Source organism: Diadema setosum, chromosome 10 (assembly GCF_964275005.1).
Source record: "Diadema setosum chromosome 10, eeDiaSeto1, whole genome shotgun sequence".
In the NCBI taxonomy this organism is placed as follows: Eukaryota; Metazoa; Echinodermata; class Echinoidea; order Diadematoida; family Diadematidae; genus Diadema; species Diadema setosum.
Genome location: NC_092694.1, coordinates 15,083,674 through 15,345,447, shown reverse-complemented (window position 1 = coordinate 15,345,447; position 261,774 = coordinate 15,083,674). Strand labels below are relative to the sequence as shown.

The 261,774-nt window shown below is 40.1% G+C and overlaps 4 protein-coding genes across 4 annotated transcripts in view; 2 read left to right on the top strand and 2 right to left on the bottom strand.

The window, feature by feature from the left end:
- LOC140233789 (mycocerosic acid synthase-like polyketide synthase) overlaps positions 1-26,591 on the bottom strand; it is a 62,612-nt gene extending 36,021 nt beyond the window's left edge. The window contains exons 1-2 of the mRNA XM_072313882.1: positions 26,039-26,591; positions 19,363-19,576 (exon numbers count right to left, since the gene is read on the bottom strand). Of these exons, the coding sequence (XP_072169983.1) occupies positions 19,363-19,576; positions 26,039-26,591 (767 nt within the window). The remainder of the gene's footprint in view (positions 1-19,362; positions 19,577-26,038) is intronic.
- A 24,576-nt stretch (positions 26,592-51,167) lies between these two features.
- Positions 51,168-57,705, top strand: LOC140234044 (patched domain-containing protein 3-like). The gene is made up of 3 exons (XM_072314125.1): positions 51,168-52,275; positions 52,913-54,565; positions 55,272-57,705. Exons 1-3 carry the CDS (start codon positions 51,282-51,284, stop codon positions 55,334-55,336), a joined length of 2,712 nt encoding a protein of 903 aa, XP_072170226.1. The 5' UTR covers positions 51,168-51,281; the 3' UTR covers positions 55,337-57,705.
- Positions 57,706-63,362: 5,657 nt separating this feature from the next.
- On the bottom strand, positions 63,363-189,468 carry LOC140234306 (uncharacterized). The gene is made up of 7 exons (XM_072314369.1): positions 189,116-189,468; positions 68,554-68,700; positions 67,337-67,620; positions 66,512-66,596; positions 65,679-65,888; positions 65,045-65,138; positions 63,363-64,507 (listed from the first exon to the last, which is right to left on the bottom strand). The coding sequence occupies exons 1-7, from the start codon at positions 189,237-189,239 to the stop codon at positions 63,364-63,366; spliced, it is 2,088 nt and encodes a 695-aa protein (XP_072170470.1). The 5' UTR covers positions 189,240-189,468; the 3' UTR covers position 63,363.
- Positions 189,469-206,855: 17,387 nt separating this feature from the next.
- LOC140233788 (neurotrypsin-like) lies at positions 206,856-238,227 on the top strand. The gene is made up of 4 exons (XM_072313881.1): positions 206,856-206,919; positions 209,906-210,233; positions 229,534-229,539; positions 237,879-238,227. Exons 1-4 carry the CDS (start codon positions 206,856-206,858, stop codon positions 238,225-238,227), a joined length of 747 nt encoding a protein of 248 aa, XP_072169982.1.
- Positions 238,228-261,774: the final 23,547 nt, after the last annotated feature.

The window sequence follows — 261,774 nt, the reverse complement described above, 5'->3', positions numbered from 1 at the left end:
TGTGTGTGTACACACACGAGAATATCATAGCAACTGGTGCACATTATGTTTCATGATAGATGCTATTATATAGTCACACAGGCTGAGAGAAAACAAACAACCCATACAACACAAACAATGGCGTTACCACGGCAACGTTTCAAACCACGTAATTGATGCCGTGTTTGAATAGTCGGGGGTTTCCCGTGATAATGCCCGCCTGAGCACCGTCCATATATATCTTTTTTTAAATTCATCTCTTCTGAACTGTAAAGATAAAGAGACAGACGAGAGACCCATTTGGTGGCCTACACACGCGCGATTTGGCAAACAGAAGTCTTGATTTTATAGCGAGAATAGATGTTATTCCTTTCTGCTCCCATCATCGGCTAGTTAAAAGAAAAAAAAAAAAAATATCTCGTAGCGTCGCTTTGCGTCGTGTCATCTGTAATCTCAACAAAGAGCCGCCAAGCAATCAAGCAAACCTAACACAGACTTATAGAAACAGATGAGACAGAAATTTAAACTGAAAATGTGCATGCAATCTGAATACTACTTCCCTTAAAAGCAGGTGTCTTGTCATGATATATTTTACTTCAGTCATCTCTTTTTTTTTCTTTTCAAAATAAATGGTGTGCATTTCCTCGTGCTCGCGATTGAACGTTATCACGGCTATGTCAACTTTTGTTTTACATTTTAATGTCACAGGGTGTTGCTTAAAGAAGAAATTTATTGGAAATAATATCATATAAATTGACTGTTTTTCATCATTTAATGTTACTTTGATTAATTTCTGACATAAATCATACGGAAAAAACAAAGTTTTAAAAGCACAAAACCTATCGTCAGCTCAAGATTCACGATTGCGTGATCAGCTGTTCCTTCGTACAGCCACAATTTGCTGTTATTATTGACACAACAAGTCGATCATTGTGGGGGAATTGCGTATAGCTGAGGTAATCTTACATACTCATGAAGGATGATAACTAAGTCAAAGAGCTGTTATTGATTGGAAATCATTTTTACACCCATAAATTTACGGAAATACGACGTTTGAAAAGCACAAAACCTACCGTAATCAGCTCAAGATTCGCGATTGCCGTGATCAGGTGTACGCACAACAGTACCAGCAGAATCGGCAGCGAAGAGGTATTCCTTGATGCCGTGATTTCAGCTTGATTCTTCTTCGAAATGGCATGATGAAGGTTTGTCAGATACATGTGACCTTCTTTTTCTCTTGTGTGTTGGTTCAAATTCTAATTTCGACCTCAACTTGCTAAAAAACAGTCTAACAAAGCAGGAAACTGCAACATTTCCGTGCTGAGCAGTAGTCACGATACACGTGTTGCATGCAAGCATCCACCGCTGCTGCAGCGATCCCCATAGTATAACATGAAGGTTGCTTGTAAACAAGGGGGTCCTCGGCGCAGTTGATCAGTCGTGAACACGTATTTCGATCACCACGAAAGACTGCTTTAACTCTTTTTTAAACTCAAATATTTAGTTTCATGCCTTGATCACTATGCTACACAGTTCAAATGAAGCGTTTCATATTTTCATTTCATGACTACGGCAATGTCGATAGATCCGTTTTGCTGTGTGAATGTAACTCATGTTGACACTTTGGAAACATCGGTGAAATAATCTCTGCAAAAAGGTTGATACGTTTTTAAATATCAAGTGCGTTTTACAGCTTGAATTATTAAGAAAAACCCACAATCTATTAAAAAGTGTACAGAGACAGATAACTGAAAAAAACCGATTTTATACTTAATGAATAAAGTCATGATAACCTTGTTGCACCAACGTGGTTTACGTCTTCTTTAGTAAATCATTAGGAGACGTGATTATTGAAAAGAACGTTAATAATACCTAGTCTAGTTGGATCGTCGCAAACTTGTAGCCAGTGAATCCCCAAATAAGGTAGACAAAGTAGGCACAATACATTCTTCAGTATCTCACCATTGCAGGACATTTACTTATTTACTTAATGCCAATACTTTGGTAAATTGTCCATAAATGCATAATTAGCCCCCCCCCCCCCCCCAAAAAAAAAAAAAAAAAAAAAAAAACGTGTTTGCCACTTCTTCTTTCGTTTTTGTTTTTTGTTTTTTGTTGTTTTTTTTTTGGGGGGGGGGGATAGGCACATCATGTAAGATCGCATGGTAGGGAGCTCATCAACTTGTAACTTCTTATTGGTTTCTTCAAAGAAGACACCCTCAAGTTAGCATATTTTTGGTTGATAGATTGTGCGAGCACAACATACATTACTTTCAAATTACTTTATAGACTCTTCTATTTTAAAGGGATGGTACAGTATTGGTGGAGATGAGAATTGGGCTTTTAACTTTTTGCGAGATACCAAGAAAACACTTATGAAATAGTACAGAGCATACCATTTTAAGAGGAATTCAAAGTTTATTTGATGAAAATCGGCTTTGGAACGACTGAAACATCCAAAAACAAAGTAAAAACAAAACGATCGTAATAAAAGGTGGGTCCCACACTTTATAAGAATCGCTCTGTTTTGGATATCTCAGACATTTCAAAACCAATATGTTCATCAAATAAATGTTGAATCCTCATGGAATTACATGCTCTTTCATATTTCATAAGAGGTTTCTACACATCTCACCAAAAAAACGTTAGAAACCTGAAATTAGGTCTCAACCAAAACTATACATGTCAATCCCTTTAGGTCCGTCTCTCATAGAACCATTACCATATAGAAAGTTTTATTTAAGTCTTCGGTTGTTACAAGTTTTCATACTCACGCATGATTATACTCGAAGAATAATATTTTATAATCATGTTGGGGGTTTTCCTCTTTGTTGTGCAATTTGTCACGTTACACAATGCAATCGATATAAAGTTTGACACACAAGTACATTAATGACAAATGATTTCATTTTACTGCTTACATTATATTCAGTTTATCACTTTGCAATCACCCATGATAAGATATCTTTACAAAACATTGCTTTTAACTCAAACACTAAGCATGTTTTATAGTCGCGAGTCACCAATAAAACAGTCATGAAGTGTAATAAAGATAAACTTTCAAAGGGAAAAGAAAAGATGTATTCTTTCATAAAGGCTATAATAATGAAAAATTCCGATAAGCTGCATCGTCAGTATGAAAACATATTAAAAAAAAAAGATATTGCTGATAGAAAAAAAAAAGAAAATCTTCCTTGCATTATGCCCCAGGTACAGTATGTTAGTTTTATTGTCTACCCCTCCAATTGCGGACCAGGAGTCTCTCTTTGATAGGTAGAGGTATATATTTTGTAAAGTGGATCTTGAGACTATAGAAATACCAATTAAGCTACGGATGAGATGGCATACGTGTTCTGTATTATGTTCACTCTGTATTCATATATCATAATCATAAAATGACCGGGACCGGGCTTTTAAAACAATTTTTTACAAGAAGCTGAATAATGCATTATTTTGCTACTCCCTCCGCCTCATTATCTTTCCTGTCATTTCTTTGTTTTCTTTTCTTATTTCGTTCTGATATGTCTTATGCAATCTTTAATGAAATGTGACCTTTTTGTTATTGTATGCACTGTGTAATGAATGCCAATCTTAGTATGCTTGTGATGCCGTCTTGTGGGTCTAGGGCAATTACCCCCTGGGCAATTACCCCTTCCCCTTCCCCTTCCCCTGGCCCTAATCTTAATCGTAATCCTGAACCTAATCCTAACCCTCACCCAACCTCCTAACCCTAAACCTAATCCTAACCCTAATCTTTACTCTAATCTATAACCACTAACCAATATTTAGCTGGGGGGTAATTGCCCTCTGGGGGTAATTGCCCGGATACGCGTCATGTATATTGAATTAGACTGTGCTGTTTGTATCGCTTGGCTATACACTCTGCACTTGTTAAATGTGTGGTAAAAATACGTTCATTTTCACATGAAAATAAATTGTTTTGAATCTTGATCCTTGAATCTTGAAAGCTGTTATCATGTGGGTGCTATAAGTAGAGAGCAAAAAGCTATATCAAGTTTTTACCGTTTAACCAGACTGAGCGAACTGTCTATTTTATGTCTGTACTTTGCCACATCTTGTGGACAAAACTCATGAAGCAAATTTGGGTAAGGTAGTCACAAAGAGGGGATATCTCACTGAACGGAAAATGTTTGCGAAATAGCGAATGAAGGGTTCGTAAACAGTTGCAATCGTGAGAAATCCAGTAGCGACAAGAAAAACTATTTGCGACAATAAAAAAAGAAATTACCGAATTAGATGCAGCCGTTTACAAACCCTCACATAACCTTAAAATCCCGTCAATTCGCTACTTTCGCAAACATTCGCCGCTCACTGAGATTTACCCTCTCAAATGTGACTTAACTGTTTAAGCAGCCGATCTGTCAGAAAGAATGGCCAAAACTTCAGTAGAGGTCTTCTAAAAGCTGATGATTTTAAAGCTACCGCTCGAGACTACTAGCAGTAAAGGACGATAGAGGCAGTGACATACTTTTTTTTTTATTATTATTATTGTTAGTACATATGCCTGGCAGGTCTGGAGTTACATTTGATAAAAATCTGTGATATTTACAATGAACAGAGATATAACTCCTCTGTCCCCGTGAAAATGTAAACTGAAATAACTGTTTTTATCCAAACTATATAATATACATACACACAATTCTGCCCCCCCCCCCCCCCAAGGAAAAACGCAGTATCTAACATTTTTGGCGATTTTCACTTTTTTGCATAAATATAGTCAGTGGGCAATCCTTCTTCATATGACATATTCAGATTTTTGAAAAAAATGTTTAGAAAGCCACTTTTCCGTAACTGCCAAACGCAGTTAACTGGGTGAAAACGTTGAACGATGTACAATTGGGCAAATCAGGGGTCAAAATTAAAAAACGTCACTCACTGATATAAATATATCTCAGTCAAATGTCATTGATATCAGCTGTCTTGGAAACCCGATTATACTGGGATATCTCCAAGGGTGTTGTTTTTATTCAAGATTAGATAGAACTGTGACATATTGGCGAACGTCTCTTCATATGACATATTCAGATTTTTGAAAAAAATGTTTAGAAAGCCACTTTTCCGTAACTGCCAAACGCAGTTAACTGGGTGAAAACGTTGAACGATGTACAATTGGGCAAATCAGGGGTCAAAATTAAAAAACGTCACTCACTGATATAAATATATCTCAGTCAAATGTCATTGATATCAGCTGTCTTGGAAACCCGATTATACTGGGATATCTCCAAGGGTGTTGTTTTTATTCAAGATTAGATAGAACTGTGACATATTGGCGAACGTCTCTGACTAAAATAAACATTGTTTTAGTGAAAATTCAAATGAAGGTAGAAAAACATTCAAATGAATATATTTTCATCTTGTTCATGCTTTTGAAGACTGTGTTAATTTGTTCCTAAAATATTGTTTACTTCCTGTGAAGTTTACAAAAGCTAATACACACGGAAGTTAAAGTAAAAGTGGAGTTTTTGTCATTTAAGCAGAGATTTTTATATTCTTATCTTCACTTTCATCTCATTTGAACAAAACATATAGCAGGGGTCTCATTTGTTTAAATGTTAATGTTCACGAGATACTAATAATGAATTTAGTGCATTTCGTTTGGTCAAATCCCCATAAAAGCCCTTTACAGATGCTGAAAGTAAGCCATGTTTTGATCAGAGACGTTCAGGTTTCACTCATAGACGTTCCTCAGACATAGACAATAAAAACGATGTCCTTTGATCCATAATTACGAGGTTTGTGAATAAACAACATTATTCTTTTATTAAACACATGTTTATCTTTTGTGAACAATTCAGAATGGTAATTTCAACTTGAATTATTTTTCATGATAACCGATTGTAACTACAAACCTCCAAATTGTAAGAGGAATTTCGATTTCTACACCAAAAATCAACAACAAACCTGTCCTCGTTATATTATTCATATCTTACAACACTTTTGAATGACAGACAAATAGAAATTACATGAAATACTTGCAATTTTGACTACCTTACCTAAATCATTTGTTTATATCAGAGACATTTGCTTTTCCATCAGGGACGTTTCGGCTGTAAGTTATCACTAGAATTAAACACCAAACTCCCTATTTTAAAAGATGCTCGTAACTCAACATTCCACATTCATTGAGAAATCATTTACCGAGGCATATGTCAAGAATTGTTTTTGTTTATGATGACCACTACTTTGTATTTCACCTTCCGGTGTATTCGAAGGTGTGCCCACATGCTATCAATATTGTATATGTTTTCTTTCAAATGTAGTCCAAATCTATAACAAAGGTAAACACGAATTTACTAATACTATTTCAATTTGACTACTATACCTCAAATATGATTGTATGTGTATGTCAGGCCAGTTCGGACTTTTATTAGGGACCGTACCTGGGCCACTGTTATGATGTCGTCTCAAAAAGCTGTAATTAACCTATACTCATCCTAGAAGCATCAAATTCCGCTGTGCTTTTTTTTTTGTATACTATGGCAGATATAAATTGTAAACGCCAAACTCAAAAGAATATCAACGGTGTGGTACAGCAAACGTTTGACCAAAAATGAACTGAAAAACTCTTTCAAGAGGTTGACAATGATAACATTACAATATCACATTTTACCTGTCACATCGGTAGGGGATTATCAATCCTTCTTTCTACTCGAAGGCGATACATAAGTATAGTGTTGTAGAGGAAACTAAGTAAAGGGACATTCTTAATAGACATTTTCTTGTTTCATCATAGATGTTAGTATTTTTCCTTTTCTCATGTATTTGGCTTACAAACCTCAAAAATAATACCACTAGAACATCTCACCTTACTTCTAAGAGAAAAGGAGTCATTACAGGGGAAATTCAGCCCAAATATGAGCTAGCCGCTGATAAGAAAGAATAAAATCTTACGGGCTCAAGAAAAAAATAATGAAGTTATGACGTTTTAAGTTTCGCTAATTTTTCAGGAAACAGTTTTTGAACGGTCATTATGAATATGCTAATGGCAAATTGAGCTTGTCATTCCCTCACAACTTGCCATAATGTTTGCACGTAAACTTTTGAAATTTTAAGTTTTTCATTCAAACATAATCATGCCCGAGGCTTTAATCCGGGTATATCTAACTGATTACTATTCTGAAGGTAATCAACCAGGAATAGCATCATGTTTCAGATTTCAAAGACAGAAAAATTGAATGTTCGTTATTTTTTTGTACACGATCAATGGAAAATTGTGAGGTTATGACATGGTTAGCTCACTCACTTGCATATTCTTATCAACTGTACGAGAACTTGTTTGCAGAAATTAGCAAAACTTCAAAAAGGCAGTTAATTAAGGGTGCAATTAAGCACAATTAAGGGTGCAAGTATGCACCGCAGGTGTGCTGCTATTGTTACAAATTAGGTGCAAATTTGAACATTTATTTCTTAGCGTGTAAGCCTCAGATTTTACAGCCTCAAATGCAAACGTAGTGATGTGCATTAAAAACAGAGTCCGCATTATAACATTGAATTGTATTTCCCCTCCACTTGGTATTCCATGTCCTCAATCAGTGCATGGTACCGACTCCGTCGTTTGCTACCTGAAACAGGGGTTGGGATAGTCATTATTTTGTAAACAGATGGCACCTCCAAAATGTCCGTCCGGTCTTGCCAGTACCACGGCCGTTGTCTGGAACTTGTAGGCTCCATGAACATGACTGAGCCTAAAGATTCTGAGCAGGACGAAATTTTAATATTCGGAGCATTTAAAATTCATCCGGTCTTCCCATCTTGCTGTAAGAAAAAAAGATAGAGTTGAAATGATATTAAAATTAATTTATCATGCACTGGAAGAACAATGTACGCACAAATGAACGTCTCTGATCAAAATTATAAAATCCACATTGTTTTTAGATTGCGTAAATTACCTAGAACGATGTATGTATACGAGGGCCATATACTGTGGAATAATGAAAGATCTACTCCTTATTGTAGTAGTTGAAAATGTGTAAAACGTTCAATGTCACGTCTCTGACGTAAACATCTTTGCTTATCAGTACTTAATGGGTTTGATTTTTATAAGATATTGGCATTATATTTGGATTGGGGAACCAATGTGCTACAAACATAGGCACCAATTCGCCATGGTGGGTCATTGATATTGGTTTGAGAGCAGATCCTATTTGTTTAGAGAACGTCTCTGACCTAAACCTGTTTTTCTTACATTTCTGCCTCTCTCACAAAAAAAAAAAAAATACGTAATTTAAAGTGACTACTACATAATGATTATAGACTATTGACCTATTACTAGTCATAAAACATATTTTCTGTCCTGGCAATGTGTTTACACTTGCTCAATCAACAGAAAATCTTAAATTTGAAACTCTTTTACATATTTTCAACATCTTTCAGGAAGCTTCATTTTTCTTAATATTACAACACGCCCGTGTTAACTTGGTTCTACTTGTTCCTATTATACTAACTGAGCCCATCCAGACATAAATTTACTTTAATGTTCTCATAATTTGTATAGTGGATGTCTTTATTTCATGAAACAGTAATTTTCAGAGACGTTTTTCATTTTGCTCAGAGACGTGCGGTCTTTGATTTTCGTGCAGATTCTTACATATTTACGGTCTATCCTTTTTTAATTTACCTCTAATCCAAAGATTACAATACATTATTTCACAAATGATACTGATTGGCAAATCTACGGAATATTATTCTAATAAATCGGCACAAACACCAGGAAAGTTTTTGTTATTACTCACATTTTCAAGATTTGTGGGCATATCTGTCGTTGAACTGTGCTGACTCGATTCCAGGATGGCTCGTCAGTGCGTAAAATAAGCACGCAAATAAAGTATCATGCGGTGCGAAAGTGTCAGATGAGGGAATATCCCTTCAGAGACTTTCAATCAGGGACATTCGTTTTGATCAGAGACATTCACCAATTCGGTTTTTCAACCAGAACTCACTTTTGTGGACAGTATGCTACTAAAGTTGCCAATCATCATAGTCGCCTGGCTCACACTGACATACTGATAACCACTTTTTATCTCAAGCATAATCCACTTTCATTAATGACACCATTAAACAACTGAACATCTCTGATGGTTATTCAGTATAATTTTCTTTAATGAGCCCCCACACGATTATTTCACACAGCTCACTCACAAATTTTGATGGAATGGTAGTATGGATAAGACGCTAAATAAATATGGCCTTACATGTTTTTATAGTCATCCTGAATTTTGGCGTCAAGGAAAAGATAATTCATTTAGAGACGTTCTTTTTCAGACATAAGTGAATTCAACGTTTCCTGATAAGATGAATAATACACACGTTCATGGCAGAAGTACTTGATTGAATAGTTGAAGTGTGTGGGCTTACTCACAAGGAAAAAACAAAGCCGTAGAATTGCATTAGAACAAAAATTAAGACGTGTGATTCTGGGATTTTTTCCCAAAATATGCATTTTTGTCAATTTTTTCAGCTTCAAGGCATTATTTTTTAAAGAAAATGCAGTAAGAACACTACAAAGTATATATTTTCTGAAAGGTACAACCCTCCCCTACCAAATGATACCTAAAACCATGAAAAACACCCCCAGGTGACAATTTTACAAGGGTTTGAATATCGAAAAGCCCGAAAATGGCCAATTGTACATCGTTCAACGTTTTCACCCATCTACACTTAACTTGCACTTTCCCCAAGGAAAAACGCAGTATCTACATGATGAATATTTCCCCAAGGAAAAACGCAGTATCTACAAAGCTAGTCTTAATTACCAGACACTGTTATTTATATATGTGAATACTTTGCCGGTTGTTCTGTAATTTGAACGTAAATTGCTTTCTTTAGATATACTTGCTCAATAATAAGACACAATGTTCAAAATATCTAACCGAAACAATACTGATTAGTAAATATTTTGATGAGATCGTGATCCTAATATAAAACACAGTGTGTGATTAAGACTAACTGAGTGCACATTAAACAATATTATAAAATGGGTTCAAGAATGTAGCCAATAGGAAGCGCTGAAATGAGACACACCTCCTTCCTTTACTTCAGTACAACTGCACTGCCTGTAATCCTATGGTAGATTGCCGATCGTCTGTGCGCGCGGCGGCTCCTTTGATGAATTGCATGCATACGCGTACGCGCTGTCAATCCTGTAAACAACTTCTAGTTCGGGCTGCCGGCCGGCCGGCCTGTCTTCCCTTGTGCATAACATATGTGGCGTACGTACGTATACTGTACTATACGTACACTTTGTACAGTACAGTAGACCAAGCGTTATGGGACCGGACGCGTACATGGAGTCACTTTGAAGAGCAAATCCAACGATTTAGCAGGTTAGTTCTCACGCCGTTTTCAGAGTATGTTGTCTAGTAGGCCTATATGAGGAGTCCATATCAAGTCTTTAAGGTAAAGGGTGCATATTCTATGTAAAATAAGTAAGTTTTCGTGCGGGTGTCCGGAAACCCAACCCCCCCATTATTATACTGTATGTGCGGGACTTCCGTGAGTGCGACGTGCGTAAAAGTTTGGGACGAACATCTTCGGACGTCTTGACCCACAAAGGTACGTGAAAAACGCTGAAAAATGATGTTAGTTTTCGAATTTTCGACCCATTTTATAAAACAAATGATGCACAGGATTATTTCGTGGCGTTAGTGTAGGCGTAGCTCACTCTCGGATATTTACAATGTAGTGCAACATGCACTCGGCTTCGCCTCGTGCATGTTTCACAATTGTAAATACCCTCGAGTGCACTACGCCTACACTAACGCACTCTATCCTGTGCATCATTAGTATACAACACAACACTGACAGCTTGCAGCTAGCTGCACTGATGCTGTGCAGCAGTCAGCACAGGGCCCGGCTAGTCAGCATACACAGTGGGAGTGTGTACTTGGAATAAAACAAAATGTTGTCGTGGGGAAAATTACTCGTGAGCCTAGCCCTCAAGAAAAATTTATCTGCAGATAATGAGTAAGTTATTCAAAACTATTTCAATATTGAAAGAATAAAGCTGATTGTTTGTCACACGAAGCGAAGTAAACACAAATGCATGTTTGTCACACGAAGCGAGGTAAACACAAATGCATACATTTGTGTTTACTTCGCTTCGTGTGATAAACGATCAACTTTATTCTTTCATATTCTACCTCAATGATTAACATTATCCGTACTATTTCAATATTAACTTGTTGTGAAGTAACTTTGTTATGCCTAGCAGGGTGTCTGGAGCGTTTTTCTAACTTTTTAAATTTTGCAAAAAGGCGGTAACGACCTACACCATCTGAAAGAGAATTGTCTAATTAAGAAAAGTGTTAAATTTCATAACGATTTGATGTTTCTAACTCGAGATATTGACCTTTGAAATCACGATCATATTACCCCACTTTTCAGCGAAGACGGGCGAAAATGTGTCCAAATCCAGGTTCGCAAAACAGCGCTGATAGCCCCTCGAGCGTGAGGACACCCCGTGAGCAGTTAATGAGCGTCGCGCGTACAGATACTTTGCGTAACTGGCACCCGTTTAGCGCAGAAGCCACACCTCCATTGTGACGTCAAAAATGCGTGCTGTGTGTGCGTGCGTGCGTGCTCGCTCTCGCTCGACAGAACTGCTAACCTTTGACACGTATCATGATGTCATTCTTTCTCTCTGTTTACAAATCTCACGCGCATATTGATTCGCTGGAACGAATTTTCGCCGCATCGCATACATGGCATACAACACCGTGTTTCACACATTCGAGCATGTATAGTCAGCGCGCCTCGTGGAGCTATTTTTCGCGGGGTGAATATTGTTAGTACACACAACCACCTAGAGAGCGCAGAGCGAGCGCGGCGGCGGATACTCTGTGGTGAATTATGATTAATCGTGTAATCTAGGCACGGCTATGAGAGGTTCGAGGAATTTAGTTACGATTTCGCTATAATCAGTAAATGATGTAAATGTGGAATAGCGGGAAGTGTGTTCTGTAGAAGGTCCGTATCAGATGTGATGTGATGTGATGTGATGTTTAAGATAAAAGTAGAAAGCTTGCCTTGCTGTGCTTGACGTGTGTGCGACGACGCTATCCACCCAAGCAACCACACCGTGTATCCTGAGCATACCGAGTTTGTAAAAGTCTACAAATTGTATATTATTGATTATGAGGTGTGAGGATCGATGAGGAGACGGACGGAAGTAAAAAAAAAAAAAAAAAAAAAAAAAATGTAAGGGGCATCTGATAATATACAGGGTGATTGATATCGACCCCAGAATTACATGAAATGATCTTTTTTACATTTTACATTTCCGTCTCATCGATCCTGACACCTCGTAATCAATATACAATTTTGTGCACTGTCTGTTCATAATATTCCCCGTACAACTCATCACGATCACAAGTAGACACCACGTACGCCACACCGTGTTAAATCATCGATAGACGATTTGTCAGATCTCACATGTACGAGAATATTCGTTTTGAACCTGTGGTTAATGAAATTGTAATTCTGTGCACATATTGTTTGATGAGTGTATTGATGAAACAGATGTCTGTATAACACTTGTAGGTTTTTTATTCTTTTTGCCCTTACAATAACTGATACTTGACAGACAATGTTTGTGAAGAAACCCTATTGGCAGCATTAAAGTCATTGAATAGAAATCTACTTTATATAATGGCAGATCGAGTGTGTGACTCGACCAGTTGAAAATGTTGCTGGCGCCAGTCCACCTTGAACGAAAAGGCTCATGGTTTTTGGCATTTTCATTTCCATTACTTCACCCGCCTCTCAAAACATTCCAACTCTCTATAGCTCTCTCCAGTGGCGGATCGGGGGGGGGGGGGGGGGGGAGGGGATGAGGGGGCACTTTTTTATATTTTTTTTTGTTGAAGTAAAAATTTAAAAGAAAAAAAAAGTTAAAGGAGACGTGTGCGCCCCTTCTTCATTTTGTGCCCCTCCCCTTTCCGTAATTCCTAGATCTGCCGCTGCTCTCTCTCCCTCTAATTTCTCTCTGACTCTTCCCACTTGATGAGAAATCATCCACTCTAAGCACGGTATCTACTCTGAGTAAAAACATGGCACTCTAGTTCATGACCAATACCTAAGATATAAAAAGAGCAACTTTTGTAAAAAGAAAAAAAAATACAATAGGGTCGATATCGCTAATTATGGATACTTTTGAACGCAAAGTGTATGGACGTCACGCATGCAGTGAAGGACTCTCTTAGACTTGCTTTTGTACATTTACATATTTTACATTTGTTTTTATTTCTGTTCAGTAAGTCTGATCAAGGTATTTTCTTTTCAAAATGACTGCATGATCCATAGACTTAAAAGATATGGCATATTTGATTCAACAACTGCACGAGGTAGGAATCGTTAAATGAATTTGGTCGATATTACTGTGACACCTTTCTGACTTCCAAATCTGATACTGTTCAAAGAACATCCTCCAATACACACACATAAATAAACAAATTTGCCACTCATTTTTCCTTTTTGTTGTATGTGCATGGGATAATACCAATATAAACTAAACTACCTCTGTATCTCCAAAGATGCTTTTTTTTTTTGCAAATTTCATTATGTAAAACTGGAGGAAAAAAGAATACCTTCGGTAACTGTACTTAGCATTTGCATGTTCTGCATCGAAGTATTGGAATAATGAGCAACAAAATAACGGAAATCAACATCTCTGGAACATTTCCAAATCTACATTACAAGTACATTATTTCTAAATTGTTCAAGCACGCCACAAGTTCGTGCACAGCAGTAGAATACATTTGAATACTTTTGTTTTCATTGTTTGAAAATCATCTGGCATACAATTATAATTACGGGTATAGCAAGAGGGCACAATCGTTAGGATCGACCACGGTTTGATTCCCGTATGCCACTGAGCAATGATGCCTGTACTACTAATCATAACGTCCCCTCTACCAAGAGGCATATACATAACGCTGGTCTCTCGGATAAGACATAAAATCGAGGTCCTTCGAGAGAGAGGGTCACAATCTATGCACATAAAAGATCCCACTTCATTCAATCATAGTAAAGACAAGGGGCACCGAATTCAATGAACGAATCGGTCCCGGCTTACATGACCCCCATGGAAAACCAGGGCCCTGTTGCATAAAACCCTTACCGCTGGACTTACCGCTCCTTTCTAGCGGTAAGTCTTCAAATTAGCGGTAAATTTTATAATCCTTGATGCTGATTGGCTGTGACGCCTAATTTTGACGGTAGTTACCATTGAAATTCAACGGTAAGTTTTACGTAACGGGCCCCAGATTGCAGCTGATTATGAGCTATCCGGCCATCTTCTTAGATATAATTGAAACAAACAAACAGTATGATATATATATATATATATATATATATATATATATATATTTAAAAAAGAACAAAAAGAAAAAGAGGCTCTGTTGGGGGAAGGGAAAGCAATGGGACGGAAAATAGAATATCATACCCTGTCACCGAGATTTCCAAATTAGGCTAATCAAATGGATCGTGTCTGCAGGGCTAACAATGAAAGAGAAAACATGGAAAAAAAAAGACTTAAAACATCATGAATCTGAGGAAGCATACGTGGCTGAAAACCCATGTGAAAATCTAGTACAGCAAGACAGTGGGAAAAATAGAGGAAAAACAGAACTTACTGCACTGTTCTCTGGCAGTTTAAGGATCAAATCCAGCCAGCTCATAAATCACAAGTGCTCTAGTAAGTCTGGTGACTGCTTATCCTGTCTGACTGCAAGGCAAGAATCAAGGAGGTGAAGAAGGTAATCAAGCTTAGACGGTGTACTCAATTTGGTTATGAAATCTATCAAATGAACGGGATAACGAAATGCGAGTCCAGACCTTCGGAATTCGGTTCAACGTACGTGTAAAAATAACATGTATTTTGTATTACGAGTAGATAAATAAGGCACTAAATCCGAACGAAAATCACAATGACAGTGCATGTTTCTCCACAAGAGCATGCATCAGAGTATAGTATAATGCACCGTATGAGGCTTATCAAAGGATCTGTTAAATGGGAGAAAACGAATACATGTATACGGAAAATATTTCTAATGCAATTAATGTGTCATAAATGAACTATCTTCTCTCTGTCTCCTAGTACATGTAGATAAACATTATACACTGTAAAAGACATTTGACCACTCATTCTACCTAATAGATGTAGAAACAGAATAAAAAGGATCATGTTTCGTTACAACGTATACTGAAGTAGTTGGACCACTTTCTCTCTCTCCACAACTCAGACCCACTTGACACGCAGTATACTTAAGGGATGGCATAGTTTTGGGTGAGATGAGGATTCAGACTTCAACTTTTTGCGAGATAATTAGAAATCACAACATTATTAAAGAGCTCGAAAGCGAGAATTACGAAACAAAATGAAAGTCTAGTTGCTGAAAATTAGTCTTAAAATGACTGAGATATCCGAAAGCAAAGAGATCATGAGAGGTGGGTCCACTTTTCGTTGGAAGCACTTTGTCACTTTGCCATTTCAAAATAGTTTTCCATTATAGTTACTTTTCATTCCTCAAAATATTGTATGCTCCATAGTATTTTATAATATTATGCGTGGTGTCCAATTACCTTGCCCGAAAAAAAAAAGGAGAAAGAAGTTAGCGTATGAATCCGCATCTCAACTAAAACTACACCATCCCTTCAATGTACTATACCTTCCAAATGGTCTGAACAGAGAAAAAGAAAAGTGAAAAAAAGTGTAACTATGCTAAAACGTAAGATGTGTATTCTATCTTATCCTGTTTCTACAGCGGGAAAAAAGTTAAAACGTGAATCCCAATCCCAACGAAAACTATATCATCCATTTTAGAATGCAGTTCAGCAATCACAAAGATTAAATTCGTTTGCAGATGCTAAAAAGTCATGTTATGCATACACTGTATTAATGTACAGTTATGACAGTTCTATAACTGCATTGACACAAACTGACAATTCCGTTTACTATATTGTTTATGTATCTCTCATTGACCACCATTGTAGAGTGAGACTGCAGGATCAAAACATTGACTTTGTGTGTCCGTCCATCCGTCGTCAACCGATATGTTATATACTGTATGTTCAAAAATTGCTATGTTGATCGGAAATGTCGTTCAGCACATGTGTCGGCCATTCGATATGGGGATTCACAGTTCCACTTTACACATTGGTAGAAAATGTCACTTTGTGGAGAAGATACTTGCGCATAGTGGATACGAAAATTCCCGACTCCCAGTCGGAAGACCAGAGTTCGATTCCATTCCAATACATACGTCCGTGGACAAGATACTTTTGCCAACCAATGTCCGTCTCGTCCCAGGTGTGTAATGGGTACCTTGTAACGCTAGGATATAATCTAATGACAGTCTCATCTAATAGAGTAGTGGCAACACTGAAGAGGCTATACCCTTAATAAAAAAGAAAAGGTGTATTGATATTACCATATCATTTCTATTATAATCAAGGGCGCCGGAAGCGGGGGGGGGGGGGGGGGCAGGGGGGGGGGGGGCACTTGCCCCCCCAAACAAAATGTTGGGGGGGGGGGGGGCAAAACGAGTTTTTGTCCCCCCCCCCCCCAAGTGCCCCCTGTAACAAATAATTGATCACTGATTTAAAGACCAAAATGAACAATAAAGGCATATTTCTCGTCTAAATGTTGCAATTTCATAACTGAAAATGCAAAAATTTTCGCCCCTAACGGGGCGAAAATTATAATACACTAACAACATACATTATTGTATCTATACACTAATAGTACCTTATGAGTAAATTTAGTGTATAGATGGTAGCCTCGTGTCCTCGAGTGTGCCCGCTGAAACATACCTATAGAAAACCTTACATTTTTCATTTTCTTCTTTGCTTTCTAGCAGTATAAGAATATTTTTTATTGTTCGAACGATGCGATCACGTTTAAGCTTTTAATGAGTACATTTCAGATAAATTGCAAAGTGAAAGTGGCTCGCTCGTTCTGCCCGTACTTATAGTAAAATGAAAAGTTTTCATAAGTTATTATCATAGTCCTTCGCAGTGATTTCTTTTACTATGTTTAATTCCTCAGAAAATTAATTTAAAATGCTCTATAAAATCCCCCTCTCACACCCTCCCTCGACGAGGATCTCGCACCATCACATAATATACCGCCGTATGTAATAATCATAGCCCTTCGCACTGATTATTTTCACTATGTTTAATTCCTTAGAAATTTGCTTTTAAATGGTCTATAAACGCGACTTTTGTACCCTGTTTTACAAAAGCTCCCGGGGGGGGGGGTATCCCCCTCCCCCCCCCCCCCGCTCGCTTCGCTCCCGCGACGAGGATCTCACATCGTCACATTAATGTGCCCCCGTTGAGATTTTGCCCCCCAAAAACCAAAAGTGTTCCGGCGCGCTTGATTATAATCATTATCAAACTCTACTGTCGAGCTTGCAATTTGAAAATGCATTTAGGTAAGCATCCTTGATGTTATAATTTGTCGTGAAATGCCGATAAAGCTTGCTAAATACTTACACATCCACCTACCAGTGTAATAATGCATGTATTTTTGGTATTGATACAGAGGAGGTTGTTACAGTGTACTCCATTTAAATACGAAACGATGGCATGGATGTCTGCCAAAAAGTGAGGTGACTTAGTGAAATTATCGTTACACAACGGATAAAAACACAAAATTTGGATGAGATTAACCCACAGTACCTGCACATTGATATTAGAGGAGAAGCCTTCTCTCTCTTTTAAAATGTCTGTGGTAAAGATATTGAACTTCATTTTTCAGGTATTTTTGCATGCATGAAACTTTCGGAAATATCGCGAGGGGGTTAGTACATGCCGAGGCATGGGCGCGATTCCATTCAATGCATTGGATGGCGATTTGCGGAAGTTTCATGCCGCGAAAAAAAAAAAAAAAAAGTAACACGTCGGCTTCCATTCTTAAAAGCTTCATGTTGCGAAATAAAACCACTGTCAGGACTCTATATAGCGTCAGAAAAAAAAAAGGTTCAGATTTATGGTGTGAGTTTCTTCAATTTGTCTTCTTCTTCAAATGAAATTTGTCAGATCGTAACTGCTGATCTATAATTTCAATGAACATGTCAGCAGATGACACGTTTGAGTCCCATGGTTGTTTCCACCACCACCCCCTACGTGTTTGTTAAAATTATAGAGCAGCAATTTGAAGAAAACGCACACTTTATAATATATAACCTTCACCCTGCTGTCATTAAGGTTCAGATTTGTTTTTATTTTTTTTTTTCGTTCACTTTACAAGGAACTTGAAAACACAAGGCTCTTGAATTCTATGATCAATAAAAGCGTTTGAAACATGGAGGAAGTTGAATTTATCACCAATTTATATTTAAGTTAAAAACGTAGTTTAGGTGTCATATACAGTGTGACATGCTGATCCCAGTTACGTTATAAAAAGGGCATTGGATATGTTGTCTTAATGTATGTGTGTGGGTGGGGGCGGGGGGGGGGGGGAGGGGGTCACTGACCCCTGAATCCCCCATCCCCCGTCGATGACTCGCAGTTCCCAAGCCCACCCCCCCCCCCCATCACCACTACAAAAGAAACACTCTGCAGTCCAATGCGTAGTGTAACAGTAGGCTTATCTCGTCGTTACACTTTAACAGTTATTGTATTATCAACCAGTAATTAATTCAATAATCTTCATGTTTCAAATGCTCTCTTGATTTTTTGTGAGTTTATTATTTCATTTTCACGACAAACGGGACAATTTACAAGAAACCTGGACCTCTTTTCTGTTTTATGCTTCCTCAGATAAACAAATACATCGATACTGTCGAGGCATTGAGTTTTCGCGAATTGGAAGCAACGGCAGTTTTCGCGACATGAAATTTCCGTGAATTACCACCGGCATTCAATGCACTGTTTAGAATCGCGGGCATTTTGCTTTCGAATACTCCTATAGAGGTAATCTGAGAATTAAACGTCAAGCGACCTGACTACTAGTGTCAATTGATGGCCAATTCTAGTCAGCTGATTTAAACGCATCAAGCTCATTATTCATTAAAGCAAAACATATAATATATCGAGTGGCTTTGAAATCGAATGAAATGCCTAACAGAAAAAAAAGAACATTCATATAACTTATATACCAATGATGTCATGACCTCAGTGGACGATGAATGACGAGCTCAGTTCAGCATGTGGCTATAAGGTGAGATAACAAGGCTTGTCATTCCGAAGTTTCATTAATTTGGAAATGTAATAAGGTTTCTAAATTACAAAATTAAAAGAAGATGTGAACGAACGAGCCTTCGATATGATCAACGTTCGGAATAACAAATTGAAGCAGATTACAATTACCAAAAATTTTTGTCAAAAAACTTTATAATCATCCTGATCGTTCGACCGTACGCAACCAGCCCCTCTGGGGTCAGATGGACTCCATCTTTGATATACCGTGGGTGGTTTAACCCCCGGTGCTCCCAAAACCACCAGTTATCCCGGATAAATGTTTCGGCCTGAAGTAACCCATTGAGGAATTCAACTCTGGAGTTGAATTCCTCAAGGGTTACATCGGATCCGGGATACACTGATGTTCGTGGGAGAACCGGGAGTATGACCACAGCTGCGGGAGGACAGAGAGAAGATAGTTTCTCGAGAAATGACACATATTCATGGAACACAAATTTCGAATCTCTCAAACACAAGTCGTTAGTGGCCATGTCCACAATAATGATTGAAGGTTCTTTTGACATGAACGAAGATAACTTAAACACATAATGCGAATTCCGTCCAATCCTTTTGAAAGAAAGACCCCCTTCTCCCCAACAGAGCAAATTAACACACTTGTTTTTCAACTGAATTGTTTTAATTTTTTCGTGACAATAACGGCGAACAAAAGAATGGCCAAATAATAGGAACTGTACCATTGTTACGGGATTAAGAGAGGATGTGAGAGAGCGAGAGAGGGAGGGAGAGGGAGAGAGAGAGAAGGAGAGGGAGACACAAATGGAAAGAGTACGGCTTGAATCTGTTTCTTGAGTCTTGAAACCTAATATGAATGTAAACATAAAGAACAGAGGACACATGTAAATTTCAAATAATAAGTAAACTAGATTCGCTTTTCGCGTAACTATTCACCAGTTTGTTTGTTGGCTTGTTTTTGTGTGTGATTTTTTTTTTAACTCGACGAAACTGCGAAACACTTTACTTTGACAGAAGCATATCATCTTTATGCTCATTTTTACTCAAAAACAAAACAAAATAGATTCCCGAAAGTAAGACAATTTCATTGAAGGTGACTCTTTATGATGAAATAACAGTTGTTCATAACACCCCCAAAATACCAACAAACTATTGAAAGACCGATAGTGATTTATGACGATACAGTGCACTCCCGTTATGACGAACAGGGTTATAACGAAATTTAAGTTACAACGAAATAAAAATCCAGGTCGCAAAATTATCAGCTCTTTATCGTTTTATAATGTCTATTTGTTCGGTTATAAAGAAGTTTCGATATATAGGTATAACGAATAAAAAATGCCGGTCCCGACGACTTCGTTATAACGGAATTTACTGGACAGGCAAACCCCCTCCCACCCACCCCACCCCGGACTCAGGCAGTCAGCAGATTTCTGGAGACACCCCTACCCCTTAAAGGATGGAATTGTGCCGTAATTTTGACCCTTTATCTCGGGCTCTTGGAAGGGAAGACAGCAACTTACCCCCGTAAAACAAAACCCCTTGAAATACAAATGTAATCCCTTTCCGGAGACATCGGGAATGCGCATGCAGTACAGATGACCACGGGGGAGCGGGGGTTATGAACACGCGTAATTCGGTGACACATGGCCTAAATAAAGAACTCCTACGTACTACATTTCTCTTTCCTGCTTGAGGACAGATATGAAATATTGACAGAGACATCTAGAAAAAGGCTAACAGCGGAAGATATATTGTGTTCCAGTGCATGGATACAGAAACTGAATGCCCCAATACTTTCCGTATACAGCAACTGGCTCCCACTATACCGAACACCGATGACTATCTCTTCCGAGTCTTAGCATTGGGAAACAAACACATTTTAAGATTACAAACACGGAACTATCAGAAAAAAAAAAATCATCGTTGTTGTGTTTTCTTTTCCTATTTTTTTGCGTTTTTTTTTAATAGTTGCACCTCCCCACCCTCGTTACAAGCACTAACTTTGTGCCTTGTCTAATACTCCAACAAAATGACTAATGGGATCAGATTTTTTTTTTTCGTATAAGTTTGGTTTCTTTGTTCTTGTTTTTTTTTTTTTTTTTTTGGGGGGGGGGGAGGGGCTTTTTTGAGTTTTACATCATGTGAATACCTAACTCAAGTTGATATAATTCTGTGCTTTGAGAAACAAGGAAATTTGATGAAGGCACGGACGGAACTTTCTTAAGATCATATGGCTTATGATTTTTTTTTCTTTCTTTTTTTTTTTTTTTTTTTTTTGAACGAACAAAATAATGAGGGGTCGGTTGTGACTCCCCTTACAAGCACCAAGTTTGATGCAGCGTCTAACACACTAACAGAATATGTGGTAAGTTTGTTTTAACCACACTTGTAATTCGCAAACAGATTCGTTTGCATGGCAGAATAAGTGTAATTCCAATTCTGATTTGAATGTGTTTCGTTACAAGCCAGATAAGGAGATCACGAGTGCACGGCATATTGTGTTCCAGTGCATGTATACAGAAACTGGATGCCCCAAGTCTTTCCATATACGGCAACTGGCCCCCACAACATACCGAACACCGATGATTCCTTTTCAGCTGTGAGAAACAAGGAAATTTGAAGAAAACACGGACGGATCTTTTGGAAGATCACTGGTGTTATGTTTTTTTATTTTTTATTTTTTTTTGAACGACCAAAATAATGAGGGGACGGGTGTGACTCCCCTTACAAGCACCAAGTTTGGTACAGCGTCTAACACACGAACAGAATAATATATGTGGTAAGTTTGTTTTAACCACACTTGTAATTCGCAAACAGATTCGTTTTCATGGACGCATGGAAGAATAAGTATAGTGCTAATTTTGATTTTAATGTGTTTCGTTACAAGCCAGATGAGACCACGGGTGCAAGGCATATTATGTTCCAGTGCTTGTATAATAGGCCTACAAAATCTGGGTGCCCCAAGTCTTTCCGTATATATAATATGCGGCAAACTGGCCCCCACAACATACTGAACACAAATGCTTCCTTTCCAGTTGTGAGAAACAAGGGAATTTGAAGAAAACACCGACGGAATTTTTGGAAGAGCATTGGTGTTATGGTATTTTTTTTATTTATTTATTTTTTTTTTTGGAACGAACAAAATAATGAGGGAACGAATGTGACTCCCCTTACAAGCACCAAGTTTGGTGCAGCGTCTAACACACTAACAGAATAATATATGTGGTAAATTTGTTTTAACCACACTTGTGATTCGCAAACATAGATTCCGTGTGCATGCTAGAATAAGAACAATTCCAATTTTGATTTGAATGTGTTTCGTTCCAAGCCAGATGAAGAGATCACGAGTGCACGGCATATTGTGTTCCAGTGCATATATACAGAAACTGGATGCCCCAAGTCTTTCCATATAATACGGCAACTGGCCCCCACAACATACCGAACACCAATGATTCCTTTCTAGCCCTGGAGAACAATGAAACACGCGGAGATCCATTTTAATCTCCATTTCTTTGTGATCAAAAGATGATTGATATCGTGAACTCGCTCAAAGAGCTCGTGTCGATTATGGAATGTGGCGAAATGCATGCACACAGAATCATGTGCCTGGTGGACCGATTTTGACAAAACTGCTGGCATGGAATGACAAATTTTGGGACATCAACTTTGAATTCTTAAACGAGTTTTGAATATTGATTGCTACAAAAGAGAAAGAACCATGACAACATTAAGAATCACAAATGCTGCTTTATGTAATTATAACATATGACAACAAACTAATTTGCAGTGCATTTTGTAGCGACTCCTTACATTTTTTCAATTAACTTAACATCTCCATGCCAATAGTCTTCCAGAAGCGGCCCCTCCCAGGTTTCTAACTCATCATCATCATCACCTTCCCCTTCTAAATACTCGTACTCTACTTTACATGGTTTTGTTATCCCCTCCCCTTCTTCTGCTTCAATAACATACCCTGAAAACCAGACATTCTTTCCATCTACGTCGAATTTGTGCCTTATTTTGAAACCTTTCAAATCACTAGCAGTAATTTCTTTGACGTACAGGTCACCCTTCTCCATGTCTGTTGTGATTTCTTCTTTGGAGAAGAAATACACATTTTCCAAATCATCTAGATAAACAACATTCATCCCTGAATTTGATTTTGACTTGACAAATGCAGTATACCAATTTTCGTTTTCACCTTCTTGAATCAGGTGTCTGATCACTTTACCAACAAGATCAGTGTAAGGAACTTGTCTGCCTATTTTTGCGCGCTTTCTAGCCCTATCTGTATCTGCCTCTCTTTTCCGCTTCATTTTGTTTTTGTACTCCTCCACTTTTTCATCGGGCGCACACATTGCTTCCAAAATTTCTCTATCCTCGTTTTCTACTAATCTAGCTCGCTCCCTGCTTCTTTTAATTAACGACAACAATTGTTCTCGGAGTTCTTCCCAGGTTTTCACCCTCCCTTTCTCAGAGAAGTTGAGAATTCCGTTTTCGTTTTTTTCGCCAAAAACAAACTTCCGCGCTTTCAGCTGAACTTTCAACTTGTCTAGTTTGGATTTATCACTGCATTTGTCTAGCCCTTTTGTTACATCGTTTTCAGTCATCCAGATACCCCCACATGACACCCTAGCCTCGTCGTAAACATGCTCTCTGCGAACATTTTCCCTCTCAGTTTTTTCAATTTTGTTTTGTTTTCTCTGACGGATTGCTTCCTCCCTTCTTTCCCAAATTTGTTTTGCTCGCATTGCATACTTTTGTTTTTGTACTTGCTTTTGTTTACGAGCTGCTTCCATGAATTTAGCCTTTTTTTCTTCACTGAGGGAAGAGAGCCATTGACCCGTTTTGTTTTTTGTGTACATTATCACGCTCTCTAGACACGGGGTTTTTGCCGAAGGCTTGCACTTCATGGTGCGATCTAGCATGCCAAAGTTTCGCTCCACAGAAACATTTGTTTTGGGCACACTTTTAACTTCGTTTTCCCTACCTTTATGTCTCCCTTCTAAGTGATCGTGAACTAGCCTACCTGTAACAGTCACAAAACCACTGAAGATCAGTTCCAAAATTTGTTTCGACAGCTCTGTGTCTTTTTCGTGCTCTATGAGCTTGTCCAGAATGGCGTCGTTCGTGACGTCGACATCATCGAAAATCCTATAATTACCTTTCACAAACTCAGTACAATCATTGGCAAGCTCCTGAAATTTGTCGAACAACGTTTTGTACCTGTCATCCATTTCATTTATGTTTTCTTGTCTTTCCAGTACATTCCACAATGGCTTTGTGACAAATTTGTCAATCAATCCAAGAGCTCGACATGCCGCCAGATACTGTGGAACCTTGAGATCTGCATTCACCGCTTTCATTAGCAGATTGTCGTCTTTGAAATCATCGAAAAATTCTTGCAGATCTTGGGCCAAATAGAATACCCCACCCCCATTGTGAAACAGGATATTGAACCTGTTGCCCTTGAACGGTGCCAAGGGAACAAAATTACGTCCCTTCTCCCTTAGGAAAGCCCGGAAGTAAACCGGTTTCCCTGATTTTTCGCAACCCCTGTCCTGAATAGCCTTACAAACGGTCCTAATAAGTCTCTCAGTCCCTCCCTCGTTGCCCTTTGATGTCACCCCAACCTTTTTTGCCCCCACGCAGGCATCACCGAAAATCATTTTTTCCCATGCACTAATTGTTTGAGCTGCTTGGTCAGCTAGTCCAACCAGATAGTGTAACCCGCAGAAAAAATTATTCATGCCTGCGATTTTCTCTTTCTGGATGTCGCTGAGATCTTCCCACCCTCTTTCAATCTTTGGCAGTAGTTCCCTTCGATATTGCTGTAAAATCTCATTAAACTTTTTCTGGCCGACATGCCGATCACTGATTGTGTTTTTGATTTTGTGTATGATTTTGTTTACGTGTTCGGACCCATCGCCCAAAACACTACTCATATCGTCAAGTACGTCTTTCATGAGGTCAAGGCTCTCTTCCGCGGTCCCGCCTACACTTTCCCTCACCCCCATTACGTAACACTCACCATCTTCGGTGTGTATATCAAATGAGCCGAAATGGTGACCCCCCTTCGTTGTACCGTCGCCCCCAATAGTAAGATTTGCCTGAGAGTCATTTAGAAGGGCGTCCAAAACTTGAATTTGGCTTAAAACCCTGCCTTCTACAAACATATCTGCCGCGAAATCCTTTTTCGGCAGTTTACCAGGGTCTGCCTTCGTAAGGCCTCCGACCACAGCCCTAACAACCCCCTCACAATTTCTAATACTAACACCATACCTGCACACTAATTCCTGATAAACACCCCTTACCTCGTCGTTGTATTTACCTTTGTCGAGCACATTTAAGACAGGTGCTGTGACCGTTTCCCTTTGCTTGATCTTACGCGTCAATTTTGCAATTTTGTTTTTTAGTGATTTGTTTTCAAGCACTGTCTTACTTAATGCAATGCTGCGCTTTCGTAGATAAGACAATCGGTTAAATCTTCGTCTCAATTTTCTCTTTAATTTCCGCACTCGTTGTTTGTGGAAATTTTCACTTTCCTTCAGCTGTGTTAACTTGCACTCACGTCTTGCGATTTTTCTCTTTTGTGCGAGCAACTTTTTTTGCATGTTTTTCAGAGTTTTTTTGCTGTTGCAAAGTGCTTGATTTTGTCTTTCGTCTTTTCGCTTTAGATTCTGATTTTGCACTATGGCCTCGGCCAGTTTTAGGGTGAACTCATTCATCTTTTTTTCGGTGTTTGAAAGCTTTGTTTTTACTTTTTTCAAATGGAGGTTGAATTGTTTAGCAGATTTTGCGATCCTCCTTGTTTTTCGATTTTGAACCCTAAACCTACATCTACATCTAGATTTGGTCGAACTGTTGCTCACTCTCTCACCAATCGGCTGAAGACAGCCAGGAAAATACGCGCTCTCCCTCTTCCTTTCACTCATCCTCTCAACCGATTGCGTCTCACGATGAACTCGCATCTTCTCTCTTTCGTCTTTCTCACTTCTGTTTTTCATTTCAACATTCTTTCGCACGTCAGTGTTATTAGATACTCTCTCAGGTTCTTTTTCACTTTTTGCCAAATCATCATGACCGTCAGCATTCTCTCGCTCGCCACCATCAGACACGCTCTCAACCTCCCTGATATCACGATCTTTTTCTCTTTTCTCGTGACCATCGTGGCCGCCATCATTCTCCCGTACGTTACCATCCGCAGACACCCCCTCCTCGCGTTCACTTCCAAGCACTCGTACTCGCATTTTTTGCTCACCACCGTAGCCAGGCACCACCGCAAACACATCCCGCAACCATCTTTCTCTCTCTTCAGTCAACTTACAATCAACCATCCTCTTCTTCTCTGCTCTTACCCTCATGATCTTATTGTAGAGCCTCTTGTCGCTCACACCATGCAAGTCAACAGCGAACAACCCACTCAGCAACATTTTCACGTGCTTTGACGAGAGGCTACGCTTTCTTCCCCATGCATACAATTCAAGCACCACGCCATTCGTCATATCCTCCCATCCCATTCTCTCACGGTCAAATTCACCACACAGCACAGCCTGCACATCACCCTCCAATATTCCTAACTTAGAACAATTTGGCCCCACCTCGGATACCTTCAAAATTGCATTTACATGCTCATCCCCCTTGCCCCGTTTGAGCATGTCTGCAGTTTGTCTTCTGAGTTTAAAGACATTAATGTCATCAGTGACAGGCCTGGTACAAATTGATTTTGTGTATGCCAAAAGACAGTCCCTTTCACTAACTTCAGACAGAGAACAGCCATCGTAAAGACGGAAAAAATCCGACAAATCATTGAAAGTCACACGCCCCTTTTTGTCAATTTCTGAGGTGGAGCCAAAACAGAAAGCAATGAAATCCTCCACAGATTCCATTGTAAGTGACAAACCCGTTGAAAATCTAAACTCGTAGTCGTAATACTCACACATACAAGCCACCAGACTTCAGACACCCATATAATACACGCGAATGAGACTGACATGACGCGTGTGATTACAACCTATTAATACGACCTGTACAATACATGTTGCTGTGTGTGTATAGTATGTGTGTAGTACAGTTGTAAATGAGATTCATTCATAGGAGATTTATGAATGAAAAGTACACACGTACGCGCAGCGCAGGGAAGGCCAGGGGCACACGCGATCAAAATTCGCGCCGCGAAAGTCACGTGACGAAATGCGCGTAAATGCACATGCATGACGCCCCTTATGCGCGTCGTTACCATGGACTCTTGCATACGAAGCCCCTCCTGAAAAGTTCGCTGCATCAAAAAAGTAATGGTAAGGGGTGTCTTCAAGGCTTTATCCACAGTCGAAGACGTGGAGCTAGCGAAAAACCAGCAGCACCACTGGATTCAGCATACACGAAACTATATACATGCCTCACGCTGGTGTACGTACTGCAGCAGACGCTGAATTATGGACTTAAGTGTGATTCTAACGATTTTTACATCAACTTATCGTCGGAGTCATGTACCAGCGTGCTAATAAGGTATGGAGACAAACTTCTTCTTTCATTTGATACCAAATTTGTATGGATTCGATATCGGCATCGACTGTGGAAAATGCGATAAAGGCAAAATCCGGCTCAAAATCGCATGCCAAAATCGGCGCACCGCGCATTTTGCACGGCGTTCTATGGGAGTTGCGTGTTGTGAGATAGGGCGCGCGATGGTCCGAAGGTAGGAAGGGCACGATCCGACACCCTACTACTAGACCCTTGTCAAAATTCCTCAGGCTCCGAATCCGAAAGTTTCGTCGAAAGGCAATAGATCTAGGCCTAGACTATTTGTGTTGTATCGGATAAACGTCAGGTTATGTAACATGTTACACCCTCCCTTAGATCTCAGTCTAGATTGTTGTAGACTTGTCTAGACAGTAACGTTTTAGTCTTGCGTCTCTTTTCTAATGTTAGACTTAACGTTAATCAGAACTTTCAGGGTCCGTATTCCGAAAGTCTAAAGAAAGATCTAGTGTCGGACTTGAATGGGCCTAGGCCTCCTCTAGGGCAGGCCTGTAGTAAGAAGTCTAACCAGTAAAACTTAACCACTTTTTAGAATCCTAAGTCTAGTGAAGTGTCAATGTTCAATTATCTACTCCATACCATACTGTCTTAAAATTACATAGTTGACAATAGATTAGGGTCCATGTGAAAAATAGGTACCCACGGTAAATGGACAAAATAGAGACAGTTAAGAATAAGTTGTATTTTAATTCTTATCGGATCTAGACAGTGTCTAGACCCTAGTGAGACTGGGTTGCGTAAAATGTATGCATGATCCCATGCTGCATGCTACATAACTTACAACTTATACAAGTGAAAAAAGTTAGGCCTAGGCCTACATTACAAATTTACATGACGTTAAACTTAGGTTCAATCCAGAAGGAATAGGCCTAGAGAGCGGATGTCACTTCATTCTAGACCGGTTCTAGATGTATTTTTTTTCTAATCAAAGAGTCCTGGCTCGTGTAGGGCTTAAACCTTCTGCAGTTCTAACGTTAGGCTATTTTTGTTTTTCCTGTGAGCATCGTGCATGTATAGCCTGAGGCGGTAGACTCGTGTAGCCTGCTACGTAGCCAGCCTAGAATAAACGATATAAAAACTAGACCTAGTCTAGATCGATCTAGGTCCAGACATCCGATTTAGATTTATTTTGGTCTAGACAGACTGTAACCTAGACTGTACAGATCTAGATCTAGTATTCTAGATGCTAGTTAGCGGCTAGGCCATGTAGCATCACATTACAGCCCTGGCAAGCTTCATATTAAACACGTATCGACGTAACGTTAAGCCTACAGCAAGATCGGTCTGGGATACACTTTTAGCAAAACGTTCCAAGAACGATCTGTTATTTAACAATCTTATGAAGCCTGCTCTGTAATCAGGGCATAAATTGGGGGGGGGGGGGTGGAGGATGCATCCCCCAGGGCCAGAGAATACTTGAACAATGATGTAGAACTACATGCATACATAATTATGGCAGAAGATTAATCCTAGACATTCCGCCGTAGATACTGCGTTTTTCCTTGGGGAAATTCGTTCCATTGTAGATACTGCGTTTTTCCTTGGGGAAATCAGTCAATTGCGTGGGGTTTCCCCAAAGTATCTACATTTTCATCAGTAACTGAAAAACAAAACAAAAACACAAAATGATATTTTCCAGGAAAATTGGTAGCTAGATAGACTAAAATTCCACAGTGAAGGAATTTTTCAAAAGATTATATTTTCCAGGGGCTTTGGCAAAAATATAAAATGGTGAATATCTCGGTTGTTTAGAAATGGAGCTGGATGTAGATACTGCGTTTTTCCTTGGGGGGGGGGGGGGGGGCAGAATTATATAAAACCCTCTAATGAATTATATGAAAATCATATGGCCCACCGCATGATAACTGGTGACCATGGCCATCTTCCTGTCCCGACCCCTCTCTGTTTCGTCCCTGAGGCATTTCGAAGCCGACATTAATCAAAGCTGGTAGTAGTATTCCTTATGAGCATATACAAAGTGTTCCTGATAGTTAATGAATCCTAACACGACGGTTAGCTTGGAGGTGATGATGATACTTATCATTTCTGTAAAAGGTCACTTTTTTAATTTGCAGCTGAACACAAGTTGGCTGACCATGAATGAATACGGTAATTCCTCTATCGAAAAATTCTCAAAGCTCAAAATCGACACCATTGCACGAGTTTTCAGACTGACAAGGAACTAGATGAACATAAAAGTCTTGCATTTCTTTCGTCTATTCTTTCCCTTTATAGGCTTATGCTTAGTTCGATAAAGATTATGTTCCAGGAAAATCAATCGATGCACAATAGAAACAGCACGAAGTCTCATATATACAATGAAGAGGAGTTCCTAGCGTACAAACGATATTTATTCATATTGTCTGTTTTTTGTTTTGTTTTTTTTTTTTTTTTTTTGCGTCAACGGCGTAGGGCCTTTTACTTTACGCGTTTTCTTCTTTTTTTTTCGGGGGGGGGGGATGAATCACCCAATGCCTCTGGAAAACTGGGCGCAAAGTCAACATTAGATATAATGGAATAAAAGATGTTTTATGACTCAGTCAGTGACGGATTGTTGAAGTCAAAGTCACCTTCATACATGTCACTTTTTTTTTCAATTCACATCCTATTGTCAATACAAACCAACAAAGAACTAGCTGACAATGATGAACTATTAAAGACAAGCATGCATTGGTAGGCAATAGTTTTACTTAAGTCTTTATTTATTGCATTGCAGCTTCGAGACAGCCTTTCACCGAATCACCATTTTATGGTGTGTGTGTGTGTGTGTGTGTGTGTGTGTGTGTGAGTGTGTGTGTGTTTGTGTTTTTCTTTCAGCTGCCCTTGATGATAAAAACCTCGGGCCGACCAAATAAGTTCCAATTCTAATGCAATTCTACAAACTTTTTTCTTAAAGACCTCCCTTTCAGTTTCGATGTAGAAGACAATCACCCGCCCATGCACGTCATTTCATTCATTGTAGCTGTCCTTGTTCGATATGAGAAAGAGTAGCGATAATAAAAGGGAGGGGGAATTTGGAGCTTTATTTGCAAAGATTCTAGGTACAGAGAAACCAGGACATAGAGAAAATACAAAAATTTGGGGCCTCCCCTTCCTATTTTGTTTTTGAAACAGAACCAACAATTTTTGTCACACCCACACACACACACGCACAAAAAAAAAGTGATAGCTGTGAATCTTAATGCTTCAGTACTACAATATACATGGGGAATTTTGTGCCTTTGATGCCAATGTAAAAAAAAAAAAAGTGCATTGACATGATAATATAGGTTTTCCCGGCCAATTTCGCACTTTTTTCAGTCCAATTCCTAATTTGTGCATTCAATTTAGCACAATTTAGCCAGATGGCATGTTCGGTATTTCAATTTTATAACCTTTTCATTCAAATTCATTTTGGAGCATTCAAATTACCTTTAACATCATTCGAATCAGCACTTTTTCAGTTCAAATTCGTAAGACAAGCACCATTTCGCAAATCGATCATTCAATTTAGCATGATATAGTCACGTGATCACGTATACGCTGCGCTCGTTCATTCGAATTCATTCTTGGGCATCCAATTTCGCATTTACTGCAGTCAATTTAGCAAACACGTTAATGCGTTTGTTCCTTTTTTCCATTTCCATCATCATAGGTATTGTTTGCAAGCATCTTAACATTTCATATTTCGTATTCATTCTTTATCCTGATATCACCTTTGCAACAGTACTTTCAAAATATGTGTATGTGTTTATAATGTTCGATAGCATTATTTCATTCGTTTGTTTTGACATTATTGGGAGAAGGGGGTTTCAATTTACATCGTGATTATTTATTTCATTTGCATGTTTCATTACTTTCATTTGGTGGGTGCTATATTGCGTTAATCATAATTGAGAATAAAGTTCTTGGATCAGCTCTAGCCATCAATTTGTCAAGGTTATTACCCTCAAATGCTACTATGATTCTTTCCCTGTGTCCTTCAGAGATACGCCTGTATTTAACTCGTACTGCCATGACTGGACATACAAAGTGAAGTGAATCTATGGTACTGGTGCATGTATAGTTCTGATGACATGTATAAAAGAAGAGGGGCGTTACAGAACAACAAACTTGAATTATTTAGGGTCAAAGATACATTTGCTACATACTTAACAGTGTGTGGATGAAGCAAAAATTCACATTTAAATGCGTATTTTAAATCAGGGTTCTCACCTTTTCAAAATAGAAATAACATTACGCCAATTTGAATGAACGTGTTTGGAATTTGACTGCCCATACGCGAAATTGAATGACTGAAATACCATTTTCCGCCAGTGCTGGCGAATTTGAATGACTGAAGAGCACGTGCCAATTTGAATGCCCGTTTTACGAATTCGAAAGGCACATGTGCGAATTTCATTGATCGAAATGCTAAATTGAATGAACAAGTTGTAATTTTGAATGACAGAATGTGCAGTGACGAGGATTTTCGCTAAATTGAATGAACCTTTTATCAAATGGACTGACAAAAGTGCGAAATTGGCCGGGAAAACCTATATATATTTCCCTTTTGTGTATATATTGGTCTGGGTATGTGTGTGTGTGTGTGTGTGTGTGCGTCCGTGTGTATGTGTGCGTGGCGTATGTGTGCGTGTGTGTGTGTGTGTGTGAGTGATTATCAAGTACTATCAAGTAACTAGCTTCTATGAATAAATTGACAATTTTGTTTGAAATATTTTTGAACTTTTCTAAAGTAATTTTCAATTTTACAAAGAGAAGAATGTCCTACCATGTCCTGTCATGCCTTTCAATAACTTAACTCTGTATTTTCATAATAAAGCCACCCGGTATCCATCGCTCCTAAGCTAAGATTCCTCGCAAAACACACAAATACACACATACAGATGCCTACATCATTCCTGCAAGTCCAGTCACAGCGCACGATGCAAAAGTCATATTTGCTCGAAAAACAGAGGAATATGGAAGAATCCTGCAGTAGGCAGGTATTTATCACTGCAAGGCCGGTCAAATGACATGTGTATCTCTTTATTTCATCCTCTTCTCTAGTTTTATAGCCCTGATGTAGCTCTACTTATATTTGAAGAGTTTGTTCGCAAAAACCGATAAGTCCATTTTTGAAGATTTTGAAGTACGGTCTCTGTCATAAAGTACAAAATAATACCTTTTAAATGATATATTGGTCACTACATTTAGAGGTAATTTTTTGAAGTTATGGTCAAAAGAAGCAATTTTTTTTTGATTATTCTCTTTATTTTTCCTGACCTTTAATCGTAAATATATCCATTTGGCAAATATGGACTTATCGGTTTTTGCAAACAAACTCTTCATTTGCTGCTGTAATATATTTGATTTGCTTTAAAGAAATATAATAACAAATGTCCACTCTTGAACACTGAAGTTTCGATTTCCTGTATTGGGCAGGTCACAGATATCAAAATCAACCCCATCCTACAAAAAAAAAAAGGGGGGGGATCTTGGTATGATGCAGGGCAACTATCAGTCACGTGTTGCAGTTATTCCCCATTTTAATCTTTCTAATAAAAAATGTACCTATTCCTAGAAACAACGAACAAACAATGAAGCATACAAAGGCACGAGTCAACACCCGATTTGGGAGGTAGAATAAAGGACGAGAATTCCCTTGCGGACTTCCTTTTCTGATTAAAAGTTTCTTTGTTTTTTTTTTTTTGCGGGGGAGGGAATAAAGCAATCGTGAAAGCAAATAAAATCACACTTCAAAGGGTGCTACCTTATTCTCTTAACACGTTTTTGGTAGAGTTACGATGGATAAAGAAATTAATGAATCTAACCAACTACTAGGAAATATCCCGTCTCTGCACGTTGTATTGTTGCTATGTTTATTCATTTTTATTCATATTTATTCTTAACACCCACCTTATTGTTCTTTCATATTAACTCTTTATGTACCACGTTCGCACGTCCGGCTCAGTCGACGGCGTGCAAACTTCGCATATTCTGCTCAACAAACAAAGCCGACAAAACCGATCGATAAATCGCTAATCCCGCGGTACAATCAAAGCGTTTCTCGCGTTTTTGTTCCTTTCACATACGGCTTGCCTTCTATTTGGTAATATGACTATCAAGTGGTGTTCCCAACTAGATTTGCGTGTACATTCGAAGTTTCTGTCACTATTTTATGTGCAAAAGTCATGCCTTTACAGTAATGTAGCAACTGGTAATGCAAAAGAAATATTGAAAATAGAATTGTTGTACATTGTATATGGAAGCAAAGTTTGGCATTCCTCTTTAACTTTGCTCACTATAATGTCCAGCATAATATAAATTTGTAGAAGTTACTCAAATTGGAAAAACGGATTTCTTTCTCAAAGCATGACTATACTTTCGTGTCTCAGAATAACGTGGCACACAGGGGGTTTTCACCATGGCACATAAAGAGTTAAAGGAGGAATATTTTCATAATATGTTGTCGTTTCACTGTGGACGTAATGATTCTTATCAATGAATATTCGTTGCATGTACATTTCACTGGCAGGTAATTACAGCTTGCATATCGCTGTTGATTTCTTACAAAATAGACAGACAGGTCACATATATACTTCTAGTATGGGAATATACATTTGTAAATGGTTGACGAATCAATGCACATTCCATGATATCAGCAATGGAAAATGATAGGTTGTTGTGTTTGTTTGTTTTTCTGCCTTTAATTCAATTTCAAGTTAAACGGAGAGCATTTCCTTTTTTTTTTTTTTTTTGTCCCGAAGCTTCTCGAAACGGGATAGCAACATACCGCCAGCGATTGGCAAGGTATGCGCTGGGATAATGACCATGGACGGAATTTTGGTCCATGTTGGATAGATGCCGGTACTGATGTAGAATGAACGTTTCATATAGAAAAGTAGCATGCTACAAAACATTTAATAGCCTTCTCTCTCCATAAATGGCAATGGCAAGCAGCACTCTCCTTTTCCACGTTATGTCGACCTGTATAATAAGACTAAACATAGCCTTTTGTCAAGGCCCTCTCGCAGTAACGGGCGAGCGCCAACCCCACTCAGCTTGGCTCTCTTCACCATATAGCGAGAGGGTCTTGACAAAAGGCTAGACTGAACATGACTCACGCGTAGCTCATTAAATAACGTTCTCGTGGGTGAATATCGTGGTTGTTATGAATGCCTTATTTGCTTAATTCTCTCGGGCTTGGCCTCCCCCTTTCCCACTGTGTCTCTAAAGATAAGCCATACAAATATCATAAATTATGGAACAAAATATTTTTCTTCATTCCCAAGCAACAAGCACGTCTTAATTTGGCTCCCTTTTTCACTTCCTGTCTCATTGTCTTTTCCTGTGCGCAAACACCATGGAACATAGAATGGCAAATATCATGTAAAACAAAGTATAGAATGCAAATATCCAAAATCAAACATAACTTTATCACTTGATACGCGCCGGAACAACACAAAGTGGGTACAATTTTCTGCCAGATGGGTACACGCATTAGCCTTTGTAATAGCATCATTCGCCGCTAGGAATTAGGCAAGCTCCTGCGAGATGGTGTTTCGACACCGAATTACTAAATTTCGATACAGCGTTGTCGACAGAAACCATAACTAATCGGTATAATTCTGCTAAAAAAAAAAAAAAAAAAAAAAAAAAAATATATATATATATATATATATATATATATGCATTTCACATGACAACCGAAAGGTAAATCTAGCAACAAGAACAATAACAACAACAAAAATGGCTGACAGCGTCGCTTTGCATCGTTTCAACTGTAATTTCAACATTTACCCAAAGCCGCCAAGCAATCAAGCAAACCAAACAGACATTATGGAAACAAAATGAAGAAAAAATCAACAGAAAATTTGCATGCAATCTGGATATTACTTTACTTTAAAAGCATTTTGTTCCTTACTCATCTGTGTCTTGTCGTGATACATTCTACTTCAGTTCATTTTTTTTTTCCTTTTCGAAATAAATGGTGCGCATTTCGTCGTGCGCGCAATTGAACGTTATCACGATCATGTAAAACTTTTGTTTTGAATGTCACAAGGTCTTGCTTAATGGTTACGAGATCGGGAGTAATTGTTCGTCCATTGGCAGGCACGCTGTCTGGAAACAACTTGTTAATGAATAAACCTACCTACGCCCTTTACCATCCCTATTATCACCACGGCCTTCCAGGTACACTAAAGCACTTTAAATGGAGTCGCTAACTTTACAGCTCATAAAGTCAAGTTTGGATGGATTACTGAATTCCGATAAAAAAAAGCTATTAAGCTACGTGTCTGTGCGCACGCCGCATAATGATGCCAAGTTCAACATTTAATCTGCAGCAATAACAGATAGAGATATCCATAATAGACAGGGCAGAGCCAGGCAAAAACTGTCTTTTTTCCAGTCAAGGTTTTCTCACTTGATTCTGGTACTTTAGACCATACTTAACAAAATAAACTCCTGCGCCATCTTGAAATCTGTCCCGAATCCAAGATGGCCGCCAAAAATCCAAAATGGCCGATTTTTCGATTTTTCTGATAAAAATACGTTCGTACGCTTTTTTGTAGTTTGTCCCGATTTGTTAAATTTCTGATCAAGGCTGACCATACCCACTCATTTAGTGTACACTTGGCAGAGATACATTGCGCAGGCAAAGGCTACTGCATATGAATAATGTGTACGTGCATGTACTGAAAATGCAGTGCTGTGTTAACTAATGGACTTGAGTAAAACAACCATTTTTCACCTGACAGGCTGCCTAATTTGTGAATTAATTTGTGACTTTGCGTAGATGTTGTGAGTATAAAAATACTTATTTGGGCATGATCATCATGTCTGTCATTAATATTTACCTCTGAAAATGAACATTATATATTTTTAATGTATTTTATTCAATTTTCTCCCGATAATCTTAATTCCCATGGCCAGTCCCATATGAGTAAATTTCTGTTATGTCTAGTGGTTTAATCACAAAAACTTAGAGGCCGACTTCAGAGTTTAAGGCAGCAATAATAGCCATATATTTATGAGAGAAATGAATGTAATATATGTCTTGTGTTCCATGAAATGCCAGATTTGTTTTTAATAATTGATATTTTGATTAAATAAATGAGAAATAACAGATTTTTTTTTTTTTTTTTTTTTTGCTTTTCCCCAGGCCGTTCCTTCAAATATTTTACAAGCGATATACTGGTGTAAAATATATACTATTTAAGCCTGAATTTTCTTCTGACTGCTGTATTGCCACTTTTGCGAGATTTTCCCGAAAATACTTTTTTTTTTTTTTGGTCCCAAAATACTTTTTTGGGGGGGCTTCTAGGAATACTTTTTTTTTTTAGACGCCGAAGGTTGGCATCCCTGGTCCCAGGTCTTTTGGATACCTCAAATAGCGAGTTTCAGTGGGGTGTTAGAGAGAGCTGTCATTGTTAGTTTCAGTACAACATTTTTAATTGGGAGGATACCATGGACATGGGATATAACCCGAGACACAAAAAGTCCCTTTTGGTGATGAGAATTAATCAAAATGTCCTACAGATTCTGAGATGCTGTGACTCACCAGAGAATGCTAACAGTGCAAGCAATTCAGTTTTAGAGACTATTAAAGCAATGGCTGCGAGACCTTTCTTGAGCAAGGGGGCCTCTGAGGGCGAAAAACTGTGCCTTCTTTGCAACAGTTACATTAAGGCAGATGAGAACATTTGTAGGGTGCCGGTGGCAGAAAATGGACTACAACGGTATAAGGATTTAGTGGTCAAGGATAGACAGCAGTTTGCCAGCATGCTCGAAGAATCCCTATGCTGAGTTTCTTTTGGCGGCACAACGGCTATCCGCAGTTAACTCTGACATTACCATTCATAATAGCTGCCGTATCAATTTTCAAACGAGACTGAAGCGTTTTGAAGACCAGTCCACCAAACTGCAGAAATCTAGTCACACCAAACACAGCCCCTGAAAGTTGTATTTTTTCTACTTTTTCTCGTAGCTGTAGGTGAAATTATCGTAACATAACTTGTGATAGTACACGTCCTGAGCAAAAATATCGTAGGAAGTTCCTCCGAAAATGACCTTCAGTCTGTTTGCTCCTGTAAGATGTTTGTGTCCTTCATCATTCATTGCTGTTTCCATCGCGCCTTTCAGTTTAGCATCAGCATTGTCCTCAGAACATCTACCGATGCCACCGTTATTGTAAGCTTTCTCATCATTTGCAGTTGAGGTATTGCAAATAAAGCAGACTTTACCCCGTGGCAATGATCCTCTGCGAACTCTGTACGGTCTGGTTTCAGTTGCCAAATCACAACTTTCAGGGTCTGTGTTTGGTGTGACTGTGAATTTCTGCAGTTTGGTGGACTGGTCTTCATCATTCATTGCTGTTTCCATCGCGCCTTTCAGTTTAGCATCAGCATTGTCCTCAGAACATCTACCGATGCCACCTTTATTGTAAGCTTTCTCATCATTTGCAGTTGAGGTATTGCAAATAAAGCAGACTTTACTCCGTGGCAATGATCCTCTGCGAACTCTATACGGTCTGGTTTCAGTTGCCGAATCACAACTTTCAGGGTCTGTGTTTGGTGTGACTGTGAATTTCTGCAGTTTGGTGGACTGGTCTTCAAAACGCTTCAGTCTTGTTTGAAAATTGATACGGCAGCTATTATGAATGGTGATGTCAGAGTTAACTGAGAAATTCAGCATAGGGATTCTTCGAGCATGCTTGCAAACTGCTGTCTATCCTTGACCACTTGTCTGCTAAATCCTTATACCGTTGCAGTCCATTTTCTGCCACCGGCACCCTACAAAAGTTCTCATCTGCCTTAATGTAACTGTTGCAAAGAAGGCACAGTTTATCGCCCTCAGAGGCTCCCTTGCTCAAGAAAGTTGTCGCAGCCATTGCTTTAATAGTCTCTAAAACTGCATTGCTTGCACTGTTAGCATTCTCTGATGGGTCACAGCATCACAGAATCTGTAAGACATTTTGATTAATTCTCATCACCAAAAGGGACTTTTTGTGTCCTGGGTTATATCCCAGGTCCATGGTATCCTCCCAATTAAAAATGTTGTACTGAAACTAACAATGACAGCTCTCTCTAAAACCCCACTGAAACTAGCTATCTTAGGGATCCAAAAGACCTGGGACCAGGGATGCCAACCTTTGGCGACTAAAAGAAGTATTCCTAGAAGCAAAAAAAAAAAAAAAAAAACATTTTGGGACAAAAAAAAAAAGTATTTTCGGGAAAATCTCGCAAAAGTGACAATATAGCAGTAAGAAGAAAATTCAGGCTTAAATGGTATATATTTTAAATCAGTATATCGCTTGTAAAATATTTGAAGGAATGGCCGGGGGAAAAGCACCAAAAAAAAAAAAAAAAATCTGTTATTTCTCATTTATTTAATCAAAATATCAATTATAAAAAAAAAAAAAAATCTGGCATTTTATGGAACACAAGACATATATTACATTCATTTATGTCATAAATATATGGCTATTATTGCAGCCTGAAAGTCTGAAGTTGGCCTCTAAGTTTTTGTGATTAAACCACTAGACATAACAGAAAATTACTCATATGGGACTGGCCATGGGAATTAAGATTATCGGGAGAAAATTGAATAAAATGCATTAAAGATATATAATTTTCATTTTCAGAGGTAAATATTAATGACAGACATGATCATCATGCCCAAATAAGTATTTTTATACTCACAACATCTACGTAAAGTCACAAATTAATTCACAAATTAGGCAGCCTGTCAGGTGAAAAATGGTTGTTTTACTCAAGTCCATTAGTTAACACAGCACTGCATTTTCAGTACATGCACGTACACATTATTCATATGCAGTAGCCTTTGCCTGCGCAATGTATCTCTGCCAAGTGTGCATTGAATGAGTGGGTATGGTCAGCCTTGATCAGAAATTTAACAAATCGGGACAAACCACAAAAAAAGCGTACTAGCGTATTTTTATCAGAAAAATCGGAAAAATACGGCTAAATTGGAACAGTTGGCATCCCTGTGGGACACTTAGAAGAACCCTGGACAACAACAAGCCAGAAAATACAATAGGCCTACGGCTAGTACAGCTGGACAAGAGCTGATCCATCCTTGATCTGAATTTCCAAACTTCATGGGGATTTCCATTTGAAATCTGAAATAGTGTTTCACCTGGGTTTTTCTCGGTAATCCATGCATCTGGATGGGGCAGAACCTTTGAGTTAGCATTACAGTCTCTTTAGTTCACAAAACCATACCCTGAAAAAAAGTTTCAGAGAATGTCATAGTCCAATTCAGGTTAACAAGGGCCCAGTAGTTGTAGTAGCCATATTGAATTTTCTTAAAGCTCAAACGCTCAAATTGACAAAATACATGCAGAAATAGATTCCTCACCCCTAAAAACCTAGGGGTAGACACCAAAATCATGGTCATAAACCTTTCAGAACAGAAGTTATGACATTTATTAATTTCGGGAACCGCGTCTGGCGGCCATCTTGAATTTTCGCAATAAAAACAACTTATTTGAATTTTAATCCACTGAATCTTATTTCTCTTACCATTTATCATCAAATACAGTAAAAAAAAAAAAAAAACACACACACACACACAAAAAAGACAAATCTTAACCACAGAAGGCACTTTGTATAGGTCCTCTGGCGGCCATTTTGGATTTTTGGCGGCCATCTTGGATTCGGGACAGATTTCAAGATGGCGCAGAAGCTTATTTTGTTAAGGATGGTCTAAAGTACCAGAATCAAGTGAGAAAACCTTGACTGGAAAAAAAGGCAGTTTTTGCCTGGCTCTGCCCTGTCTATAAAGTGGTGTTGATGAAATATCAAATATATTTCATAAGTATACCTGAAGGTTGCTGAGCGAAAAGATAAAGTGTAAACACAATATTGAAGAAATATGCTTTTCTGCTTCATCGGTAATACAATATTTCCACGAAAGACTTCTTTAACTATTTTTAAAATCAAATATTTGCCTTGATATGATTCTCCTTTCCTTTTTTTTTTTTTCTTTTTGGATAGCCTTGACACACAATATGCGCGTTTCACTACGCAACACAGTTCAAATGAAGCGTTTCATGTTTTCATTTCATGACTACGGCAATGTCCAGAGATCTCGTTATGCTGTCCAAATGTAACTCATTTTGGCACTTTTGAAACATCGGTGAAATGATATCTGCACGAAGGTTGATATGTGTTTAAATATCAAGTGCGTTATATAGCTTTAATTCTTAAGAAAAACCCACAGTCTATACAAAAAAAAAAAAGAGTACAGAGACAGATCACTGGAGAGGCCGATTCCATTCTTAATGGATAAGATCATGATAATAATGGTTGCACTAACGGATTCTACGTTCTTCTTTGTACATCACGTTGTCTACCCCTGCAATTGTGGACCAGGAGCTTGTCTCTCTTTGATAGGTAGGATTATATATTTTGTAAAGTGGATTTTGAGAGTGGAAATACCAATTATGCTGCAGATGAGATGGCATAATTCGTGTTTTGTATCATGTTCACTCTGTATTCAATATAATTATGATATACCGGCCATCCCTCATATGCCCAAGATGTTGGTCAAATGATGCTGATCACCTGTGGCTCGTCCTACCACAGACCTACTGGTCCTATGGTGACACGATAGGGTAGTCAGGAAACTGTGTCAACCATACCCTTTATGATACAAGAATAAATGAAAGAAATTGTAACTAGTACTACTTGCAAGTATGTCCTCCAAGAAACACAAACAGAAAAAAAAAAAAATCTTCCTTTTTGCACTGTGATCATTAATGTGCAGCAGACCAGTATCAATGCAGATTGCTTCGTGTTGATATTTTATGGCAACAAAGCTCTTGTATATAATGAACACATCAAAGGCATATAGACCCGGTTATTTAGTCGAATACCATGTTTAGGCCCTGTCACACCTTTCCGGGCTTGTTTCGTGTAGGGATTTTCCAGCATACCGGACAATTTCTGAGGGCGGACAAGGATTTGGGCGAGTCAGTGCATGTGTCTTACTTGCTGGACGCGTTCTACTTAATTTCTACTTGCGAGTATACTGTGTGACCTGTGTACAAGTCGCGTGGGGGCTGACAACTCAGTGAAGGATTTCAAGGAATGGCAAAAGTCTCACGGAATGTCATTAACTTTGCTGCATACGGGGACTGCGAAGTACCTGCGTGGGAGTTGCCTGCGAAGTGCTGCCGCTAAGGACCTCCTACTGGCGTTCTGCGTGGACCCCGGCGATTCACTCGGAAAAATTTTTGGTCATGCTCAAAACTTGGCTGCCGTTGAATCGGACTTGCGTGCGCACCTCCGGGCAACTACAGGCGAAATACGCGCTAGGTACTGTCAGGTGTCGACCAACTGCGAAGAGCTCCGGGTAGCAAATTTGTTTCTCCGATGTATGGAACTGGTTAAATTAATTACCATTTCACAAACCAAAGAAAAGTACAAAGAGAATTTCAGGTGTGAGGTAGTGACATTGAATCTTACCTGTAAATAAATTGTGTTTGCCAGTGGGCTCAGATTTCTGTTAGCACTATCTTTACTGTAGATTGTTTTAGTCTCTCAATGGAAGTAAGGAGTTAATACTACCAATTTATGATAGAGATTATGTAATTAAGTAACACCACCAACCAACATTACTTTATAATTCTGTGCCATAATGCTAAAAATGTTGAAGGTTGTGAGAAAGTTGAGTGACTGAGAATTTCTACCATCTGTGATGTTTAAGCCATTTCGTTTTGCTGGAGTTTATCCAGTGGAGTTATATTTCATTAGAAATGGCCCAATGGAGGATTGTTAACCTGCAGGCTTTAGCTTGGTCCATTATGCACCATATATTTCTAGGTTATTCGCAAAAAGTTTATCAAAGCCGTGGCCCAGGTACTGCGGATGGGAAGACGTTCAAACATTTTGTTCTCCTTACTGAAGTAGTACACACAAATAGATGAACTAGGGAATATATTTTGGTCAGTATGTGCTTCTTAAATATATACAGATATGCATATCTGAAGTGTAATGCATTGAAATTTGACTAGTAAAAAGAAGAAACAAAATCTGTCAAACTTAATATTAAACCTTCAAGTTCCTGTCTAATGCTCGGCACGGATTCAAGGTAAACTATTTGGCATGTTTTCGGACCTCCGACTGATTTCATCTCTGTTTGTCAGTCATCTACATTGGCCATTTCCCGCGTTTAGGTTATCATTTCGTGTTTTGTTTTCTTCTAATCTGTGATTAATTTCTCCCTTGCGTTTTTACCTGCAACTCTTTTACTTCCCGTGTTTAAGTTATCATTTCGAATTTTGTTTTCTTTCAATGTGTGATGATTTTGTCCTTTGCATTTGGCCACTTATACCCGTGGCATCTTTTATCCCTTTCGATTACCCCCAATGTCTTTTGTTTAGTTTTTATGTTTTTTTTTTTCACTCCTGGTTCCTCATCTGAAAGATTTTCCCGTGACGTTTTCATTGCTTTAGTGTATTTTTTAATGTGCCGAACAATGGCGGATTTCTTTCTTTATTCACTTTGCTTTTTGTGAGTGTAGGTACACAGGAAGGGAAGTAGTGTGATCACGTGGTGGTGGAAGATCAAACAAAGGAGTTTTGATAATAATAATAATAATAGTTGTTATTATTATTATTATCATTATTATTATTATTATTATTATTATTATTAGAATTATTATTATTATTATTATTATTATTATTATTATTGAACAGGCTTCTCGGAAAAATTATTGAGTCCTTTAATTTATAATCAAGCATAATGTATTTTTAGTTCATTGATTGGTCAAGAGCACTGAGAGTGATAAAACATAATTCCATTTTGAAAATCAGTTTCTGACTAATTTCCCTAGGATAATAGCACAAAATTATAATATACATATATACAATATATATATATACATATATATTCATATATGTATATATATACATATATATATATATATATATATATATATATATATATGCCATGATTATATTTGCTAACCGCACGCGCAACAATTATGTCACAAGCGCGTATTTTAGTTGACACTTGAAAGATGAAAGTTTATTGACTCAATCACCCCACTTGGGGTATGGGAGTTCAAAATCAATTTACAAATTATGAAAACATAGTCATACACAAAAAAAAAAATGCAGACGGGCTACACGCACCGCCTGCTAGCACTAAAAGATGAACTCATAAATACAATATTCCTGAATCATCAATTTAATGGTCATATTAACAAAAAAATCATTAGTCATTAGACTGTATTTATGATACTGTCTTTTTTTTTTTCATAACTAATCGTTTGTTATCAAAATGATGTACACTTTCTTTCCAAAATTCATCCATCTTTACTTATGTCTGCTCAGTAGTATCATTAAAATGAATCCGATTCAAGTCTAGGTGTTTCCAGAAATATTTCTTAAGCACTTGTTTACAAGAATTATGAGAAAGCGGATATTGAAACAAGTTTGTATATGTAATTCTTCACCAATCTAAACGAAAGAGCAATTTTCAAAAAATCTTTGACTTCTGTCACCGCCTGACGTTACAGTACGGCTTTCAACCAAACGCACGGCGTCTGCGTCTTTCGAGAAGACAGGCTAAGGGACTAGTTATCACGTACATTATGACAAGGTATCGCGCAGTAGATGCAAACTCTTTTAAATTTGTGTGTGAAAAAAAAAATGTTGGGGATAAGTAAACCAAGAACTTTTCTATTACTCTCAAAATTCATACTGAGGGATATGGAAAAAAATATACCAGGCCATTTTACGAGGCACCAGTTTAATTACCTGCCTTCCGTGACTTCAATAGCACTACTGAAGTCAACCCTTTCACAATAGGTTTAGCCAGAATCTCTGAGGCCTGGCTTATTTGTTTGATATTTTGCTTTGCTATAATATGTATTCTAAGTGAGAGAGAACGAGGAAGAGAGCGATGCGGAACAAACGCTGGAAATATCCAAAACGAAAGATATAAGGAGCACATTATCAAAATTTGACGTTGTACAATCTGTGGAATGGGTTAGAAGTGCACAGATTTAATTGTTGTTTGAGGGAAGGGGGAACAGATTATTACGTGCAAATAGGCAGTGACTTGGTAGTTCATCATTCTGCATGGGGCACCCCAGGGGGCCCCCACGCATTCTATCGAGAAAAAAAAATACTGAAATAAATGAAAGAACATAAATCATACAATGCGGTTAACGGACAAAGAAGTAAACTGCGCAGTGTTTCTTTGAGGTGTTACATTGGATAGGTATGAACTTGCTCCTTGTATCACTGCTATTGTACACCTTGTTATTTTGTTCTGGTCCAAATCAGTTAACGACAGGTTGCGATCAGCTAAATTCTGAGAAAAAAGTACAACTAAAAATACCCTCCCCCAGAAAATGATACGGAGTCTGGTTACCAGTCAAAGGAGTATAACAAGGAGTCAAAATAGCGCAGATTTATGTTTCATTTTCGATGGAAAATCCCATATTTTGTTTGTTTGTTTTTATTCATCTTTTTTTTTCTGCTTCATTGTTCATCAATTCTTATACGACAGCTTTAGTATGCGTTTTTGTTCAGTTTCGAGAATCTTGGACAATGTTGGTAAATTCTTATTCTTTTTGAAAGAATCTTGGGCAATGTTGGGAAATTCTTTTTCTTTTGAAAGGATCAGGAAGTAAATACCAGTATGGATACGTGACGATAATGATGACGTTATCTACTAGACATCATGTATATATTGGGGAAAAAAAACACCAAAAAATCCCACTCCATCTCCCAAAAGTGCAACTGAATAAAGTAGTAGACGGATAAGAAAATACAATGTGAATAGTGTCTTTATGCAAGGCTCGTTCTTTTGTGCTCAGGTAAGGTGTTTGTTTGTGTGTGTGACTTTTATGTACCCTGGTTTCATTTTTAATGATACCAATGAATTGAATAAAACAGTGTTAACGAAGAGGTCTATGGTCTATTTGGTATTGTAAAAATATGACTCTATTTTCCATTTTCCCCTAACCCTGCTCTCTTCTGGGCCATCCTGGCATTTGTATTGCCTGAATGAACGATCAAAAGTTGATCAAAACATCCGAATTCGTTTGATATTTTAAATGTCTTTTTTGGGTGGTTCAAAATTATGTCTACAAAGTAAGAGTAATTTGATAGATGGATTCCACGTTATGCACGGAGAGTTTTGTGTAATAAACGAAGAATATCTTCCGACTACAACAAAGGAGCTAAGATTTAGCGAAACACAAATCAGATTGAAGAATTAAATGTGATCAATATGTTTATGGTGAACCTATATTTAAAGTTCCTCTCACTTTCTTCTCTCTCTCTCTTTCTCTCTGTCCTTCTCTCTCTCTCACACTCTCTGCTCACTCTATCTATCTATCTCTATAATGAATGTCGTATTGCAGTATTAGCATTCGTGTCGGTCTGACATTATCAATATGCTTGTGGAAAACAGCATGAAATGAAAAACAATTTGAAAGCGGTTTTTTTTTTTTTTTAAAGCAAGACTAGTTATGGTTTCCAAAGATTAAACATTCTTTTATCTGTGGATCGTGAATCTACACACTGACTTGCAAATTAACTCAAAACATATTCCATTATCTTATGGTGCCCATATTTGTTTACGTTTTTGTTTTGTTTTTTAATCGAATTACGCAAAGTCAACGGACCATTATCTCACAGGAACAATTGTTTAACAGTCGTAAACCTGAAGGCGTATATTTTAACAATTTTCAGGCAAGAACATCCCTTTGAAAAACTCAATCGACTATAAAGAAGAAGGAAGAGAGAGCGAGAAAAGATAGGAGGTAGAGGGGAGAAGTATAAGACTACAAGAAAGAAAGAAAATTATGTAACGAAGTTTATATGTAAAAGAAGAAGATGGTAGGACTAGTGATGTTCTTGTTTGCTTATTACAAATTAGCTTGACTAATAGGCTTGGTTTATCGTTCGCATTTTTGATTTTGTTTTTTGTGTTTGTTTCGCGCTGGTCCATTTTCAGATTCCTGCACTAAGTTCTGCAAGACGCAGTGAGTCAGCGGCTGACTAACAGAATGATTCAAATTACGTATTCGGAACATACGACTTTATATCAAACACTACACCAACAACAGACAGAAAGTTTGTCTTATATACACCCTATAAAATTCAGCAGATACATTACTATACCATTTACAAAATGTGGTATCAGACGAATATGTCTGAACAAGATATACCAAGAGAGGGAATCTATATTTACACTAGGAAAACAAAAATCAGTGGCATACACAGCACAGACCGATCCTTTTTTAGTGTTTAGGATATGAAATGACGATCCGAAACGTTGCTGGGGAACTGCATTGAGGCGAAAAGAAACACTAAAAACAAACAAGGCCCAGACCTCCTACAGAACTATGAACAACAACATCGATGACAAGGCATCGATCTTCCATGCGGCCATTATAACTTTTGTTGTATCGTTTGTTATTTGTGTCTGTGTGTATGTGCGTGTGTGTGTGAGGGTGCGTGTGTGTTTGTGTGTATGTAAGGTGTATATGTGCATGTACCTTTGGGAATGTGTGTCCTTGTCTGTGCTTTTGTCCGTTTTTGTTTGTTTTTTTGTCTCACACATACAAAATTATGGATTCTCACAAAAATGTTAACAACGATTTTAAATGAGCGTTGGTTAGGTATCTTTCGGTATTCTGTTTGTTTGGCTTTTATTGATTTTTTTTTTTTTAAAGCCTGAACATCAATTTAAACAATCGGCAATGAAGTATGTATATGTGTGTTATCACGAACGGGAGTAATAGTTCATATGAGGATTGATATTTGATGTTGTTATTGCGTTGTTTTTGCCTTTTTTTCTTTTTCTTTTTTTTTTTTGTCATGTTAGATGACAGAAATGTTAAAAGTAACAGTAACGATGTTTGCTGTCATGCATATAGCATTTTAAATGATTTTATTTTCACTTAAAACAACCACGAATTCACAATGAGACTAACACACCGATTGTGCCTATGAAGTAGGATTAGCCAATCTTCATCAAATCACGCTTTTGCACGGGAATGAATCTGTGAAGAGACAGGATCAATTCATGTGGAAAATCTGCAGTACATTGTTATAGAATTAAAGGCATTCAAAACGATATTACTCTGACAAGTTCAGTTTCATCTCCTGCTTACTTTCGAACTAAATACTGAATATTAAATCGAAGGTTGTTTTTGTAACTTAGTATGACTTTTGCAAAACATTGGATCATCTAAGAGCAACTTTCATCAAATCTGATTTGACGTCGGCGCAATGCGCACTGCTGTACATGCCTATAAAACGCGGAAGGGTCAGAGGTCGGAGGCGCAGGATTCTGATTGGCTGACTGAACAATGACGATCTAGTCACGAGGTGGTGTGAGTCTCGTCTCGTCGGTGTTGACGCACGTTAATGGAAGGGAAAATAAAGCAGTGGGTTCCGTATCAACGAGAATGATGGAGCTTTTTGTGATGGCGGATGTAAAGCAAACGTGCATTGCTAGCCTGAGCTGACGAAGTAACCACAGCTTGTCGCTCGCAGATTTGCTATGTACACCTACTAAAAAGGTAAGACTGCTTTCTGTTCATATTATTTTCCGATGTTCTCTATTCTACTGCCAGCCTGAGGCGATTTTACCAGCATGTTGCATTTCCATTTGTAATAATCCTACAGCATGTTCTGAAATGAGTAATCATTGGTAATTGTAAGAAGAGAGTTATTAAATGTAACCAGTTATCATGCTAACTGGATTAAAAATATCAATCAATAATTCTCAATGCGCATTTTGTTATGATTATAACATCACAGTGATAGCTCTCTACTTGTTTGTCAAATTGGATAACTGTATACTACATCATCGCACTTTATTTCAGAATGAACCTTATCCCACTATGTTCAGCGTCTGGAATGAATGTATGCTTTTGATATACACATAAAATGTATATCTATATATATATATATATATATATATATATATATATATATATATATACATACATATATAATTGAATTGAGTGTGTGTTTGGGTGTGTAGTTGTATAATGCACGAATAAGGTACTGGTTTATGAATTAGTTCTGGTGTAAGAATTAAGATGATTGTCACTGACGTGACCTGCATGATACGGCACGCTGCTATACAGCAGCGTCTGTGGCCATGGCGTTGTATTGCTCTTGGCGGGCACGCAGTTGTGCGAATAGGCATCGCACCCCTTCTGATGCATTTCAATTGGAAACCTGTTAAAGCCACAACGTTTGAATAGCTCGTCTCTTTCTAAATACTCTATGGTGTATGAAATGCCATTTGATGGCTTCAATGGCGATATCACACTATTTTGAGCGAGAAGAAGATGCGCTCAAGCGTTTAGTGTGAGCAAATACGTATGCCCTATCACCAGACACCCCACATCATTAATAGGCCCTATTTCAAAGCATTATTCTCCTTCCAAGTGTGAGCAAGATGTTAGTATAACGAGGCATTTTTTTTTTACTGAATTGTATGACACGTCCTATTTTATTTATTTCTTTTAAGCCAAATCCCCTTATTTCCCAGATCTCATTGCCTAACTCTCTGATAAAAATCTTGGGGCAACGTTATGTTTAATTATGAAACCGCTGCTTTGGGATTTAACAGGAACAGTAATACATGTATGTTCAGACTTCAAGATCCACACATACACACGCACACTCAATACCGTTCAGTTTATGATCTTGAATAACACTAGAAATAAAGACTGCTTGATATTCTTAACCGCTACATTTTTTTAAAGGGATCGTACAGTTTTGGTTGAGACCTAATTTCAAGTTTCTAACATTTTTGGTGAGATAATGAGAAACCTCTTATGAAATATGAAAGAGCATGTAATTCTTTGAGGAATTCAACGTTAATTTGATGAAAATTGGTTTTGAAATGGCTGAAATGTCCAAAAAGGAGCAATTCTAATCAAGTGTGGGACCCACACTTTATCAGGATCGCTTTGTTTTACTTTGTTTTTGGATGTTTCAGTCATTCCAAACCCGATTTTCATCAAATAAACTTTGAATTCCTCTTAAAATGGTACGCTCTGAACTATATCAAAAGTGTTTTCTTGGTATCTCACAAAAAATAAAAAACCCTATTCTCATCTCCACCAATCCTGTACTATCCCTTTAAGAAAGCATACATATTTAGGTATGTTTTGTTGTTGTTGTTGTTGTTTATTGGCAGCTCATGGGCTTTTTTCCTGTAGAACCCGTCAATGCCCGTGGAATGATTTCTCTAATTTGATATTAAAGTTATCAATTAGTATATTGGGATCAGACGTAGAGAGGCACACATTCTTATCGCCGACAGATAACAAACATGAAAGAATACTTGATGAATGCTGCGTGTACATTGATACAGAGGACAAAGAAAAGTCCAAGCAAGCTTAGGCCTATCTCTAAGATAATTCACATTTATTGGCATCTTGCAAAATAAATGTATGGTCATTATTACAAATAACTAATCAGTAAAGTTATTCCTGAGTCACTCCAAGGCCGTCCCTCTAATGCCATAGTGGGAGAGTTTAGGAAGATGTAGGTTGTATTCAATGGTGTCAAATATCTTGGAGAAGTCGATTATATTAGGACACTATATTCCTTGTTATACTTTGACGAAGAATGTAGAGTCAACTTAAGTGTCCTCACATTTGCCCATTTTCAGAGAGTTATGAAACATAAGATATCCACGTTTTCCCCTAGAGAGCCGGGAAATCGCTCTCACCTACTTTAATTTCAAAAAAGCCTGGACACCATAAGCCCACTGCTGTTTGCTTGAATCCGTGAAGAACACATATATTATGATCATTCGAGATGTAATGTTTTCAATTGCGAATAATACATCTGGTTGAATACTATGCCATTTTAGGTATTAGCAACAACAGCATTTTTTTTTTTTTTTGTAATAGAAGAAAGCATAAATGGAAAGAAAAGGAAACAATATAATATGAGAACTATCAACAAGAAAACTACATGCAGTGTTATGCAAGTATGAATGAACGTATAGATTTATTTAGAATGACAAGCCTTTGATTATTTGAAAAGGCATCTAGGTATAATAATGCCCATTGTTTTTGTTTTGCTTCTTTTGTTTGTCAAGTACTTTTGAGTTGCAGTATTTTTAGGGAATAAAATATGTCTATACAACAGTGAATGTACATATCTTTGTATATTTATCTATCAAAGAATATATGTATATATATATATATATATATATATGTAAGTGCTGTTTGTATGTGGTGTGTGCGTGCTAATTAGTGTGTACAGTTGCTCATAAACTTTGTTTCAAAACTTTTTTTTTAAACTATCTATCAAAGAATATATATATATATATATATATATAGGTATAACTGAAATATGTAAGTGCTGTTGGTATGTGGTGTGTGCGTGCTAATTAGTGTGTACAGTTGCTCATAAACTTTGTTTAAAAATTTTTTGTGCAGATCTCCGGTTCAGCTTGAAACAGGAAAATGACAAGGAGAAAATTCGTCTTAAAACAAAAAATTCATCGCATGGAAAACTGATCTGACAAAAGAAAACTCATTTGACAGAAATTAGAAGCTTAGATACACCATACAGATCAAGGGCGGTTCTAACAATGGTGCAGTGTGACTGTATCGATCGGGGCTTGTCTTCGCTGTTCGAAAGATACGGAAAGTTTGTCTCTCGATGGCCTTACGCAATTATCCTCATCTCCCTCATCGTTGCCGCAGCCTTGTCCGTCGGCATCATATTCCTGAAGGTCGATGCCGATGTCATCTTCCTCTTCACACCAGATAGCAGCAAAGCCCATGACGACTCCGAAGTCATATACGATGACTTTCCCACCGACTACGATGAGTACACGGCGTCGCGGGGAAACGGCACGGAGGATCTTGCGGCAAACATCATCATAGCGCCAAGAGCAGGAGACGATGTATTGGTGGAGGACGTGTTTTCCGAGATATTACGCTTCGACCGTGAATTGCGGACAGTGTCAGTTTCCAGCAACAATGGTATACCGCTCACGTACGAGTCCCTCTGCGCCATGAGTCGGGGTGTCTGCCTGGATAACCCAGTCCTAGAGATCCTCGACCGCAACGCGAGTTACTTGAAGCACGTGAACTTGACCTACCCATTCTTCGAAACGTCGAACGGCGAGAGTTACTTCCTTGGAACTACCTTCGGAGATGTAGAGTTGGGAGACAACGCGACAATCTTGAGAGCCGGACTTTTCGCCTTAAATTACATTCTTCAGACCACACCTCTTTTCGAAGAGGAGGGTATGGAGTGGGAGACTGAATTCGAGAGCTTTGTAGACAGCTTTGAGTCAGACGCAATATCTGTCTCATTCATCCATTCCCACACCCTGGACAGTGAAGTGAGCCATTCTTCAAGGTCTGTCATTCCTCTCTTCTCCATCTCATACACGCTACTCTTCACTTTCGCCATCACGTCCTGTGTGATGTTTGACTGGGTGTTCAGCAAACCCTTTCTTGGCTTCATGGGAACAATCTCCGCGTCTCTTGCCGTGGCGTCCTCTCTGGGACTACTTTCCTACGCTGGGGTCAACTTCAATATAGTGACGTCCTCCATGCCATTTCTCATCCTCGGTAAGTGTAGAAGTATGCAGTGACCGATGAGCCCATGGTATTTTCCACATCAAGATGTTTTCTCTCTTCTTAATTATATATTGGAAGATTATATCCGAATTATACAAGATGAAGTAATCTTAGATATGTGTATTACTTCAAGACAGATCTCTACGAACTAATTTAATAGATCAATGAGTGTTTATGTTTCATGTTCAGAGTTATTTTCGCCGACTATACCTCAGACGCCTTAGGGCTGGGTTCATGCTATCAGCTTTGAGATGTTCCTTAAAATGCTGCAACAGTTATTTCGTTGTCAGAATGCTTTTTTTTCAAATACGCCAGCATCTTGTCCAGTACTTCCCCATGCACATTAGTAGCACCTACATTTAACCATTGTCTTAGTCAAAGGGTAAGAGAAATAAACATACACCGAAGAAACCTTGCCACCAATATGAAGACAGTCAGAGTCATGTGGTCGGAAAAAAAAGGAGAAAAGCTACCTTGTGTTAAAGTCATTCTGCATGCACGCGATGATAGACAAAATTCATAAGTATCATTGATCACAATCATCTTGCAATACCAATAACATGGGATAGTAAGGAGCAAGATTGATTGAACACAATTACGAGGTGATGCATTTATTTTATTTATCTAGGAATTGGGATTGATGACATGTTCATCATGATTGCTGCTTGGCGGAAGACCAATCCATGTAAGAGTGTTGAGGAGCGAATGGGGATTGCCTTCTCCGAGGCGGCAGTCTCCATCACCATCACCAGCATCACCGACGCTCTCGCCTTCGGTATAGGATCGATCAACCCTCTACCAGCCGTCCGCGTCTTCTGTCTCTATACCGGCGTCGCCGTCATCTTCGACTACATCTTCCAGATCACTTTCTTCGGAGCCTGGATGGCCGTCACCGGTCGCAGAGAGGCGGCGAATCGTCACGTTTGGACTTTGATGAAAGTTAAACCGCGCGATGAAGCGTCCTCAACGGCATACAAGCTCTTCTGCGCAAGCGGACTGTCGGAGGAAGACCGCAGTACAAACAAGATGACAACTTGTGAAACCGGTCTCATGACCTTCTTCAAAGAATACTACGGACCATTCCTGATGAAACCCGGAGTAAAGTTCATCACCTTGCTTGCTTTCTGCGCCTATCTGGGCGGCGCAATCTATGGATGCTTTAACGTCTCCGAGGGTCTAGAGTTGAAGCTACTGGCCCGTTCCGGGTCACCAGCTTACGATTTCTTCGAGCGTCAGTCGGATGATTTTTCGACGTATGGGCCCTTTGTTTCTGTTGTCATTCAAGAAAGCCTCAATTACAGTGACGTCACAGTTCAAGATGATTTAGAAACTCTCGTCAAAGATTTCGAAAACAGCGAATACATTCATTCAGCTAAGTTCACAGAATTTTGGCTTCGGGACTTCCTGAAATTCCTTGATGCAGCAAATGTTCCGACAAGTGTAAGATCAGACCCAGATGAGTTCTCTCGCCTACTTGTTAACCAATTCCTCGTCATCTCCTCTTTCTCGAGATACTCGCAAGACATCATTTTCGAGGAAGGTTCCAACGACACTGTGATAGAGTCATCCCGATTCATACTCACGGGAGATAGCTTGGTCACCACAAACCAGCAAGTGCAGATGATGAGTGAAGTTCGAGACAAGGCGAGTGAAGCCGACATAACTTTAACCGCGTTCTCACCCTTCTTCATTGTCTACGAGCAGTATGCCAGGATCCGACCTGTCACAATCCAAAATCTCTCTATCGCAGTCGCCGCCATGTTCGTCGTCGCTTTCTTCCTCATCCCCAATTTAATCTGCTCCGTGGTGGTAGCCCTGTGCATCGCGTCCATTGAGGTGGGCATCGTTGGCTACATGTCCCTGTGGGACGTACGTCTGGATAGTATCTCCATGATCAACCTCATCCTCTGCATAGGATTCAGCGTCGATTTCTCCGCTCACATCACGTACGCCTTTCTGTCTGCTCCAGAAGAGTACGACGGCAAACACAAAGAAAGGCTCTCCATTGCCTCTCAGCACGCCGTGATGGCGCTTTACTCTCTCGGAATGCCCATCCTGCAAGGAGCCATATCTACAATCATCGCCATAATCGCCCTAAACTGGTCAACCAGCTACATATTTGTTGCCTTCTTCAAGGTGATGCTCCTGGTGATGCTCTTCGGAGTTCTACATAGTCTTGTCTTTCTGCCGGTCCTCCTGTCGTCATTTGGCTGCTGCTTCTGTTGGCCCAAAGAAGACGACGATCAACAGGATAACAACAAAGGGGAAAAAGCTCTGCACGGTTAGTTGTAATAAAGAGAACAAATTTTTAAGGAATAACCAAAAGAAAATAATAAAATTCCTACATTACACAACTTGTTCTATGTTACGTATGACAATATATCAACCATGCACACGAAATACGCATCATTTTCGCATAGCAGTAAATCTTCCCTTACTTAGATGAAGTGTAATTATATAAAAACGAAATAGGCCTACTAGCTATCTGAAGTATAGTTTGAAAAAGTTTCAAAGCGTAAAGGATGAAACATTCTGCTCTATAGAAGAAGAAAAAAATCCCTTGTGACATTTCATTTACAGACTTATATTACCTCTAATTTCAATGTTATAGGCTGTCCATATAATGTGTACATTAGAGTAAACAATTATGTGTGTTTGTTTGTGTGTGTGTGTGTGTGTCTGCATGTATTCATGTACTGTATATATTAATCTCCATCAGTGTTCTCCGTTTTGTTTTGCTTTTGCTCTTCCTCTTTTGTTTGTTTTCTCGTTTCATTTTTGGTTTATTCAAGGGCAATTATGATTGATGGCCCTGTGGAAGGACCAAAGATTTGATTCTATGCTTTCCAGTTGATACTTAGTTTTTCCCAATATGATAACAGTACTATGCTCGTATAAATGTTTACTACAAATGCATTGGCAGCCATAAAATGGTAAGTGCATTAATCATCTTTTGTGATTGTCTTACTCCTTTTTGATATCTGAAGGTACATGCATCAATCACCGTTCTCCGCAAGTGCATGACAACCCTGCCTTTGTATCGCATCCATAAAGGATTCAAGCGGATTGATATCAACTCCTCGTCCCAGTAAAGTCCCCTTTCAAGCAATTAAGTCATTCATTTAGAGCATCTTTAGGCCCCGTGGACAACACTTTGGATTAGATCGCGAATGCAGTGATCAGTATCGGGTGGTTTGTATAATATGTGACCGTGCATCACAAAGCCAACAAAAAGTCGCACACATTGATTTCATGTCACACTCAACATAGGTGAGATGAACCTAGTCAATTATGTTTTTATATATATATTTATTTTTTCTTAAAGAGCGAAGCTTCATCTACATTAAGGTAAAGTTTGGAATCATAAAACAAACGGGAAATTGTGCTTTTAGCAGCTTTTTCTAGAACACTTTTTTGTAGAATAGTGAGTTTAGGTGTGTCTCAGATTACCCTTTTTATTTCTAAAGAACCCTTTACACATTCTTCATTTTTAACTCTAATAACTTTTGAAAGGATGTCTCTTTATCTTTGAAAGTTACGGTTTATCATGGAAAGAACGTGTTATTAGAGTGTGATCGATTTCAGTCTAATCTAGTAATCCCTTCATTGTTTGTGCTGTTTTGTTTTTTTGTCCCATCTATTGCACAGATAGCACGGCTTTGTAAGATTTAACCCATGAATCACGATGAATACCGATTGACTCTACTTTTATAGAGCTTATTTTCTCTGTAAACACTTTTTCTAAAGTTTGTGTTTTCTTTTCAATATTTAGATGAACGTCCATCTGAATTGACTAACACCTCATTTCACAGCTTGAAGTCTGTTCTTTCAGAATTGGTCATTTACTAAAAATCCATGGCTAGCGACTTTTCTTTTCTTTTTTGTGGAGCAGGGTCACATTTGGAATGGAATGAGAATGTAGCGACTAGAATAGAACTATTGTTTGCGGATCCAAAATGTCGCAGTATAATTCTCAACTGCATTACTTGCATTTCTACAGAAATTATTGCACGAAGGTATCTGTAGAACGGGACAATTAAAAGATCGTTGTCATCACTGCATGATATGTGTATGTAGCTTTGACACACTTGTGTACACATGCAGCGCTATTATCATCTGTTGGAAAAGCTTTTGTTGAATACAATGCATATGTCCTATCTGGATCATGAACCGACACTAATGTGACACAGTTATTAATACGTGGCACAATTCGCAACGTTTGATTCACAGTATTTGTACGGGCATGTACTTACATGCTTATGTTGATGTAGGTCTACACAGACCACCTTCGAGATTGTTACAATTCAACATAAATTACCATAATCACAATTCATTACACAGATTGTACATAATCTACATAGTACTGGGCCCCGTTTTTATCAAAACATATAATCGATTATAAATGTCCTTACCACACAGGCTGCCATAACTCTTCATAAAACACGGCCCTGGTCCTGTAGGTTGAAAACCCCGGGATTTTGCTATACTTAAGGATGGACTTAAACATTAAAATGCATCCCACCGATATGATATTTATCTCTGTGTAATCAAGTAATAACCATGAATATTACTATGTTTTTTACATCAAAAATGGCAAAACCATTATAATATCTAGAGTGGTTATAATATACCTAAGAGCATGTCTCTCTGTGTCTATAACATCCTGATCTCTTAAATATACTAAACCCTAACATAGTATTTTTTCTCTTTTTGTATAGTGTGTATGTATATAGTGTAGATTCATAAGTTATAATAAATGAAGGGTTTGTTTGCAAAAACCGATAAGTCCATTTTTGAAGATTTTGAAGTACGATCTCTGTCATAAAGTACAAAATAATACCTTTTAAATGATATATTGGTCACTACATATAAAGGTATATTTTTGAAGTTATGGTCAAAAGAAGCATAAATTTTCTTATTATTCTCTCTATTTTTCTTGACTTTTAATCGCAAATATCTCCATTTGGCAAATATGGACTTATCGGTTTTTGCAAACAAACTCTTCAAATTATTTTCTACTGGCCGTCCCAGCAGCAGTTTTGAATAGCTTGTGACGATATACACATATATATATATAATTATAAATGACATATTCCACGTACAGACTATTCATATGGTTGTGTGAAAGATATGTGTACAGACTATTCTGTAAATTTATGTGTGTGTGTAATGTACGTATATGAATTTTGTGAATAAACCAAATCAAATCAAATATCCTTTCCTGTAACTCTGGATGATAAGGTAGCAGTCTCCTATTTGAACCATGGCACGTGCTCTATACGGCTACACAATTTTCATTCTAGTTGTACCAATGTTTGTATTGCTGTGCCTTTAAAAACAGTGTGCATGAGGTATGTAATAAAGCAGATAGACTTCATTTTCATCTCATTTTTCATTTATTTTGATATCTAAACACTAATTCCTCCAGCCACAAACACTTAAGACAGCATCACTGTCTCTACTAGATTCACTGAGTAGCTATGGTGTGATGATTATTCATGTATCTTTATAAACATGGTGCTTGGCAGCACATCCACCCGACAACAAAAATTGTATTTGGCAATATCAAGAGAAAAAGATTGTTAATACATTCAATGCAGAATAATGAAATGGATGCTTTCCCAGTTGTTAATTGATGGGCCATGCTTGTCACCTGGTCTCCACAAATTCATTCTTTGTTTGAACATGACTGATGAATTCCATAAATTGCTACGTCTGGCAAGCTTATGCATTTTGTTACTTTGAAAACAAGTGAAGTGCCTAACCAACTGAGAAAAAAAATGAAAGGTCATTTGTACTCAAGTGCGCATGAGTACCCGAACTGGTATATTCGCTGGTACGCCCTCCGCGGCAGGTGGTCTCACCGCGGCCCGCTGAGGCTGCGGTTGCAGGCCGAGACGTGTAGTTACGACGTGCAATCGTGTTACGGTCAGACAGCAGCGGCTACCAGATGGTTTCCGAGCATACATTTATACTGATGTGCAACTCCGGAACAATGAACTCATCAGTCCGTCGTCTACGAAACCGCAACGATTGTCAGGACACTGTTCCTGTCCCCGAAAGAACTGTGCAGGCCGGCCCGAGTAACTCGCCGAACGGAAGGTATGCACTCGGAAGGTCGATACCAGATACACCAATCGCCAATTTTGGCCAAAGTAATTCAGATTCAAAAGAAAGATTACAAACACACGTTACACAATAATTATATTCCCTTTTCTCTTTATACCTTTTTTTTTTTTGTCCTGAAAGACGTCATTCAAAATACATTGCATAATCATAATAATGCTATTAAAAAAAATGACTAAAGAAGAAATTAGTATGGATTCCCATCTTTTATGCTGTTACTCAACTGAATTAACTTTTAACATACCTTGAAAAACTAAAATCTTCACTTCATGTGATAATAGTGATAATTAAAAAAAAAATGCGTATGAATATTTTAAAGCAACTCTTCCTATAACATGTTCAATAATCGTTTCTCTTTTTAAAGAATCATACATTGTCATTATGTAATTGAAACCCGAAATAAAGGTTTGCCATTTTGTCGCCTGAGCATGAAACGGTACATTCCATTCTATGTAATGTCTTTATTTATGTTTTGGAATAGTTTAAGGTCAATTTCTAAGAATGCATCTACCTTAAGTCTAGATATAAAAGACATCTCATAGTGCCTTCTAGACTGTAGTATATGCATACGTCCATCTCTGTTAATTTTGTTCTGTCTGTCTGTCTGTCTGTCTGTCTGTCTTGCTTGTTCAATGTAGTACAATGTAGCATATTAATTCAATTTATTTATCTAGTTGGTCTGCTACTTATATCAAATATCAAAAGGAAAGTCTATCCTGATAACGTGTTGCTTAGTAAAGAAAACAGAAACATCATCGAGATTGATCCGCACAAATTATGAGACAGAAAAAAAAAAAATAGACCGACCTGAAAAGAAAAAAGAGAGGGAAAATTTATGAACCGATAAAGTTTAGATAGTATTAAAGGCAAATTGAAAACTCTGTGTGACGGAAGTGTCGTTTAGTACACACAATTCGTTTAGAACACACAGTATTCACTCATTATTATTTTCTCAAAGACTTTAGCACAAAGAGAACTTATCCGATGAGGAGAACAAGCAAAAAAAAAAAAAAAAATATTACTCTCATCATTATACCAAGGATAGATGTAAAGGTGCTTGAGAAAAATTAAGATTTGCATTTTGTGTGAATGTGTGTGTGTGTGCACAAATTAAATGGAGAGCTGCTCAAAATGTTACTTAGCTTTACACAATTTGTTTTGCTCTCTAAACCTGAAATGTTCATAACTTTATACTTGTTTCTAATAGTCCCTAATTTTAAGAGTTCTTCCTCTCTGTTTTTTTTTTCTCAATGTTAACATACTAACCAACATGATATTAGGAATTCCCCTCAAAGCATTTTGAATTGTTTGTTTAATATATGTATGTATTCAGCTCTAAAAAGAAAATCACATTAAACTCAAACCTTTGGTTTTCTCTGTGAACTCACCGTCAGATTTTATTTGGTAAATATATTTTTTAAATAATTACAGTAACAACATACTTTATTAATATTCGTATTCCCCTTTTTTTTTTTTTGGTTCTCTAAAAGATTTACCTGGCGACCTACGGCTCGTGAATACATACTACTTCTAAAGAACGTAATATCAATTGACATACGCGGACCCACACCGACCCACACCCCACACCTCAACACAGAAACAAACACAATCCCAATAATAAGTAAGCCTACTTGTGAGAGGACCCCGTTATTTTTTTTCCCCAATGGACAAATACTCCCACAATGTCGTTTTTACCCCCTGTGTGTGACAGTGCCTAACTAAATAAAGCGAAACATACGATGAAACTCCCACATTGTACCACAGTCCTCTTACTCGTCCAAGCACACACACACACACACACACACACACTCACACACTCACACACACACACACACACACACATTCATGCTGTTGGTAGACAATCATTTCTGAGTGAAAGAGGTCGGCAGAACATGGAGTTTGCTTGAAAGTATTCGGTATAACATTTTATTATTTTTCAAAACAAACATGGTGATAGTTTTGGTATTTAAACATTCTGTACAATGAGTGCTCATAACGAACGAATGAGTAATCAAGTTATTACTATATCTGTCTAGTACAAAAGGAATCAACATTTAACAAAAAACGAGGCATTCAGACTGAGCATGAGAATAAGCTTACGTTGTCATTTACATCACATCGTATTTTTTTTTTCAAGTTTTAAAACAAAAGTAGCAAACAATATTCCAATTTTTTGTTAACACATAGAATAACGGAACACCACCTTGCTATGATGAGATGTCGGTTTGTCATTTTTCTTTAAACTATACTCGATGAAACATACAGGATTTCATTTGTTCAAAGGTGTAATGATACAACGCACTTCCATAATTTTTTTTTTTCGAAAGTCATTAGTGCATTTCAACAACACTCCTTGGTCCTAAAATTCTGCGTTACGTCAGTTTCCATTTACCACCATGTTATATCCTCGGGCTCGTGAGAGACAGAGGAGACACTTCAAAGAAATAAGACAGATGTTGAAACATCAATTATGTAAACGGGATAACGACGAAGCAACAAAACAAGAATAAAATGTCTTATCCGCAAATTGCATTTAACTTATTTTACATACACAACATAATGAGTTCGTAAACGAAGCGACTAAAATAATACATCAGGCTTTGGTACACGTAAAACATGAATGACAAATAAAAAAAACCCAACAACTATGAAACAAGTAAGCGAAATATTAGTAACGAACAATGCAAGAGGAACGGCCGTCTCATGGTAATTCGTGGGGCAGTTTATATCTCAGGAACGGTTTTCCCTCTAGAGGAGGAACGCACAAAATAAGCCAGCTTGTTCAGTAAAATCAGATCTTCGACCTCAGGACAATCGAATCCTTGGGACAACAGCTCAACTTACGCTCTCCCCAGAGGCCAACTGTCCAATATTTAAGATCAATATCAACTTGACTACAATATATCGTGGAATGAATGAAAGACAATTATCACTCCAGTTCTCTGCCGACGACGTTTGTGCCTCGATTCAATTAAGGCCGTCGTTTCCCCTTGCAGTACACAAAAAGAGAATGTACGTGTAATATATTTTACAGTTTACAGTAAAAAATGACTCCTGGTGGACGTGGCACCATTGTTTATCCACTAGCAAATAAGACTGATACCTTCTCTTTCAACCCTTGTGTTGTTGGTGTTCATATTCTTATTTCGTTTAAATTGTATCTAGCTCTTTTTTATTCTTTTTTTTTTTTTGGAGAATCATCATCCACTGTGAGTATCAAAAGGCAGTAGACGGCATTATGTCGTAAGATACTGACTGACGGCAAGATATTAAACGGGCAAGTTTAGTTTAAAGGTGTAGGTGAGTCATAACTGACCGATTCTGGACCAGATGTGGACACTGGTCGGCTTATCTAATGTTGAGAAAACAAAATACATCTTAAAGAAAACAATGTCCCATAGACTTCACCTGTAATTACGAGACATAATTCTTCTCCTCGTCTCTTGAAACAACCACGACATAGTTGAGTCTAGTATGAAAACACCCAAGCGTGCTTGTCTGTGCTGCCTTGTATCATCTATTATGACGTCAGTAATCATAGCTCATATCTAAAGACAACATGACAAGCTAATTGTCTTTTCACAACATATCCAACCACCATTTCCAATCACCATTATCATAAATGTCATCTTTTTAGTGCTTTTCATATCGATATAGGTAATGAAAAATATGTCGAAGAAATATCTCTGTGTATCAAAAGTAATTGCGTATAATACAATATTCTTATGAAGATTCAATCTTCCCTCTCTCCGTGAAAAAAAAAAAAAATGGTCATATTATACATCGCACCAGTAAAATGAACTTTGACCTCTACTGGTCAATGCTGGTCTAAAGACATCCATACACTGTTTCCTCATAACTAATCCCTCCTTTCACTGTTCAAACCACCAAACAATATACTCTTGCTCCTTTGCTTGTTTCTTCGTGTGGTTGCTTGTTGCTTTTTTCTTCAACCAACACAGCCTAAAGATCATAGATAAAAGCAGATGTATACCAATCCTCATGCAATATCCGTTATGATGTTAGAATAACCGCGCTCCATTGTATTGTCATAAATTGACAGAATCTCAACGGCTGCTTTCATAGTCTGCGTACTCCAGTACAAGAAGTATCATAAAAAAAAATAATGACATAGTAATAATATTGCGATGAAGTCACGTGACTCAAACCAACAGGGTACGTGCGTCTTACTGCCACAGTTGCTTGGCAACTATAATCTTTGCAGTTCTATACAGTACGTGCACACCCTGTCTTAATTCAAACTCAGCCTCGCGGAGGTGGAGCCACGCAAGTTGATTCGTCATACCGACTGCATTGTATTAAGGCATTATTAAGAGAATAATATAGTGTGCTATCGTGAAAGTGAGAAACTCTTCTTCCATTGACTATAATTAGTGAATATATGTGTCAAATGTTTAACCCAACTCCATTCTTGCATATCTTACGCGGTGCATAAAAAAGAGATCAGCGCATATTCGCAGTACTGGGTACATACATATAAAAAATGGTTACATTGTTTAGTTGTGCTTCATTGAGCGAAGCCATGTTTCCATTTAAAACAGTAGGCAGCTATTTACTGAAACAGTGAAACGGACAGATTCATATATTTGCGCGTTTACGAGAGAGTTGTTTTGTGCTACATAGGTTGTTAAGACTGACTCAACCTACAGTGTGTCCGTGCAAACTGCGGGTAGTCAGTTTCTGTGAGTTTCAACATGCATGAAAAGGCCACGGCAAACAGTACATCCCGAATGTCCGTTGCAAAGTGAAAGATCTGCGACGTAGAGTCCTATCACGGAATTGTTGCCCCATTGAACTCGTCTAGACATGGGCACTCGAAGAGATCATCATAAAGCACGCCATCAACGTTTGGGGTAAGAATACATGAAATCGAGTCGTCACTGTCCGTGTCTGTTTTCTGAACTAGAACGGCTGGTGGGTGAGAAGTACGTGTTATACATGGACCCCTGTGGGCGAGTAGTTCAGATTGACCATCCTTATGTGGCCCTGCGGATCCTCGTCTATGTGGTGGTTATACGGAGAATGTTGGTAGTTTTTAGAATCGCTCTCGAGGTCGTAGTCCCTTCTCGAATTCATTCTCCTGTCGACTCCACCCACGGCTGCGCCGTACCGGGAGGGGTGGTCGAGGTTTCGCTCAAGCTCCATGTCGCGGCTCCGGCGATCGCGTCCCCTATCGAAGGCCCTGGCAACCTCCAACGTGTCCATACTGTGGATGTCAATGTCTCCGTCTGCGGACATTCGCATGTCGACGTCCATATCGAAATCAAGATCCATGTGGGCGCTGATGTCTGTATCTCTACTCAACCTAAGATCACTTCCCATCTGATATCCTCTGTCCCCTTCCACGTCAAGGTCGACAGCCATGCGATGCCGACCAAAGTCGTCCTCGTCATCAAAATTGGAGTTCATTGACCTCGGTCGGCGAGGCTCGACATCCTGCACATCATGATATTCATTTAAGTCATGAATGTCTCCTTCGTCCAGGGGCATGGCTCCCTGCAATGGTCTACCGTAGTCGTACTCTCGAGGAGGCGGCGGCAATGGGGGAGGAGTGGAAGACGGGGGCGGTGGGATGTCGAACACGATGCGGTCATCTTGGAAGGCTGTCGATGACACCACATCAGGCATTAGAGTGAAGTAGGGATGGTCTTCCACGTTGCTATGGTAACTGACCCTGCTAGGATGATACGTCTGGCTGCGATCGATGAAGTTGTTATGGTTGTTGTCGTTCCGCACGTGGGCGTTGACGTGGGTCTGCATGGGCTCGTGGTGGATACGGTCGTTGATGCGGTCGTAGAAGTTGTCGCCCAGCTCTGGCATACTGCGTCGCATTGCGGGTGGCACGTGTCCATTCATCCTCGCCCCATGTTGGTAGGGCGCGTGCGTGTGGGGACCGCCGTTACGTCGCATGTCGGCGTGCGGGGACTTTTTGTGCTGGAGCTCTTCGTAGATTCTGTCCGAATTGGACAGAGGGCCCTGGAGGGACTCGTACTTCCGGTCCGGTGAGGTCTCGAAGATGTTATCCTCATAGAGTTGTAACGGTGGCTCCGCCATCTCACCAGTCTTCTTGGTTTTCCTGCAGTAACAATTAAGGGCAGGAGGAACAACGATTAATCACTCGCAGTGAAGCATCTCCATCAACATCCATTATAGTGACGCTTTTGGGTTACGACACAACGATGTTTGAATGCCCTAACCATATTCAATTATCATTCGTACTGACAAGAAAGTAATCCTCTTCTGATGCTTGAAAATGATATATGAGGTAGTGATCAAGGTTCATAATTATTCTTCCTTCATTCGATAAGAATACGCGCGAATACAGTCATATTCAGATCTATCATAGACATCAGACAATATGAATGAATAATCCAAATTTTCCATCCCTGCATCCTTCTTTGCATCACAGATTTATCCCGATTACGTGGCAACATCTACTGAGAAATACACTGTTTTAGGTGAAATAAGGATATCTAACGAGAACAATTAATGATATATAAACAAACACAAAAAACAAAAAACAAAAATCACACACACGGGATTTTGATGATTACGTTGGCTAGCCACAAGCTTTTACAACAAAATTTAAGACACATGAAGACTTATAACTTACTTGCGTTTGGTGAACAGTAACACCAGAATGAGAATGATGATGAGAATTAACGCCACCAGAGCAGCGGCTGCAATTGGAATGATGATATCCATTCCTGTAAATTTAGAAAGAAAAATAACAGGAGGAAAAACATGACAAACTCAGAATATACATAGTTTCAATATCAGTATCAACGTACTGACACTAACAAACGCAATGAAATGTGTTATTGTTATGTCCCATCATGCAACATTGATTAGAGGAAAGACAAAATAGCATGCGAACCGGTTATGAGTTAAAACGAGGACATCGATATTTATCATTGGTTGCATGTTCCGTTTGAATCATGTTAGTCCACTGATAAACCCTGATGCTATAACTTACGGATGAAGAACAATTATTACAGCATATCCCCACTCTGTTTAAAGAATTAATATTTAATCAAATAAGACTCACGAAGATTCCAGGACAGAAAGGCAAAGAAACAAAGAGAAAAAGAAAACAGACCCATAAGTTTTGAAGAGAGGAAAAAAGGAATAAAGAGAGGGGGATGAAGAGATTGGATTAATAGGGGGAAAATGAAAATGAAGAGAGAGGAGAAACGAACGACAGGGTAAGCAGGGAGGCTGTTATCTATTAACGCAAACCAACGCACCTAGACCGTTGTTGGGGTTGCCTATAGGGGGCGGGGTGATGCTCCCTGTCCCCCCGGGGAGGACCGTTTGACCCGAGGTCCCACCCTGGTTGGGATTGCCCGTCAAAAGCGGCGTGCCAGAGAGTCCTCCTCCCCCTCTCGACGTTGAGGGCGTGCTCCTGGATGACTGTGGCAGCTCAGAGCGTGAGATTTCCGTCGCGGGTAGCGGAGCTACGTTAGTAAGGAGATAAAAACAACAATAAAAAAACAACACAAATTACTTAAACTCGCACTTACCCTGTGAAGGAATTCTGTATTCTTTTCTTACATGAAAATCGAGACATATTTTATTATTCCTTAAGTTTCTATCTTGTTAGAATAACTCTTATCATTAATCTAATCTTGACAGAGTGCAGGGAGTGCACGAATTCACTTTTTTTGTGCAGTCTTCGTTGCAGTTCATTTACTCCGCACTGTTGCCTATCCAACCAAAAAACAGGCATTCAAAGAACTTTAACACTGTTGTAGAAAGAATAGCAACATCATTTGAAGGCAAACGGGTACGATCCATGAGTATGCACACGCGTTATCATTTCGTCATTTGTTAATGGGTAGTCATAAATGATAATAATCGTTTTCGTTGCTTTTTTTTTCTGTCGAACTCTTCCATAATGATCAATGAAAGAAATGTATACCACATCTCCCTCGACAAGAGCCCAAATTAAAAATCATCATTATTTTTTTTTTTATATTCACTGTTTATTATGTCCTTTTCCACTGACATATTGCCAGTGTCATCACCGCAATCAAAATAACTAACACAAATCCACTGGACGAGAGATCTAAGTACTTACGATCTCCCTCGAAGATGTCGACGAGTTTGATATCGTCGATCACGATGTCACTCTGCACGCCATTTCGAATAGCCTCCAGTGATACCTATGATAAAGCGAATCAAGTGTAAACTATCATGAGCAAAGGTTAGAGTAAACGTTACACATAGAAATTATTATAATCATGGCATGCAGATCTCATAACGCGGATTGCAAACTACAATCATCAGAAACGTTGGTGATAGCTATAGAAATATTATTTGTGCATCCATCCACATTATTGTGGGTGGCAGTATTCCAATGAATTCTTGGAGAATATGGTAATATGTTTGTTACTTCAAGTGGTCGATTTCTTCTGTTTCACGTTACATAATGAATATTGTATTCGTTGTTTTATTCCGTTTCCATGTCACAGTACAAAATATTGAAAACAAGGGTCCCTGCTGAAATCACTGCGGGTTGTTCTTACTCACTCCCCTCGATCCACATCTACTAAACTCTTTATGATAACAGGGCAATAATAGCAAAATAAAATATCATTAATCATAATTGTTACACTTGTTTTCCTATTGCCAATATACTGTATTATTATCATTTGCTTTTGCACTTGATTCACGCCAGTTCACTTTCTTGTACAAATCTTCATTTTCATTTTTCAATAATTTCGTATTGTTTGGATATGAATAATAAAATGAAATGATGTGAAATTATTAGGATTATGATTAAATTTAGAGAAAAACAGAATTAGACAAAACTGAGCAAAAGAACATAGCAAAACAGAAAAATACGAAGTTACTACAAACAATAAATGCAATAAATATAGTACAAATATAATGTATTTATTACCTTAACAGGTTCGCCGGAGCACTCCAGTGGTATGACCACCTGGTGCCAACTTTCGCCCTGGTTGCCGTCCACCGACCACGTCCGGTTGTACTCCCCGTCGCACAGCAGGTACACGCTCAGTGTGCCCATGTTGTTGCGGGACCCGTACCCGTCGTACATGTGGTAGGCGAAGCTCAGCTCCCCCTGTCCCATGCGGAAGCGGCGCGGGTCCATCGGGAGCGTGATGACCGCCCTGTAGCCCTGGCGAACACCGGGCGCGTTGGCATTGATGAAAAAATAGTTGCCTAGGGAAGAAATAAAAAAAATCAAATGAAACAATTCAATGGAGACGTTTTCTTATCAAAAAGAGTTATGATTAGTAATCTATGGTATCCACGCCTAGATGAAAAAGGGTGCAAGAAAAGTCGAGAACTTTAAGAGCAAAGTATTGTAGTTTGAGAGCCAGCGAGTTATATTAAGTTACCATGGCTCTCTTGTGGGGATTTAGAAGTGGTAGCCAAGACCATGGTAGTAGTGACGTAGAAGTCCCATAGTATTTGCATCAGAGGTCTAACAAACTACAGCATATTATTTCCTGTTGTGTTTCCAATGAGTCAAGAAGTGATCTTTTTCCTTCCGGAAAAAACAGAAATGTCTTCCGCAGTTAACTCGTGTTACAGACACTTGTCTCACATGCCTTTATCACATTTCCTGTGTTTGTTTGTTTGTTTGTTTGTTTGTTTGTTTGTTTGTTTGTTTGTTTGTTTGTCTGTCTGTCTGTCTGTTTAACTGCCATCTGAGAAGACGGCTAGATAGCCCATTTCATTCAGTTGCAATAATAGCTGGTCTTTCATAGCTGGTTCCAGTTGGATGTAAAAAGGCAGAACCAATTCACTGGGTTAAACACCCTGCTCTTTGCGAAGAATAATTGGGGCAGAATCTTGTACGTGCACGAGTTTTGACTCTAACACACGCTCACGGTACCTCCATTTTGTTACCTATCCCAGGCTGGGACAGAGTGTTTCGCCTCTTACTAGAGGGGACCACTCGGTATGATTATAATACACAACATTGCTCAGTGGGACCCGGGAATCAAACCGAGGTTCTTGGGATCGTAAGGCAGACGCTCTACCGCCCTGGATTACCATCATTCACTATTCTACGAATATCTTTATTATAGCATTAAACAACTAATCAAAATTTGCACAATAACAGATTAAGGGAAGAATGGTGCTCACCACTGCTATTTTTAAAGGTGTGATCGACCTCCGGCCCTGTGCTCCACTCTCCTTGCCATCCGTGCCCGACTTCGAAGTCCATCTCATCGTTGCGTTCTTGCACGATGGCGTTTGCACAGTCATTCTCGAAGTTGCAGAAGAAGAGCACTGTACAGGAAAAAAAAAATCAAAGTGACAAAGAGAATGATTATTGTAAAGTGAAATGATGCTCAATTGTAATGAAGTGTAATGAAGTGAACAATTACAATCGACATTCTACAGAGGAAAAGCCGTGTACAGAGTAACGTTGTTGAAGAAAGGATACAGCTCTGGTTAGCTCAAATGCTTTAAGGAATTGTCTGATATCTTATAATTGGTGATTAAGGAAGACATCGCTTTCAATCATGAAATTCCCATAAGACAAAGCAGTTTGTAGGAGTTGTATCGGGAAGCGTGTTTTTTTTTAGACGGCACAGATTGGGGAAACTAAAAATCTATCGGGGACCCTATCCCTAAACCTAACCCTAATCCTAATCCTAACCCTAACCATCAAACCCTAACCCTAACCCTAACCCTAACCCCAACTCTAACCCTAACCCTAACCATAACCATAACCAATAACCCTAACCCAACGTTTTTCCCATAGGTTTAACACGCGCCATGCCCCAATCTGTGCCGTCTTAAAAAAAAAACGCTATCGGGAAGTACAGACTGACCGAGTCCTTCATTATTATGTCACAGCGCCACCTTGCGTCATCTGCGCATCATGTTTTCATCGTCATTGGTTACCTACCAACTACCACGAATTATCTTCGTGGCGTAATGATGGCGAACGCAACATTAACAAGTGGACGGGGGAAGCTGCAGTCCCCTCACGGATACGCCTAGGGAATATTGAAAGACTTGCAAGTCTTTTCTCATTCCCCCCTGAGCATTATTGAGATGGTTCGGAATTTGATTATATCTGCGACTGGAACTGTTTGAAAGAGAAGCGCACAAAAGCTCGCTCAATCTCCCAATTAAAGCGCCTAGCTCGCTGCGTGGTGTCATTTGTAATGCTTCAGTCGACACCATCTCGAACGCATTACGCGTCTCTCTCTGCATCATTCCAGTGGTGAAGGGAATGTAAGGTGAATAATTATGATGGTACCATGCCCACACAATATATACACACACACACACACAAAAAAAAAAAAAAAAAAATCTTTCCAATGGACGCAATCACACGCGTACAGCATTGGCTATATATAATGCCATGCCATCATTTTCGCTCTCACATCATACACGGGCTTCATTACGGACTCCATAAACTGAGCACAAACGGCAAGAGTGAAAAAGAATATCTTCTTTCCCAGTGGCTTGAAGAAACACTATCTAAGCAAGAGTGACAAAATGATTGTCGTATGCAAAGTGCTTGCAATGATCGGAGGTTCACGTCTTTGTACGAATGAATTACACAATCACCATCTATATCGACAAACGTCAACCCATCTTCAACATAAACACACGCAATCATAAGCACACAAAAACACGAAGCTTACCTAAAAACAGATGGTTAAACAAATAGATAAAGGAAGACATTATGTTATATACACGGTTCAAAATACGTATTTTCTTTTTCATTTTAAGTGCTCGTGCGAAAACGAACTGCAGTGAGTTGCCAATCTGCTTTAATACTTTTGTGAGACTGATATCACTATCTAATAATGAAGTATCATCAGGCTTAAGATTATTATATCTTCCCCAAGGTTCTGATTTATAGATTGAGTGTTCATTGTGTAACTTATTGTCGCTTTCCTCTACCCACTCCGATTAGCTATAAAAGATAATAATACTGGCAGTATTCCCGATATAGACGGCGGCACCTATATCCGTCATCCATCGCCAATACATTTGACGTCAAGCGTTAACTATCCATCCACCCAAAACACAGCCAAGCCGCATTATTGACGGACCCCGAGTTGCTATGGCAACGCGTGGACGCACCCTCAATGCACCTGACAAGCAGAAGTAATGTTCTGATATGTGATATTAACTGAGGGCATTATTGTCGCAAAAACCATAAAGGTTATCGGGGGTAAATATAGGTAGCGATTCGGTTGTTGTGATTCGCAAGACAACGAATGAAATAAAATGAAATTCATATACCGTTTTTTGTTTTGTTTTTTCACTTTCGTCTCTTTTACTCAACAGCGAACATGGATAGTTAGTGCTTAGAAGGATTTGTAGTGTAAAATCACTTGGCATACCAGCACTATTTTTAGACAACATTTAGAGCCCTATAAATGTTGATATCAATCCCCTTTTCCCTCTTTTTTTTTCTCTCTCTCTCTTCCTTCTTCTTTCATCTCCTCTTTTCTTTCCGTCTTCTTTAATTGGCAGTCTGCACTCATAGTCATGGCAACAACTCTCGTTTTTGTTTTTTTTTTTTTCATTTTACAGCGAACAAAGAACCCCTCAGTGACCTGAAGGATTTCTGTTCTTTTCCCACAGCAGAGAGTAAGGAAAGGGATGGGGAAAGGTAGAGGGTAAAAGTAAATTCATGTCTCCACCCCCTCATAAACAGGAGAAAAATGACAAAGGTTTTTTTTTTCTTTTTTTTTTTAAGAATACCATTCGAGACGTCAGATTTGACGATCATAAATAATAATTGCCAAGATCCCCGAGGCCCAAAAATAAGAGAGAAGGTGGAAATGAAAAAAAAAAAAGAGAAGTGAAAGACATTGGAAGTAATAAAAAAAAAAAAATCATAATTTAGAGGGAGTTACCTGAACAACCTGCGAAAACCTCGCGAGCAGGGGGAAAAGCACAAAGGAGGTGGAGGGGGTAGGGGGAAGATGGAGGAAAAACGAGGTGGCAAATTGGCATTTAAAAAAAAAAAAAGAGAGGAGAAGATTTTCAAAGTGATGAGGACCAAGGTTTTACGCACTTCGTGTTTTTCACAGTTTTCCGTCAAATGTATCACTGTCTGCCACAGGCCTTGTCACCGGTGTGATTGAGGACTCGGGCCCGGCTTCAACGCTGAGGTCGCAATAACAATATCACATTAGTTTTTTAAGAGTGTTATTTCATTCCGGGGCGCTGGCATAGGGTTGGGGTTAATCAGGTTCCTTACGCCTTGCCAGGTATAACCTCCCCCGTCCCTCCCTCTTTGCCCCCTCTGCAGCTTTCGAATCTTTTGTTCCCCGCGCATTTTAAGTTAATTATGGCAAGAAATAGCGAGACCATTACCTCCCCCTCGGCGGAACTCGGCTGTTGTGACAGCATGATGTATAAAGTTGTCCGCTTCATAAGTATTCGTGAACGCTTAACATGTTAAATGGCTTTGTCCCGGGCCACATTGTGGGCTTTCTTCTTTTCTATCCTTCTCCTTTTCTCCCCCCCCCCCCCCTTTTTTTTTGGGGGGGGGGGAGGGGGGAGGATATCGTTTTGACAATCATTGAATATTACTTCAACTTTTATCAGAATATGCCTCTGGATATCGATCCAGGTCTAATGAGTTTGAGTCGGTTAGTCTTGACTTGAGAATAGCCTCTAATAACAATCAAAAAACTGTAACAAGGAAGCAACAGGACTCGTGAAAGAGGAATTAAAAGTGCTTTATAGTTCAAAACTAGATGGATTCCAAAATGCAGTGACTATATAAAAAAAAAAAAAAGATGAAACGTGATAGTTGATCTTATATGTGATACTTACAACCTTATTTATCGACCGTCTCGACCACTGTTTGTTGAAACTATTACAGTCGAAATCAAAGCATTAACAAACAAATTAGGAGGTCGTTTCCTCTTTAGGAAATAATCGCCCTACCCGAACGGGTACTCACGCCCCGTGCTCGCCAGCGAGCACTCGAAAACTGGATTACGGGACAGTTCGTGCCATTGAGAGGGTCGTTTTGAGACACGACGTACGCCCACAAAGCCGTTGTTTCATCTGGCCAACACGGAATTGCGCCCGCAGCGGTAATTGTTCCAGACGTCTTTATTGATAAAAATCATTTCTCATAGCATTCGGCTTTGCTTTCGACAAAATTGGATCAGGCATCGTTAGGGGGAAAGGGAGCGGGAGAGAAAAAAAAAATGCTAGAAGTTCAAGCGAGCCGACAAGCCAAAGAAATACAGAAGAGCGTCAATGCAGAATAATAATCATAATTTGGATTAATCCTCGTGTCTGTCAGGAAGGATGAATGAAACCCGCAAAGGAGACGTTATTAGAAATGAACTTATTAATTTGATATTCGTCAGGTGGACGACTCCATTTGCAATGCGGATCTAGAACACGTCATTGCGTGCGAAGAGCTCAGCTGTCCGTCGTTCATTCAAGACATCGGTGTTCGTTAGCTATACCAATATGAATTGTGTGTGTCAGTCAGTGTGAGAGATAGAATGTCGTTCAGTGAATTGGCACTGCTATCATATCAATGATTTCGAGCCCGAGACATCATGGCTGCAGGTTAGATCATACAGGAACAACTCTCCTCGCGTTTTCATCTTTCCTAGCAGCTGATTAGAATTAAGTCTCGAATAAGACACTCGACGTACAATGTAAACCTAAGCCGTTGGAGTCATACTTAAAGGCAAAGTTACTTCTACCATGTCTAGGAAGCGGACAGGCCTGGGTATGATTTTTTGGCAGGCTTGGCAAGACACGGAGATACACAAACGAAAAGAAGGAAAAAAAAAAAGGAAGAAAAAAGAGGGAGCTTAACGAATATAATAATAATAAAAAACAAACAAAAAGAGTCCAATTATGTATTTCAAGACAGGCAGATGGAGTCGATACTTACAAGGAAACAGAGAGACAGAAAGACAGACAGAGAATAGAGCACATCCACTGAGAATAAATGGAACATCGTCAGTGGTAACGAATATAACTTCGATAGTTCAAATATACACGACAGCGGTACACAAGTACAGAGAAAACAAATAAGTCTACATTTTGACAACGTCTGACGTCTCTTTCTGAAGGACTTTATCATGGGTTATTTTTCAAAAACTTCACCAAACTCAGCGGGGCGGCAGAACAAGGCTTCCCTGCTACTCGAAATCCCACCGAGATCTCCGGCCGGATCGGACAGGGCGGACCGGCCGTACCCCCACAAGTCTTTTCGATATCGTGTGTGCGACAGAATCAACATTCGACGGCCGAGTGCATGCACTTGAAAACTGGGGACGCTCACTGATGGACGCCAAAATGAGAAAAAAAAAAGAAGAAAAAGAAATCTTGTTGCGTCGTGTTCTTCGATCTGAAATCAGGAAAAAATGATATAAATTTGTTTGCGTTGAGTTCTGATTCCCCCTCCTTTTCTTCCTCCTCTTCCATGTTCTACCTTTATCATTCCATCAGTCTGCATGTTCTACTCACTCTAATGTAGATATCAATTCTCTTTTTCCCCCGCTATAACAGTTGTATCTTTTATTCTCTTCACCATTTCACCCTGTAATGTCGACTCCCTCTTCTTGAAAGATGATCTTAATTCTTCTTTTTTTTTCTTGTCACATACTTATTTTTTTTTTCCCCAAAATTTTCATCTGATTTCAAAATATCAGTATATCAAAGTCCAGTTTACCTTTGGGAGCAGTGATTAAAAAAAAAAATAAGATATCACATTCAATGCATAGGCCCTATTTGTAGGTCTGTTGTATTACAAAATCATCCTATACCATATAAAATGTTTGCAATAAAGCTTAAAATATAAGGAGATATCAGTTTTTTTTTTCTGAATAAACCATAACTGTAGACGGTTTAGTCTGGAAACATTTTTATTATAATTATTGTTCACATTTTGTGTATTTAGCAATACTTGGCATCAATTATACGTATTCAATTCTTTACAGAGGTTGTTTCTATCCCTAACTCACATTTTACAACCATTTTAAAGCACTAATGCTGGGTTTTTGTTTCATCTGCAAATGGTAAATTATGCCTTTAAATGGCAGAATATTGTGAATAGAATATGGTTCGTCAGCCCCAATGAGTAGACAATATGGAATCTGTGCACAATTACAGTGACGTGCCAAACTAGACTAATGGCGACGTTGAAATACGTATTGGGCTCAAAATGTGCTCTATATTGGCAAGCGCGGTATACAAAATTCCCTATCTCTTCTTTGTAGTCTTTCAATCATTCTCTATTATAGTCCTGCAAGATCTACGGGGCATGACGGGCTTCCCTTCAAAGAAATCGGCATGAATTCAGAAGGTAATCCCCCGCCATCGGAATCCGATCTCCAGCCAGGGTCGTGCAGCTCAGTGCAGGACAAGCCACAAAGTGGAACGGTGGTTTTTCTCTTGCGCCATGGAATTTCACCAACCTACACGGTATACCCCGTGACTTTTATGGAGGAGGTGGAAACTGAAATGGGGGTAACCATGTCACATGTTTTGCACAGAAGGCGGCTAAACACTTAACTTTGAATACGCATCTCACGGGCGTTGACAATATCAATGACTAATTGTTAGTGGAGTAGCATTTCCCTGCAGTCAATTCAAAGGTGAATCGGTTGAATCTGTGAGTGTCAATTCTCAACAAAAACAACAATAACAGAATTAGTGCCGGGGAGATATAACCATTCACGAAGACAATGTGGGAAGAAGAGACTGAAACGAAAATTTATCCAAGGCTGATATTTTAGGCATTCTGGGACACTCCACAGCACAAGAGCAGTAGCCAGTATGCTGCTTTAAAATTGCTTTATGCGACTTGCAACACGAAGACAAAAAACGATATAGGTGCCTACCTGATAATATAGGGCCTACCATGTAGGCCCTACATGTATGTGGTTCTTTCATGTAGGCCTACACACGTCATGTGTGGAAGCATTAAACATGTTAATGCAGCGTACTGGCTACTGCAACTATGGTGCTGTGGACTACCTATTGGTAACGCCCCAGCACATGCCTATTAGAGGCTGGGGAAAAAAAAAGTCACTTTAAACGCCATAACAAGGCTGACACTTTTAATACGGGGGGGGGGGGGGGGGGTGAGATTATGAAACATAGATAAGATACAGAAACGACGAACACATGACCTAAAGCGCATCAGATGAATCCAGAGTGATAAGCGTACCAGATAGTAAAGAGATAGACCCTGGACATTCTTTTGACATTATCCTTTTTCCACCCTTTCACTGCACTAATCGGATTGGAGCTCAAACCCCGGCTGGCACGAAAAAAAAAAAAGAAAGAAAGAAAAAAAAAAGGTATTTGTGGCTTTCCATTGTCTGAAAACAAGACTGCCGTAAACGCTGCAAATCTCCCAAAATATTAGACACCGCTGACAGACAAACACGACGTAACAAGTGTGTCTTTCAGAAAGGAAAGAAGAAAAAGGGGACGGGGAAAAAAGCAGTAAACTTGTTTATTCCGGAGCAGGCACTCAGAGGGGCACTTTAGTGATGTCACGGCACAGTTCTTTCAGAAAATAAGTCATTTATTCACGGAATCGCGATGGTTCCAGTTTGCGGTCAATAGGGATGGATTGTGTCTTATTATTGCCCACTTTTCAACTCACGATTGCTTTTGTTCACTTTTTCCAAAGACATTGCGGTCAAAGAAAAAGGAATGATAAAAATCAAATAAAATGTAATATACATCACAGATGGCGGTTGTAGAGATTTCAGATGAATCAAACTACATAGGCCTATTACCTAAACCTTTCCATACATTAATACTACAAATTTCATAATGAATCTGTTCATCACCTACGAAGCGCGTCCTAGCTGTAGTTAGCGACTTTATCGATATCTCACATCGTGTTGGCAACGGGACTGTGTTGCGGTATCACCATTACTACATTCTACATATTGTGTTGTATCAGTAATATAGGCCTACACGTTCGTGTATTCCTAATATGATATGTGATGTTCTGACGCTACGATGAAATTATGATATTTGGTAGTCATGTGAATGATAAGCGACAGACAAAATGGAATAGGGTAATGCACCAACGAGAAGTCAAATTGTGTAAAATGAATAAAAAAAAAAACAATATCGTGTTTTTTTTTTTTTCATGTCTGCAAATATTTTCAACTGAGACACTGACATCTTACGAACACGAGAGGTCGCGCACAGTCATTTTCGCCACGCAGTATCTAATGATGGAGCTACAGCATCCGTGAACCACGGCGATTACCCAAGCACCCCACCTCCAACCCATCATAAAGGCGGAAAAACAAAAACAATGTTGGGGTCAGTGAACTCGAATTTCATCGACAAGTATCACATCTCCCTCACCCCCCCCCCCCCCATGTTTCGCTCTCTGAAACAACATCGAACGTCGCTGCCCATCACCAAGGTAACTGCACAAAAATAACACCGAATCTACCAATGACGGCAACGCGGGTGCACAAGCTGGTCAGAATTTAAAGGAGGAGAAAAAAATGTGAGGGAGGAGGAAGAGGAGGAGATGAAAGAGCAGATGAGTTGTGAGATGAAGGAGAAAAAGAAGAGACAAGACGAGAACATGAGAAGACATGATGGTGGGATGGAAGGAGACGGTTATTGAAGAGAAGAAGACCAGAAGACCCCATGATGAGAGGAAAGAGAGAAGAAAACATATAAAGTGTGAAAATGAACTGAGAGAAGAAAGCATCACGGGGCGTGAGGGTAAGTAAAACAGAAGATTTAAGAAAAGGAAACCAGAAAAAGGACAATGCATTCATAAGGACAAAAACTACTATAGGAAAAACAATAAGGATATGACGAAAAAAATGAATGCGGAAAATGAAAGAAGTTTAGAGACGGGCAAATGATAAACTCAGAAAGAGAAATTACTTGTTCATGACTGTCGACTGTAAGCAAATACTCTTCACTGACTTCAGCAATTTCAGCTATCACGAGGCTCTTTAAAACCATGAAAATCTATGAGAGAAGAGGTCACTGATCTGGCAAGAGGAAATTTATGATGTCAATTTCTGCTAAGGGAAAGGGCAATTGAAGAGACAAAACACAAGTACACGAGCACACACACACACGCACGCCGTCATACACAATCACAAAAAAAAAATAACAAAAATGTTAGCGAAAATAAAAACAGGAGAGGACGAAATCCCGTCTTTAGTAGGGCTCACGTTTATGGGTGGTATGGAACCTTCTGGGATTGGTGACGCAAGCGCGGTAGATAAGCTAAATAAAGTAGATCCATACTTGAACTATTATCCTCTAAAATGGTGTTTGTTACGGAGAACGACGGAAATCATTTAAGCACAGATTTCTCGATAGTATATGGTGACCTGACGATTACGCCCTACTCCTTCAGTTTGATGCATTATACCTTAATAATTAACCATCGAATGAATACTTCAGATACACATCGTAATCATAAAGATTGATACATAAATGCCATGGAAAATGACAACCGCGATTCTCAAACGACAGTGATTCTTGGTAGCACGTTCAATAGAGATATCACAGAAATTTGTCATCATCATTCTTTGCTTGTGTGATTCAATTTATTGCCAATGAAAGACACAACGTGCGAGCTGAGTAATGTAGGCCTACAGGTTATGTCATGAAAAGTACGATTAATCTATGCATATCAATATTCAGTGTGTTCGTATAGAAGAGATGTGGTGGTTCACAGTTACTCTATAAACATGCTAAATTACTGGAACACCCCAACACCCATCAAATCTCATGGGAAAACATATAAAAGTTTTCCGATCAATTGACACCATTTATATACTTACAGCGACCAGGAGGGCGGTTATCGTTCATGCCTCTCATTTCTATTCCTTAAATCTGACAAAAACAGAAGGTAATTCACAGACTTCTATCTTCCCTGATGACAGGCGATCAGTTGATCCTTGACATAATCTCAAAAAAAATATCAATCCGCAAGTTTCTCCGTGACTGCCACAGTCATCGTGATCTCGTATGAAGAAAGCTACTACAGGTGACGAGCACCGTGCATGCTTGGTACCAGCAGAAGTCAGCACCAAGCGCACTTTAAAAGCTGTTCAGTTTGTCTGAAAACTTTGGCTGCCAAAATGTTTATATATAAGTCTCTTCATTCAACGAGGCTCTTACAGGGATTATCTATTGATCAGACAAAAGGATCTGTGTATAAAGACCAGCCTCTAAATAATATTGTGGAACAGGGAGGTAATGCAGAGGAGTGCACAAACAATGAGGCACGTCCACCGCTCACTGGGCATAAGGAATGAGCCGAATTCATACGCCAGTCTCGGCGGCCTTTTCAACAACTGAAGAGGAAACTTCGCACAAAACAGAAAATACATTCAGCAAATCACACGGCAGGGTGGGGGGGGGGGCGAATCATAGCATAGCTAAATATAAATCCATTTATGGAGCTAAAGATCAGTTTCTCCCACCTTCGACACATTTCGAAGTAGACAAAGAGATCTATGTTATTGAATGCTCTCTCCTAAGCTCACAGTCCCAAGATTTCTACTTCGTAACTTCTTGACGCTCTGATCTATTTCAGTCAGTTTGTCCCCTGCGAGAAAATGGCGACTGCTCTATTTTTTTTAGGGTAGCACCTCATATTTATCACACGACAAAGAGGTTCTTTGTATACAACCATATACTGAACACGCCTGTCTGTGTTTGTGTGTCTACTTCTCTTTAACCATCTCAAAATCATCGAATAATATCACAAAGAAGAAGAAAAAAAAAAGAAATTTGTTCCGACTCGATTTCTTCTAAACAATCCGCGCGTGCTTTATCAAGTTGCGCTCCGATATCTCTATCGGGAATAGGCGACATTCTCACGAAGTTTGTACTCCGATGGTATTTTAATTGTGCTCTCCGTGGAACGCCGAGCATAAATCAATGTCACGGCGCAACCGCTCTATCACCACATGCCCCTCAGAGCGCCGACTGACTATCAAAACAAAATCATCTCACATTCTGAGGGCATTATCAGCACCTTTTGGTCATTTCATCGCCAACATTCTGCGGGAATTACGAATTTGATCGCCTTCTTGATTTACGATGGTCATAAAATGACGACCTAACAGTAACAAAAATTGAGGGATAGGTGGCATAACATGGAGTTGACGAGGGTGGTCCGCCGCTACGCCTTACTAGTGGTCACTTGGCCGTTGCCTGAACTTTATTTCTTGTAGGATACAGATAGATTATGACAAAGAGGCTAATCACGGCAAAGCCACAAACGGCAACAAAGTCCTTGCGGACTCCTTAACAATAGTACGATTTTACGTCATTCGAGTGTTAGAAAAGGGTGCGATTACCTGTGTTTGATCAACCGAATATAACACGCAAAAAAAAAAAAAAGGCACGGCGTAAGGTCCATGAAATCTTTGTATATCGTTGGTCTGATGCATTTACAAACTACACAGTACTAAGCATAAACAATGGGGAAATTTAATCCCATCTACGCGGATGAATACATTTTAGATTGCTCAGCTCATCATTACTTAAGGGGCTAAGAACGTAAGCACTACGTCATGATAAAATGACTGCGTTGATTATCCCTACACGAATCACTTCAACAAAGATTCGAACGAAAAAGAAAGATAACAATCGAAATAGAAAATCAACACATATAAAACGCAGTAGGCCTACACTTGCGAACATACCCATCAAACATTAACTGACACAAACAGAAACACTCAAACGCATTCCTCCCATCAGCTTTTAATATTTCGTTTGCTTGAATTATGCTTGTTTCCATATCGAGGAGCAGTTCCTAAGATGTGTAGGTCTAGCCTTTTTATCAGTGGTATACATTAGCAGTGCTTGATACACAATTTTCCTGAAGTCTGTTTGAAACGTTTGTGTCCATTGGGTACAAAGAGGCAATATTTACTCTAGAAAGATACCCACATTCGCCTTTCCATAACACCTTCCAAATACACCTGCTACAAAAAGAGGGGAAAAAGTAGATATTCAGGATGCCTCCGCATTTTAACAGCCATCATAAACAAGAGATTAATCCGACTGCCGGTGTAACAAGTATTTGGTAAATATTTGCGGACGATGACACTGCCCATTTTAGCAGCGGTCGGAACAGGTCATTCCACCTAAACGTCGTTATAACATATCACATCTCTCAGTAGGTCGTAGTGTCTGTCACCATGTGGCCATGTTAACGTGTCAACTCAACGTGTGTTTATACACACATTGTCATTGCCGTAGTCTTACTGCAAGATAAACTCGAGTATTTATTACATGTATTGGATATACTGCATATTATTTCAATCTGTCTATCATTTCGTAACGTGTATCAATAAAATAATGTGCTGTGAACAATAATATTGTTAAATTTCAGTCGAACACTAAATTAACGCTTATGAAAAGCAAGAGAGCATTTATTGTATCAGTGCAGGTGACCTTTAAAGAGTCGTGAGTAGGCCTACATGTAGTACTAGGTAAACACTTCAGCCAAATTATCCCGACGGGTTGAAAAGAGTAAAGTCATAAAATACACTGGCCCAGTGACCTAACCCGCAGTCGGTGGACTGAAGTTCCTAGGGCAGTGTGTAGGGCCCTACACTATATAGGACCAAAAACTGAAGCACCAATAAAATCAGTTACAATGAGCAGCAGCAGTGAGCATGAAAGAACTTAGAATGAGAGGGGGAAGAACAAGAACGTATACATGGAGTGAGATAGGATTGGAAAGAGGAAGAAGAGAAAATGAAGGAAAACAGGGCTAAAAAGGAAGAACAGAAAATGAAGGAAAACAGGGCTAAAAAGGAAGAAGAGAAAATGAAGAAAAACAGGGCTAAAAAGGAAGAAGAAAAGGAGAAGAAGAAGAAGAAGAGGAAGAGCATCACCAAGATAAAAAAGAAAAGCATAAGGAGAAAAGGAGAAAGAAATAAAAGGCAAGGCAACAAGAAAGAAACAAAATATAAATGAATAAATGAAGATTGATATATAGATAGATAGATAGATAGATAGATAGATAGATAGATAGATAGATAGATAGATAGATAGATAGATAGATAGATAGATAGGTAGATAGATTGATAGGGAGAAGAGTGGTGAATCTGCACAGAGCCATGAATGGTTGGGGACACTTCACCAAGGACTAGCAGCTGAGACATTCGGCCCTAGGTTTCCCTTTTGACTCCCATACACATATTATTGACATCTCCCAAAATGGTTATAATCGTTTGGCTCTGGCTCCAAGGAAATACATTTCCACCATTTCCCCCACATGGTAATCACATTGACTCGCCCATGAGGGGGGAAAGAAAAAGGGAATACACATGGTGTACTCCGTCAGCGATGCGGGAATATTGACGTATGATGAGTGATTTATCCCCCGGACCATCTTCTGCCTTCGGCAGTTCACAACTACAGCGCGTTATGTCCTCTTTTGCCTGAAGTGAGCCAGGTACCACCCGAATCAATGAGATGTGTGTATGAACGATGGATAGACCAGTCCCATCCCCTTGAATAGAGCCACCAGCTCTTTAATATCCCACGAACAAACTAGTGGGCGGCTGCAGGGTCTTATGGTCATGTTGCAGATCCATGATTAAACTGTCTCATCACTGTAATCACAGTCGTTATTATAACTGACGTACATTTCATATTTTGTTTTGCTGTTTTCGTTGTTGCTATTTTGTTGTTGGTGCACAACATGTTTACAGAATAATTGCTATTATCAGAGAATGTTAGGACGCGACATCGCCCCAAAGTAAAATATGGTAATGACGTAGTCATTTCTCTTATTTACATTGTACCATAAAATTGAGAATGATATGAAATGTCTCATTACAGAAAAGATAATTACACCTGCATATAGCATTCAACACAAATCGATCCACATTGAACGCCCTGGCATAGTATTCCCAGGACCGCGGGTGGACGTAAACATCTCCTGCCGCTTGTTCATTAATGTTGGGGTAGCATGCTTCGTGTGAGGTATGGATTCATGTATTGTGAAAACAAAAATCAATACACCCAACCAACTCCAATTAAAAATCAGTTCGATCTGTGCCAACCACAATTTTATTTTGGTCCCGTGTGACAGACACAATCCGCAAAGGATCGCATAATTGCAAACAGAAAAAAAAAATCATGATAAATATCAACAAAATCAGGAACGATTCCCTCGTGCGACGATTAAACTGTAAAGAAAAACTAATCGTGCCTTCGTCTGATCGCGAGAAACTAGAATAATTAGATTCGAAATATTAGAGAAGAAATTGTACGAACTGCATATTTAGAAAATTTCTCGCACACGAAAATCAGAGCGATCAGCTCTCAACCCAAAATAACATGAATATTTTGCACCATATGGTGTGGAAAAATGTTGGCAGATATGAATATCCAGGTTGATATATTGTAACTGGTCTTTCACGTTGTTTTGCAAGTTGTTATCTGGGTCCGTCGCTAATCAATCAACAAGCGACTTTGTGGTAACACGTAGTTTGTATATTACTAAACGCCCTTGATATCTGAGGGCTGAATTTACAATTCAAATTCAAATTCAAACTTTATTTTCACTTTTTATCAACAGAATGTACAATTACACTATCGACATCCATGACACGATTATCCATGTTGTTTTTCTTCGTCGAAATCAATTCTTATCACCATGTCAAATATCAGCGGATTCAAATTTCATGTGAATGTGACTTGCATTTTGAGCAGGGATCGCATACTGGAAAAGTGCAACACTATAATGTCCAACAAAATGCAAGGTATTGCGCTTTCTTATTGCTATTATTATCATCATCTCTCTTCAAATAGACAAATTGATCGATGAAAACTCATCTTATTGAAATGATGTCTAAAGATTTTAACATCCTGTTCTGGCATTAGTGAAGTTGCGTGTTGGCGTTCAAGTTTAAGATCCAAACGAGAACGAGTCTACTTCAAACCTATATTCACCAGGTTTAGAACGTGTTTAAGTTTCATGAACACCTGAATACCGTCGTGCGTCATTTCCGGTGACAAATTTGTGTTGTCGGGTGGGATTCCTGATTGAAAACACGACATTATCTTCTTCGTGGTGGTATTCATTGTGCTTGATGCGTCGCTGTTTATGCCTAGTGGAATTTACCACACTACGTACAGAATGCGTACTGTAAACATAACAAGCACAGGCCTTCAAACTCCCATCAAAGAAATATTATTATCCTAAAAATAGAAAATAACAAAAATCAATAGCCCTTACGTGACACAATAGGACCTAATGGATGGGGTATTTATATTTATACATGATATAGAAATGAACATTTAAGCGGAACGATAAGAGTCGGTAACTTAGCCCCGCTACGTCACGAAAAGAAAATAAAAACTCCAGCTCCTTTTGAGAAGCAGACTACAAACATTTGCGAAATCGTGAGGAGCACGGTGTTGTCAACAGGGGAGTAAAATCCCAATCGATCTCTCGCAGAATGAGGGGAGGAAACCGGTGGAGATAAAGAAAAAGAAAAAGAAAAAAAGGCAACCATCATAAATATAGGTAAACGCACTCTTATTTTTTGCCACGACACGCAATTCACCCCCCCCCCCCCCCTATACAGCGCCCCTTCGCTTCAGGCACGATTCTCGGATCATTTTCAAATCGCATCGATCGATGAAGACTGATCCCAACCGCCCGCTTGAACTGGAAAATATACAGCGAGGAAGCAGCGCCCCCATCCGCCCCCCCCCCTCCCCAATTCCTCTCACTCTCTCCCAGACTGATATCAATGGGATGCAGACGACACGGACCTGAGAAACACTTGCTGATACAGTTTAGAGGAGTGACTGCCGAGAAGAATGATGACGAAGAATATTCCGCAGCAATCCAAGCGTTCCTTCGAATCATTCGCCGCAGATTGTCAACAAATTATCCCATCAGTCGCACGACACAGTCTGGGATAAAGAATGATTTGGGGAAAGGGTTGGGGTTGGGGGTGGGGGGTGGGGGGGGGGGCTAGAAGAGTCTTCCGTGCTGTGTCTGTTAACGAGACCATGACCATTTCACTGTCTTTCTTGTCGTTGATGCTGTTGTTGTTGTTGTTGTTGTTGTTGTTGTTGTTGTTGTTGTTGTTGCTGCTATTGTTTTGCATGTTTCTTTTTGAGATTTGACAACTAGACTCTTCGACGAGACGGTTTTGACATGTCAAGTGATATATCATTTTATTTTAAAATTTTTATCATGTGAAGATAAGTGCCGTCGGGATTGACGGAGGGTTGTGGAAAACATTATTTTGCTCCAGGGTTGGACTGGGCAAGAAGACTAGAGACCGCAGGAGACCGCAGGTCGGGAACTGACGTCTCACCTGCGTGTGTGCGTGTGTGTGTTGAGTATATAATATGCCGCCGAAACCTATAATGGTTCTCCCAAGTATGTTGATGATCTTTAGATAAGCAATCTTTTGATCTTTTGGAAAAATACGGCCGTCCCGCGTCTAAGGTTCGCTGAGGTGATGTGCTCTGACAGCTATCGCGTGCGTTCAACGGCAAACCAACGTCTTGTACAAGAGCAACAAGACATTACAGAAATGCTTCTCAGCAATGTACCATCATACCAGAACTCATTACAATTTCTTCAGCAAAGGACACGATCCATCAATAACAGAATATAGAATTTATGTAAATAAAACCCATTGATCTCAAAAGAAAAGAAAATTATGAAAACACATTTGCCATTTCGATTCTACCAAATGTATGTATGTATGTATACTTGTCGGTGCAATCCGTGATATCCTGTTGATGACTCGCAGCCCAGAAGGCTTCAGTAATGCTAAGTTCAACGAAGGGGGTATCTTCCTTGGATCTACAGTGTAGAAATAGCACTGTTCATACCGTATAAAGATGATCGTCAACAACAAATGACCCATATGAAACGGAGAAGTGAATAAAAAACGGATATTCTTCCATCATTAGATTTTATGCAAGAAGAAGAACATATTAGACGACGGAGAAGAGGAAACATTCGTCCTATATACGTACTACTCGGCGTCGTTCGTGTTTGTTTGTTAGTCAGATGTTATTTTCGTTTGTCTGCCCATGGTCTGTCTGTCTATGTTTGTTTGTTTGTCACGGGCTGCGTCATGCCAAAGGTTTCCAACGAACCCCGTCTGATCTCCTCTCTGTCTTGTCAATCAGCAACAAGAGGATCAATGCCGATGGAAGAGCAAATCCTCCAAACATTTCTCATTGTCGTCGGATACGTCTGGAACGTCGTTCAAGTTGTTGTGTATCACTGGGAATGATATTATTTTCAATGGCGTCTCGGGGTCACTGCATCCTATGTGACTTGTATACGTATGTATGTATGTATGTATGTATGTATATATGTATGTATGTGTGTATATATATATGCGTGTGTGTGTGTGTGTGTGTGTGTGTGTTTATCATAAAACAAAAAGTGTCTTTCTGTCTGTGTGCCTGTGAGGGTGTGTGGGTGTGTGTGTGTGGGTGCGTGTGTGTGTGTGTGTGTGTGTGTGTGTGTGTGTGTGTGTGTGTAGGTGTACACGTGTATGTGGGCCTGCGTTCCCTCTCCTTTACTGAATGAGTGATATGGGGGGGGGGGAGGTTGGTAGAGAATCGAGGGGGAAAAGAGGTCACTTCGTGCTTCCCGGTGGCGATTGGCGAAAAGTCTTCTTATCATCATCCCTGGATCGTGTTATTGGATTTGGAGGAATCAGTCGTTGGATGCGCAAGTGCATTTTTCCGTTTGATCTCCGGGGCTAAAAATTCCTTGCAGACATCTCCCCGCAATTGTACTTAGATATCCTTGTTCCGTCCCACTTTCAAAACCGTCCTCCAATGCGAAGGACTGTTGATCAAGTGCGCGGCAAAGACGAGAAATGTTGAATGGAGATGCCGGGTGTTAACAGGTTAAGAGAGGAGGAGGAGGAAGTGGAAGACGAGAGGGAAGATGAAGAGGAGGAAGAAGAGGAGTCGGACATGATGAGAGAAGGCAGATCGACCTGATGCTTTCACTGATGCTCTAGCTACTGTAAAACGAGAAATTTTCGCGTGCATTTTAATTTCGCGAATTTCGCGAGCGCCAAAATTCGCGAAATTAAAATGCACGCGAAAGTTTTTGTCTACACTACATGCATTGAACACCAGTGGCAATTCGCGAAAATTTCATGCCACGAAAAGGGCTGTCGGCTCCAATTCGCGAAAATTTCATGCCATGCGCGAATATGTCATGTTTTACAGTATCTTTTGAGAATGCTTTTGTAAGGACGATTCATGCGCACATCAAAATAGTCTTACAATTAGAATAGAATGCCCTTTCCCTTATTAAACACACGCTTTTCTCGTCGGAGAGGGACAAAAAAGGCAAGCGAATCCAGGCAGACGACGAACAACCGGGAAATCAGTGTAGCTAATGACTGAAATCGTTCCTTGTCTGACAGAAAAGAAAAAGATTATGCGAGACACTCGCTTTCTGATAAAAGTTCTCTACAAGTTCTCAACTTAAAATTCAAAATTCATGTCCTTGTCAAAAAGAAAGCACGCTGCTTTACTCTGGCTCTTGATGGACAGAACAGCTGTGTATTTCGTCTTCAGTTCTCTATCGATTTTTGTTTCGAAAAAGTATTTCCAAGACTGTATTTTTTTTTTTGTTTATTCTGTAAATAAGAAAAGTTACCAAAGCCAATTATTACATTGCGTTTTGGTCATCAACTCCCGAGCGATTTGTCCCCTGGCTCGCATTTTTCCTTTAAAAATGCAACAGTAATGTGAAATACGAATAACCTGCCTAATTAAACTACATATCACGGCCATTTGCGATGGAATCTGGGATATTTCCTTCTTGTGAGTTTGAGAAAAATTCCGCGACAGTAGCAAGTATCTACCCAGCTCATTTCCTTTCCCTCGGGTAACCATGGATACGGAACGGAGGTGGGAGGCATATTCGTGACCAGGATTATTATCACAGTGACCATGATCTTCTCATATTACGGTCTTCAAGTCCAAGAACCGCCCGCAATCATCGGGATAGTTCATAAACTAAAGCTGTTTATAGTCTTGGCGTTGGACTCAAACGAAAGCCACTGGAAGCCAGAATCGTTGCGACGCCGTATGGATTTCGTGCACACATCATCGACAGTTACCTCGTTCATAGTTACTTCCATCGTTTCAAGTTTCTCCGAAGGGCGTTAATGCCTGCCGTTCGTGATTTATCCTAGCGACGCATACGCAATTGCAGTCTTACTTCCATCTTCAATTTCGATCCTAAAAGCCCCTTATTCTATAAGAAGTACGGCAAAGACCTAAAAGGTATGGGGGAAATTGAACACTTTTACGACCAGCAATCTTGTGAGGTTTACTACAAGTGTCTCGTCTCGTCTGCCTTTCCTTATGAGTCGCCCACTTGTGCATCTATACGCAAAAATAATGAAGTACCTTCCCTACATAGTTTTGTTACGTTGTGTGTTTATATCACGTTTTACACGTATCAAGTCGAATTTTCAATAGGTGAAAGCGTGACAGGATCTTCAATATAAAGTACATGACATAGGCCTAATTGTTACGAATTGAACAACCGTCCTTCCTTGGGAATAAAAAAAAAAACAAACAAATCTGCACATTAGAAATGACACCTTTACGAGAAAGTGAGCTCATGTGTTGTTGTAGTACAATTACAGATGAGACAAAAAAAAAACAAACAGCTAGCTGTCTAGAAAATTAGTCGGTGCTGTTGATGGAAATGGTGTTGCTAATGAACTGTTGTTTGTGTGTTGTTGTCGTTGTTGTAGTTGTGGTGGTGGTGGTGATGATGATGATGATGATGATGATGATGATGATGATGATGATGATGATGATGATGATGATGACTGCGATGGTTGTGGTTGCCTTTCCAGAGCTCAGGCTCACGTGACTATTTTCCTCTTCATAACTGAGAGGATTAGAAAGAGTCTGTCATTATCATTTTCGATCGGAGGCTAACACAGGAGGGAAAAAAAAAAAACAATCTCCTTTTTTGACACGCAAGCTCAGCACCAAGAGGGCGATCATTTTTGTTTTCTCCGTAGAACCGAAACAGAACTCTGATAAATGACACCTTGATTTACATCAATGACCATGGATGCTTACCACTCTTGAACTTACCACGAAATAAAAGATCGACTGGCGTACTGTTGCAATTTTCTGTCGCGAAATTCCATCGCAAATCTCAAAGAGGGTGTCGACCGCTTTCCCGTGAGGAGACATTAAGGCCAAAATATTACTGGCAATGAAATTCCCGGCTAACGTCGTTATGAAATGAATTTGAGAGCGAGACATATAGCGACCTCTGACCTGGCACTCTACCGCCGCCTTTTCTTTTCCTACCCTGTATGGGGTCTCACTGGCTGATTTACAGCACTGAGCAAAACAGCAATCAATGAATACGATGTATTTACTAAAATGTGTGTATAGACTGTACGTACAACACGAAGCGCTGTGGAAGGGGGAGGACAAACATATACACACTCAACTAAAACATTATGCCGCTCAGCTGAAGACCAAAAAAGTGAGGGTTTTGACTTTTCATCATTAGTTTCTTAACATAGTTCGACGCATTGTTCTCTCTCCTCGTGGAGTTACTTAACCGCAGGTAAAGCCTTCTAATGATAGGGGTAGACAGTAGATAGAACGCGTCGCTGGGATTTTCAGGCACGCTGAAATTCTCCTACACAAGGGGCAACGAGAAAGGTACGATTATTGGCGGCTTGCTGCTGAATGCCCGCAATATGCACGTTTCGTGGTTTGAAGCTTCAATCAACGTTAAGACTCCTGCCGCAAATAATTCCAATCGTTACCACATTGCTCCGCGTTCTTTAATGAAATATCTTTAATGGCAACGCTTGGTACCATCTTACTGACATTGACAACGTTCCTTTTTTTATCGATAATGTCTTTCCTGCTGATGTCGGAGGTAGTAGTACTGACGGTGTTTTAATACACCAGGGACGTGGAATGAAATCTACCCACTGGTTATACCAAGGAGGAGGAAGCCCAGTTAGCAAGTTTAACCACTATTGTGCTAAGACTCTAGCCTGAGATAAGCTAACGTTCTTTTCTGGAGGGTATAATTCTCTTGTGATGTCACTGCCGTTGACAAAGGCAGTAGACGAACGTCACAAGCCACAACACAGTTGGAAGTCTGATTTGCAAACAAACTTGACAGGAAACGGGGTGGATGTTAGGCATCTCTCCCAACCGATCCAGTGCTAAAGAAAAAAGAAAGAACAATCCAGGGAGGTGGAAGGAGGAGCTTGAAACATGGCAATATTCTTTTTATAGAGCATAGAATATCCAGAGCCTCGGGTACCTCACCGCAGGTAAGGGGGCGAGACAACCCACCCACCACGATGTCTGTGCCTGCAACACTTTCGACGTGTGTCGCCAACTGTCACTCAACATTCTTGGATGACAGGTAGGCAGCTGAAGGGGTGGGGATAATGACCTTTTTTTTGGGGGGGGGGGGCTTCAAGAGGTGAAGAGAATGGAAGATGCATACGTTAGAGAAGGAGAAGGGAATATTTTTTTTATTTATTTTGTTTATTTATTTCAGTAGATTTTTTAGATGGTTCTGAAGTCTGGAGTGAAAATGTGGAACCGAATGGGGAAGAGAGGTGTTAGCAGGAAAGAAGGCATAGGACTACAAGGATATTATAGACCGACAAGAGAACAGAACAATAATTGAGCACCGCTGAGTATAGTACCACAGGAAAGACCAACCAAAGGGGTATGGATACCACTACCACCTTGGACGAACAGAACATACTAGTAGATGTGATGGTACGTGCAGGATAAACACGTGATAGACGAAAGAAAGAATTGCAGTCTTATGCAGAGAGGAGGAAAATAAGATGGACGAACAGGAGAAAGGAGAAGAGAGGACGCAAGCGGGGTACAACAGACAGACGAAATGAGGTAACAGACAGACAGGACCGTGGATACAGACAGACAGAAGGAGAGAAAAGGAGATGGAAAGGGGGGAGATTTTTTTTGTTTTCACTCACTCGTAAGACACAGGGAGAGGGCTGTAACAACTTGTGTTCTATCCTGGGGAAAGATTGTGTCTATTCTGACAGGCTCGCTCCGGATTGTAAACAGCGAGGCGACGCCGCGGACAGTGATAGAAAACACGACTCGTCAAGACAGGGAGGAAATGAAATCGAACCACAGAGTGGGTGGGATGAGAAAACACACACACAAAAATAAGACCAAAATGCCACGAAAGTTGAAACAAGAAGTTCGTGACTTCTCTATTCATTAATAGTTGGTTGTGAATAGCAAGGCACAATAGCAAAACTAAAAGTCATTTCACGCCGCAAGCGCCTACAATAAAGAATGTTAGCAATATTAAATGTATAAAAACGAAACACAACACGTTTAGTTTCGTCGAAACTAAAAACACGTAAAACGCAAGGTTTTTTTTTTTTGTTTTTGTTTTTTTAATAATAAGAATAATCATTACGTTGATTCAGAATTCTCCTGAAAATAATATTTCCTCATTCTTTACTAAGCTCCCTTCTTTTTCATCCCCTCCCAAAAATCTAATAAAGGTATGAAGCAAAGGAAAAAATAAAGGAATCATGATGACAATGCACATAACTTTCAGTTTCAGTTAGCTATGTCTCTGATAAGAGTAGATGTTCGTCGTTCATATTATCATGATTGCTATGGTTGCTATGTAACACTTTACACAAATTAGAGGTTATGCGTTGCGTAGAAAAAAACAACAACAATGTTCATGAAATTTGTGTGGGACAGAATTTGGGCCTACTTTTTACGCTTTCAGAACCAGAAGATATTCTCCCCATTCAACGCACTCTTTATCAGTCTGTCTGTCTATCTATCTATCAATCTATCAATCTATCTACCTATCTATCTATCTATCTATCTGTCTATCTATCTATCCATCTGTTTACCTATCTATCGTTCCTTATCATAACATACAACAAAGCACACCGTTCATTACGTCATATTTTGATACGCTAGTTTATACGAACTTTATATACTCTAAACCCAACAACGCACAATGCACCAGTGTAATCATAGCTCTTAACTCTTTTTGTCCGGTCAGCAAAGTCTTTACCGACACAGTCAAAAGGATTTTAGGCCTGTGGTATACTTAGAGGCTTTATACCACGACTACCGTCATTCCTGATGCGGCAGCGGCAGATAGGCCCCTCTCTCGTCTTTCCGTATGTTAATGCTGCTAGCGCTAAAAACAGGTCCCAGTTCTCTGTCTCTCTGTCTCTCCTTCACAATCTCTGAAATCCAATCGATTCAGTCTCTTTCCCGAACCAGCCTCGGAAAAAAAAAAAAAAAAAAAAAACTTCTAATCAGATCACATCTAGAATCCCTCCCCGCACACCTATTTATTTTCAGTGCTAAAATAATGATGCGACGATGAATGATATTGATCTCATTTCGGGGTTATCACAAACACGGCAAAATCGAACAGGTATCGAATTTTTCAAGAGTATGGACAGACACGGGTCGCTATCGCTCCGTCAGCGCCATCGTTTGATAAATCTCCGACCGGGATGAGAGAGAAAAGATCTGAACACGAGGGGAAAAATAAGAGGAATAGGGAGGGGGAAGAGGAAGGAAGAACGTAAAGAGGGCGGGGCAAAGCCACTTAAAGGGATGGTACAATATTGGTGGAGATGAGAATTGGGCTTTTAACTTTTTGCGAGATACCAAGGAGCTCCTTGGAGATACCAAGAAACACTTATGATATAGTACAGAGCATACCATTTTAAGAGGAAGGAAAAATTTATTTGATGAAAATTGGGTTTGGAATGACTGATACATAAAAAAAAAGAAAAACAAAGCGATCGTAATAAAGTGTGGGTCCCACACTTTATTAGATTCGCTCTTTTTTGGATATCTCAGCCATTTCAAAACCAATTTTCATCAAAAACGTAGAATTCCTCATAGAATTACACGCTCTTTCATATTTCATAAGAGGTTTCTCATCATCTCACCAAAAAATGTTAGAAACCTGAAATTAGGTCGCAATCAAAGCTATACGATCCCTTTGACCCCTTGTCTCTGTGATACGACCGGATTCTCTGATTCTCCGTGAGGCTCATGCAGTTCTCGTAAGGGGTGGGTTAAAACATGAAGGTAGAAGCTTTGTCGTACCTCCATAATTAAAACAATATAGGATAGCTCCTTAGCTAAAACTAGGCACAATTGGCACACGCCTGGCAGTGGTTTCATCTACATTATTTACCACCACCCCCCCCCCCAAAAAAAAAAAAAAAAAAAAAAAAAAACAGTATTTGAGTTCGTCGAGGTAAGACCAATTATGTGTGCCGGTGTGTGCAGTGTTGCCAGGACATGAATGCTTTCCCGTTCCCCAAGAGTCATTTTAGTGGAATTATAGGGCCTACCTCTAGTAATTTTTCTTTATTTCGTTGAAAAGCGATGTCAGGACATCATATAGGTTCCTAACAGAAATGCACAATGACAAGATGTTTAATGCTTTTTGCTGTTTTCAAGATTGCTTTGTCTGTAGGTAGGAAGTGAATTCTCGTGTTTCTTCTGATGGTATTGGATAGCCTCCTCCTATGCATAAAGATTGTAACATGAATCCCTCGGTGACACTCCATCCCTTACGTCTCTAGGAAATAATGTATATCAAGAATCTCGTATAAAAATAATAATGATATTATATTCGGTTGCAAATGCACACATATTGACGAGATGTGTCGGAAGAAGAACTCATATTCCATAGAGGCGTTTTCTTACAAAATGGTCTTTGTTCAAGTCTGCATGAAAAATATCAAATTGCTATAGGCCTATTGGTATAGCAACGACATGCCCGTTGGGGGAAATTAAGAATCAGTCATCTCTCCACCAAACGATTTGTAAAGCATGAAAATAAAAATAATAAAGATAAAGAATATATAACATATTTGCATTGTCATATCAAGCAATCACATTCAGTCGCACAGCAGGAATATCTTCCATTTCACAAAAGCGTTTGCTGCAGGAGACTGGAAAGAGACTACAAAAGATGAGCTCAAAATGAAATAACAACTGTCAGAGTAAATACAGGGGCAGGCAGCGTCGGAGAAGACATCTCTTGCTCAACTCATTTGACCATTCAACGAGTTGTCGATGAATTTCAATGAACATAATATCGTTTACATCGCCCCTGCAACAGTACCGCTGAACAGAATGGGGAAGGGATGGGGGGGGGGGGGGTAGGGAGGGAGGGGGAGGGGCGCAGGGGAGGGGAACTTGAGACACAAGAATGAGAAACGAAATGCAAGACGTATCCTCGACTGTGCGATGGTCCGGTCCAGCAAAGCAAATGTGAGAAATGTTTGTCCGACAAACATTTACCAGCCGGTCACGCCGCGACCCGGCCCGAAAAATATTGCCTTTTCATCAGACGTTCAAGGACTTCCTTCCCAAGTTGTAGCTACTCCAGTGACGTACTATCTACGTGTAGAATGGGCTTCCTAGCCTTGTATTCCAGCCAGTTCGTCAGAGGAAGGTGATTATCATTGGTGAGGAACTCTTTCGGGGTTGCACAACGTTCAATTCCAATCTTGTTGGTTAGAATGGCAACTGATGAAGCACTGATTTTCCTGATGAGACCATGCACCTATTTAGCTCTGCACTAATGTGTCATGCCGACGAATCCGGAAGTAAACAACCTGAACGTCCTTTTGAACTTTCGGTTCAGTAACAAATGAATAATTGGCAAAGGTTAATCAGATTTCCAGGATCGCAACAAACCCGTAATACGTAAAGAATTAAATCTACAGCTGCCAACAGCTACAACTTAAAAGCCCATCGTATAATTCAAACGAACTAATAACTTTCGATGGGTACTAGGATTTCCTCTTTTCTCAATTTCCACCTTCACTCCCCCATGACTTCCTCATTTGTGTTTCTTCTTATTTTTCTTCTAATTCTCCTTCTTCTGCTTCATCATCATCATCGTCATCATCATCATCATCATCATCATCATCATCTTCTTCTTCTTCTTCTTCTTCTCGTCCTCCTCCTCCTCCTCTGCATTTTTCTTCCCGTCCCTTCTTCGCCTCGCAGCAGATTTGCGAACTCATCCCGCACCATGTTCCTACGGTTCACAGGTGAGTTCGGCTTCGGCCAGGGCCTTGTACGTCACAAGCGTCTTCTCCTTAATGCGAACCGGCTGCCCGCCGTGAACTTCGACCTCGTCTGCCTGTCAGCCGTGACGAAAATTGATGAGATCCCATTCACACGTTCAACGACGGGAATTTGCCGCGATTCCTGGGATTACCATCATTGCATCGGTCTGGGTAATCAGTCACAGGTTTGCGTCTCCCAAGCACAGCGATTTCACCGTTACCATGGAGATAACCCTCTTTTTTTTGTTCCCCCTCAGCTAGTGTAGACATTTCAAAGATGAATGGATATTAGATGGGTCTCAGACGCGGGAGATCTTTGTATCGTAATCTGATTTCTTGTGTCTCCCTTCAGTAATACATCACGAACATCATTTCACTACCACTCGAATCGATCACATTACATGTTACAGTGGTGTAGAAGCCGGCTCATCTCACTCTGTGCTTTTCTTGGATTTTCATCAGATTATGACGCTCTCTCCCAAACCTGGGAAGGTACTGTAGAATGCAAATGAGGGTAAACCAGGTAAGTTGAGGAATCCCACTTTTGACGGTTGTTGCGCCCATTTTCTATCAATACGGCCTAAATGACACCGAATATTAATTCCATGTTGAATCTTACAGTAGACTTAACTGAGATAAATTTGCAGGCACCAGTCATCCAAGCTGCGCCACTGTTCAAGAAGAACACACACTCAGGTCAAGTTGTAATTGGATGCAATCTTTGTCGAACAGTGATGAGGTTGATTTCCCTTCACCGAAATATGCTCCCTTTTTTCCTTTTTCTTTATGTCAAATATTACCTCTCCCTTTGCCCTTTTCTTTTATTCGAATTTGTGAAGTTGGAAGGACTGTTAGAAAGTCCAGCCATACGATATATTTGGCAAACACAACACGACCTGTAAACACACTCCAACTTTGGGTAGTCTCTTGACCCAGACATTTCACTGCGTCTGCCGTAGCCGATATCCGATAGAAGCTACAGCATGTCGCTTCGGTCGGGAAGCGCGCACTGACGTCATATAATGTTCAGTCTTGGACAAGTCTACAAAAAGCCCTTTCCGTTTTCGAGAAGCTCGTTATATTCTGGGAAAAAAAGAGAGAGAGAGATCAATACCATGTAATTTTGTGTAGCTACATGTACTCCCCCCCCGAGAGAGAGAGAGAGAGAGAGAGAGAGAGAGAGAGAGAGAGAGTATAAGAAGAAGAAGAAGAAGAAGAAGAAGAAGAAGAAGACCTCTGCATTAACCCCTCTATCTTTGTCTCTCCTTGTTTCCCGTTCTCTCTTTCCTTGCATTTAATTTTATTTTCAATTCAGTTTCAATTCTTATGTTGACATTTGTAATTGACTCTTCACAATGTTCAGCAAATCTGACAGCTGACAATATTCTATTCATGAATACCATAAACGAAGTAATCAAAATAGCTAATAGCTTTTATCATGGTTGCCCCACTTGCTATAAGTCAAATAAACAAGGTGATTTCAACCCCTACAAAACAAGAAATGAAAAAAAAAAGACCACCAATAATGTTAGCAAGTATGTTGGCTGAGGAATGGCCCATTTAGCGGTGATTAGTTCCGACCCAATTCGCGCTCAGCCAAAAATATCCTCAGCACTAAGTGACATTTTGCAGTGTTGCAGTGATGGCAATAATGCGTCGCGATGCCATTTTTTTTTTCTGGATCTCATTGTAATAACAAGGGAGAGAGACAGAAGGAAGGAATAGTGGAAGGGATGAATGAAGAGACAGAAGAACAAAAGAAGGTGAGAATGATGCTATACAATCGGGGCGCTCAAATAGTGAGCGAAAAGCAACATATTTGGAAACATCTTCTTCTTCTCCACCTCCTCCTCCTCCTCCTCCTTCTTCTTCTCCTTCCTCCTCCTCCTCTTCTTTTTCTTCGATGACCACGAAGTCGGGGTAGCAATTTAAGGCATTTTGGAGGAGACAGGAGAAAAGAGGAGGAGAGAAGATGGTGGCCAGGGAGCAAAACGTGAACTTGCAAGAAACCAAAGCGATGTTCAACATTCAATTCCCAGGACGATCACGACGGTGACAACAAAGCAAGAAGGTATCAATGACGTCACTGATGGTACATAAAATCACATGGCTAATGTCTGCCACCATACAGACAGATCTCGCCTGAATGGAAACCTCACAGTGACTGTAGGCCCTATTATTGTTTGTCTCAAGAAATCAGTTAATTAACTGATTAAGGTAGTGAAAAGGTCATCCACAGGCTGCTTTAGAAATGAAAAGTCAAGACTTATAGTTATATGTATGTATATCATATATGTTTGTGTATGTGTGTATGTAGGCCTACGTATAAATCAAGTATTATCTAAATATCTTTATATTTTTCATCTATCTACCTATTTATCTACCCACATTACATCTTTCCATGTACTTTTCCACCTGTCTGTCTGTCTGTCTGTCTATTTATATCTTGCGAGGATTGATATCATTATGTTCGTAATTACTTCGGTGTTACGTCATACAACTATGCTGCATCGTGCCACAGTAATAGGACAAGTCTGTTGATAGCCGGACAGTATCCATTTCACAAAACAGTCCTCGCGCGGCAGCCCGAGTGCGCAATCAATTCAAGATGAGTTTAATGTACTCATTATCATATGTGCAAATGTTCGTTAATCAATTATCGTCGCTAATCCCCCCGATTGCATATTCCGGATGAAAGGGGACCGACCTCGTGTCGTGACATTGATAGCATGTAATGGGGGATGCGGAGTTGATTGAACTAGTAAGTCGCCTATAATCTCGATAATGTGAATTGATGCTTCGGAACAAGCACATACGTACAAGCTTAAAGGGATGAAACAGTATTGGTGGAGATGAGAATTGGGCTTTTAACTTTTTGCGAGTTACCAAGAAAACACGTATGAAATAGTACAGAGCACACCATCTTAAGAGGAAGGAAAAGTTTATCAATTTTTGATGAAAATTGGGCTTGGAATGACTGAAACATCCAGAAACAAAGTAAAATAAAGCGATCGTAATAAAAGGTGGGTCCCACGCTTTATCAGAATCGCTCTGTTTTGGATAACTCAGCCATTTCAAAACCATTTTTTTTTTTCAAATAAACGTTGAATTCCTCATGGAATTACACGCTCTTTCATATTTCATAAGAGGTTTCTCATTATTTCACCCCCCCCCCCCCAAAAAAAAAAAAAAAAAAAAAAAACGTTACAAACCCGAAAATAGGTCTCAACCAAAACTATGCGATCCTTTTCAGTTGATACAAGCTAATTATACCATGCCGCATACTGGGCGTAGCAATATGTCGCCAGCATCGAATGCACGGATGAGATGGAGCGTATTATGGTGTAAGCGGTGCATGCGGGAGACAAAATGCACGCTGCCAATAATGATTACGTAACTGGTCACAAGAGCATTTTATTTTTCAGATTAATCACGTCTAAGCAATTTACAGATGTTGTCAGCTAAGGTTGCGACAAATGGGTTATTCTGGAAGCCTTGCAATGAACTCAGGTACGGCTGGTTATTACAGCATAAGAACATTCGTCACAGACAACCATAATTAATCACCCAATATCGCCATTATTCATCGACCATACCTTCGTCACATCTTTATCAAATAAACTTTCGGTTAACCAAGCATATCACCGCAACCTCCATTCAGCTCGACTGAAACGATAAACACGAAGCTTAGGATACAGTAAATATCCATTCACTGTCCATGGATCAATCTGCAGCAATAATCGTCAAACGAATAACCAAGGACACTTTACACGTTTTAACTCTACCAAGCAGTTAATTATGTAGCATTACTCAGGATGGCCACTAGAACTTCAGCACGTCCTCATCTCGAACCAGTGATAAATCACTTCTCAAAATATGTGATCAAAGCAAGAATCCAGATTATCACTGCAATATTGTATTGTTTTCATTGCCCACAAATTATAAAGTTCCACCCAAATCCCCCTTTGACTATTGACTTTACAAAGAGAAAGAAACGCATAAAAAGAAATTTAAAAGAAGAAAGTCCTCTAGGCATGCTTGGCGCGTACAAATAACACGAATTCGAATGATGTGATTACAGGCATACTGATAATTCATTTCAAGCATGAATACACCTACACAAACGTGATATATCATTATCAATTCATTATATTTTACTTGAGTCTCTCTGGGCTATGTTTTTCACTGTTTTATTAAGGAGCAATTCTGCACCGCTATTATGATACCGTGCACCGTACATTTTGTCTTCCTGGAATGGCTATTTATGGCCAGGGTGACCCTAGCAAGACGTAGAAATAGCGACGCTCGGAATACTCAATGACTTAATCTTGTCTGTCTGTGATAACAAGCACAAACAGACGATATACATTTCTGTGTTGTCTCCAGAGCAAACATGCATGGACGATCTTGCACGCTGCCCCTGATTTCTGGGTTAATGTGAATTCATAATACGCGCAGGGCTCAGATACCACGGCGAAAGATGAGAAAACCTTTGGCTCCATTCCGCGAGTCAATAACCTCATTTCCAGTGCTTCCGTCCCTTCCAGAGAATCGTGGGGGAGACATCTTCTTCTCTTCCACCTACCTAGCTGCCATCTTAATCTCTCCCAAAGAGTCGATTACTCCAAATGATATTGCCACCGAAGCCCCGTGGTGTTCTCACTCGCTACGTGACGGTATCATTTTGTAGTGTGTTTCAAGCGTGTGATAAGGCATTTCGACGAATACACTGAATTTTTACCAGTCTTCAAGCATCTCCTCTTTTTACAAATGGGTCGGATCCTTACTTGCAAACGCCAAGCATGGATATATGTATTTGTGTATTTGTGCATGTGTGTGTGTGGGTGTATCTGTATGTTCGTATGCCTGTGTGGCTTATGGACGGCTGTGCATTGGTAAAGGCATACCACAATATTGCATTCATGATCTTAACAGCATAACTCACCACAGCTTCGAAGGAAATCCAACAAGCCATCATAGATACAGGACCCAACATTGATTTACATGCCATTAGTTTATTATGTCTATCGATGTCTGTTCATATTTTCTTTTCCTTTTTTGCCCTTCCTTTATTGGGGCAGTGGCGGAGGATAGGCGCATTGTCTTAAGAGTACTTGTTAACTCGAAAAAAAAAAGGATGTTCGTATCTAGTACCTTGACGAAGGTGGAAAGCAACCCCTCCGTATCACACAGTAGGTATCAAACGATGTTCCTACTTCACAGTGGACCCATTGTATGTTACGTCGGCATCAGGGGGATATATTGCGTCCTTGACGGAGCCGACGACCGAAGCTTGGGGACTGTGTTCGCAGTTGGTTATTGTAAACTCGCCAAACTTGGGACTACATTCATATCTTACGACGACGACGTGTGTCGCTCGCGTTAGTAAGGCATGTTCACACGACGGAAAGAAACATATACGCGCATAATGAAACGTCAAAGCAACAAACGTCTGTAGGAACACCGTCATCTAAAATTTGATGAAATAACTTCGAAAAAAGCCAAATACCAAATCAAAAAGTAAGTTCATCTTATCTCGAAATTAACAAAAAATGACCCCCCCCCCAAAAAAAAAAAAATAAAAATAAAAACAAACAAACAAACAAACAACAACCAACAAGCAAACTAAATCAGTGGCGGATAACTAAGGGCAATGGGATCTGTTGAATTTCAGAATACTTAAAACGACCAGCCTGTTTCCATAATATTAGACTTCAATATTGAATAGCGGAAATAAATTTCAACACCTGCCATCATCCCTTAGTAATACGAATGGGTAAAAAAAAAAAAAACTACCATGGTTGCTGTTAGGTCTTCATATATGGATTCTAGATAGCAGAACATTAAAGAGAGTGCGATTAGCTAGTCTACCAGATCGACTGCACGCACACAAACATGCACACATACACACACACACACACACACACACACACACACACATACAAATGACATAATTTGTAGTTGCATTATTCTGAAATGTCCAACACACACACACAAAAAAAAAAAATCAAATGGATGGTGACATAAAGTACACGTTGTACTTCTTTTCCTCTTCTCTTCTAATGAGAAATGTGGCCACAGCAACAAGATTCATCAAAATTGACCCCCCCCCCCCGTGTTTGGAAGGCATATATATGACTGCTGGTGCAAACAACTCATTTTTGCATCAAACTTTTGTTTTTCCTCTTTTGCTTTGTCTCTTTGTCTTTGTTTATGTTGTTTTGCTTTGCAACACAGCACGATGGTCGCAATATCTGGTTCACACATGTCGAGTGAGTAGTTTTGCAGTAGCTCTTGCCTGACAAGCTAAAATCTACCCTGTTATACCTGTCTATTTCCTATATAATCTTTTTTTTTTTTTTTTGGATAAAACACCGCACCATTTACCTCTTTCAAAAGCACTTTCAATGTATAAACATGTGAGTATATATCCCGACATTCGAATAATCCTGCAGCGTCCCGTCCCCACACCCACACCACCCATTGCATCATGCAAGTTATGTAACAACTCCTGAACAGTTTACTTATGTACCCAGTATGTATTACCCCATGCTTTATTCTAGAGAATCTACCATTCTGCCGCATCCCAAGAAGGTTACGACTTGGAAAGTTATTGTACCCTGTGCTCTATCCTATGTACTCACCTGTTATGAGTTTGTGAGGAGAAAAGAACCACGGGACGGACAGGAAGCATCGGTGATGGTCCATGTGGAGAGGATGACAACGGAGACATCAGAAAACATGGAGAAGGGGGAGGAGAAAATGTGCAACAAATAATGATTAAACAGTCAGTCAATATCAGAAAGATTTAGATGTTGTGTTTAGATGATACAAGAAAGAATATTAGATGTTGGGCTTACATGATACAGAAGGTGAAATCAATTCCATTGTCCCCATAGAATAAAGAGCAAGAAACCATCTTTGCAATTAGACGCTAAAGGGATGGAGCAGTATTAGTGGAGATGAGAATTGGGCCTTTAACTTTTTGCGAGATATCAAGAAAACACTTACGTAATAGTACAGGGCCCCGTTTTATCAAAAGATAAAATCGATTTTAAATTTCCTTACCACACAGTCTGCCATAGACTTACAGTTGAAATCAACTTTATAATCGATTTTAACTCTTCATAAAACAGGGCCCAGAGCATACTATTTTAAGAGGAATTCAAAGTTTATTTGATGAAAATCGGGTTTGGAATTACTGAAACATCCCAAAACAAAGTAAAACAAAGCGTAAAGTAACACAACAAAAGTGTTTTGCCTACATGGTCATAAACTTTTGACTTTTGAAGTATTTGATACACACACACACACACACACATTAACACACCTACACACTCACATACATACAAGCAAACCTCTTCCCTTCTCGTTCCGCTCCATACCCATCACTAATTCAACAACATTTAATTATTGATGTTCGCCCTCTTCGGGAGGTCCTGTGACAAACTTTCCCCACCACAAATCTTGACATCCTGTCTACGATCGTGTCGCCTCCATGACAGAGACTCGAAGCGAACTAGGAGAAATCGAACAAACTTCGCAGGAGCAAGTGGCCAAGTCACGTGCGCACTTCGACAGAGCATGCACTAACTTCAGAGCTACAAAGAAGATTGGTGTTCGCTTAGGACTTAACTCCCACGAGAGAAATCCCCAACCCCCCCCCCCCCCTCCTTCAACACTGTTGCTAATTTACCCGGAAACTCATCTACGGATGACTTCAACGCGTGGGACACAAAATGTGCACACATCCCTTCATTCCTAGGTCTGCCCAAGGAGGTACTACTAGGCGAGCTCGCCTAGTACCTCCTTGGTCTGGCTAACTATACCTTCAGGTGATGGAAAGAGGTGGAAAATAGCGTGAGCTCGCTCACCCTTACAGGAGTGTAGCTATAAACTGCAGGATAGGAAAGCGTGGGGGTTCTCCTAAAGATTCTCCCAGGGCCTCCACCGTTGATTTAATCAAAATGTTCACAATTAACTCACCGAAAGACAGCTGACGTCGGTTTGAATAGAGCAGCGGAATTCATCGAGGCTACTCGCATAATCACCTCCTCAGTAATGCGCGAAAACAGTCAGCATTACATTGTATAACGCATGTCACTATAGTATATCAGCTACAAGCGGTCAATATACATGACTTAACAGACCTATGAGCTCTATCTCACTTGGCTTTATGGCAAAGAGACGTGGAGTAGGTAATGGCCCATTGATGTCGTATAGGAGTCTAAGAGTCTATATATAATGCGTCTAGTCACATTAATAAGCCTGTTTCACCGAAACATTTCAGTACATTTAAAGTTACGTTTGTATCAGTATAACCATGAAGCTAAAATTTAGCTTCATGGTATAACCACAACGACATTCGCATTGCCCGAGCGTGCTGAGGGTGATTGGTTCATTCCTCCCTGCTCCATTCTGGTCTGTTATCATGGATTGATGTTCTACTCAGCTCCATACATGAATATAATGATCGGAAGAAGACGGATGGAAAATCTACTTCGTTGCCTGCACAAGGCATTTCTTTGACGTCTTGCCATCGAGGGTTCGTGTTATGGAATCGACATGATGAATGTATGCATTGCTTCCTGTTTGTGGATCATGTGAGATGGACTGAGAAAGCTAAACAGAATTGCAGCAGCGTTTGACTGTTTGAGGACCGAGAGTTTGACGAACCCACTCAGCAGTGCCGTGCAAGTTCATTCATAAGAATGGGCCGTCAGATATACTGTATATCTAAATAACTAACATTAAAAGACAGAGAAAAAACAGACAAATCTTTCGGTTATACAACACACCAAATAAAGGTCATGTGATCTGGAGGAAGACGCCATACGGATGGTAGAGGGCGTCATCTCGGAAGGTATTCCCTTACCAGACTGAGATGATCACTAACAGAAAGAGACAATAAATGATAGTAGAGACAGGGGAGAGAGTTGGGGGAGGGGGACAAATGCTAAGCTTGCGCCAAGTACAGAGCCAAAATTGTCTTTCAACATGTTAACGACCAACAAACAAAAGAAACACATTTACATAAACGCAAAAATGTGACAGAAAACGTTGATAGGTAGCTTAAAGGGTCGTTACGGAGACAATTACACCTTACATAAGCGATTGCCATGGCAACTAGGAGAATGTATACATCTATGTAAGAAGATGTATACTTCCAAGGATGTGACAAGAAAGGGGCAAAAAATAACTTCCAAAGGACAAAATGGGGGCAGAGGATCAAAAATGTGTAGAGGGTAGACGAGGGCAGGATGCCGCCACTTCGTGAACAACTTTGTCAGCAGCAGTGAACGAATAAGTCCTACATCTTCGTCCACACGGCGAATGAAGCAACGATCGAGGACGACGATGAAGGGGATGAAAGGCGCCAGGGCGCGAAACATGTACGAGTGAAAGAATCTAGAGAGGATGGGGTTAAAGAATAAGAAAAAAAAAAGAAAGCAAAGAAAAAAAAAAGAAGAAGGCTCGAGGGGTGGGAATTCTTTTCGCTCTGTGATCACAACTGACAGAAGAAGGGCAAGCGTACTTCGCTTGGATGTGGATCATTATTTGCCAGTGACTTAAGGCCTATTTTCGCTTCGTCTTACCTCCCAATTTTTCCTCCCTCTGACCTTTACGACGGGTGCGAGGAAGTAGTCTATGACAGCAGCCAGTCCTAACTGAAGTTGTTCCTTTTCGGAATGGGAGACGAGAAGGTATTGCCAGTATTTGACTTCAGTTCTTCAGTCAAATCAAAGAAAATGGAAAAATTAGTCTTTTCCTGACCAACCGAAAATTGGACAAGATTATTCGCAATCCCGAGGCGTTTTTCTAACTGGACGAAGATGCAAAGTGATTGCAGATTGGATAAAGAACTCATCACTCCTTCTATTCATAAAACGCCTTTAATTTAATTCTTTTCTATACCTACCCTAAGATATATATGTACCTTCACTCTGTTCTAAGTGTTTCAGAAACCCCTGAAATAAAGAGTGGATTTTGATACCCCATGGGTAATCTCTAGATCCTTTCCGTGCACTCAAATAAAAAAATAAAAAAAATGTGTTTGATTAATGAGTTGATTTTCTGGAGTTTATGAGTTCCATTGGTGATTCAAAAAAAATATTAGAAAATTACCACCTGAGGAAATATTCAGTGAACTGGACTCCAGGGGCTTAATGACTAAATGAGCGAACAAGCCATCTCAGAATCTAATCGTAAGGAACAACCCACATCTCCAGAGGGAAGGCATGAGATGAAATTATACGGTGTCTGGGGAGAGAGACTATGGGTGTGAAGGGAGGGTCTAATTTTGACGTATCGCTGTCGTGCTTTCTCGTCGCTTTGTCGCCACGAAGACACCGTATCTCCCGCCATGATCGAGGGGCCGATGGTCCGCGACACGATTAGGTAAGAAGCGTCCCCTACTACCTGACGACATCGATCAAGTGACACGCGATCCTGAGGAAGGTGACCGTTAAGGAAACGTTTCGTGTCCCCGCCACCTACCCACAGCTTTTGTTTCTGTTTTTTCTTCCCAACACTTCCTTTACGAAAATGCCCATCATAGCGCTCCCTTCACTCTTTACATTCCGAGAGTGAGAGATTGAATGCTACTTCCAATTTGATGCTCACATAAAAGTCACGCGTACCGCCACATTACATTTATATTCGCTCACTCGTCCATCATGACCACCGTTGTGTTCGTATAGATGTCTCAAGTCACGTGATTTATTGCACGAACCGGCGTAGTCACGAACGATTCCTTTTACAACACGTACCTTCGATCACGTGATGATTATTGACAAGCCTTGAATAGCAAACATTATTGTTTTTTGTTTCTTATTCGTGCCTTGAATAACGAAGAAAATGAAAGGTTGCATTATTTTCAATAGACGTGTTATTTTCGTCTGTATGATGGCGAACCATATACAATGACATAAAAGAGATCTATACAAACTCTCATCACGTAGGTTCCTCATTTATAGGTTAATTATCTCAGGAACATTTCTCGAATTCGTTTTCATATGGGTAATGTTATGATTTGAATGTTTGTCATTTCGCCGTTCGGGTTATGTATTTCCCTTGCTAGATATATCACACCCTCACCCATTTCTCTCTTCCCTTTCCCCCTCTGCCCCCCCCCCCCCCCCTTTCCTCTCCATTTCCCATCCCCCGTCTTTCGCCAACTTGCACAAATACTTATCTACCTATCTGTCAATCTCATCATGTGCAAAACATTTTGCTCCACTTTACGAAATAATGGAATTTCCCTTAAAAGAAGACGCAGTTTGTTAGCCCTCGCATCACATGCCTTTCTCGTCATCAATCACGTGTTAGCAAGGAGAAATGCGCCGTGACAAGCTCGTAATAAATGAATTTGATCCCCAAACTACGCTTCATCAGGAGTAACCATTTCGACACTTTATTGAGAGCTGGAAAAAGGAAGATGGGAAACTGGCATCGGAAAGAGCATGATTGCAAGAAGCAGTTTGGAAACATAGCAATTACATGTAAACTGATGAATTATTAGATGGCAAATCTTCGGTTGTGGACTTCCCAGGTTTCAGAATCGGGGTTGTGTTGGGATTGGAATGCACCAATCACGTGCAGGTTGCCCAAAAATAGATTAAAATGAAATGCAATTAGAATACAGAAGGCCTATGGGGCCCTAGACATTATCTCTTCATGGATTGTGTTTGGGCAGGTTTATTTGCACATAATAGGCCTTTACACACTCACATATGCACCACATTATAGCACAAAGATGCACTTTACACTTTATCATATCATGATCAATAACGTGATTATCATGTTGAATATATCACGACATATCCCCCCTTCTACGTATAAAAAAGCAGACGTAATATTTGCTTCGTTTTGTTGCATTAGTTTACAATTGGTGGAAAGGCTCTTTCTCTCTCTCTCTCTCTTTCTAGTATTATATATATATATTATATATATATATATATACACATATATATATATATATATATATATATATATATATATATATATATATATATACATATATATATACAGTATATACGTCATTATTATTCCTCGATCGTGGCATCGGTGTTTCTCCCGTGATTCTAAATCACATATTCCAAAATTAGCCCAATCCACCACTAGCCATATAATGTTCTTGATTGTCTGACATACTTGCTCCCTTTCCCTTGGTGAGAAATCAATCCGGAGGTGTGAAATTCAATCATTGACGGTTCGCATGCGCTAGCATTTCTTGGTGGTGATGGTGGTGGTAAGAATTGAAATGTCAGGACATCGCTTAATCCCATTTCTTTCTTTCTTTTTTCTTTTTATAATAATGTCACAAAAACATATCGTACATTTCGTAAAATGTCATATGAAATTTTGGTGGTTTAATATGAACTCTGAATATATCGCCTTGTGTGGGGGTTAGCTTATAATTCTTGGAATAAAATAACCATCAATCTCTGATTAGGGCTGAACATGTGTCTCGTTAAGGTCCCTACCCAATCGATCTTACATTTCGACACTATGCTCTTCGTCTCCTCCAAAATCTCACAACTTGAGTTGGTGTTCCCCACCTGGCAAGTCAACAGTCTTACAGCTGATAGGCGAGGCACGGAAGTGTAGCGACTCCATGAAATTACAAAAAAAAAAGAAGAAGAATAGAATGAAATAAGGACAATCTGTGTGCTGGCTCTCAAACTTCTCCATATGTCCCTAAACCTCGACCCCGGGACTTCTGACGTGTCTAACAAAGCTCGCCAGCACAAACAGTGCCAGAGAAGAGTGCCGAGAGGGGAAAGTGTTGCCTTTCTTCCCGCGATCGTATTATTCTTGCGAGGATTCAATTTGAAAGTTCCCTTTCTCGCCTCGAGAACATTTCCCACGTTGCTGACAACAAACAGCGGTGAAAGAGTGAGAGAGTGCGAGACAGGAAAATAAAAAAGAAAAAAAGAAAGAGGGGGAGAGGGGGAGGTGGAGAGAGTAAACTTTTGAAACGCTGTAGCGAAAATATTGTCGGATTATAGTCGTGCCAGAAATCCGAGAGAGCATGTCACTTGTAATCCGCGTTTCTCCAGTATTAGGCATGTTCCGTGCCACTGTCCTGCCGAGCGCCGTCGGGCCTGAACCCCGACAGGGGGACACGGGGTCAAAGCAGCGGAATTTCTTTAAGGTGTCGAGGGCAAAAATCAGTCAATAACTTCTAAGAAGAAACACACTTCAATGCGACCTGACGGACAAAGAAACCATAATTACATAATGGATCACTCAAGCGTCCATATTCCTTACCCATTACCCCCTCCTTGAAAAAGGGAGGGGGAAATAACGACAGCAACTGACATTGACTGAGGAGGAATCGACCTGGATGTACACCGCATCGAAAGAACCTCCTGTATAGTCTTGGAAATTGTCTTTGCACTCTCTGGGATCATGCAGGCCTGTATATAAAATGGACAGGCTTTAATTGCTGTTATCAGAGTTTACAACAAAAAAAAACAACAACAACAACAACAAATGTTTCGTTGTTGTTGCTTGTACGAATATACACTTATCGGGAACGAGAATATTATTGTACTGCTTGTATGCGCTCAACTTGTGATAAGCGCACATACTAGGAATCTATGTGCGACTGCTGCCTGCCCGTGTTGCGCATGTATGTACATTATTCATATTCGCCCTCAAACAATTCGCGAAAATAAAATATGCGCGAGAAATATTCAGCGTCTATGTTTACCGTGTTCCGGCAAAAGTGACCGGCTACTCAGCAGCGGCTCTCTTCCACGTTGCAAGTACTGCCCTGTCACGACTATCCCTGTCAAGGCTACATGTACATACAATATGAACATCGAGAGATAAACTATCAGGGTAAACACACCCGAAGACGGACATTGCTCGACGGATGAGCGAGAACAAATATTGTCAACTAGCCACTCCTGATTGCATCGGTGAACATATCCGTGTTTACATCGTACGATTCGTCCGGTAAAACGTGACGATAGCACTGCCAGATGACATGCAGTTGAAACCTCGTTGAATATTGTTTTGAAGGCACTGTGTAACGATGTTCTGTAATTTGACCAATCTGACCTCGTTGGTCCCATAATTCTCTTATACAGAGTAAAACTGAAGCAATGCAAGTAAAGGCTAATATGACCGGTACACATTTAATCCTTGATTGAATACTGGAATCCCCCCCCCCCAAAAAAAAAAAAAGGGGGGGGGGAGGGAGTATGTCAGTAGATTAAATTGTCATTCCCGATATTTTCTGAAGACAGAAGATTAAGAATATAATTCTAAATAAGATTTACATGGTGGCCCGTTGGGATTTTGAAAGCGACACCATACTTAACAATGAAATGAAAATTCACTATATCTTTCCAGAAAATAGAAATCGAAGAAGGAGAATCGGTTAGAGGAATCGGGTGAAATCAACGTAGGATGATCAAAACAGTGAGCTTATTGGTTCCATGGTATACAGGACTCGGGAGGAGGCTTATCGGAGGACGTTTACAATATTGGCTAAACTGGTTTATGTATCACAAGTGGTGCGATATTAACAAGAGGTGTACGGGAGCTCGTCAGTTCGTTTCGTTGAAAACAAAAAGGCGGCAGGCAATTTGTTATGATTAAAGTCTAAATGCATCACTGATGACTGACGAACTAGGACAACTGAATCGCTCCAGTAGGAACAACCATATCGGTGCCTTCCAACGGGAATCAAGCCGGTACCAAGCTAAAGCTGGTCACGTGATGTACAGGCATTAAAAAGGAGGACACAATTCCGCCTTGCATGATGTTCATACATGTTGATTACGGCTTGCACGTTGGCGATAATCATATTTCCTAACAATCCCCGTCAACTCGACATCGACGCCTCCACCAAACAACGCGTCATCGACACTGCCGCAAACAGCCATAAACACAAATTCCGACGGTTAATATTTGGAAGTGTTAAGAAAGTCGCCATATCATGGATCAAGGATTTCCCTGGCCAACTGGGAACCTCGAAATCTCACGGGTTGCCGCCTTCTTTTTTCTTTCCGTGTCTTTTTACACGATGTAAACATAGGAACGTGCGAGTAGAAATATACCTTGCAAACATGCTCTCCTGAAGGGGTCTGTGAGTTTTTGATTATCATGGTGAAATATTCTGCTTAAAACTTGATTTCTCAGTGCTTCTTAAATTAGCGAAATATCCAACGTGTGCTTTATAACGCTGTCTGCTTAAAACGTGGATTTCGGTGGGATAAATTTAGTGATGAAGGATTGGAGAAGGTAGAAGGAGGAAAGAGGAGAATGAAGAAGAGAAGAAGAAGAGGATATTGTAGATTCAGTGGAAGCGGAGGTGGGGAAGAAGATGGAAAATGAATATAAGAAGGAGAAATCACAAGGCATAAAAAGAAGTTGCACAAGTTCTGCGCACGAGCGAGGAGACTACACTACGAGATCTCAACTCGGCTTTCAACGGTGAGCCGACTTTAGTCAAGCCTTGCTCTCAGCGAAAGAATAGAACTGAGAGAGAAGTAATTGAATTGGAAAATTGATGATGCCTAGTCGAGAGCTTTGTAGCAGTCGTGATACACTGATTTGATTCATGGACCCACCCAACAAACCAATTTGTAACCCGACCCACAGCTCGAAATTATTTCATTCGTCTACCTAGCTCCAACATAAAGCGAAGCCTTTGAGAGACCTCACTCGTCTTTCTCGCCCCGGTCTCCCTCTCCCGAAAGCAAAAAAGGGGAGAACAAAAAAGCATTGGGGCTCTCGACATACGTGTTCTGATTTCCACGCCATGACAGGACGGGATTTAGGCAGGCCGGGATCGGGAAGCGGTCGGGGTACCGTTTCAGCCGCCAGACCCCTGAGACTTCATCGAAGTTCGAGGATAACAACGTGAAACATTTCAGGGGATTATCGACCTCCCTCGGTCGGGTTTTATGGACTGGGTCAAATTCCTGGTCGGCTGAGAAAGAAAAAAGGAATCGTGCACAGCGGATTTCAGTGAATCATGCCGATATGCGTCCATTCCTTGAGGAATAAAGGAGAAAATAATCACGGCCTTCTGGTGGGAAATGTTTCCTGATAAAACCGTAATCGTGCATCACTACCCCGTCAAGATAATGGCCCTTGATCTATAGATGTCCTCATTATTCAGCCTCCCTTACCTTACGCCATCTCATACTATCATCCTTCTCCCGTTTACCCTCTAACCCTCGAAGCATGCCATGGCAAAATAATGAGTAGGCCTACATTGCTGTGCATCAATTCGCAGATCGAAGTCGGTATTTTTCGGCATTACTTGAAAACCAAGCTATGTTTTCTCCTAAACATACACACTGCAAACAAACACACATACACACACGCACACACGGTCATTTTCCCGTCTCGCCTGTCATACAAAGCTTACATGAGCACAAATATGAAGGCCTAGAATCGCACAAAATAAGCTTTCAAAACGTCGCTATGAAACGTGGAACGAGGACGCCACAAACACATCCACAAAACGAACCAGGCAAAGTGAGGTTTGGCTCTCCCGCTATTTTTCTCCTCCATGCTGTCCGCTATTTCACACGGTGATTGCGTATCTGCGTCATTAATCATCAATCCCCCTGTAATGGTAATCTCATAAAAGTACGAGTTCGGTTTTCAAACTTCAATCAAGTTCATTATCAGCTTCAATTTGATTGAGAATCCTGAAAAGTATGGAATGACGAATCAAGATAAATGGTTTATCTGTGCAACAATGCCCGTGTTATCGGTTAGTAATGCCTTCTTTACAACTTTGATATCCTGAACAGACCTGATTCGTTCCATCCCATTAAACTCGGTACCTTCAACAGATGATCTCGAACGTGATTCACCAACAATAGAGGGAAACGAGAGAAATGATCACACAATTTGGACAAAATAAAGGGAAAGAAATAGTCTGCAACCAGAATGGTGCCCCTCGGCAAACGACTAAACAATCAGCACAGTGAGAACCACAGGAATACAGAGATGCGGGAAGTATATCCTGTTGATAATGTGTGTGTGTGTGTGTGTGTGTGTGTGCGTGTGTGTGTGTGTGTGTGTGTGTGTGACTCTGTGTTTGGTTGAGAGTAAGTGCCGAAAAAGAAAAAAAATGTCCTTACATTACACAGAGCCGAAAGTGCTTTCAACTGTAAAACAAGACCGGGGATTGAGATTTCAAACCGGAATAAAACTTACAAAGAGGTTGAGGAGGGAAAAGACAGGGAGAGACAGAGATAGGAAAAAAAAGTCAAGAGTATGCGGAGGAGGAGAGACAGCTACACCAGTTTACGAACATTCTTTCGAGAAAAAAAAATGGCAGCAGCACCATCGGAAACGCGCGCGCTTGGTCAAGCAAACATGAACATCCAAAGTGGATAATATTCCTCCTAAGACATCATTTTGATGTACTTGACGGTCATTCCACTGGGACTAGATAAAAGCGATGGATATTCTCCTCCATGAAAAACCGCTTGTGTTCAAAGTAGACAAGGGAAACGGAGATAAAAGCTAGGGAGCGAGAAGAGGGGGGTGGGGTGAGGGTAGCCATCCCTGTGCTTGATTACGAACAGGTGAATTTGCTTTGAACGAAAGCGACGATGATTCACAGACCGATGGGGGCACTGGAATAGTTGAGAGGACGGGGTTGAAAGTTGATGGAACAGAGTGGAAAACAAGAACGAGAAAGAGAGAGGTATGACCTTCACGACAAGCCATCGTGTATTTTCCTATTCTCCGGGGGCAGAATCCCCCTCCCCCTTACCCTTTACCATCGCCAGAGGGGCATGACGAAATGTAGGTTAGGATCAAAGGTGGGAAACCCATATCATGTTATCCCTAAAAATCTACTTCGGTAAATTGATGAACTCATCCCGACGACATGCCACTTAGCTCTGGCGGCACTTCGTGATGTTCTTCCGGACACGAAAGGGAAAGGTGGACGGAGCGTTGAAGTCCATGCTCACTCTTTGCACTCTTCTTATCCCGTGACCTCATCCTCATCCTCCTCGGACGCTAGTCTGTCACCGCCACCATCTTCGTCGGAATTATCATCCGCTGCGAGTTCATTAGCAACAGCGATAACGTGGATTCCACCGATGTTCCTTCTGTCTTTTCATCCCATCCTGCCCATGTCTTCCTTTTCGTCATTCTAGGACGGTTTCTCCTCATCCTACGAATTCCTTCAATACCATCATCATCATTATTCTCCTCCTCGGGATCTTATATATTCTGCATATATCTTCGTCTCTTCCAACATAAACTGATGCGACATCAAAAATCAAAAGAAAACCCACCATCATTTTCGACACCCCTTATCCAGCTCTAATGATCTCTATCTCTGTATCAATCCTCAGTGAAGGTATTTAATTATGACCAGCTCTGAGAACATTTTACAAAGTCATACGAGTGTGTCCCCACGTGATTCCGTACTATGGCTACTACTCAAACGCGTGAAATTTGTCAATCAGTTTAAATACGCTCAAAGGAATTCGTTGCAATTTTTAACATTGCGTGCACTTTGCCAAGATGGTGCGCCTGATCAATAGCACAAATTTTGCCCTCATACATCACAACGATTCAGTCGTTTCTGTTGGAATTCTCTGCATCCCAGGACCTTGAATTCAATCTGAACAGATTTTGTCATTCCCCGTCCCCATCACAATCAAGTGTGACCCCGAGCTATCTGCATTACTATAGCAGTAATTTGAACTCCAGCCGCGTGTTTTTTGAACGTGCAAGAATCGCGTCTATGCAAGAAACAAAATGACTATTACCACCATAATTGAGGCAAACTGACAGACAACGATGAACGACGATTACAAAATCATCTGCTCTATCTTCGACAGAAATGGGCCGGAAGGGACGGGATGATTTTCTCCACCATTCCTAGTACGATCCACCCGTGGCAGAAATAGCATCGTTTTTCCCTTATCTCTCTACCTCCACGGTCTCCCTGGAAATATCGCATGAAGAATATTTGTGTTTGTTGCAATAATTCCACCGGGTCAATCTTTCTCTTTGCCCTCCTGTATTTTAACGACAGATTTGGCGGGGCTGAGCTTTCAATCCAGGAGATCGGAAAGGCCAATGCCACCCCAAATAACCATAACAGAAAGAGTCACAAAGGGACACGATTCTTGTTGAGGTCTCCACAAGAGAGAAACATGGTAGGAATAATTGGGGAAGAATGGGTCGCTCGATGCCTAGGGCTTTCTAGCGGCCCACATGATGCATTTGATTTAGATAAGATCAGAATATCTTTCAGCAGCCCAGGTCGTGGAAAGTCGGTAGCAGAAGAAGTGAGCAAAACGATAGTCCTTCTCCTTCTCTTCTTCTTTTTCCTCCTCCTCTTCTTCTTCTTCTTTTTCTTCCTCCTCCTCCTCCTCCGCCTCCTTCGCCTCCTCATCTTCCTCCTCCTCCTCAATTCTCGGGGCTTTCGTCCTCCGTTTGATCGATGAGGATGTTTTGCTTCGACTGATTCTCCGAGGGGCTTGTGTACCGAGCTCCCTACCGGACTGTGTTGTTTATCTTGGGATTTAAAAGCGATCCAGAGCTGGAAAGCAGTGTGTATAATGGCATGTGCTCAGTTAGATATTGAGGCAGGTGCCGGACGATGTAGTGTCTGCACTTTCTTCCAAGACAAGTTGCGCAAAATAACAATCTTTTATATGCGGAGAAAGGAAACTGTACTCTGAAAGTTGCGTTTTGTTACTGTCATTGCAAGGTTCATAGACAGAAATGCAAGCGCTTCCACCGCCGACCTGCGATAATTGATATCGCTCATTAAAATCGGTTAGAAATGTGGGTATAGAGGCACTACACCTTCTATGCACACACACACACACACACACACACACACACACACACACACACATGTCTCAATGTGTAATTCATCATCACAGCCTACATCTCAATCCTCGAAATTGAACGTTACTTTCGTAGCGATGACCGTCTAGCCTAATCCCCGTAATTTGTTCACGCGATTATGACCATAGATTCCGAACTGTCGGCTATGATGAATTATCATATAAACCACATTCGGCGAAAGATAAAGCAGCTGACGCGAACGGCTCTTTCGTTCTCGGCGAGTCCGAGGCCGACGTTGGAAGGAAGAGAGAAAAAAAAATAGTAGGGACAAGCCAGCGGGAATTATCAATGGTCATAGATCAACCAGATAAACATCTTGGCCAAATTTTACCGAAATGTGTGCGACGCAAAGTTGCCGAGTACTAATAAAAAAAAAAAGTTGGGGGGAACAAAGACAAAAGTCGGATACAAAGAGATCGGCAAAGAGATGGGAATACAGAGAGATTGAACAGATAGACAAATATAGACACAGAGATCAATCGATCGAAAATAAGAAGGATCGGGCATGAATATGTAGGTATACAGTTGTGAAGAAAGACCAAAGAGAGAGATATAGATGAATGGATGGATGGATGGATAGATACATGTAGATGACTGCACGAAGGTGGGAGATGAAGGAATAAATAGAAAGCTAGGTCATGTAGGTATATAGACAGACAAACAGACAGACAAGCATATAGAGAGAAGTCTCTTCTTCGGAAGCCTATATTTCCTTTAGGCAAGTTCTTCAGTGGTGGGAGTGATACCGAAGGTCTAAAACCAGATGTGGAGATTGAGGAAACGAGTAAAAACGAGTGAGATGGACGTTCTGTCAAGCCTAGAAAACGTTGATCAAACGAGAGGTATCTCCCGCGCATCAATCAATACTTATTGTCCCCCCGTCCAGTCAGATGACATGGGGGCGATAACACCACATCGCACGTGAGCCAAAAATGGTACATACAAACGACAGACGGTTTTTAACGGCATGTCTTATGGTTTTCTTCACAACGAAAAATTATAAATGCTGTAGAAGGGTGTATGGGTTCTTTTCGGTCTTAATAGAAAGGTCTTCCAGCTGATGTTTAAAACTGTGTATACTCGTAATCTGTTACGGTCGCATTGATCGACCCCTATGTGACGGGAGCTTGACAAAGGATACACCAGTTCTGACGAACTGAGTGTATAAAATCTAAGGCGAAATACGCATTTTGTGACGAGCGATAATTTTCTGTGCCATTTTACGATATGTGTGCGATTATAAACATCTCAACAGTTTAGCTTGAGACAGAATGCATATCTATGTACACGAGCAAATAATCAAACTTCGAATCGACATCGACTCTGCACGCATCACAAGAGGATAACGTTATCCTGTTACTTTCAAAATTATGCGTAAATTAAACACGGTGTTACTATTTGTGTGCTGCTCAATGCATTCATGAAAGTGAGAAAAGAAAATACAGGTGAAATGAAAACTCAACTCGCGCATACGTTGTTTATCACACTAAACGTGCACACTTAATAGTGCACACATAATTCACCTCCATGAACACCGTAAAACAGACATCTACAAAATACACAAACAAACAAACAAACAAAGAGACAAACGCAGGAACATTGTGAATGCGTATTCACATATGAAATACGTACACATTATTCCCCTAACACACGATTAAAATGTTCCACAGACATACACTGCTCAATACTAAGCAGGCAGGAGACAAGTCAATGACACGAGTGACGATTAAAAAAAAATTCTCTCGATCACGTAGAGGATGTGCGGGCAATCTGTTTTTCACAATGGGAGACCATCTGTCCAGACTGGGACTGAATACACACACGGCTGATAACATAGAAAATCTATTTTCGGTCGTTCTTCAATTAATTAGTCACCCCTATAGTATGTAAAGCGACTATTTTTCCCCATTTCAATCCTCTCCCTCTTTTTCAATGAACATGAATTGATAAAATTCAATCGCAAAACTGGTATTTGAATTGGAATGTGTTTCAAGTGATAACTAATATTTTCTTTATACTCAGCTGCCATTAATATGTTCCAGGAAAATGTAACCAAAATCAATTTCACACAATAATCAAGCGATTCAGTTCCGAGCCACGTCTTTAAAAATCAGTCGATGACCATAGGTTAAAAAAGAAATAGATTCGATTGGATACAATAAAATGGAAGCGTTAAATGTCAATATCAGAACATAATTATCATAACGAGAGATCTCGTAAAGAGGCGGACAGTTTTTGCCTAGAGTAAGCTGTGGATGTTTGAGTACATGACTGTATAATATAATCTGTGTTAAATGGGTTACAGGAAATGTGATTATTTCTCTGTCTGTCTGTGGTTTTCATGATCTTGGAATTTTTATCTCAAGTCGCATGTTACGTACATTCAGACACATTGCGCCATTTAAAATGCAGTGATGGCGCCATCACAGGCAGACAGAGTGTGTACACGTGATCCCACTACATTGGGTAGGAAAAAAAAAAAAAAAAAGCTGCTGCACTCCGACACGCCCTACAGGACAGTGACACTGCACTGGGCAGAGTAGTGCCCGGATTACGTGCATAACATACAGCATACACACATAAACAATTCTTCATCATCAATGACGGCTATTGTGTCATGAGAACGAATACTCAAGATGAGCCGTTGCAGCTCAAAAATAATGAACCGATTATCAGCAGCTTTGGTACCTGCACGGTACAGACGGTAGTTAGCGGTTGCCCGGGGAACAGGGACTGATCAGAATTGATTAATCGCATCGACGCATCATAAACAAGGAGTGCCCACATTATCAATATCTTGCCAGGAAGGCACATTAAACTCCTCAATCATGGGGATTCGTTTGCCCCGCGGCTATAATACACGAGTCTGATTAGTTTATCCTTTTCCTATAACGATGTTATAGCAACCTCATCATTCGATATTGAACGCCGCTAATAGAAACAGACAGGTGGAAATGACTGCTGTAATTGCGATGTAGATGAGTGTTGGGATGTCATGCCTTGGCGGTCCGAGGTATCACCTTCCCCTATGTCCCACCCATGCATTTTGATGTAAGGTATTGATTACACACCGATGTCCTGAACGACGTGATACAAGATACTCGCGCAAACAGTAACACGCAAAAACACAGATCACACACACATATAATCACATGCAGGAATTACTGTTTCGTTAAAATGTACACAGTTTATGCCAATATATACTGACTCTTTTGCTATAAAAAAATAAAAAAAATGGACGACACAAGTCCCAAATGTTATCAATTTTGTCGTTTGTTATCCACGTTGTGAAGTACCTACGTGGTGGGCTGCGCATGTCTGTATTGGCTCTGGGCATCCTCCCCTCTTTGAAATTAATATCGTTGCACGGGGGAGAAGGCCCGGCGGAAGATTCACGGCAAACTTTATTGCGATATGACCCGAATATTTGTCTCTCGTTTCAACCCTGGTCACTCGGGATGGATTTCACACCCATTCTAGGCACGTACGTGCCGCTCACTCCAGCGTTAGGTTCTCTAGCAGATAGATCATCGGACACATCTTCGAGGATTATTCGTTTTCTTTCCTGTTTTGTGTTTGTTTTGTTTTTCAGCTTGTGCGCAAGAGTGTGTTCCATCGCTTTAATGTCTATGTTTCTTAGGTTGTTTTGAACCGATGGGAGCACAACGTATTAGTCCTTTCTGGAAAATAATCTTACAGAACGATGTACTTCTCTTGAGGCAGTATGGAGTGCTAATATCACGGAATGTCCAAAGTAGAGCTCGCACCATCACATTCATGGACACCATTAGGGAATGGGAGCAATGACCGGTGGCAAAGAGGATGCAACAAGGCGACAAGCTACAGACTGTATGTTTGTCTGCATCATCAGATGCTCTATAAATTTCAACAGTTTCAACAAAAATTGTTCAAGGGGATTAAAACGTCTGAGAATAATATGCAGATCTCATGGTATGGAGCAGGTATTGAACATCTGAACGTCTGAAACTCTAAAGACACTTATTTGCGTTTCGTAGGTTGGGGAGATTGCATTGCAAGACACGGTGATTATATCAAGTCCGAAAATTCGTTCTAACTGAAGTCCCTATATCATGTAAGTTTCCACAGAAATCAATAATAGCACTATTACAGTCGTACGAACATTCGCACATCCCGCACGACCAAAAAAAAAAAAAAAAAAAAAAAACAGCAACAACATACACATGTACAGTGCATTGACTGTCGCTTAATAAAGCGGCAAATAGATCTGGATAACCCAATGTGTCAGACAAAATATCAATTTAGAGGCACTACCCATGCCCAAAACACCCCCTACACTTCAATACACCTCTCTATTGACACAAGATAGTATCATGCGAGGGAAGGGAATTTTAATATATCATCCACAGTTCTCCCCGAGCGTGTTATTACAGTGATTCACGAAACACTACCGGCTATATTCACTGGGAAAGAAAAAAAAAAGAATGATAAAAGAATGACTCCGTAAAAGAAGTTGCCCAGGAGAAATGTACTCTCAGTGGCATTCAGGCGTTCAATTGCCTTTTGTGGTTACGAGTGTTCGTTCTACATTGGAGTTAATCAATTACTCCCGTGCAGTCTTTTTGTAGACGAAGCCGAGCGATGGGAGTTCGCGATGTCTCCTCCTCTATAGATACAGCATCACTGCTGAATACCCTTGCCCAATATCACGCTGGAACAGACTTCAAAAGCATCTATAGGAAGTTCACCCAACGATTAAGTTGGGGAGAAATAAAGATGAATATTATCTGATCTGATCGGGAGTTGAATGGTGGTTCGCCTGGAGCAGGTATAATGATATGAGTGAGATCAAAGTGAAAAAAAAAATGATATCTATATCTGCGCAATTCAAGGGCTACTATGGATATCCTTACGTGATTATTTGCTTGTGAAATGCATTTAAAATGGTGGCTTCTCATCATACTTTTGTTGGCAAGGAGGAGGGTGTAGACTGTTTCCTCAGGAAAGAAAAAAACGACATTTAACTAGCTGGTGTTCGACGACTCATAATGAAAAAACTACAAAGAAAATATAGGACAATATGATAAATAAAAGGCTGAAGTCTGGCAAAAAGTAGACAACGATTTTTACAAATTGTTTTGGAAAGAAGATCAAATTGACATCATACACACACCCACACAAACACACTCAAATATATCATTTCTTCTTCAGGGGAGGGGATATGATCAATGCAAAAGGGTTATGTTTAAAAAAAATAATAAAAAACACTCATTGCCAATAAGCCTTAAATGTCAGGATTTTTTCCGTATATACAGAACCAAATCTTTTTGTACGTTTCTCAGAATTCCATGTGAGGAATAAGAGAAAAAAAAAAAACGAATAAAACAGTACTCGAAAGGTCATGTCACTTATTTGCCGAACTGAGCTCAGGTGGGATGTTGGTTCATGCCTACTTGTAGTTTGTGAGAAAAGGAGAATAAAAAAAAAAGTGAGAGATGCATTAGAAAATTAATTATCGCTCTCGCGAAAAGTAGGACAATGCCGGCGGACCGTGGCATATTTCTGGAGGCGCAAAACGGCGCCGCGTAAAACAGACCGGCACGAAAAAGACAGGCGAGCGAGTCTACCAACGCGCACAGACTCTGGGGTATTAAACCTTTGCGCTGCCCCCATCTCCCTTTAGTGTGTACACTTGCTGCTGAGTACAAGTGTATTGCGGTTGATCATCAACAAAAAAGCTAACGAAGCTACCAGTGATCATTATTTTCGTCACCCATCTCTCCCCCAACTAATTAAAAAAAAGCGCACCTGAAACATAAAGCATGTTTGCACCATGTAGCGCACCGTTAGAAACTCGGGCAAAAATATGTAAAGTGGCGCCTCACTAAGATAATGACCAAAGAAATTAGTCAGAAGTAAATGTTGACAATGTCTCCAGAAAAAAAGGGCAGTGCACGCTGAGGGTTAAAGCCGACATAACGTAATACACATTAAGGGTATGATACACAGAGTGTTCCGCGTACAGATTACACGAATTTCTCTACAAATGCGTTTTTGTCCTTAAAACCTCTCACAGCCTCCATGAAGTGTCTCCCTATTTGTCTTATTTTTTTATTTTTTTATAGAAATTATATCCTGCATGGCATAAACTGTTGTGGGAAATTACAGTGACTGCAAAGGGTGGCGCCAAATATGAACCTATCACAAACTGTACAATTGGTGCAGGTATGTGACAGAGCGAAATATTTAACCCTAGCTGTCTGAAGGGAAGACTATACCCTTCTACAGCTGGGCGCTTCTTGGAAATGAGTTCGTAGGAATGTCTATTGTCTTCCGTGACTTCCGTGACAGAGGTAGTTTCAATATTCTCGACGAATACATAAACATCTTCTAAGATGCCGAGAAAATAATGCTTCCCAAATGTTAGTTTTATCCGGATGCATTCTCTCATGAAGACACTCTGGATCCGCCAAAGGCAGAAACTCATGACAAGATAACTTGTTCGACTGTTCTTCATCGGCTCGCCCTTTTTATTTGCTTGAATGTACGTCACTGATTTACACCCAGCATCTTAATCCCTGCCTGCTCCTCCTCCGTCTTTTTGTTTATGAATCATTTCACATCCCGGGAACACGAGTCGTTACAGATTGAATGTTGATGAATGTTTAATGTGAGTTACAATATCACATGACGGGGTAGACAAGGGGACGGAGGCCACAGCTATATCGGTCTGCCAGCTTCCCTGGGTGGATTCAAGAGAAACTCCGCTAAATGTCACGGTGAAATTTCATTCCCGAATAGAGTACAATTTTATGCTCTGTTATTTTGTTATCTTAATCACATAAATCATTTGTAAATAGTGTGTTTATTTATGATTATTCTAATAAAACATAATAGATAAAGAGTACAGTACAATTAAACACGTGGCACAGCCGACGCGTTCATATAATGGGACATAATGAAGTAAGATATGGACTTGAAAAGTTTGGATAATTATATCACTCTTGTATGATCTCATAAAAACAGAGTTGAAAGGAGTGTGCTTTGCGAAATTGTAATAAAAAACTCAAAAACAACACTCTATAATTATCAAAAGCGAATATTTCTAAGACGTCATCGTCATCTCGTCACTCATCAAGTCTTCATAAGTGACGTTAACCGCGAATTGCCTGATAAAACAATATGTCACATATTAAAATCGTTGCTTTTTCCTTTGTTATTTGTGTCTCGTGTTTCCGACACTGCCCGTCCTATGTTTGGTTTACCTTGTCCATTATAGCAGAGTCCTCCCTCCCCGTTTAAAGCTGAAATTCTCTCACTCGCTGCTCTTGCTGCCCCCAGTTTTTCTTCTACTTCGCACTCCGTCGTTATATTTTTCACACACTCTCTGCTTGCGCTTCTTCAGTTTTTCTTCTCTTTTCTTGTTTGTGTGGGGCTTTTTTTTTTTTCATCCTACGTTCTACTCCTTCGTTGTCTTCTATCTTCTTCCCTCCTTACCGGAAGGTTTGGAAAACGCGGATGGCATTTTCTCACGTCAGGATCTAGCTCATCTCCATCCCACTTTTTTTTTCTTTCCAATCACGAGAAGTAAAATTGGCTTCGGGACTGAGAGAACGCCATCGGGACTTGATGTGACGGGAGCACTTTCAGGAAAATTGGCAGAAACACCTTTAGACAGGATTTCCTGTAATTTGCGCTAATGCTTTTCTACACATTTAACAGATCGGCGGGGTGGGGCTCATGGGGGGGGGGGGACGGAGGAATTCGCCTCCAACTTAAACTCCACGCTGTCTTTCCCCATCGATTATTACATTTTCTTTCTTCTTTTTTTTTTTTTTTGCTCATGTTGTCATCCACTTCTCACTCGATCCCCCATCGCTCTTCTTCTATCTCGTCTTCTCTTATTCTAATTGTCTATCTCTAGATAGTTTATAGCTAGTTTATACCTATACCACTTCATCACACCTTGAGCCTTTCTTTTTAATTGTCAGCAAGATAACGTCCACGATAATTGTTCTACGCCGATTCGTCAACAACACCCCCCCCCCCTTTTTTTATATTCGTCAAGGATAAGTTTGACTGTAAATAACTTGTATCCAATAAAACATTATTTCGTCTTTCACTAAAAGAACCGCTTACGCCACGTTGCTTGGCGTTTAAATCTAGATGTGTATGCTCTCTAACGTAGTGAAGAAAAACTGTAGACGCATTCAGTGTTTTGCTGGATTCTCTCATTCATTTCAGTACAGACTCTCTGTACTGCCATATTGAGAAATTGATCGTGACATCCAAATTCAAATGTCCCCGTAAATTTGGAGGTTTCTTATATCTAGCACTGCCCTATAAGTTTCACCAATGTGGCAGGGGCTGGCAGAACACATCTTCATCCCAGAGGTTAATTCACCCGCCCTCTCACCCAAGCGGAAAAACAATTCGATTAATGATGTTCGCGCCATTCGTTTCTCACGCACGCCCCCTCCTTCTCTCTCTCTCGCTTTTTGCCTCTCCCTATAAACCCAAATAACTACAGCCCCTCTTGTTAATGTTGCACCTAATCCTCTTATTTTTTTGTCATGTTTTCGTCGTGGTCTCATCGTTTTGTGAAAGTAATAATTGCACCATCTGCCAACCTATCTGCAATATAGTCCGGCACAAAAAAATGTCGAAACAGCTCATAAAACCTTCTTGGAGTGACAAGAGAAAGAGAAAAAAAATGATCCTTGTGAAGGGACGGCTCTTTCACAATTTTTTTTTTTTTTTAATGCGTGCATTTCATCAAAACTACCACGCACCAATAATTCGTCACAAGATTATATTTCATTGACCTAAACGCCGTGGATTATCGTACAAAAGGACGAAGAGAGAGAGAAACGTTGGGGCGGAATTCGTGTGAATTGCTCCCGGCATCTGTGCGACGGGGTGGCTGGATGGCCAAGGGCATTTTTTCACACGTGACTAAAAAGTGCAAGCGACGTGCACAGGAAACAGCGACAGAAAATAGGAATTATTGCGGTATTCTACGATAACTTTTAAGTTTCCATCTCGTAGAAAAGCGAGAGAGGAGGATGACTGCTGGCTATTTGAGAATGTTTTCCATACTCATCCTGTTTTTCCTTGGGGGGGAAAATGTACTTCCCCATGCATTTCGTCTTGTTGTCCGTAAACTTCGAGCTTTGTTCTTTTTCATTCCCCCTTCCCCCACCCCCAGGCCTCCCTTTCGTGTATTCCATTTCGTCGGTATTTCCCGTGCTTGTTCCCGTGCCTCGGGGGTAGCGGGATTTGCTAAAAGGCTTACGGTGGCTGGGAGGATAAACTGGCCTCGAAAACCGAGACAATGTTGAGATGATAGGATTTCATATTCCGCAGAAATATAGACGAAAGTGCCAGAATCTGGCGGAGTTTTTGGCGATTGCACGGACAAAAATGTGATAAAAGACTCTTGTACAAATTCGTTGTCACACAACCTGGTGCCGGAAACGGTTCATTGAGCATAAATGTGCGTGAGGATGGATTTTTATTTCTTTAATAATATTTATTCTTTAACGGAGAGAGCTTGGGACGGGGTACTTGGTGGAAAAAGTGATAAACTACGCTGTCTTGACACCATGTGGGACACCCACAACAAACACAATGACTATTCAATTACAGACTGGGTACATAATGACTGTTGTCAAGAATTTAAATCCCTTCGTTTTTATATAATTATAAACATAATAATATATGTTAGTGTACGTTCAGGTGATAGAACTTATTGGGACGCCTTCATCAACGTTTCCGTGACTGTCGTACGTGTCTTATCTATGGTCGTCAACAGCCGGAGCGCGACATGAATCACGCAATACATGAATGAATCGTTCAAGAATATAATAAGAAAGTAGATGACAACCAATCGATTTTAATGTGCAATGTTCTGCTCCGCGTGCTTTTTAATCACATAGTTATTCGTCAATCCCACCATCCCCCCCCCCTCCACGAGCACACTCACACATACACATGGCCTACACTCTTTCTTCATTAAACAATCTCAAGGCGTATCTATTCAAAATCTATACCAGCGAGTAATTGGTGTCCCTGTTCTGTTGATTGGGAAATAATTGACTTTGGAATCGTCTGCAAAAACGCAGGGTCTGGACTGCAGTGGAGATTGGTGAGCGATCTACGCATTACAGATCAGGCTGTCATTATTGTCTCCACTAGGGAGGTCCTCTCGAATCCTTTGACCCGAAAATTGTCCATTGTTACCGACAACGAGTCGGATTAATCGCGCGGAAAGATTTGTAATTGAACCGTCGTTCGGCTTCGAAAGTAATGATCACAATAACAAAACAACAACAATAAACTAGCAGCAATATTATAAGACAGGTCGTTCCATTATTCGCTTATCATTCTCCGTATCATATGGCGCATTTTCCAGTGATATTGTGATGTCCTCTTTCAGCGTTGTTTCAATGCAGAGATAGGCCTACTGCGTTAAGTCCATGAAAATGAGTTCCCTGTCCGTCTATTCATTTCTCTCTCTCTCTCTCTCTCTCTCTCTCTCTCTCTCTCTCTCTTTCTTTCTCATTTTTCGTCAAAATATGCAATACAAAACGTACAAATATAGTGGATAGGGAAGTAAGAATATAAAATATAAGGCAACGAAAACGCTTCAATGTTGAAAGAGGCTGATTAAATTGTCAAGAACCTGTCCCCCGCTAGTACTTATCAGCATTTTTTGCGTGGACTGCCTGCCATTGCAAAGGAGTTGTAACGACATGCGACAGCGCTGGAATTCGGCAATTCCCTTTGCGGCGACTCTCCCGAGGCCCGTCGTCACAAAATGTTCCAATGTTAAATCATTATTTCGGGCACGGCGTATCCAGTGTCAGATAAATGGACGCGATTCAGAACTGCGTCTCTTCTTCGCACATCCCACGGATATTTCGGTTACCTTTTTGACTGACACGAAAGAGCAATCGAAGTCGACGTGTGGCGCTGCGAACAGGGGAGCAGCGAAGGCAGCCAGCGCGGCATATTAAAACTTCGAGTTGGCCGTATTTTTGATCGCTGCGATTATCCGTAAAGATGAATCAGGTTAAAGGTAGGGAATCCTATTTGCATGCCTTAAATGAAGAGTTGTATAAATACAGTGGTATGTTGAAGAGAGTATCATTTTAGAAACTCCCATAAAGTATTGAAAGTGGAAGGTAACATTTAGTACATTTTTATTGACCGTTAGATTTTGAATTGAATTTTGGTCGGGCTCACCGTAAATTCCAGTACTATACTAGGCTACCTTTGCAGACCCATGCACTGCATGTGTGTCCATCATATTTTGTGAAGAAAGTTAATCAAAACTTACAAACATTTCTATATACATTCTTGCCACACAAAATGTTATTACATCAGCTCTTATACTTTTACATTTGTGTTTATAGATAAAAAATACAGAAGACTGCAACAAAAAGGCTTAAGTGTGGCTGACACACAGAACTACTGAGTACTTAAGAGTTTTGTGCATTATTCAAATTGTAGATAACTGTTGACTTCCAAATTTCTAAGCAGTGGCCTTAACAAGTCCCCTGAGGTTCATATTTAATGTTTTGCTGCATTTTGGGTGGTCTGTAAAAGGTATCCCCTACCTTTAAAGGTAAACTATCCTAGCAGGCTTAGGAATGTCAGTCTAATTGAGAGAGGTGTAAAACAGATGAGAAAGATCGGTGAAATAGTGATCGAAATAAGAAGAAACACATGGTTTAAAGTATGTCCACTTGAAAATCTGTAAAATAGTCAAGCACGGCTTACGATGGGATCTTTTATTGCTTTCTCCATCACAGAGGAATCTATCCCAGCACGGAGATTCATTTCCTCTTCTACGTTTACTTTAGCAAAAACAACAACTACTACTGCTATTATTATCATTATTATTACTACTACTATACTACTACTACTACAATTACTTCTACTACTACAACTACTACAGCTACTACTTCTACTACACTACTACACTACTACACTACTACCACTACTACTACTACTAGTAGTAGTAGTAGTAGTAGTAGTAGTATTAGTAGTACTAGTACTATTACCACTACTACTAATAATACTACACTACTACTACTGCTACTGCTATACCATTACTATTAAATACTACTTCTACTGCTAGTTTTGATACTCTTGCTCCATCTGTCATTCTACTTCTACTGTTACCACCATTTCCTCATCTCTTAATCTTACTACTACTATTTCTTCAGCTGAAAATTGAAATTCCTCCTTTTTTCGCTTCCTCCTCTTTTTTCACCGCTAACCCAGTCCATGTTTCCCCGCTCTGTCTGATCATCTCATGGCAAGGAGCTTGCTGTTTGCCGTTGGTCACACAGACGGGATTACTGCATCTACAATTTGATTTATCGGACTAAGAGCAAGAGAGAGAGACTACCATGAGAAAAGATACGTCCTTTGAAAAGGTCATCGACTCGTCTGCATCCCCACCTAAGGCTACAATACACTACATGGAGGTTTATTAGCTCCAGTGCGCCTCCGTTGAATCCTGTTAAAAATGTTTGTCCCGACCGGCGGCACTGACCGACACGGATCCCTACACAACTTACTTCGAACCAGATTTGAAGATAGCCGATCCTTGTATCGATATTCGGCATGCGCAGAGTATAATACACTCACACATACATACCCACACACACACACACACGCACGCACAAACCTGCGCATTACAACTCCCGTTCAGACGAAAATGTAATCGTATCGATATCGTATGATTATTGAGCATGAATGTACGACGTCTCATTATGTTCCACCTCCCGTTTCTCTGGATGTTCGCATATAAATCACGTGTTGAGCAACTGCAAATCGTCTATGTGTCTGTGTCCCAAAATGGGTTATTATTGAACTGAAATACATTTTACTTCTACAGCTGATATGAATATATTCATAACCAGAGTGTGTGAAGTCAAGATACCAACATGCAGTGATCGTAATCACAAGGCAGAGCTCCTGAATGTGCTCATACTTACAAAGATGCATTGCAATCACACTTCGCACAAAATTATACAACGTGTCTGAATGGGTCCAGAAAATCGTGTTATTGTCGCAGTGTGCGAGCAATCCTTGCTCGTCACGTGATATTGGACGAAGTCTGCGTAAAGCCTGTCATCAAGTGGCGGCTGTGCGAAGACTGCCTGGATGCAGGAGGTAAGAGTCTACACGATCTGGGTTGGCTAAAAGCGCGACAGACTCCCATCAAGGGCAACGGGATAACACGCAATTTAAGAGGTCCTACAGCGCAGTCTTCCATGACATGTTTTGAAGTTTAACTTTGAGGGGGGAAAAAGTGATCAGCAACCACTGCTCAGAGAAAGCACTAAGAAAAAAGGATTTTAAGAGTTTCCGTGGGTGAACTCCGCCCCCCCCCCCCCCAATCCGCCCTTCCTTGAGAAAGTGAGGGAAAAAAGGAGGGCGAAAAGAGAAATACGGTGCTGGCGAAATTGGCGCCACTCTCGCCTAACCTGTGTGAGGTTCTCAACGTCGATAATTAGGTGATCCGAGTATCCTCTCGGATCACCTTCTGTATCTGTACTGATTCTTTATTCTTCTTTCTTTGTTTCTTTCTTTATTTCTCCTCAAAAGTTGTGCAGAGGTTAGCTCAGAAAGTGCATTGCCTCTCAATGTCAAACTTATACCATATATGTGTCATGTCGCAAAGACGACAGCGCAAGTAAAATCATAGTGATCAGTCGACCGTGACGTCACTATGACGTCATTATATGAAAACACATTTTCATGCATATCTCATCAATGGAATGGAATATTTCAATGAAATTTACGTCACATATATTTCAAGTCAAGCGGATTCTACTCATATTCTCAAAATTCATTTTTATTTCAAAACGCGCGCGTACGCGCGCGTTGAAAAATTTGTATGCTCAAATCGAGCTCAATTTTTTTTTGCACACGTTTCAGACCATTTGGAGCATTTTTTGAAAAATTGAAAAAATCGGACGGACGCGTACGCGCGCGCACATATTCGCACGCACAGCTAATATGAAATAGAAATTTTCCATTTTTTCACACGGATCGGATGTCCGAAATGCCAAGGATTATTTCTACCAAGTTTCAAGTCGATCCGACTCAATATGACGTCATACGGGCCCGTCAAATTCAAAATTCCGCGCGTGCGTCAATGGGGATACACAGTGCAACTATGCAAAAAAAACCGCCAATTTTAAATCCGATTTTACTTGTCAGGATGGACGGTGACCCCCCATTTTCTTGACACATTCTGAAAGATGATGAGTTGTACATGTCATTTCATGGGTTGGCTATGCTGACAAAATGATAAAAAGATATCAAATTTCTTAATAAAGTAAAAAAAGTAAATTTTCAAAATGACGTCATCAAATTTCAAGTGCACTCGAGCGTATCTCACTTATCCTTTGCCAATTTTCACCCAAATTTCAATATGTTGTAGCTTATGAAATGCTCTTTCATTAATGTACTTACACAATTTTGATTACATGACGACATCACCTCGAAAAAATGGATTGAAGGTTACCTTGTCAAATTTGACCAGTTTACGTGTAATCTCTATGGGAGTGCAATTTTTATGTAAATGAAAATTGACATGACTATCTTTATCGAGCACTAGCTCTCTTATGCTTCGGTGAATTTCTCTAAGATTTTAATATGTTGTAGCTGAGACGTAGGGCTATCGTTAGTGTGCTCCTCGTTTTTTCATACGGAGTCGGCATCACTTCCAAAAACTTGGTTGAAATTAAAGCTTATCTGCGATGTATTGAAATATTTCTTTCTTTCTGCTACTTTCTTTACAATAACTCAAGAAAAACATACCCTATCGCCACCATATTTTGCACATGTTTAGTTCATGTCACGTACATTATTTCATAAAATAACAACTACTTGATCAGACGCCATCTTGGGTATGTAAATTAGGGTCAAAGGTCATAGATGTTTCATCCTGTATCTTGGTGAATACATATCCTATCTTCCCCATATTTTGCACACGTAAAGACCATGTTACAGGGATCATTTCATAAAATAACCACTTTTTGCTCAGATGCCATCTTGTCTGTGCAAAGTGGGGTCAAAGGTCATATGTACTTCTTTTTCTGTCTTCGCTATGACGTATTATCTCTATGGGAGGGAATTTTTTTAGATGTGAAAATTGACATGACTCTCTTTATCGAGCACTATCTTACTTATGCTTCGGTGAATTTCTCTCAGATTTTAATATGTTGTAGCTGAGACTTTGCACTATCAGGACTCGAATCATTGATTAAAAAAAAAATCGGATCACCTTAATTTGTCAGTGATGACAAATTACAATCTCTAGTTGAATCTCGCATTCTCAGATGGCTTGATGAAGAAGCCGCTAAGACGGTGGAAAGAGCTATAGGCGATCTCCCGACGGCCTCTGACTGTTTATGAAGTGCATGTATGCGCTTAGTTTAACACACTCTCTATCTCTATCTCCCTCTACCTATATACCACCTATAGCTTCTTCCCCTTTTTTATCTCTTCCTCTCTATGTGTGTCTCCGTCTTCCTCTTTTTCTACACCCCCCCCCCCCCCCGATTCTCTCTCGAATCTGCCCATTCATCCCTTCCTTACATTCTCCTTCTTCCTCTGTACCTTCCTCTTTTTTCCCGAAAGCGTCGCGGGAACCCACCGTCAAGCTACATTAACCCCTTCATTGGATGCTAATATCTCAATATTATGATGGTCCCATTCTAGTTTGAAAAGGTGAGAATTTTCCCGACATGACACCGTGGACATGACACTTATGGTCCTTTTCACCAAACACCTAAAAAAAAAAAAATGCAATGTAGAATGGGGAGTATTTGTCCGAACTTCACGGTTTATGGTGATTGTAGATATTAACTGGGCTTCATTTCGGGGTTTGAATTTCAAATTAGAAGAACAGGTATAAGTACAGGAAAACGACTGGCGTTGGGCTTTTGTTGGTACTTTCCGGTGATGTATACAAGACGGCAGTTGGCTGATTGAGCGATATTGGGGAAAAGAAAAACAGAACGGCATATACCATCAGAAAGTCGAATTATCATTCTTCTTATACGCGATAGCCCAGTGGCACACCAAAGTACCAATTATCAGCGTAAGCCTTTTGCCATTTTCATATCCACTCTTTCCATATATGGACTGGACTAGACGACGTTAATTGTCCAGAATTATAATTCAACACACACACACACACACACACACACACACACACACACACAAATACAGCTTGTTGGTTTTTTTTTTTAAGTGAAAAGTTGGATAAGACCTAAGACTTGTGCTCTTCCGTATAACTTTTTTTTTTTTTTGCACATGCATTTTTGACTGATAGTGATACAACTATCTCGTCAAAACATGTGAAACTATACATGTTCAAAACTTATTTCGGTCCATAGCTGTTTTGGATGAAAACATCGTTTGGTTTTACCCTATTACTATCTAGCAACCAAAGCCAATGAGAACGTGTTCTTTCGCCACCACTGAGAAACATGTCTGCTTCAAGTGTAAATGATATTGTTATAGTTGTGATTCTAGGAAAGTTGATCGGGATCTTCTTTATGTTTTTAATGTTTCTGTTTTGTTTTGTTTTTATTCAGGCATAGATCTATATGTAATCTTCAGTGTAGAAATAGAAAAGCTCTGCTGGTGTACTTTCGCTTTGTTTGACCGAGCGATCTTTGCCGTATGAATTAGACTAACCGAACGAAAATCACTGCTCTCCAGAAGTTTATGAGCCGCGAGGCGGAGCGCCGGGAATATCCAGCCGATCATATTTGCCTTAGCTATGAGATGCTTAACCAAGCAATGAAATGTCATTAAGGTTTTCTCCCCCCAACCCTGTCGCTCCGGCAAGGGCGAAATCGAATAGGGGAGAAGATATCGCCAAAAGACTATATAGCGCGAGAGATACCCGAAGGCGTGTGCGGTCTTCACGCAAACTCTTCATTAACTCGTCTTCGCGCTCCGCGGAGAGTTAGATCCGTCGAAGTTATTAACCTTCGGGTCGAGTGAATTTAAGGAAATAGAAGAGGAGTCTCCATTGACCAGACGAAAATAAGACGACGACGGTGAAGAAGGAATCTTCTCCGGCAGCCGAAAATTTGAAATGGGATTACTTTACTTCGCCCCACTTCCTAGTTAAAGCTATCAATATGTTTCTCTTGTCCCGGGCACAGGTGTGGGATAGAGCATCTGACGGCGGAAAATTAATTAGAATTTTTGCCTCAAAGATCACATAGTGTTCTTTCTGATTGAAGCTGATGGAAAATCTTTGCACCGTTTGATAGAAGATTTGTAGGCGTTTGAGGAGGGCTTAGAAAATTCTGACGTTTTACACTTAGCATATTTTCCCCAGTGTCGCTTCATACTGAGACCCTGAAGTAGTCATTTTCTTTCTCCTGTTCCTAGCAGTGCACGAGATAAGCGTTAGTCTCACATTAAAATTCAGGGGATAATTCAGGTATAATACAGTACCCTCGCATGTTCACAAGCCTGCAGCTTGCTTGTAGCTGGTATGAATCTCTGAACGAAATGAGGACATGAAAAATTAATAATCATAGACCTGTTTCAAGCCATGAACCATGATGGGATGAAGCGCAAAGTTTGATTTGGAGGAGGAGGGGGAAGACACAATGGCATGTGGCAGTTTAAAGTTTTGTAGGATCCGTAGACTCCGACTTCCACACACCTGCCATACGGTTGGTTCGTATAATAATAAAATACATTGCGAGGTCAGACGACCAGCAAGTGATGATCATCGAGGGAGCGCCGTTTTCAGGACGAGAACAAAACAGGAGTATAATATAAGTTCAGGGTCAGGATGGCGTGGTAAATCACTTTTTATCCGCGGAGCCTTCCATAGTCCCCACTGGATGACAGACGGACATCTCCCAACAGAAGCAATTATTCGACTATTTAGCATCTGGAAAGCCGCTCACTTTATCCCGATTTGTCGACATACGAGTGTCTGATCCCGTCAACACGTTTTCATCCACCCATCCTCCCCAACCCCCAAACCCCCCCCCCCCGCTTTTCTCTCCACCTATATTCCCCATCTAGACCTATATCATTTTTTTCCAATAGATTTGTTATTCATCTCGAGGAGTTCCCAGTATTGTTCGATTCTACTCGCGTGCCCCTGCCAGTCAGGGAAAATAAAAGATGAAAAGAGGTTAATAAGGAAAGAGCATGATAAACTATTCACATCACATAGCGTCTATATCGCAGGAAGGAAATGGGACCTAGGAGGGACCTGATATCCGACAACAGTGATCACGTCACGCCACAAATATATGCCAATGACACCATGAATGGGAGAGAGAAAAGTGAGAGAGAAAAAAATAGAAAGGAGGATAGAGGGGGATAGCTAGGAGAAGAGACTCAGTGAGTGAGTGTCAGAATGAAGGAGAAACAAAACAGAATGTAGACTAGTAAGTTGGGAATCGGGAAGGGTAAGAGGGGGTGGACAGTATTTATCTGAAAAAGGCGTCGTTATCACGACATGATTCTGTCAAGGGGGGGGGGGGTGGTGGGAAGAGAAAGTTCGAGCAAGGTGACCAGCAGGTTAAGCGAGCAAAACAGAATAACAGGTGACAGAAAGGCAAGCGCTATGGCTGCTTGGTGGCATGTGACTGTGGCTGACAGGACGTGGCAAGGTTTTGGTACCACTGGTGGTGTTTGTTATAAGAGTAGGCGCCAATTGCAACAATATAGGACTACATCAAACAAGAACATACATATACACCCAAGGCCTCGTCATATCAAACTTAAAAACACTCAATCTCTCCTTTCCCCCCCCCCCTCTCCCTTTCCCTCTTCCCCTATACCCCTTTTTGACACTGTATATGCCTCCGTGCGGTAGCTGCGCATTATCTCCCATTGTACGGCATGTATCGTCATAAAATGGGTCCTGTGCTTTAACAACTTTAAGGAATTAATTAATCCGTAACGATTTAACATGAGCCATTGCCTGCCTAGAGGTTAAGAACGCATCGTGAACACATACAATATAACACTGTGGAATCTGCTGCCTATATAAACTTTTTTTTTCTCCATCGATATCAGATAGCTTCTAATTCCTTATAGTCTGCGATTAGGATAAGAAAAAGAAAACAGCGAAAGAGATTGACAAACAGAAAGACGGACGAAGTGAATGATTCACAGAATGGAAGAGAACATGGGTCTTGAATTGAGAACACTAAACTATTTTATAACACATTCGTTCCAATTTCTAATGTGTCCGCCAGCGTATATTTTTGAGATGGGTTCCTCCGATGCAAATCACTTAACCCGTTTACGATGTGCGACACGGTTTCCAGGGGCACACAAACTAACGTTATATCATTTTCTTCGGCTTGATTGCAAGGCGTGATATGTCATATTATTATAATGAAGCGCGCGGGGTTTAATTTGATGAATAAAGACGAGCAGGGCCGGCTTCACTCTTTGCTCAAGTCCATGTCAACAAACACTTGGCGACCAAGCTCATCGCTTTGTCTCTCCATTCGATAACACGCTCTTTACTGACTACACACGGCGAGTTATCTTAGGTAGATGATAACATAGGGTTTGGAGAAGTGGGCAAACACGCGCTGGATCCACGATGGACCAAACATACGGAAGTCGAGGCATAGCCATGGGGAGGTATGGGAGGCGTGTTGTGTTCTCAGGGGTGTTTCTCTTACCACGACATTTCATGCACTCGTGCATTAACTCCGTACTGCCGCAGCCAAGAAACTCCTATAAAGTCATTCCCTCTGTATAGGAGGAGTGGGACGATTTTTGACTTGTACGGGCCCATCTGAGGGGGGAGCATCTTATGTGATCGTGGTAACGCGAGCGCGCATTCCATCACAGATGTTGGCTTGTAGTCTGCAAATCAGACGTCATTTTGGAATCAGTATATTTCTGTCTGTATATATTTATTGATAATGCAGGTCAATTTCCGGTTGGGAGATCGTCGACACATGAAGACAATCTGCACGTCCATATACGACGAACTACCCGTATTCAATATTGCAAGAATAGTATGAGTTGGTGTACCATGGCCTTTGATCACTCGCATAGATTGGACAATAAATGAAGAGATAAAGAAATGAAATATAGGGCAGGCACATTGACTTTTAATGAACTATCGCTCCAAATAAATAATTGCTTGCAGACAAACCATAACGGGCTTTCGAAAAAGTTATGTCGTTGTTCGTCTTCTGGAAGACTTACAATATTTCATTAGGGGCCTAAAGGGTCCTTTGCTTGTTTCACCTTTCTCTATTTCCTCATTTTAGATCTTCAACTTTAATCTTGAGCAGATTTGCGGGGGGGGGGGCAGCTTGGAAGGATTTTAGATAGCTCACCAGTTTGTATGGGATGGGAATAACAGGATGGCAATTACATTTCATCGGCAGTTTCCAATATTCGAGTGGGATCCGATTAAATTACCGGGATGAATGATTCATACGGGCTGATACATTGGTGGATGGAGAGGGGGGTAACCGTGGTGTATATATATAAATGTAATTGTGACACACAGCAGCCGTGACGTTTATGACGCCTTTGAGCACGTGACACTTGACACCGACTTCTCTTCCGGTGGCTTCAATCACGTGACCACATGTATATGTAGGGGGTGCCCTAGATAATGCAGACGAGAAATTCCTGCATTTACTCTACCCCCCCCCCCCTTGTTACTCCTTTATTGTTCGCTGTTTTTCTTTCGCTTTGTTCTGTTCTGTTTCCATCAGAAACACCATTTTTGTGGATAACATCGTACGCGGTATGACGCATAACTACTTGGAGTTGATTAAGAATTAAAGGATTTTCCCTTGTCGGTCTGAATGAAAGCCTAGCGCAAAGGTGTGCTGGGCATATCCCATGACATGACAGGTACGCCCTCCGCTCCGTGAATGGGGTCAATACAGATAGAAAAAAAAAAGATATAAGAAACGAAACGAAAAGAGAGAGAAGTCCCGGCCCAGCAAGCGCCACGAGCCTCTAAACTACCACGGAACACGACTATTCCGAAGATGATCCAGAAATCGCCGCAGGTGGGGAAAAAAAGCAGAAGAGGAAATTTGTCATCCCTGGAGTAATGACCCGAATTTCAATACGTTCCTCACCAAAACCCTCTTCACAGCTCTAGATTTATCCATAAATCATTCCAGCAATCATTCTCAAAAATTACGTCAGAATATTGTCGGGGGATTTTCTTACAACATGTGAGCTACGTCTCGATAAAACTAGGACCCATCTCAATTCAACAATAAATACCGCATCCATCTGTTGGTATTATCTCTGTTTTGTTCTGTTTTGTTTTGTTTTTGTTTTGTTTTGTTTTGTTTTTTGCAACAGAGTTTAAGAAAAAAAAGTCAAAATGTGAGAATACGTCATAAGCGAAAAGACAGCCCTCTAAAACGTAAAAGACAACCAATATATCATTTACGGGGAATTGTGTTAGATGTTCATCTGCTTTATTCCTAACATGTCATATATTTGAAGATTTTGGTAGTAAAACGATTTAACTCTATCCCTGTAAATTTGATATATTTGCGAATAAAGTTCTTAAAAACAAAGAAAACAGCAATAAATTTGGTATATTATTTTTTTTTTAAATCATAACTTTAAGAATATTCCTTCTTCTGTAACAAGTGAGGTATACCCAGAAAGGTTTTATTTTGTTCTATCTGATGATGGACCTAGTATACTTTAAAACGGTTAAATGGAGATCAAACTCGTCATTTCGTTCAACAGGCACTTGTCTTTGCTATACTCTCCTCTTTCTTAGTAAAGACAAGGGAAAAATCTCTGTACCACAACACAAACGCGCGACTACGATCTGGAACGTACACTATACTGTATTAGCATCGTGTGCCAGTTAATAGCGATAATGATAGATAGAACATATAACCACTGTGTTACGTAATGTCCTGATCATTATCACACTACTCGGAGGCTCTCGGGTACATTTTTATGACACCACTGCCATGGTAACATCATTTCCTACGCATTCGTACAAGAAAATAGGCATGGTCTCTGTTGCATATATAGGAAGCAAAATGATTTCTCAAAAACCCACGAGATATACCGACAGAACAACAAAGCGTTCCTGAACTGTTTTGGGGTTTGGCATGCCTCATGTATATTATAAAGCCCTATAATAATTGGAAGCCCGAATTGTCCACGTGTCCATAGCGGGCAAAATAATCACTTTAATTACTCGCAGAAGTCAATAACTAAAATATGGATCACGCTGCATGTCCCCTTCACGTCAATTACAGCTTTCGATTATTCACACCATTCAAACCCCGCTTCGGAACCCTCTCTCTCTCTCCCTCTCTTTCTCTCCCCACATCTCTCCAAAGCTATCTAGCACAAAGATGTTTCTGCTACCCCTTTTTTTTCTATACCATGCCGATGCAAGCCAGCTTGGATACAATCGATTTTTATTAAAATTTCAAACATAATTGATCTACCGCCCCCTTCCCTCCCTTCCTTTTCCTTCTTCTTTCCAGTTTAAAACCTTCTGATGGCTTTTTCAAAGCATTCACGAAAGTCATGGTCATGGCTTGCCGGAGTAACTAAAATGGTCTTTATTCTCATCCAGAGCGTGCCTTATTGTTTCCGTATCCTTCCGACTACCCTGCCATCCCTCCCCTATAACCACGCTAACTTAAGTGCCATTGACTTCGTAATTGAGCGGTGTGATCTTGAACGCCGTCGACATTCATATCATTTTCGTGTTTCCTTGAACCCCTGTGGTGCTTGGTCTTCATGCGAATCGTTCTGTCTGCAGCGAAAAGTGGGGCTGCCGTCGTATGTCGTGTTTTTGTTTTTGTTTTTTTGTAACAACAATCCCTTATTACTATTAAAGGAACTGTATTGTATTGATGGAGATGGGGATTGAGCTTCTAACTTTTCGCGAGATACCAAGAAATTACTTATGGAATAGGCCTACAGACCATACCATTGTAAGAAGAATTCAAAGTTTATTTCATGAAAATCGGTTTTGGCATAGCTGAGACATCCAAAAACAGAGTAAAAACAAAGCGATCATAATTGAAGGTGTGTCCCACTTTTATTAGGATCGCTCTGTTTTGGATATCTTAGCCATTTCAAAACCAATTTTCATCAAATAAACGTTGAATTCCTCCTGGAATTATATGCTCTTTCACACATGTATTTCACAAGAAATTGTTCATCGTATCACAAAAAAAAAATGTTAGAAAAGAGAGGTTACTGTAAGTCTCAAGCAAAACTATAGTTTTGCTTGAGACTTACAGTAACCTCTCTTTTCTAACATGCTCAGGGATCATATATATATGATCCCTGAGCATTATTGCATTTGAAAGCTTCGTTTTGCCCCTCATCAGCTCATCGAACTTTTGTGTGTGTATGTAGGCCTGTGTGTGTAATTGCGTGTGTGTGTTGTAGGGTTTTGTTTTTTGGTTGTTGTTTTTTTTTTTTTTTTTTTTTTGTGTGTGTGTGTGTGTGTGTGTGTGGTGTGTGTCAAACACTCGCTGTGTCACTCTGCCAGGTACGTCTGACCCTGAGTGCCTGAGAGGAGTTGGTATAGCTGGCGACGCCGCGGCCCCACGAGCCAGACTTGTGTGGGATACGACGAGCGAGATTAATATTTTTTGAAGCGTATCATTCTCACCGCTCCGCCGCCGACCTCTAGAATCTCATAGCATAATGAAAATATTAACAAGTCGTGATGGTTTTTAATACGGGCTTAATTGCCCGATACATCGTGCCGCTCGAAATAGGTTGGACACGCGACGACTGGACTGCCTGTAATAAACAGTCGCTAGGCATGCTGAGTGAACTGACTGCTTATCGAGTCATTTCACCGCATTTCACAGCATACCGAATCATTTCACCTTACTTGATATTTCTTCTTGCCTTCTGAGAACATCGGTGTCCTAAAGATACATTATGTTCTTATTTTGAGGGAAATATGTTCATATTATTATGATTGAAGGGGAGGAATTTTCAGGGAAAGGGGAGAATTTCAAGAGCAATTATTTTCTATCTTTTTCTTGCAAGTTTCATCTCTGTACAGAATGATACAGATATTGACAGATTTGTGAAAGTGTGTAACATGCTTGTTTTTGTAATGTCGTTGCCAAGAAGAAAAAAAAAAAACCCGGCAGTGTTTCCGCCATCCATCAAATCGCCACTTTCAATTACTCGAAAATTGAGATTGGTGAACAAGAGCACACGATCTGCCATGATGCCCCCCCCCCCCCTCCCCCACCCTCCCCTTCCCTCCGGGCAATATATCATAAATCAAAGGATAAATTGGGAGATTCGGAACATATTTCTATTCTGGTGAATATTCCAGGGAATTCATGCCATCAAATTGGTGTTTTCATTAGGCGCACAAAATTGTGTCGTCTGGGCATAGCTATTGCGCGCGCGTGTGCGTGTTGTGGAAGAGAGACGAACCCACTCGAACACTGAACTCATAGCTCATCTAATTTTCATTTACCCAATAAAAACTCAAACGTGTGGGACTGAATGAAAAAAAAACCTGTCCGGGTCGGAGAGTTAGATACACGTTCCAACCGAAAGTGCCATCCGGTCTATCCCGACAAACCCGAGAAATATGACTTGTTGGTACCCTTAGGGTCATGTAAATGGCACACTGTTTAACTTGGTGACTCATCCCCATTAGAACAGGTCGGTCCATAATTGTGGTCGATATGGCTGACATTTTACCAATACCTTTACGGAATTCAAACAGAAATTCGCTCGATGCTGATCTTATTTTGTCTCTGCCTGTCCCTCCTTTTGTCTTTTTCTTCTTGTCCATTTTTTTTTCCTCCTCCGCCACCACCACCCCGTATTTCGTTCGCGCTGAGGGAGATTGAGACAGAGACTGAATATTACCTGAGTTTCCGCGATGCAGCGCAAATATGGATTTGGAGCGCATGACGGCGGGGCGGGAGAAAAGTGCACGTGAAACCCATCCCCGCATCTCGAGTGTTGTGGAGAGCCCCTTTGTGACTTGAAACGCGAGAGAAGTCCCAAACTCCGGGCTTCATTTGCCCGTTTGTTCCGCTCAATCACAGAGGTGGGAGCCAGCCACAGGTGCCCAGCCACACCGGGGTATGTATTATGGATTGGATTCCAGCAACGGCACGTCGCGTCCGCACGTTTATGCCTGGGCGGGGTCACAAGATATCACCATAGCAACATCCCCTTTTCCTTGTCGGTTTCATCCCTCTGCATCTGTCTTCTTTGTCGTTGAGGTTTTTAAAGTTGCTTTCAGTTGCTGATGTTGTTGAGCTACAAGTGCAGCTGAAATGAAGTCATGCAACTCGTTAGCTCATTTAGAGCATCTCCTTTTATGTTTATAGAGACTCTGTAGTGTCTCTCCAAATTGACATCAAAGGGATGCAGTATGGAAGACCATTAAACTCATTACGTACACTTCGTCGAAAGTGTGTATACTAACAGGAAAGGCTTCCCTATGATACAGTAGTGTACTTGCATCACTCTATGGGTGCGGTGACTGAAATGTTATTCGACCAGCTCCGTGTGCGAAGCTTAACTACCCAAGGGTATAGCTTTATACCCACAGGTAGTTTTGAAAACCTCGCACTCATACGATTGTTTATGAAAATCTAAACCAAGATAACATACCTATAGAGTGAAAAAGCGAAAGGATAGAATAAAGTTATCAACTAACACAATGATCTGACGACATTACCTAAGCATTCATATTACTCCTGTCTGCTTGTTTCTTTGTTGCGTGTGCCTTGGCGCGACTGATTGGCTCCCCAAATCACGACTGATTTAAAAAAAAGAGTGAATGTTAGAATGACAACAGTATGAACTGCCCCGCGGCACTCGTAAGGTTTCCGCAATTGCGAATTCCTGTTTACATGTTCGCCATCTCTTTATGCGCGCGCGCTGCGATCTCCGCTCATTAGGCACCCATAGTCAACACAATCAAGCGAGGCAGACCTTGGGCCCACGAAACTCGTTAACATGGCGTGCCACAGTGTTCAATAAAGAAAGGTATGGACGGAGAGAAGGTGGCTGTGTGAGAATCAGTACAAGATAATTGCGCTAAAAATACCTTTTTTTAATGAAGCCTCTCACGAATAGTGCAGCCATATTGAAAACGTCTTGCTTCTCCATGCTGAAAATTGGCCCGACCTCTTAGAATGTCATTTTCTTTTCTTTTCTTGTTCTTCCCTAGCCTTCTTGTGAGTCCCGATTCACTTTGTTCTTTCGAGAATTTCCTCTCACATTTTGCTTTTTCCCGATAGACGGATATGAAGACCAATCTTGCACATTCCCTCCTGGTTGAAAGGATATTAAAAATCACCAAAAAAACGAGGGGCCCCGAAATGTATTTCGCTCTGTTTGTACGAAGGCGAAGGGACCTCTTCATTTCCGCTGCACATCGTACAAATAAGGCCGAGAAATTGTTTTGTGTTCTAGAGTGGTCTCTACCTTGTTTGCAATATTTTGTTTAGTTTTTCCAACGTAGCAGGATAGCATGATACAAGCTGGCACAGTATATAGCAAAGAGGGAAAAAAGCAACATCTGTCTCTGAACTCGCAGTGAACCATTTGGGCTATGTTGGACACTCACAGTGTATTTCCGTGTTAACTGAAGCCCCGTCAAAATGTCGTGGTGGTAATGTCTAGAAGTGCGCAGGGCAAATTAGATACGTTGAATAAAAACTGACTTAGCCTAGTTTTACAATTCCACTAGATATCAGAATATCATTACATAACTCTTTTCCGAATTGTCAATCTTTTTTTTTTTTTTTTCTGCTGAAAAATATGTTAGCAGCCTTTGAGGTGTTTGTCATATTTGGCTCACGCAATTTTTGTTTGGTATAGTTCCTTTGATTTCGTGGAATTCATAAAAAACAACATACAAAGAAACAAAGAAACAAAGAAACGTTCCGCCTCTCTCTAATGGGAAGCAGCTGAAAATAGGTACTAAAGCCCTACATCATGCACGAGTACCACACACTTTCCATGACTGGATGGCCGTCATGTTGTCAACTCGGCAACCGTCTTATGTATTCGCTCTCGCGTAAAACATAAAATCCATGATTGTGACCTAATGATGTTTACACATTTCGCTTGGCGTGTACATTGCCCTATACATTGGCCGTTGAGAGCAGGCATGCACGCCTTGATCTACCCTCTCCCCTCCCCCCGCATACACCAACTCCCTTTACCCCAAATTCATTTTCGCTTCATAGGGCACCGCAATGAACTAAGTGATTAGACGAAATATTGAGAAGGGGGTTGGGGTGAAGAAAACGTAGCAAATCTCACAAAGCGGAGAACAATTATGAGCTAAACTTTCACCTATTAAACCCGAATCTCACCAAAGGTCCATTCAGGCGGCGCATAATGACGGGGCGCTGGGGAGTGAGCGCGCCGCAGCACGGGGCATTGATTTTTCATTTGCCCGCCGTGAGGTGATTACCACACCTGCACAGGGTTCCTAATGTCCCGTTTGTGCGGCGGAGTATTGATCTCGAGCGGCCGGTCTTACTCCCCCGTCCTCGTTTTTATTTTGTTTTTCTTCTTCTTCTTCTTTGCTTTCTCTCTCTAGCTTTCTCCTTAACTGTATAGAACATTCTTTTTTATGCATTTTTGGATGTTTTTCCTGCAGTATAAGGCCACAGACGTGCTATTTCTCCTGAGAAAGTGTTGGTTTTGGGGTTTTTTTTTTCGTTTATTTTCTGATTTTTCCCCCTGCAATATAAGGGCAAAGGAGGGCATGATAGCCGAACCCGTGGATATATAGGGTAGTGGGCTACTATGTTGGACGGACGATTGGGCAGGGGAAGGGGAGGAGGTGGAGGGTGTGGGCGTAGGGATTGGACATGAAGATACTGTCCAGACGTTGAACAGCAAGCAGCACCTCAATACCCCCTGAAGGAGTAGATGGAGCTGCGACATATAAACGAAAGGTCGTGTGTCGAATCAGGAAGGTATTCTTTCCTAGTCGAGTCGACTTGGAGGTGTGAAGGAGTTCTTCAGGCTACTGACTCCACTCGACGTGAACGCAGTAAACTACAGGGGAATTTCGGTAAGAGGGCCAATAGGACCGTGACATATTTATTGTCCATCATGACTTTATATCGGGGTCTTTCGTACAAAAAAAAAAAAAAGAATAATAATTGATACATAACGGTTGATATTTAAAGGGGAAGGCTAGTAACTGATCAGTGGGAATCAGTGGAAATGCTGGGAGATGATTGTTCCAATCCTTATGGGATTCATTCAAGAGTTCATTGTATATCTATTGTTGTGTGAAAATGATTTGCTTCAGAACGGTCTCATATTCAAGTAATGTGCAGATTAATGCCCCGTCACTGACCAGGGACGCTAACCTGGAAGCATTAAACTGCACATTACTTGAATATGAGACCATTCTGAAGCAAATCATTTTCACACAACAATAGATATACAATGAACTCTTGAATGAATCCCATAAGGATTGGAACAATCATCTCCCAGCTTTTCCACTAATTCCCACTGATCAGTTACTAGCCTTCCCCTTTAATCAATATATAAGAAAAAATCGCTTTAAAACAACTAAAAAGAAGATTAATCCGTAAATGAAACACATAGACATCAGAGTATTCAGAAATAGATCAATAAAAAAAAAATGTCCAAAGAGTTAAAGAAAAAGAGAGAGTCTGCGATAAACCAGAAGCTAGACCGCAACTGCAAGAAAGGTTACACTGATACCTCTTTGGTTTCTGCTCGTTTCAGCTCGTTATATCGAGATTCCTCTTTACGCGGGCACGATCGTCTCACCGCTAGCAACAGTGCACGCGAGCACGCAGTTCATTGATCGGTGCGATGTTCTGATAAGATCACATTTTTATGACTCAGGGACCTGACTTGAATTCATAAAGCTTTGTGACATCATATTTGATTACTCCGCACTCACTCTCCAGAATGCGGGGAGTGACCTAACGCTCTTCATGTCTCCGATATGGAATGGGTCTCGGATAAGCAGAGTTGCATGTGACTTCCTCAATGACACACAGTGATGACAGACAGTATAGTTGCTCTTGTTGTTGGGGTTGGGGTTTTTTCGACAAGTGTGACCGTGTGTACAATAATCAGCGACAATTCGATCTCAATATCAGAATTCCCAATTCAACTTTTAGCAGTGATATCAATACCCTTTCTAACAGCATTGCCATATCAACATTAGTATCGTTAATTATTGAGATAAACTTATGGGTTTGTATAATCATTTAGATAACGTATCTAATACATGGAGCACTGAGATACATACCATTGCCAATACATAAGTACATGTACAAAATGCATATGAGCTCTAATCGCCTGCCGTGATCTAGTAACGATACGGCACTTCTATTCCCATTTACTATCAGATGACAGTGTTCATACATTGAACCACATAAGAGAGCGCGCGATCATTACACGGTATGTCATTCTCTAAACTGCACCCACAACATAAACCGGTTTAAGGATGTTCCAAACATCATTGAAGTGTGCATATAGGCTGGTCATTTGAAGAGAATAGGGCCTGCTCCGCTGTGCATAAAACGTGTCGTCTGCTTTCAGACCGTCGATCAACACAATACAGGGAGGACACTGTTACTTCGCGCGCAGACACCTCGGTGTATTGCGTCACGTCAAATCTTAATGCTGTTAAATAATAGACTGGAATGCGTGGCGACGCCATACGTGAGAGCGCGTCCCCCTGCAATAATGCATGAGCGAATGTGTCTTCACACGCAACAGTTTACTTGACGAAGTGTTCGAATATTCACTAGACTGGAGTGTAAGGAGGCGATGTAATGACATTGTATGTCGAAGCAGTAATCAAACGCACCTCATTGAATGCAAGGAGCCAAGATCATTATGAGACAACTGTAATTGGTATTTCACCTGAAAAAAAAAAAAAAAGATAATTATAACGGGAAGAAAATGTCCCAGTGTAAGAATCTGGCCATCATAGCCTGAGAATTTTTGCCGTTTATAATCGCCTGGAAATTGATTCGATGGTGAATTTTTCGACTAGATATGTAATGTGGAAGTTGTATTTTTAGCACAATGCAGCATCTCTTCCTTGCTTGTTTGTTTGTTTGTTTTCAGCATTTAGTAACAGAAAATACATTATAGGTTGACAATAACGATTTCGTCCTTTATACTCCCAAAATTGGAATGAAATCGCCCCCTCACAAAGATTAATCCAGCGTGACTTCGCTAAAGGTCACATCTAATGGCACATTACTGCAACATAGCGGTCGGCTGGAATTCTAACAAGAGAAGTCCTTGTGAAATTGGCTCTTTTATGATTCTTTTTTCATGGGGTCGTACTCTACGTGTAGTGGTCTGGATGGAAGGCTAACCCGTGAACAGCAATTTAACTTCGAAATAGGTCAAGTAGTCTTGAAACGTTAGACGCTCGATCGTTCGGCCGAGTCCGGTGCATCGTTTCTTTGCGTCTCCTCAATGCGTCATTTTGTCTATCTGTTTCCGCACCACTCCTTAGCTCTCCCCCTTTCTATCTCTCTTCCTCCTCCGTCTATCTCTCATCCTCTCTCTCTCTCTCTCTCTCCTCTCTATCTCTATCTCTCCCTCTCTGCCATCATTTCGTATAGTTGTCGTGTGGAAGAGATATCTAAATCTCGTTACATATCCTGCGATATTGTCGGCGTCCACATCTCTCTTTCGGGGTCCTTTGGAACAATTCGGCTCATCTCGCTTCAGTTCGGGAGGCACACCTTTCACATCCCAAGCCCATGGCATGCCCAAACAAAAAACAAAAAACAAAAAAGAAGAGGAAGAAGAGTGAAAGTTGTCATCATCCCTGCGCGATCAGGTGAGCAAGCCCGTCAAAGTTCTACCTGTAAAGGGGTGTTACAGTCGACTCTCGCTGCAGACACAGATTCGTCAGCATTAGTGTTACTTCTCTGTCTCCCTCTCTTTCTAATCTGATAACATTCAAAACAGGAATTATGTTCATATCGAACATCAATGGTGATGATGATGATGATGATAATGATGATGATGATGATGATGATGATGATGATGATGATGATAATGATGATGATGATGATGATGATGATGATGATGATGATGATGATGATGAGAAGGAGGATGATGGTGGTGGTGGTGGTGGTGACGAGGGTGAAGAGGGTGATGTTGATGATGGTGGTGACGAGGATGATGATGATGGTGGTGATGATAATGATGGTGATGGTGATGGTGACGAGGGTGAAATTGATGATGGTGACGAAGACGATGACGATGATGATAACAATAATGATCAACATGTTTACAGTGTTTCTTGCACATGTTGCAAATCGCTTAACTCAGATACAATACAACCAAAACTGCAACGTGATTACGATTTGTTTTTATTATAGCGTACTATACATCCCATTCACACGATAAAGGCGAAGCAGGGAGGTGGAAGAGAGAACTCGCTTCCACCTCCCTGGGCTGAGTACAAAGAATAATCAACATCATTAGGATTTTCGACAAAATTCATATTTTTATTTCTATCGTTAAACTGGGACGACTTCTTGATCTAAAACTGAAATCAAACATAATGTGTGTCTCCTGTTACAAATTACAGTCTTGTAGCAGAACAAAGGTGCACGTTACAGAAAAGCACTACGAGTTTACTCTCAGCCACATCAATGACATTTTACCGAACAGAAAAGCGCTGGTCATCAGCATTTACAACAAACGTTCCCCGCCTCACGATATCATACCAACCGAGTGATACAAGTTTGGTTTAACCTGATGACCCCGAGGTAGTGTAATTTCCACTTCGAGTGATACAGTGACGAACTGAACCCCTACAAGCAGTGGGTTGAATGTGCTACGCATCCATCACCATCAGTACTGCGAACGACACTATACAGGTATCCATGCGCTCTTCTCATCCTTAAAAAAAAAGTCTCGAAGATTGAGGCATGAAAAATAGGTCGATTGATGATACGTACGCTATACACCTCTATGGCCCTATATTAGGTGGTATTCTGAGACTGCTAATCACACTGCATTGTGGCACACACAGATTCTGATTCAAATCTTGAAAGCAGCGAAAGTGTGGCTCCCGCAGACCCTCCCTCCTAACTCTATCAGAAATTACTCGTTCGCTTTCTGTTCAGATGTGTTTTGTTCCTGCCCCAATTTTATCCAAATCGTTTCGTATCCCTTCCACCTCTTTAACCTATTCCTGCACCTCGCGTGGAGTCACGTCTGATACGAGTCCAGCAATATAACATGTCCACATGCATCTATAATGTTGCCCCCCCCCCCCGCTCTCTTTCCCCCCCTCTTTCTTTTCTTCTTTGCTCAGCGGTCTTGCATTGCAACGTTGCCGTTTTCCAACGTTCCCCTCGCAAATCAGACAAAACACGGCGAAATTAATTCGATTGCCGCTTCCGTTGCCATGGGAACTACGCGCACAGCGGACAAAAGATTCCATGGTATGAAGACGAACTACATGGGTAAGAACTCCTGGCATTTTCAGAGGTACGCATTTGCGTTGGGTTCTCTTGTCAAGCATTATTTACTATCTACGTTTGCTGGGCTTATGTGTTGTTGTTTTTTCTCACAATTCAAGGCATGAATCCAAGACTGCACAGCTACATTATTAACATTATGTCACTGGCTTTCCACACAAAACATTCATTTTGGTTACACTAGACTGTCGATGTAAACACGCAACAAAGACGAACTGTTATGTCGACATCTTTGTAACGAGCGAAAATGGCAAACGTACTGATATTCGGGAAATGAAACTAATATAAATGCAATACTGTAGATGACTGTATCCTGTTAAACTGATAAGACGCTTACAATCTGCACCTGAAGCCAAAAGCGATAATTTCAGCCAAATACTCTTGAAATACTCTTTAATTTCGATTATTCTTTCTGCCACATTTCGCAATCATCCTTCTAATCTGTCAGGCAACGTGTTCAAACATAATAATCCCATAAACCTTAATCAGTTCAATCGAAAAAACTAGTGATTCCGTTGCATTTTTTAGGGGAAAAAGAAAAAAAAATCTGCAGCTTACTTAGATGGATTGATGTACAAATACGAGAACGTGACAATCTGGCAAATGCACACCGATTATCCCACATGCCTGTATACACTTCAAGCATTTTCCCATCAGAAATTTGATCCTCCCCCCTCCTTCCTCCAAATCGGCTGGGCGTGGCCACGTGAGGAGACGTACTTAACTAATCGATTGGACGTACCCAGTTCCGGTAGACAACCGAGGATGCGTTACCCATGGCAACACAGTTCGTTCAAACGCGAACCGTCTCAGTATTCCAATAATATCTACAACTCTCCCCACTCTCCACAATCAAATTTGCACGAGGAATCAGTGTTCATATTTGCACCGAAGCTGCTATTATTCGATTATACCAGCTCAGGTTATGAAATAAGATTTTTTTTTTCGTCTCAAACTGAAGGAGTGTGAATAGGAAAGTATCGAGAATAATCATAATTTCCATTTCGCTACGATATATACTTATCTGTGAAGAGACGTAGATATACATGGAGGACATTTCACGAAAATGGAACAGAAAGCCAACTGTAAACAAAAAAGTAACAATATCATTATCATCGTCCCAATCATTAGCACTATCGATTTCGTCGTCATGGAAATAAGGGAATTCATCGCGTGGAGAAGGAGCCCAAAATTAAATGTGTGCACATACTCAATTGTGGAGGAATATTGCATTCCCACTAGTACGCATTATTATTGATGCAAAATGTTCGGCGGGGGGGGGGGGGTTATCGCCTTCTTTGTAATGACATGATCAAAACTATACAATGACCTACTAGGAGAAATCATTATGATAATTGATAGCAACCACTCTTTTGGGCTGCTGATTATCAGAATCAACAATCTAGAAAGCAAATTATCTAATGAGTTATTTGTCGTTGTTTTGTGGTTATTTTTCCCAAGGAGGTACTAGGCCATCGTGATTTGTGAGTGTGTTTTTTTTTTTGTGTGTGTGTGTATGTGTGTTTTCTTTTTTGTTTTGTTTGTTTGTTTGTTTGTTTGTTTTTTTTTTTTTTTTTGGGGGGGGGGTAACAGTAACTAAGATGATGATGTCATCTTAACGATTGACTCCATCTTAACAAGTGGTATTCTTCGGCACTGTCGTCCATGAAAGGAAGCCGATCACGAGTATGCTATACTGTGACGTAACAAACGAAGTGTGGTGTAGGGTGTAAGGAGATCGGTACGAAACTGGTGACAGAAGGGTGATGCTAAGTATTATCTCGTGTGGATATATCTCAGTGTCTGGAGACGAATATGAAAATTGCCGTGGACGTCACATATCTTGGACACCCCAGGAGGCTTCCGATTTACTATAACCATCATTCTGCCATGCTGTAAGATGTGTATAATACCGCGGGGGGGGGGGGGGGCGGGGTAGATTTATAGGGACTCTCAACTTGTACACAAGATATTGGCGCGGCGCACGCAATTTCTCCGCATCAATTTATCAAGGGAGAAGTGGGAAGGGGTTGCCTGGAAAGATGAAAATTTCGATCGATTATGTTCAACATCGAACAATTATTAGATTGGACACACGAACCAGTGACTACTTTTACTCCCCATTTCGTTATATCGCGTTGCGATCAGATTGAGGTAAGTGCAAGCATTGTGCTTGGAAAGAACTACTTTTTTACGAGTTCATTCTATAGCTGCAGGGAGCGACGCAAACAGCATACGCAATCCGTCAATACATTTTGATAATATGCAAACACTCCCGCAATTTTGTTGGAAAACATTCATAATATAGTTTGCGTATTTTCTTCGCTTTGAGATGTGACAAAACAAACAAACAAACAAACAAAAAAGACTCAAAAGGAGAAGTTCTTATGCAACTTGTCTCCGGCGTACTCATTTCAATTGCGGCACTGCCTCGTTGGTTCTCGAGTAAAGGTGTACCCCTATACCCAGGCAGATGACCCAAAAGAGCGCGGCTCATCTTCAATCTAACGGCCTTCAACGAATGCAGCTGATATGCCTACACAAAGCCGGCATCCACAATGCCATTACGATTCAATGGCGAAATCCCCGCACGAACCATTCATGGCAAAGAAAATCCGATTTTCTGAGTAATTTGAAGGATCTCTTCTTCTTCTTCTTCTTTTTCATTCTTTTATTTCTTTTAAGCCTAACAACGGCGCACTCGTGTGGACAACGGATTTGCAGAGGAGTAAGAAAAAAGGTAAGATTTTCTCCCTTCACTCATTTCTGGATCAATGAAACGATGGGAGCGTACGTATCTCAGGTGAGTTCCCATTTCTATTCAGACCGTTTTTATGGCTTCATGGTCGGCTTTTAATTCTCACTGGGTATTGAAGTGTGCAAAGTATAGGAAGAAGAAGAACCATCATGGACTGGGCTGTATAAAGTCAATGTAACCCTTTAATCGGATGCACACGCAGGTGAATTCATGTTATCTTTGCACAAGGTCAATTTACATTCCTCGCCCGGATTACATCAGAAGTGGTCATAGGAGGCGATCTTATTATTTTCTTTGTAAAAGGAAAGAATATTCAGGGATTAAGAATAAAAAAAAAAGCTCATGGGATTGTGAGAACAGAAAGATTAAGAATTAAGAAAGGTCAATTCTCCAGCGGTGATTACAAGAGCGTCTTAGCAGTGATATAGGGCATTTAATGCCTAAACAATAACAAAAACAAAAAACCTAGACATATACTCCTCGAGCCAAAATTGAATATTCTGAACTGCACTGAGAAAAAGAAAACAAAAATGTCACTGCGATTGTTATAAGATAACAACAAAAGTTGTACAGCTTTTATGGCAATGAGTAAAAGTCATTCGAGAAGTGAGAAAAAAAATTCTTTGTTGTATCTTTTTTTTTAAAGAAACACGAGTATTTTAGATAATTCACGAGACGCCATGGTCGTTACATGTTTCTCATCATTATCAGTAGTGCGGGGCTGCGTTGAGGGCTCAGCGGATTAAGCCCTAGAACCATTCATTACTGGGTGCCTGGTTCGAGTTCCCCCTGGCTGCAGCACCACAGTTGTCCTCGTATAATAATGACACGTTTTGCCCCCATTGCCCAGTCCGTCTTAACGCTAGTAACTGATCAGTGGGAATGCTGGGGATGATTGTTCCAATCCTTGTGGGATTCATTTAAGAGTACATGTATATCTATAGTTGTGTGAAAATTATTTGCTTCAAAATGGTCTCATGTTCAAGTATATGTGCAGCTTAATGTTTCCAGGTTTGCATGCCTGTACAGTGACGGTGCATTAAACTGCACATTGCTTGAATATGAGACCGTTCTGAAGCAAATAAATTTCACACAACAATAGATATATAATGTAATCTTAAATGAATCCCACAAGAATTGGAACAATCATCCCCAGCATTCCCACTGATTCCCACTGATCAGTTACTAACCATCCCCTTTAAGGGATTATAGCCGTCGATCCCGAGGTTGCTTACTTTCAACACTGTTCAAGCATTCAGTCCATTCTGGAAAGAACACAGTGTTTCACACTAAGGCCCGAATTCTCAAAGCTGGAATAACTATTCCGCGGAATAGTTATTCCACCTTTGAGTTTGAGAATAGATTCCGGGGAATAAATCGCGTCATTTTACGTCACGAGGGCCTGATTTGCATAAGAGGCGTAATGAATCGGCGGAATAAGCGGTGTAATAAAGTTATTCCACCTTTGAGAATTCGGGCCCGACTGTTCACAATGTGTTCATGTGGTCGACTATGTGAAAACGCTCGATTTTTCTTTTAACGTGGGTGGGGTTTTTTCCCGCAGAGTTCACATAGCTATGTTCTGTTCCATACTGTGTGAATTGATGATTCGCAATGTGTTCACAATGTTACCATGCACGTTCGAATTTAACAGATTGAAGAAATTTCACACTGTGTTCACAATGTGCTCACATTGTGTTTTACATTGTGTTTCACATTTTAGGACACCTGTGTTCTCTCCAGCAGTGCTATTTCGAAAGCAGCCGAGTTATGAGAGCGGGCGAGGCGTATCGTATCAAATACTAAATGTTTATCATCATCATCACCCTCATCAGTCATCACATCAACAATATCATGAAATAAACGGAGCGACTTAACTTTGCACTACAGACTTTTAGCTATCAACTAAACGCTAAACTGTACACTTAGCATTACATTGTGACATTGTATACGCATTATGACATCGTATAGCGAAAGAATAATGAAACCTTGTTAAAATTTCACGCGTAGATTCGGGACAAATTCCCATATTAGTCTCAAGAAATAGGACTACGAATGACATTAGGTGCATGTCGCAGGTCTTTCTTGTCATAATAATGACACTAATTTTGAATGGGTCCTGGTAATCCTGTATTCTATAGGGTTGGGCGACTGTGCCAGTGTCATCGACATCTTGTTTCCGCAGCATTGACTATTGCACCAAGAGAAAAAAAAAACTGATTTGACAGGGGCAGAACTAATGAAATCATCCAATAATCTTACATAAACAACTATGCAATTTTTAACCCAAATCTGCCTATCAGGATGATGTTGGCATTTTGGATAAGGTTACAAGAAGGTAGCCCATGCTGAAGGCAATAACAGCCTCTCGTGTTTTGTTTTGTTCTGTTTTTTCTTGTTCCTGTTTGCCGAATGTTGTTCCCGTCGGGCTGATCAGCCGCAAAAGCTGGTATTATGTGTTCAACACTCTGTAACGAGCAATAATAGCTGGCGTAATTACTTCGCTACAGTGACAGCTTGATAAGCAGGACAACCGTCCACTAATTAGTGCCCCATAAGTACGCGCTGGTGGTCGGGCGGTAGCCCCTATATCTACACATCGTTGTTTCTCATTTTATGATGGATTTTATGGTCATCTATTGCTGATAGGTCGTCTGAAATATCACTCGAAACTGTTCAGCGAGGCACGGCGTCTCGCTCAAAAATACATGTATGCCAGGCTTGTAGCAGGGCTTGTGTAACGTGTAATGTTGTGTGTGTGTGTGTGTGTGTGTGTGTGTGTTTGTGTGTCTGTCTGTCTGTCTGTCTGTCTGTCTGCATGTCTGTGTGTCTTGGGTGTTGCGAGTTGATGAAGCTATTGCCAACTACCGACGGCTATAGAGTAACATTTTGATCGAAACTCTGGTGACATCTCCCTTGCCCGCGGGTTGGGATGGCGCCGGGTACCTATCTTTCTTCATACGGATCCTGTTTGAGACACTGGAGTCACCGTTACCCCAGTTTCCTGGTTTCATTTCAGCTCTTCAGTAAACCAAAAATGTACATCTTTAGATATCTGCATTCGAACACATCTTTCTGATGTGTGCGATACGGTACAAGTTACTATTCCACAGTTTCCTCCTTCATTGATTGAGCACAACTTCTAGTCAACTGTATTTCTATAAAGCTGGCGTCACCATCGGTCAGAACATATCCCATGCGTCTTGGTTCCAATGAATGATACACTCAAACGTCTCTCCTGCCTAGAATTAAGGGCAAAACAGAGGCATGTTGTAATCAAGCAAACATGACTGACTCTAACCATGCTCGTGGTCGCCTACTTTCTTTCCTTTCTCTTTCCGCCCTTCGAATGGGATTAAGCAGCCGTCACATTGTGAAGGTTTCACGATGTACTAGTATTACGCATTCACGCTGTGACACGGCAGTCTATAGTTTCTCACAAGTTCCTACGTCAGCTTTGATAAGCATTGTAATAATCTATTATATACCAAAAGTTCGCATTTCATTTATCACTTCAATGTACAATTTTCATCCAGTCCCGTCACTCACGGAGTTTTTGAGTGTGACTGACTAGTCCAGGGTGAGGCCGGAAAAGGCAGTGGCGCTGGAGTCCTTGCCCGGGTGAGGTGAAGGGGAAGAATTCGACAGGGTGACAACATCCAGGCGTGAAGTTTCCCCCACTCTCAGACCAGCGTGCGGCTAACACGGAATGGCGGCCTGTGTAAGCTCCCTTTGTCCAACCTATCGATCCGGTCGACTGTTGCAGGCGATTATGGCCACACCGGACAATCGTGATGCCGTTTGTTGGCCATTGTGGTCAGTGCATGGAGTAAGCGTTTGAATGGACACGCCACTGGTCAGCTCAAAGGGACAGACGGCCAGAGAAAAAGGGCAGACTTAACACCCGTTTTGTTACCTGGTGAAAAGCCCTCCTCTTAATTCTCCCCATATCGATATCATTACTTCAACCTAGGTATATTCAATTTGAGCTATATCCAGGTGTACGCTTTGCCTTGTAACTATAACCAGTTTTCCGTAAAATATGCGTACGTAGGGCCTATAGGCCTACATTACATTAATTCATCCTCTTCCACATACATCAATGCGTCAACCAAGAATTTTGCTCCTCGTACACCGCAGCAATCCCTGTATTAAACTAAAACATCGACTTGACTTGTACGCCACCAGAACTTGGAATGAAATCATCCAATTACTGGAGTATTTCGGTACCGTATATCATGCATCATGTATGGTTGTTCTGTTCTAACGCTGTTGATTTATATTTTTTCTAACTGCAATAAACTCTGCAGTCAATGAATAATTTCATCAAATTATTAAGATCAACTAAATTTTATGCGAGATTCGTACCATTCCCTCATTCTAACACAGAAAGGTGAAGTCAGTGAATAGAGGTGGAAAGTATACATAAAGATGCGCTCATGCAGCTTCCAATGACAAATACATGGACGAATCGCAGCCACCAAGTGTCTACATTCGAGTGAATCCCACACAAACTCGTTCCCATTTTGGTCACGTAAGATCTCAGACGTTTTCAGTCCATTGAATCTAGTCTGTACGCCTGCTTGTAAATACGAATGTCTACATCACCCCGAGTTCACCTTTTTCACTATTACCGCGTTGGGAGAAAAAAATGTAAACAGACCTTGTTGAACTGTGCAAATATTGGAACAACTCATTTGTGACGGTCAATATCGTCCATCTAATGACCACCTCTGGGGATGGAAACAAAAGAGGTTAATTGAGCGAATCCACTTTTGCAGAGGAAAGCCCTGAAATCTATAATGGCTCTGACCTAGCTGATTTAAATTTTGCAGTCAATATTTCAAATGAGAATCTGTGCAATTATCACGTTATCTCTATAGAGAATGAAAATTAATTGCAAGATGCATTGAAATGGTCAACATCAGAGAGATTCCTTGCGTTGGTCTATTTCACATACATAACATGTCATACTATAGACCTACTATGTGTGCGTGTATTGTGCGTGGTTTTCTCTGCTTTTTTTTGTGTGTGTGTGTGCTACTTCTCTTTATTTACCCTCTCGACACCACGAAAATGAAATTGCAACAATAACACACGTAGAACATTGTTGTCACTGGAAGGTGTTGGCATGCATTCGAAGATTGCGTTAATGCAAAAAGAAAAAAAAAAACAGACGACGGCGCTGGATATCATTTCCCAGTGTAGAAAATTAGGTCTGCGTTTCTTTTGACGTTCTTTACAAGAGGGAGGACGCCTTGCTGGATCACAGAGGCCAAAATGATTGAGATTTCATGGCCATAGAATTCAATGGGGCATCATGCCTTCGCAGAAACCACCGTGTCACCGGTTCGTACATTATTAGCACATGTACTTGTATTCACATACTATCTTGGTCGTAGGCAGCCTTCAACACCTGTATACTTGTTCACTGAGCATTCATAATTAGATAATGTTTTGAGTACAGACTATTCACTCTGACTATCCACCTACCATGACGCATGACAATATGCATGACTATATTCAGCAAAATGCCCCTATCACTTTTTTTTTTTGAAATTCTAGAAAGATAGGGGAGCGATAAATCTATTCATAACGACTGGTGTCCAGGCTAACTAAAGACATTTTCGAGTTTTATGAAGGGGGGAACAAGCGCTTTGATGGCCGGTGACAATCGGACAAATATTGACAATTAGACCGTGATGGTCCCGCCTTTTCAGGTCGTCTGCAAATAATATGATGGACAGCAGTTGTGAAGGAGATGGGGTGAGAAAATCTCCTCTCAGCCGCGGAGAATCTTTGAACGCATCGTCAGCTGCCAACGACGGGGAATTCTAGGAAGAATACAGAGACGCAATGCGTCTTGTTTCGGAGCGTTATTATTTTCGGAGAGCAGTTGCTATCGTCATTACCCGAGTACTCAGTCAGCCAGCCATCACTAATATCACTTCTGCCAAAATATTCAGATGCTGATATTGAACTAAGCGATGCTGATGGTTACATGATAATGGTACATGTAGTAAACAAGGACAACAATAATTCATCATGATCCGAGATCCGTCTCAGAAGTCGATGACAATGAAGAATGAATACGAAGATTACACTGAAATAAGATGGTGATGAAAATTTCAGTTTCAATTTCAGTTTGATTTTATTTGGGGCCGGATATGAGGACGAAGAATCGATCGTTCTCAGCAAAAAAAAAGAAAAAAGAAAAAAGACGTCATTTGTACGATAATAATATATTATGTATAGGCCTGTATTTTTACACCATTCACAAAACTCGTGGCATCTATTTGTTTACAGATGATCTACCAGGTATGGATTAAAATAGTCTAAGAAGATCAGAGTATGTCTTTAAAAAATCTCACTCAAATGAAAAAAAAAATGATGAGTATCATGACAATGATAAGGGGCCGATTGCACTGACATTGTCACAGACGGTGAAAACTGCCGTTGTGAAAAAAAAAAAAAAAAATCACGTACTGCCTTGAGCAAAGACTAATCCAGATGTCAATTAGCGTGTGTTTCCATGGGTATTAGAAGTCCAATCATTAGGATGGCTGGATCAGGTACTTACGTTCTCGCGCAGAGTCCCCCTGAATCCCGAAGGATTCCTACCGTTTCTTCCTCGCCACTGCCGCACTGTGTGCATATGCACTACACGCCAAGACGAGGATTACGACGAAGATTTCAGCAACTGCGGTAATCTGATGGCAAATGCAAAATGCATTCTGACTGGTCTGTCAGTGCTTAGAGATAATCTAATATGGATGGGATAAATCTTGTTGAAAACCTCTTAAGAAATCATTTGCTCATCTGCTGATTAATCAACCATGTTGCTCTGTGACAGGGAAACGTCCGATGCGCGCTGGGATTAAAATGATAGCATTAATTTACTGATGACATCATTGTCGGTATAATATGCCACAACTCGCTATTCTGAGCTGGTACATTTACAGGAATATTAAATGGCCTACTTGGCACATCGTTTCTCAGTGATAAGTGACTGTGCTGCACGTAGGCCCTTATGGCGTGTTCATCTCCTTGCACAACGCACACACGCAAGCAAACATACATGTAAAAAAAATAAAATAAAAAAAAAGAACGCAGGCTATAGCAGACTCTCACTCCATCAAATCAGACACTACGAAAAAGGCAGGAAAAGAAGAACGGAAATGAAAATCTCACCGTAGACGTTTTTTTTTTTTATCTTGCTTTTTTTTTTTGATGCTGGTGTATAGGGGCGGTATTTCGAAGAGGTGTATCATGTTTACTAGTAATGGGGTAGTATATTAGCAGAACAGGGCAAACGACTCAGATTGTCTCTTATCTCTGTCTTCATTATACACAACTGCAATTCCAGGGTACCCCACCCCGTTACAGATTGTTACTTTTTCACAAAGAAGATAACTAACATTACCTAACTCCGTACGACTTCTTTAAGTTAGAATAGCACTACGGTACATCAGGGAGGTGGGACGTGTCCTGATGCACATTCTGTCATGACCGAGTGAGGGCTTGCCCTTATTAACTCTGTCCGTCTCATCGGCAACATGCGCCTACACAACGCAAATAGAATTTTGGGGTGGCGAGCCCGGAGAAGGTTAAAGGTCCAGTTTACCTTTGGGAGCAGTGATTTCATAAATGTTCAAGATATCACATTTGATGCATATGTGTAGGTCTGTTGTATCATAAAACATCCTACCATATGAAATATTTGCAATGAAACCTAAAATATAAGGAGATATCAGGGTTTTTCTCAATAAACCGTAACTGTATACGGTTTAGTCTGGAAACATTTTTATTATAACTATTGTTCACATTTTGTGTATTTAACAACACTTAACATCGATTATACGGATTCAAATTTTGACAGTGGTTGTTTCTATCCCTAACTCACATTTTAGAACTATTTTAGAGCACTAATGCTTTCATCTGCAAATGGTAAATTATGCCTTTAATTCACCGAAGTGGTTGTTGGATGAGTTATTGGTGGGATGACTACGAGTGGCTGGAGGAGGGGGGAGGGTGGAGGGGGTCAACCGAGGAGACGTGTTTTTATCGGCGATTGAGACAACTTAGCATCTTGAAAGAAGTAACTGGGAGAGCGTATCACTTTCATTCATTACTCAAACGTCGCATCAAATTTTCTAGTGACGTCTTCCAGATGGCACGGTAATTTTAACCCCCCCCCCCAACCACCACCACCCCTTTCTCTCCTGATAGATATATCGTAAGTAGTCCTACTTCCGCAACAATGCTTATTCAAAATTTGTCTGCGTTTTATTATTTCCTCACCGTAATATACTCGAATAAACCAGGGAGGTGAGACGTCTCACCTGCCTGGAAAATCCTAGTGGACTCAAAATAAAAAAAAAAAAAGAATATATATCTCGCAATGCAACTGACTTTGGATACAAGCAGTGGTATTGGTAATGGCAGCATTAAGCGGAAAATGTATAATTTCAAGGAAGAGGTCGGTTTTCAACTATCCAAATAAATTAGCATGTTCAAAATGAGTCTCAAATAATTTGACAACAGACGCCTCAAACCCACCCTCGAATTTACGGGGAAAATTACAGCAAGAAGAATGAGTACGAAGTCTGATGAATACATTCGTCGTGTTTTCCTCGACACATCCGAAAGGCTGAGTGAGCAGCGCAAATGAAAGAACTATTGTGTTTTTACTCCGCGAAGAAGAAATGGCGAAAGCAGACGTCCATCCTTCCGTCGAATATCGTGATTAATGGCGACGACTGGTCCTGACCACTTTTTCAGGGCGCGTTAATCAGCACATCATTTGTCCAGATTCCAGAATGAAATGAGAGCAGTCCGCAATTTGTAAAGCGCCCGCACGGGGAACCGCAAACCCAAGCATTAACCCTTTGTAAGCCTTTGAGTGTCGATCGGCACAGTAAACCCCATAGCACTATACTCACAGTCAAAAGTCTCTGGTACAGTAAGGGTTAGTCACGATCTTTTGTTCACGTCGTATATATAAACATGTTTGACAGGATATACTATACCAGGCAATGGTAATATCATACACGGTATGCGATGCGACTTTTAAAAACCGTGGTGAGGACGATCGAATAACAAAGCACCAGGTGCAGACATCGTAAATGAAAACACAGATACTGCCTAATTGTCGCGGAGGCTACAAACACGCCAAATAGCTGGACAGGAGGCCGTTTTTATCCTGATTTGTTTTCTACTTGCAGTAACTCTGTCGACACGAATACACGTAATGAAGAAAACAGCGAGATGGGCAAAGACGGGAATAAACTATAATGGTGATGCCTACCGTGACAATAATGATTATGTTTTTGATGATGATGATGATGATGATGATGATGATGATGATGATGATGACGATGATGACGATGATGATGATGATGGTGATGGTGATGGTGATGGTGATGGCGACGATGATGATGATAATGATGATGAAGATAAAGGTTAATAACAAGGAAGGTATCGATACGCTAAAGCGCAATGATTGAAATCAACTCGACAATGAGTGCAAAGCTGTGTGAATTATGATATCGCATTATCAAAATAATCTTGCTTTTTAACTTTTTTAAGGATGAAAAAAGAAGGTGGAGCAACACAATACAAGAGAACAAAACGAACGATAAGGTGATACTCATATTATACCGGTATAACGATTGATTGTGGGATGGAGGGAGAGAAATGGGGCAGAGTTTCGTGATACGTCTACCTTCAAAATCTACAATGTATACATGTAAGCTTGGGCCTAATATCCATCACCGCACTTGTCATTGCTAACTACGAACGTAGTAACTGGTCATGGCACATGGCAAACTACACAAAATATTACATTATCGACCTTGGTATTCATAACAACGCCAAATACAGGAATATCCAAGTTGCGAATTCATTCTGAAGACCAACATGCCCGTATAGAAGTTTCAACAGTATCAACATATTACTGTGATTTTTACGAACATTTTGGCAGAATCTCCTAAGTACCTATGACTGGACAGTCCCGACATCATTAATCATAACAGCCTCTTCTTCTGTGTAGTTTCCTTAGAACATCGCAAACGAGCTTTCGGATGAGTAATATCACCGAAGGGAAAAAAATGAGAGGGATGGAAGCCTGGGATTTAGTCAAAATAAATCGGAAGAGCAGGAGGATTACGAGATAGCCTATTATAAGCGAAGATGACTGATGAAAGGTTTTGGTTACCAAGAGGGGAACACCTTCCTTACGATCAGCGCGAGGCCCACCCAGAAGAAACCCGGTGCCTCGTTATCGCATCTCCAGCCAATAATCGGGCCATATGTCGAGAGCTTGTGTTTCGGTCAACGAGATAAGAAGACTCATGTACAGGGGAATATAGAGATTAGGGAGACCAGACAGGCGTTCGTCACCCTTTCCTTCGTCGCGAAGACGAGATAACATGCTCCCGTCGTCTGACTACACCCGATGTCGTCGACACGCACCGATGATCTTCTGGTTAACAACAGACTCTTCCTCAATACAAGTGAGACCAGCTGAAGTCAGAGAATACTATTACATCTAACTTGATCTTTGAAGACCTCTCACATCATGCACCGTGCTTACATTATTTAGCGGAATTGAAGATGAATTTAATTAGTGTTTAGGACGTTCAGTTTCACCTTGTGCAATCATGGCAGTCAAAGATTTAAGACAGACTACAACAAACCTTATGGCATTTGAGCGAACATTTCTTTTCATTGTTCAAAAATGCTCAGTCTTGTTGTGTTTTTGTTGTTTCGTTCTATACCCTCCTTTCTCATGTTTCTTTCTTCTTCTTTTTTTCTTTTTCTTCTTGTTTCCTCACATTTTATCGGGTCTGAGTAGGAGAAATTTAAAATTATGACCATGAAATCTTGTCTTCTTGCCTTCAAGTTGGGAAAGCATGATCTGACATCACGTCCTCTCGAATTTTTTTCGGCACCGAGAAGTCGAGAAGACACGATCTTTCAACTCGACGTATCTCCTCCCCGAACTCTACAAGGCGAGAAGGCGCGATCGCTCACATCCTTTTTTATGATATTCTTTATCTGAATTTCATTCGATGTCTTGCCGTATCGGATCCGAAAAGTATACAAGAAGGCGAGGATTCAATCGTCTTCTCGATGGCATTGTACAAGCGTCCGTAATCAACACATCAACGTACTCTGCACTAACTACAGGTGTTTTCCACGTGCAATTGTTTCAATTGCTGTTACCATGGTATGACGTGTTACATCCATCTGCAGGACAGGTGTAATCTTCAGCCTGTGGTATAGTCACAGTGTACGACAACAACTGTGGTATACTATTGGGTAGATACAGTGTAAATTGGCATCCAGTGAAGGTTTTTTAATGCATCGAAAAAAAAAAGAACTGTCAATTTACCTTCTCTCTCTCCCTGCCCCCTATCTTTGTCTCTCTCCTTATCTATCTATCTACCTATCTATCTATCCATCCATCTATCCATCTATCTATCTATCTATCTTTCTATCTACCTATCAATTAATCAATCAATCAATCTTTCTACCAATTAAAGGAGACCTCCGGATGATTTTCAAATTTTTACATTTGAACATATATAAATTAGTTATACTGGGTACAGAGTTTCAGGATTTATAATTGTGAGAGGACAATATTAACAACTGATTTATTAGTATTGATTAACTATGTACGTGTATCAAGATATATCTCTATGTTGAATTCAGACATTACCCAAATTGCTCTACTATGTTTCTATGCAGTGTTGTATTCTGTACCCTTACACTGCAGCACATTTACCCACACTGTAATATATACTGGGGCATAGGCAGGAAGCAATAAAAGAGTCAAGGCAGGAAGGGGGAACAATAAACCCCCCATCACACAGGATTGACTTGTGTATTTATGGCATTAGGCCTGGATATTCACAGGTGAAACAAAGACCAGCTAGTCCCCTTCATCTAATTTAAGTGTTCATTGACCTACATGGGGCCCGAAGTGAAACAAAGACTAGCTTGCCCCCTCATCTGAGCAGTCATTCCACGCCACATACTCACTAAGAGAAGCAGCCTGTCTTAAAACTCTCCACCTGCCTCGATTGTGGGAGACATGCAGCTTTCTACCAGAGAACTCATATCCTTGTAAATAGATTTCCAAGTCACGTGGATACTGCCTGTCTGGATGTATATCCACTAAAGGTAATTTGTTGAAATTTTATCCCACTTGCTTCACTGTAAATATAATATGTGTTTTAATATTTCACATGTCAAGATATAATCGTGGTAACTTTTCTAGCTAAATGTACAAAAAAAAAGGGGGGGGGCCTCACAACGTTTTAGTGAGATATGTTTAGTAGTTATCATGTTTTGACGTTTGCAATTGCATTGTATTCATTCGATGCACAGTCGTTTCCGCAGATTAATTCAACCAGAAGACAATTCTTATATTGATGTGCTGTAGTTCACCTTAATTAGTTTGTTAATTGTATTCACAGGAATGAATTCATTCCTCCCTCCACATTCTATGTAAATATAGCATGTACAGCAGCATTATGCTTGGTTTTCAAGCGATGCATTTCATTGAAAACGTTGTAATTCAGTATTGAGATCTGCTCAGTAATGAGTCTTTTATCATCATGACATTCATATATTATTTTCCTTATACTCTTTTTACCTGGTATAATCATGACATTCATATATCATTTTCCTTATACTCTTTTTACCTGGTATAATCATGACATTCATATATCATTTTCCTTATACTCTTTTCACCTGGTATAGGACATCTACATGTACTCTCAGTGACGTGCACGCAGTGGTGCTGTGTTGGTTTTCTTTGTTTTTTATGTTAATTAATTTGTCGGTGGAAACATCGTAAATGTGTGAATAAACAATTCCACCCTTTTCTTTGTAAATTAAACGAAAGTCATTGTTTTGTGTCTTCCTTTACACCTTCTCTTCAAGCGTTTGAACCAGGCGTAAGGTAAATTTTGTGAATGTTTGGTGTTATGCTTGTAAGCCATCGAGTGGACACATTTGGTCCGTCACATAATTTTGGTGCCGAAACCCGGGAAGATTAGGCAAAGGGAGACACATTTGTTTATTTGTTATAGAAGACTAATAATTGTCCTGTCAGAGGCGCAGTTTGTAACAGTTCATATAATCGTAATAAAGAAAACGTCAGAAAACCAACACAGCATCCAACGATGGACTTCAATGGAACAACGGGCACCCCAGTACCACGTGACCTCCTGACTCCAGAGGGCGCACACTCGACGCTTGCTGAAACTCCGAGACGTCAATACAGTCCACTTCAGCCGGTGGTGACTCCCCTCCAGATGGCTGGCTTGGACCCGATGCCAGAACACACAGCTAATGCCAATGTTCAGTGTGTAACCTCGTACCAATTTAAAAATGTTTCTGTTTTCTCGGGTAACAATAAGCAGGGACCTAGGATCGAGGATTGGGTGAGAGACATGAGGCATCTCCTCCAGCTGAAAGGTTCTGTTATGCCTGCAATCTCCTTCAGCGACATCGTCAGGCATACCAGTGGTAGGGCGAGGGACCTGGTCCTTAACCTGGAGTGCCGTCAGGGCGAAATCCCAGCTTCGGAGACTGTCTTCACCGAACTACTGGAGGAGTATGGTGAGTCTTCCTTGACAATCTCTCCTATGGCAGCATTTTATGCTCGAGTACAGGTACCAAACGAGTCTCCCGCTGAGTACGCCATTGCCCTAGAAGCACTTCTGAGGAAAGCAGTGAACTGTGGGGCAAAAGTAGAAGTGAGTTCGAGGGACCAGATGCTGACCACACAATTCATGTGCGGTCTGCGGGACCGAACTGTCAAGAGCAGGCTGGCGCCAATGAGACCCCGTGAAATGTCGTTCAAAGAGCTACGCCGAGAGCTGCAAATCATCAATGAGGAAATTCGGCAGATGAGGGATGGGAGTCCTGTTGGAGTTTTTCAGCATGAAGCAAAGCCCACACCAAAGCAGGAACCAGACCGAGTAAATGATTTGCTTGAGTCCATGCGTTGTCAGCTTGCCCAAATCCAACTCGCCCAGCAGCAACAACTGGAAACAGTAAGCAATCTGGTTGAAGGTCATGGTCATCTTGCAAACCGGATAGGGAGCCTGGAAAACCACATGGCAGCTCCTCGTAGGGAACCACTGACATGCTACAAGTGTGGCCAGCCTGGACATATAGCGAGAAGATGCCCTGTTCGTCAAAGCCCACAGCAGAACAAAGCTTTAAACATGTGAGATCCACAGAGGTAGGGCACTCTGTGGGTATAATGAAGCATAGCCCATTGGAAGACAGAGAAATGTCATTTGGACTAGGACCGCCCAAGGAACTGATTGGCCCAGTGAATAGTACTATGGTGTCCATTTGTGGCAAGGCTTGCCCCACATTACTCGACACGGGATCTCAGGTCACGACGATATCCTCAGATTTTGTCCAGGCCCACCCAGTCTTGAGGAAACGGGAAATCTACCACGCCAGTGTCACTGTCCAAGGAGCAGGAGGGCAAGATGTTCCTTACGTGGGAATCATTGATATCGATGTCACTATACCAGAGCTAGACATAGAGCTTGTGTCCATCCCAGCGTTGGTGGTTCCAAGTAGGGTTGGTGAGGACAAAATGCCCTGCCTATTAGGAACCAATGTTCTGCGTGCTTCTAGGGAAGAACTCCACAGGAGGCATGGCAGGTGTTTCATGACAAAGATTCAGGACTCCCCAGCGTGGTTTCTGGCCTGCAGGACATTGAATCAGGATGGTTTGGACCTGGCGGACAGGGATGGTACCATGGGGATCCTGCGCTATGTAGGGAGGAAGCCAATGACGATACCTCCTGGACATCAGCGCTTGATTTCAACAAAGGCCCCGAAGATTGTTGGAGACCGGACCTTGGTTGGGATTGTTGAAGAGTATGCCCCGCACCACAATCTTACGGTGGAGACTAGTTTGTGCCTGGTACAGAATCAGAAGCTCATCGTTGCTGTAGTGAATCAAACTGAGGAGACGGTCTTTTTGCCAAGAAATGCCCCGATTGCAAAGCTTGGAGTTGCAACTTTGGTTGACGGAGCTAGTTTGGATTGCTACAAGCAGTGCAATATAGTTGCTGAAGAGATCGATGGTGCCACAAAGCCTGATGACGCTGGTCCGATCCCAGGACTACAGCTACCAAACACAGAAATTTCCGGAATGCAGAGGGAAATCTTGGAGAAGCTACTCCTGGAAAACAAAGATGTCTTCTCTACAGGACCACACGACTTTGGCCACACACACACAATCGCTCATGAAATACCACTCATTGACACAACCCCATTTCGCATGCCGTATCGGAGAATTCCCCCCACAGACTATGAGGAAGTGAAAGACCACTTGCAAGAGCTACAGGAAGCTGGAGTGATTCGACCTAGTAAAAGTCCATTTGCATCACCGATTGTCATTGTCCGCAAAAAGGATGGACAAATCCGGATGTGCGTTGACTACAGGAAGCTGAACTCGCGCACGGTACGTGATGCATACCCCATCCCAAGAATCGAGGAGTCACTTGATGCACTGGGAAAAGCAAAGTTCTTCTCTAGTCTAGACCTTATGTCAGGCTATCTTCAGGTAGAAATGAAAGAGGCAGATCAAGCCAAAACTGCCTTCACAACACCTCTGGGACTCTTTGAGTACACACGGATGCCTTTCGGGCTCATGAATGCGCCGGCGACCTTCCAACGCCTCATGAACACTGTCCTTGGAGATTTGAATTTGTCAGAGGTCATCATCTACCTTGACGACATAATAGTCTTCAGTGAGACGATTGAAGAACACATTGCAAGACTTCATCGCGTCTTCTCCCGACTTCGTGACCATGGTCTCAAGTTGAAGCCAAGCAAATGTCATTTGCTTGTTGAAGAAGTCAAGTATCTAGGTCATGTTGTCTCCAAGGATGGCATCAAGACAGACCCGGAGAAGATCGAGGTGGTGAAGACTTGGCCCATGCCCAAAACCACAAAGGATGTGCGCAGCTTCCTGGGATTCACAGGGTACTATCGGCGCTTCATTGAAAAGTATGCAGGTGTAGCCAAACCACTGTTTGAGATGCTGGGAGGGAAGACGGGCTCTAAGAAGGCAAAACCCAAGCCCTTTGGCTGGACAGCGGATTGTCAGAGTGCATTTGAAGAGCTGAAGCTTCGACTCACATCTGCTCCAATCTTGGCCTACCCAGATTTCACCAAAGCCTTCATCCTGCAAACAGATGCCTCGCTAGATGGATTTGGCGCTGTTCTTGCCCAGGAACAGGAAGGCAAGGAAAGGGTGATTGCCTTCGCAAGCAGGAGCCTCCAACAGGGTGAGCGCCACTATCCAGCACACAAGCTGGAGTTCAAGGCACTACACTGGGCTGCGACGGTGAAATTCCGGGACTATGTGTACGGACAACAGGTGGTTGCCATAACTGACAACAATCCACTCACATATGTCTTGAAGTCAGCCAAACTTGACGCACATGGACAGCGGTGGGTGAATGACCTGGCTCAGTGTAATTTGGAAATTGTCTATCGCCCGGGCAAGGCAAATGACAACGCAGACAGCTTGTCAAGAATCCCGAGCGAGGAGGTCAAGCTGATGCTCGATCAGGTATCAAGGGAGCACCATCCAGTTCAGCTGAATTCAGCGCAGGTAAATGACAAGACCCATGATCAAGATGAGCAAGTAGTCCAAGAAACAGGAGGGTCTCCAACCGCTTCTCCTGATGAACTAAGGGAGGCTCAAGCTATGGATGAGACGATCGCAAGAGTCAAGGAGTGGCTGGACAAGGGTCACAAACCAACCAGACGTCAAGCTGGTAAGGAAGCCAACCACGTACGAAAGCTTCTGGGTAGGTGGAATCGGCTGGTCATGATCCAGGGGGTATTGCACTACAAGCTTGGGAACAGTGACAAGGATGCTTCCGTTCCTGTTATTCCAAGGCGCTTGAGGAACAAGGCCCTTTGGAATGCACACGACCGGATGGCGCACCTGGGTTATGAGCGTACGTTAGACCTTGTCAGAAGTCGCTGCTACTGGGTTGGTATGGCTTCAGATGTAAAGAGGCACCTACACCGATGCAAGAGATGCACCCTGAGGAAGATCGCTGAACCACAAGGAAAGACTCCCCTCACCAGCATTCGCACCTCTCGACCAATGGAGCTTGTCTGTCTAGACTTTTTGAGCCTAGAAACATCTGGGGGAGGTATCGAAAACATACTTGTCTTGACTGATCACTTCACTCGCCATGCACAAGCCTTTCCGACTCGTGATCAAACCACCTTGACTGTTGCTCAAACCCTCTGGAGGAAATATATCACCCATTATGGCATCCCAGAGAGGATCCATTCTGATCAGGGAAAGTGCTTTGAGGCTGCAGTCATCCATGAGCTATGTGGTTTGCTGGGAATGACCAAGAGCAGGACGACACCCTACCATCCACAGGGAAATGGCATGACTGAGCGGTTTAACAGCACGCTCCTCAACATGCTGGGAACACTGCAGCCATCCCTAAAGTCCAACTGGAAGGAGCATGTAGAGACACTCACTCATGCATACAACTGCACGAAACATGCTTCAACTGGTTTCTCCCCATTTCATCTGTTATTTGGTAGGGAACCGAGGATACCCATAGACTTGTTACTTAACGAGGGGGAAAGGGACCAACATGTGGATGAAGCTGACTATGTGGCACACCTGCGGAGATCCTTGGAAGAGGCTCACAACCTCGCAGAGGCAAACGCGAAGGAGGCAAGAGCAAAACAAAAGGCACACCATGACATAAGAACTAGGCCCACTTCATTCTCAGCCGGGGATGTTGTCCTGGTGGCAAGAAAAGGCCAAAGGGGGCGTCACAAGATAGGTGACAGGTGGGAAGAGACCCCTTATGTCGTGATCAGCAAGATTGCTGATTCACCAGTCTATGTTGTCAGGCAACATGAAACAAACAAGGAGCGCACTCTCCACCAGGATATGCTCATCCACTGCACATTCTACCCCAGTGATGGTGACGAGGACTATGTCGAAGAGAGAAGAGACAGTGATGCTGACGACGAGACGAGCTCTACCTCATCCGACGCATGTTCTGCCACCCAATCCTCATAGTCCTGTCCCTTTATATACATACACATTGATAAACTGAAGGTCTTTGCTCCGTTTCTACCTTAACATATTCCTATATTGCCAGGGACGGCAATTATTTAGCCGGTGGTGAATGTGAGAGGACAATATTAACAACTGATTTATTAGTATTGATTAACTATGTACGTGTATCAAGATATATCTCTATGTTGAATTCAGACATTACCCAAATTGCTCTACTATGTTTCTATGCAGTGTTGTATTCTGTACCCTTACACTGCAGCACATTTACCCACACTGTAATATATACTGGGGCATAGGCAGGAAGCAATAAAAGAGTCAAGGCAGGAAGGGGGAACAATAAACCCCCCATCACACAGGATTGACTTGTGTATTTATGGCATTAGGCCTGGATATTCACAGGTGAAACAAAGACCAGCTAGTCCCCTTCATCTAATTTAAGTGTTCATTGACCTACATGGGGCCCGAAGTGAAACAAAGACTAGCTTGCCCCCTCATCTGAGCAGTCATTCCACGCCACATACTCACTAAGAGAAGCAGCCTGTCTTAAAACTCTCCACCTGCCTCGATTGTGGGAGACATGCAGCTTTCTACCAGAGAACTCATATCCTTGTAAATAGATTTCCAAGTCACGTGGATACTGCCTGTCTGGATGTATATCCACTAAAGGTAATTTGTTGAAATTTTATCCCACTTGCTTCACTGTAAATATAATATGTGTTTTAATATTTCACATGTCAAGATATAATCGTGGTAACTTTTCTAGCTAAATGTACAAAAAAAAGGGGGGGGGCCTCACAACGTTTTAGTGAGATATGTTTAGTAGTTATCATGTTTTGACGTTTGCAATTGCATTGTATTCATTCGATGCACAGTCGTTTCCGCAGATTAATTCAACCAGAAGACAATTCTTATATTGATGTGCTGTAGTTCACCTTAATTAGTTTGTTAATTGTATTCACAGGAATGAATTCATTCCTCCCTCCACATTCTATGTAAATATAGCATGTACAGCAGCATTATGCTTGGTTTTCAAGCGATGCATTTCATTGAAAACGTTGTAATTCAGTATTGAGATCTGCTCAGTAATGAGTCTTTTATCATCATGACATTCATATATTATTTTCCTTATACTCTTTTTACCTGGTATAATCATGACATTCATATATCATTTTCCTTATACTCTTTTTACCTGGTATAATCATGACATTCATATATCATTTTCCTTATACTCTTTTCACCTGGTATAGGACATCTACATGTACTCTCAGTGACGTGCACGCAGTGGTGCTGTGTTGGTTTTCTTTGTTTTTTATGTTAATTAATTTGTCGGTGGAAACATCGTAAATGTGTGAATAAACAATTCCACCCTTTTCTTTGTAAATTAAACGAAAGTCATTGTTTTGTGTCTTCCTTTACACCTTCTCTTCAAGCGTTTGAACCAGGCGTAAGGTAAATTTTGTGAATGTTTGGTGTTATGCTTGTAAGCCATCGAGTGGACACATTTGGTCCGTCACATAATGATTGGGATGAAAAATAAGAATGTTTTCAAAGTTTATAACAAATTGCAATGAAGAAGGATGATGACACGGCAGCCTCACCATAAGAATGCATGAGATGTGGCTCAAGGAAGCAGCACAAAAGAAGAAGGCATGCATAGATTACACACAGGTGAGCTTGCAAGCATGCGGTATTGTAATGGAATGACACTGCTACATTTCTGAGATATGTGAGGCTCCTATGTCATCATCTTTGTTCAGTGTAATTTGTTTAAGGTTTTTGAAAGTACTGTTTCTCTGCTCAAGAACCACAATAAATTCTACAAATCTATACATGAAGCTGTTGATTTATGTACTACATGATGTGAAATTATGAAAATCGTCCGGAATGCCCCTTTAATCAATCAGTCTATCTACCTATCTACCTATCTATTTCTCTATCATCTTATCATCTCCTTCATGCTTGGCTTAATGATAAATCCCTCTTTAGCGGCATTGCTCATAAAATGTGATTTGATTACGTAACAACACTATTGCGGAGATCTCACCGATGGTATTTTATGTCATCTGAATCTGTTGGAAATTTCAGAGGGAACAAGGACCATCTAATCATGTCATTACCAGCGTGCCAATTTGAATGTTCTTTCGGTCAAGTAATCAGTAAAGCAGTTACTGTAGCTTGCATACATAATGATAAGCGTTAAGTAATTGGGGTGAAGGTGCGGATAACTTTACAAGTGGCCTGTCGCAAACCGTGCGGGTAATTTGATTGTTGAGAGCGCGTTACAAGTGTCTATAGAAATTTCTCGCTTTTGAACTTGGTGTAATTAAATTGTGTGCAAATACGCAACGGCCGTCACTGCCGTTAATAGGGATTACAAATAATTAGAATGACCGAAGTTCTCCAAACACAAAAACCGCGGATGCTGCCCGATCACTTTGCGCCCAGCTGCCGGCTTACGGCTTTCTCTCCACTAATTATGTAACACCGCGAAATCTGATACCCCCCCCCCCATTTTCCGAACCCTATACTTCGCATTACCTTCTTTCAATAAAGTCATTAATATTCATCGAAGCTTGAAAAGGAAACAATACTTAGTAACGTGCATAGAGATGAACCTTCGAAATAGGGCACCCCTTCTATTGGCGATCCAGGACCTCTCAGACAACGGAACAAAGCAGTCTCAAATTGGTCAACTGGTCCAACGGCCAATATCAGCATCGCTATTGTTTCTGCCGCCACGCGCTCAAGGCCGTAATTGAAAGGGCTTGGTCTGTCGGTGGGAAAACGGACCAGTTTCGATCTGACATTACGTATTGAAGATACACGAGCGACAATAAAGAGTCTTTATAGGTACAGGACGCATCGGTCAGACCTTCATAGTCGCAGATCTACTTTCCAAGCAATGTTCCTTTAACCACGTTGTAGCTTCATGTTTTATTTTTTTTACAGCGTTATCTATAACTTAAGCTGCTAATGTGGATCACAAACCTATAATATACCCTTACACACCTTTATCATTTTCGAGATGACATTAACGATGCTAATCAATTAGACGATCTCTTCTATGACGGTGAGTCAACCTTATAGGAGAAGCAATAGCACACATCTCATCATAATCAGACATGACGAGGGAAATCATGATAATGTATTATTCATTCTCTCTCTCCTCCTCCTCGTCCTCCTCCTCTTCCTCCCCCTCCCCCTTCCTCATCATCATTACTCCTCCTCCTCCATCAGCCAGTCCTCCGCTATATCTTCATCCTGTTCCTCCGTATATGATTCCTCTCCTTGTCTTCTTTTCTTCCATAACTCTTCTCCCCTGTTCTCAATCACTCCTTCTCCAAGAAAATTTCCTTCTCACACATCTTCCCCATTTACGACAAAAAAAATCCTATTTGTTCATGTGATTTTACGACTGCCTTCTGTGTAATCTTCTCTTCTCCATACTCTTTCAGCATTTTCTTGTTTAACTTCATCCGTCCATTCATCTTTCCTTTCCTTTGCGCAATCTGATGCTTAAAAACTGTCCGAATATTTAATGGCGAAGGCTAAAGCTAATCTGTTTTGATAAAAGACATTTTAGTGCTCCAGTAGCCAGGCAGACCAATAATATTTGAGGGCAAACAGCTGGGCCACAATCCCTTAAATAGGTGGCCAGAGAACCGCGCACGTTCCGTCACACTTAGTCATGGTTCGCCTGCAAAGTGGAGAAAAGCGCTAAGATAATGGTCCGGTCAGGGATGATTGTGTATGAAAAGAGATGTTCTTCATCGTCATCGTCTTCAGTCACGAACGTACGCCCACAATGGAGAGCCTCTATCCAGCAGCTATCCGTTAGGCCCAGACCGTGGCATAAACGGGTGAGCAGGGAGAATGCGGCCATTGAGGTAGTAAATAAAAGAATGGATGGCCTAAGACCCTGCATGGCAGCGGATCGATGGATGACCAAAGGGCTTTGTTTGGGCGCTCTCGGCGTACGAAACATTGAGGGCTTTGTGGAGGTGCAGGCGAGCCCAGTTAACACCCCAAAACAAGTCAATACGCGGGTCTACGGGGGAACAGCTCAGCACCCCGAGACCCCTTTGTCATGCAAACACAAAGGGCTGGGAGTAAACCCTCTTACCCTTGGAATGTCTCAGCGGGGATTCATATTGAGGTATTCTGTCATGCATTGAATATATGATTCATACAAACACGCATACAACTGCATGATTATGTGCACCAGAATGTCGTTCTCATGAACGTTGGCTTCAAGGTAGCTACTTTAGTCACGCAAAATACAACATCATAAACGTGCATGTCAATTCGGCGGTTACGCCACTAGGATAGATTGTCAAGTCATTCATCTGAAAGTACAGACCTACGCGTTCATATTTTTTTTATGACTGTTAATACCTCAACAAAGCAGTGGTTCCCGTTGCTATGTAGATAAAATTAAAGAAAAACACAGATCAGTTTTTTTTTTCGATTTACATACACCGTTGCAAAGATTCCAAAACAAACACATAAAAAGAAATGTGGACTTACATTCGTCAAGCATTGACAGTAGGCACAATTATACGTGACTTGTCTCAAATTAAACGAAGTGGTGAATTGGAAAACGGCAAACATAATTTGCACCAAATCACCTGCTGCTAACGTCTTACAAGGAGAAAAAGAAATAAATTATAAATACGATGAAAATGTCACGTTCCAACAAAAACTAAAGTCCAACTGCAGCAATCGCTCGGGTTCGACTGGCACAGAACCCTAAGACTGGTGTGAAAAAAAAAAAAAACCGAAAGAGAAAGAAATCAAAGTATCTTCAACAGTCCAAACAACAAAACCCGAATCAATCGGCAAATTATAATTGCCTGCTTGCGTCAATTCGGATTCCGATATCAAGAAATGATTTATAAAAGAGGGGCGAGAATGAAGAGAACTTCAAAGGAAACGGCAGCTGCGAGGTAACCCGGGAGCTTTTGGGTGACCGATGAATTCGACACCAGTTCTAAACGACATCGGATCCCGTCAACCTTGGTGATGGCGATTGGGGGGGGGGGGGAGAATCCTCAATGATTACGACTAGCCTTCTTCACAAAAACACCAACAACAATAGCAAGGAAACAGATAATAGGGAGAGGGGGAGAGAGCTGAGAATCATTTCCATCGAGAAAGAGGGTATGAATTTAGTACGCTTCCCAATCATTAAGTTATCTCACGTTAGGGACGGACGTTCACATCCACCGTGCTTTACTTCTTTCGAGTCCGCCACTATCACGTTAATATATCTAAATTGAATACATTGTTTCACTTTGGCACTAAATGAGTCCCGTTATGAAATACGAAATACACACTTACCGTAGGTAAAGGTACGTTTTATTTCAGAATGGAAGATATGCAACACGAAGAGATAGGCATATACCACCGCACAAGTAAACATAAACAGAACTGTTGAGCAATATTCGTTCGACAGTTGACAGTGATGTGTACACTACTTTCTGCAGTACTCCGAGAGGGATAAACTAATGAACCCTATACTGCTATACTGCTATATAAAAGTCATCAAATCTTCTACGAACTGCATTTTATCTATTATGCATGCTACAATATACCACCCCAATTAAACGAAAGCCTCATAGCCGTTCTAAATGTGTCTTTGGTCTACGAGGTGTATTCCTGGAGCAGCAAAGGTCATCGTAGGGTTACATAATTCCAATAGACTTCTAGTGCTACAGCGATCTCCAGAGTAGCATCAGAAGGCAATTTCTCGGCCGCAGCTAATACGGTCATTACCACTAACGCGTACCCAGCGAATCACCACGGAGTTATTGAGTTTTATGATTCATTATGCAGCGGGATGCCCAAAGAAGTCTTCTCCTACACCGAAAACTAAACTGCCACCAACTCGCCCGTCCATTCATTCGCAGGGCACATCGATTTCTGGTGCCATTGCATTCCGCGGATACCTATCCTTCAGGTCAATTTCGCCATCGATAATTAGTTCAAACGGGACGAGAGGTCTATGGATGTCACGTCTGGAGAGATACTGTATCTTCTTCAATACTCCCCGCCTGTTGCACCATGAAATTGGCGAATAGGATGATTGTAGTACTAGTATGTGGAATGAAAGCATCTTAAAGGCATAATTTACCATTTGCAGATGAAAGCATTAGTGCTATAAAATAGTTCTAAAATGTGAGTTAGGGATAGAAACAACCACTGTCAAAATTTGAATCCGTATAATCGATGTTAAGTGTTGTTAAATACACAAAATGTGAACAATAGTTATAATAAAACATTTTCCAGACTAAACCGTATACAGTTACGGTTTATTGAGAAAAACCCTGATATCTCCTTATATTTTAGTTTTTATTGCAAATATTTCATATGGTAGGATGTTTTATGATACAACAGACCTACACATATGCATCAAATATGATATCTTGAAAATTTTTGAAATCACTGCTCCCAAAGGTAAACTGGACCTTTAAGTAATCTGCACGACTGTCTATTGCACAATGAACATCACCTGCTGTACAACTGATGAGCAGTGCTGTGTAACTGCTTGGACCTACAATGTAGGTCCATGGTAACTGCAAACCATGCTCCCGTAAAATGAAGGCAGACACGAAAGACAATGTCTAAATAAAAAAAAAAAAAAAAAACACTAGAGAGAGCCATGATTTCTATTAAAATAAATCCACTAACTTGAACGATATTTGAAGCCATGCCAGATAATCACTGAACAAGTAGGCCTACACCCCCCCCCCCCAGTGCATATTGAATATTAATACTCTAGCGATGTCGGAGTAGAGTGGGGTAATTCTCACCTCCCTGGTAGGTAGGTGTGGGAGGACGAAGTTGACACCCTTCTCCCCTTCTCAAGTGATATTCCAGGACCCTCAAATTTCCAATTCTCAAACTGCGATGTGTAATAAACTTGCGAAGTCAATGATTACAAAGTATGGTGTCACTGACCCAAAATATTGAGGACAATGTTCTTATCGGTATTAGTCCCTCTGGTCACGTTATCAGCATGACGTTCACGAGTTGATTGCCATGTACGTAAATTATGCAGCGACGTCGCAAATCCCACCAGACGTGTTCTTCGTGCGTTCACAGAGAAAACATTCCTCCGTGACATGATATTAGTTTACGTTGATCCCCCTCTGTTATTATGTATACAGTTACCTCTTAGCTATCGTTCTTTCTTCCCAATGGAAATTAATACCGAGAACACGAGGATAATCTTCATACATGATATTATATGATAACCACAAAATTATAAACGTCACAACAAAGACTATCTTTTTTTTCCTACTTTGTATTCCTTGCGACAATCCACGGAAACCAACACAAGCGTAGCCAGGTAAGGCAAAAAAAAATATGAATTGAGGGGAGAATATTACTCTTTATGAATATTTCATGCCATTCTGACTACCACGTCATCGATGGAGTTCAGGGAAAATAGAAACATTTTAATTTTTTTCAAACAAAAGAACAAGCAGAATCAAGTTACTTGTTTCTTTCTTTGCTGGCATTATGACACCATCGCTTGGTGTAATCAAGCTATTAAGCTCCATGATCTAATTGCACATGCATCCATTGTTCGTGCGCAAATCGTAGTTGTTCTAGTTTCACTCGAAAGACATGTTTGGTTTTTTCGTTTACTCTAGCATGTCACGTGCCAAAAACAAAAAAAAAAAGGAGCGGAGGATCCTTGTTTTTCTCATCAATGATAAATGTCTCTTATCATCTTTCGCAAAGAGAAGTCTTTTGACAGGTATCAACATGAAACCGAAAGAAGGGGGAAATGTTGAAAGAAAAAAGGAGTTGGGTCCGCTTCGGCATAAAACGTGATTTACGGCCGTTAAAGAAATTCTGGAATTGTTCCTCGACGACAAGCAGAGATCACGGGGGACGAATGAAAGGAGAGAAAAAGATAAACGAAGTCCCTAAAATTCAGGATTACGCACTCACACGGGGCGAACGAATACATCACAGTAACGAGACATTTATGTGCAATGTGTCATTTTTTTAGCTAAGCCGCGGCTCCCGCTTGAATGACAGTAGCAGACTTACTAAATAATGCACTAGTGATATGGGATTGGTTTCAATTGCTCATGGCTCAGAGAAATCAAACAAGATAATTACTTCTTAAAGGTGGTAAATACTGTCACGAGTTGTTTATTCTCATCCGCATCTGTCTGAAGAAGAGCAGAGGTATACCTCTAAGATACCGAAGTCAGTCCAGAACGTGTTCCTACATAGGCCTATTTAGTAGTGGAGCCTGAAAGGTTGTTTGGGGCCTAAAATGTAAAAGATCAGACTCTCTTTGGCTAACAACATTCCACTACCCCGTGTTAATATGCTATTTCTTTTTTCTGATTACGTTTTTGGATGGACGATGACTTAACCGTGTTCTTTGATTTCAGTGTCCTAGTAAATATATACAAGAGTAATAGTGTCATTTCGTTTTACAAACTTTTTTTTTTCAAATCTCACCCCCCCCCCCAAAAAAAAAATCTCTGTTCTGCGAAGGTGGCTTCAATTTGTCATTTAATCCCCCTCCCGCAATTCTGAATTTTTATTGTCAGTGGATTAGTTAATCTCAATCGGTATGAACCATGTGGTGGAAAGTTTTGGGGTCTCTTCGATGACTATAACAGGTATCATTTCAAAGCTTATAATGGCAGGCTTTTCAAACCATTCCCATTGTGACGTAATCTCAACTGAGGCCGTCTACCCGGTGACACGCTACCGCAGACAAGCAAAAGGATAGCTAACATTCGATGTCATCAAAATATGGGGTGTGCTCACATGGGCGCAATCACAAAATTCTATATTAATAGGAATGATTCATACATCTGGCACGCATGTGGGTGCCTTCATTTGGTCTCTCTCTCTCTCTCTCCTACCCTCCCTCTCTCTCTCTTTTCATCTTCTGTTCAATTTATGTCCTTTTTTTTCTTCTTCTTCGCGGCCCAGATTGACCCACACACCTGCAAACCATCGCGCAGTAATAAAGATGAAGAGCTTATCGAATCAAGGTTGATGAAACGCGGTAAGGGTCTAAAGGCCACCGAATACGAACAATGCCACTGTCTCGGTAAAAACGCAATGTTACCACTCATTTTAACGACCGCTGTTTTTCTCTGTCTATTAACCCCACCCCCTTTCCTCTCTTCTCTCTCTCACTATCATCCTCCTGTCATCCCAACAGCTATTATTTGGGCCAGTTTTTCATTATCTTTAAGACCAACATTATTTCATTAGTTCATGTCTCATCCCCCATTGTGATAAACAAAAATCAATGTATAATGGGCCTACTCCTGAACCCCGCCATGCCACTCGATTCCCTCTCCCTCTCCCCTCCACTAGGTAGGTTTTCCCGGCTGCCAAGTGTTCAAGTAACCGCTTATACTATAGTGGCAGCCCTTCATAATTTCGTAGTTAGTTATTTGCTAATTTGGTAGTATATCAATATAAATTGTATGAGTGGATTTATTGTACATATATTCATTTTTTTTCTTTGAGTCATGTAGGCCTACATTGTAGTCCTTAATTATTATTGATGATTTATGTAATATTACTGAAAATGATTTATGTATGCAATTATGTTGAAGATGATATAAACTATAATCAATGATTTTACATTTGTTTTAAATAACAGTATCACATCGCTACGACAACATAAGAGGCTGAGCTACCTACCAGTGCAGTGGAAAGAACGAATTACGCTCGAAATGAACACTGGCTGACACATTTTGTCTGTCATTCGTGAAAGAACAGCGGGAGCTTGCGGAATTGGCGACATTCGATTTTTGATTGGTTTGGAATTTCGACCTATTTTGACAAGAGGTGTTTTCATGCTTGTAGTAGTTGTATGCATGTGTGTGTGTGTGTGTGTGTGTGTGTGTGTGTGTGTGTGTTTGTATGTGTGTGTTGTGTCAGCAAGCGTTGCAAGACAGTGTTAACAGTTCAGGAGGAAACGGACGCTGCTGCACGCTCTCCATCTAATCCCCAGCGGGGAGGGAACTGTTGCATCAGGCTGGTAACAACATCCACCGACACGGTGTGGTATTTCTCGCCAACCCTCTGATCGACGTTTCAGTTTGCGATTACCTCATTTTCTCCAGGAAATGAATCCACTCACTCGTCGACATCATCTTCGCCGTTCTTCCTTTTTCTTTTCTTCCCTTCCCCGAGAATTCGGGAATTTTAACGAGAGGACAGCGAGAGCCATAAATTTTCCTGTGAGTACGGACCGCGAGCATAGGCGACCGACATAAATCTCTCTAGTACGCAGACGTTTCGGGAAGGATCCGAACAAACGGGAGTGCACGGCCTTCGTGTCAGGGGTTACCATTCGTCATTTTACCCGAGAATGTGCGTTCTCAAATAAACAACGCTTACGCCAAGTTTGCTTAAAAGATGGGCATCATTTGAAGCGGGTCGCCCATTTCAGGGCAGGAGCCGAGATCGACGATACTAATCGTACGCACATTTTACTCCCTTTCTGAGCATTAATTAAAACCATAACAACAGCCATCTGTCGGGAACATTAGAAATCGACTGTTAGTAAACGTTTACGTCACCCGATCATTAGTCCAAACCGTAACTGCTTCAGCCCCACCTCTTGACGAGACTTTCCACTCCGGAGCCGTTTCATCAATCACTTCACAATGCAGAATTGGGTCCCATCTTCTAAGCTTACTAAAGTTACTTTGCTGAACACGTGCACACCTAGCTTCGGAACACGGTATCCTCACGAACGACCCCTCACGGCTTGCACCCGTACAAGCATGTTTCATCCATCATTTGATTACGGAAGTAGGTCCTCCCAACGTCGCCATAGCAACCAGGCTGTCATGCGCACGTAAGATGCGGCTAGGATCAATGCTCTCGTGCAAGTCCCCAGTATCTTTTTCTTCACCACCAGAACGTAACCAAAATGAATTCTTTGCGGTAATAATCGAACGTGTAAATTAGCAATTTGTTTGACAGTCAATTCGATAATGTCGCCAGTACGACTACAACACACACACACACACACACACACACGCACACATTACAAAAAGTTCAAGAACACAGTGAAAAAAGCCACGACTCGCACCCCAATACGGCGGATTCTTCAATTGCCATCTACTCTAGATATTTGACTAAATTTGAGCTCAAAGATTTTCCGAAGTGAGTCGCCGTGGTGTTTACCTCTACCCCCTCCCCCGGAGGCGTGTTCCGGAATTAGACTCCATTTAGGCGGCTGCGCAAATTCCGTTGTGGGTTCCCCCATGGGAGGAGGAAACAGCTTAGAGCGTGGCGGTGCAATCAGAAGAAATCGAGGGGTGCAGGAGCAACATGGACCGCGGCTAGATATACGACTGGAGTACCTGACATCACAGGGCACAACAGCAGTATGGCATCTACTTACTTGTCAAGTCTTTATAATCTACATTACTTGGCCGAGACTAAATGGTTTAGAAAACAACTTGATCATTGGATATGTCAACAGATTCCATTGAGGAACGTCTATTGACAGTCATGGCAGCGCTTGTCACTATTTAATGCTACGAAAAATCATCGGGTATCATCGTATAGAGCCTATACTGTGGGAGTTTTGTGTAACTATAATGTAGGCAGACAAAATCAAGGATTGAAAAAAGGGGGATGAGGTGAGGACCACGTTTAGAACTGTCGACATTTTTGACACCTCTCTGGCAGAATAAATCCGGCTCTTATCCCCCTCTCCCTCGGCCCAGCACCCTGTACGTATTGTTGGCAGAGAGGGGCTCACGAAGTCCTCTCCACACGTTCCTGTTTACACGGCGGGGACATCTTTTCATGCTGGGCAACCATCAAGGCACAAAATCTTCCCAAGCCCTTTCATACGTGTACTTTACCGTGCATGCGCTGCGGATTACGATTTTCTAGTCTCTTTTGTCAATCACTTTGAACGAAAGATTCTGAAAATCTCTCTTTGTTGCATGTGTTTCTGAGACTGGACTCATGAGACTAACGTGCATACAAGTTAAAATGCATTTATAATCGAATATGAGCATATTCACATTTCAAAGTTACGATTATGAAACATTGATTCATGCAAACGACTGTAAATGTAGACTAGTCACTGACAGAGATCGCAGATGGCACGGGTCCCCAAACCCACTCAAAAGCGACGTTCTTATGTCCTCATCCCGTAGCCCCGCGTCCCGGCTGTTTGGATGACAATTTCTCTTGTTGACTTTCTACTTAATTCACGCTTTTGGAGAACACCCTCCATTTCTTTCTTTGTGGACATCCTCACTGCTTTCAGAAAGGCTTACGAATACCCAAAGGGCGCTGCATTGCAGGGACCGAAGTCGAATCCAAGGGTTACGCGCGAGTTGCCAGAGGTCAGACGATGGAACATAAGCCATTGAAAGGGCTAGCTTCAAGCAGCTTGCTATACAGACTTGTTACTTTGACTTACATATTCGTGTTGGATTTTTCCCCTGCCATTTGAACTAGGGGGAGACTCGCATCAAACTGCAATGAATTGAAATACACAGTCTGTTTCGCCTTCTTCTTCTTCTCGTTAAACTAGCTGTAAAACGAAAAAGTTCGATCTCAAGCGACAAATTTTCACCAGTCCTCTAACATTATTAACACACATGTAGACCTAACAACGTACTACAATGTGCGTGATATTCAAAACAAGAATAAAAAAAAATATTACTTTGAAAACAAAGAAGTAATTTTCTGCCTATTCGAATGAAAAGGATTCCTGACTGGTACTCGGCTCACTACAGAACGTGGGGAGGTACAAATGTATCATAATCTTGTAACGCAATATTAATGAATTAATCAGAACTATCTACAGCGGAAAGAATCTACAAAAACTTGGTTGGATATGGACATTTTTAAACCCTTTCTGTGTCATTGAGTCAGATGTGTACAAATTTCACATCCTTCACAAATAAGGAAAATACATCAAAGTGGCGCACAGAGGATTAAAGAAGGAAAAGGTCCACATCTACACGCCAGACTACGATCAAAGATGTCCTATCTACACAAAAGTTGTCGAGTCCGTTGGTTCCAGGGGGGTTACACCTCCCTGGTTGGTTGAACCTCCCCGGTTGAAAGAAAATGCAGTACTCTAAAAATCTTCAGGGTAGAGGGAAGAGTGTTGTTTTTCGTGAGCTGAAGATTTGCATGGCTTAGCTAAATGGATCGGAATGAATAACCAAGCCTGGCAAGCTCAATCCCGGAAACACTCTCGGTTTCTATGGCTCTTTATCGGATTCCCTTTATTTAGATAAAAACAACCCTGCCCCAAGTACAAGGCGTACCCAGCGGCAGTGGGCCTCTTCCAAACCAAACTTGAGGTGCCGGATTTTGTTTTTCTTTCTTTCTTTTCTTTTGGGGAAAATGTATTTTTAAACAAATCGTTGTCATTTGACGCCACAATGATCTAAATGAGCTACCATTGACAAGTTTAATGCATGATTGCCTCTGTATATGAAGTAATGCAACATAGCCGACACAAGAGAAGCGGGGAGGGATCATAATTATTAAAATCAAGGACTTTTGGTAAGGATTCCCACTGAAAATATTGAAAAGAGTGACTGGTGAGGAAATCCCGGTATCACCCCCATCCCATTTACAAATTCATCAATAAAATCATCCTACTAGGAGGAGTCTTCAAAATAATGGTAATTGGTATGGCAGTTAGCATCTGTTTATCTTTTTGAGTGAGTCAGAAACACTTGCAATGCGTTGAAATGAACTTCAACCATGGAGCTACTATAGCTCCATACTTCAACTATCCACACACAAGCACATACAGAAACTGAAAAAACGAAAAACGATACAGATCCTTGGATTGCCCTCATTCTGTTCGTGTTTCTTCTCAATAGTGCCAGCAAAAACGATGCAACAAAATGTATGCAAACAACTGAATCTCAGCTGTCATGCCATAACGGAAGATTTTCCAATTTATCTTAATCTTTCGTTATAATAATGTTTTATTCATCTAATCATGAATTTGAGCAAATATTCGTTATCCACAATTCGACGTCTCTGGTCCAATATTCTTCCTTTACCCCAAATGGATAAAACCACGCAAAATACAGATGATGCTGCCAATAGGCCTAAATCAAAACTTGTTTAGCGATGTGGATGAAAGGCCTCTCTGTTCCTGCGACCTTCATCAGCATTATGCCCAGATCCGAAAAGCAGACAAACGTTTGTGAAAGAATGTGTCGGACATATATGGACATGAACCCCGGCCTGATTGTGTCTGCGAGCGCCTATTCAATGAAGGGGGAAGGGGCGGGGGAGGGGGAGGGTAGAGGAGACTTGACTTCCAGCTATATAGAATCAGGTATGAACAGCATCAAAAATGTGAGCGCAGGGGACGTTAACAAGATAATTAAACGCCAACAGAAGACCGAAACTCCACCGCGTAAAACAATCCCACATCTATACTTGATGGCAAGTGATTGCATTAGGCCTACGGTCCGGCAACTTTGGGGGAACAAAATGGCAACAACGACAACAGCACGCAAAATATGGAGCAGGAAAAACTGCAATCGCCATTTTCGCCTTCATTCCTCAATCGTTCTTCTTCTTCTTTCGCGCCCCGAGTGGGGCGGCCCAGACGAACCATAGCCGAACGGATGGAATGTTAAATCGATGGCCAATTAGGCTTTGCGAATGTTTCTCTGAAAACCGATCTCCCTGCGCTGCTCTCTTCACTTGCAAGTGATGATTTCGTGGATGCCGAACAGAGCGAGACAGACAGACAGACAGACAGACAGACAAACAGACAGACGGATAGACAGAAGCAGATAGAGGGAGAGAGGGGGACATGTTTGAGAGAGAAGAGAGAATTTCTTTGCAGACAGACCCAGGCACCGACAAAAATGAGATAAGCCAACGACTTGGAGATCGCCGCGGTGAAAATGAATACCTTGAATTATTGAGTAGGCGGGAACAGACTCCGTCACTATTCAGCTATTATCGCTAATGTTATCAGATTTCGGCGAATAAATCGCCGATTGTCACTCCGCATAATGCAAGTTCGGCTCGCTTTTTCTGTGTGTGTGTTTGTGTGTTATTCCCTTGCCGAAGTGTATGATACCACACTGTTTGGATGAATTCACTCTCCGCCTCACCTCATGCATGTAATGTTTACCCAAACCTCCCTGGCCAGAAAGAAAACTGACCATAGAGTTTCTCCCCCTCGCTCAACAGTAGACTGTAGTTCGTTTGGCCATGTATATGTAGGGACTAGGCCTATTTGTTTAGATATTGGAAGTGTGGTCAGGCCAAGAACATGCATGGTGTGCTTTAAACACACACCGTACGCATAACATAATAATTAAAGGGGCATTCCAGACGATTTTCGTATCATTTCACATCATGTAGTACATAAATCGACAACTCCATGTAGGCCTTTAGATTTGTGGAATTTATTGTGGTCCTTCAGCAGAGAAACCAATGCCCTGAAAAACCTTACATAAATCACACTGACCAATGATGATGGCATACACTTGTAGGAGGCTCATTATTTCAGAAATGTAGCAGTGTGATTCCATTACAATACCGCTTAATAAGTTCACTTGTTTAGAATCTATGCATGCCTTCTTCTTTTGTTCCATCCTTGAGCCCTAACTCTTGCATTCTTATGGTGAGGCTGCCATGTCATCATCCTTGTTCATTACAATTTGTTACAATTTTTGAAAACATGCTTATTCCTCATCCCAACCATTATAAATTCTGAAACTCTGTGCCCTGTATAACTAATTAATAGTTGTTCAAATGTGACAGTCTGACAATCATCCGGAGGACTGGTCTCCTTTAATCACGCATTCATAAATGCATGCATTTACACACAATAATACACATTCATACTGTCTTGTACACATCAAATGGGACGTGAAATGTTCTCCTTCTTGCAGGAAGTTACCACTCCCTCCCATTGTACATCCGTACTCTTTCTCCCTCCCAGATATGACCCAACCAAGTAGTTGGTACCTTACACTTCGCTTGACCTGTTGTATTCCACCTCCCTGGTTGTACACATTATCCTAACTAGTCCCTCCCAATGGGAGATGTACAAGGTAATCCGGGCCGTGCCTGCACAATGTCGGGAGACCAGTCGTCAGTCGTGACTGACAACTAAAAAGTAAAGTCGTAGTTCTCAAATGGCACAAAGAAACTGTAGCTGACATGAAAGAAAAAAAAAAACAAACAGAAAGACAGACAAAAATATTATCGCTGCCTCGCCAAATTTCCCGGATTCGTGGTGCGGTGGGGATAAAATTTCTGCGGATTTGCAATCCCTTGGTGAAAACAACGCGAGGGAGCCCAAACAGCTTCTGTAATGAATTGCGGTTTGGAGGCCACTGTCGGATTGCAGTTTTGTCACAATTCGGGGCATCGCTGACCCGCATGACAATTGGAAGAGAGAAAACCGTACAGTACGTGTGTTCCAGCACCTCCTGCATGATCTGTAGCACATACCCACGACCTCACCCGCCGCAATGTGCTCCGGTGTCACGGTCTCATTCATCTTTCTTTACAGTCAGTGTGAATAATTCATGTGAGGTAACATTATTTTGTTCTTTCGGTTCCGGAAATGCTGTTGATATCATGGAGCTATAACTCGAAGTTGATATAATACACCTCCTCCTTCAAAAAGAAGAAGAAAAAAAAATCACTGAAAAAGGCCGATAAAAATGATGTTAATAGTAAATAATAATAATAATAATAATAATAATAATAATAATAATAATAATAACAATAATAATAATAATAATAATATTAATAATAACAATAATAATGATGACAATAATAATAATAACAATAATAATAATGATAATAATAAAGTTGTAGGTAGTATTTGAATAAAATTACTATTTTCACCACCTAACATTAGATTTTTACTTATAAGCATTATCATTATAAATCATTTACATCACCTCCATATTATCGCTTTGTAATAGTGGGAGTATAGTAGTAGTAGTAGTAGTAGTAGTAGTAGTAGTAGTAGTAGAAGTAGCAGTAGTAGTACAATGTAGTAGTAGTAGTGCGATTGGATGCGCATACCACAGGGGTTGATACATTCGTGCAGATCCTAAGCAAAAGTGCCATAAGAAAAGAGCTATTTAAAATACCAATACCCCCTTCCTTGACTACAGACGGGGTTGACTCTTTGTGAGTCACTAAACAAAATATCCAATAATAAAATGAACTAGTTCCGAATATGACGTGAGTTTTGTTTTGTTTTGTTTTTTCTGGACCACTTTATGAGGATTTTTTTTCAATTAATTTATATATTTCATCCTCACAGCAGCGAGGTGGAAGGGGGAAAAAAAGAAGAAGAAAACTCGCCGGCACTGGTTCATGGGAAGCACAGTAGATCATTGAACTTTGTGACGTGGAGGGTTCCCGGATTCCAATCACGCATTAAATATTGCGTTCTTCTAAAAGAGTGATTACACGAACCTCTGGGTGTTGTAAATGTTGAACAACCCACCGTACAGTTGTACATGATCAAACTTGTTTAACAGTCTCTCACAATGCGTTATACATACGTCCACATAATACATGTAGGCCTGTGTTAGATGGATGTTGTGCTCATGGATATATTTCATACATCTTTCCATTTTATTTCTATCTCTATTGATTCCTTTTCATCAATATTTATCCTTCTCTATTTCTACTTACCTATTTATCAATCAACCAATCTACCTGTATAGGCCTATAATGTAGGGCCTACAGGTTGGGTTGTATATTTGTATATCTATCAGTCTGTACATATTATCTTGATAGCTATCCCTCTCGATCTATCCATATTCCAATCTACATTATCGATCAGCAAACATGTAGGCATGCAATGTATCTATCCATCCATCTATCTATCTATCTCCTTTGCTGAAATGTATTCCAGTTTCTGGTTATACAGTTAAATAGACTCACATATAAAATCTAATTTTCATTTCCACTATTTTCTTCATGCTGGAGATGATGCATAAACTGAAAATGGAAACGACTCGTCACAACAAAATGTAGAAAAAAAAAAACAATTTGAGAGAATATGATTTACAAATCTCTACAAGTTTCACACTCCAAAATCGTCACTAGCACACGAATAATCTATGTGATACATACACAGAATCATAAAGATCCATCGACAATATTGTTGTCTATCTATACCTTCATTTTTAATGCAAGCACTGATTGTTGTTGTTTTTGGACATATGAAAAAGATTGTAATCACTATGACATATGGCACAGGATCAAGGGTCAATACATCCATTCTTATGAATGTACCTCCACCCCACCCCACCCCACCCCACCCCACCCAAAGAAAACAATTCCTCAATAAATGAGGTTGTGAATGGTACAGAGCAAGAAGGAAAAAGACTTTTAAATGAACAGCGCAGATGGTGAGTGACCCCATTCCAAAGTATGTTTCGTCCCAACAAATGGATTGGCAAAACATGGGAGGTGTGCTCAATCTGTTTCGGCTCCTGCAATTGCATCATTTTGACGAAAAATGAGCTGCACTTTCTCTGTGCAGTTGTACTTCGGCACCGCAAAGTATGCCAACGCTAACGCAATTTCGGCGCTATATTGCAGGTTACGGCTTTATTACCAATTGCCAAGCGTTCCACCGTCGTGTAAGGGATAGCCGCTAACGTTATTGTTCGGAGTTATAACATGAAACTCGAGGGTACACTATGGTATATTAAATTTCATGTAGGAAGATCGCGGAGGGGGGGGGGGGTGGGAAGCAGCACCCCAATGTGGCGGCATTTCATTTTCATTGCCTTTCATACACAGACTGCCCAGGTCCCAACATGCACTGGCAAAGCCACAAAAGTCTGCGTGCACACAAAACCGACACGTAATGAGCAAGGTTTGAATAAAGCACCACACACACAAGCACATAAAAGATATGTGTGTGTGAGGGGGGGGGGGGGGAGAAGAGGAGCTAAACATTTGCTACCGCCTGACCAAAATGTTTGTCCTTTCAAACTCTACCCTCATCCATTAAGGGGAGCAAAATTGGATTTAAAAGGAGCTGCCAAATCGACATGAGCGTGCTACCAACAAAACGAACCCCGTTTTCAGTCCCCATGCATCTCCTGTTTTCGTTGCTAATCTCTCTCCCTCCCTCTCTCCATCTCTCTATTCACTTGTTTCCCCAATTTAACCATCATTTCTTTTTCATCTGTCTGTCTCTTCTCTGCTCCTCGAGTCTTCTTTCCATTCAGCGTCATTTCAACCCGCCATTTTCACATCATCACAGACACTCTATCCGTAATACAACATGGCTACTATTGTGCTACTTTCGCCACTATTTTTATCCCCTTTTCTCCTTTTTTTTTTTTGCTAACTCTCTTTCTCTCACCCTGCTATACACCTCGATGAAAGTAGGATGGCACAGAACGTCGCGTCATTACCATTGGCCATCCTGAATTAGAAACCGATCAAATTATGATGAAGTGCCGTTCCAGCCCCGATGTTGTTGGGGTATTGACTACACGTGATGATAATAAAGCACGCTTCCTAATCACTGAAACCAAACACGGGAGAAAGCTCTCGTGGGAAGAAACACGCTCCACGGCCGAGTGGTAAGGCTTAGGATAAGCAGGAGGCAAAGAACTCTACAAAATTCTCTTTGAGAAGAGAGAGGGGGGAAAAACACGGAAGTTGTTGGCGCCAACATAGTATCAAAGAAGTGAGAAATACGAACTTGTGTGATACAATCGTATTTCTTCAAAACTTTCAGCAGAAAGAGGTGGGTGCTGACAGGAAACAAGAAGCGACCACTTTTAAAACTCGTGTTAACTTGGTAACGTGAAGTTATAACATCGCTCCATTTTCCAACCGTCATTTTCCAACCTATGACACGGCAGCCAAAGGCAGGAAAGTACGTTTTGATTAATAAAACGGCAGATGGTCAAAATGCCAACTTAATAAAAACGCCAAAAATCCTCTTGCGCCTCATAGATGTACAACAATGTACGTGTGCACCCGGCACAGAGTGTCGTCACTTCTAATTTCATTGATTTGATGTTCTCTCGTCCAAAAATTGGTGCTGTGAACATCTACAGACATCTCAGAATCATGCACGTCACACTGAAAAATATCGCATAACAATATACTTGTCGTATATGATCATTTGTATTAAACGCGCGGACGAGCGTAACAAGCAATCACTGTCGCGGACATACAATGTAATACAGATCCCATGCACAATCATCACACACACACAAGCACAAAACAAACAAACAAACAAACACCCATAGGCAGCTATAAAACCGTAATACTTAACACAACAATAAATCTACGCCCTGATTCCCAAAAAGATTTAGATACCAGTACATGTACAAATAAACAAACAAAAAAGGCTTCCGAAGAGTAATATACATAATATCATTCATGATCATAAATATTGGTAAGCTAGTGAGTGAGCGAAGGTTTATTCTGATGAACTGGATTTTGTGATAGTCAATATTAACGGTCATAAGATAAGTGCGCAAGATTTTCCCTTTCGGTTTTTCGATTTTCGAAAATTGTGTTTTATGCTCGTAAAAAAAAAAAAGACAAAGAAAGGAAAGACCATACAAGACAATCATCTCGGTCAATTTATTACCGTCATGGAGAGAAAAAAAATGACTGGGCGGAATCGCGCAGCTTCTTGGACCTTTATTTTGTGTTCTTAAAAAATGCAGCATTGCACGTTCGATGTGCTTGCTAGGAACAAGCATCATGACATTCATGAACTAAAGGCGACTGGTGGTTTGGTATTCATAGTGGCGCTCCTAAGCTCTCCTTCAAGTGGTCTTGTCGTATTCATACTAGCTTCGATTTGCCATAAATGTTTGAGGCATGATGAGCGTCAATATACGGACTGAACCTCGGGTCCCCCGTAGACACTATCATTCTGAATTCCCCCGACCCAGTCTAATCTAAGATTCCTTCCTAGAAATGCGCCGAAGTTAATGAACGCGGAAATAATATTGATATTAATACCATCCAGTCTCGACTCATTCTTCGTTGACTGAATAGAGAGCAGAGGAAGGATTGAATAAATGATATACTAATTATGTCTCAACACTGCACAGCTCAAGAAAGAAAGATCGTCTCCATCGAATACACTCTCTTACAGTAGTATTTGAACGAGCATGACATTTACATCACGACGTGAGCATGAATTATTATTTTCGAATGATCTTGAACATACGAAATGAGCATGCAAACACACTCTGCGTTCTAGTTTTTAGTGATGCAACGATAGTAGTTTGCAAGCTTCTTGTTGTCTTACCTTGATCAGCAGACGTGGATTGAAGCTGCAGAGCCGCCGCGAGAAAACAAAGGAGCACGAAAAGGCGTGGAGTTCTTGCCCCCATTGACCGTCCCCCACTTCTCCCGTAAACTGGCATCTTCATGTTGGCACTAGTGGGGGAACCGATATCGATTTACGTACTCCAAAAGAGAAGACTGCCCCGACGTCATTCATTCGCGTACTAAGCAGATGTGAATGCCGTACTCCAAGGGTAAAACTGAAAACAGAAATTGAATTGTCTAATACACGTTAAACTGTCGTCCTGCCACACGCAGTTTTCACTTGTGATTAAACAACATAAGTACATGGCATCCGAGCAAAGTCTGCACTCTGATGCAAGTGATGTTCTACAATGGTAGAATCGTCGTTGAACACGTTTAATCCGTTTGTCGTAGCGTGTGTAAGGCAATGTACCATCGTTTTGTGCTGTTCCGTGGTATACATCGGCGTTTTATGACTTATCCCCGTATATTCTCTTGACCTCTGTTCGCATTCGTGAATGAATGCTTAAATGAATCACCAGATTTTCCTGATATGATACAACAGATCAAGAAATACTTTTTTCGTTATTCATTCTCGTGGGCTCTCAAAACACTTTCCGACAGGTCAAGGCCATAATTTATATTCCAAAGTGTTCCATTCCTCGTTTGCATTTCTTAACACACAACGCCAAACTCCAGAAATGTCTCAGAAATTCAACGGAGAGTACACGCTTCGTGTTTGCAGGCACCTCCCTGGTGTTTGCCAGTACTCACATGAATATAGTGGAGTGACTTCGGATTGCTTTTAGTTCACTTTCCGAGTTGTTTATGGTTTGCTCGAAAATGTAACAGCACTTTCTGCTTTATTTATCCACTTTATGCTCAGTCTTCTTTCTTTAGAAACCAACAAAAAAAATGCAGTAAAACTCTTTTGGGAGCCGAAAGTTTCCACGGAACATCAAAACTGGGGACGATGTTTATTCGCAAACTCTCAGGCAGCGGTCCTCTTGCCCTGGGTAAACAAGGAACCAGTGTCTGGTAAACATATCATCCATTCAAGATGTCCAGCCGTGCTCCACTTTTAGCAGACGACATGCGACGAGCAGGGTTTGTTTCGCACAATGCAAGCTAAGTGTTACCTCTGCGTCTTTTTGCAGCTAATTCGCCGACCACGTTTATATCTCTATTCGAACAGAGTGCTACTCCACGAAAAAAAAGGTTTGGGCTTGGCTGTGAGACAGAAATCCGGTTAGCATACCGGAGTTGTTTTCAGTTTCTGCCAGGATTCCTTTTCAGCTTTCTGTCTTCCCCTCTCTTCCTCTCCTTTACCTCATTCTTGATTCCATTCACAAACTGGTTCGAGTTTGCTTACATTGATCCAACAAGTTAGGAGAGAGGAACTAACGTGTATATTATTTTCGTTGCTCGTTAATTCAAAAAAATATAATGAATTCACCAGCCAATCCGACTAAACTCCACTAGTGTAAGCAACACTTGTTTCGATGGTAGGAGAGAACAAAGGCAAAGTTCAAGAAGTCGTTCCTATAATGGCCTCCAAGTCAGTGAACTCCGTTATATATACGTTGTCCAGCGGAGCGGCGCGACGTGTCCCCGCCTAAACTCCGGCGGTGGGCGAGCGAGGGATTACCCCTTACTCGCAGGAAACGAGATGTGCCCGCCGTGACCAAACATAATTTTGCTCGCATTCACAATAGATGACGATCAGTATCAAACTTCACTTTCCAACTGAAATTGTGTAGAGTTTCAGGCGCCTACCATGCTCTGGAAACCGATGCTGAAGAAGGATTATGCTGGCTTAGTCCTTGAAAATCCCAAGTTTCCACTGGTGCACTTGGCAGCCCATCTCTCGTACGTTCGGGCATCCTCCGTTAGCGACGGCCGAATAATGAATGGGCAACTGTACACCTGTATTTTTTGCGTGCTACGTTCTCGTCGCGCGTCCGCTCGCACACTCAGTGCTCTGGCTGACTGAGCGATTATGATCAAGTCACTGGCCCATTCAAGCGTACAGCAGTTGTACTGAAAATACCTTGCAATGCGTAACATGCATGTAGTGTATAGTAGCCCCGAAAGAGGCGTGTGCTTTCATTTTTTTGAAGAAAAAAAGGTGAAATTTTATTGACGACGTGATGCTGCGATATTCCACCGAAGGTCTACGCCATTGCCAATGCTAAGAATGATTTCGCATGAAATTATTCAAGTAGAAGAGAGTAAAAAAAGGGGGAGATTCCAATCAATTGTTCTGGCGCGGGTTGCCCTATTTCAGTGAATATCAATTCGCGTATCAATTCATGCGCGATGGTATAAAGGCACAGCTACAGTGGGACCCTGAAGCGGATTTTTTCACGATTCGCCGATTATTTCTGTTTTCCTGATGACGTCATTCTTTCGCTACTCGCTGAGCACAAAATATCCTCCACTCTCATCTCTTATGTCCTTCTCTCTCTCTCTCTCTCTCTCTCTCCATCTCTGCATTAATTAAGCGATTATTCAAGCAAACAATGCACCAATCACGTCATACCTCGATGAACCTATAACAAACTTCTGCATGCCGTAGGCCTGCTCTGCAATATAAAGCCTCCTGCAGAGTCACCATGAGCGAAAATTTTCATAGCTTGAAGCCACATTTTATAGTGGGTTTCGTTGCTAAACACGACCTATCATTCATCTTTCGTCATTCTTTTGTTTGGAGTAGAAGGTGGACAATCGTTTCCAAGACTACCCTACGGCAAAGCTGGAGGCGTGTTGCTGGAATAGTTCGTTGTCTGCGCGTTTCTTCCGGATGGTTATTGAATGGGACTCTATCCATTAATCACTGCTACTTATTGTTGTCTGCTCACTAGCGTGATTAGTAGTTTTGGGGGGTTTTCATCTTTCTCAGCCTTTTAATAAATTTCTCTTCATGATAACTGTAAATCTTGCCACTCAGCGAACAAATTTGAGGCGGAACATTGACCGATAGCCACAGCATATGCCTGCCTGGACACTGATTGATGGAGAGGAGGGATTTCTCCCAGTCCGTCATCTCACGGCCCACCCCCATCCGACTGATCATGGACCTACGGGCTGAGCATGGGTAAATCATAGAGCTATTGCTAGCTCCATGGGTAGATGATAGCCCAATTGGTAGATCACGGTTAAAGACATAATTTACCTTTTGCAGATGAAACAAAAACCCAACATTAGTGCTTTAAAATAGTTCTTAAATGTGAGTTAGGGATAGAAACAACCACTGTAAAAAATTGAATCGGTAAAATCGATGTTAAGTATTGTTAGATATACAAAATGTGAACAATACTTATAGTAAAAATGTTTCCTGACTAGACCGTCTACAGTTACGGTTTATTGAGAAAAATACAGATATCTCCTTTTTAACAGATCATGCTTATTTCCATTGGTCGATCATGGTAGCTTCATGGGTAAATGGAGAGGCTGGGAGAGAGGAAAGAGAGGGGTGATGGGTGAGAGAGGGTGAGGGGAGGGGAGGAAGGGGTGAGAAGAATATGGGAGGAAAGTACACAACGTAGTTGTCATATCAGATTTAAAGAAAATGACGCAGCACCAAAAGTAGAAACGAAAGTGGGAGCCGTTGTGCCTCTGTTGCATTACACATTGATTTCCCATCGGATTCAAACACTGTCTTGTAACCAGGTAAGGAGCATGTAGATATTGCAAATGATTGGCAAATTTTCCCTCAGAGATCTAGGGCCTAAACATTCGTTAATCAGTTGCAATAAAAAACAATTTTCTATTCGAAGCAAGAATCATGAAATTGAATATTGTTATACTAATCACAAAACTATATCTCATAACTATAATCATACGGAAGAGGGGGAACGTATTACATGTATTGTACTACCCCTGCATACATTTATAACACAATGTATGTGTGAATACGTTCATATACCACACTTACCTCATTCACGAAAACGTAAGTACATGATTTATACACACACATAATAATTATACAAACCTACAATGCATAAGATATACACATACATTTACACGAACATGCATGCACATAATCATCGTCGCATGGATACATACATTCCCATTCTTTTCCTAACCAATCAGAAGCCAGCTTTCATGGCCTTGTTTTGTCATCTTCCCTCGTGTTTATCATTGAAATATGACAATATTTATAAAACTAGCTCCCAGTTTGCTTCGAGAGGAATCGCCTACTGGCATGACTGGGGCTCTCGTTAGCATATCGCTGCACTTTGATCAGGGATCAAAATGTTACAACAGTGTAAAAAAAGGTTGAAGGTGGGGAGGGGGGGGGAGGGACGATGGGGGCTTCATTCACATAAGACCATCCGAGCACTGTGAGGATGATCGTATGACTGTGATGTAAAGATAAGAGGGACTTGGGGCTGGATTATGAAAATACGATTCCATCACCGCAGCTGGAAACGATCTGACCATTGACAGTTCAGGTCTGGCGGCTATTGACCCCTTGAACCTGATCGTGAAATTGAATTCTGCCCACTTAATATTGACACCGGGGGCTTGGAAGGCGAGAAAGCTCTGCTTCTACCCTCCAAATCCATCTGCTTTAGACTCTGTTGCATCTGCTCTGGCGAGTGTACAGTGGTGTAGGTAGGTGCGTGTGCGTAGGTATATGTGTGTGCCTGTCTGTCTGTCTGTGTGTGTGTGTGTTTGTGTGTGTCACTGTAATGTATATGTTTTCTTGTGTTTCTATTTATATTTACCAGACTTGACTGCACGTTGTTTATCTCCGACATTCACTTAAAGGTCCTGTTTACCTTCTGGAACAGTGATTTTAAAAAGTGATTTTAAAAAGTTATGATTTTAAAAAAAGTTATTTTAAAAAGATATGACATTTAATGCATATGTGTAGGTCTGTTGTATCACAAAACATCCTATCATATAAAATTTTCGCGATAAAGCCGAAAATGTAAGTAGATATTTGTATTTTTCATAATAAACCGTAACTGTAGACGGTTTAGTCTGGAAACCTTTGATTATAACTATTGTTCACATTTTGTATATTTAACGAAACTTAACATCGATTTTACCGATTCAAATTTTTACAGTAGTTCTTTCTATCCATAACTCACATTTTAGAACTATTTTGAATCACTGATGCTGGGTTTTTGTATGATCTGCAAATGGTAAATTATGCCTTTGATATTGTGTTTGCGGAGTAAAAAAAAAAATCATTTTATTATGTTGCATTGTAGTTTGTAAAATGAATGATGATAGTAACGGCAAACAATGATTGATTATTCTCATAATCATTACTACCACTGACACTACTGCAAGTAGAAGTAATAGTGGTAGTAGTAGTAGTAGTAGTAGTAGTAGTAGTAGTAGTAGTAGTAGTAGTAGTAGCAGCAGTGGGGGCCACAGTTAAATAGTATTAGGCCTGGTATGTATAGTGTGAGGAATACGAGCATAGGTAAGATAAGAGTTAGGAGTTGACAGAACTAGGAGTAGAAGGAATAGTAGTAAGGTAATAATATCGTCAGCACATCGCAATCATCAGTTTAGATATCATTCGCTGTCTTAAGATCAAATCATTTTGGAGCATCAATAAACATGTAATTCAAATATGTTGCGGTGTCAGTGGATATCATTGTTTTATTTCTTTTTCATCTGTTAGTTCTTCTGCTGTTTCTTCGACTTCATAAAATTTCTAGGTGACGTACTGTTTTGACGTAATTGCTACAGGTAACGCCGATTTGAAAACCAATTCCCCTACTCTAAGCACAAACAGAAGATAGTTCAGTGACTCTCTACCGCCCCCCCCCCCCACTCTCACTCACTCCCCTCGCTCCGCCCCCCCCCCCCTTTCCCCATCATGTTGTCAAACATTCTCTTCTACTTGAGAAATAGTTTATAGAGGCATGCATTCACGAACTCTATTTGACAAGGATGACGTATTATACACTCGTGTGAGACAAATCATTCGTCTTCTCTTATGTTGTCGTTTTCTCTTTTCTCCCTCGATTCGCCTTTGCTCTTCCAACCCCCTTTCATCATATCACAGTCTGTGTCCTGCACTGCTCTCCGCGATCTCGAAGGTATCGGGTTCGCGCGTCCGAACTTGGGTGTTGTTTTAGCGAGAACATGTCGCGTTCCAAATAATATTGGAGCTATTCAGACAACAATAGCCCGCGGTGAAGTCCAAAAAGGGATATCAACATTTTGTCTCTCTCTCCATCTCTCTAGATATCGTAAGTGGCCCGACTGATTGATTCATGGTATTGATTAATGAATCTGAAGAGAGCTGTCAAACGGTATGACTGGAACGTTTGATATCCATCCGAATTTCATTACTGTGTCATGGCAAGCATGCTTCGGGGCTTCATTAGGCGGGGAAAGGGTGCAGAGTTTATAGCGATGGCGGTTATTGATAGCTGATGCTGGGTAACCTGGAATCAACAACAAAATTTATAGTTATGATTATATTTATATACAAAGAGGTAGAGAAAGAGAGAGAGAGGGAAAGATGGAGGGAGGGAGAGGGTGAGATAGGTATCTAGATAAAAGGAGAGATAGGGAATGATAATAGGAAGATAGACAGCTTCACAGCTATAATATCCATGTAAGATATTCGAAGTTCATAGGTCTATAGCCTATCTAGACAGCATTATAATTATACCACGTATAAACATTTATTATAGCCTATCTAGATAGATAAATTCTTGTGCATAGATAGTCTTTGAGTGTTTTGCAAATCAGTGTTGTTCGCTCTCTGTGATCCCAGGTCCTCCCATCTTCTCTATTTATCTATCTGTCTGTCAATCTGTGCATTTATTTATTTATTTATTTATTTATCTTATGTTTTTTTTTTTAGTATTCATCTATGTATCTATTCATCTATCTACCTACCTATCTATCCATCCATCTTTCTATGTAGGCTCTATCTATCTGTTATATCTCGAATTTGTTCTGAAAGAAAAGTCCAAAATATACCACTTGTATACTTTTTTTTTTTGGGGGGGGGGGTGGTGCTGTTTTGACAAAATCCTTCCAATAGTAGACCAGTGACGTTATGGTCCCCGGGCTCGCAAAAAAAAAAAAAAAAAAAAAAAAAAAAAAAAAAAAAAATACTCGTAGTGACATCGTGCCTGTTGTCCATCACCTCGTGAACCGTCCAGCCTGTGTGGTCTTAGGGTAAATGACCTACACTGTCTCCATTTAGTTAGGTTATTCAATCACTGAGATACCGTATTAGAAATGTACGGGAATGTTTGTGACGTATATGATTATTATAGTGCGTATCCGAGTGATGAAGCTATCGCTGCCCGATCGTCAAAGGTATTGTTTAGCACTGGGAGCCAGTGATTTAGAAAATGTTCAAGTTATCACATTTGATGCATATGTGCAGGTCAATTGTACCACAAAATATCCTACCATATAAAAAAAAATAAATAAATAAAAAAATCGCAATAAAGCCTAAAATATAAGGAAACACAACTATTTTTCTCAATAAACCATAAATGTAGACGGTTTATCACAGAAATGATTTTACTATAACTATTGTTCACTTTTGTATATTTAACATTACTTATTGAGTTAATTCATGATATCAAGGAAATGATTAATTATGACTTTTTTTGGTAAATAATAAATCTAAGTACTATTATTTTCATGGTACGATGTGTTTATAATGATGATAGAAATAACAAAGCAATGGCAATCAATCATTTCCTATTATAGTTTCCTGTCAATACCATCACGGCTGTGATCATCAGAATCAAAATGCTTTTGTAAGCTAACTTTACAGTTGTGTTTCTGACTTCGTAAATGAGATACTGCAAACAATCAGTGCCCCGGCCACACGGCACTTGATAGGTGCTAATCCATAAATAGCGCCCTCAGCGTTTAACGTCTATACAAGCGTATCGCCCCACTCGGACGCTACAAACGTCCATGATCACGCTCGATTTCTTTGAAGCAACCCGAAACGTGCCACTGAAAAGCCATGAATACGATCCGGACAAATTCATTTGATTTAAACGTGCATCCAGCAATAGTTCTTTACAAGGGAATGTGATGAAAGAGGAGCTTAAATCGAGAAAACAACAAAGAGAGGTATAATTTTTGAGGGTGATTTTTCCCCTCTCTGACAGTGGGATTGTGTGTGGAGCGTCTGGCAGATGGTAGGGGTATTAGATCTCATTACCAAGCTCACGGTAAGGCAGATTTTGAGATGATTTCGGTATGCAAAATGGATGAAAGCGAACTCTTCACTCGTAATTCCATTGGGGATATGCCACAACACGGATTACACGTAGTCACCGAACTAACTGTCAAGGAACTTGTGCAGTTCAGACTCCCTGGCAATTTCATCGTGATCTTCACGTTACGCTAGACGTTGGAATCACGACGAAAATACAAACCGCATTATTTATGTCTACCTTTGTTGTTACGTCAAACGCGCCGAGTTGCGCGGGGGTGTAATGGCTATCTGCACCGATCTCTTGTGTGAAAAAAAAAAAAAAAAAAAAAAAAACTTCTTCAGAAAGATTATTTTAGTACGTGGCTATCATTTTTGTTTTTTTGTTTGTTTGTTTGTTTTTGTTTTGAATTGAATTGAATAATAATAACAACAATGATAATGATAATAATAATATTAATGTACTATAATAATAAGAAGAAGAAGAAGAAGAAGAAGAAGAAGAAGAAGAAGAAGAAGAAAACAAACTGAGCAAGAAGAAGATTTAAGAGAAAAACAAAGAGGAAAATTATCATAATTTATATATTCCTGTTATCATCATTAATTATTTCATCACGGCATATCATTGTCATTTACATTGACTAGCATGAACATGTTAACCCCGTCATCATTGCTGTTAGAGCCTAAACCATTGTTAGATATCTTTCAATGTCATCTTTTTCATTCTTGATAATCATGATCTTCAATATCTTTATTACCAATGCATAATGAAGCTGAAAGTAATCTACTAAACTAATGATATCTTGTGTGTTTTCTTTTTCAGTATGAATTTGTTGAAACGTTTCCCCTGATTTGCCTTTGTTTATGGCTAATCAAGATTTTATCAATTGCATTTTAATACAGAAAAGGCAGTATACATTAAATTTTGATTCAACAACGAAGCAGGAGACCGTCAGCATAATTATTGGCATGGCTTTATTGGGCTGATGGATTGTAGAAATTGATAGGCATCTGTAAATTTCTGCTGAAATCTATGTTACTCATATGATATATTACATATTTTACTCTCTTTTTTCAATTATTATTCGTCATTGAAAACGTAGGTCACAAAAGTACACTTGACCAGCGAGGTGCTGCTGCAGCTGGGGGTTTCTCAGGTTCCCACTTTGGTCATGTTGGTAATATGACTATACACAATAAAACTGGAGTACATCCAAACAACGGTAGATGATTACAGTGTGATTGTAACACATAATAGCTGACTATAAAGTGGAAAATGTGCCCCATTTCACTACATAAATTTCTTGAATTACAAAAACAAAAGTAAAACATCTATTCACAAAAAAAAAAAATCAATTTTGGTATACATCTCTATAATTAGATAGAGAAAGTGTCCTACACACGCACACACACATTCATACTTACACCTGTGCACTCGTTTAAATCCCTTAAAGTCGTATCGATTGAGATAGAGAAAGGCTTTTTTTTTTGCCTTTCTTTCTGAATCTGTAATCTTCATCTCACCCTCTCCCCCCCCCCCCCCCTCTCTCTCTCTCTCTCTCTCGTTCTATATCGTTCATCTATCCCCTATCATACCTATTAACCTCTTACAAGGGCAACTTGTTTACTCCAGAGATTTTTCTTTGACCGGATTAACTGCGGTGATTTGCTCCTGCCACAAAAGATTAAGTTCCACCTAAACCAGAAATCGATTGATCAAGACGATCCGGATTATCTGCCGTGATCACCATTGGATTTTTTTTTTTACTTTGTCGAGATTTTCTACGTTAAGAAGTCATTATTGAGCACCCTCTTGATTTCGAGCAGAGTCCAATTAGGGTAGTAAGAAAACATCCTTTTGTCAGGCGCATTATAGGTTGTGATCAGCTCTGCTTTTTCGCCATATCCTATCTCATACCTTGAACATTGTACATGTATTTTGCAGTATCGCTGATGAGCCCTTTTGAAGGTGACCGCAAGAAGCATGGTGACAGGATGGGGGTGGGGGGGGGGGACAAATATATTTTATATGTTATATTTCATGTAACCCCTTTGAATCTTCCTTTTCGGTTTTTCTTCCTCCCTTCCCTCCTCTTTAAATTTCTCTCCCATCTCTCTCTCTCCCTCTCTCTATCTCTCTCTCTATCTACAGTATCTTTCTATCTATTTATCTATCTTTCTATCTATCTATCTATCTTTCTTTCTTTCTATTTATCTATCTATCTATCTTTCTGTCTATCTATCGGTCTATCTATCTATCTATCTATCTATCTATCTTTCTTTCTTTCTTTCTATCTATCTATCGGTCTATCTATCTATCTATCTTTCTATCTATCTATCTATCTTTCTGTCTATCTATCTATCTATCTATCTATCTATTTTTCTATCTATCTATCTATCTATCTATCTATCTATCTATCTTTCTGTCTATCTATCTATCTATCTATCGGTCTATCTATCTATCTATCTATCTATCTATTTATCTATCTTTCTATCTATCTATTTATCTATCTATCTATCTTTCTTTCTTTCTATGTATCTATCTATCTTTCTATCTATCGGTCTATCTATCTATCTATCTATATATCTATCTATCTTTCTATCTATCTATCTATCTATCTTTCTTTCTTTCTTTCTATCTATCTATCGGTCTATCTATCTATTTATCTATCTATCTTTCTATCTATCTATCTATCTATCTATCTATCTATCTATCTATCTATCTTTCTGTCTGTCTGTCTTTACATGTATATCCATCTCTGCTTCTGTAGTTGGAAAGATTGGAGTAGAGTGATACCAAAATAATGAAGTTTCAAATACTAAGTTTATGCTGTGGTCATTCAGCAACAGCTATACGTCTGCTTGTTTGTGTGTGTGTGTGTGGGTGCGTGCGTGTGTGTGTGTGTGTGTGTGTGTGTGTGTGTGTGTGTGTGTGTGTGTGTGTGTGCGTGTGTGTGTGTGTGTGTGCGTGTGTGTGTGTGTGTGTGTGTGTGTGTGTGTGAGCGTGGGTGTTATTGGTTCTTGTACAAGTCAGTGAAGAAATACCACTGGACTTTCCAAGAATATGCGTTGTTATCAACACATCTATTTTATTATCTTTTTCCTCGCGACCAAACGGTCGAGGACAGGGTTATCTGTTTCTTTGTTCGTTTTCAATTTTGGATCACATCCGAGTATGAATATCATCATTGACATCATGTGTATATTCTATATTTTCTGCTACGAATAATCTAGCTTTAATAACTTGGTTACTGTTACTATAGCATTATTACATCATAGTAACCACGATACTTTTCGGCTGTGTAATAATACCATCATAATTATCGTAGTGCTAACGGTTAATTTCCACTTGTATCAGAAACCCAGACATTATACAAAGAATCTTTCTTTTATCAGCCTATATTATCGTGTCTGTAATAAAGCTTTTGCGTGAAGAAAAGAGGAAGTATGCCAAAATTCAGCGTAATGAATATCCACAGGTGACATTAATGGTGTAACATGGACCATTACTTGCCATGTTTAATCTCGCCAAGCCTAGGTTAACCTTCGTTTTAAGAAAACGAGTATACACGAATGCAAAACATTGAAATAAAAAATAAATGAAGGAAATTCGTTTTAAATCATTTATCCTCTATTCCTTTACTAATTCATTTTATTTTCTTCTCTTTTTTTTTTTTGGAGGGGGGGGGGGGCTCGTTTATGTCACCGTATGTGTTCATTCTCTTAAATCGTCGTCATTTCCCTTTCAACATATCTCAAAATTTGTTATTCACTCTTCTCACACGTGGTCAAGCAGCGGAGGTGAAAATGTTTACAAAATCTCAGAAAACCGTGCATTTGCGAGATTGTCCAAACTCGGCGCTGACAAAGACCGTTGTTTGCACAGGTACAATAAAAGGTTGCTTCCCTCGTATACACATATACGGTCGCATTGACTGGCGGAAATTACCTTCCGAGCCCTTTCATCAAGCAGCGGCCGTGGATCGGGGAGACAGAGACCAGCGAAAACAATGTGTGCGCACCTGCCGAGCGGGCGCGCACTCCGAACCCCCGTGCGATTATACAGCGAAATCTTCCCGGCGACGCCAGCGTAGCATCACGACCTGTGAGCAGACAAGAGGCCAAGAAGAAATGAACGTTAATTTCCAGGGTACAGTCAGACTCCTCTGTTTGGACTCGATCCGGTAATGGGATATTCGACAAATTTGTATGCCTCTCGAACAAACATCAAGTTCAAGCGCTGATGCGGCCGGAGAGCGGGGAGGCGCTCGTCTCGTCGAGTGGGCGTTAATACCAAAAGCAAACCCGCGCGTACTTGGGGGATCAATAATTAGGCTGCGGGTGCGCAAGCCAAGCGAGGGGTAGGCCGATGGTGAAATGAGCTCGTGAGGCTGGTAAAAGGGCGACTCTTTAGATTGTCCGCTTTTCATGCCACTTGTTACTCGGGATTTTTGAAGTACCAAACAAGTTTGTCGATCGAATGTTTTGAAAGGAATCCCCCCATATTTTGGACCGCCTTCCTAGCGACTGTCTGACGATCTTCATTTTTCAATAATGGCGGGAAACCCGGACATCAGTGAAGAGAACCCTGCGAAGAAGATACAGCTTTGAGAAAGTTGATACTTATAAACACTCCTACCCGCGCGCTTTTTGAGGACCTTTCCTTTTTTTTTTTCTTTGATTATCCACTTTTCTTTCAAACTACTTGGCAAATATATGCGATTCTTCCCTTAGCGAGCGAACATCTATTGACGCACAGCTTCATTGTTAGAAAACTAGAATTATAGAGAAGACTGCTATTGCAATCGACCAAGATCCCATAGCAACCACTACCATAGCAACGTGAGTCCCAGATATGACGTCACCAGTGTTGTTGTCTTGCTCTAATCTCTCTACAAGTAGATCATGTGGAAGAATACAGTTCCACCTGCTACAATCATGTATGATTACTTATGAAATTGGGTGCGTTAACAGTGACAAAACATTCGGCAGGCGAGGGTCATAACATAATGACACTTTCTCTATGCCTGGAACCCGAGAGCACTAGAACCAGGTCGAGATTTTTTTTTTCTTTCAAAAATAAGATGAATCGTCAAAGACACTTCAATGTAGCATAAAGATCTTTAATGACTTTGGAAACTACCAAAATAGAGACTTGAAAGACTGTTCAACGATCTAGCACACTGCATAGGTTTACTGGGATTTGTTCTTGGGCGTTTTGCTGTTTTGTTGTTCAGCATCAATCGAATGCTATCCTTGGCAAAGAATAAGAGAGCGCATGAATGCTTGGATATAAATATCTCCCGAGTCTTCTTTGAGTTTAATATAGATGCAGTCGCTCCTAGCTTACACATCAAGTCTCTATGGCTTAAGCAAAAACAGCACGTCAAGGATACTTCTCTGTGCATGAATCACACATCCTAACTCTAAAGTGTATGATTATAGAAAAACAAAATGAGGAGAATCCGCTCTTCGAATGGAGGTGCCGTACACGTGTTTATATCATGATAAAATGAGTGTGATTAAAAGTCGATACACTTGGCGAATTTTAAAAAGCTCGTTTGCATCATTATCACGGAGATAGCTAGGAGAGTGGAGAATACAATTGTTTAATCATAGAGTGGACTTATAGCCTCCAGCGATGATTAGCATCAAACGGGAATGTAGTTCATCAAATCAACCAGTTAATGCCACTTCTCTCACACAATACGGTACTTGTTCATGTCGTAACATAATTTGGGTAAATCGTATCGAAGGTTTTGACAAAGTGCTCCCGGGGATCTATAGTAGGCCAAACGATAATGACATCACTGAGGTATACAAGAGACCAATAGGGCTGAATATCTTTATAGTCTGCATAAGGAATGAAATGATTTTTATCGCTAAGTGTCAGAAGTCTAGGTCAACGGAGCCAATATACACAAATTATGATGATGTATTATCACTTCTATTGTGAATTCTTCTAATGAAGCTGCGTTTCAATTTGTTGTTCCTAACTGAGTGAAGAAAGAAGAAAATGCTATTTTTGTGTTTAATTCGTTTCTCTTGCGTACCAATGTATTGTTCAACTTGGAACCTCCTATCAGGTATAGTGTTAGGGCATTGTGGTACACTTTTGACTTTCAGATGGAGAGTCCCGAGTATATTTCGCATGCCTTCACTTCATTGGACATGTCGGACAGTGTTTGACAAGCAATAACTATTTCAAAATGCTGAGGTAATAAAAAATACGGTGCCTTTCGGAATATGAAAGGGCTACCCAAGATGCATTAAACCATAGTAGTGGTAGTAGTAGTAGTAGTAGTAGCAGCAGCAGCAGCAGCAGCAGCAGCAGCAGCAGTAGTAGTAGTAGTAGTAGTAGTATTAGTAGCAGCAGCAGCAGCAGCAGCAGCAGTAGTATAGTAGTAGTAGTAGCAGCAGCAGCAGCAGCAGCAGCAGCAGTAGTAGTAGTAGTAGTAGTAAATGAATCAATGGTTTGAGGAATTGCTACTCTTTTCCTGCTAGTGTTATCATGGACGTTAGTACGTGTAATGTCACTGTCATCATTATTGCCACCATGAAAAAGGACGATATTTTTTCCCAGCACTGTGTCGTACCAATTTGGCACAAAAATGAATAGAAGACTATGCCACGGCGAAGAGGGCGCCAGACTGCTAACAAAGATTCGCAACATTGGCCATATCAATATGAATGGCCGTGCAACCAATGCTCGTGATATTTCCTTTCCCAGCCTATATATATCCTTGATGTTTTCCTGTCGTTTCCTTGACAGTGTTGTTAGCGGTGGTTCTTGCCAGTACAAAAGAATACAATAATCACATTTGTGTGGTTGCATTCTTACAAACTAAGAGTTGATTCACAGCGCCCTAAAATCACATTATTGCTTATAGCGCAGGTGCTATGTATACATACTATGTCTACTTGATTTCTCCTTAAATTGTAATCACAATGCCAAAAGCAATTTCCAATCTAAAGCTAGAAACAACTCATCAAGATTGAAACATCAGTGCAAAAATACGATGCCTCTACCAGGTTGACCAGCATCCACACCACCATGACCACCGACAATGCGGGGCTACGTCGCACAGTTCCGTCGACGTGGGCAACTGCACGCATGAACACCGAGTACCGAATGAGTGCCCCACATCAACGGCTGTGAAGTCAAAGTAAGTATCTTTCCATAGATTTGGACGGGAAAAAAATCATAAGAATCAGAACAACAAGCCTAGTCACGCAATCATGGCAAAGTTAGCACGATGATGTTGCACCAAACTGCACTGTGAATTAACTACATTATTAGCCAAATCAAGACAGATACATAAATGAAAAGATACCTTTATCCACCACCGCAGTCCAGGGAAAATGTTTTATATTACATGGCCTCACTCATTATGTGATAGATGATAAGAGAAGCAATCTACTTCTTTGTAAAAAAAAAAAAAAAAAAAAAAAAAAAAAAAAGGGGGGGGGGAATCGGATTGTATGCCATTGTTTTTCTTGTTGCGTTGTTCTTTCACATAATTAGTACCCTGTTCATTTCTCTTTCTTTGTTTTTACAGATATACACGTCCTTGTTGAAAATTTCACGGGGAAAATGAATGTTTTGCCGCGGCGTGTGTGTGAAACTGCACGACTTGTGTGGGTGTGCAAAACATGAGGTCATGTTAAGGCTGTATGTGGTGCTTGTTTACTTAAAACTCAGTTCAGCCTGTTGTGATACACGTCACTCGATACCATGCCATCAGAGTATTTAACACATCAAGGCTTAGGCAACATGGATTCCTGTGGTTTGATGATGCTAGTTACTACCATATCCTGTTATTGTTTATATTCTTAATGTTCCACACCACAAGGTATGATCATTATACTCACTCAGTTTTGCCTCTCCTTGTTCATATGTGATCGTTTGTTTCTGTCAAATAATTTTCCTTTTGTAAAATAATTTGTTTTATTATTTGTAAAATGATGTAAATTAAATTTGACTGTGAATTTGGCAAAATATTTAATAAAATCAGAGACCTTTTTAACTGGCAAAGGTTTTTCCATTTTCTTTCTGATTTTTGTTTGGGGGCAAATTTAATGAATATAACCAGATCCCTACGATCTTTCTCTATAGTGTATATGCAATGATATTTAGAGTTGCCAATTTAGCGGTGCAAGATAACAAAGGAGGGAAATTTCTACAATAAAATTCTCCAGGATTTGACAGGTTAAGTGGCAGTCACATGACACCCCTCCCAATCATGGTGAGTCTTCTTTCTTCCTTTTCTCATACTTTTTTTTTTTCTGTTATATCCCATCACTCCCAACATTTCTTTTTTGTTTCTTTTTATTACCGATCTTCTTCCCGCCTCTATGCTAGGATGGGCATGGGTCCCGTTTAGGTCACGGCAATGTTGTTAGACTCATGACCTATGAAGGCAAATTTTAATGTCAAGTTTTGTCTTTTCACGTTGCATGTGATATGTACGTTCACGAGGGATTATAGACGATGACATTACAAATGATATCGCGAAGACTCGTGAAATTGCCTTAAGGGGGGGGGGGGGGGCGGCGGGACTACCCCTCAAAAAAGAAGCAAACAAACAAGTGAAGCCAGCAAACAAAATACAACAACTATAGAGAGGGGTATGTTTGCCTAATGCTAAGATAAAATGACTCTGGCGATCACCCAAGCATCGCAAGTTCAACTTCCAAGTATTTATGCAGACTATAAAGAGGAACTGAGTAAACAGGGGGAGGGTGTGCGGTGCGTATTGGTTAAAAAGATGCACTGTATGTGTGAAAATGATCGCCTTAGCGATAATGCCTGCAAAGTTTGGTGACAATCAACCATACATTTCAACAGGAAGATGATAATATGAAATTTGGACCCTGAGTAACCCTCCCACAGGATATTCAAGTGAAGGGGGAGGGGGGGGGGTGGGAGTACCCCCGCTCTTAAATTTGCTCATATAGCATTAACGTACATGTAGTTCAATGCTTTCCTCCTTTAGAACAGAAGACTTTTTATCCTTAATATGGGGGCTTCCCCATCCCCACTGGGCTCCCTTGGGGTCCCCGCGGGGGGGGGGGGGGGGGGCGGGGGCATGATGCCCTCTCGAGCAACGTTAGATCCTATCACCCTAGGGATGCTACCTCCCAAGTTTGGGGAGAAAGGATACATGATACATCTATAAGTCAAGAAAAGTTCGCTTCTATACACTGATGTTTTAAAATATATAAAATCACGATATTGTTTCCTAACTAAGGCTCTTTATAAAGTCACAATATATTTCTATAGTACCACTTATGTCAACAAGTGGAATGAAAATTTGGCACAGGATTTCTCTTCAAACATAAAGAAAAAAGAATGTAATTTTATTGTTGCGCAGGTCCAAAGTATGATCAACGAAACACTGCGTGTTTGATATGTCATAATTCCCAGTGGCGGACGTGCAAAGCTTCTATAACTGCCTAGGACAAAATAAGGAAATGACGAGAAGTTGTCCTCGGCATAGATCCTTCTTTATTTTTTCACAGAGATTCAAACACGTAGGCCTACTCAACGGAATTTGTAAGAGTAACCATGGTAAAAGCAACGCTGCTCTTTTTGATTTTGACCATCGTGACGGCGACGTTTGGCGAATACGGTAAGTAAAAATCCTGATGATTCTCACAGTGATCATTTTACTTTATTCTTTTTACGAATGTGGTCTATAGTGACACTCAATTTTTCATATTTTAGGTTAGCAGTGCTCTGCGTGTAATATATAAATATCATGGTAGTTATTTAGAGGTATTTAGAGTTAGATTTAGAGTCTTGCTTCATTTTGTAGAATGTCACATAGATCGCTGTGAGTTGCAGTGAATAAACTCATGTCCAGGTGCTTCCCGAAAAATACTACAAGTCATTCTTCTTTGAGTGTGTGGATGCAGATATTAATATATTAGTATATATATATATATATATATATATATATATATATATATATATATACATAAATTATATATTGTATAAGATTATGTTCATACATATGAGGAGTTTGAATGTGATATCAGTTCCACGCTATTTTCAAAATTTTCATCATATTGAAAATATTCACTGCTTTCAAAATTATCAATTATATTTCAGTATTTTACTTCGCTTTTTTATTTTACGAGCTTCCATCTTGAATATTTGGATATGATAAAAATTAATGGATTTATCTATCCTTTTTTTTTTGCATTCAAACTCTTTATTTATATGGAGAATATCAAGGTATATATAAAGCAAAAGTTTTAACCATTTTAAAGTAAGTCCATCATCAGATAGAGGAAAACAAACCCATTTCCAGTGTTACCTCACTAGTCTTGTAACATCACAAGGAATATTTATTAGTTATGACTAAAAACATCCCGAAGTTTTTTAATAGTCTCTGTTTTATAGCGACATTAATAACAAATATCTAAACTTTTAAGAATGAGATTAACTTCATGTGCATAATTGTATAGATAGATAGATAGATAGATAGATAGATAGATAGATAGATAGATAGATAGATAGATAGATATAGATTGGTAGATGGATGTAGGGTCTGCATGCGTGATCTACCACTTGGCCTACTCCCTCTTCGACTAATACCTGTTAAAGTATGAAATGAAATGAAATGAAATGAAATGAAATGAAACAAAGTATTTAGTTTTAACCCACACAGTCTAATCCTGTTTTTTCTACAACCCCATGCATGGAGTTCAATCACTAGTCCAGTCGCTACCTAGCCTCATTATCAGTTTATCTATTTTTCAGATGGGTTATGTCCATTAAATACTCGTCTTATATCAATTATTGGTCTATTGCCATTTCGTTTATATATCCCACGTTGTCTAATCACCAGTCCTGTTTGCCTTTTTTTTTGTATATTCGATTCGTCAAATTCCTATTGGTCTAATATGATTTCTTTTACCATTTTGTCTAATTCGCACTAAACGTCTTGGACTCCACCCACAAAGATTAAAATTCATATTAGCATTTCATCGATTAGTCTAACAATCATCAAGGCAAATTACATTTAGTCTGATAGCCAGTTGGGCTACTCATCAATAATAGTTTATTAACCACTTGCTCTGGTGAACACATGAAATGTAATGCCCAATTGGTCTAGATACCATCAGTCTAATGTATACATTTCGTCCAATGTTCATGTGGGCTCACTAAAGTATATACATTGTCATGATTGTTGGCGAAATTCTCAATGAAAGCGAAGAAGTAATCAAGCAAAAATTTCTTAGGCTTCTTATGAATATCTACTGCTTTAATGACTCTTAACTTTTCCTTTTTTTAATCAGTTACTGCGCTAAAACTTGCCACAGACCGCGTGAGCACGGTAGATTAACGTATGAGCCATTATCTCTGGCGGTGAATACACAACTACGAATGGCACATGCAGGAATATATATTGATTAAATCACAATTTATTTGGTAAATATACCACACAAGAAATACACTTCAACGGCAGCTAAGTCTATGATATAAACATTATGTATTATTTGCATCTTGCAACTGATTGACAAATTGCCCTACATCGACGTAAATCAGTCAATCAGTTGCAATGAAAACATCTCGACGGAAGAATTTCATGAATTTGAATATTAGCATCTTGTAGATGAAACGAGAGTGAACTGTAGCCCTATTGAATTTAGCCGTATTGGTGTTAGACGAACTGTATGGGAAGTAGCCCACCTGATGTAAGACTATAATAAAGGGGCAATTAATCTACAGATATATAGAAATACAAGGTATTCAATGCAAGTCTGCAACAACAACAATAAAATATTGTCGCATTGTCTGCCTGTTCAAATATCGTAAATTATGACTTTGCCGCGCACCTGCAAACGTTAAGGAACAAAATAAATTACCAGAATGCCACATTTCTTATCCTTTTTGTGGAGTGATCAACATTATAATTTCAAAGTTTCTTTGAGTACAGTAATCTCATATTAACAAAAAAATGCAGTTCAATACATTTTGGTTAGTTTCATGTCTGTAAGAACAATGTTCTGAGGGCTGCTTTCCTCATCATTGTAGATACATTTGTTTAAATTAAACCACATGAAACAGTGAAAGTTCCTAAGCGCATTGTTCTGCTTCTAATTTACCATAACTTTACCTTTTATTTCTATCATGTTAAACTTACCAAAATTCAACGTGAACAACTTTTTAGTGGAGCACTGTTTTCCATCGTTATGATTATTTACTATTTTTGTTGCCATGAAAAAGTGCATTGTTTCTTTTTTATGACATCATTCTTGCATATACTTCATATTGTATTTGAAAAAAGAATGCCCTGATCAGACGAATGGAAGACAAATCGACAAATTGCACCGCTTGGAATCATGTTCTCTTTTTTTTTTTTTTGATGATGGAAATAAATAAACTATTGAATTGAATCTTACGTACATACATTTAGAAGTGAAGTAAAATGGAATGACTTCGTTAAGATTCATGTAACTCCACGTTCCCTTTAGCCAAAGTATAGCATTGTCAGCGGAGACAATGATTCCTAAAAGACACACACACACATACACACACCACACACAAACACACACACACACACACATATATGTAAAATAATGGGTTTTCTGACTCTGCTCTCTCAGAAGGCAACGTCCGTCTTGTAGACGGCACATCAGCCCTCAATGGGCGAGTCGAAGTCTTCCACGACCAGCAGTGGGGCACGGTATGCGACGACTTCTGGAGCTCTAACGACGCGGTGGTCGTGTGTCGTCAACTGGGCTACACCACGGCCAAGAGAGCCGTGAGCAATGCCTACTTCGGGGAGGGTTCAGCAGACCAACCGATCCATCTTGACGACGTGTTATGTGACGGTACCGAATCGCGGTTGATCAATTGCCGACATAACGAATGGGGTGACGAAAATTGTGAACATGATGAGGATGCTGGAGTGGAATGCACAAATCAGTGTGAGTTTCATTCAGTGTTAAGTGATATCCATTCGCAGCTTCTTCCTTTGGCGACGTGTTGTATATTTTGTTTTTACAAACATTTGGAAAATTATTCATTCACAAAAAATTGCCAACCGAAATTCCGTTCAATACGATGTTTATTTATCAGTGTTGAATCATCAAGCACACGAAGCAAGCGTCTAACGTACAGCTTATTCCAGTACATGTAGTGTGGTTAAACATTAAAGAATTATGTCACCACGGTTTACCTGAGTTAGCTCAGCAATAAAATTAGAGCGTCTGCCTCACGACCCAACGGACCTGGGTTCAATTCCCGAGTCCCACTGAACAATGTTGTGTGTAATCATACCGACCCCTCATATGAGAGGCAAACATTCTGTCCCTCGGATAGGACATAAAATGGAGGTCCCGTGTATGAGATAGTCGCAATTTAACTCATGCACGTAAATGATCCCGCTTTATTTATTCATCGAAAAGAGCAGGGTGTTTAATCCGATGAAGTGGTCCCTCCTCACATCCAACTGGAAGACCGGTGACAGGTAAAAATATCAGAGGTAGAAATGTCAGAGGTAAAAGTGTCAGAGGTAAAAATGTCAGAGGTAAAAATGTCAGAAATAAAAATGTCAGAGGTAAAAATGTCAGAAGTAAAATGTCAGAGGTACAAAATGTCTGAGGTAAAGATGTCAGTAGTCGAAATGCCAGTGGTCAAAATGCCAGAGATGAAAATATCATTGGTAAATATTTAGACGAAGAAATGTAAAAGGACGAGTTAAAAGTGCCTTCATGTTTCTGACACCCTTCTCACAACATGCGCTTTCCATGCCTTCTCCTGAAAAAAAAAAAGCATAGGGGAGACCGGGTAGAAATATGGGACAATCTTGTAACTTGAAAAATTCTCGACCAATCAACAATCCAATTATATCAGTAAAAAGATGAGCCTTGGTACACCTCAAAATAGACATATTAGTCACTATACAGTTTTGCAGGTAAGTTAAAAAAAAAAAAGGTTTTTATAACAAACCTACCATTTCCAAACCCTTTTTTGGCAAAAATAATTCAATTCAATTCAATTCAATGTTTTATTTCATTTTCCGATAAAACATATAAACATCTGTTCTTCTCTTTTTTTAACAGAAAACAGAAAGTAAGGTGCGTAGCACTTTACGATAATTATATATACATTTTTATAAAACTCAAGTGATTTGAAGTAAGTAAACAATGTTTATAATTCGAAAAATGGAGGGATGCACTAAAAAGACAAGGCTTGTAGAATGTGGGGCCCTCAGAAGAAAAACATCAGATGAAAGCAAAGAAAAGGTCTGGAAGCTCACTAGAGAAATGGATCAACGAAACAAACACATGAACACACGTATAAACATGAAACGGGACTGAAATAGGAGTAACAGTACAACAGAGAGTTGACTATGAGACGAGACAATATAATATACAGGCATCTTCAAAATCTTATTATTCCATCCCAATACGACTCTTATAAAAAGCATTCTGTTCACAAATTATCCCCCTTTTCGTCTTAAAGCTTAATTAAAACCAGTTTGTTTTATCACCATGCCCAGTCTATACTTTGTGATAATTTTAGGGGTTCTTTTTGTGCATGGTTGTTCCATTTCTCCCCAGGTTTTTTTCCATTTCTCCCTTGTTAATGTCATATTTCTCCCGGGGATGTCCTATTTCACTCTAAATAAAGGCTTTAAGAAATCAATAATTACACCCCCCAAAAATGTATTATATATATATATATATGTATATATATATATATATATATATATATATATATATATATATATATATAGGGTTATCACTGAATACTATAAACTTCAGAATCTATAGTACATAATCATGATCATTATCTAGCTTGACAAAGCTAGAAGGAATCTTTCCTAATGATGCCAAAACGCCCCATTTCTCCCCGGTCTTCCCTACACTTTCCTGCATTTTTTTTTTTATTTTGTCGCGGATACCCTCTGCGTTTCAATGGAAAGGACCAAACCTCCCACCCACCCACCCCCCCCCCCCCCCAACAAACATCTCTAAACTATTGCAAATGGACATGATGGAGCATTTATAAATTGTCCAGAAAGAAAACTGCATTCCTTCACGATCAGGATGTATACATGTACAAAATATTTCCCTCGTTTTCCTCACTTACAGGTAGAATGCGTATCTCCTCACCTGGCCTCTTTCTGGTATATTGGAAACATATCCATCGGGTTATTATGAGATAAGAGGGCTTGGCCTTAAAACGAAAAACACAAAAACCAAAAAACAAAAACATGCTCGAGAAAACATGCGGAAAGGTTTTATTTCCCGTGTCATGCAAAGGGTGGCAAAATTGCAGAAGTCACCCCTTTTTTCAAAAAGGTGATCCTCATGAAATTAGCAACTATTTACCAATTCCTATCTTGCCTGGCATTTCAAAATACTACAAATAATGTGTAATAGACCCGATCACATTTTTTTTTTAACTGACCACAGTGTTCATTGAACTTCGAGATTTGTTTTTGCCCCATGTGATACTTGAACCTTGTAATAAGAATATTTTGTAAGAGCTTGTTTATGTCTGCCGGTACATCTACTGTAGTTTTGTTTGTTTTCGTTTTGTATTTTTTCTTGTACATTTATGTCGTGATCGGGCCTTGCGAGATAAATACAAAACCTGCATGAATCTGAGAAAATAACATAGAACAGGTGGAAATTAGCGATTTGCTTAGACAATGCCTCATTTCCTTCTTCATACTAAACCAAAAAAAAAAAAAAATGAACAATAATGACTGTATACTAGCCTGGACGTAAGCAGAATTTTGAAAATTTTACCTCTGACATTTTTACCTCTGACATTTTTACCTCTGACATTATTACCTCTGCCATTTTCACCTCTGACATTTTTACCTCTGACATTATTACACCGAACCGGAAGACCAGCTATTGCACCTCAATATGGGCTATCCAGCCATCTTCTCAGATGGGAATGAAACAAACCGTCTTTACTTGCGAATACCTTTTAGAATATACTCTAAGATTTTTCATGATGTTTCACAAAGTGAGGTGTTTTTCAAGGAGACTTCCACTAGGTTAAAGCAATCATGACACCGTCTTCCTGTTCCTGATTTTCTTTCAGATATGGAAACCGAGTCATCTGACGGATTTTCTCATTGGGACACTGTTGGACGTGCGTTAGGTGCAGCATTCGGTTTCTGCCTGTCCTTCATTTGTATGTGCTGCTTTTGTTCCAGGAAGACCCAGACGTCATCCACAACTCGCCCACCTCAAGCGGCCATTGTGTTTCGAGTCAGCGGGGATAGCGTCCATTCTCCGTCCACAGCTGCAGCAGCGTCCAGTCTTGCGCCTCCGAGTTACGCGGATCCGCCACCGAGATACGCGGATCTGCTTCCGAGTTACGAGTCCGTCATGTCTTCGACTGTATTCAACGGTGAGGGCGCACTGGAGGCTCAACAGACCTTTGTGTACCCAGCGCCCTCCGCGGCGGGGACCAACCGATCCAGGCAACCGATTGGCGGATCAAGAGAGCTGTCGGAAAACCACTGGAGGGATGGAAGAGGCCGTCACCCTGTTAATTTTTACTGTGAATCAACCAATTATTCCTTTGAAGTATGATATGTTTCATCGTTATTGGAACTTGAGCTTATAGAAAGCAGGATATGACTCGGGATGATTGTGAAAGTCACTATGATAATATATAATATCTACAAACTTCTGAATGACTTACATATAAGTCGCATTGCTGCTGCTCCCTGTCAATGTATAAGAAATGGCAGGATGGGCAATGAGGAATCTTTGTTCACTTACCTCCTTGTAAATCTTTCTTTTGCGACTCTGTCTTTAAATAAAAGTAAAAAAAAAGATCTTACCTTTTAACCTATTTTTCGTTCTTCTATTGCGACAAATAAAGAGCCACACATAAGAATCAATTTTTAGAGGTTTCTCACAAAATATATGAAATAATGATATGTATTCATTCACAAACTTCTAAGGGAGCATCCGTATCAAGTGACAGCCTCAGATTTTAATTTGATTTAACAATGTGAGCATTCAAGTTCCAATGAATTTTAATCATCACTGAAATCAGCATTCAAGAAAGTAACTAGTTAATTCAATTTAATTTCATGAGATTTCATGAATTTCTCGAATAAACGTGTAAAAAGGGCGTTCAAATGCATTTGCAGCGTATTCAAATTCCCACCAGATTTGTCATGAAGAAAGTTAAGAAATTCATATTGACGATACGGCAAAAATTTACAACACATAGGCAGTATTTTTGTTGTTTCTTATATTCTTTCTATTTACTCATCTGTTTGAATAATTATGCAATCTTAATGAACCGTGAATGGGACTTTTGCCTAACAAAAGCTAATCTATTATAATTCGTGTAACTCTACTTTAAAATACACCCATTGCCCATGTACATTTTATTCATATACGACTTTAAAATGCTAGAGAAGAGTATACATGAACATCTGGGATAGACCCTACGGACGTTATTGGTCGGGCGAAGCATTTGACAGCCTGTAATAAAATCATTAAGACTATATCACTGGCGATGATTAGTTAAACGGGTCTACAGCTGAACAGGTTGTGGCAACTTATGATATGGAAACGGAGAAGGTAGGAATAGAATTCAAAAAGAATGTAAATACGAATGTAAACACTATCTGAGATGTAGTCATTCCCTTAATGTTACAAAGATAACGTATGGCAAGAAGTGAAGGTGGAAGAAAGGTCGACAGGCAAGAATACTTACTATACAAATAGACTGAACTGAATAAATGAAACTCTGAAATGAAAATGAAATTATTCACCACAATCACAGTGAAAAAAGACCAGTAAAACGCGTGGTAAATTTTTGTTTATGTTGATTGAATTCGAAAGTTCAAAGTGCAAAGTTGTGTACCTGTAAATGAAATTGAAATGGGTACTATAAACCAAATTGAACGTCTATCCAACTGGCGAGAATTAGACTGCCAATTTTCAGTAGTTGAATTGAATGAATTTCTCTCGATATTGAGTGAAATGGAATCTAAACAGAATGACATGAATTGGGTTCCGAATTGAATGCTGAAAGATTTAAAATGAACCGTGGGAGGACAGCAGTGACCAAAATCGCTTGAATTTAACGCTTTGTCATTGATTCGAATGAAAATTTGACGAAATTTGACGAAAAAAAAGTATATCATGAAAACATAAATAACCCTAACTCCTATGAATATTAGTAAAATGTGGACGCACATGTTATCATGCACATTACTTCAATGCGATAATTTCATTTACATAATTATGAAATACAGCAAAATTTCATTTATAATTAATGAAATATCCAATGAGTCAACAATATCACTAGAACTACACATTTCGAAAAAAAAGAAAGAAAGATAGAAATGAGGGCAAACAGCTTCTCTAAAATGCCAGAAAAGATGCAGAGGCATCAAAGGGTCGAGATGCCCAACACATCCTCTCTCTTTGAAGAGCAGAAAGCAAAAGAGGAGGAGGTTCGGACCAAAACAGTGCAAGATGAGGTAAACGATACCAGCATGCTAAAATAGAGGATGGGCACTGCACTAGACCGGTTCCGTAATGCAGGGCTCGACACTAACGGTGGCCCAGTGGCCCGAGGCCACCAAAAATGAAAGTCGGGCCACCAAATTTCAAAAAGGGGGAAATTTGGTGGCCCGCCTCGGGCCACCAAAATTTTTTGAAAAGTATGTCAACAAATTCGTAACTTTTTGAGTCATAAATGCATAAATGCATGCACTGAGTGTGTGACTCATTAAAAAAACAAAAACCGGAACTTTTAATGTTTTTATTGTGTTTTTTGGGGGGCCACCAAATTTTTCTCTCGGGGCCACCAAAATTTTGAAATTGATGATTTTGATGGCCCCATCGGGCCACCATAAAAAAAAGGTTAATGTGGAGCCTTGCGTAATGTATTCAGCTTTATGTATGATTTGTTCGCAAACGCTGCCCTGACCACAGAGCTTGTCGGAGGTTGCCCGACCTAGCAACAACATCGCAACAAATTCCTACCTAAGGAACTTATAGGAAGAACAGGTGCATGAAATACTTAGTTGCTGGGTTGTCAGAAAAGAAACATCAATAACTTGTAATGACGTACAAAAACGGTCTATTTCAGGGGGTTGTGGATTCTTCGGGTAAAACCTATTTGATATTGCTGCATGTATAGAGAGAACTGATGATAAACACACAACACTTGAAACACATTTTCTAAAGGTAATTACTTAAAAAGTATACATATTTCTATTGCTTCGTGACTCTTATCTATCATCTTCGTAATCTAGAGATGGAAAAGTCTGTTTCTCATGAAAGTGTCCAGCTCTATTCAAAGAAAAGACAAGAGAGAGGTGCACAAAGAGAAAGTGGTATGATTGCTAAAGAGAGGTAAGGAGGGACAGATGTAGAGCAGGAACCAGGTGTGGGAGGGGATAAGGCCAGACAGAGGAGAACGGGATACATAATCAATGACAAGCGCACAGCATGGACATCGGAGCCTGCTGCAGTACACATAAAATGTATGCGTTTGAATGTGGAATCCGCCATGACTGACCAGTGATCGCCATGGTTTGTTTGTGGGTTGTTGTTTTTTTTTCAGGAATGTGGGCTAACTCCCGGTTTTACTTTGTCAAAGCATCGCTGGTAAATATTACGGTTTGGCGTGTATTCCTTTAAAGAGGAAATCCAGTCCAAAATATAAGATAATATACGTCTGATAAAAAAAAAAGAGTAAAATCTTACAAGTTCAATGGTAGAAATTTGACTGATATCGGATGAAAAATAAGAAAGTTATAACAATTTGAAGTTTCGCTATTACTTTTTGCAAAACAGTTCTCGTTCAGTTTAAATGAATATGCAAATGAGTGAGCTATAACCATGTCATAGCCTCATAATTTTCCATTGATCGTGTACAACAAATGACAAATATTCAGGGTTTCTGTCAGTGCAGTCTGAAACTTGATGTTATTCCTGGTTGAATAACTCTAAAAGAGTGATCAGTTAGATATACGAGAATTTGAGCATCGGGTATAGTTGCCTTTGAGTGAAAAACTGGAAAACTTTATCTACAAAAACTGTGAGGGGACGACATGCTCACTTTGCTATTTGCATATTTCATATTGACCGTTCAAGATCTCTTTCCTGAAAAAAATAGCGGAACTTCAAAATGTCATAACTTGCTTATTTTTCTTCCGATTTCGATCAAAATTATACCGTTAAACTCGTAATATTTTACTCTTTCTTATCAGGCAAACTTGTGTTTGGACTGGATTTCTCTTAAACTGTTCATCTGTTTCTCTATTCACTTCCATCATTTAATTAAGAAAGGGCCCCGAACTGAATCTACACAATGAACGTGAACGTAAAGAACAAGGACATTCACTAACAAACTCTTTTTTCCCTAATATTTTTAGGTTTTTAATATTATAGAATTATAATCGATCAAAATCGAGTTTCCTTAAGGACCCTATACCTAGAGCAAGAATTACCACGCTTATTATTAAACGTGACGAATATTATTCTAATATTGCAGAAATATAATCGATCGAAGTCGAGTTTCCAAAACTTTTATGCTGGGCAAATCAGTGTTAGTGGGTATAGCAGAAAGGCGTGTCTACAGATACATCGTATCTATGGGTTATATCCAAAGAGATTACGTACTGAATATCTTTGGTTATAACATTTCTTCATGTGCACCTGTCTTTACTCTATTGTATAAGAAACGCGTATGTGCTTACCACGCTTACCGTGCAGATAAATAATTGATTTGTGCATCGCTTTAAACCGGTTGATGTGACGCGTCAGTCCGCTTCAGACATAGCACGAGCACGTCGTGACGAATTATCTACAAGTGGGTCTATTCAACGATGGTATGGACGCCAGTGTAAGATAGCTTCGTGATTTTTCCCATGATATAAATAAGCATATAAAATGTGGTACTGTTTTACTGAAAACTCTCATAGTAATGCAGAAATACAATATCGATCAAGTCGAGTCTTTTTCGTGTTTCTGCTGGCTCATAGTTAAAACTGTGTGAGAGTATGTGTGTGTGTGTGGGGGGGGGGGGGTGGCATGACATACTGTTGTAGGACAACCAACAAAAGAAATTCCTGAGGATAATGGTCCCACAAGCGTAAACAATGGTCCCACGACTGCAAACAATAGATTTTGGCTTTATTTAGTATACGTTTGTGGGACGAGCTTATACTGTGGGTGTCCTACTAGAGTATGCTGTGGCAAGAATGTTAGTGTGTGTGTGTGTGTGTGTGCGTGCGTGTGTGTGTGTGTGTGTGTGTGTGTGTGTGTGTGTGTGTGTGTGTGTGTGTGTGTGTGTGTGTGTTGAGTTGTATCTGCAAGGGCTGTTGAACCGATGGGTGCAGCCTTCCCCGCTCCCCTCAAGTTTCTGTTTTCAGATGACATTAGTTACGTTCAGACGGCAGGCCCTAACCTCGACGTTAGGAAACCTCGAGGTTTAGCTCTTGCTCTCTAACTACGACGTGTGTCCACACGACGAATCTTAACCTCGAGGTTACGAAACCTCGAGGTTAAGATTCTAAGTTTCAGCCCACACTGCTAACAAGGCGTCTATTTCTTCTTTAGTCCAACCCTGTCGGACTCGCTTAGCGGTACTCTTTTTCCCACCGGCGGCACCAGCTTCCTCTGTCATGGTATGCAGAGATAGCACTGCACTGATGACTTTATGCTTTATGAAGATATTCGTCGAAAACAATTTTTTAGCGTCGGAGAAGAATATAGAATACAGTAGCGAGTTCGACGTGTTCAGTTTCAGAGATCAAATACTACTTAAAACAGAAATGTGAACGATAGCTTCTGTGTGTGCGGTATCCAGATTGTCACCTAAAAGTTCTGGTTTATGTGGTGAATAATATATGAAATCGAATATGAATCATCAAACTGTAGGATCATCATAATGTATGTACATGAAGAGTCAAAGTATCGATTATTTTGCAACATTTTGTTTTTATTGATCCTCCGGCATATTTATGCCGCCTCAACACGCACCAGTCAGCAAATCATATCAGGTATGGTCCTGTCGGATAAAAAAGTTGTTTTAGCTGTAAGACGATACCAAAACAAGAGGTCCATCATTCCAATTCTACAGAACTATAACATATCAAAATGCAGTTCCTTACTTTTTGTGCTGATAGTTGCACTGATAGTTCCGATCACTCGATTTGAGAAGGCAGCGGATTGTTTTCCGCGTTGATTGTGCCAAAATAAAGATCAGAAACGAAGTTCAGCAATTGCATATTTTTGCATGGGCATGTACATCTGAAAGGCATATGTTTTCAATTTTTTATGTATTAATTATGTATTAATTAATCTGTTTCTTTATTTCTTCTTTCTTTATTTTTCTTTATTTGTTCATGTTATTTTATTTATTTATTTATTTATTTATTTATTTATTTATTCATTTATTTATTTATTTATTTATACATTAAGTTGTATTCATTCACATACTTATTTTGCTTAAGAGATGTTAATATCAGTGCAAGGCTAGAGGATTTGGTGGAATAATCCTCCCCTCATGATAACACGCTGCTTATGGTTTGGCTAACTGTCAGGTGACTAAGGGGTTCACACCCCTGTCAGAAAAACAAAAAATGTTTCCATGCAGGAACACGGACAACTATCTCTGTGTGAGGCCATTTTCTCCGTCAAACGTTTGCTTTTAGTGATGTATTTCTGTTAAATCTAGGAGTGATTAATTTGTCTTTTAAACGGCAGCTACATGATTGTGATTCTTAAGTTTGCATCTGCACAAAATAACAACTGCTCATCTCCAATTTGTATTTTCATGGAATAATGTCGTACACTTTAAGAAATCCCTTTTTACCGGCTTCAACTTCTGGATTCAGGCAATATCTTTTTACTCAATTACTTTGTTCAATTAACTTTATGTGACATCCATGTACGAAAAATAAATGCATAAATGAAAATCAGTCAGGCACTCTAGCTGTGCAGTATGATACTGTTGCTTATTCAATCTTGCATCAAACAGGGACTACACTATAATGTGTCTTTGTGTCTGTATGTATACCATACATCTCCATGAGTTAGTCCGTGTTAGTGTAAGTTAGTTATTAATATGAATCGTATTTACGTACTCGATGCACTTACATCAAGTTATATTTCTTGAATTCCATCGGTGGTCTTTGTTCGCTCGTCTGTTTCACCGTGGTTCTAAACTACTTGGGGGAAAACAACAACAACAACAACAACAACACTGCGTACTTTAAAGCCCAAGCTATTTTGACCCCTTCCAGGCCCAAGGGGGGGGGGGGCACATTGTGCCCCCCCTACATAACTTCTTTATTATATGATGTATGACCGTCATATTTGGCACATGGGTAGAGCAACTCATACTCTACATGACCCAACATTTGAAATTTCTCAAGGTCATCCAATGAGGGCTCTATTTACCAAAATATACAGAAATACATAGGAAATACGCTAAAATCATGTATTTTTCTTTTTATTTCTTTATCCCCAGTATATATGTTTTTATTTCATATCAATCATTTTCATATTTACCAAAAAGGAAAAGCAAGTCAACCTTCACTATTTGTTATGGTTGAAATTTCTCAAGGTCAACACGTGGGGGCGCTACTCGTTACAATATAAAGAAATATATGAAACCTATGATGTATTGCTTGGAATGGGTACATATATTGGTATCACATTTCATATTTCCAAAATATTGAAATTTTGAGGTTGCAGATTGATAATATGATAAAAAAAATGATATTACAGGCAAAGCTTGCGTGAAGATAACACAAAAAAGGGTAGTCTTTGGAAAATGCTGTATTTTCGATTATTTCTATTATATCTATTGTTCGATGCCTATGTCATATAAAAAATGAAGGAAATAATAAGAAGACCATTTCAGGGTAATTCACAACCATAATTACTTCACATTTTGGTCCTTCAGCAAATTACAGCTGAGAAAACCCCATTTCATCCATTATTATATTGTTAAGTGAAATTGGAACAGAAAATCATTCAAAATCTGACTGACATGGTTATCAGTTTACGGTTGCCATGGCAACCAGCAATATCGGACATGGCTAAATTATATATCAAAATGTTTGCAATAAGATTTTAGGAAAAGTCACCAAATTTGGCTGAAATCGAGTAAAGGGTGTAGGAGTGGCAAACAAAAATATGGTAGGGGGGCACAATGTGCCCCCCCCCCCCCTGGGCTTTATAGGGTTAAGCTCTTTATGAAATTTCAGCAGATTTTTACAGCAATTATAAATGGCAATGGTCGGGATGAAAATTGGGCTTGGGATTTCCCGTTTCAATGTATTTTTATATTTAAAAAAAAAAGTCATTCCTTTGTTGCCTATGACTGCAGTGTGACGGAATAAAGGCTGTGTGACAGGCACGGCCCTGTCGTGATTTGCAAGGGTAGATATGTATAGATACCCCACCGGGAAGAAATGAGGAAGTGACAAAAAGCGATATTCGGCATAGACCCACTTAAATAGACCTGCAGGTTTGACTCTCTTCTTTAGAAGAGAGTCAAACCTGCAGGTCTATTTAAGTGGGATTCAGAAGAATTATCATGGCGAAATCAACGATAATCTTTGTGTTTTTGGCCATGATTACAGCGGCATTTGGTCAAGACAGTGAGTAAAATTCTCCTCAATTCGCACAGCTATATTTCACTTTATTTATGTGTGTGTGTGTGTGTGTGTGTGTGTGTGTGTGTGTGTGTGTGTGTGTGTGTGTGTTAGGACAACTAAGTCTTGTGGTTTAATGTGATTTTACTTAAAGAAAGATTCAGCAATACCCATCTTGAACCATGGCCCCTCAGTCACCCTGTTATTATGGTATTTCACCATCATGACTATTCTGCATGAGTATTTTAAAGGGGATGGCTAGTAACTGATCAGTGGGAACCAGTGGGAATGCTGGGGTGATTGTTCCAATTTTCTGGGATTAATTTAAGAGCACATTATAATCTATTGTTGTGTGAAAATCATTTGCTTCAGAATTGCATCATATTCAAGTAATGAGTAGTTTAATGCCCCGTCACATGCATGCTAACCTGGAAACATTAAACTGCACATTACTTGAATATGAGACCATTCTGAAGCAGATAATTTTCACACAACAATAGATTATAATGTACTCTTAAATTAATCCCACAAAATTGGAACAATAAAAAAAAAAAACTGGTACATAATGTATTCTTAAATAAATCCCACAAGAATTGAAAAGTCATCTCCAGCATTCCCACTGATTCCCACTGATCACTTACTAGCCATCCCTTTTAAATGACACATCATTATGTAGATTATGACCTATTATCTGTTTGTCATTGTGGCTGCCTCAGCTCACAACGACCTCGTTTGCTGAGGAGTTTCGTTCTCTGTTATACGCCCTGTATTATTATTCGCCATAAGATCCAACAGACGACACTGGAAACATAGATATACGATTAAATCCTGTTTAATCAGACTGGAATCCAACTTGTCATCGATCTTGGAGTGGAGTGGAGTGGAGTGGAGTGGAGATAATAATCTGAAATAGATGTGATACAGACTCAATTCATACTTGTTTACCCTCATGTAACAAGGTAATAAAACTGTAATACTGAAATCTGCACGTATCAGTCCATATTTATAAATTATGTTAACTTCATCATGTGTGAACGTATGTACACTGATAATTCAAATCTAACTCTATATTTCCATGAGTAATAACCAAAATAAATATCAGACAATTTATCTTATTTGTGTCACAGCTTTCGATCTTTGTTGTCATAAACAGCTTGTGACAACTTCAGAATTTCACTTCACTGTACTTATTGAACATTACAACAACATGTGGATATATGCTATCAAATGACCATCTGAATGCACCCTAACAAAAAGGTTATATAACTCGGACTCTTCCTACTAATTTACTGAATTAATCATCCAAATTGTTTTGACTTCCCATTGGGATTTGAATACCCACTAATGCTGGTGTATATTACATATATATTCCTGTTTGTGAGATAATGTGTTTATTTATATTAATCAAATAATATCATTATATCACCTGTAAATGCGAAGGTTACACTTTCCATCACATTATGTGTGTCTCTCTCAATTACTAATAACCTGACTACACAGAGTGCATGTAACTATAATTACTCTCTCACATACCACAAAGGATGAGTAACCTCTATATACTATTATGTGTTACTAATACAGTCAAACCTGTCTATAGCGGCCACCCAAGGGATACGGGAAAAGTGGCCGTTATAGACAGTGGCCGCTATAGACAGGTAACATGTATCATCGTTGTATACTATATATATAGTGCATGAGGCTGAATGCACTATAACAATATAAGCACCGACAAATTCTGAATTTGCCCCGAAGGCCAGTTATATTCAATGAGGCCGCAGGCCGAATTGAATATAATTGCCTGAGGGCAAATTCAGAATTTGGAGGTGCTTGGTACTTGTTATAGTGCAATAAGATGTCATGCACTATGTGATATATAAAATAGCATACATACCCAGGCAAGATAAGCCTAGATCATTTCTAACAGTTACACGTGTCTACACAAGCAATAATACCAGTTTCTTTGAACCTGTGTAGACAAAATCCTGAAGATCCAAATTCAACTATAGAGTCTAACGTTAGGGTCTAGGGCCTACGTGGTTATAACGTTTTCTAGGCCCTACGATAGGTTAGGTCTAGGGGCCCTGGCCTAACGTTTTTATACTAGATCTACGTACACTGTACTGTACGTCACTTACGAGCGACAGAGCTTTGACCCTACAATAGGTCTACCATGGATCTAACACTAGTAACAGTAACACTAACAGTAACACGTTAGACGCCCTACTTACTGCACTGTGGGTCCAGGACCAGGACTAGATGATGTTTTGTAGGATTATGGATCTACTGGATTTAAACACAAGGCTCGTGCCAGGCACCATTGCTGCACATGCGGATTCCGAGAGTGTGTTGTGAATGTCGTAGTAAAGTTCATAGCGTAGCGTGATCAAAGAGCGCTTAGCGTAACACACCACACGCTGCCCATTTCCACGGCGCACTTCCGCGTAGAATGTACGGAGAAAGCGGCACAAATCTTGGGTTGACTTGCTCAGTAATATCCGTCGGATTGATTCCTTTTTCAGAACAGTAGGAGTCCAAAATTCGTAGGGCGTATTTGATGGCATCCTTTGTGTCCTTATTGTCTAAGATACTGTTTATATAGATCAGTCTCTCTAAAAGTAGCGAACCTGTTCATTTCAGCTTCCATGTTTAAATCTACCGCTGAAAGTCTAGTCCCACACAGATAAGTTGCTGGCATAGCCAGACTGCGAGAAATGAGAATAACGATAATATCGAGCAAAGCATATCGCGGTTGTGGCGCAATCGCGTTGATAAGGTGCGGAATTCAAGTACTCGATGATTAAAATGAGGGAGCAAAAACCGATATCAAATCGATAGTGGGTTATCGTTTGCAATCGTTATATTTTGCGTGCACTATAACTTTTGTCATGCACTGCCGGCCTGTATCATAAGTATGTATGCTATTTTATATATCTATATATACTTACATGTACATGTACATGTATGTGTGTACGTATGCACATGTCTGTATCATGCATAGAACAATGCCGGTGTTTATGAAATTGTTGCACAGTACATGTAGCACGTGCACAGTCTAGAAAGCTTAACACTAGTGCCTTATTGTGGCTGAACAAGTGATGAATGCAACGGTGGCGATCACTGAACATTGCCCAGGAATGACTGGCACGGCTAACAAGCAGAAAAACACGCTGAATTATCGGCTCGGCTACGGCTCCATCGGGTTTTTGGCCGCTATAGACAGGTTAAAATCTACCGCGGGAAACAAAATTTGTGGCCGCTGGCCGCGTAAGACAGGTGGCCGCTATACACAGGGTCTTTAACATTGCTTTTCTCTCGGGGGGATTTTTCAGTGGCCGCTAAAGACAGGTGGCCGCTATAGAGAGGTGGCCGCTAAGGCAGGTTTGACTGTATATCACAAACATGAAAATGACTGAGGATATTGAATATCACCTGTTTATCCCAGTGTTATCCCACTGTAAATCTGAGATTATAAATGATACTTGTATTAAATCATGTGCTTAATAATCACTGACATCTATACTAATTACTTATAGAAAGTTTGAACACTACAATTAACACAGCAACAGCACTCACCTAATCTCCACTCACTACTAATACATCCATGCACTACCCATTCACAAACAAAGACAAGCACTCATGGGAGCATATACATCCACCTGAATCACAACTCCTTTGTCTACCAACATGACCAATATCTTACAAAGTTTGCATCATCTACCTAACCTTCTTACAACATAGAAAGCACACATGGAGTATACAATGACTACAAAGTACATGACGACTGTATAACAGTATGGGCATAAAATGTCAGTTCTTACCGAATTCGGGCTTTGAAACACAGAGATCATCAAGTGAATGCTGTATAGAACTTTCTTATACGGTTTCCTCGGCTGCAATGCCTTTCTCTTCAGAAGTGCACAAAAGGGGCAGCTCCTTCTCAATATACCAACCACCTTTACTGAGTTGAAACAAGGGGGTCATTATGGAATGTTTACATTAGCTGGGTTTGCCTAGACTGACCATTTCAGACCTGTTTACGATGGTTAGTCTTGGTCTGTAAATTCACACAGAAACAACAAAGTTGCTAAGACCTTACTACACATAGCTGTAGTGACAGTCATACTGATTCGTTTTATGTCACAGTGCTGCCTAAAATGTAATGCTTCGATTTTTTTTTTCAAACTGACTTGAATCATTTCTCCTCTTATATAGGGTTACAGCTCGTTATTCCGAAGGTTCGTTTTTTCCGAAGGCTCTTGAGTCCGAAGATTCGTTATTCCGAAGGTTCGTTATTCCGAATTTCAATTTCGGATTAACAAATCTTCGGAATAACTGACCTTCGTAATAACGCCACAAATGTTCGGATTACCGAACCCTTTTCAATTTTCGGATCAACGAACCTCTAGGTATAGGGAATTTGTGTCTTTCGGATTAACGAACCTTCGCAATAACGAACAGCACACTTATGTACAATACATTATGTTAACTTTGTAATAATTTGTGTCAGGAATTTTTCCTCTGTTTATCAACTCATGACTCCAATGTAGAGATACATCTGCAAATTCATGTTACAAAACAGAGTTCGAATAGAATCAACAGTAAGTGCTGTATTTCGTTGGTTTTATGAAATGTAGAGATGCAACTCTTGTTGTTGACAATTCTTGTCTCGTATGAACAATAGCAACATCTATATTTTCTTAAATGACCCATTTTTTTGCTAAATTATCAGCTATTCTCTATTCAAAATATACATCTATATCCTGCAATTGTTAACATTTTAATTTCTCTAAAATTTCTACAACTAAAACACTAGTAATAGGCCTGGATGATAAATTTTCTAGCTTATTTTCTAGGTTAAAATAACAACCGAAATACTACGAAAAGTCTCTAACCATTCTAATATCATTATAATTGCAGTTAATTCTGCTCTCATAATACATATTGAAGGTAATCTAAAAACTTTACCTATGTCATACTGATCTGCATAAAAAGCAACACCAATATTGTTATTGTCTTGCCTTGATCCATCTGTGTATATTTTCAAATAACCTTTCCACCTTATTGATAATCTTTCATTTACATAAGTTGTTACCTCTATCTTAATATCAATTCTTTTCCTAATGTTATAAAAATCAATTCTCGGAGATACATAAAACCAATAGGGTTCTGTTAATAAACAATCATAAATTTGTTCAACTTTTGTATTCAAAGTACACGCCCTCATAACAAGCGGGCCTTGACCGGTTTTCCAATTAGATTTGATCGTAATACCAACATGACTGTAATATTTCTACTGTAGAATGCCGTTTCCTTTCAAAAGACATTACATGAAATCTATATTTATCAAGAAATATATATCTGTGAAATTTTAAAGCCATCTCTCCACACTCTACTTGATAAGCTTTAAGAGAATGTCTCACGCACTGCACCAGTAATTATTCTCAAAACCTGATATTGAACTACTATCAAGTTTACGATTTGTGCTACCACTTACAGCATCACATAATTCACATCCGTAGCCATGATACCTTATCATGTTCAAAAAATACAACGGGATCCTCCGCAATGATATCTTTACAAATAATGAATCAATTCATATACAAATTCAGTGTATAAAACTATTAATCATTGCCCACATCTTACAGAAATTCGATTCAAAATTCTACCTGTTTCAGTGGTCAAAGAGAAATGAGGAATTTTGTAGAGGATGTCAAGAATCTTTTCCCTCCAATTTCTGTCTATTGTTTTCTCACACAAAAGCATCGAAGTGCTAAACTTTGAAGAATCAGACTCATGACATGCTTTACAACAATCCATATTTCTCTGTTACAGCTTAACCAAATTGAATGGGGTTTTCTGCAAAATAGAGTTAAGATGTTATATTTCAAGACCATGAAGTAGAATTTAGACAGTTTAATCATTTTGGATGTTATAAATGCAAAAAAAAAAAAAATGTATCTCTTTTGAGGAGGGGGCATACTGTGTAATTCACATCCATAATCTTGAAAGTGAGAGAAAAATCCAGCTGAAATACCCTCAGGAAGGATCAAAGGGACTTTAGGTTCCTGGACGGAAAGTCTTTGATTGGCTGAATGGGTCAGTCACTTCCTGTGTGTGTGTGTGGGGGGGGGGGGGGTTGTCACGGTTGGCTGTACAAATTGTGGTGGTTGTCTAACTGTAAGTATCACTTAGGGCCACTATTGTATGGGGGCTAATGAGTGTTAATTAGCCTGCCTGTCAAGTAGAGTTAGCCTGATATTGCTTAGGTGGAGGCGATTATCCTGGGGTACAGTATTTAATATGCACCTCGATTTCCAGAGCTTCTATGACTCGTCGTTGTTACCAGTTTGGGACTTGCGTGATCAGTCTGCATGCTTTCATCCCGTGGATTATAGCAGACTTGTCCCGTTCGTCCCGTATGTGACTTTAACTCTTTATGTGCCATGGTGAAAACCCCCTGTGTGCCACATTATTCTGAGACATGCAGGTAGTCATGCTTTGAGAAAGAATTCTGTTTCTCCAATCTTTATAACTTCTATACAATAACGGACATAATAGTGAGCAAAGTTAAAAAGGAATGCCAAACTTTGCTTCTATATACAATGTACAACAATTATTCTAATTTCAATTTTTCTTTTGAATTAACAGTTGCTACATTACTGTAAAGGCATGACTTTTGCACATAAAATAGTGACAGAAACCTAGAATGTACAAGCAAATCTAGTTGGGAACACCGCTTGGCAGTCAATCACCACATAAAATGCATGCTGTATGTGAGAGGAACAAAAGCGCGAGAAACCGTTTGATTGTACGGCGGGATTAGCGATTTATCGATCGGTTTTATAAGCGGCTTTGTTTATTGAGCAGAATATGCGAAGTTGGCACGCCGTCGACTGAGTCGGACGTGCGAACGTGGCACATAAAGAGTTAACCTAGTGGCAAAGGATCGGCATGTCTCTCTGATGTAGACCTTACACCAGGAAGGCTCTTGGAGTGTCGTTTGTCTTTGTGTGTGGTGAGGAGAGACTAAAATTTGGTTAAAGAACTTTGACAAACTTCAACGTTGGCTTCTCTCAGAATCCTTTGGATCGTGTGAGAGGCTGCTCCCATGTATGGGAAGATCACTCCCGACTTCGGTGGAGTTCCACTATAGTTCCGCAAAGGTGGGAGCTCTGAGGAAATCTTGTGTGTGTGTGGGGGGGGGGGTAGCTGTTGCGTTTCAACACCTGCTTGATGTGCTTTAATTCGTCAGGTAGGTGGGCTTGGTTTGACCTCGTAGGCTCGCTTAGCCAAGGTCTTGTTGATGGATCTCAACACGGACGGATGGTGATATGAACGGTAGTTCAGATATCGGTCTGTGTAAGTAGGTTTATACTGTAAACCTGATGGGAAAGGGATCCCTGTGCCGTCCTCGTGATCTTGGTGTCCAGAATGGGGATAGCCCGTTGGTTTTAGATGGTTTAGGTGCTGAAGGAAGTTGTTGATTTTCTCGGCACCATGATGCCAGACCAAAAAGGTGTATCTAAGCCACGCATCTAAGCCACACTTTCGGTCGGAGCGTTGCTGTCTGTAGTGTTTTCTTCAAAATTTTCCATGATCAGATTGCAACAAGAGGGGACAGTAGGAGCCCCACCGCCTTCTGTATTCTGGTAGAAAGTGTCTCTTTATCTGAAAGAGGTGGAATTGAGACACATCCCAAGCAAGTCATGGATTTGTGTTGGAGACAGTTTGGTCCTGTCTGGTAGAGTTCGATCAGAACCAAGTCTCTTGAGGATGGTGGCGCGCGCATCCTTAACTTGCACACTCGTGAATAGTGACTCTACATCAAAGCTGACGAGAAGATCACTATTAGAGACTGTCATCTGACGGACTTGGTCGATGAATTGTTTGGAGTTCTTCACATGGTGTACAGTGAGGCCAACAAGAGGCTGCAAGATTGAAGCCAACTGTTAAGGCAGGGCGTACGTGGGGGAGCCCCTGGTCGAGACGATAGGTCCAAGTGGAATGTCCGGTTTGGGAATCTTTGGTTGCTAAAAACAAGTATCGGGCACAAGCCCGATGAGCTACGTAGTTTGCGGTACAGGGTTTGGGATAAAGCGTCTTTCCGTTGTAGCGAGAGGAGCTTGTCATTTACCCTTCGTTCTAAAGCTGGTGTAGGATCTCTGGGTAACTCTACTTGAAAAGCAAGCTAATTAACACCCAGTAGCCCCCACAAAATAGTGGCCCTAATTGATACCCACAGTTAGAAAACCCCACAATGTGTGCAGCCAACCGTGACAATCCCCACACAGGAAATGACTGTGTGCACTCAACCTTGACCTGCCTATACCTACTGTGACCCATTCAGCTAATCAAAGACTTTCCCTCCAAGAACCCAAAGTGCCCATTCCCTTGAGAACGTCCAGAACATGCTTGCTGAAACGTCGGGATTGGGTAGAACCTTTTCAGGGCCACACACTTACCCTAGAAAGAATACGTGGTGCACCGTGAAACCTCTTAGCTCTTTTTTTTTTTCTTTCTTGCTATCAATGGTTATTATTCAGATCTTGTTGAATGCACTTCGACTGGGTGAACCGTGCATTGTAAAGTACATCCAGGGGCTGGCCATGGAATCCGTAAAGGGGGAGGGGCGCCAAAAAAATATCTGGTGCTACTTCAGGGTTTCATCGGCTGACAAGTTAAAATAAAAAGGCTTCAGGCTTCATGTTGCCATTATATACAACCAGCTAAGAAAGATGAATTCCCTTTATTTCATTAAAAAAAGAAGCGTGCATGCGGTGCTCCCCCTCCCGATCCGCCACCGCATCCACCTCTCGCTCTGCCATGATAATGAGTGTTGTTATGGGTGAAGAAACAGCTTGAATAACCATTATAACAAAGCTTTAGACCGTCAAGTTCATACAGAGAAACACATTTTACGTGGGTGTTAATATGGGGACTCACAAGATAACAGGCGTGTTCACTTACTACTTCTTTCGTATAATCCAGTACAGCTTTACTGGTAAGTAGGAAATATGCAATCATAGTATATCGATTGCTAACAAAATATGAGATCACATGAACTTACATTGATTACTTAATATGGTCTTCTGTTATAATATCTCGAAGATAAATTGATCCTATAGGAAGAGCTGTACTAAGTTGCAGTTTTGATGACAGAAATTATTGTGATGCTTCGATGGACTTCCATTTCAATGATGAATTATATAGTTCAATGTATCATTAGATAATCTACGTAACGTAGAAAAAATAACGTAACATCTTTGCATCATGACGCAACGATAACTTTTGCACTTTGATTTCTTCTACACACGTCCTCCTCATTCCTCACTCCTCGTGTTTATTGTGTAGTAGTGCCTACAGAACTATTGATTTTGAAAACATCAAACTTTATGCTTTTCTCTTTCTCTTCAAATTCTCAACACGTATCATAAGTTTGGTAAGCAAATCATTTGTGACCCTGCATCAGAAAACAAACAAAAAGTCGCAAGACATGGATTTTTAGGTAAGGGCAGATTCTGAAAAGGCAGACTTTAAGCTTATAAATGATGTATAGTTCAATTGAAATGGAATCTCCTAACCTATCTAAACATTGGAAAGAAAGCACACATTGGAAAAGTGTGAACCGAGAAGTAAAGGGTATAACTGTCTATACCAAGCCGTGCTAGCGGTGCAATGAATGGGACTAAAAAAGAGGATGTAAACTACTGAAGCAACAACAATGAAGGGATTATCAGATCAAGTTGAATTAATCATGCTCTATTAACACACTCTGTCCATGAATAATGCCAACTTTCAAAGCAGTAGCGTTATCCCTTCAAAAGTTATCAGACTTGAAAATGAAGCGTGTGCAAAGTGCTATAAAGGAAAGAAAGGATGTTATCTGTGTGATCAAAATGAAAACAACTGAACCGTAAAACCAGACCGCACCCAAAAGTCAATCATACCAAACCAGCTCGGCAGTAATACAATTAAACAATATAATAGTTTGGTTACGGTATTCATATTCATTTTTTTTTCGTTTCAAGAATGTCTTCAATCCTGTTATTTTTTTTTTTTTTTTTACTGAACAGCATAGGAACAGCATGTGATTTCTAGAGGAGAGGTATCGTATCTAAATCTGTTGAAGTATTGTTCCCCTCCCCCCTCCCCCCCCCCCCCCAAAAAAAAAAAAAAATGCTATCTTCCTCACGTACAATACGACTATACGCCACTGCTCTTTGCACAAGAAAGAAAACGTTGGGGTATACAATGGCATAAAACTACCACATAGATAGAGGCATGGATCAATTTCAAAGGCTTTCTGAAGGAAGAAAGTCGGGGAAAACAGTAAAATTGGTTAATTGTAATTCTGACTTTGATGTAGGATTATACTGATGTAAAAAAATCAGAGAAATGCTTATTAGTATCAGGAATTTCTTGAGCGAGGTTTTCTCCAATTATTGTAAAATATGTGTTAAAAATATCTACTTTATCCGCAGAATTATCAATGATTTCATCATTAAATCTTATTTTCGATATACCAAACTTTTCATTTGATATATTCATTGTTTGTTTTAATACATTCCATGTACTTTTTATATCACATCTATACCTTTCTAATTGCTTATGATACTATTTTTTTCTTTTCAATTTTTCAATTTCAATTATCTTGATAAGGATATTTTTATACGAAGTATATTTCAATCGTGCTTGTTCAGTTCTTTTCATTTTAAATGCATAAAATAATTTTTTTTTCTATCTATCGAACGCAACATGGACTTCGAAATCCAAGGAAGCTTTGGTGTTGTTTTGTAATTTCCTAGTTTATCCTTTCTTTTAGGGATGTATATATTCAAATGATTATCAAAAATATCCACCAAAAAAAATTATTCAGAGCCAAATTAATGTCATCAGTATCAAACACACAATCCCAACTGAGATCATCTAAAGAAGCACAAAAAGAAGACAAGTTTTCTTGGGTTACCCTACGCCTCAAATTTGGCTTTGATGAACTATTGCTAATATGGTTGAGTTTAGATTGCGTCATTATTGGAAAATGATCAGTGATATCTGATAAAATTGTCGACGAATCTGGAAGGGTTAAAACATTACTAAATAATATTGTCAATTAAAGTGGCCGACTGACGGGAAACGCGAGACGGTTTCGAAATAAGAGGTAAGAAGGAAGAAGATGAGAATGTCTCAAGAAATTCTCCCGAGATATTATCCGTTGTGTGTTTTAACAAATCAATATTGAATTCACCGAATATAAAGGAGTCTGATTAGATAAATAAAGGGTTGGTAAGCAGCTCAGTGAGATACGACAAAAATCTTTGTTGTTGGAATTTGGAGGTCGGTAAATAATACCTATCACAATGTTTTTATAACCAGGAACAGTAATCTCAATAAAAAGTGACTCAACATTGTCATTCATTTTGCTAAGCTCTTCATGAGCAGTGCATTAAAGCGACTCCACCACCAGAGCGATCATGTCTATTATTCGCAAAAATGTTATACCCTTCAAGCGCAAAAGATTGTTTTTGACATGAGGATAACCACGTTTCAGTGAGTCCTATCACTGAAAACAAAGATTTGTTTGGATTTTCTAACAATGAATGTAATTCTTCAAAATGCTTATTAATACTTCTTATATTCAAATGTACCAGAGAAAATGTATCTTTCATAAAACCCTTATTAATATCTTGAAATTGATTCAAAGTGACATAATTACACAATGGAGCTTGAGTAAAATTATTAAAGTCATACTGTATTTCTTCCGCTGCTAAATTAATGTTGTCAGCGACTAAGATTAGTTCACATAAAAAATGTGCGTTTGTTAGAAACTTCTCTTTCTAAGGGATCAGATTCAGGCGTAGTTGGTCTGAATAAATCAACGAACTCATCGTTTAACATAGAGTGAAAAGGTACATCTATTCCGTCATTCATTCTGGATTGAGGCATTTCTGACTGGGTATATTATCCGCGCCATTGATGGTAAAAGGCAATCGTGATTTAGGCTACGGTCACAACCCCCAAAATCAGCCTGTTCGGCGACCGGTCGGCCAGATTTGTAGCCAAAATCGGTCGGACAACGACCGGTGACCGACCAGTGACCGACCAGGCGCCACTGATTTTAGGGCATCGGCCGGTCGCCGCTGAAGTTTTAACGCGGAGTTAAAATTTCAGCGGCAACCGACCAGTTTTCACTCGCTGCCCAAAATATACTCGGTGTCCGAGCGGGAACCGCTCAGGCACTGACCTAATCGAGCGGACGCTGCCGAGCGATTTAGGGAACAAAAATAATAGAAACAAAATGACAACAGCACAGAATAAAAAAAAAAGAGAATAGATCAAGCGGTCGCCGTCGAGCGATTTAGGGACTGAAAATTTTAACATACAAATGACAGAAGCACTGAAGGAAACCAGGGACTAGATGGAGAAGATAACCTAGCGTAATGTGGAAGAAGCAGGGGGAGGGATAAGAGGCAAGGGAACCCCACCAACATCTCAGCATCTCAACATCTCGGCAACCATCATTAGGGACATGGAAGTCAGAGGCAACCACTTTGGGGCAAAAGAGATGAAAGCTAAAAGTTAGTGTCAATATGTTCACGTAGTATAACTTGGTTTGGTTACCTTATCATTCATTAAAGGCCAATTGAATGAAGAAGAAATGAGTGACAAGAGATGGAGAAAATTAAAATATGAAATTAAATAGGAATGGAAAAATACTGTAAAATATAAAAGCAAACAAGATATTTTGGAAAATTCTAATCTATTCTAATCTTTGTTCCATCTTGGGTGTTCCTCCTTTTTGTTTTATTTCCTAATTTCTAGATATCTGTGGTATCACATAGCTGAGGTTTGTTAGTTGATGATTTAACTCAGATCTTTTGCCTCGAGTTTTATTTTAATTGATTATTTAATTAATCAATTAACACATCACTAATCACATAGGTACATTAATAAACACAGGTAGCTCGTGAGAAATTTCCGGCAGAGTTCGGCAGGTGGCCGCCGGTACGCCTACGGGTCACCGGTAGATGACCTATCCATCACCCGTCGGTCGCTGAGCGATTTCGTAAAAATCGGCCGGTGTCCGGTGGGAGATCGTCCAGTTGCCGATGGGGCATCGCTCGGTGACTGCTCGGACTCTGCCCGTTGCAGATCCCCATATTTCGCCAAACTTTTATTGAAAATCGATCGGGAAATCGACAGGGCACTGCTCGGTCATCGCTAGGGTTTCACAGCCTGCTCAACATCTCCAAAAACTGCTGAGCGGTGCCAAAATTTCAGCAGCGACCGAGCAGGCTACAAATCGGTCGGTCGCCGCTCTGAGTTGTGACCGTAGCCTAACGTTGGCAGAACCGAGAAATTGGCATGACCGCAACAAAACGGGATACTGCGGAATAAAAGCAAATGCAAAGTTTAATACTGGGCAGCAATCATGCGTGACTGTAAAAGGAACGTGCTCTTTGTGTGCATGCGAACTGTATAACAAGGCTAGTTGGCTGTTAAAGGTACATGGTCCCAGTGTTTTAGTCAAATGTGTACGCGGGCGCACGGCGTAAGTTTCCTATAGAGACCTACGCTATCGACTCCTCTTGGGCGCTTACGCTTTGGCCCACTTCCCCGAGTCCGAAGAAGTCCGATCCACTGTACGGGTTAGTCAGTGGTCCGATCACAGTTCGGTTCATGATTCGGCTGGGAGGAATGATAGCTTTAGTAAACTTCTTTTGTAAAGTCATAATAAAAAGCACATAATGCACGCACCATGGCATTACTACAGACTGCGCGATGCGCAGAGAAGACAACGAAGGCAACGTTACTTAGCAACACCTACACACTTTACTCTTGATGATAGCTCAACTAATTCGGTAATCTTCGTATCAATGCGAACGGTGATCGGCAGTATCATCAACAGCGCCCTCTAGACTACCGGGACTATCTACCTTTAACGAGAAATGAAGTGCTGATAGTGTCAGAGAAAATGAAAAGATATAAGAAGCAATGAATAGACAACATGTAGAACTTGGCTAATGTCTCAGTAGGCTCTCCCCCTAATAGAATGCACAATAACAACAGGAGTAAAACGAGTTGGCCAGTGAATAGCTTCATTCTATCACCAAACGATGAATATATTTGTCGACACCCTCCTGAGAATCAGTGGTATCATCAGCATACAGTGAAATTTTGCTCAATGATGTTTGCATTGGGACTTTATTATGTTTACTCATCACCTTTCCATGTCTTTGATGGAATTATTCTTGTACAATCAAGCAAAGAAAATGCAATCTTCTCAGTTACAAGGCATCAATATTTTAGAAATATGCTAAAGAATTAATGATAAACCAACTTGTAAGTCATATTTTTGTGATATTAAAAAAAAAGTATTTTCCTTTTCACCGTGCTTTGTATCAACTTCTGTGTAATCAACATACATGAAACGTAAATAAAAACTAAAGGCAAGTAATGTAAGATGAATAACCAAAATATCTAACTTTGTGAGAGTAAAAACTACTCTTTATGGCTAGTAAAGTACAACAATTTTCTGGAGCCATCGCAGCACAAAAGTAGTCATATAAATGTCCAATGTGTGAATGCGTGTACATAGTTTACATCCATACGGGAAAAGCAAATATTATTGAAGGTATACAAATACACAATGATTCATGCATTGCTGAAATTTCGATCGGAGATCTTGTAGTTAACAACCTCTCAATAGACATTTTCAAAGTCCAAATCAAACCCCTTGGCGTGATGCAGCATGTGTTCGCAGATGCAAATAAACTTCCATTGAGGTAGTCACTCTACTTTTATTCATAGTTATGTACTGGATTTAAGATACGAAGCAGAGAATAAGTCGACATTTTTACACTCACAGGTGGTACTACTCTGAATATGCAATCTATTGACGTTTAATGGGAGATTACAGAAACTTACATTTTGTAATTTAGTTTTCATTTTTGTGCTATTTTTGTTTTTGCAAAACAGTCGAATGGGGTGGCATCCGTAAGGCTAACTTGTTATGCTCCTCTTTCGCAGTTTTATGGCATGGTGCTCTGATATGGAATAAGTATAAAAACACAAAAATGGTACCAACAGACCAAGAGATTAGAGCCTTGCAGTCAACAACAAAGGAGAATTGACCCATGGCTCAACTCTCCTCAAGGTGGCCATTTCAAAATTTCCCTACGAGTATCAAAATCATCTAATCAAACATCTATGAAATCTACCATACTGAAAGACTACAATGGTAACTATAGATTACACATAAATGACTGACTAAGCAATTGTTGTCATGTGAGTAATAAAACCAGAATTACGATCCAGGAATTCTGTAAACAGAAGGGGAGGCACCTTTACATGATTAAAGGGGGCTCTCCCAATTTTTTTTATTTTTATTTCCTTTGTTTTGAGAAAAAAAAAATAAAAGGGGGGTGCGGGCCTGATGCACCCCATCTGGATCAGCCACTGATACCTGAAACTCATATTAATTCACTTTTGCAGTCGTTTGATTTTCTTTTTTACCTGTGTTTTTGTTTTGCTTTACCAACTCTGTTTGCTTAAACTAAAGTTACTGTGATGGTAAACACTATTAACAGAGGGCATAAGTGATTGCACCTGTAAACTCCTAATACAAGATTGGCAGGGAGAGGGGTGGCCCAGCTCTTATGTCTCATTTCTCCTGCATCTCCTAAAATCCGTCTAATATATTCATTTCACTGTTTCATTGATTTTTCTCTTATCAATATGATTATTGATAAGACCAAGCTCTTGGTTAACATTAGCATCTGTACCCAGTAGTACCCGAAGTATTCATCCCCTATCAATTTAAGTAGGGGAACAGACGACAACACCATGGTCAATTAGATACTTGGCCAATCAACTGAATAAAGTCAGAGTAGCACATAAAATGCGGCTATGCAATCACATTTGTGTACAGATGGTGGTCAAACAACATCTGCTCCGAACAGCATCCGCCTTGTCGGAGGAAGCTCGATGTACGAGGGTCGGGTTGAGGTTAATTACTATGGAGTCTGGGGCACGGTGTGCGACGATGGCTGGGGTACCAACGACGCAGAGGTCGTCTGCAGACAACTTGGGTATCCCACCACCAACGCCGAGGCTTTTCGTGGAGCGACATACGGTGAAGGATCGGGACCCATTCTCCTTGCCAACGTTGGTTGCTATGGTCGGGAGTCGAACCTTGCTGATTGCTCTCACAGAGGGTGGTACAACAATGATTGTGGACACAATGAAGATGCCGGTGTGCGATGTGGTAAGACCACGAGTTTGACATTATTTCATCAACCATCAGACTGATAAGGTCGCAAGCCTCACCCCTGGGCATCTGGGGTGAGATAGTGTGTATGGATGAATGTTTTTTGGGGGGTTTGGATTTTTTTTACGGCAGAAATGTCAATATACTGAATGTGTGTGTGTGTGTGTGTGTGTGTGTGTGTGTGTGTGAGTGTTTCATTGATTTCTCATTACCAATTTCCTACGTATTGTTGAATTTTCTTGATAAGGCGTATTTTACAATATCTCATTGTGTGTCCCTTTTCAGCGTTTCCATCAGTGGATTGTAATTTGGATGTGGATATAAAAAATACCTGTCATTAGTAGATAAAAGTCATTTTCTTTGTTAATATTTACAATTTATTCCCATGTAATACATTTTTACTTCCTATGTTTTATGTACACCTTTTTTAACTACAATATACTGCAGAGTAATAGGCCTGTTATCACACGTGACTCTCAATGAAAGTTAGAATAACCAATATATGGGTTTTTTATTTTCCTGATTTATGCAGGTAAGTATTGTTTTGCGATAACGTAACGCCCACACATACCTTGTTGGCCCGTTTTGATAGATATATCATTGGGTATTGCTATAATACGACCCCCGCACCGTATGTCCGACCACTGCAGACTAGGGCTGTTCCAGTGACGATAAACCTTCTGTTGTGTGTTTTGTCAATTCTGAGACTTCAAAGTAATGTTAAAGGGATTGTACAGTTTTGGTTGAGACCTAATTTCAGGTTTCTAGCATTTGTTTGTGAGATAATGAGAAACCTGACATCTTTGAAGGCTTCCGTGCATGGTGGTAGAACGTTGGGTGGTGGAAGGCTTCACGGTGCACCACGTATTCTTTCTGGAGTATGTGAGTGGCCCTGAACGGAGAGAACATTCTTGCCGAAACGTCGGGATTGGGTAGGCCATTTTCAGGGCCACTCACATACTCCAGAAAGAATACATGGTGCACCGTGAAGCCTTCTACCACCCTAATGAGAAACCCCTGATGGAATATGAAAGAGCATGTAATTCCATGAGAAGTCCAACGTTTATTTGTTGAAAATTGGTTTTGAAATCGTTGAAATATCCAAAAGAGAGCGATCCTAATTAAAGTGGGACACACCTTCAATTACGATCGCTTTGTTTTAACTCTGTTTTTGGATGTCTCAGCCATGCCAAAACCCATTTTCATCAAATAAGCTTTGAATTTATCTTAGAATGGTATGGTTTATACTATATCATAATTTTTTTTTCTTGGTATCTTGCCAAAAGTTAAAAGCCCAATTCTCATCTTCACCAATACTAAACCATGCCTTTAAAGATTGCGGCCTGCTCAAGTAAATTTCTATCTTCCTTAGTGAGTTGAGTCGTATAACTCTAATCCCTGTTTGAGCAGAGCCTTTCAAACTAGAATTATAGCGATTACGTTCAGGTAGCGTCCGGGTATTGTTTTGCTTTTGTTTTTGTTTAGGTTTTGGTTTTTTGATAGAAAGGGTAATACCTTAAACTCAGAAAATCACTTTTTGCTCTGAAATGAAATAAGTATAAAATCACAAAAATAGTTACCTCAATATCACTGCCAACAGATCAAGAGATAAGAGCCGTACAGTCAAAGGAGTGAGCCATGGCTCAACTCCAGAAGATGGCCATTTTAAAATCCCCTATACATTCGTCAAAATTCTGTTTGATCAAACTAATAAAAGACTACAATGGAGATAGATTGCATATAAATTACTGACTAACCATTTGCTGTCATGTGAGTAATAGGAGTAATACCTGAAACTCAGAAATTCACTTTTACTTTCTTTTGGTTGTCTTTTTTTTTGGGGGGGGGGGGGCCTGTGTCTTTGTTGTTCTGTACCATCTCTGCTTACTTGTGCTAGAGGGATCACTCCTGTAAATAAAATGGAATATCCCGGACCCCATCACAAATTCGTACCGAAGGAACCAAAATAGATTAAGAAGAAAATGATTAAACATCAGAAAAAGCAGTGTGGTAAAAAGTGAATAGCTGCAGACACTGAATATTATGAATTCCTCCACAAACTGCACTTTGGTTGGAAGATGAAAGCTTTTCTTATGGAATTTGAAGGGCCATAATTATTTTGTTGAGAGCAAGTACGCAAAATATGTGTTTCTTGAGTATTAAAACAGAACTCGTAGTCTGGCTTTGCGGACCCTTGGACAGAGTTTGAGCCGAAGAACCCCCCCCCCCTTGAAAATTTGATATATGAAAGGCTATACCTCTTTTTTTTTTTTAAGGTTAGTGAAGATGAAACACCTCATTTTATCCCGGCTATTTTACAGATCTTTTTTTTTTTTTTTATTTTATCACAAGTCTTTATGGAGAAATTATTTTGTTTCTATTAATCGATCTTAGAAGTGATTGGGTTATCCACGGGAGTCTTGGAGTTCTTTTGTAAGAACTTTTCCTTGTGCAAAACAGGATATGTTCATCAATTTTAGAAGTGATAGTTTTCATAAAATAATCATAACACAAATCAAGATCGGTATTGTTGTATACAAAAAAACCAATCAATATCTTTTAAACTATTTTGCAAATTAATAAGATTATTGGCCGTAATCTTACGACGTTTCTGATCCGTCTAATATTCATTTCACCGTGTCATTGATTTTTCTCTCATCAATATCATGAATATAATTATTGGTAACTAAAGCTCTTGGTTAGCATCTGCATCTAGTAGCAGGCGAACAGACAGCACCCCGGTCAATAAGATACTTGGACAGTCAACTCAATAGACTTATGGGCCCAAATTCACGAAGGTGGTACAAATGAAACCATGGTTAAAACCATGGACAAACACCATAGAGCGCCAAGTGTCGCCAGGAATATTTTGTTACGAAATTGGTCATTTTGTCGCAAAATGAGAGCTTCGTTAACGAAATTATAGTTTTGTGGATTAAATTTTCATTTAGCAACAAAATGTTGTCACTTTGTTACAAAATAATCATTTCATCGACGAAATGACTGATTTCGTAACAAAATATTCCATGCGACACTTGGCGCTCCGTTGTCACGATTTTGTACCACCTTCGTGAATTCGGGCTTTAGAGTACCACGTAAAATCACGGCTATGCAATCACATTTGTGCACAGATCCTCCGACCACTATCCGCCTTGTCGGAGGAAGCTCGATGTACGAGGGTCGGGTTGAGGTTTATTATCGTGGAACCTGGGGCACGGTGTGCGACGATCTCTGGGGTACCAATGATGCAGAGGTCGTCTGCAGACAACTTGGATATCCCACCACCAACGCCGAGGCTTTTCGTGGAGCGACATACGGTGAAGGATCGGGACCCATTCTCCTTGCCAACGTTGGTTGCTATGGTCGGGAGTCGAACCTTGCTGATTGCTCTCACAGAGGGTGGTACAACCATGATTGTAGACACGATGAAGATGCCGGTGTGCGATGTGGTAAGACCACGAGTTTGACATTATTATCAACCATCAGACTCATAAAGTCTCAGGCCTCACCCCTGGGCGTGCTGGGGTGAGATAATGTGTATGGATGACTATTTTTTACGGTAGAAATGTCAGGATTTTGCATGTGTGTGTGTGTGTGTGTGTGTGTTTGTGAGTGTTTCATTGACTTCTCATTACAAATTTCCTCCGTAGTACTGAATTTTCTTGATATTATATATCTCATTGTGTGCCCCTCTCTGACGTTTCAATCTGAGGACTGGAATTTGGTTTTGGATATAAAAAATAGCTGGCATTAACAGATAAAAGTCAATTTTATTTCTTTAAAATTTGTTTCCATTTTATACTTTCTTACTTCTTATGTTTTATGTTTTAACTACAAAATATGGCAAAGTAATAGGCCTATTATCACACGTGCCTCTTGATGAAAGTTAGAGTAACTAATGGATTTTTAGGTGATCCGAGTATCCTCTTGGATTACCTTCTGTTTTTGTACGGATTCTTTCTTATTTCTCCTCAGTTGTGTAGAGGTTAGCTCAAAAAGTCCTCTGCCTATCAATTTCAAACTTATACCATATATATATATCATGTCCCAAAGACGACAGATCTAGTAATATCATTGTGATCAGTCATTTGTGACGTCACTATGACGTCATTGTATGAAATCTCATTTTCATTCATATCTCATTAATGGAATTTAATTTTTTAATGCAGTCATATAGTATAGTTCAAGTCAAGTTCTTTCTACACATATTTTCAAATTTTATCTCTACCGCGTACGCGCACGATGAAATATTTACATGTTATAATCGAGCTGAATTTTTTTTTTTTTTTTTGCAGACGTTTCAGAACGTTTGGAGCATTTTTTGAAAAGTTGAAAAAAATGGACGGACGCGTATTCGCGCACGCATATACGCACGCACAGCTCATGTGCAATAGAAATTTCCCGTTTTTTCACACGGATTGAATGTCTGAAATGTCAAGAAATATTTATACCAAGTTTCAAGTCAATCCGAATCAATATGACGTCATACGGGCCCGTCAAAGTTGAAATTCCGCGCGCTTGTCAATGGCGATATACAGTGCAACTATATGCCAAAAAAACTGCCAATTTTAAATCCGATTTTACTCGTTAGGATGGACAGTGACCCCCCCCCCCCCATTTTCTTTACATATTCTGAAAGCTGATGAGTTGTACATGTCATGTCATGGGTTGGCGATGCTGGAAAAATGATTGAAAGGTATCAAATTTCTCAATAAAATAAAAAAGTAAATTTTCAAAACGACGTCATCAAATTTCAAGTTCACTCGAGCGAATCTCGCTTATCCTTTGCCGATATTCACCCAGATTGCAGTATGTTGTAGCTTATTGAATGCTCTTTCATAATTATATTATCAAAATTTTGATTGGATGATGGCATCACCTTGATAGGGGTTATATTTGTTGTGACCTGTGTCTTTGTTGTTCTGTACCATCTCTGCTTGCTTGTGCTAGAGTGACAGTGATGTAAAACACTACCAACAGGAGGCGCAAGTATTTCACCTGTGAACTCTAAATACAAGCTTGAGGAGTAGTTCAACTCTCCTAATGGCTCAACTCTTCTGCATCTTCCCTAATCCGTCTAATATTTCATTTCAATATAACATTTCACCGTGTCATTCATTTTCTCTCTCATTAATATCATGAATATGATTATTGGTAATTTCAGCTCTTGGTCAGCATCTGCATTTAGTAGTACCAGAAGTATTCATCCCCTATCAAGTAAAGTCGGCATACAGACAACACCATGGTCAATTAGATACTTGGACAGTCATCTATATAGACTTATACGAGTAGCACGTAAAATCACGGCTTTGCAATCACATTTGTGCACAGATGGTTATCAAACAACGTCTGCGCCGATTAGCATCCGCCTTGTCAAAATGTTGTCACTTTGTTACAAAATAATCATTTCATCGACGAAATGACTGATTTCGTAACAAAATATTCCATGCGACACTTGGCGCTCCGTTGTCACGATTTTGTACCACCTTCGTGAATTCGGGCTTTAGAGTACCACGTAAAATCACGGCTATGCAATCACATTTGTGCACAGATCCTCCGACCACTATCCGCCTTGTCGGAGGAAGCTCGATGTACGAGGGTCGGGTTGAGGTTAATTACTATGGAGTCTGGGGCACGGTGTGCGACGATGGCTGGGGTACCAACGACGCAGAGGTCGTCTGCAGACAACTTGGGTATCCCACCATCAACGCCGAGGCTTTTCGTGGAGCGACATACGGTGAAGGATCGGGACCCATTCTCCTTGCCAACGTTGTTTGCTATGGTCGGGAGTCGAACCTTGCTGATTGCTCTCACAGCGGGTGGTACAACCACGGTTGTGGACACGGTGAAGATGCCGGTGTGCGATGTGGTAAGACCACGAGTTTGACATTATTTTTGTGGTAGGGTCCATGATTTTATCAACAATCAGACTCAAAGTTGCATACCTCGCCTCTAGATAGACTGGGGTATTGAGATAATGTGCACAGATATATATATATATATATATATATATATATATATATATATTAAAAGAAAGAGTCTCAAGTACGCCATGGATCCATCGATTACAAAAATTTTTCTTACAAAAATTTTGTAATAAAAATTTTTGAAATCGTTGGATCCATGGCGTACTTGAGACTCTTTCTTCTAATAATTACAACATTCGAAGTCCAACACGTGGAAAATTCCAAGGTATATATATATATATATATATATATATATATATATATATATATATAAATGTGTGTGTGTGAGTGTGTGTATGTGTGTGTATGTGTGTGTGTGTGTGTGTATGTGTTTATGTGTGTGTGTGTGTGCGCGCGCGCGTGTGTGTGTGTGTGTGTTCTATTGTGTCTGGTCAATTTCTGTGCACTCAATCTACCCTGGGTCCCAGGGTAATGGGTAGATTGCAGGAACAAACATTGGTAATGGAGTCTGCCCCAAGACTACTACATGCACCAACTGGCACTGACAATCGGACTGTTGGAGACGCTACTAACAGTACAGGGCCTATGGGACACTGTAGTCTTGATGCTGACTCCTTGGCCACAAACAAGGTTCTCTGCCTGCAAACAAGCGGTCTGGCAACCCGTTTTCCGACCAGATATTTTGTCAGTTTTTTTATATTTTGATTATGTACACCCATAGGACATTCATTCTAGTCTGGGTGCCAAAGGCTGAACCTTGTTTTTACCGTCCACCCAATGCTTTTTTTTTATGGTTTTACCCTATTTCGGGGGTGCTGAGTCCGAATCTGTATGATGCAACTTTTGCATCCTTGAGGGTTTTGAGATATTCAAGATGGCCACCAAAATGGCCGCCCAAACCGGAAATTCCCATGTATTTTCTTCTAAATGGTGAGAAATTGAAAACAATTGATGGTTTTACCCTATATCGAAGATGCTGAATCCGAATCTGGCTGATGTGACTCTTGCATCCTTGAGGATATTGAGATATTCAAGATGGCCGCCAAAATGGCCACCATAACCCGGAAATTCCTATGTATTTCCTTCTAAATGGTGAGAAGTTCAAAACAATTGATGGTTCTAAGCTATTTCGAGGGTGCTGAATGCGAATATGGCTGATGCGACTCTTGCATCCTTGAGGATTTTGAGATATTCAAGATGGCCGCCAAAATGGCCGTCCAAAAACCGGAAATTCCTATGTATTTCCTTCTTAATGGTGAGTAATTGAAAACAATTGATAGTTCGAAGCTGTTTCGACAGTGGTGAATCCGAATCAGGATGATGCAACTCTTGCATCGTTAAGGGTTCTGAGATATTCAAGATGGCCGCCAAAATGGCCGCCAAAATAGCCGCCAAAACCGAAAATTCCCTTGTTTTTCCTTCTAAATGGTGAGAAATTGAAAAACTCTTGATGGTTCTACCCTAGTTCGAGGGAGCTGGATCAGAATCTTGATAAAACCTTAATATCCTTAAGGGTTTTGAGATAATAAAGATGGAAACCAAAATGACCGCCCAAAATGGAAACTCACATGTAGACCCCCTTTTTCCTTCTAAATGGTGTAAATTGAAAACAAATTGATGGTTTTACCCTATTTTGAGTTTGCTGAATTTGAAGCTGCAGGATACAGCTCTTCCATCCTTGATGGTTTTGAGATGATAAAGATGGCCGCCAAAATGGCTCCAAATGGCCGTCAAAAACGGAAATTCCCATGTAGGCCCCCTAATTGAATCCTGCAAGACTACAGATGCGGTTGAATGTTTGAAAGATTACACTGTTTCATCTACATATCATGGATACGTTTTGAACACTAACAATCAGTGGACAAGACATACCCATCTCGATCAAATAGTGATAGTGATGTAGAGAAGTTCACTGAGATTCCCAACATTACTTGTTTTAATCCATGAACAGTTTTAATCATTTCATCCATGAACACTCACATTGGTTAATTGGTTTATATTGGTGGTCTTGATGACATTGTTGAAGACAAGAGTTGGACATTTTTATAGTTCTGCTTCAAATTTTTCCTCAATATGATGTAATATCATATATAATAAATGGGGCGCCAAACTTCGTATCTGCAAAATGTCACATGTTCAGGAGAGAAAAAAACAAAACAAAACAAAAAGCAAACAAACATGGCAGCCAAAGCAGCCAGTTTATTCAAAAAAGTCATTTTCACTAAAATTTCAGATACAGGGTCTTGTCGCCCAAGCGACGATATACACACGTATATACACACGAGGGGATGGAAAAATCACAAGTAACGCGCAGTAAAAACAAACGACAACATGTAAGGTAATAGTTGATAGTCCAGGGGTGTTTCATAAAGCTGTTCGTAAAGTTACGAACAACTTACGAGCGACTGGTGATCAGTCATGGTGTGCTATACTTATCAGAATTTCAATAATTCAGCACAAGAACTGATCACCAGTTGCTCGTAAGTTGTTCGTAACTTTACGAACAGCTTTATGAAACACCCCTTGTACTTACGAATATCATAATCACGCAGAGTGCTTTTGAAATTACCCTTATATTGATATTTACTATATTGGTCATGCATGCAACCATTTCTAGTGACGTAATCAGAATATGCCACAAGTTTCATAAGAGTACGCGGTGAGACTCATAAGGATACAAGAAAAATTTCAACACCAAATACCAGCAGGCCATAATTTGATATTACTCTTATAGCCAAAAAGGATTAACTTCACATCAGTCTGCAGAGCTCTTATTGGCTACCACAGGCATTACTTTATAACAATTGTGCATTAAAAAAAAAAATCAGTCTTATCTTTGTGTTTGTACGTTTCAGTATGATGTCAATATCATTTTTCTTTCCATTACGTGTTAAAGTTCCGTTTGAGACATATCGGAATATTTCAGTATATTACAATATCATCGTGACAGTCATTTTGGATGCCATTAATCGTTGGCTGATTTGACAAATTTGCTTAACCGAGTTGAATTCAAGAATATGGATTATTGCTTTTAATCCCTCGCTTCACGTTATAGCACAATATTTCACAATTTATAAGAAAATATCAAGGAATTTTTGTTTACACAGGACATTTGTTAATATCTCAAAACCTTCAGCATCCTCGAAATGGGGTGAGACCATCAATTTATTTTCAAATTTTCACCACTTAGAAAAAAAAGTATAAACACTGGAATTTCAATTTCTGCCAATTATTTTAGCGGTCATCATGGACATCTGATAACCCTAAGGAATGCAAAAATGGCAACAACAAAATGTCGAGGGTGCTGAATAGGGTCTCAAAAATTTCAATATTGACAGTTATTTTGGCGGTCATCTTGGAATTCTCAAAACCCCCAAAACACAAGAGTTGCATCAACCAGGTTCGGATTCAGCACCCTCAAAATGTGGTAAAAGCACCAATTGTTTTCAATTTCTTACCATTTAAAAGGAAATACATCGGAATTTCTGGTTTTAAGTGGCGGTCATTTTGGAGACCACTATCTTGAATATCTCAAAACCCTGAAGAATGCAAGAGTTGCATCATCCAGATTCGGATTCAACACCATCGAAATAGGGTAAAACCATCAATTGCTTTTAATTTCTCACCATTTAAAAGGAAATACATAGGAATTTCCAGTTTCGGCGGCTATTTTGGCGGCCATCTTGAATATCTCAAAATCCTCAAGGATGCAAGACTTGCATCATCCGGATTTGGATTCAGTACCCTCGAAATAGGGTAAAACCATTAATTGTTTTCAATTTCTCACCATTTAGAAGGGAATACATAGGAATTTCCAGTTTGGGCAGCCATTTTGGCGGCCATCTTGAATATCTCAAAATCCTCAACGATGCAAGAGTTGCACCATCCGGATTTGGATTCAGCACGTTCAAAATAGAGTGAAACCATCAATTGTTTTCAATTTCTCACCATTGAGAACGAAATATGTGAGAATTTCCGGTTTCGGCGGCCATTTTGATGGCCATCTTGAATATCTCAAAATCCTCAAGGATGCAGGAGTTCCATCATCCTGACTCGGATTCAGCACCTTCCAAACAGGGCAAAAGCATCCGTTGTTTTCAATTTCTCACCATTTAGAAGGAAATACATCGGAATTTCTGGTTTTAATTGGCAGTCATTTCGGCGGCCACTTTGGCTGCCATCTTGAATATCTCAAAACCTTCAAGGATGCAAGAGTTGGATCATCCAGATTCGGATCCAGCACCCTCGAAATAGGGTAAAACCATCAAACGTTTTCAATTTCTCACCATTTCAAAGGGAATATATAGGAATTTCCGGTTTGGGCGGCCATTTTGGCGGCCATCTTGAATATTTCAAAATCCTCAAGGATGCAAGACTTGCATCATCCAGATTTGGATTCAGCACCCTCGAAATAGGGTAAAACTATCAATTGTTCTCAATTTCTCACCATTTAGAAGGAAATACATGGGAATTTCCGGTTTGGGCGGCCATTTTAGCGGCCATCTTGAATATCTTAAAACCCTCAAGAATGCAAGAGTTGCATCATCAAGATTCGGATTCAGCACCCTCGAAATAGGGCAAACCCATCAAAAAACATTGGGTGGACGGTAAAACAAGGTTAGGCCCAAAAAGTGGCTTTGGCACCCAGACTATTCAGACCAAGGAGGTTCAAGAGATGGAGTAACAGCATTGTTATTCAATTTGATCCCATGTTTGATGCCACCACTAATGAAGTATGTGCTAAACTAGAGCTGACTCACAGATAAGAAGACAGTACTTCATGCGGCATTGCATCATCACTCGTCACTCTCAATAGGCGTTTTCACATCAGCCCGATATACATCCAAGCTCGAGATATTTTTCGCGATTGCGAATTAGCGCGCTATTTCATTTCTTGTTCACATCAGCCCGAAGAGAATTAGCCCGAAATTTTTTCGAGCTAATTCGACAGCTGAGCATGTGCAAACAGCATCAGTAATGTGTGCACTTTCAAAAATTTCTCATGCTTTGTGTGCAGTTTGCCTCGTTCGATCGGGACACACACGCTAGGCATGATGAGATGCATCGCGCTAAATTCTCGTGTCGTTTTCACATTATCAAATAGCGCGCTACTATCCCGCAATTTCAGAAATTTCCCGAGTTGGACTCGAGAAATTTTCTCGATCAGAGCGATACAATTAGCGCGTTAATTTGTGTTCACATTGTCAAATAGCGCGCTATTTTGTTATCGGAAAAATTTCCCAAGTATGAAAATAGCGCGCTATTTCGAAACATCGGGCTGATGTGAAAACGCCTAATGTGAATACAAATTAGCGCGCTAATTGATCGAGAACATTTCTCGAGTTCAACTCGGGAAATTTCCGAAATACCAGGATAATTAATGCTAACTAGCGCGCTATTTGATAATGTTCGGGCTGATGTGTACAGGAAATTAAATAGCGCGCTAATTTGCAATCGCGAAAAATATCTCGAGCTTGGATTTTTATCGGGCTGATGTGAAAACTCCTAATGAAAGATTGTGTCTTTATAACGGTAATTACTTTTCGCTGTCCCTTCTTATGAAATGTGAACGGTACATAAAGGTACAGACACAGGGATGTGCGAATAAAAATTCCACAAAAAAAAAAATTCATGAAATAAGAATTACAATTTCCCGTCTTACACGTTTTTACACTAATCTAACATATAAATGAATCAAGAACTACATTTGAAGATTATATCATTATCAGTTTCATTTGTCCGAAGTGATCGGAAAGATGATAAGATCAACTTTCCAGTAAGGCTGCAGTTAAAATATTTTCACAACGTACGGCTCAGAGGTACACTTTTTGACTTAATCCTGGAAAGGAGTTACTTTCTTTCTCATGGATGCCTTATCATTTAAAGCTGAAGTTTAATTTCCTTTAATACAAAAAGCAAACGGAATGTAGGCGACATTATATTACCGTTCAAAATGTTGGTCATCTCTTTGCTCTGATAAACAGCGGCATCGAACCCCGATCAAGTCACAAATGCACCTGTGGAACTCTTTCGTTGTCAAAAGAAAACTGATATCTGTCTGAATGTTCACAGCCAGTTGGAACTCCATTTCTCAAACCTCCTTGTTTAGACCATGGATTGTAGCTCCATGTTTAGACCAAGTTTGGACCATGGGCTCCATGGGGTAATTGCGTCCATGGGGTAAATTACACCTGCCGGATGGCCTTTTCGGGGGGGGGGGGTCCTTTGGGGCCGAACCCGCCCTCAGGGACCAGGCTGACGCCTAGTTTGTTAATGATGAGGGTGCCCCAAGTAACTCTGAGGGGTCGAACCTTTTAACCCTAACTAGGCCGGGGGGGGGGGGCCTCCGAGGCCCCCCCCCCTCGACGTTTCGCGCCATGTATCGCTAACGCAAAAAGCTAGCGCCGCGACGTTTCATGACTTTTTTCTTTCGAGTCTCCCGCATCTTTTGACACCAAATTTGCGATGCCCGGGCGTGCGATTCCGAAGTTGTGCATAAATATGTACGTGCATGTCAGACCAAAAATTGCTCAAAAACGTGAATTCGTGTACAATTTCAATGCAAACTGTGCTTACAGGCAAATTTCATAAAAGCATGATTATTTTTGGGTTTTATTGATTAAAATCAATCAACAACATATTTTCTTGTTCGGAACAATGTCGCGGACAAGTTTTATCGAAAAAACAATGAAAAACATAAAGTCGAAAACAAAGAAATACATAAGAAATTCAAAAAACAATAAAATACATAGGAAATTTTTTGTTCAGATGGCACAATTTTTTTCTCATATATTTGCTCAGGACACTAAAAAGAATATTTACACAAAAAATGTGCCCATTTCGAGCTTTATTTAGTGATTTATACCAAATTGTCTGAATTCATGCATCATTATGCATAAATTAGCATAATCAAGCATAAATGAGAATTTTTTAAAAATTTAACTTCATGGTACTTTAGATGACATCATAGGAAATGTGTGTGCGAATTTTCGTCGCGATCGCGCGGTCGACGGCCGAGATCTGGAGCCCCCCCCCCCCCCCCCCCCCCGGCTCTATGATCTACCTATATAGCCCGGCCTAGTTAAGGTTAAGTTTGGTGGGGGTAAATTGACCAGCATACAGCTCCTGGGCTATTGATATGAGGTGATGAAGAGTCGTCATTTTGAAAATCTCTTAGTAATCTTTGCATGAAATTGTGCCATTTCTTTTTCAGTCAAAAACAGCTCCATGACTTTTCGTACTGGAAAATTGTGATTATTCAGCGGAGGTGACTCCAAGTTTTGCTAGTCCTTTTAGTTTATTTTCGTGGTAACGTCACAAACTATTGTGTCTCAAGTGCTGTGTATTTCAAACGTGTCCATGTAAATGAAGATGCCATCCCTGCAACTACTGAAAAAAAAAACATACAAAATTTCTTCCACAAATTTGCGTCATGTTCCACAAACTGACCTACGTGTTTCTCTATTTATAATGTCTTCCTTTTCCTGTATCATATATTCCTTCAGTAGATCATGATTACATTTTTTTCTTTACTGTTCAGTTTTTTTTCTTAATTTTTCCTATCTAGTGACTACATCATCTGAGGATTCTTCTCGTTCGGACTCTACTGTGATAATTGTATCTGCCAGCATCGCCTCCGTAGTATGCCTATGCTGCATTTGTTGCTGTTGTTGCTGTTGTTCCAGGGAGGAGAGCAGAACTACTAGCTCACCTCAAGCCAGAGTGTCTCATATTAGCGGGAACGTCGTCCGAGCAGATCCGTCTCCAAGATGTGCAGATCCGTCTCCAAGATACACAGATCCTCCTCGAGGACACGGTGCAGCTGCAATCGTCGTGGAGACTGCGAAGGTGATCAAAAGCGAAGGAGGCACAGTGCAGGCTACACAAACCGTTCTGTACTTAAAGAAGACCTCCGGATGATTTTCAGATGTTTACATTGGAACAACAATAAATAAGTTATACTGAGAACAGTTTCAGAATGTGTGATAATTGGGATGAAGATTAAAGGGAAGGTAAACCCAAAGAGCAATGTGGATTGAGTGAAAGCAGCAACATTAGTAGAACACATCAGTGAAAGTTTGAAGAAAATCGGACAATCGATGCAAAAGTTATGAATTTTTAAAGTTTTGGTGTTGGAACCGCTGGATGATGAGACTACTAGAGGATATGACGTATGAGTGGACAACAATACAAAGAAAATATAAAGGATATTCAACAAAAATTCACTTTTCTGGAATTATGAAAGAGCAGTGGACCAACCGCTTTCAGAAAGCAGGGGGAATAATTGCTACCCTTATTATGTCAATATCAAGTTGATGGAATTTGTAATTTTCATGAAAAATGGATTTTTGTAGTATTTTCTTTATATTTTCTTGATATTGTAGTCCACTCATACGTCATAACCTCTAGTAGTCTCCTCATCCAGCGGTTCCAACACCAAACTTTAAAAATTCATAACTTTTGCATCGATTGTCCGATTTTCTTCAAACTTTCACTGATGTGTTCTACTAATGTTGCTGCTTTCACTCAATCCACATTAATCTTGGGGTTTATCTTCCCTTTAAGAATATTTTCAAAATTTAGAACAAATAGCAATGGACAAGGATGATGACATGGCAGAGTCACCATAAGAATGCATGACTTGGGGCTCAAGAAAGCAGAACGAAAGAAGAAGGCATTCATAGATTATACACAGGTTAACTCGCAAGCAAGTGGTAATTGTAATAAAATTACACTGCTACATTTCTGAAATATGTGAGCCTTCTATGTCATCATCCTTGTTCAATGTAATTTGTTTGAGGTTTTTCAAAGTACTGTTTCTCTGCTCAAGAACCACAATGAATTCCACAAATCTGTACATGGAGTTGACGATTTATGTAGTACATGATATGAAAATATGAAAAATCTTCTGGAATGTCCCTTTAAGCCAACATTTCCAGACAAACGAAAAGCGGATCCATTAGAGAGGCTTTCGGGAGACTGAACAACAAAGCTGAACTTTACACAAGAACCAGTGATGGGTATGTGAATGTATGCCTACATTGACCCTGATCAATAGACATGAATACCACGAATACCACCTTTTCAGAGCTCTGCTGATTAGGCTTCTGGACTCTTGCTCAAAGGCTCTTGAATGATCAATTAATTATCCATGATGGATTACCCACCTGGGCACTGCTAGACCCCGTTTACAGTGCGGGGCTGGGCTCGGCCGCGGCCGAGCCTCGCAATTTTGTCCGTTTACACTGCTGGGCTCGGCCGCGCTTTTGATTCAAACCTTTCAATATTTTGTCGTAGTGGTGCTCTGCTTGTAAACAAACGCAATTTGGTATTGTCTGGTTTTCAGACCCGTTGCCAACTGAATTCCGTGGAGAAAAAGTCGCCGTTCGAGCAAAGGCCTTTGCCGAAGGAAAAAAAAAATCCTTTGCAGGACAACCACCACCTTAAACTATACTTGTTTTCGACGTTGAGGGGGTTAATATCCTGAATAGCGAAAGATACAGGCAGAGGGTTTGGAAGCCAGACTAAAATTGGCCGCGCATTTGGCCCAGTTTGCGTTTACACTGAGAAAAGGCCGGGCTCGGCCGCGGCTCGGCGGTGGCCGAGACCACCTCCAGAGCGAGGCCAAATGCGAGGCCAATTTTGGCCTCGCATTTGGCCTTTTGCGCGTTTGCACTGAAATGAAGATGGGCTGGGCCGCGGCCGAGCCGCGGCCGAGTCTCGCACTGTAAACGGGGTCTTTAATTCATGGTAAAGGATACAATCCTACATGAGCATGAAAAAGAATATAAGCTCATGTTTTCATGCACTACATTTCTCAGTTACTCAGTACACTACATTTCAGGATGAATAAAGACTAGCTTTGATAGTGGTATTATTCATTAATGTGTAATAGAGCATTGAAACCCTGGCTATTGTTCATGACCATTGTCCGGGTGTTAACCACACACTTCCATACATACCAATGAAAGTTGTATTGAGGGTTGAAGATAAAGCGAAATTTGAAACCTATTTGAAAAACAATCTTGAACTTGATGCAAATGATGTATGCCATTGTTATTTAAGTACCTCCAACAAAATAATACAATATTCATCTATTGCTCATATCAATATCAGTGTTTTCTGAAAAGAAAAAAACTTTTGAACTATCAAGACTATAGTATCAAAAGTGGGAAATGTTTTTTGTAACACCTGGTATCTGAAAAAAAAATAAAATTGTTTTTCTTCATTTTGTTACTCACTTATATATGTATATTGCTAAGTTACGTTTTTGCAGAAAAAGCCATATTTTGCTTATACATTGTAGGACCTAATTTTTTTCTCTGTTTATTTGATGGAAACGAAAATAGATTTGAACTTGAACAGAACTGTTTTACCTTTCATTTAGCCATGGGAACGGAGTGATCATTTATATTATCCTTTTATTTCCCTTGTCTTTCAATGCGTATTGCCTTTCCATACATATTTAATTTTGCACGTTCTCGCAAATTGCTCAGAAGGAAATAGTACGCAAAGAATTTGTCTGCGGTCCTCTTAATCGTCGTATAGTATGCAATTTTCCAGTAAACCAGAATATCATGATTGCTACACTTTAATGTCTAGTATTTCCACTTATTTCTGTAGTACGTCAGATTCTAATTCTTACTCTAGTGTGTGATCTTTTCTTCTGATTGTATTGATAGGAATTATGCAAAAAGAAAAAAAAAAGGCAAGAGAGCAACATGTATGTTTTATATATTCAATTTTGCTTTCGATGTCTGATTTGGATAATTGTGATGATAATTATGGAGTGGCTACTTTGGGGAGATACGATATTTCATTGTCCCCTGGAATCGTATTTCCTGGTCTTCGACTTGGACAATACGATTCTACTTCGGGTAATAAATATTGTTTGCCCCATCAAGCTAGTCCATATCATATCAATATTTTTCATGAAGAGTTTTAGTATATACAGGAATATTACCTTATCTCTTGGATTTGCTTGACTTAGACTGTTTAACTTTCATTGATCATTATTTTCATAATCATTATTTGGATTGAGTAATAACAGTTTACGAGAGGTGTTGGTAGAATTTCGATAAAACTTGTACTTTTGCAATCAATATTAGCTACTAAATTTGAATCTACATTTTTGTAAAGGAACAAATCATTAACATTAAAAGCATTCATTATTTTGCTGCAACCGTTTATTGATTTTTGTTTCCTTCTAATGTGGAATGTGTAAGTGCTGTTTGATTTAAAGTCATAATTAGATTAGACTTCTAAATCCCAGTAACTGTATAATTTTAACATACTAACATCCGACATAAAATCCTTGGTTATTGCTATTTTCTGATTCGACATTCAGATCTAAGTTTTGAAGTGTTGTATTTAGATTGGCAATCAAAATCTGTTGGAAAGCGAAGTCTTAGTCATTGACCTTTTAAATTGGAGATCAAATGATACATTAACAGCTTGAATCCCCCTTTTTGGGGGCATATTGTCGAAATTGCCATCGTATTTTTCATCATAAAATGAAAAGGAGTGCACGGGCCTCAAAGGAATAGTGTAGTTTTGGTGGAGATGAAGATTGTGCTTTTAACTTTATGCGAGATACCAAGAAACCACTTATAAAGTAATAGCGGGCATTATACCATCCTAACAGTAATTCAAAGTTCACAAGATAAAAATCAATTTTGGAATGACGGAGACATCCAAAAACAAAGTAAAGCAAAGGCGATAATGATAAAAGTTGGGTCCCACCTTTTATTAGAATTGCCCTGTTTTTTATATCTCGGCAATTTCAAGATCATTTTTTTAACCAATAAAATTTTAATCCCTCTTGGAAATAAATGCTCTTTCATATTTCATAAGAAATGTCTCATTATCTCACGCAAGAAAAAAAAAAGTATCTTCGGAACCTGAAATTTGGTCTCAACTAAACTATACAATCCCTTTAATTTACTGGTTGATCATCCCCCGTAGAAACAATAAAGCTTAAAGGGATGGTACAATATTGGTGGAGATGAGAATAGGGCTTTTATTTTTTTGCGAGATACCACGGAACACTTATGAAATAGTACAGAGCATACCATTTTAAGAGGAATTCAAAGTTTATTTGATGAAAATCGGGTTTGGAATGACTGAAACATCCAAAATCAAAGTAAGACAAAGCGATCGTAATGAAGTGTGGGTCCCACATTTTATTTAGAATCGCTCTTTTTTTTTTATATCTCAGCCATTTCAAAACCAATTTTCATCAAATAAACGTTGAACTCCTCATAGAATTAAATGCTCTTTCATATTTCATAAGAGGTTTTTCCATTGTCTCACCAAAAGGTTACTAACCTGAAATCAGGTCTCAAGCAAAAGTACGATCCCTTTAATTTCAGTAGGTTCTTTTACATTGTTTTCCCCCAGAGTAAAAATATATATTGGTGTTCAAGCCCTCATGCAGTTTTGTTGGTGGTGTTCTGAAAAGATGTGTACGTTTGTGTGTCAATGTGTCAGTGAGTGAGATGGATTCGGGTTATACTACAAGTCAAGCGTATAAAGGGAATTGTCAAGCAAATTGCGCACTTCTATTCTCAATGCATACACAATACTCTTTCATAGAAGTCTATCTAGTCTTTGGTTTGCGCTGCTGTGGTTATAGAATACGCTTGAATGGAACATCATTTTGTTCCATCGGCATGAGCGCTCCTGTGTAATGGCGACTGGCTGGAATGCTCCCCTGAGCGGAGAGCAGAGAACGAGTACTATCAGTGCTGGTTGGAATTTGTGTATCCAATGCCCGGGGTAATAATAGTCGTTAAAGCCCATTGGAATATTTGAGAGGGCGAAAATGCGTTGTGTAAAAGCTAACTTGTTTTTACTGTTCTGTTCTGTTCTTCCAGACACAGGATGTTCTTTTACAGCACTCAAGACAATAGATAGAATGAAACTTTAGCTCAGGATTTCCCCTCACAACATCATTAGATATAAAGGGGGTATCTCACCGGGCTTGAAACTAGTTCGCGACTAGTTCGCGACTCTAGATTTTGCTAGTTGCAGAGACGTCTCCGCGACGTCTCCGAGACGTATTTTGAAAAGTGCAGAGTCTCCGATTAGTCGCCAGTTAGTCGCAAGAAATTTGAACATGTTCAATTTTTCGCGAAGTCTCCGCGACGTCCCCGAGACTTCTCCATCAGTCGCGGAGACGTCGCGGAGACTATCCGCGACTGCTGAGACGTCTCCGCGATGTCTCCGCGATATACCAGAGACGTCTCAGAGACGTCGCCGAGACCTGCTGGAGACCAAAATAAACTGGTGAGAGGTTGCGGAGACGTCTCCGCGACGTCTCCGCGACTCTATTTGACGCTGTTTGACCTACTTCAAAACCTCGTGACCTATCTGCGTGCTGACATCCTGCCTAGATCAAATCGGGAGATCCTGCAACGGCTTCCTTAAATTTGACATTTTTTGGCACCTGCCATAACTCGTCTCAGAGACGTGTCCTTGGTGAGACGGCAAGACATTTTTATGTTGGAGACGTCGCGGAGACGTGTCCGTTGGTGAGATACTAGCTTAAAGGGATAATTGGGCTTTTAACTTTTTGCAAGATACCAAGAAAGCACGTATGATATAGTACAGAACATGCCATTTTAAAACGAATTCAAAGTTTATTTGATGAAAATTGGGTTTGGAATGACTGAAACATCCAAAAACAAAGTAAAATAAAGCGATCGTAATAAAGTGTGGGTCCCACACTTTATTAGAATCGCTCTTTTTTTTGGATATCTCAGCCATTTCAAAACAAATTTTCATCAAATAAACGTTGAATTCCTCATAGAATTACATGCTCTTTCATATTTCATTATAAGAAGTTTTCATTATCTTACCAAAAAATGTTAGAAGCCTGAAATTAGGTCTTAACCAAAACTATACGACCCCTTTAAGAGAGCGTCATCATAATTATTCTTGTCTGGATCCAAGTTAGTACACAACTACTATCTCATGGTCGGATGCACATCAGTGAGGGTATAGCAGGAGTGAAATATAACCGCTCGCTTCTACCGTGCACATGGGCGTGGAAAACTTGAGCGTGCTGCTGTACGAAATTACACTCGGTGTGGTGATACAGACCGCGCGCTACACAGTACAGCCGCTGCGTTGGCTTTCAGAATCATCCATGTAGCATTCCGTATATTCAACGTAATTTCTAAGTAACAATTCCTGTGACTATGTTAAGATGGACCATATTTGAGTGTTTCATGGAATTTCAATGCTGATTATGACAGAACAGTAGATAATTTCGTCTCAAAGAAATCGTCGATCGTGGTTTGTTTTCTCGCCTTGCAGCCGCCGCAAAGGACACGGATGTCCGACCATGAGAGTTTTGTTGCCATGGTTCGCAATGCCAGACAGTTTGCAGAAAGGAGGAAGTAAGGAGAAGTAATCCTTGACATAGTCGACCTTATTTTAGAAAAGAGTCAAGGATGTACGTGCACGGAAATAAGAAGAATTACCATGGCAAAATCAACGATGGTCTTTATAATTTTGATCATTGTAACAGCGACGTATGGTCAATACGGTAAGCAACAGTCTTGGCTATGATTCACGTTATTTCTTGCTAAGAACAATGGGTGGTCTAATCATGCTAATGGCATTTGATGTAATGAAAAACAAGATGTATCGGAACTACTCTTTTATAATAGCGCCACAGATGTCACATTATTCTGCGCCATTTCAAATGGCACGTAATCATGTAGACTGCACTATGTCATATATATATATATATATATATATATATATATATATATATATATAGCGAAGAATCAAGAAATAAACTAGTAATGCATTATTTCGCCAATAAGAATGAGTTTATTGAACAATGAACTCATTCTTATTGGCGAAATAATGCATTACTAGTTTATTTCTTGATTCTTCGCTATATTGGAGCCAATACGTGAATTCGCAACATATATATATATATATATATATATATATATAAATATATATATATAATTACATAATGCAACGTAATCGTATGAAAGCGATATATTCTTATGGAATTCTTCCTTTGTTGAATTTGTCATCTGGACAGATTCCTTGATAGAAAAGAAGTGCCCTCGTAATAATTAAAAAAACTTTCACCCTCTCCAAGTGGCCATAATCCACCAACGCTTTCTACCCTTTGTTAGAATGGTCAAGATTATTGTTTGAAAGTTGCTTTGAGCATGTTCAGTAGTAATGTATTGCAAACAATCATCCGTAGTTCACGTTAACTTGGTAATTATCATATTTAGATTATTATCAATTTGTTCAAGAAGTAACGACCCACCTACCCCAGTACCCTCCGTTCAACTGTCATCAAACAACAAACGTACTGTGAAATCGTATACTGCATCATCTTAGATTGAAGAGTTAAGGATCAATTTAATGTATTCGGGTTTGTTTTTGAAGCCGGCTGATTTCCAGTGTTTTTCCAGTGTTTCCAGTGTTTTTCCAATAAAAAACTGAACTGAACTGAACTGAACAGTGAGTGTCTTGTTTATGAAATAGAACTCTTTCATAACATGCATAAGGAACAAGAAAGTGAGTTACTTTTATAGTTTTCTCTTGAAATCATTCATCACTGCTGATGGATCAGTCTTTCGTCGAGTCATTACCTTGACATCTTCAATTAATTCTGAGTAAATTATGAGTCAGCAAATAGCAATGACTGGGTCCCTCATATCAACTTTGTTCAAATGATCGCATGTATGGCTTTTTAATAATTCTGCAATGACGACACCTCTCAGTGACATGTTCTAGTTACTTTTTCGGTGTGTAGTCATCAAACCACTGCGTACACAGTTTTACTGTAATTTAGCAAGGACGATATCGCGCAGTGTCTATAGGTACTTTCAGGTGTATAGTTATAAAACCGCTGCGTGTACATTGTAGCAGTACTTCCGCAAAGACGGCACCACTCCGTGTTCTAGTTTATACTTTCCGGTGTATAGTCATCAAACCATCGCGCGCACATTGTAACTGTATATTTTAAGTAGTGTGTTGTCAATGAGCGAGTCCTCGTCGCAGCTACCTGCACTGGAGAAAACCTGCGTCGAATTGGCTCTACGAATGTTCACCATGTTTCACATAGCAGGATATGTTTTGCGGTTTTTTGATACATTTTCCAGTTGTATAATAACTATTACCGCCTGGATCATATGATCTTCCTTATCCTACGCAGCTCCAATGAGTTGCATGCGCGTTTGTCTTTCAATCCAAATTCCATTGCAGATTCTGAACAATGTTGTATGTAGTCATGCCATTCTTTCCTGCGTCTTAGGAAGAGGTCAAACACCCTGAACCTCGGATAGGTCATGAAATGGAGGTCCCGTGTGTGAAAGAGTCACAGCAGAAGATCCCTCTTCATTCATTCATAACCCGGTGAAGTGGTCCCGCCTGACATCCAATACTGGTGATGAAAATTGAAATAAACATAAAACAACAACAACAACAACTTCTCCGTTTTCTTTCCGATTATAGAGAACGGGTCATCTGAGGCATCTTTTCCTTGGAGTACTACCGGACGTCTGATAGGTGGAGTAATCGGTGTTAGCCTCTCCTTGGTGTGTATATGTTGCTGTTGTTGGAGAAGGACCAAGAGTAGGCATAATACTCGCTCACCTCAAGCCATTGTCTTTCGAGGGAGCGGGGAAAGGGTCCGTTCCCCGTCCACCCAAGTGGCATTCAGTTCTGGAAGTTTCGAAAATCTACATTTAAGCTACGAAGATCAGCCTCCAAGCTACGCAGAACCGCCTCCAAGCTACGAGTGGGTCATGTCTTCGAGAGTATGCAACGACGGAGGATGTCCACTGGAGGCTCAACAGACCTTTGCAGCGCCCTCTGCGGCGACCAACATACCTAGTCAAATAAATGACAGCTCAAGAGAGCCTCCAGGAAACCGCTGAGGAGAATGGTGAAAGAGGCCGGCAATTAAAAAGATTGTTGAAATTTGAGTAATATTGCTGTACCATGGAACGATACATGTAGGTCAATAATTATGTACGAAATCTTCAGTTGCTAAAGGGTTAAAATAGCACATCCATAGAGTGTAACTGATGGAAATCCACAAAATCTACAGAATGAATGTTTATAAATCACAGCCCCCCCCCCCCCCCAAATCATGCAATGACTGAGATGCCAAAGATATAACAAGAGAGGTAGATGGGGGGGGGGGGGGGCTGAGAGACAAAATGACCCTTTGATCATTTTGTTCCTTGTAGATCGTTTGTAAGTAAACTAATTCTTATCATAAGGACTATAACTATAAGAGCAAGTAGAAAATAATGTGGAACCCTGCGATTACCTGTTTGCCCATACACCCACTAGCCTTCAAAAGGAAGAGATTTGGAAAGAGGCACAATCGATGTCGCTGTTGAACTTTGAAATCTGATTTCGTCCATTTTGTCATTAATATCACAAACTCCCTATTGTTGAACGTAATAAAGAAACGTAGATAAAGCACTGTCCCTCTGAACAACATCTTGTATACATTTATTTCTTAAACAAAGTATACGTTAACAGTAATGAAAGGTTTAAATCCTTCTCCCCTAACAACTTTCTAAGCAAACCGTATGACAGTGTGTGCATTAATTGAAATGTACAGTATATCAAGCCCTGACTTGTGTTCTTGATAGTATGGATACATTT

Bases quoted from the DNA above. Each gene is read 5' to 3' on its own strand.
- LOC140234044 (XM_072314125.1), top strand. From the start codon at position 51,282: ATGGTGCAGTGTGACTGTATCGATCGGGGCTTGTCTTCGCTGTTCGAA. The intron at 52,276-52,912 runs GTAAGTGTAGAA...TTATTTATCTAG, and splicing joins CATGCCATTTCTCATCCTCG to GAATTGGGATTGATGACATG. The intron at 54,566-55,271 runs GTTAGTTGTAAT...TGATATCTGAAG, and splicing joins AGGGGAAAAAGCTCTGCACG to GTACATGCATCAATCACCGT.
- LOC140234306 (XM_072314369.1), bottom strand. From the start codon at position 189,239: ATGAAGATGCCAGTTTACGGGAGAAGTGGGGGACGGTCAATGGGGGCA. The intron at 67,621-68,553 runs GTGAGCACCATT...TTTCTTCCCTAG, and splicing joins CACCTTTAAAAATAGCAGTG to GCAACTATTTTTTCATCAAT. The intron at 65,139-65,678 runs GTGCGTTGGTTT...CTAAATTTACAG, and splicing joins CAACCCCAACAACGGTCTAG to GAATGGATATCATCATTCCA.
- LOC140233788 (XM_072313881.1), top strand. From the start codon at position 206,856: ATGGTAAAAGCAACGCTGCTCTTTTTGATTTTGACCATCGTGACGGCG. The intron at 206,920-209,905 runs GTAAGTAAAAAT...CTGCTCTCTCAG, and splicing joins GGCGACGTTTGGCGAATACG to AAGGCAACGTCCGTCTTGTA.